Below are 288,358 nucleotides of genomic sequence, written 5' to 3'. Positions count from 1 at the left end.
ACTCATAATTCTCAGATCCCTCTCGAGTTTCTCTGGTTTCTGGAAGGGAGTTCTTCCTACTTGTGGTCCAAAGCCTACTTCATGGCAAGATAGAGTCACAGGCATTCCCAAAACACTCAGCTGCAGCCAGTGGGCAAGGCAGTGGCTTGAATGAATCCAAAAGACGGCTCATTTTCCAAAACGAAGGGCAATCTCTTAAGAAACTGGGGATCTGTGGAAGGTAATATAATAAATGTATTCCTATCCTGCAACTTTATGAAACATTTTTAGATTTCCTTAGTTAACTCATAATAGCACTTAGGTTCTTTGCTTGAAAGTCTGTGTTGAAACCACCCTAAGCCAATATTTGCAATTCCGAATATAGCATCATCTCCATGGGGGTGCCACAACTTTGTCATTTTATTCTGAAACCAGAAAGACTTTTGCCTCATCAACTTACACTCCTGTACTCCACTGCACTAACAGCTGAGCTGCCGTGACAGAGGAAAACCCTTGGCTCAAGTCTGGGGTAATGATTTTAATCCAAAGTGAATAGAGCACTTGCTTGGAAATCCTAGACGCCATGTCAGCACAGATCCATCACTGAGAATCTAACGTGATGTTATTTAAAGTCATTACACATGACTAAACATTTTATTATTTTTACTGGTGTTCTCTATAGTATGTTCTCTTTCAGTTTTCTCATTCCTTTTTTTCCCCCACAATCAACTTCATTTCCGTATACGTATTATACCAATGGTCGGTAGCATCCAAATGCCTCTTTGGCTTGTCAATGACATAAATTTTCTTTAGTATATCCTGACAAGGGAATTTATTCAAAACGTCATTTCCTTCTCTCAATTAGTCACAGATTTTAAGTCTCTTAAACATTCCGTATCTTTTTCATACAAATTCTCTTACCTATACATTTTTTTCTTTCCTACACAGAACATGTATTTCTATACAACATAATGAATCTAGTAAAGAGATGACTACTTCAGTCTTCTAAAACCATGATATCTTGTACCTAATATACTATGAACTAGTTAGTTCAGTCATGCATATGTGTGTATGTGTATATATATATATGTATATATAACATATGTATATAAGTATATATATATATATACACCTTTAAATGATGTCATTAATCACCTTTAAATGACATCACGTACAGACTCATTTCACATACATAGTCATACATATATATTAACTGTTGCTGTTTTAGACTTACAACATAGGCCTATCCATTTAGCCATAATCTCTTGTACTTCTATTTTCTCCTTTACCATATTTGTCACCACCAGGACCATGGTGTACTGATAGGTAACCTGACTATTGTGCCCAAAACTATTCAGAAGAGCATTCAGATGAAGTACTTTGCCAGAATAACATAACTGGATTTTACAGGATAGTGCAAAATATATCTTTATTTTTATATCACATCATCTTATTTGAGGATACAGAATAAACTTCCTATGGGCATTGTTAAGTTACCCTTTCTTCTATGAAACTACATTTCTTTTATATTTCTTACCATCATTGCTGCCTCCTCATAAAACTATCTCTATCTTGGGAGAACAAAGATGAATTTATGACTCTTTACAGTCCTTTTGAAAAGTAGATTAGGGAGTGCCTGGGTGGTTCAGTTGGTTAAGCATCCGACTCTTGATTTCAGCTCAGGTCATGGCCTCAGAATCGTGAGGTCAAGCCCCGTGTCAGGCTCTGCACTCAGCATGGAGTCTGCTTTCGATTCTCTCTCCGTGTGTCCCTCCCCCCACTCACACAGACTCTTTCTGAATAAATCAATAAATAAAATCTAAAAAAAAAAAAAAAAAAAAAGAAGAAGACTTAGGTATTTCAAATTCTCCAGATTCTACAGAGCAGAGCAATGATAACACAAACTCTTGTCTTTCTAATGCTGGTTATTATTTAAAACAAAATTTGGTGCACAGTTATGCTATGAAGAACTGGAGCTGGAACACCTGGGTAGCTCAGTGGTTGAGCATCTGTCTTTGGCTCATGGCGTAATCCCAGGGTCCTGGGATCAAGTCCTGCATCAGGCTCCCTATTGGGAGCCTGCTTCTCCCTCTGCCTCTCTCTCTCTCTCTTTCTCTCTATCTCTCTCTCTCTCTCTCTCTCATGAATAAATAAATAAAATCTAACAACAACAACAACAAACAAACAAGGGATGTCTGGGTGGTTCAGTAGTTGAGTGTCTGCCTTTGGCTCAGTGCATGATCCTGGGTTCAGGATCGAATCCCACATTGGGCTCCTGGCATAGGGCCTGCTTCTCCTTCTGCCTGTGTCTCTACCTCTCTCTGTGTGTGTCTCTCATGAATAAATAAATAAATATTTAAAAATAAATAGAAAATAAATTAAAATTTAAAAAACAAAAACTGAACTGGAGCTGAGAATAAGAAGAAAGTGCAAAGAAGAGGCAGCCCTCTCTAACCACAAATATGTAACAGCTAGCTGGACATACCAGGTACAGAGGCCCACAATCTTGAGGCCAAGCTCAGGGTGACCCAGATTAAATAATGGCCTGGTCAAAATTCTCACTGACCTGAGTCCTCAGGGCTAAATGGGACAATTGCTTTAGACAAGAGAGATACTTTGAATGGGTAGTGAGGCATCAAGGAAATTGCCTGGGAATATCTCGAGGACCTCAATCCAGTCTTGATGACAGCAGTTGGCTCTTGGGACATAGGTACAGGCAAAATCTGACAAACGCCTGAGACTTAAGATGTAAATAATAACAGACGGTGGAGCAACAGGGAGTATAAAAACTAAAAACGAGGAAGAAACCGGTGAAAGCTTCAAGGTAATATTTACAGTAATTCAGGAGTAAAACAGCCGAAGATTAAATCCCTTAAACCAGTGAGAATCCTCACCTCAGAACATAAGCTCTGTAAGGGCAAGGATCTAGGTCTTTTGTTGAAAGAGGTAATCTGCTCATGGGCCCTGAGAATCTCTATACAGTCTTACTAGATATGACAAGAATACAAGACTCTCAGTGATCTTTACCTGGCCATTTTTCAGGGTTACAGTAGTATCAAGAAACTTTGAAGAGAAGTAACATCTCCTAAAGAACAGGTTTGTTACCATTCATTCTAAAATTGATAGATTCTCCAAGCACAATGTTCTTCCCCTGAGATGCATTCCAATGAGTGTGTCGGCACCCGCATATTTCCCCATGTGTCAGCCAGTGGCAACTGACACAAGTAAATGTGAAGTTTATTCTGCCTACTGTGCCATCAGCAGTAAAATCCTGTGTCTCCAACTCAAGAGTCTCTATCTTTTGCCAGCATCATGACACAGTAACAGACCACTTACTAGCTTGACAGTAAAGTGCCAGACCCTTCACAGTTCTTTTTAGCTCTAGTCCCAGTGCCCAGAATAATATCCAGCAAAGAAGGGTCAATCCATTTGTTAAATGAGTGCTTTACTTAATAAATATTTGAATTTCATTATTTCACTATTAACTTCATGAGCACTAAATTAGTCAATATAGTCTTGTGAAATCACATGACAGTATAATTTATTCCTGGTTAAAAGATCATGCTAGATGTTCACTGCTCAAATTCAAACTAAATGAAATTAGTGGAACTTTTATTAAGAAATGCTGCTAATGATTCCTATACACTAGTAATGAAGCAGCAGAAAGATAAATTAAGAAAATAATACCATTTACAATTGCACCCAAAATAATAAATTACCTGAATAAACTTAACCAGGAAGGTGAAAAACCTGTAGTCTGAAAGCTATAAAACTTTGATAAAAGAAATTGAAGATGACACAAAGAAATGGAAAGACATTCCATGTTCATGGATTGGAAGAACAAATACTGTTAAAATGTCAATACTACACAAAGCAATTTACAGATTAAATGCAATCCCTATTAAAATACCAACAGTATTTTTCACGGAACTAGAACAAACAATCCTAAAATTTGTGTGGAACCACAAAAGACCCCAAATAGCCAAAGCAATCTTGAAAAAGAAAAACAAAACTGGAGGCATCACAGTTCTAGATGTCAAATTCTATTACAAAGCTGCAGTAATCAAAACAGTACAGTACTGGCACACAAAAAAAAGATGCATAGGGCAGCCCCGGTGGCGCAGCAGTTTAGGGCCGCCTGCAGCCCCGGCGTGTGATCCTGGAGACCCAGGATCGAGTCCCACATCGGGCTTCCTGCATGGAGCCTGCTTCTCCCTCTGCCTGTGTCTCTGCCTCTCTCTTCACTCTCTCTGAATGAATAAATAAATAAAACAAATCTTTAAAAAAAAAAAAGATGCATAGATGAATGTAACAGAATAGAAAGCCTAGAAATAAACCCATAATTATATAGTAAATCTTCAATAAAAGAAGCAAGAATATGCAATGGGGAAAAGACAGTCTCTTTGACAAATGGTGCTGGGAACACTGGACAGTTGCATGCAAAAGAATGAAACTGGACCATTTTCTTACACCATACACAAAAATACACTGAAATGGATTAAGGACCTAAATGGAGACCTGAAACCATAAAAATCCTAAAATAGAGCATAAGCAGTAATTTATCTGACATTGGCCATGACGGCATCTTTCTAGATAGACCTCCTAAGGCATGGGAAATAAAGGCAAAAATAAATTATTAGGATTACATCAAAAATAAAAGGCTTCTGCAAAGCAAAGGAAACAGCCAACAAAGCTAAAAGACAACCTACTGAATGAAAGAAGGTATTTGCAAATGACATTCAATAAATGGTCAGTATCCAAAATATGTAAAGAACTTATCAATACCCCAAAAACAAATAATCCAATTTAAAAATAGGCAGAAGACCTGAGCAGGTATTTCTCCAAAGAAGACATCCAAATGACCAACAGACATATGAAAAGAAGCTCAGCATCACTCATCATCAAGAAAATGCAAATCATGGGATCCCTGGGTGGCGCAGTGGTGTGGCGCCTGCCTTTGGCCCAGGGCGTGATCCTGGAGACCCGGGATTGAGTCCCACGTTGGGCTCCCGGTGCATGGAGCCTGCTTCTCCCTCTGCCTATGTTTCTGCCTCTCTCTCTCTCTCTCTGTGACTATCATAAAAAAAAATGCAAATCAAAACCACAATGAGATATCACCTCACACCTGTCAGAATGACTAAAATCAAAAACACAAGAAACAAGTGTTTGTGGAGAAAGAGGAGTCCTTGTGCACTGTTAGGGGGGAATGCAAACTGGTGCAGCCATTGTGGAAAACAGTATGGAGATTTCTCAAAAAGGTAAAAATAGAATTACTCTAAGGTCCAGTTAATGCACTACTGAATATTTACCTGAAGAACACAAAAACACTAATTAGAGGGGATATATACACCCCTATGTTTATTGCATTGTTTACAATAGCCAAACTTTGGAAGCAGACCAAGTGTCCATAGATAGATGAATGGATAAAGAAGATATGGTATATATGTACAATGGAATATTATTCAGCCATAAAATAGATTGAAATCTTGCCTTTTGAAAAATATAGATGGATCTAGAGAGTATAATGCTAAGTGAAATAAGCCTGTCAGAGAAAAACAAATACCATATAATATCACTCATATGTGGGATTTAAGGAACAAAACGGTGAGAAAAGGGGGGAAAAAAAGAAACAAACCAAAAAACAGATTCTTAACTATAGAGAACAAACATGGTTACCAGAGAGAGATAAGTAGGGGAATGGGTGAAATAGTTGAAAGAGTTTAAGAGTACACTTATCTTGATGAGCACTGAGTAATACATGGAACTGTTGAATCACTATATTGTACACCTGAAATTAATATAATCCCATATATTAACTACATTGGAATGAAAGAAAGAAAGAGAAAAAGACAGGGAAAGAGAGAGAAAGAAATGCTGCCAATAATTTCTGAATATTTGTCAAATCATGCTAATCAGTTACCACAAATATTTGAGAAAAGGCATCAAAATCTTAAATTATATTTTAAATTCATGTGTTAAATATAAAACTGCATTTTATTAAGATAGTGAGTGCCAGTTAATAAAGGAATGAAAAAAAAAAGATCTCTCACCATCAATTTTTCATTGTAGCCAGACCAGAATCCAGAATAGGAAGCTTTGGAAAAATAAACAACATAATTTTCCCCTTCACCCAAGGAAGGCTTTGTTCTCAGATTCTCTGAGGCTATTTCCATTAAGGCCTCAGGATAATCCTCTCACTTGTGTCTATAATTGATTTGTCAATAAAATGAATAACCATTGATTAATGATACCTTTCAATGGAATCTTTATCCTCTTACGTACTAGAGAATAAAATGGCTTAGACTTGAACTAACATTTGCAGGGCTCGTGTTGTGTACTGGTCTCTTTGTTATGTCCTTTCATATCCACAGTGATGCATAATCTTTGCAACATACAGTCAATATTAAGTCTCTAAAACAGGTTTGTTGTATTTTCCTCAATATGTTGCAATCCTTTTGCATGTGGGCTCCAAACCTTTCTTAATACTTGGTAACTTACGGGAAAGGCAACTTTTTTTTTTTTTTTTTTCCTGGTGAGATGTTGTAGAATTTGTTTTAGCTGAAAAGAACTTCCTGGTAAGCCACCAGCAGTGGCACAAGTAACATTAGAACACAATTTCAAAGAGCAAAATTGATCATAAATATTTAATCCAAATCTTTAAATATGGTGAATGCCTTGAAATAATCTTACTGCACAATCTTCTCTAGATGTCTAAAGCTATATTGGAGATGAAAAGTAGTTTATTATAAAGAATCAAATTGGTCTTTGTAGATAACCTCATTACTTTTTTTTTTTTTTTTTTTGCCACGGATCTTTCTCTAAACAATTCACTTATATAGGATTCTGGACCCCTAAGAATTGGACTAACACAACCATTAAAATCCCATATTTATAAATAAATGTAAAAAAAACCCATTTAGATTATTCAGAGTATCACATTTGGCTGAAAAAGAAGAAACTGGAAGAAAAAGAAACATGGAGATATGTGAATTGTCCTAGCAGGTGTTGTACCAAATAATAATGCAAGACTTTGTAAAATGTATATGTATTCTCTATGTCATCACATCACCAATATGACAAACATTAAACAGATTTGCCTCACATCTGTCCAGAAACAGATTTTTCAAAGATGATCTGTGACCTTGTTATAGGCAAATAAAATTGTTTTCCCTTTGTCTTCATTTTTTAAAAAAAAAATTATTTATTTGAGAGAGAGAGAAAGAGAATATGAACACATGCACCTCTCCCTCACCCCTCCCACAAGAGTAGGGGGATGCAGAGGGAGAGGGAGAGGCAGGCTCCCTGATGAGCAGAGAGCTTGATGCTGGGCTAGATCCCAGGATACTGGGATTGTGACCTGAGCCAAAGGCAGCTGCTTAAACAACTGAACCACTCAGGCACTCCTTTTTGTCTTCATTTTTTTTGAAGACATTGGTAGTCACATCTACCTTCTTGAATATTCTTTCTCCATTTAATATATTTTACAACCATCTCCTTACTAGGTCTGTCACCATCACTGGAGGACTGAAGATCTTTGATTGAAAAGACTATTTCTTATTCCTTTAAGTATATTTATATAGTTATGCATAGCTACATGTTTAGAACATTCTAAAGAATTAATAAATGTTGACTAAGTGAATATGTATCCTCTTATATTTATTTAGTCCCTAACTTAGAGGTTTAAAAATCTCTATAGATACTTCTTTGGCTTTCACCCATATATGGAAATCATCCAAGTATATCTGTTCATCCATCCATTCCCTCTGACCATTGGCTCTTTCAACTCCAACTGATTGCTGGGTATTTTTCACCAGATGCCCTGGAAGTCTGTAATCTCAACATATGTAAAATTCTTAATAGTTTCCATTAATTCAACTCATCTTCAAAACTACAATTCAAAAGTTATTTCTTGACATCCTTGTGTAAAGGCCACTGCACTAGACAATGCAGGTGAAATGAATAAGAGTAAATCACAATGTCTACCTTCTAGAAGCTCACAGGTTAGTAACGGGGATGAGCATTTCAAAGTGTAGCGTCATAACTATTACAAGAGAAGTACAAACTAAGGACTGAAAATTCTGGAACTACCTCATAACCACTAACTCTTTGGGAAGCAAGAAAGATTCATCTAGGGGGCGCCAGGATGGCCCCATCAGTTAAGCGGTCTACTCTCGATTTGGGTTTAAGTCCCCATCTCAGGGTCATAAGATTGAGCCCTAGGGTGGGCTCTGCACTCAGCACAGAGTCTGCTTGAGATTCTCTCCCTCTCCCTCTGCCCCTCCTCTGCTTGTACTCAGATAGATAGATAGATAGATAGATAGATAGATAGATAGATAGATAGAATTTAAAAAAATTCGTCTAAAGCTACATGTGAACTTCAAATATTATCCAACATGCTTTGCTCCATGTTTACCCCCAGATCATTCACTGATTCTTTACATTGGCATCAATGTTATAATTATATCCAAAGTTTTGGCTACAATTTTTGGATCTTGATCAGCTTTCCCACTTACTACATATTCTTATCTTTAACATGCTAGAAAAGGTTTATGTTATCTCTCCAATCTCTAAACCCCTACTAGCTATCTAGGAATATTGGCACCCTGACTCTCATCCATTTGGCCTTCTATGCTCTCATCCTGTCTCAGGATGCTTCTAAATCTGTATGATGTATGTCAAGAAGAAGTGGGAAAAAAATGTATTTCAGGACATACTTTAAGAATTAGCATTTGACTTAAATATTAAAGGATAGGTTTAATTTTAATAGGTTGAGAGTGAGAAAATTTACCAAGGTAGAGGGACTACTATGAGCAAAGACACCAGAAAAAAACCCAAGGGCATATTTCAGAAAGAGTGAATAGGTTAATTTGGTGTGCTTCAGTCTGTCAGGATCCCAGCTACTTAACTTACTCCTCTACTCACAAGGACTATTTGACCACGTTATCCTCAAACTCAAAGACTAATCTTGATATTAGAGAAAAGAACTAATGATGCTAGAAAAAAGGCAGTATGAAGATGGGGAAGAAAGTAAATACACAGTAAAATAGAGTGGGAAATAGCTCAATGGGGTATCAGAGTTGCACAAAAGCAATTTGGGCATGTTGGTGGTTGTGCATACTATGATTTCCCCATTCACTAGTCTAAAGCAAGACAGTCAAGAGGTTTTGAATAACAGAATTTTAAAGTAGTAGATACTCTACAGAGTCTCTGGATGAGTATCCACTAGGTGAAAGCTGTCCTAACTACCCAGATTTCTTTTCTCTTCGTAGTCAGTATCCAAGGGATCGAGAGCTGTCCACGTTGGCCCATGAGCATGCTAATGACAGTAGTCTCTGCTGGGAGTCTAAAGATTGAAGTGGTGCTGTTCTTTATGATGGATGCCTCCTCTCCTCACCTTGATGGCTTTGCCCAATGTTATTACTGCCACTTACTTCACTTCTACTCCAAATCTGTCTTCCTACTGAGGCTGCCACTCCACACCCACTAAACCCAAACCACTCTGCTCAGGAGTCATAAGGTCATTTGCTATAACCTGGACTCTGAGCTGTGTCAAACCAATTATATGTTATGGAAATGCACAGATATGCTAGAGGAATACTCTAGCATAGAGAGAGAAAAGTGAAAAAGTTTTTGGAAAAGGTAGAACTTGTCCTGAGCTTTGAAACATGGGGGGAGGGGAACTTTGAATGGCAGAGAAGATAAAGGAGAGTTTTGTGAGTCTGAAGTAGAATGTCAACTATAGAATTACAATGTGTATTGGGAGTCACACCATAGAACTGTTCAGCAAGTGTCAAGAATTCGTGTGAAGGACTAGTGACATTATATTTTATCTCGGACCCAAATATTTTCCTTTAAGTGTCACAACAGAAAGGTAGAATGAACACACAAGAGCCTTTTATGAAGCTGAAATATCTTTCTCTTCTTGACTGAGGAGAGTTGAAAGTAATCTTTATGAGTTGAAAGTTTTCTTCCTCTTCACATGGTCTTCACACAGAGAATGGAAAGTACATACTTTTAACTAGAAAAAGCAGAGTGAAGACACTTATCACAGTGGTTCAAGTTCTCCAGGTACAATTAGTACATTTGCTTGGGTACCAATAGGGTGGGTGGCCTTCAGTAGGTCTACCTACTAAAAGGATGCCAACTTCATCCAATCAGATATATTCTCATATGGGCACATAGATCAGCGAGCTAAGTGAGAACTGAATTTGACCCCACTCGTCCCTATAGCCAGATGTCCTTGGGTAGCACACACCCTGAAGTAAAAGAAACAAACAAAAATTAGGCAATCTCCAGGTTCTAGCTATTTTAAATTGAATGTGGGAGGCCCCATTTCTCTTTCCTGTCTGACTTGAAAATAGATCAAGGTTTCAAATGACAATTAATTTATTTTCTGGTGCAGTAAGACATAAGCCTGGATTCCTCACCCCAACATCTATTTTTCCCCATCTGTTTCCTTGAGGTTGCATTACTTGTAGCCTTGAGTGCTTAAAAGGGAAGATTCAACCCATTTATTCAATTCAGTGTCACGATATTGATCCCAGGGCTCTCTACTGGAGGGGATTCTCTGTAGGCAGTGCTCACTGTGACTTTCAGGAGTTCAGGGAGAATTTATGAGCACAATTCTTTATTTAGTTAAAAAGGAAGCACATCCAAGATGTACTAAAACAGCTGAAAAGAAGTGTAGTGCCCTGCTTTATGAGCACAAGATGAACTTGTATTTACTAGACAAAGAATTTATGGCTGGGAGAAGTAGACTTCAGCTCTTAAGAATTTCTAGCTATCTTTCTACTTAGTCCAATAGCTCACCATAGAAAATTGGTTTCTGAGAGACTCTGAAAAATGATAAGGTCATAAACAATTGGATAATAACATTCAATTACTAGCTTCCTCAACTAATAATACTGCCTGTATGATTTAATGCAATTTATAAATAGCCATTTAAAATACATTCTCCCATTACACATAGTGAAATATAACATTGAAGATATTACATAGAATCTCTTCTATTACATAGAATGTAGGTCGCTAAAAATCATGCTTTCTATTCAAAGATTTGTTGTGGGAATCTAAAGAAAGAGTGGACCCGAAAGTACTTTTTCAACTTACCTAACTGTAAGACAAGATAGGGCATTTCATACTTTGTGAGATCTTTCAATTAGATAAGAAATTAATACCCTGTTTTGTTGTCTCTGATACTCATATGCAATTTCATGTAAGGCTACTCCTATTTTTCTAAGTTGTGAAATATTGAAAAGTTAATGATAGAGTTTTCTATTTCAAACAAACAAAAAAACTAGACAACAGGATCCTATGTTAACACTTCACAGTATGACATTGATCATGTCACTTCATATTGTGGCATTTTGTTTTCCATGTTTCAAATGGATATTTTAAACCCTCTACTCTGACAAAACGAGAGCATAACCTCTCATTTCAGTATCCAAATTCTACTTGCAATTCAAACCTATCTCAAGCCTCTGTAGGAAAACCCCCCGATCCATCCTCTCTCCTTGAGATCCTATATCTCTTTAACCCATATACTCATTTATCTAATTTTAATGCAATCCCATGCATTCTTATATTATGTCTGTCTAATATGTATGAGCTTTGTTCCTTAGCAACACTATAAGCCCCAGAATAAGAAATGAGGCTTATCTCATTTTTGTTCCTGTACAGAGTTTGGTGTAGAGTTGAGCACAGAATTGGTGCTACTCAGTTTAATTCTGTAAATTTGAGACAGATTCCCCCCAACATACAGATTGTGTAAATTCCCAAGATGTTTGGCTCTGTGTGTGAGCATCCCCACATACAGATCTTTACCTACACTACAAACTATGTATACAAAATATGTATATTTTCTTTTTTTAACTACCAACACTCACCAGATCTTATCAGCTTTTACCTGTGGTCTACCACTCAACCTCAACTAAAGAATACAAAACATATAATTAAAATATGTTACATAAAATTTACATTAATATTTCCTTCCTTCAAGAGACTTAATAGCTTGGAAATGAAAAATGTTTGTTAAACTGTAATCAGCACCATAATATGTGAAGGAAGATAAAGTAATGTCTAATACTTACTGAATCTCAGGCTCCATTTTAAATGGTGTCTTCTTCATCCTCATAATGATCCAGAAGTTGGGGGTACTATTATCTTAATTTTTCAGAGGAGAAAACTGAGGCATAGAGGTAAAGTTGCATAGTTAATCCATGACAGAGCTGGGATTCTAAACCACACAATTTAACATAAGATCTAGGGTCTGAAGATAAGACATACTTTTATCCATTTGGATCGATGTTCTAGTGGCAACTACTGCGCTCAACATAGCTAAATTTGCTCCTTCCCCCCAGGCCCTGTGCACTGAATTTTTAAAAACCTGAAAACCAGTTTGATTTGAACTTCTTCCACAGTCACTCTAAGTGTACTCTTCCTGGAAGACACATCATAAGATGACTCTCAGCAAGTCACACCCCTGCATAATCTCCTTTCCTTGAGTGTTGGATAAAAACGATAACTTGCAGGGCATCTGAGTTGCTCAGTGAGTTAAATGTCTGCCTTCAGCTCAAGTCATGATCCTGGGGTCTTGGGATGGAGACTCACAGCAGGGTTTCTGCTCAGCAGGGACCTAGATATCCTAGATTATCCTAGATATCCTAACCTAATCAGGTGAGTCTATGAAAGGAACTAGGACCTTCCTTGAGAGATCTGAAGTGTGGGGAGTGTCCAACCCAAGGTTGATTCTCCATTGCTGGCTTTGAAGATGGAGGGGGCCATACAGCAAAGAATGCAGGAGGTCTCCAGGAATTGAGAGTAGCTCCCTGCTGGCAGCCAGCAAGGAAATATAAGCCTTATTTCTATAGTCACAGGAACAGAATTTTGCTTGGAAAAGGACCTTGAGGTCCAGATGACAATGTAGCCTGGTGTACACCTTCATTTTAGCTTATTAAGACTCTGAACAAAAAAATCCAGTCACACCATGGCCAAACTTCTGACATACAGAACAGTGAACTAATACATGCCTGGTGTTTCAAACTGCTAATTTGTGGTAATTTGTTTAATTTGTTACATACCAGTAGAAAACGAATACACTGCTCATATTTGGAATTGACATAAATTGAGTCATTTCAAGTGAGACAAGTGAAACTACCCAATGCAGTGCCTGGAATATAGAAGATGCTAAATATTTGTGTGACATTTTTCCTAGTGAGCCTCTGAAATACAAAATTCTTTCCTTTTTTGCCAGAGTGATAAGTAACATTTGCAAGGAAAAATGTTCACTGTGAAGAATAAGTGAAAAATACTATAGTCATTACAGCCAAACTATCCTGTGGACATCTATAATTACTCAGGAACTGAAGCAAAGAAAATAAAAGTCAGTAGACTTTACCTGCACATCTCAGAATTGGAGGAAAAATAATGTAAGTTACTGTCTTGGCTCTTAAAAGGTAGACTTTTGGTGTTTCATATGTTAGTTATTCCGTTACTTATTATTTCTCCAACTTGCAACCATTCGCTTTCTAAAGTCTGAGGATGTTGAGATCATGGAAAAAATTTCAACAAGTTGTCTCTTGACTGAATCATAAAACTTGGCTGCTGTGAATTTGTTTGTCATCTATGTAAAAAGATCTCTGTGCTGAGAATTCAAATGCTTAAATTCTGGCCTATGTGTCATAGATAATTTGAGTATCAGTTCCAGGGTTTGGGGATAGATTCCAGTGTAAATATGTGTTTTCTGAAATTTAGCAGTTCTCCAACAGTTTAAAGCTTTTCACTTTCTGCTTTAAAAAATGTTATGCATCAAGTTGGTACAATTTGAGATGCTTTGGATGGCCCCAGAGGTGGTTTCATCTCACTGGTAAAAATAAATGATTCTCACATATATGTCTGTTAACCCACTGTGTTTTGAAATTTGTACGTGATCCTGATCATTTCAAGATCCCAAGTATTATGATTGAAATGAGTGCATTTAAGAGTTACTCTTTAACAGTGAAGAGTCAGCATGTAACATGTTGATTTCAGCAAGGTTACAATTGACATTTGAGCATTACAGGAAGGTACCTTATAAAGAGTAGAGCTTTCTGTTAAAAAACACATTTGAACAATGAATAAAGTTACTTTTCCGAGTTTGTGCTGGTAAGGGGAGGTATGGGATGAGATGGCCCCAAATTTTTACTTATGTAAAAAATTTACTTATGGCCCCCATGGATGTCAATTTATCCTTAATAAGCTCAAGTAAATCATTTGAGACAATGCGCTGTTTATGTTGATTGTGAGTTTGTCATATTTATTTTATTTTTTAAAGCAGGCACTTTTGCTTTTGAATGGGGAAACAATTTGATATTCAGCTAAACAAGAATGTTTTCTCCTCTCTCTCCTTTTTCAACTTTTAAACATCAGCTACCTTTGCTACTCAAACTTGCAGTCCTACCCTTAGAAATAATTCTGTTTTAAAGGGTAATGTACTGCTGTGGAAAAGTAGAGATTCACTTTTTTAAGGAGCCTGACATCTTTTGCCTATGAAAATATTATCTTCAGGGATTCTGATTAGTGTTTAAGAATTTACAGATTCAATCTTACAAGGTTTTATATTTCTGCTCACCAAAAAGTCTTATTCACAATTTGATACCAAAAAAAAAAAAAAAAAAATATATATATATATATATATATATATATATATATATATATGGGAAATGTTATTCTTTGAGGGTTCTGGAATGTCCAAGATGTTCCTACTATATGTTGAAAAGTAATTTCCTGTTAGAATGACCTAGTGGCCTATTAAGGCTCTTCCTAAATTTTACCCTTGGAGTAGTGAGGATGGGGAGGGTTTTATAGGATCAGTGATACATAAGGAATATCCATACACTGGATCAAAGGAAAATAGGGGATCCTATTAGGGCTCTTCCACATATTGTATGAATATTAAGAGGTTCTGAAAGCCTGAGCAAATGGTTAGAAGAATGATGGCCCTAGCTATAAAAATATAAAGCACACTATTATATACAACTCTCTTGGTTCTCCAGCTATCTCTTGAATCAAATTTTTCTATTTGCTTTATGAGCCCCATTATTTTCCTCACCTCGCAGGTACCCAAAGAGAATTCATTATCTTTCCTAAAGCACCACTGTCATGGATGGCACTACCACTGAAATATCTAAGAGTTGTCCTCAACATTCTCTCTTTTATTGCCTGTGTACAATTACCAGCTCCTGTTGCTTAAAACTTCGAGATATCAGATCCCGCCCTTTGTTTCATTCCCATTGCTTTGGCATTAGGACAAACCCCAGTCATGTCTCGTCTGCAACATTGTTAACAGCCTCCTTATAATTGGTCTTCCTGCTTCCGCTGTCACATATCTACTCCTCCCTCACACCCTGAGCCAACTTCTATGGCGCCAGAATGATCTTTCAAAAATATAAGTCTTGTCTTTTCACTTTCTTGAATGATTTCCCATTGCCTAAAGAATCAAGTTCAAACTCTTTAACATGACATGTGAGTTTTTCATGATTTGGCTTTGACTAGTTCAACTTCTTTTCTCAGTTTCTCCATACACAGAATGTGCTTCTTACACTTTGATTCCTTTCTCAACGCTCTTCTCTCAGCCTACAATCTATTCCCTTTTCTCCCTGGTCCATATGATCAGACTTTACTTTTCCTTCTGTTTGTCTGGTTGTCTATTCAGTTGATTTCATTTCCCTCCTTCATCCATGTGCAAATAATTATGAAGCTACAAAGTTGAATTAACATATAGCCCACTTTCAAGAATCTTGTCCAGTGGAGTTCAGTGGAGCTATATTAGGGTGATGTGTGTACAAGCAGCAAGATGTTTGGGACAGTGAGTGTTCAGAGAAGGGAAATAAAATTGCAGTTTTTGCATTTGCATCCTTTTGGCATCTCTCATAGCAAAAATACAAACAGACCATGGTGAAGTGGAGGACAGTCAGGACACTGGGCTGGGCCGCCAGCAGGCTGCTTTTGATGTCAGCCGGATTGCAGAGGTGCTGGCATCTGTGGTGGCCCACCCCGACTTCCAGAGACTGGACACTAGCATGTTCTCTCTGCAGCCAGAGGAGCTCTTGCAGCAGCTGGAAGAGGTCATGGTCACCACCGCCTCTCTTTAGCGAATGCAGCCTGGATCAGGCGCGACCCTGAGGCACCAGCCTGGGAGGCAGGCAGTCTGTTCTAGTGTCGCTTCCAGAAATAAAGCTCAGTGCTTCTGGAAAAAAAAAAAAAAAAAAAAAAAACAGGATCTCGTCCTTGGTGAAGGTCAGACAGTCCTTGTCCTGGTCTCTGTCTTTCATCTCGAAATCATAAAGTGCTTTGCCCTGAGACAAACCTACAGACCACAGGTTGATCCAATGTAGTGTTTCATTTATTCCTCAAACATTTCATATTTAAAGATACTGTCAACATGAATCATAACTAAATTCAACAAAGGCATTGCTGTACCCTTACATATAGCTGATATATTTACCTAATTCTTTTTACTGTTTTTCATTAGGGGCTAATATTCAACAAATACTCATTTCCTTTATTTATTTAAGGTGTTATTTATCTATCTATCTATCTATCTATCTATCTATCTATCTATCTATCATCTATATCTATTTATGTCTTTGAGTGAGAATAACAGCATAAGCCAGGGGAGGAGTAGAGGGAGAAGGACAAAGCAGACCCCCTGCCGAGCACAGATTCCCAACTCTGGTGATCTCACTACCCCAAGATCATGGCCTGAGTTGAAATCAAGAGTCCCACACTCCTACGACTGAGTCACCAAGGGTCCCCAACAAATACTTGCTTTATTTACAGACATGATATAGAAATTTGTTTAAGTTTGTTATTGTGCTTTATATTTTGTTCTGGTTCTTTTTTTTAAAGATTTTATTTATTCATTCATGAGAGACAGAGAGAGAGAGAGAGAGGCAGAGACACAGGCAGAGGGAGAAGCAGGCTCCATGCAGGGAGCCTGATGCAGGACTCGATCCTGGGACCCCAGGATCATGCCCTGGGCCAAAGGCAGGTGCTAAACTGCTGAGCCCCCAGGCGTCCCTTTGTTCTGGTTCTTAATAAAATATTTTTTCCTGCACATACTTCAGCTATCTATACAATAATTCAGCCAAATTATGTTTACTGTGGATGCATATTTAGTTAAAATGCTCAGTAAAATACTGTAGTAACTTTGCTTTACTGTATTATGTGATTTCCAACTCTCAGGACATTTACTGTGTACCTGCCTGCTACACGCCAGCATTCCATGACACCAAAACATTTCTTTTGAAATCAATGATTTCCATTTTTCAGGACTAAAGCTTAGAAGTTCTGCCTACCCAGAATTTATGCCTTCCTGCAGGATTTAGTATTTACATAAACCAAAAAATACATGTTTCCTCACAAAACCAATTTCAAAACATGTTTGCTAGTGTTCACTCATCACCACCTCCCATAACACAAATTTTATAAACTGGTGGTATGTTTTACCTAGCAGAAAACGTCAACAGTTAGAATACTTCCAGTTAAGGGATTTGGGGAAGGATCTGTGGAGGAAATAACATTTAAGCAGGGCTGAGATAGATGATTTGGAAGCAACACAGACAATACTGACAGAAAATGAAAGCAAGTCTATGAGGAAATTTCAGGAAGATAGGAAAGTTCAGAGCATAAGTGTGGTATTGCTGTAACTCAAGAAGACTACAACTGATGTGATAAAAGGAATTTAAGAGGTAAAATTGAAAAGTTTGATTGGAGCCAGATCATGGCAGCCCCTGAATGACAGGATATGGATATAGATGTTCATGTTTTAAGAAGTTGGGCGCCACTGAAGGTCTTTGTTTCTTTGTTTTTTTGTTTTTTTTTTTTAAGTATAGTAATAATGCAGGGAAGGTTGCAGCATTTTAAAAGTACTACAATGGGGGTGCCTGGATGGCTCAGATGTTGAGCATCTGCCTTTGGATCAGGTCATGATCCCGGGTCCCAGGATAGAGTCTTGCATCGGGCTCCCAGCAGGGAGCCTGCTTCTGCCTCTGCTTAGGTCTCTGCCTTTCTCTGTGTATCTCTCATGAATAAATAAATAAAATCTTTTTTTTTTTTTTTTAAAGAGAGTACTAAGATGGAGAGCTGGGAAGTGGAGGACACCTGTAGAGAGGCCAACAGTGCAGGTGATATAGCATAAAGGTAATGAGAGTCTAAACTCTAGCAGTAACATGGACCCTACAGAAGGGACAGAAAAAAAAAAGGCAGGGGTAGAGATTCAATTAATCCGATTCATTAGTTATTTGAATCTGGAAGGCAAAGGAGAGAAGAGACAAAGATTGCCTTTGGTCCTTAGGGGAATGGTGGTATGACTTAGGACAGAACTGATGTATTCATTTGGGAAAGCACTGAATCACTGAATGTCAGATGTCACCAGATCATTTGAACTGAGCTTTCCAGTAGGCAGTTTACAAGTTAGAAGCAGAAGGCCATATTTGGAGGTGCTGATTCAGTGGTTGTGGTAGCTCATGTGAATGCGCCTGACAAACTTCCCACCTTAGGCAAAGTAGCTCCAGCTATTGGACTTTAAATTCACCTAGACTCCAGTTTGAGCCGAGGCCATGCATATTACAGGTGGCTTCCAGGCAATGAACAGGTGCGGGGGAATAATATTAAGGCAGATTAGCCTAAGAAGACAAAGTATTTCTTTGTCAACCAACTTGAGCTCAAGGATTCACCAACAGCTTTTCAGAGCCTTCTATCCACTGTGATACTATCGGTAGGGCTCCTACCCAATCCTTCTTCCCAATCTTCTCTTTCTCTCTCCTTTACTTAGGATTAGATTTGCATTAGGGTCTGACCTGTCTCTCGATCTTTCTAGACTCTTCCATTTCTTTTTTTAAAAAAGATTTTATTTATTTATTCATGAGAGATACAGAGAGAGAGAGAGGCAGAGGGAAAAGTAGGCTCCTTACAGGGAGCCTGACGTGGGACTCGATACCGGTCTCTAGGATCATGCCCTGGGCAGAAGATGGCACTAAACCACTGAGCCACCCGGGCTGCCCTAGACTCTTCCATTTCACATAACATAAACTCTCCACTTAATGCTGTCTCAGAGGGGCACCTGGGTGGCTCAGTGGTTGAGTGTCTGTCTGCCTTTGGCTCATGTCATAATCTTTTTTTTTTTTCATGTTATAATCTTGGGTCCTAGGATCAAATCCCACAACAGGCTCCTCACTGGGAGCCTACTTCTCCCTCTGCCTATGTCTCTGTCTCTCTCTCTCTCTGTCTCTCATGAATAAATAAATAAATAAATAAATTGAAAAAAAATAATGCTCTCTTGGCATTTGCTTCTCAGAGCACCTAGATTAACACAACAGTTATTTGACAAGAAATGATAAATATTCCATATGTCGCTTTGCATAATTAGAATTAATGTTCCAAATACTGATGCTAAAATTTTCTAAAATCTTGAATCATTAAAGCAATATTAAATTATTAAATTTAACTCAGAAACTATAAAATTATATTTAGTAGATTTTATCTTTAAGTGAGGATGTTCTGCCTTTATATTTTAAAAGATTATTTTATTTTATTTTTTAAAAGTTTTTTTAATTTATTTATTCATGAGAGGTACAGAGAGAGAGAGAGAGGCAGAGAAACAGGCAGAGAAATAATAAAAGATTATTTTAAATAGAAAGGTGGAATCATTATAAAAAATTCTAGTTGGTGGATATATTAACCCTCAACAAATATTCCCAAGTTATGAATTATTGAGTTGAAATCATAGATAAGAATGACCTTTGAGCAATGCAAGACTTTAGGTAAGTAATATATATATATATTTTTGTTTGTTTGTTTGTTTTGTTTTGTTTTCCAGATACTCAGAAAGATGTAGATCTGTTCATGTTGTTCTTCAGGACCCTTCTGCTACTTTTTAAAACGTTTCAGCAACATTACTGCTTCTAATATTAAAAAATAAATTCTGGTAACATATTATTTCATAAATAAGATGAGTAAATACATTAAAAGTTATCTAACCATTCACTATAGCATATTGCAATAAGTTTAGCAGACACTGGAGGTCTTTTTTATTGCAAGCAGCAAATAATCTTTTTTTTTTTTTTTTAGCAGCAAATAATCTTAAGGCTTCTCTTACACCATTGTTTCAAAAGAAAATTCATGCTCCCTAAAAAGGTATGGTTAGAATCAATCAAATCAAGACGGCTTAATCAATATAATAATTAGGCTTGCATCCGAATCACGTACACTATTATGATTTTCAGTATTATTGATGTGACTATTCCAAAGGCCAATGTAAATTGAGAGTTGTGGCTTTGGTTGCTACCGATATGGTAGTGTATCTCCTTAGATGCCAGAATTTAACTCTAAGGAAAGCATTGTATGGATAAGCCTTTACTCAAAGGACTTGTGTTTCTTTACATTCTTAGGAATTGTTTACTTTCTCTTTTGCATTAAGCTGTGGTTTAGAAATCTAGTATGTTGTTAATTCTGTCTCTATTGGATGCCTTTTGACTCAGGAGACTAACAAACAATCTTAGCAGGAACATCTGTTGATCTTTTGAAAGGAGCCAATGATTTTGGAGTTTCCCTAGCCAGACAAATAGTGGGATCACAGCCCAGCACTGAGCTAAACTTAAGGACAATAAGATCAGTTCTGACATCTAGAAAAAAGAATGGAACACATGGGAAAATGCTAGACTTAGAGAAATTAATATTGTTGATTTTTTCTCAGTTAAAATAAATGTAAAGTTAATATTGGTGCTAGCTAGAAAAGTTGTAAACACTTATATATGCACAATTAAAGGACTGAATGATTACACGGAAAATTTGGATCATATAATAAAACCGCGATTAAAAAAAACCCAAACATTTGGTCTTGTACTGCTCAATCTTGATGGTTCATTAGCAATAGAATTATTAGTAAACATATTCAATATTGAAATGCTTAAAATAACAGTATCTAGAAATAAGGCATCACTAGCGCAGATTACCTTTGGATATTGTTGGTTACTTCTTGGTAAAATTTCAGGTTTCGATTCTTTCTAGGTTTTTTTTTTTTTTTTTTTTTTTTAATCCTTTAGTTACTCAATAGACTACCACCCAGCAGACAACCTTGTCCTCAATTTTTCCATTAGGTGATCTCCTACAGGAGCTTCAATCCACTGCAAATCTTTATTCCTTGTACTATTGTCTTTGTCCGTGGAGATATTAACTCCCTGGGCTCCAATTGCTACTTGTCTACACGCATTTCATACCTATATCCATCCTTCTATCCCTATCTTGCTCTCTGGCATTCTAACTAAAACATCTCAAGTCCCATCTCCAACCAAACTTACTAAGATAATTATTAATTGTCTTGGAACTATCATATATCCCCAAATCTAGTTATATTCTCCTCTTACTTCAGAATACACAGAATATTTGCCAGTTCTGTGCCATTATATGCATAGTTTATCTCTCAACTATACTTATAAACTTTTATAAGACAGATATATATGCTTTTTTATATCTCTCATACGTAAAATTTGATTTTATCTCGATCCTAGTAATATATAATATTTCTTTGCAACATCTCTATTTTTTTAATTCTCACTTCTAAAAATAAAACATGATCAACATGGACAGATGCTTCACCTTAAAATACTCTCCCTTTGGCTTCTTAGTTACCACAAACACTGCTCATCTGCTCACTCCCCAGACAGCTTCTTTTCTGCCAACTTTGCCAACTCTTTCTCCTCTGCTCAGCCCTCGAATATCAAAGCTGATTGTGACTTTTTCTAGGTCTATTTTCTTATTAATTCCTATCACTTTAGATGATTTCTCTTCTTCAGTGGTTTCCATTGTGTTCCCCATGAATGTGAAGACTTTAAAATATGGCTGCAAATGCAACTTTCAGGTCACTACATGTTATCTATTGCCTCATAACACACTACATCAAAAAGTAGTGGCTTAAAACAAGTCAATTCTTTTTTTTATAATAAATTTATTTTTTATTGGTGTTCACTTTGCCAACATACAGAATAACACCCAGTGCTCATCCCCTAAAGTGCCCCCCTCAGTGCCTGTCACCCATTCACCCCCACCCCCTGCCCTCCTCCCCTTCCACCACCCCTAGTTCGTTTCCCAGAGTTAGCAGTCTTTGCGTTCTGTCTCCCTTTCTGATATTTCCCACACATTTCTTCTCCCTTCCCTTATATTCCCTTTCATTATTATTTATATTCCCCAAATGAATGAGAACATATAATGTTTGTCCTTCTCCGATTGACTTACTTCACTCAGCATAATACCCTCCAGTTCCATCCACGTGGAAGCAAATGGTGGGTATTTGTCGTTGCTAATGGCTGAGTAATATTCCATTGTATACATAAACCAAAAAAGTCAATTCTTTTGCTTACAGATCCAAAGGGCTCAGTTGGGTGGCTCTGCTCTGCATAGTGCTTAGCCAGCTGGAATGGCTTGCCTGGGGGCTGGAGGATCCAATTTCAAAATGGCTTACTCACATGCCTAGCAAGTTGGTGCAGGCTGTCAGCTGGGAGCTCAGCTGTAGCTTTGGTCAGGGGCCTCAGTTTCTCTTTACATTGGTCCTTCCATAGCCTTCTTGGGTTTCTTCATAGCATAGTTATTGTTCTGATGGTGAGTGTCCCCAGAAAACAAGTAGATATGGATGACATGATCTTACTTTAACTTAAAGCAGTCACAATGGCCTTCCCAGGTTCAAAGGGAAGAGACTTAGACTTCAGTTTTTGGGTAGTGGCAAGGGTATTGGAGAGCACATGAATAGGAGACACAATTGCAACTGTTTTTTAAAATCACAGTCTGAGGTGATGGGCATTAAGGCGGGAACATGATATAATGATGTAGTAACTGGGAGTTATATGCAACTGATGAGTCACTGAACTCTCCCTCTGAAACTAATAATATACCATATGTTAATTTAATTTAAATAAAATAAAATTTAAAAATAAAAAAAATTTAACTTAAAAAAATAAAATCATAGTCTGCTACAGTGACTAAAGTGCCAAGTCATCATCTGTACACATAATTATACACATAATTCAAATGGTAACCCATATGCCTCTCCAATTCTAATCAAAGCAACTTTTTGTCCATCTCTCTCCAAGTGTTTAAAGATAGTAGGAAATTTCTTTCATGCATTATGTTGTCAAATCATTATACATTATATCATGTATTAATGATATATTCTATGCATATAATATATAATATACATTATATATGTATTGTATATTATATATGTACTGTATAATATACATGGATTATATAATGATTACATAATACAATAATGCATATCATGTAAATATCTTCATAAATTACAATATCAAATTAGATTCCACATTATCATCTAGGTTAAATGTTGATTGATAATCAAATCTATACTGCTTTCACGTGTCATCTTTTCTTCCCCCCAGTTTTGAAGAGTGAAGAAAGTAAAACAAGCAAATAAAAACTCTCCCTTTGAACATGTCTTCAAAGAAAGTCTTACAAAAATTAGATAGTAAAACAGACAATCTTGTTTAGTTTATGTCATTTCTGTTGAGGTGGCCAATTTTTAGAAGAAGCATTAATTTTCCAAAATACTAACTGTCCTCCTCAATTTATTTCTCCTGGAACATAATTTTTAAACGGTTGAAAAAAATAATAGCAAATACGTGAAGTTAAACCAGAGACCTTCAAACTTAATGCTAAATGTCTCATTTTTAAAATTTGCTATAGTCTTATATTTAGCTCAGTTTCACTACCTACAGTATAGCTGAGTGTAACTTTTAGGGTCATCTATCATCTATCACAGGCGGAAAATAACAAATCAACATGTGACATTCTTACATTTCCAGGGTCACCAAAATATTACTCTTTCATAAAAGACCAAAAAAAAAAAAAAAAAGGAGAGAGAGATAATATTTGCCAGTTTTATTTTATTTCCTTAAATATTCAAATTATACAAGCTAATATCTTGTTTTTCAAAGAAAACACATGCCTGAGCCTAAAGCTCACATCTTAGGTTTCCAGGAAAAGTCTCAATTCTGATCATTAACACCCTATGCAGATTTTGGATCTTTTGTTGGCTTTTGGGTTTAAAGAACTTGCTGTTTTCAGCTTGATGGTCAAGGGAAAGAATTATTTTATGTTATCGATTTTATCTGAAATAAGTAAAATTTCGTTTAGAAACAACAAACCAAGACAACATAGAATGCACTTTATCTTAATAACTTATGTGTTCTAAGTATGGGAGCTATAATATCTTCCTTATAGTTTTAAATGTTTTTGTTATGTAAATAGATTTTAGGAATGATACTATGAATCAGAATTATGTAGTAGGAGTTGTTTAGAAACAACACAACACCAAAAGAATAAGCTAAAAAGAGAAAAACATAGCAAAACAAATGATTCTTATTTAGTTGCATAGTATCTGTATAAGAATTAGTTTTGTATTTAGATTAACCGGGTTCAAAGCGAGGTTCATATATTTATCGTGAAATGAGAATGATTAATGATTATCGTCTCTGCCTTTTAGGGTTAGGAGGATTAAATGAGAAATTTCCTGTAAATCCTATTAGCATAGCGGCTGACACAGAGATGGGACTTGGTGATTCAAACCATTTATGATTGTTGCCAAGCTCAGCTGTCACTTCATCTGTGAAGCTCATCTCTCACATTTTCCCAAATACTTTAATGCAAACTATTCCTCTCCTTCTGTACTCCTTTGGCATTTTGCTTACATCTCTCTTATACTTCCTTCTACTGCATCTATTAATATATATGTTTGTCTTCCTCATTAGATATCACATTCCAAAGGGCAAGGATCATGTCCTCTTCATCTTTATATTTTTCTCACAGTGCACCTTTTCCAATACCTGATGCCAGATATATATATATATGACTTTCTTTTTTTAAAGATTTTATTTATTTATTCATGAGAGACAGAAGAGAAAGAGAGAGAGGAAGAGACACAGGCAGAGAGAGAAGCAGGCTCCATGCAGGGAGCCTGATGTGGGACTCGATCCCAGGACTCCAGGATCACACCCTGGGCTGAAGGCAGGCGCTCAACTGCTGAGCCACCCAGGGATCTCCCCTTTTTAGACTTTTTTAAAAAGATTTTTTAAAGATTTTTTTTTTAAGATTCATTTATTTATTTTAGCAAAAGCATGCTGTGCACAGATGCATATACATGAGGGGTGCAGGGAGGGGCAGAGGGGGAAGGAGAGAGAGAATCTCAAGCAGACTCCCCACTCAGCACAGAGCCTGATACAGGGCTCCATCCCTCAACCCTGAGACTGTGACCTGAGCCAAAATCAAGAGTTGGATGCTTAACAGACTGAGCCACCCAGGCACCCCTATATCTTAGGCTTTATTTTATTTTATTTTTTTATCTTAGGCTTTAAATGAATGTTTATTAAGTTAACAGGTTGCTTTTCATCCTTCAGGTCTCATGTCAAATATCACTTCTCTGTTGACTCATTTTAAAGAAGCCTCATGATCCCACCCACCCCCTACCAAAGTCACTCTATTACATTACCCTGTTTATTTTTATTTTATCATTTTGGGAAATTATTTAATTAACATACATACTTACTTATCTCGCATGATAAGATATAAGCACTATAGCAGTGGACACCTTAATCACCACTGAATCCTTAGCACCAGAACATAAGCATCAATTGAAGTCCTCAAGAAGTATTTCTTAAATGAATCGTTATACCTTCTAGGGCCCAGGTATGACGGTGGCAGCAGAAGTGATGTGTCCCAGTGACCCTTATTTAAATAACTAGGAAAGTTGGTGATGACTTTTGATTATTAAAAAGATGATACTCAGGAACAACTGTGAATCAGTTGAGTTCCTACTTCACTCCCTTTGCCTTTGTCATCCCCAACTACTTCTGCTCACAGAGAGCCCCCCTTGCAAGCTTAAATTCAAATGAATTCTCAAACCAATCTCATCACGAAGAAGGAAAGCCCTAAGCAGCTGCTGGGGCCATGGTTGAAACAGAGTTCGTAATGCCTGGGTTATACCTGAATGGCTTAGACACAGTTTGCTTATCTGGGAGGATCTATGAAATCACATTCCCCAGCAAGGACTGCCTCTTACCATAGGTAATGAAAGACTCTGGTTCACTAGAAGAGCAAGGACTTCACATCATTTAAATGATGCCAAGTTTTCAAGTCACTATTATTAAAGGTAGGGAATGGAGATGGCCTTCCACTTGGCTCATTCCCAAAGTCTGGCCAATAACCTGGTGCCTTGAGAACAGATCTAAAAGATCTGGCAGGATTTGGGTAGAAAGAATGTCGAAGCCTCATAGATCATTATGGAACAAGCGTTTCTTATTCTTTTTCTGACTGAAGATGACTGGACTCCTAACCAATTATATACAGTATGGTGTATATCAGGGCATGGAAAAGAAATAAATTTTTTTGGCAGAAATTATGACCTTGGTGTTAAAGAAATCACATGGGCTATATCATAGTATAAAATTTTTGATGCAGTTTCTCATTAACTAAAAATGTTCTTACTTGGACCACAAATCTTGACTCTGGAGTCTCCAAGTTGGTGAACATGTGGAGGTGCTGGGAGAGCAACACACCCAGAGAGGGTGTGGAAGCTCCATCATCTCACACACCTTGCCCTAAGTACCTCTTCCATCTGGCTGTTCCTGCTTCGGTAATCAACCAGCAATTTAAAACCCAAGACACACAGAGAGAACACCACACTAAAAGAGGCAGAGATTGAAGCGATGCATTTACAGCCAAGGCACACCAAGGATTGCTGGCAACACCAGGAGCTAAGAAAAAGGCATGAAACAGATTCTTCCCTAGAAATTTCAGAAAGAGCACAGCTCTGATAACTCCTTGATTTTTATATTTCAGCATCCAGAACTGTGCAAGGGTAATTTCTATTGTTGTAAGCCATCTAGTTTGTGGTACTTTGTTATGCAGCCCAAAGAAACTAATGCTGGTTCCTCTATGTGCTGCCACCCCCATTTATAAATCACTCACATGGTAACAAAATTTTCCTCTGAGCACAGCATTCATTTCATAGCAAAAGAGTACAAAAGTCGTTTGATTCTTGGAGAATTTATTGTAGTGGCCCGGTTGTCTCATTGAAGGATTCAATGCATTTTCAGTTGTGATAAATTACTGCAATAAGATTAAAGAAAGGTGCATTGGAGCATGTTCTTCTCTGTGAACCTTATAGAAATAAGCATGAAATTTTGCCATTTGCAAAGACGTGGTTGGAGCCAGAGTGTATTATGCTAAGCAAAATAAGTGAGTCAGAGAAAGACAAATACCATACGATTTTACTCATATGTGGAATTAAAAAAAGACCAAAACAGTTGAACATAGTGGAAGGGGAAAAAAAAAGAGAGGGAGGCCAAGCATAAGAGACTCTTTTTTTTTTAAATTAATTAATTAATTAATTTATTTATGATAGTCACAGAGAGAGAGAGAGAGGCAGAGACACAGGCAGAGGGAGAAGCAGGCTCCATGCACCGGGAGCCTGATGTGGGATTCGATCCCGGGTCTCCAGGATCGCGCCCTGGGCCAAAGGCAGGCGCCAAACCGCTGCGCCACCCAGGGACCCCAAGAGACTCTTAACTATAGAGAGCAAACTGAGGGTTGATGAAGGGAGGTGGGGGGAGATGGGCCAGATGGGTGTTAAGGAGGGCACTTGTTATGATGAGCACTGGATGTTATGTGTAAATGGTGAATCACTAAATTCTACTTCTGAAATCAATATTACACTGTATGTATGTTTACTAACTCAAATTTAAATACAAACTTTTAAAGGGCATTAAAAATGTGAACTATTTAACTGCAATTTACTTTGAATTTTTAATAACAGTAGAAAAAATATCTTTAATTTTGTCTCTGCTTTCATTTGCACTTTTAACCAACACTGTAGCTAAGGTTTAAATTACAGGTTCAGAATTAGTACATTGAAAATGATACTGGAAATTGGGAAATCACGGTGGCTTTCTAGAAATTAAAATTTTTCTAAGTATGTTTTGCAAACATTAGTTCTATAAGAAGGTTGTGAAAAGAAAGGAAAGTCCATGAGCAAACATATGTGGTGGAAAACACACATATTGTATTGGTCTTTTATTATGTGTGAATTAGAATATCACAGGCTCTGTCATAATCTGTCATAAAGAAAACTGTTTTAACTTTGTTCAATTGAAAGAAAAGAAAAGGAAAGAAAGAAAGAAAGAAAGAAAGAAAGAAAGAAAGAAAGAAAGGAAGGAAGGAAGATGAAAAGAAGGCCTGTTAAGATTTATAATGTAATACTGGATATAAGATGAGAATATAATTTGTTTAATTGCTTTCCAGAAATAATTTATAAGGATTTTGAAGTACATTGCCTTTTCTGACAAAAGTTACATCTCCATATTATCAATTGTATTCTATTGGAGTTGCAAAGTTTTGATGTAGGATGAAGACAAATCATCAGCTAGACAAATAAGTGATAAAACAGGTGACAAAAGAAATACCCACTTAAAACTATAAAATAAAAATAAAAACCAATCTTAGGAAGTTGCTGGAATAAACAGTAGTCAAACCAGAATAGAAGCCATATTTTATACAACATAATATAGGCATTTAATAAATGTGAGTGTTTTCACTAAAACAAACAAACCTTGACTCTCTCTCACAGCCTCCATCCAACCCATCAGCATATTTTGTCAGCTTTTCCTTCAAAACATTCTAGTACCTGACCACTGTGTATCACCTCCACTGTACCACAGTTGTACAAGATTCCATCATCTCTCTAGGGGATTATTGCAATATCCTAATTTTGTTAGAATATTGTAATATCCTTTGACAACTTTTGTTAACCTCAGATCATCTCACTCTTTTTGTTCAAAACTTTGCAGTTAGCTTCCTACTTCACTCTGATAGCCAAAATCTTTACAATGTCCTCAAAGACCCACATGATCTCCCCCTGTGCCTGCCTCCATCTCTCTCACTTCATCTCCTACCAACCTCCAACTTGATGACTACACTCAAACCTTGGTGGCCTCCTGGCTCCTCTCTTCCCTGAAATGTTCTTCATGCAGGTATCTAAATGGCTTTTTTATTTCCTTCAGTACTTTGATAAAATGTGACTACTTTAGCAATGACATTCTCTAGAGCCCATTCTTTTTCTGCACAGCTCTCATCACTATATGCCACACCATGTATATTATTTGATTATTTATCTACTCTTTCTGTCCCCATTAAAATATAAGCTCCATGAAAGCATAATGGGAGTGCCTGGCTGGTTCAGTCCATAGAGCATACGACTCTTGATCTCAGGTTCATGAGTTCAAGCCCCATGTTGGACATAGAGATTACTTTAAAAGAAAACGAAACAAAACAAGAGAAAACAAAAGTAAAGAAAACAAAAGAAAGCAGGATGTTTGTATGTTTTGCTCACTGCTCTGGCCTAGTCTTTAAGATCTTGCCTGGAACACAGTAGCACTGTAAATAAATATTTTTCATACATGATAATTCTTCATTTTTCTGACTCCTTCACTAGACTCTGTGTAAAGGCTATGTCTTATTCATCTATCTCAGTGATCTATGGTGTTCTTTGGATGAATTAATATGAAAGGTTTTTAATAGAACTCTACAGTGCCACTTATTTCAAAATATCACTTTACATTCACACCAAATAGCAATTAATAGGCACAGATGGTGTTATTTTTAAGTTTGTTTGTTTGAAAAGATGAGAAAAATAATTGAAAAGCAACCCATATTCATTTTGAATATTGACTTCTAATCTTCTTATTTTAAGATTCAAATTATGCTCTGTAATACACAGAAGGACTGAAGCAGACACTTAATTCTCTAGACACTGAGGCCATATTTCTTAGGTTGATGCAAAACTTAGGCTCTCTGTTCTTTTATTTTAATTCTCCTTTTTTTCCATTTCTATATGCAGAGGATAAAGAGAAACATTCATCCTCATAGAGTGGCATAGCATGCAGAAGAGATGAGGGCTGCTCTGTAAGAGGATTAAACACACAAAGAAGATAATTAACTTGCTGAGGCCCCACAGAAAATCATGGAATAGCAAGAAAAGCATTCAGAGTTTCTGTTATCCTATGGAAGATTCCATCGAATAGCTATGGTTCACATCGCAGAGTTTATAGTAGCCCGAAGTGTTAACATAAATTAAGAAAAATATTTAACCTTATAATGCAAAGAAAATAAACTATTAATAATTTACAAAACTGATTTGTTCTTAAATATAGGTTGACATCTACTTTAAGAACAAAATGCACTATATTTTTTGCTACAGTCTTTAAAATAATTGACAACAGCAATAGAAATCCAAATAAGAAAATTTCACTGGGGAAAATGAGAATGCAGAGATACAGATGTACTTCTCCAAATGCAAACCCTTATAATTGGATATATATTTTGGGATACTTTCCCTGGATGGGGAAAATAGGAATGATTTTAATTTTTCTTTGAGCTTTTACAGTCAGAAATTTTATAGAGGGCAGCCCCTGTGGCTCGGCAGTTTAGCACCACCTTCAGTCCAGGGCATGATCCTGGAGACCCGGGATCGAGTCCCACATCAGGCTCCCTGCATGGAGCTGCTCCTCCCTCTACCTGTGTCTCTGCCTCTCTCTCTCTCTCTCTCTCTGTATGTCTCTCATACATAAATAAATAAAATCATAAAAAAATTTATAAAAACATTTTTTAATCAGAAAAAAATATGAAAACTACAAGGTGTTTATATATTCTCTAATATACAGTAATTCCCCTTGAACATAATGTTCAGGCCTTAAATTTAGACATTAAAAATGCACTTCACATGTTGAAAAGCAAAAGGCTCAGTTGATCTGAATAAGAGCTCCAAGTCTTCCAAATTTGACTTATTCACCGAATACTGTTTATTTTAAATAAAAAATGTAATGCCAGGCAGATAAGTCATCATCTAACTAAAGTGAAACAGAGAGGAATCATTTGTGACAAGCAATTGGACTTGCAAAGAAAGGGGAGGGAGTAAGAGAAAAAAACTGGAGAGGATTTGGGATTTCTTTGATTACTGAATATCCTATATGCATACAGCAGTGAGAAATGGGCAATAATTAATTTAAAAAATCATACCTAAAGATCTGGTATCCTCTAAAATCATGGAAATTAATATTATCAATATCCCTGAATGTATTATTTCAGGAAAGACTTTAAATCATTCTGCCATAGATATATGCCATTATAACATTCTTCACAGAAGTGTCCTTTTTCCTACTACTCTCTGACTTTGGGAAGCTTGATCCAATTCTTAGCTTTCTGCCAACATGGAGTTGGTATACATAGAAAAAGGGTGGCAGTCTCCTAGCCTTGAATAACATTTGCTAGATTAATTCCTAGGAGTATCATCTTTAAGCCTAAAGGTCTAAATCAAGAATAAAAGCAAAAGTAAATTTAAGCGTGAAAGGAATTCCAGCCACCTTTTAAATAGTGAAATGGGGCTATTAGAATACCATTGATAGGGATCCCTGGGTGGCGCAGCGGTTTGGCGCCTGCCTTTGGCCCAGGGCGCGATCCTGGAGACCTGAGATCGAATCCCATGTCGGGCTCCCGGTGCATGGAGCCTGCTTCTCCCTCTGCCTGTGTCTCTGCCTCTCTCTCTCTCTCTCTCTCTGTGACTATCATGAATAAATAAATAAAATCTTTAAAAAAAAAAAAAAGAATACCATTGATAGGAATAATGCCAATAATGCCAAACATTATATGGTCTCATTCATTTGGGGAATATAAATAATAGTGAAAGGGAATAGAGGCGAAGGGAGAAGAAATAGCTAGGAAATATCAGAAAGGGAGACAGAACATGAAGACTCCTAACTCTGGGAAACGAACTAGGGTGGTGGAAGGGGAGGAGGGCGGGGGTTGAGGGTGACTGGGTGGCGGGCACTGAGGGGGGCACTTGACAGGATGAGCACTGGGTGTTCTGTATGTTGGTAAATTGAACACCAATAAAATAAATTTATTATTAAAAAAAGGAATAATGCCAATAAATGTGAGGTGTTCATAAGGAAATGGACTTACATTTTAGATAATCAAAAACCACATTTTTTAGCATGTATTGAAATATCGTATAAACATAAATATATTATAATTTGTTGGTTGAAAAATAAAAATCTTTCGTAAACCATGCACCAATTTCTACAAAGGCGCTTCAAGGTTATAAATGGGGCAACACATGTGAAGGGACTGCCATCTAGTGGCTAAAGAAAAAATATATTTTGCGTAGGATGGGGGTAAAAACTAAGCAAATATTAGTATTCTCCATTATCCGTTTTACTAATCAAACATTTTATCTTTATTTAGGAATAATAAAAGAGGTTCAGATAAATAGACACATCTTGTGTTTTTAGGTATATAAATTATTTTTTCTGATAAATTATATTATTTTTTCCGTTTTACAACAATATGTTATTGTAGAAAATTTCTAAACTACAGAAAACTACAGAAAAGAAAGAAAAGTCTACAATTCTGCCACATAGATGCAACCATAGTTAACATTTTAATCAATTTTGTTCAACTCTTTCTACGCATTCATAATTTTAATTACACACATATATAATCGACATCACAGAAAGTAACCTGTTTTGAGGGATACTTTAAAACATTAAAGTCACATTATGTGTTTTTAACCATGTGATTAAAACTTGCTGTGTTTTGAGGGAGGTTCTTTTCCTGGAGGGAATAAAATATGCACATGCATGGATAAGTGGGAGGATGTCTTATGTTAGAAATTGCAAGTGGCTCAACACTGTTGGAAAATAAAGTGAGAATAAAGTTTACAGTTCAGTGAGAGTGTTAGGAAGAACTAACTGAAGTTGGGGAGGTGTGTAGAAACCAGACCAAGTACCATGGGCATGCCAGTTAGATACATTGTCTGTTAATTCGGATAACCACTGAGGAATTTTGGGTAGTGGACTGACATTATTGGATTCACGGACCACACAATAATAATAAAATAACTTGATACTAACATGGGGGGGGGGGAGACTGAAATAATGGTTCTTGAGACTGGCTGCACTTTAGAACTACCTAGGAAGCTTTAAAAATGTTGATCTGCATGACATGATAGAAAACCCAAAAGACTCCACCCCAAGAATGCTAGAACTCATACAGCAATTTGGCAGTGTGGCAGGATACAAAGTCAATGCCCAGAAGTCAGTGGCATTTCTATACACTAACAATGAGACTGAAGAAAGAGAAATTAAGGAGTCAATCCCATTGCACCCAAAAGCATAAGATACCTAGGAATAAACTTAACCAAAGAGGTAAAGGATCTATACCCTAAAAATTACAGAATACTTCTGAAAGAAATGGAGGAAGACACAAAGAGATGGAAAAATATTCCATGCTCATGGAATGGAAGAATTAATATTGTTAAAATGTCAATGTTACCCAGGGCAATTTACACGTTTAATGCAATCCCTATCAAAATACCATGGACTTTCTTCAGAGAGTTAGAACAAATTATTTTAAGATTTCTGTGGAATCAGAAAAGACCCCGAATAGCCAGGGGAATATTAAAAAAGAAAACCATAGCTGGGGGCATCACAAGGCCAGATTTCAGGTTGTACTACAAAGCTGTGGTCATCAAGACAGTGTGGTACTGGCACAAAAACAAACACATAGATCAATGGAACAGAGTAGAGAATCCAGAAGTGGACCCTCAACTTTATGGTCAACTAATATTTGACAAAGGAGGAAAGACTATCCACTGGAAGAAAGTCTCTTCAATAAATGGTGCTGGGAAAATTGGACATCCACATGCAGAAGAATGAAACTAGACCACTCTCTTGCACCATACACAAAGATAAACTCAAAATGGATGAAAGATCTAAATGTGAGACCAGATTCCATCAAAATCCTAGAGGAGAACACAGGCAACACCCTTTTTGAACTCGGCCACAGTAACTTCTTGCAAGATACAGCCACGAAGGCAAGAAAAACAAAAGCAAAAATGAACTATTGGGACTTCATCAAGATAAGAAGCTTTTGCACAGCAAAGGATACAGTCAACAAAACTAAAAGACAACCTACAGAATGGGAGAAGATATTTGCAAATGACATATCAGATAAAGGGCTAGTGTCCAAGATCTATGAAGAACTTATTAAACTCACCAGCAAAGAAACAAACAATCCAATCATGAAATGGGCAAAAGACATGAAGAGAAATCTCACAGAGGAAGACATAGACATGGCCAACACGCACGTGAGAAAATGCTCTGCATCACTTGCCATCAGGGAAATACAAATCAAAACCACAATGAGATACCACCTCACACCAGTGAGAATGGGGAAAATTAACAAGGCAGGAAACCACAAGTGTTGGAGAGGATGTGGAGAAAGGGGAACCCTCTTGCACTGTTGGTGGGAATGTGAACTGGTGCAGCCACTTTGGAAAACTGTGTGGAGGTTCCTCAAAGAGTTAAAAATAGACCTGCCCTACCACCCAGCAATTGCACTGCTGGGAATTTACTTCAAAGATACAGATGCAGTGAAACGCCGGGACACCTGAGCCCCGATGTTTCTAGCAGCAATGTCCACAATAGCCAAACTGTGGAAGGAGCCTCGGTGTCCATCGAAAGATGAGTGGATAAAGAAGATGTGGTCTATGTATACAATGGAATATTCCTCAGCCATTAGAAACGACAAATACCCACCACTTGCTTCGACGTGGATGGAACTGGAGGGTATTATGCTGAGTAAAGTAAGTCAATTGGAGAAGGACAAACATTATATGGTCTCATTCATTTGGGGAATATAAAAAAAATAGTGAAAGGGAATAAAGGGGAAAGGAGAAAAAATGAGTGGGAAATATCAGAAAAGGAGACAGAACATGAGAGACTCCTAATTCTGGGAAACGAACAAGGGGTGGTAGAAAGGGAGGTGGGCAGGGGGTGGGGGTGACTGCGTGACGGGCACTGAGGGGGGCACTTGATGGGATGAGCACTGGGTGTTATTCTATATGTTGGCAAATTGAACACTAATAAAAAATAAATAAAATAAGGTAAAAAAAATAAAAAATAAAAATATTGATCTGCAGACTCCAGTCCAAACCAATTAAAACAGGATGCTTGGGAACAAGATTTTTTATAAATATAAAAAATAATACCATATGATATTATTAGATAGCATGGTGTGAGACTCTCTAGACTAAAGACAAATGGAACTTGATATAGAAGTACCACTTAGAAGGGTGTTATACTAGATCATGTGAAAAATGATGTGTGCCAAACGAGGTGAGTGACAGCATACATGAGAAAGTTATTTAATTGACAAAAGCTGATAATTACACAGAAGGAATCAAAGATTATTCTCTGATGGTGCCTTGGTAAATGGTGGTGTTGGCAGGAAATACAGCTAATTAGGAATGTATGTGGGAAGTGGGGACCATGTTAAGAAGCTAGCATCTTTCTTTAGATTCATCGCCAGTGACACAAACATACAGATATATATTTTCTGTTTACCCTATTATAAATTCTTGGGCCAGATAATTTCTCTTAGCTTCACCCACCCTTTAATTATCTCCTATGTACTAGGGGATACCTGGACTCTGCAAATCACATGTTAGGCTCTTCCAGGAGGGACAAGAAAGGAAATCTACAATAGGAGGAGAAAAAGGGATTCTTGCTTTCCTGTTTGATTCTTGGTGGTTTCCTATCTGTTACTCATTCTACTGAAAATCACTCTGGCTGCACTTGTCCACCCCTGTAGCAGTCATGCTTTTCTGTAGTAGCAGCTGAATCCAGTTCAAAATTTTTTTCAACACTTGCAGAAACAGCCTCATCGCCACCCCCCACAGACACCAGAACTAAGTGGCTGGTATCTGCTCCCCAGATGTCTAGGTTTCAACACCCCAGGATCCCTTCTCTAAGTTTCTAAGTTTTTTTCTTTGTTCCTTCAGGCCTATACCTATGTCCACTAGACCTGCCTTACAAAGGAGGCTTAAAAGAGCTCTTCAAGCTGAAATGAAAATATGCTAATTAGTCACATAAATACATACAAGACACTGGTAAAGATGTGTTAGTACCTTAGTCAGGAATATGATGGAGTGTTTACCACTTAACCATGGAATAAAGGTTAAAGTATCAGAGTATTAAAAAATATGTATAGCTATAATAATTTATTAATGGATACATATTACAAAGGTGAGGTAAACTATGACATTAAAAACATAAAATGGAAGAGTTTTTGTATGCAATTGAAGTTAAATTGTTATTAGCTTCAAATAGACTGTTATATTTATAAGATATTTTATGTAAGCCCTGTGGTAATGACAAAGGAAAAAGCTATATAGTAGATTCACCAAATATAAAGAGAAAAAAGTCAAAGACTATCATATGGAAAATCATCAATTTACAAAAGAAAGCAGCAAGAGAGGTAGAAAAGAACAAGGGACTTATAGAACAGCTCAGTGAAGGTGTAAAAAAATATGCTCCATGCAAGAAAAAATCAAAAGAGGCAAGGGTAGCTAACCTTACATCAGACAAATAGACTCCAAGCCAAGAATAATAATGAGAGACAAAGAAGGTCATTTATATAATAATAAAGGGGTAAATTCATCAAGAGGATATAAAGCTATAAATATATATGCACTCACATTAGAGCACCTAAATACATTAAGCAAATACCAACAAATGATAGATCATCCAGACAGAAAATCAACAAAGAATCATTGGACTCAGCCCATATTTTAAACCAAATGGACTTAACAAATATATACAGACATTTTATCCAACTGCAACAAAATGCAATCTTCTCAGAAAGCACATGGAACATTCTCTAGGAGTGATCACATGATAAATCATACAAAACAAGTCATAGCAAATTAAAGAAGATTAAAATTGTGCCAGGTATATTTTCCAACCACAACTGTATGAAACTAGAAATAAATAATAGGAGAAAAGCTGGAAAATTAACGCAAATTAAACAACATACTCCTGAGTAACCAATAGTTCAAAGAAGAAATCAAAAGGAAATTTTAAAAAATCTTGAAACAAATGAAAATGGAAATGAGACATACCAAAATTTATGGTATGCAGCAAAAGCAGTTCCAAGAGGGAAGTTTACAGAAATATTAAGAAAAAAGAAATATATATGGGTACCTGGCTGGCTTAGTCAGTATAATATGACTCTTAATCTCAGGGTTGTGAGTTTAAGCCCTATACTGGTGTAGAGATTACTTAAAATTTTTTTTAAAATCTTTAAAAAAAAAAGTTTCTCTGGGGCACCTGGGTGGCTCAGTCAGGCCTCCAACTCTTGATTTTAGCTTAGGTCATGATCTCAGGGCTGTGAGATCAGGACCTGCATTGGGTTCCACACTTAGCGCAGAGTCTACATGAGATTTTCTCTCTCTCTCCTTCTGCTCCTCCCCACTGCTTGTATACTCTCTCCCTAAATAAATAAATAAAATCTCTGAAAGAAAAAGGAAAAAAATACTAAATAAAAAAACCTAACTTTGTACCTCAAGGAACTTAAAAAAAAAGACAAAGTAAGTCCAAAGTTAGCAGAAGAAAAGAAATAACAAAAAAGAGAAAGAAGAAAAGAAAGAAAAAGAAAGGAAAAGAAGACCAGAAATAGAATTGAAAAGACCAATGAAATTAAGAACTGTGTTTTTTGAAAGATAAACAAAATTGTCAAACCTTAAGTAGACTAAAAGAGAGAAGACTCAAATAAATAAAATCAGAAATAGAAGAGGAGACACTATAATATACCACAGAAATAAAGATCATAAAAGAACATTTATACGCCAACAAATTGGATAGCCCAGAAGAAATAGATAAATTTCTAAAATATACCTACCAAAATTAAATCATGAAGAAATATAAAATTGTGATGAACCAATTAGGAGTAAGGAAATTGAATCAGTAATCAAAAACCACCCAACAAAAGCCATACCAGATGGCTTCACTGGTGGGTTATACCAAATACTTAAGGAAGAATTAACACTAATCCCTTTCAACATTATCCAAAAATTGGAGAGAAGGAAACACTTGCAAAGTCATTTTATAAGACCAGCATTACCTTGATCATGAAAGCAGATAAGGACACTAAAAGAAAACTACATACAAATATCCCTGATGAATATATATGTAAAATTCTTAACAAAATATTAACAAGTCATATTCAATAGCATATTAAAAGGATTATACATCATGATCAAGTGGGATTATCCCTGGGATACAAGGATAGTTCAACATATGCAAATCAATAACTGTGATAATATTACATTAATAGAATGAAGGATAAAATAATGTGATCATCTTAGTAAAGGCAGGAAAAGCATTTAACAAAATACAATATTCTTTCATGACAAAAATGTTCAATTTTTGTATAAAAGGAATGTACTTCAACATAACAAAGTCTTCAAATAACAAGCCCACAGCTAACATCATACCCAAGGATGAAAGGTTGAAAGCGTTTCCTCTAAGATCAGGAACAAAGCTATGGTGTGCATTCTTACTATTCCTATTCAACATAGTACTAGAAGTCCCAGCCAGAGCAATCAGATGAGAAGAAACAAAAGGCATTCAAAACAGAAAGGAAAAAATAAAATCATCTTTGTTGAAGATGATATGATTTCATATATAGAAAACCCTAAAGACTCCACCAAAAAACTGATAGGACTAATCAACAAATTCAGTAGAGTTGTAAGATACAAAAACAACATGCAGAAATCAGTTGCATTTCTATACAAGAACAATAAAAAATCTGAAAAAGAAATAAAGGAAATAATCCCATTTACACCTGCATCAAAAACAGTAAAATACTTCAGAATTAAGTATTTATTTAACTAAGAAGGTAATAATATATATACTAAAGACTTTGATTAAAGAAGTTGCAGAAAACACAAACCAGTGAAAAGATATTGCATTGGAAAAATGCACAGATTGGAAAAAATAATATGGTTAAAATGTCCATACCCAAAGCTATCTACAGATTCAATGCACTCTCTATGAAATTTCCAATAGCCTTTTTCACAGAAATAGAAAAAAAATCCTAAAATTTGTATGTAATCAAAAGACCCCAAATAGAGGTAACAATCCTGAGAAATAAGAACAAAGCTGGAGGCATTGAACTTCCTGATTTCAAACTACACTGTAAAGCTATAGCAATAAAAACAGTATGGCACTAGCATAAAAACAAGCATATAGATCAATGGAACAAAATCAAGAGCCCAGAAATAAACCTTGTATATAGAACCAATTAATAATTGATGAGGAAGCTGAGAATAGACAATTGGAAAAGGACAGACTATTCAATAAATGATGTTGGAAAACTGAATAATCACATGCAGAATAATGAAATTAATTTGAGATGGTTTAAAGGTTTAAACATAAGAACTGAAGTGATAAAACCAGGGAAAAAAAACAACAGGACAAAACTCCTTGACTTTGGTCTTGGCAATGAGTTTTTGGATATGACACCAACAGCATAAGCAACAAAAGCAAAAATTAATACATGAGACTACATCAAAATAAAATACATCTGCACAGCAAAAGAAGTAACAAAATTAAAAAGGAACCTATGGACTGGAAGAAATATTTGCAAACCATATATCAGATGAGTTAATACTCCAAATATATAAAGAACTCATACAATTCAAAAGCAAAAAAAAAAAAATCAATCCAGTTTAAAAATGAGCAGAGGATATCTTTGTGTATGGTGTAAGATAATGGTCCAGTTTCATTCTTCCTCATGTAGCTGTACATGAATGTACAATTTTTCCAGCACCGCTTATTGAATAACCTGCCCTTTTTCCATTGGATATTCTTTCCTGCTTTGTTGAAGACTAGTTGACCATAGAGTTGATGAGACAATCCATCAATATCCTAGAGGAGAACACAGGCCGTAACTTCTGTGACCTCAGTCACAACAACTTCTTGCTGGACACGTCTTCAAAGGCAAAGGAAACAAAAGCAAAAGTGAACTTTTGGGACCTCGTCAAGATAAAAAAAAAAAAAAGCTTCTGCATAACAAAGGAAACAGCCAACAAAACTGAAAGGCAATCTACAGAATGGGAGAAGATATTTGCAAATGTTGTATCAGATAAAGGGATCCAAGATTTATAAAGAACAAGATTTATAAAGAACTTATCAAACTCAACACCCAAAAAACAAACAATCCAGTCAAGAAATGAGAAGACATGAACAGACATTTCTCCAAAGAAGACATATAAGTGGCCAACAGACACATGAAAAAATGCTCCACATCACTTGGCATCAGAAAATACAAATAAAAACCACAATGAGATACCATCTCACACCAGTTAGAATGGCTAAAATTAACAAGACAGGAAACAACAAATGTTGGAGAGGATGCAAAGAAAGGGGAACCCTCTTACAATGTTAGTGGGAATGCAATCTGGTACAGCCACTCTGGAAAACAGTGTGGAGTTTCCTCAAGAAGTTAGAATTTAGAGCTATCCTACAACCCAGCAATTGCACTACTAGGTATTTATCCCAAAGATACAAATATAGTGATCAAAAGGGGCGCCTGCACTTCAATGTTCATAGCAGCAATGTCCACAATAGCTAAGCTGAGGAAAGAGGCCAGATGTCCATCAACAGATGAATGGATAAAGATGACATGGTATATATACACAATGGAATATTATTCAACCATCGGAAAGGATGAATGCTTACCATTTATATCACCATGGATGGAACTGGAGGTTATGCTGAGCAAAATAAGTCAATCAGAGAAAGACAATTATTATATGATTTCACTCACATATGGAATATAACAAACAGTTCAGAGGATCACAGGGAAAGGGAGGGAAAACTGAATGGGAAGTCATCATGACAGAGAAAAACCATGAGAGACTCTTAAGTATAGGAAACAAACTGAGGGCTGCTAGAGGGGAGTTGGGTGGGGAGATGGGTTATTTGGGTGATGGGCATTAAGGAGGGCATGTGATGTGATGAGCACGGGCTGTTATACCCACCTGATAAATTACTGAACACTACATCTGAAACTAATGATGTACTATATGTTGGCTAATTGACTTTAAAAATAAGATACAAATGGGCAGAGGAACTGAATAACATTTTTTCAAAGAAGGCATACAATGGGCGACAGGTACATGAAAATCCCCAACAGGTACATCACTGATCATCAAGAAAATGAAAATCAAAACCACAATAAGATATCATTTCAAATCTATTAGAATCAGGGCACTTGGGTGGCTCAGTCAGTTAAGCGTCTGCCTTCAGTTCAGCTTATGGTCCCACAGTCCTGGAATCGAGCCTCACATCAGGCTCCCTGCTCAGCAGAGAGCCTGCTTCTCCCTCTCTCTGCTGCTCCCCCTGTTTGTGATCTCTCTCTCTCTGTTGAATAAATAAACAAAATCTCAAAATAAAATCTGTTAGAATGACTATCTTCAAAAAGAGATAACAAGTGTTGGTGTGGAGTGGATGTGGAGAAAATGGAACATTTGTGCCTTGTTAGTAGAAATGCAAATTGGTATAACCATTATGGAAAACAGTATGGAGTTCTCTAAAAGAAAAAAGAAGAAATTGAGCTAGTATGATCCAGTAAGCCCACTTCTGAGTATATATTCAAAGAAAATGAAATCAGTATTTTGAAGAGATATCTGTACTCCCATATTCATTGCAGCATTATTTACAATGGCCAAAATATGGAAACAACCAAAGTGTCCATCCATGGATCAAAGAGTAAACAAAATATGATACATATGTAATGTGTTTTATATATACTATATATGCAATGGAATATTATTCAGCTGTAAAAAATGAAATCTTGCAATTTGTACCAGCATGGATGGACCTCGAGGATATTATGCTAAGTGAATTAAGTCAGGCAGAGAAAGATACTCTATAATCTCACTTATATGTGGAATCTAAATTTAAAAAAGCAAAACAAGCTGATTGATAATGAGAACAGATTAGTGGTGTCCAGAGAAGTGGGGGGAAAGGAGAAGGGGCAAAATGGGTGAAGGAGGTCAAAAGATACAAAATTCCAGTGCTAAAATAAATAAGTCATGGGAATGTGATGCATAGCAGGGCAGCTATAGTTGATAATACTGTATTGCATATTTGAAAGTTGTGATCATTTTGCCGTATACACAAATATCGAGTCATTATGTTGTACACCTGAAACTGTTATATGTGAATTATTAAAAATTAACAGCTTGAAATATCACAAATTTGCTATCCTACAGTTTCTGTGTATTAGGTGTCCAGCGTGTTTTAACTGGGACTTCTGCTCTCACTATTTTAAAGGCTGAAATCAAGGTGTGGGCCCACTGAACCCTTATTGGGAAGCTCAACTAGGGAAATATCTGCTTCCAACTTGCTTAAGAACTTCATTATTATTCTTTTTCCCCTAATCCACAGTATAGCTCTGTCCCTAGTTAGATTTTTTTGTATATGGACTATTATTTTGTTCCTTTCTTCTATCTTAATCCTCTGACATTGCCATAATGTTTATTACACTTGAAATTGAAAAAAAAATCATGATCTCTAGTTAAAGAAGTCTTCTCTTGTTTTTATTCTTTTATTTTTTTAAGGTTTTACTTACTTATTTTAGAGGGGGAGGTTAGTGTGCAAGAGAGGGAGGAGGGGCAGAGGAAGGAGAGAATCTCAGACAGGCCCCATGCTGAGCACAAGGGCTCCATGTCATGAGCCTGAGATCATGACCTGAGCTGAAACTAAGAGTCAGTTGCTTAACCAACTGAGCCACGCAGGTGCCTGTTTTTCTTCTTTTAGAATGTGTCAGTGAGTTTTGGTCTTTTCCCATTCTGTATATTAACGTTAGTTTGTAAAGTCTTATTTTAAACAATTGGGACTCTTATTTGGAATTGTGTTGAATCTGTGTATAAATTTGGAAATGTACTAGTTTGCAAGGGTTGCCATAACCAAATACGACAGACTGGGTGGCTTAAACAAGAGAGATTTATTTTTTTTCACAGTTCTGGAGGCTAGAAGTCCAAGATCAAGATGTTGCAAGTTTGATTTCTTCTGGGTCTCTCTCCTTGGCTTGCAGATAGCTGCGTGTGGTCATCCATTGGTCTGCATCATCTCTATACTCTTCTGATAGTCCCCCATTATATTGGATTAGAGCCCACTCATATGATCTCATTTTACCTTCATTACCCCTTTAAAGACCCTACCTCCAAATCTCTAAATACAGTCACAATTTGGTGGTTAGACTTGGAGGAACGAATTTGGTGGGAAAGGCATAGTTTAGCTTGCACTCGAGAAGCACTAACATTTTTCCAATATTGAATCTTCCAATCTATAAATACAATATATCCATCTATTTATTTTTATATTCAATGCCTCTCAATAAAATTTATCATTCTCCATAGAGATCTTAAAAATTATGTTGAATATTCTCAATGTACTTCATCAGATCCTCGCTTCTGCATTATGGTTCAAGTCTTAGAGGGTTGACATTTATCGGCTCCATCGAAAGGCTTCCTTGCCTCCTGACCTCTGAATAGGTTTAGCTAGAGGGAAGCATGGGCAGGAGATCTCAGTATTTATTTCCTCACTGCTTGTCCACTACTGGGCACATGATGATTGGCTGTAGATATGTTCCTCTCCTGAGTCTTGCTGTTCTAGCCTTCTCTTGTAGCTGTAGCTCTGGGAATTCAGGTTAGATAACTGCTTCCTTTCAATAAGTATTTTTTTTAATTTTTATTTATTTATGATAGTCACAGAGAGAGAGAGAGAGAGAGGCAGAGACTCAGGCAGAGGGAGAAGCAGGCTCCATGCACCGGGAGCCTGATGTGGGACTCGATCCCGGGTCTCCAGGATCGCGCCCTGGGCCAAAGGCAGGCGCCAAACCGCTGCGCCACCCAGGGATCCCCCTTTCAATTGTCCACTCAGATTTATGGTTAGAAGCCCATCATCTTCCTGGGTTTCTTCACCATTCCTTATTGGTTACTTTTTTTTTTTTTTTTTTTTAGAGAAAGAGTGCGTGAATGCATAAGGGAGGAAGAAGAGGAGGAATAGATAGAGAATAGTAAGTAGGTTCCACACCCAGTGTGGAACCCCACACTGGACTTGATCCCAAGACCCCGAGGTCATGTTTTGAGCTGAAATCAAGAGTCAAGGGCTTAACTGACAGAGCCACCCAGGTGCCCCTTTATTGGTTACTTTTGATTCTGACTACATCTTAATAAATGATCCATTCATTAAACTCTCCTCAATTTCTACATTTCAGTGTTCCAGATTTTTTCTGCTGGGGAACATACTTGGTCAGATTTAATCTCAAGTACTTTTCAGGTCTTGATGCTATTTTATACAGTACATTTAAAATTACATTTTGTTTGTTGTTAGTTATAGAATTGCAATTAGTTTTGCAATACCTTTTTTAAAAAATCCAGCAACCTTGGTGAACTTTCATTACTTCCAATGATTTATATTAGATCTTTAAAACATTTTTCTTTATATATAGTCCTCATAAATACTCTTTAAAGTCCTTACAGACTTGTAACTTACTTTGCAACACTTATGCCTTTTTGTGTTACCTAAACATCTAATAGAATGCTGTGTTGGAATGGTATTATTTTAATTGCATTAATCTGTCTTCTAATATTAAACTACCCTTGAAATCCACACCATTGATACACAATACTCTCAAAGCTTAGAATCCAAATGAGGAGGAAGTACACTTTCAAAACACCAATTTTTCCCTGTTTCCTTTTATTTAAAAAATTGAAGTATGGGGTGTCTGGGTGGCTCAGTGGTTGAGCATCTGCCTTTGGCTTGGGTTGTGATCCCGGGGTCCTGGGATTGAATCTTGCATCAGGCTCCCCATGGAGAGGCTGTTTCTCCCTCTGCCTCTCTGTATGTGTTTCTCATGAATAAATAAAATCTTAAAAAATAAATAAATAAATAAATAAATAAATAAATAATTGAAGTATTGTTGACATGCAATGTTCTATTAGCTTCAGGTGTACGACAGTGATATGACAATTTTATACATTACGCAATGCTCACCACCACAGGAATAGTGACTTGTCACTATGTAGTTACATATATTCTTTAGAGACAACGTAGTTGTCAGTTATATGCTTACCTACACACAATGAGCAACAAATGGATCTATATCAATAGTTTACTGACAGTTGTTCTCACTTGAGTTGTCTTTTATTTACATCTATCGGTAATGCAGTGATTTATTTAATCAGTAAACAATCATTTGTTGAGCACCCACTAAATGGCATTCACTCTTCCAGTGCTAGAGTACGAAGATGCTAGAGCAATAACCACTGCCATTAAAAAGTTCATAATTTAAGTGTGTGAATGGAGTCTCTGTGTGTGTGTTGAGCCATGGGATAAGGTTGGAACAGAGGAAGTAGAAACAAAGATAATGGAAAACACATATAGCAAGTCTGTACTATAAACGAAATGAACAAAATGCTAAGTTATTTGTGGAAGTACTTCCAGCCCCCATTCAAGACTTGAACTTTGAACTACCATATGTTTATTTAAAAAAACATGACGGAGAAGGGAACATTCAGTCATTTGTGCTCCTTTATTGGTATATGCTTAGGTATTACAGTCTTGGGGGTAAAGTAGTGAATGTCACAATAATCTGTCTTCGGTTTACCTTGTAACATCAAAGGAAAGAAACAACTTGCCCCAGAGAGGATGTTTCTTTCCTACAAAGGTTTTATATAAGTCAACCGACATTCCAGTTGTTACACCAAACAGCAATACCCATACCCTACGTAGGCTACCTGCAGGAAGATAGACCAGTTTCTTTCTTTAAAAAAAAAAAAAAAATTAATTAATTAATTAATTAATTAATTTATTTATTTATTCATGAGAGATGCACAGAGAGAGAAGCAGAGACTTAGGCAGAGGGAAAAGCAGGCTCCCTGCATCAAGCTTGATGGGAGACTTGATCCCAGGATCCCACCCTGAGCCAAAGGCAGATATTCAAACATGAGCCACCCAGGCTCCCCAGAGTTTTTATTTATATTGAGTTTTCAGATCCTTCTAGTATGTTTACGCCTAATTATAACGTACAGGTATGTAACATCTACATCATTATCCGCACAACGAGAGTGCAGACTCGAGTTTTACAGCCTGGGTGGCCCAGCGGTTTAGCGCCGCCTTCAGCCCAGGGCGTGATCCTGGAGACCCGGGATCGAGTCCCGCGTCGGGCTCCCTGCATGGAGCCGGCTTCTCCCTCTGCCTGTGTCTCTGCCTCTCTCTCTGACTCTGTGTCTCTCATGAATAAATAAATAGAAATCTTTAAAAAATAAAAAAAAGTTTGGGGGCCACTGCTCCAGAGTCCTCTGAAGTCCTTAAAAGGTTGAGTCATTTATTTTTTTAAAAAAGATTTTATTTATTCATGAGGGATCCAGGGAGAGAGGCAGCGACCCAGGCAGCGGGAGCAACGGGCTCCCTGCGTAGAGCCCCATGCGGGACTCGATCGCAGGGCCCCGGGATCACACCCCGAGCCACCCGGGCGCCCAGGATAAGCCACTTGAAGGTAACGTAACACTCAGGACGAAAACGCTAACGGTACGGGGACTTTTACATAGGAGTGCCTGGAGAAATTACTTTTCTCACGGCCCTTAACTTGCAGACAACACCAGAGGGTCCTCCTTTGTAGTTGATAAGAACTGGGAAAAAAAAAAAAAAAGTTTTTAGACGATGTTTGCCGGTTTCCCCGCCTAGATGTTCAGGCGACAGCACAGCCCGGCCGCGGGCACCGCTCGGCGCGTAATCCCCAGGGGCCGCCGGGGCCGCGGCGGAGACGAGCAGCCACGGCTCCCGCACTCACCACGCCCCGCCCGGGGACCGACAGACGGCGGCCGGCGGCTCAGACCGCGCCCCGCGGGCTCCGCGCAGACCAGAGCTCCTCCCGGCGTCCGCAGCCGGCGTGGGGCCAGCGTCACGTGCCCAGCGTGCGCCGACCTCGCGCCTGCGCGCTGCCGCACTCTTCGCTCCGCTGCCGGGCAAACGAGCCCTCTTGCCAGATCGTCACTTCCGACGGACGCTGGCGTCATTGGTGTCATCACTTCCTGCCAGTACCGGTGTGGACGGTGCGGGTCGTGGCCGCCGGCTCTGCGGTTCTCCCCCTCCCCTACTCTCCTCCCTCCCTCCCTCTCCCTCCCTTGGCGGCTGTCGGTCGCCGGGCGCAGGCTCCCTGACCCGTCCCCAACCCTTTCCTGACCTCGGTGCTACCCGATTGGCCTCTTTTTCCTGTTTCTCGGCCCAGCCCCAGCCCCCAGTGTCAGGGCGGGGGCCCTGAGCCGGAGGCTCTGCGGCAGACGAAAGAAAGAGCCCAAACGACGACCCTCGACGCCTCCGCCGCATCGCTCGGTTCGCCGCCGCCATGGCAATGAGGCAGACGCCGCTCACCTGCTCGGGCCACACGAGGCCTGTGGTCGATTTGGCCTTCAGTGGCATCACGCCCTATGGCTATTTCTTGATCAGCGCTTGCAAAGGTGAGCGGGGCCCCTGGATGCGGGTCCCTCACGGCTAGGACTGGGCCAGAAGGTAGTGTGGCCGGTCCTCCCCAGTGACAAAGGGGGAATCTCAGTCTTTGAGGTTGGGGCCAGCAGTGGTCTGATGGGGAAAACAGTGTAAGTACTGCCCCCAACTCAGGCCTCTCCTTTCACTTTCCAGAAATTGGCATTTCTGGAGAAGCGGGGCTGTACACTTGCCTAGACACCCCGGCCATCGTATTCTCTAAATAAATCTTTCAAGGATGGGGGGTGGGGGGGTGGGGGGGTGGAGAAAATATGCCAAGCCAAGTAATACCTTTCCCTATTTTAGAGACTTGTCATTGCTGTTAGTTTATTGGACATTCCTTTATGGCATTAGCCCCATTTTTCAATTGGAAACCGAGGTTTAGGTTAAGTTTGTGCAAAATTAGGCCCAACTTTAGATTATTTTGATACGGACCAGCGTTAGTCCCACCGAATTATAAATGCTTCAGGGAGAATGTCTGGCTCAGCGCTTCAGTTTATTTCTGGACTTTTCTTAGTGACCCCAGCGAATAACGATAGTTACACAACAAAAGCCGTTTAACACTTTGGCATTTATCACGGTCACTTTATGTTTGGGTCTTTGATTTTAAGTAATCCGAACTCCTAAGTCACATGTCTTTTTAAATGTGTTTTAGACGGGAAACCTATGCTACGCCAGGGAGATACAGGAGACTGGATTGGAACATTTTTGGGTCATAAGGGTGCTGTTTGGGGCGCGACATTGAATAAGGATGCCACCAAAGCAGCTACAGCAGCTGCAGATTTCACTGCGTAAGTATAGCCAAATTGGCGGGTGTTGGAGATCCCCGTGGATTGTGTTGTGAAGTACTCAAAACTTCAGCTTCAGTTCATAAAATTTTGACTCCGTGCCTGCCATATAGAGCACATGATGTTTGATCTTTTCTAAAAACTCCACTCTGGTTCTTCCTGCTTTTTTCTCTTCAGTGGTTCTCATCAATTTTCAGAGACTTTAAATGACTTATTCTGTATGTCTCAATTGGGAACCAGGAATCTGTATTGTCGATAAGCACTCTAGATAACGAATCTTGGTTGTTGTGCTTAAAAATGCTCAACATGTGCTTCCTGAGTAATACCATTTCTGTGATGCCCTACTGCTGATGGCCCAGATTTTTAGCCCTGTCTCACTCCATTTTTGTTAACTAGCTTTGTACCTATTTAAAACTCAAATACTCTTCATTTTTAAGTTTTTTAAGGCTGAAATTTAAATATTCTTGATTTTTTCCCCTCTATGTCTATGTTGTATACCAACGGAGTGTCTACTATGATGGTTTTTATGCCTCTACCACTATCTTTCTGTCTCTGCATCTTCCCAGCTTCCTAAAAACAAATTTTATCATGTCATTTCTCCAGTGATCTTCCTGTCTTCCCTGTGCAGTTTCAGTGGTTCATGACCTTGAGTGAACCCAAAAATAACCCCAGAAGCTTTAAAATATTCATATGCATGTGTCTGAGAAATTCTGAATTGATCTGGGGATGGAATCCCAACATCAGTGTTTTCCTTTCCTAAAGTTCTTCTGGTTGGTTCTGATGTCAGGCCTTAGAATCACTGGCCTAAAGATTGAATTGCAGTTGTTGCCAGTTTGAAACTTGACTTCATCCTAATTTATCAGCATCGTCTGACACTGCACAGCATATGCCCTACAGTCTGGTTATATTAAACTTACTGTTTGCCAGAATACACCTTACCATTTTGGTTTTTGGCTTTTGCATATGTTAGAGTGACTTGCAATGACCCACTTTCCCCTTCAGGGCACTTTCCTATTTTATATAATCTTGGTATTCTAGTTCCTAATTGTGTTTTATGACTTAACCCTGAGAGGTTTAAACTGATAAAGGCAATGTCAAGAGCTATTGTGCGATAGTAAACCTTGTTAGACTCCAGTCTGGAAAGTCAAAATGGCTTTGTTTTCCTCTCTCCTCTCAGAATTCCAAACGGGAGCAATTGTTAATGTGTTACTTCTTTGTTCTAAGCAAATCAAATATACAAAGTGTCTTATAAAAAATGAAGGTAGATTGATGGTGGTAATGGATTTATGACTATGCATTTGTTGAAACATGTAGATTTCTATATCACAGAATGGATTTTACCATAGGTAAGATTAAAAAATAAGTTCCAATTTTTTTTTAAATAAGGAGAGGGCGATACAGTGCTTACCTGGAATTAAATTTGAGATGATGAGAGATCAACAAGAAAAGTTATAAATGTCAGCCTGAACTTTTTTCTGTGCCTTCAATGAATAGATTTCTATTATGTCTTTCTTCATAACCATTGTAGGGCTTTGCACTGTGCCCTGTTGTGATTGTATGTTCTACTGCTGAAATGAGCGGCTTGATTTTATATAAATTCTTTAATATCAGCAGCTTCAGGTCAAATGTTGCTTTAGATGTCAGCATGCATACTTGTAATCTGTCATTTTCTTTTGTTAATTTGGTAAAAGTGATTCACAGATGGAAGACTTAATGGAGTGCTGTAAGGTGAAGGTGTTCATTCCTTGTTCTCACATTGTTACCTGTGTTAAAACTTCTGGTACTTTTATACTACTTAATTGTTTGTGTGTTGTTGCTTCTTGAGGTCAGGTTATATTTTTTATATGCTAGGCTTATTTAATACCTTAATGTTGAGTAAATAAGTAGAAGAAATTTTCTAAAGTAGAGGGTAAAGAATGGGTGAATTATAGATCTTGGTTTTGCTTCTGGAACACTTGTGTCTAATTGCCATGAGTTTAGCTTTTTTTTTCCCCCCCCTTCAACTCCTCCAAAGTTTGTTTTTTGCTCACTTTAGTAGGAAGATTCTCATTGGGAATGAATGTCATTGATTTTATAATAGAGGTAGAAATTGGGATTCCCAACTCTAGACTTCAGAGGTTTGATAAGTGGATTTTAAAAATGTCATTAGATGTTAGATGATAGACCCTACAGACATTAGCATTAAAAAAAAGATAAGCTTTTGAATTGCAATTCTAACGGGATACCTTTTTATTAACTTCAGTTCTGGGCCCTGTCAATGTTTATTATGTGAGGAAAATGCTGTCACCTCCTACCTGATGGTTTTGCCCTCATGTTTAAGAGACTTGTACAAAAGCTTGTTGGGAAGGATGCCTGTCTCTTTAAAATCTGTGAAGATTCTCAGTTTGTGCATTTGATCAAATGATATAATACCCGTCCTTGGGAAGATAAAGAACTAGATAGAAATTGCTGCGTTTGATTGGCGTGATAACCCCTCTGAAATGGAGAGAGAAACAAGCGTGAAAAAATGTGGCACTTTAAATACTTAATAGTCTTGGAAAGAGCAGTCAGGATTGTATCTTGATGCCAGTTATCTTTATTTAGGTCACTTATGATGCATTAATAACCATGCCCCACATTCCAGGACATGTCCCTGGATAGGTATTCAGCGTTGTTTTGTGCTCAACATTTCATGTCTCCGTGTCTATGTTTACAAGTGGCATTAAAAGCATGAACCCTGTACTCGAATCCTATGACCTTGGGAATTTATTTAACCTCTTCTCTGTCATTGTCTATAAACATGAGAATAGTAATAGTGCTTATCTCATATGACAGTTGTGAATATTAAATGAACTAAAATATTTAATATTTTAAAATATTTAAAAAAATATTTTAAAATATTTTAATATTAACATTACATATTTCTAATATTCAGAACATTGCCTAAAATCTAATGGGTATATAAGTGTTACATGTGTAAGTTAACAATGATAGCTACCATTACCACTGGGCCAAAATCCTTTAAACTGATAAAGGCATTAGGTTATTTTGGACTTTCTGGGCTGAGGCCATGAAACTTTTTGCTTTTGTGCAAGACAGGTTGAGTAGATTTAAATATTAAGAAGAAATGCTTTTGGGTCCCCCTTCCACCCGCCCTGTTTCCTATTATATCATGGCAAGAAAGATGTAAGCATTCACTTTGCTTAGGCCTGAGTTCATGTGCTAGCTATGCTTTATATTTCCAGTTTGATCATGGGTTGCTTTTTAAAAGTTCGGTTTTCATATCTGTAAGATGGGAAGACCACATGGATATTGGGAGGATTTGAGAGATCTTTCTCCACTTACGTTCTTGGAATCTAGCAATAATATCTATTGCATAGTAGGTTCTCAATAAATAGTAATTGAGTCTTAACCCTTATTTGTTCAGTGTCTGTTTTTGAGGTGTGAGAATGTTGTATGTATTCTCTTTTAATGATTTGTCTGGAGCTTGCTGTTAAGGAACTTGATCCAGCTAAAGAATAGCTTCCCCAACCTACCTGATTATAGTCGATATAGATCATTTTTAGGCAGTTCTCTCCCCCAACTCCCATTTTTCTTAAAAAAAAGAAAATCATTAAAGTCATGTTTATGTGGAGGTGAATTTTGTTCTTGTGGAGAAAATATATTCAGCAGAGATGGGTCTGTGGGTCAGTTGGGAATGTTACCTTGAGGTAATTTGGGCATTTGAGTCAGGTGAGGAGTACACTATTCCCTTAAATTCCCTCCTCTTATTATCTTTTAATTCATGAAGCAAATATAAGCTTTACTTCCCATGATCCTCTTCTTAGCATCTCCACTTTCCTCTCATTAAAATCATCTGGAGAGAGTGCCAAAAATGGAGAAGATTATTGTACTCTGTTCCAGAGGATGATTAAATAGACCTGGAGTTGGGCCCAGCACTCTATAGGTAACCAAAGTATATGATCACTTTTCTCTCTTGTAAAAGAAATTAGATCGATTTCTCTCTGAATAGGTTGTCGATAAATTGAAGGTGGTATTATCTCCTTTTTGATGACTTGGTCATGTTAGGAAATGTTTTTCACCCAGAACAGCTTAATTTTTTTGTTAAGGCTTTAAAGTTAAGCAGCCCCTTTTTTGAGACTTGGAAGTATGTTCTCAGGATATGAAAAGCATTGAACAGATAGCATTAATTATGTGCATGAAACGGGGATATAAGGTGGGTCAGTAGTTTAGGGAGGTGACAAGTTCTTCATGAGTTGTGCAGGAAATAAATGTTAGAGGGTTAGCTGATAAAAAGATATTGTTAATGATGTTTCAGTGCCTTAATGTTAGTCCTGCAGCCAGCCTGGTAATAATCAGTTTCATGCCTGGAGATGGAAAAATACATTAAAAAACATTTAGGTTATTCCAGAATATTTTTAGGGCTGTAAGCCCTTTTTAGGACTTTTAGGACTCTTACTGTGAATAATGAAATATGCCAAAGTTAGTACAAGTGATTAGAGCATGCTTCTGTCAGAGAGCGTCATCTTCAATTTTAGTAGAGTTTCTAAACAGAAGGGAAAAGACTATAGATATGTTGGCCTCTCCTGTATGATACGACTTTGGTCAGCTCCACCACCACCTCTGTTTATTGTTTCCTTTATTTTTAAAAATAAATGTCAATTATATGAAAATGAAAATCTTTATAGAACATATAGAAAATCTTTATAGAAAATCTTTATAGAATCTTTTTTTTTTAATTTTTTTTAGCTTGTTCAGTCTTAACAGTTATTTTCCCAGTAAGCAAAGTTTTCTTGTTTATTTTTCAATCACCTCTTCTGATATAAAAATGAACTTTTTTTTCTTCTTTAATCTTTTTTATTGGGAGAACCCTGTACAGTATTTTTCTAATGTATTATTTAGCCATTATCCTGTGATTCATCAGGTGTGTGTGTGTGTGTGTGTGTGTAGACATAGAACCACACATATATTTTGGGTTGGATGGGGTCAGTGTAACAGTTGAGAGGTTAAAAATCCTGTTTAGCGTTATATAATCAAGACTGATACTTTGTTGGAGAGTTAATTTGATTAGAATTTGAGAATTATGGGACACCTGGGTGGCTCAGTGATTGAGTGGCTGCCTTTGGCTCAGGTTGTGATCCTGGGGTCCAGGGATTGATTCTCACATCGGGCTCCTCACAGGGAGCCTGTCTCTCCCTCTGCCTATGTCTCTGCCTCTCTGTGTGTCTCTCATGAATAAATAAATAAAATCTTTAAAAAAAAAAAAGAATTGGAGAATTTTAAGAGTCAACTTTGAGAAAGAGATAGGGAGAATATTTTCTTCTCAGTAGTCTCAATTTAAAATTTTATGTAACCTGTATCAGGGCCTTTCATTCTCCTGTAAATTCTTGTCAGGATTTCTTGTTTTTCTTTTTTATGTTTTGCATGTTACATAATAAAGAATAGAGAAACAAATTGGAGAAATGAAATTTAAAATGTTTTGCAGTCTTGCTAAAAGGATATTATGGCTATAGACTAAAAGTAAGGATGGGCTGGTTCATGGATCTCATTTACTTAAATTTGTAGATCTTTTCCATTGTCAAAATTAGACTGATTATATGGCTACTACAGGTAAATTTCTTTTCCTTTAGAATTGTTTAAATATTTAATCAAATATTTAAATCTTAACAGTGAGGGATATTAGAGATAATGGGAGACTTCTAATACATTTATATAACATTTCACATATCTAACATATTTGGTAATCACCAAAATTACCATTATATTTATCTTTTAATTTTTTTTTTTTTTTTTTTAACTTTTAGCAAAGTGTGGGATGCTGTCTCAGGAGATGAATTGATGACCCTGGCTCATAAACACATTGTCAAGACTGTGGATTTTACACAGGTATCAGAAAACAGAATTTATTTTAGAAGGTTTAGATTGCTGTTATTATATGCTGTAATAATGGTTGTGTATTTGGTTTGTATATTTATTGTATATTTGGGGGGATACAATTTGTTTATATTTGATTTAATTACAGATTAAGCTATACAGATTTATTTATTTGATTAATCCTAAAGTACTGTGGAACTCTTGGGTCAGTTCTTCCATCAGTAGCAGCAGACATCTAAAATGTGCAAGTAATGTTTCCTCAGTACTTTCAGAAGGGAGAGGAAAAATTTGAGGTCATCAAAGAGGTGTTTCTTAGGAGGGAGAGGTGCAGGATCAGGGCAGAGGAAGAAAATTAATGTGGTAGGTGGTATAATATATTTGAACTGGAGAGCTTAAAGGATTTTGGCAATTATGAGAAAGATAAATGTTTTCTAGAAGCAATTGGCATGTATTGCATCTCTTTATGAAGTCTGAACTTTATTTGGATTTTAGTTGGTGTTAAAGTTTTAAAGAGATACAGCTATTAAAATGGCTAATCTGTTAACATTTTGCTTGTGTGTGTTTTCAGGATAGTAATTACTTGTTAACTGGGGGACAGGATAAACTGCTACGCATATATGATTTGAACAAACCTGAAGCAGGTGAGCATAATTTATATGTCTTTGGATTATATTTTCTTTTAATTTAAATGAGTTTTTAATGTCTCTTTATTTGCTACATTGTGCTTGTGTAGTTTTCTTGCAAATTAAACACTTACCAGTTTATCATGCTAAATTTTTATCATATTAAGTTTAAAAAGGTACAGAGTAGTGTTACTACCTTTGGGAGGAAAGAATGGTTGTCTATAGAAAGTGAGAAGGGTAAGATTTTTTTTGTGTATATATTCAGATTTTTAAACCATGTGAATATATTAGCTAATCAGAAGAATTTTTTTTCTTTTTTTTCAGAAGAATTTTTAAAATTAAAAAATTAACATTTTTTTCATGTCTTTATCCGCTGTTTTTAATGACTATATCATTTTCATCCTATGAATAAGTGGATTAACCCATCTCTTATTCTGGTCCATTTGGGCTATTTAGAAATCTTAAATATAAGTAGTATTATGCTGAACATTCTTATAGTTGCAAATATTTCCGCAGTTATTTCTATAGAATAACTACACAGAAATAGAATTGTTGGTACAGAAAAGAGGTACACTTGGAAGCCATTGGTAGGTATTACCGAAGTGTGCTCCAATGAAATCTAAAAATATATAGCTAACCTGTTCTGACAAGGACCGATAACTAATTTTGCCTTTCCCAATTTAATAGAAGAAAAGTGATTCTGTGATCGTAATGTGAACTTGAAAAAATTATTCATGAGATTAAAATACTGTTGAATACCATTTTAATGTATTCTTTTGTGAACTAATAGTCTGTTCATGCCCTTTGCCAATTTATCTGTTAGGATGTTCATCTTTTTATTAGTGGTTTTAAGGTTCTTATCTTCTAATTTGTCTTTTGCTTTTAAATTTCGTTAATAAAGTTTATGGTATACGCATTGTAAAGGCTCTGGTGGTGGAATTTATCATTTACTTTATGAATTCTCTTATTGCACAGAAGCTATAAAAGATGCTTTTTCAAAACTCCCTGGTCCAGATATTCGTCTCTTTTGTAGTTTCTTAATGCTTTTCTAGCCACATAGTATATATATTTCAAAAATCAGCAGATTATGATAAACAGGGTTGTATTTATTTTATATAAGTTGGTATCTTCTATATTGTATCATGGGTATTTATTATTTATTCGTAATAAATCTATGAACGTCAGAAGTTTGTATGAAAGTCAAAGTTACATTGGATATTAAGCAGTTATTCTCAAGATACTCTTTTCTAAAAGCATTTCTAAGGCGAGCAAACTGACTACATTTATAGATTATTCTTCACAGACCCAGTGGTATTTCTTTTCATTTTCTTTAATAACGTTATGCCAAAACATAAAGCATTTGGACCTCATTTCATCATGTATCTTTCTGACTCAGCAAGGTGGTTCAGGTCTTAGGCGGACATTTTTCCATCTTTTACCTTTCTCAAAGCTGTTTTTTGAAAGTGCCTCTTTACTGTATTGTCAATAGAAATAATAGCAGTTAACTGCTTTTACTGTATGTCAGACTCCAGGTTAGAAACCTTAGATGTATATTCTCATTTGATCTTCATTCTCAAGCTATGAGGTATATGGTAACTATTGTTATCCCATTTTGCAGATGAAGAAATGGAAAGGGTTAAGTAACCTTTATTTCAACAGGTTTATTTCAACAGGTTAAATGACTTGCTCAAAATTGTGTTGAATGGCTTTGCCTCCAGCATCTGCTTTTGCCCAAAGATAAGAGTAGGGTTTTTTTTTTTTCTTGTTAATCTTTTGCAGGGAAAGTCTCCAGCAGAGACAGATTCCCCCCCCCCCCTTTTTTTTTTTGATGCTTTGTTCTCAATGTAGAAATATTCTTGGGAATTACTGCATTGCTTTTTATTCTCCTTTTCTCCTGTCAGCCTCTACTTCCCTCTTTTTTCCTGTTTCTACCAACAGGCTGGGAGGAGGGTCCCAGTGTTAGTGATAATGTTGGATGAGCTTCTTTTATTTCAGTGTGGTACAGTTATGCTACTGAAAGCAGAAACAGCCTGGAGGGAGCAATGCATTCACTCCCAGATACATATAGCAGCATTGCTCTTGGGTTCTTTGTCATGCAGATAAATTTTTAATCCAGTGTAGAAAAACTAAATGTATTCTGTGGAAACCATAAGTTTTCATTGTGTTGGGCTTTGAAAAGTTGCAGCTTAATTTAAAATGTACTTCTTTTTTCTTCACATAGTTAATTGTTCCAGTATTGCTTAGTTTAAAAAACCAAATATTAACAAATATATTCTACATTGTTTCATTTTAAGAACCTAAGGAAATCAGTGGTCACACCTCTGGTATTAAGAAAGCTCTATGGTGCAGTGAGGATAAACAGATTCTTTCAGCTGATGATAAAACTGTCCGGTAAGTAATTTTTCTTTAGTAATTTAAAGTTTGAAACATTTGACCTTAGTGCTTATATTTTAAATATTTCTCATAACTGTATGTAGGAAGAATTATCTCTATACATTGAAAGTTAAGTTGTACATAGGTCACATTTTCTTGGAGCTATCCATTTACTGTTATAAACATAGAGCATAATCTACAAGACACTGAATTAAAATTATTGACATCTTTATAAGCATGTGCTCTTGACCTGAAGTAGTGGACACACTGGCTACAGGAGGTCCATGAAACTCCTGAAATTCTATGAAATTTTGTGTGCTGACACCTGATGTTTTTTTCTGTGGAGAAAAAACCCCAATCAGATTTATAAATACAGAATTTAAGAACTGTTATTTAGAGTGACACTAAAATTGCTAAGATTAAAACCTTACATGACTTTTAGCATAGTTTTGCCAAGAGAGGTATTTTTAAGTATAAGTTAACTTTACCAACAAGATACCAAGTAATTTAACATTGTATAGGAACCCCAAATTTCTCCATATCATCTATAATTTATGAGTTGGAATGGAGGAGGTTTTACTACAATTGTGATTATGCTTTCATTGGTTAATCTGTAAATATAATTGGGAATTAAGCTTTTTTCTTAAATAAGCTAATTATCACCTTATTTTCCTCTTCTTTTGCAGCCTTTGGGATCATGCTACCATGACAGAAGTGAAATCTCTAAATTTTAATATGTCTGTTAGCAGTATGGAATATATTCCTGAGGGAGAGATCTTGGTAATAACTTATGGACGATCTATTGCTTTTCATAGTGCAGTAAGGTATGTCCAAGAAATACCTTCCCTTTTTTTTTGGTAACTTAAAAATTGGAAGGCAGAAGTGAAAGATATATAACTCTTTAATAAGGCAAATCTTGACCATATTATATGGGGAAAATGTTTCCATACCACTAATAATGTGTATTTTAAGAATTTGATACACTAGGGAATTAATCTAATTATTTCCAGTGTTTAGGGGAGATTTATTGGTAAAATTTAGTAACTTTTAAATTTTCTTTTTTTGATTATATTTTTCTTAAAAGGATCTCTAGACTGGAATTATACTTAATGTTCATTACTGTATAAAGCTACTGTGATCTTGATTCTCTTATTCATTTTCCCTTTAACATTTTAGAGAAATAGTGATTTTTTTTCTTCTATTCCAAAGTTTGTATAGACCTAATAATGTTTTTTAAAAACAGACGTAGGGGATCCCTGGGTGGCTCAGAGGTTTAGTGCCTGCCTTTGGCCCAGGGCATGATCCTGGAGTCCTGGGATTGAGTCCCATGTTGGGCTCCCTGCATGGAGCCTACTTCTCCCTCTGCCTGTGTCTCTGCCTCTCTCTCTCTCTCTCTCTCTCTCTGTCTCTCTGTCTCTCATGAATAAATAAATAAAATCTTTAAAAAAAAAAAAAAAGATGTAATTTTTTTGTGACTGTAAATATAGTAAATGCCCTTGTTGAAAATTTGGGAAATATAATTTTTAAAAATTTACCCACTGTTCTTCAACCATAGATGCCAGAATGTTAATGGTAGTTGTATCTTCCATTAGTTTTTTTTCTTGGTTACACATTTTTTCTTCATTATACATGTGTAACATTATATGTGCATGTATTTGTGTGGGTATTTTTTTTAATTACTAGGGCCCTATAAGTGTAATTTTGATTTTTTATTTTAAACTGTTGTTAGCTATTCAAAATTGTTTGAAAATACTTAGGTTTTACTAAATTATGTATCAATTTCTCTGAAAAAGCTGATGTGAAAACTCACTGATATTCATGTGAAACTATTGGTATGCATTGATTTTTATTATATAGCTATAGTTTCAAATTTGGTTTTTCTTTCAAGCTTGATAGCAAAGATGGAACCATCTTTAGCAGTTTTATATTTTTGTGATATTGAAGGTTTTGTTTCAGAAGCTTATAAATTCTCAGCAGTTGAGAATAATGTACAAATAGTGTTTTATGTTAATTACTATAAAACATTTTCTCAAAGATAATGTGTAGTTGTCATGGAAAAATCAAACAATACAGAATTAAATTTCTTTCAGGGCAAAAATCCAGATATATTAACCATACTGTTGTGAATTAGCCACCACAGTCATTTCTAGGGAAGTGTTCATTGTACAAAGTGTATTTGTATTCCTGGAATGAATTCCACTTGGGCAGAGTATCCTTCTGGACTTTTGCTAATATTATTTAGAGGTTTTTTTTTTGTTGTTGTTGTTTTTTTAACATCACTATGTTTGACTAAATGAAAATATAATTATTTCTTGGGTTTCAGGAATTAGGAACAGTTTAAAAGTACTCTTTCCTGGTATTGTTTATGCAATATTGAAAATTCATAAATATTATTTAAATCATTTTTCAGTTTGGACCCAATTAAATCTTTTGAAGCTCCTGCAACCATCAATTCTGCATCTCTTCATCCTGAGAAAGAATTTCTTGTTGCAGGTGGTGAAGACTTTAAACTTTATAAGTATGATTATAATAGCGGAGAAGAATTAGGTGGGTTGTTCTCTTTTTCCTCCCTTAAAATGATGTGGTTACATTTATCAATGCTGGATTTCAGTAATACCTCAGTTAACAAATTTTTCAGCTAACTAAAACTTTCTATTTTCAAGTGAAAAAGGATTTTTTTCCCACTCTGGATAGAAGTATTTATAGAGCTATAAACAAAGCATGCTAAACTCTCAATTTTACCTTTTCCTTTTAACTTAAGTTCATTGTATTCAGATATTCTATACAGTAGTGCAGTGTATTTATTTGAGGGAAGGAGGAGGCAGGCAGTCTTACGTCAAAATCATGTTAAACAGATGTAAGAGTATTTGTTCTTTCTGAAGTATAATGCTAATATGTAGCTCATCTACCTGGCTTCCCTTTTAGCCAATGTAAAAATCTCTAAGCTCTATAGAGAATAGTGTAGACAAAAAACAGTTATGGTGTATTATAGGGATACCTTAGGGATCTGAATTGGAGGGGATTTTTGTTTGGTAGGGGTTTTTTTTTTGTTTGGAGTCTGACTTTTGCTTCCGTTTTCATAGTAGTCCTTCATAAAGGAAGGGGAAGGGCAGGTAAGATTAATTTGAAGTTAATCTACATCCTAACTTTACATTTATCTGATTGACTAGCTATTTTATAATCATGGTTCTCAGTATCTACTTTTAGCCTTCACAGAATTTCTTTTTGAACTAGTGTATTTAGTCTTTTTCTGTAAGCTGCTACTTGTTTCTAGCTGCCTTGCTTTACTACCCAATGAAATTAAGCTTGTTAGAATTATACACAAAGAACAAAAGACAACTATATGTTTTGTTTCTTTAGGAAAACTGATAGATTTGGGTTGGATAAATGGAAGTTTGGTGAATGAAACATAGAATCTATTATAATTGTTTATAGTTCACCCTATATTGTTTGAATATAGATGACTTTTAAATGAGAGACTTTTTTTTATTATTTTTATTTAATGTCTGTTTTCAAAGTTTCAGAATGTTTTGGCCATGTTTTTTATTTTTTGAAAAAGAAGTAAATTATTTGCCTGAGATCTGAGATCACAGTTAGTGAACACCAGACCTTGGACCCAGCTTATTCTCATTACAAACCTCTCATATTCTTTCTACTTTCATGAAAATTTTACTCTCACGATAAAACTCTCTTGGTATTCTCTGGTTGTACAGAGATGGGGAAGATGAGGTTCCTTGAGTTGACCCAGAGACAGAATAGAAGCATTGGTCTAGGTAATAGTAAAGACTTTGAAAACTACTAAGGTGATGAGGCATTATCATCAAAAATTTGTAAATAAGTATAGGACTTAAACAGAGAAACACTACTACTGATCTGTATATTTTCTCATTAAATTCCCCAGACTAAAATATTTAAGGATTGCCATTGATCTTGTATCTTCATGTTCTGTGTGACAGAATGACTAGTAGACTCTTAGATATAGTCTGGCAGGAAATTAAGAGGCAGATTGTGTAAAAGAGCTCCATCTGGTGGCTCTCTGTGGTCATAAGAAGAATTGGTTCCCTGGTAAACAGGCAGTGAGTTTATGATGTGGAAATTGGGGCTGAATTGACAGACTTTAGATTTGCTTTCTGTAGAATTTACTCCTTTCCTTCACCCTTACTGGGATTGAAGCCATTTTTTTTTTTTTTTAAAGAGGGACAGTATGAAACCATAATGTGTGATAGAATTAGAAGGGGGTAATTTTACAGAGAAATGGTAGATATTATGTACCACTTTGCAGTAAGAATCACTTTATTTTTAATGAGGTTTAGTTCTTTGAATTTGCACTTAAGAATTTCATGTCTTTCCAATAATACAGATAGTATTTTCCTTAGTGTGTCAATACTTAACCAACATTTAAGTCTTAAGTTATCTAATAGCACTTCTCTTCTTTTCCAGAATCCTACAAGGGACACTTTGGTCCTATTCACTGTGTGAGATTTAGTCCTGATGGAGAACTCTATGCCAGTGGTTCTGAAGATGGAACATTGAGACTATGGCAAACTGTGGTAGGAAAAACATACGGCCTTTGGAAATGTGTGCTTCCTGGTAAGGATTTGTATCTAAAGTTATCAAGTAAAGGGGTGCCTGGCTAGCTCAGTCGGTGGAGCATGTAACTCTTGATCTCAGGGTCGTGAGTTTAAGCCCCACGTTGGTAGAGTTCACTTAAAAATGACAAAGTTGTCAAGTTAAGCTTCATGATTTTGTGTCATTTTTCATCTTTAACTTTGTTTCTATTTTTCTGTCTTCTGTAGATTTTAAATTATTCAATACAGTTTAAGCAGAGACCCATAACTATAAATTGGCTATTGTGTTATTTTGTTTGGTTAAGTTTTTTGTTTTGTCTTCTTTTATGTGTGTATGTGTGTGTTTTCTATTTTGTTCCTGAATTTTTTACACTAGATCATTTGGTGAATGACATGAATCTAATTCAGAATTTGCTAGAGGGCAATATAAAGAATTTATAAGTAAATTTATTTAATCTCTGAGTGGTTAGTACTCACTGATTCTTAGAAGGTAGACATGTTTTTAATAAAAATACTTACTGATCCCAAAGTAGTTGTAATAAGAACTTAAAAATGAATTTTGAGGAATGACAAACTATTTTAGAATCACAGTTATTAAAAAAGAAGAGGTTCCCATTATGTTCTGTAGCTCATTGCTGAGAATAGTTTTAGTGTACTCTTCTTGCTTATTAAATACTGGAAGTTATTGGTAATATTGTGGTTCACATAATCATGATTACTTTTTTTTTTTTCATAGAAGAAGATAGTGGTGAGCTGGCAAAGCCAAAGATCAGTTTTCCAGAGACAACAGAAGAGGAGCTAGGTAAATACTAATGAATTAACTTTTGTAGAGTCCTGGGGTATTTAAAATTGAAGTGTTAGGTGAGTTTTACTCATTGTCAAAGGAAATTTATTTAATATGAGCATATATTTCATAATATAAATAGTTAAGTGTTTACTGCATAGTAGCAGGCATGGAGATGTAGTATGGATCTGAGGTCGTTACTCTTACAGTACTTAGAGTCTAACGTAAGGAGGCAGTTGCTAAAATAAAAAAAAATCGTTATAGTTGCAGTTATTATTTATTAGGCACTTACTACTTACTAAGTGCTATTTCCCAAATCTAGAATTACAGATTGTAAGATACACCAATCATATAATCTTGCTTGAAACTTGAATAAATACAGGAGGGAACCAAATCTTTCAAGATACAACTTGTAATTCATTGTTTACTAGATAGTTGGGAGTCACTGAAAGTTTAGCCCAGAAGCAGAACCCCTGGGAAGTTAAGATATGGTGTAAAAAAGTTTGGTGGGTGAAATCTATGAACTTATTTTTCACTGCATTGTCAGTGGCCTGAGTCTAGTCATTAACAGCATGTGCCCTTGTTCTCTTTTGCCTCTCCTCATCAGCACACTTTCAAAAAATCTTTATTCATTCATTTCACAGGAAATGAAGTCAACATAGAAATTTTCTTTATTAAGTTGACTAATGTGGGTTTTTTTTAAATTATTTTTTTTCATTACAGAAGAAATTACTTCAGAGAATTCAGATTCCATCTATAGTTCAACTCCTGAAGTGAAGGCCTGAGCACTGGGCACATGCCACAGATAATGTACAACTTATGGACTAAAACAAGCAAGCAGAGAAAAGCATCAGCATCCCAAAGTGACTCTCTGCTTAAGGCAAACATGAGCAGTAAATAATGGGGAATATGAATTAGCTCCAGTCCTGGAACTAACTTGGTGTTACCTGTATGTGAAAGGCAAGAGTATCAGATGAAGGCAGGTGGAATTAGGCTCTTGTGGTATGATGGCCTGTTGTCTTTTTAATGAATATGTGCAAGCCAACATCCAATTTCTCTTATTACAATTAGATTTCTTGTAGCTGTTTATGTTATTATGAAGAAAAATATATTGGCCTATTTTTCTGACTTTTCCCTTAAAGCAGAAAGCATTTTTTTTTTTTTTTTTTTTTTTTGCTTTAGTTGTAAAGAAGAGGGAATACATGATAAAGTAATTGGTTTGATTTCTCTTTCATTGTACACTGCTTCTGAACATCTAATTGTTTTAGTTGTCTAAATAAAATGCCTCTAAAACAAAACAATGTTTGTTTCCTGGGAAAAATACTGATTTGAGTTTATAGATGGAAATTGCCAGAAAGTTTTCTACATCAACTATATCAAAAGACAATGTGGTTAAAGAATCTTTAGTAAACATATTGGTTCCTAATTTTGAAATGCAATTACTTCTACTGGGTTTTTAAATTTTCCATGTTTTTTGCTGGAGTTGCATTTACCTTCCTCCTAGGTTGGATAGAAATACTTGATTTGCTTTTTAAAAAAGTATCAGAATAATGTCTTACTAAATGACACGTGCTAGTTATAAGGGGAAAAAATGAGGTAAATCAGAATTGGCAGAAAGCAGGAGAATTGCTTAAAATCCCACCATCCCCAAAATCTGTTAAAAATTAGCATTAATTTTGTGTACCTGTATGTGTGTATACAGATATAAAATATTTTATAGAAGTGGGATAATTGTAGATCTGCAATGTTTATTTTACTTTATCCTTTAAGTTCAGATGGCATTCAAAAAACCTTTTTACCAGTCTCCTAATAAAATGGGTCAACTGGGTTTAGACTATACTGATTTTTTAAAATACAAGACGTATATTAAACTAGTAATTTGGAAATATTTTAGACCAATGAATAACATCTTTGTCAAATCGCTTCTTGTCTCCTCATTCATCTTGTGAATGGCCCTTGATAACTTTCCTTAAAAAAAAAAAAAAAATACAGGCAAAGAGTAAGTTTTCGGAGATTTGTGGTAATCTGAAGAAAAGCACTGTGGGGTAGGACTGTCTCTAAAGCCCAAGAGCGGTTATGTCATGGGGAGAGCCACTGAAAATCCACACAAGGTCTCATAGAATGGTTGTTTTGTGTCCGTCTTGCTCCATGCCTGGTCCTCTACTTTGCTGTAGCAATATTGTCAGTATACCCTGGGTTGCTTAGACTCTAGTCAGAGTCTGACTTACCTTAAAGTTGAGATTTATATGCACCAGATTGGATTAATGAAATTGCTGGATATTTATGAAATTTATGGTTCAAGAGGATTTCTCCTACTTGGGTTTTATAAAAATCTAAAGACTGTGCACAGATACGTGTTTACACATCACTGGGTGGCAGACAGCTTGGAATCTGTAAAAGTTGTTTGAGTTAAGTTTGTAAGCTGAAAAATTTCAGGTCATGAAGTCCTACTATGCCTTGTATTTCTTTTGTGACTAGAATGTTCATGTTGTTCACATCTCTGTGTTGATGTGAACTATCAGGTTCTTAAGCTTTTAACCCATTATTAGGTTCTGGTTACTCAAGTCCTTTCATCTCAATTTTTAGCTTTTGCCAGATTAATAGAGTTGTTTTTGATTGTTAGCTACTTTTGTTCTTATTTATTTTTTTAAGATTTTTTTTTTTAATTTGTAAGTAATCTATACATCCAATGTGGGGCTCAAACCTACAACCCCGAAGAGTCACATGTGCCACAGTCTGAGTCAGCCAGGTGCCCTGCTACTTTTGTTTTTAATAACAGAGGGCATGTTTTCAGAGATTTTACCTATTTAACTTTTTTTTTATTTTTGAAGATTGATTTATTTTAGAGAGAGAGCATGTGGGGGCAGAGGGAGAGGGAGAAAAAGTCTCAAGCAGACGCTGAACTGAGCTTGGAGCTTGATGTGGGGCTCCATCTTACAACCCTGAGATCATGACCTGAGCCGAAACCGAGATTTGGATACTTAACCAACTGAGCCACATCAGGCACCCCTAGTATTAAGGTTTTAAGGCTAACAGTTTCCCTTTGTAGTGGTATATACTGGGCATTTAGACCACTAGCAGGCTACGGAAATAACTGCTTTGGTATCCTTTGTGTATTGATTTTCTATTGCTGTTGTAACAAATTACCATAAATTTGTGACTTAAAACAACACAAATTTGTCTAACAGTTAAGGAGGTCAAAAATCCAAAATAAGTGTCACTAAACTAAAAATAAAGGTTTTTATTGACAGGATTGCATTTCTTCTGAAGGACTCTAGAAGAGCATCTGTTTCCTTATATTTTCCTGCTTCTAGAAGCCGCTGACCTACCTTGGCTCATGGTCCTTTCCTCTGTCTTCGGTGCCCGCTAATATCTTCAAATCTTGGACTCTCCTGCCACCCTCCTTCACTTAAAAGGACATGTGTGACTATAGTGGACCTGGATAATTTCCCCAGTTCAAGTTTCTTAATGATATCTACAAACTCTCTTTTGGTGTGTAAGGTCATATTTGCAGGTTCCAGGAATTAAGACATGGACATCTTTTGTAGGCCATTAGTCTGCCTACCACATTATGTAATGGGAGAATCTTCTAATAGAACAAACTTTCACAAAAAGTTCAAGTATCTACTATAGTTGCACTTGTCAAAGTCTCTAGCATTCTTTGTGTTTCTAACCTAATCACTGTTCTTCTCTTACTCAACGTTCAGCAGCACTCAGTAGTTGTCTTTTAACTTGTTTTTGAAATATATTTTCATTGCTGTGAAACCACATGCCTGGTTTTCCTTATACTTTTCTAACTCCTCCTATATTTGCCATTTCTTTTTCTGCTTGACTTCAAGTCTGGGCTGTACTTCCTAGTTCCTTCTCTCCAAAGGGGGAAAAAATATCCATTGTTATGGCACTCAGTATTTTCTGATATCTTCTAAATTTGTATATCCAGTCTCTCTGAGCACCAGAGTTTAATGGTATAGTTGTGTGTTGTACCTTAACCTTTATAAGTATCTCAGACTTAATTATTTAAAACATCTTAATTTTTCAACCAAACCAATTTCTCTTACCTTATTACTTATTCCAGTAACCAGCACTACCTAATACTTAATACAAACTAAAAGATAAGTCCTTGGGTTGCCTGGGTGGCTCAGTGTGTTAAGCAGCCGACTCTGTCTTGGCTCAGTTCATGATCTCAAGGTCTTGGGATTGAGCCCTGTGTCGGGCTCTGTGCTCAGTGTGGAGTTGACTTCAGATTTTTCTCTCTCTGACTCTCCTTTTACTCTCTCCCTCTCTCTAAAATAAAGTTTTTTTTGTTTTTTTTTTTTTAAGTCCTTGAGTCCATTCTTACCCCATTTCTAGTTTATACACAAGTCCTGCGGGGGCTTCTGAATCTAACTTGCCTCTTCTTCATTGTTACCCCTCCCCAGGCCAGGCTTTCTATTTGTCACTTGACATTATTACCATGCCTCTCTGACTACTCTTATTACCATGCCTCGCTGACTGCTCTTCTTGTGCCTTTTCCCTCTACCCTGTCCCCATCCATCCATCCATCCTCTACATGGCAGGAAAGCTGATTGCTTTAGGATTTGAAGAGGCCAGGGGGCTGCCTTATTTAAATCCATAGTGGCTTCCTATTCTAGCAATTTCTTATTATGATCAGACTTCTGCCTTCTGTGACCTTTTCATTTTTCCTTTGCTTGCTTACATTGCTGTAGCCATGGTGGCTTCATTTCAACCTCAAGGCCTTTTCACTTGGCTTGCTATGTCTCCTACTGGGTCCACTCTTACCTAGGTATTTGGATGGCTAACCCTTGTGATTTGGGTCTCAAGTCCTCCTGTATTCTTTCTCATCACTTATTTTGCCTTTATTTATAGTTCTTATCTGAAATTACCTTGCCTGTTTTTCATCTTCAGTAATACTACCCATTGGCTAGAAAAGAGGCTGGTGTACTAGTAAGTACTCAGAAGTTACTGAAACAAGGCCCTAAATTAGCACCAAATCTTATTAGACTAGGAGGGTAATTTTCCATTTATCCCCCTTGCAACAGATCATCCTGTTCAGTCATTGAAAATCAAAGCCCTTGGCCATGTACAGCCAAAGGCAACCTGTGGCCCATTTACTTAGAAGGAGCCCAGCTTGTATGAGAGTCTCATCCTAACCAACTGTTTCCCATTCCATTCTTCCTATGGAGCTGCCTCTTTAGGTCCTACTGTGCAGTAGGTCATGATAATTGAATTCCCACCTCACTTTTAGTAATTTCACTTGTGAATCATTACTTTTTAGTTTTAGTATCGTCCAGAGGTTTTTTCCCAAGAAACCAGGATTGAGTGTGGTCAGTAAATTGTCTTGAGAATTTTTTCCTATCAATAAATAAAGGCCACATTCTTTTTAATGGCTATAAAATAGTACAATAAATATGTGCTATAATTTATAACTTAAAATATTAAATTTTTAGTAGTTCATATTCAGCGTAGAATTATTTAATTGAGCTGGCTTTTCTTTGAGACTAAGGGCAGAGGAGTGGGGCACATAGTATGTAACTTTCCAGAAGGAGCAATAACATAATGGGAGTTGAAAATGCAGACTAGGAAGAAACATTTCTTTAGTAGCTACCAATGTTTTATACCAGGAGGATTAATATTTTGAAAAAAAATGTGATTCCTGTTGGATTACCGTATAAATTACTGTACATGTTGGATTTTATACCAGGGGGATTCCTAAGGAGCAAGAGCATTCTCAGGAGGTGTAGCTTTTGTTTATAGGGATGCACAATTGCCAGTGATACAGTGCCACTTAGAACAGTACAGAATCACAGTTCCTGATGAGACAAAGGAGGCATCTAACAAATTTACCTAGGAAAACAAGGTCAAAGCCTCTGAATGATGGCTAATGAACAGTAATAATACTTTATAGGTTGAGTCACTTTATATAATGGGAGAATAGAACTTGGTCAAAATATCTCCAGTAACCCAATGAAGGTTAGGATATTACCCATTTTATATATTGAGAATCTGACTTTGAAAGGTTAAATGGCTGGTCTAATGAGTTTGGCTTCAGCAAGATAGTGGGAACAGTACTTCTTTGGTCTGTAGAGTTATATTGCCTGGGCTTTAAACCATCCGCTAGCACTCACACTAATTTCACTTTATCTGTAAGAGGAGATAATAGCTCTTATACATTTTTTGGGGGAATCTCTAACATTTAAAAAAAATATATCGAATAATTGATGTAAGGAACTTAACCCATAGGAAGCACTTAGTGTTAGATAGTATTATATATTCTATCAATGATTGTATAACTTTGAGATTTTGTGGAGCAATAGGTTAAAGGAAAAAAGTAGATCGGGGCAAGATAGAATGGTTTGCTTTTAATCTTGACAAGTGAGGCTGTTCAAATTTTTTTCTACTACCATAATCTTCATAAAAGAAAAGAAATTTTAAAAAATCCAAGTTGGTACTGAAAGACCTAGTCTCAGAATAAAGATCAGTTACTTAAATTGAATAAATTTAGGTTCCATAAAAGACTCAATATAATTCTTATTCTCTTATTTCACCATGAAGCAGGATTAGATGTTCTATTAAGTGTCCTTCCAGTTCTGAAATATGTTGATTTGACATTCGTACTTTTGCCTAGTTCTCATTGCTTCTACATCTCTCCTCTTTTGACTTAGAAAACTGGTTACAATCCATGATCCGAGTCCATATTACCTAAGGAATCTGAGTTCTCCTAGGAATCATAGGATTTGAGATTAGTCAAATGGAATTGGGCTGGATAAAACCATTGCCACCATAAGAAAATAGCCTAGCAAGTAATACATAATCCTTCATCTAATAAATAGACACATATGACTACTATGTGGCAATGACTCCACTAGACCCTAGGCATATGAAGAAGCAAACACAAATGGTCCTTTCAAAGTTAACAGTTGAATTACTCCTAACTCCAGGCTTTGTAGGTTCTTGAGACTTCAAGATAAATATGATAAATTACTAGAGCTTTAATTTTAATTGAAGATAGTGTGGGGATGGGAAAAGTAATTTATTTGGCAATTTAAAAATTATATTAAAAAAGGAACAACAAAATTTGCATGACCTAAAAAAATGACAATACTTGAGTTTTTACTCATGTAAGAGCCGGTTTGAGCAATAGCTCCAGACTGGCATGCAGAGTTTACTCTTCTCTGTTCCAGGTTGATGATTCTTTACAATTAGGTTGCATTAACATTATGTGAAGGAACTTAAAAACATGGATTCCAGAGTGATGCCTAGGTGGCTCAGAGGTTGAGCGCCTGCCTTCCACCCAGGGCATGATCCTGGGACTCCATGAGTCCCACATCAGGCACCCTGCATGGAGCCTGCTTCTCCCTCTGTCTGTGTCTCTGCCTCTCTCTTTGTCTCTGTGTTCCATGAATAAATAAATAAAATCTTTAAAAAATATATATGAATTCCAGGATCCTAGAGACTGTGATTCAGTAGGGCTGTGGTAAAGCCTAGAATCTAGAAAAAACTCTTGGAAGATTCCAGTATAGTAGTGGTGGTCTACAGATAATTCTTTGAGAAGCCTTACTTAGGATACTTCAAAAGTTTCAGAAAGCAGTCAGTTTAAAAGGGAAAGTCACAAAGTGAAGCTTGCCAACATTTCTCCATTAAATTTATTTCATGGGGTGCCTGGCTGGCAAAGTTGGTAGAGCGTGTCATTCTTCATCTCAGAGTTGTGAGTTCCAGCCCCACATTGGGTGGAGCTTACCTAAAAAAGAGTAAGTAAAAAGCATAAAACAAACCCTCACTTTTTGCGTTCTATCCCTACTATCTTTCTGAATCCTGACAATTTAACTGAGTTTCAAACTGTAGAGATTGATTCCAGATTAGTATCAGCAACTGGCCAATTTTAGAAAAGGTCACTGAGAAATTTTTGAAGGAGACTGCCCAGATTTTGGTGTTTGTTTAAAATTGTATTTATTTATTCATGATAGACAGAGAGACAGAGAGAGAGGCACAGACACAGGCAGAGGGAAAAAGCAGGCTCCATGCAGGGACCCCGATGCGGCACTCGATCCCGGGACTCCAGGATCACACCCCGGGCCAAAGGCAGGCGCTAAACCAGGGCCTGGTTTAGCCACCCAGGGATCCTCCAGATTTTGGTGTTTTAATTAAGCTAGAATCTCACTGCTTTTGTTTGTTTTAATAAGTTTACATTATATGTGGATACATATAACAAGTGGCTTAGAATCTGGCTTAGAGTTGTATCTTCCCCTAAAATCAGAATTCCATTTATTTTCTTTATATCTTTTAGGGATGTCAGTGCTTTCTAGCTGAAGACCACAGGAATGCACCTATAGTTGGATAAATTTGGGTTTATCGATTTGTTGGAACAAGGATAAACAACATATGGAACTGTGAAGTGCCTCAGTAAGAAAGTGTTAGAAATGACATAGGGTTTGGGCTTGTGTTACATGATTTGGAGAAGGTTCAAAGAGGCAGAACATTACTCTGGATTGGATGCTGGCAGGAAGTGGTGATAATTCTATGACAGGGCATCTTAATTCTTGGTTGAAATACAAGAAAAATGAGGTGAGGTTAAAGCAGATGGGTAAAGAAGTGACAGTTATATTAGCCAGGATGGGAACTGTTTTTTCATTTTTTGTGGTTTGTACATGTTCATGTTTGTTTTCTGTGTTCAAGTGCGGTTCCAGTGACCTTGGCCGATATTGATGTTTTGTGAAATTGTTTATGTTCTACTTGGGAGCACCATGGTCTAGCTGCTCTGGACTTTCACAGCCTGTTTTTCACTTTTTCAGGGTTAAAATGAAAATAGAGGAAAAATGCTGTTATACATATGAGTAGAATCTAAACATGTCTAAAATCACTGAGCAATAGCTATGTCTTGACAAGCAGAGAGGCAGCTCAGCGTAGGGGAATAAGACTGGAATTACTTTTCCTATTTATCCCCATAACTGTTGTGTGAACCCGACAATAACATTAACAGCTTTCATTTGTTGAGCATCTACTATATGCAGTAACATTTTTTAGGTGCTTTATACACATTGAGCAGCTTTGCAAGACATATATATTTTGATCTCCCCATTTTACAGACAAGTAGACAGTAACATTCCTAGAACCACCTAGTTAATAAGTGGGATTGCTGGGACGCCTGGGTGGCTCAGTGTTTGAGTGTCTGTCTACCTTTAGCTCAGGGCAGGATCCCAGGGTCCTGGGATGGAGTCCTGCATCAGGCTCCCTGCAGGGAGCTTGCTTCTCCCTCTGCTGATGTCTTTGCCTCTCTCACTCTCATTAATAAATAAATAAAATCGAAGAAAAAAAAAGTGGAATTGCTGATATAATAAGGGGAGGGGATAGCACCTACTCACTTTCCGCTATACCAGGACGCCTCTTTATTTAGAACATTGGTGTCTGCAGGCTTAGCAATGGAGATCTACGTACTTGGCGGGATTGTTCTGAGACTCCCACGCTGTCATACATCTGAAAGCACCTAGCACAGTGACAGGCTCATGGTGGACAAGCTACAACTAAGACTTTTCTTTCAGCAGAGTGGAGGTGCCTCTGTCGAGATGAGGTGGCTAGTAGTCCATGTTGAGTGACTCCAGTCAATTTAAACATCCTGGATACAGAAAAGTCAGGCTGGAAAAAAAACCCAAAAAGTTAGTATCACAGATTCCGAGTTTCTCTAATAATTTCCAAGAAATTGTCAAGGTCATTTCTTAGAGATGACAAAAATGAAGTTTAGAAAGGCAGTTGATGGGGAAGAAAAAAAAAGAGAGAGAGAGAGAGAGAGGGAGAGAGAGGCAGCTGATGCGTCCCGCGTCCCACTGCATCACTCAGTGCAATGCTGAGGCACAGGCGTGACTTCATCTTGCAGTTACAAGTTTCTAAACGTGTTGGCTCAGCGCATTTGGCAACTGAAGCATTTTAAAACGGGCTTCGGTGCCCCGTGCGGGGCGCTGGCGCCCGGCGGAGGAGGGCGGCGGGGGGCGGGGCGAGCGCGGCGCCGCCTGGCGGGGGGCGGGGAGGGTCGCGCCGAGGGAGCCGGGCGCCGAGCAGCCGGCGGCGCCATGTCCGCGCGCAACTGGGGCACGGAGCTGGGTAAGGGCCCCGCGGGTGGTCCCCGCCCGCACCCACCGCGCCCCCGCACAGCGCTCCCCGCCCCCCCCCCCCCCCCCGGGCTAGGGCCAGGGCCAGACCCGGGGCTCGGCGGCTCCGGTGCTCGCGGGCGCCGGGCCTGGGGCGAGCGGGAGGCGGAGCGCGGGACCCGCCTGGCGCCTGGCGTGGCCCCGCGGGACTCGCTCCCTCTGCCCCCGCTGCTGGCAGACGGACCGACCCCAAACCAGCCGAGCGCACTAGCAGCGCCTCCCCGGAGGGGCCCTCACACAGCAGAGCAAGCCCTCAAACCACCAAAACGCACGAGCGGAAACAACCCCAAAACCGAGGCAGCCCCCCCCCCCCCCCGGGCGAGCCCCTCGCGACGGCTCCCCGCCGGGCGTCCGTGGGGGTCCGCGGTGACCACCTGCGCCCCGATGGCCCCACGCGGCCTTGCCCTGGGAAAGTGGGCCCGGGCCCGTTTCCGTGAAGTCCGGAGATTCCCGAACGCGCGTGCATTGATTATTTGATCGTTTTTCATTTTATTGATACTATCGACTATGGCAGGAAAAAGTTTACTTCTGATTTCCTCAAATGTGAGAATTTCACGATCCAAACAGCAGAACCACGATCGGGGCCAGAGGTCAAAGATCTCAGTTCGAGTGTAGCTCCGGATGCCTGGATCCTGGATCTTCAACTTAGTTGTGTGATTTTGGGCAACTTCCTTGATCACTCTGTGCTGAAGTTTTTTTGATCTGTAAAATGGTTATAATCGTAGTACTTCGTAGGGCAGTTTGGAGATCAAATGAGAGGATTTAAAGTGTTTGGTACATTCTGGGGCTAGTTTTCAGAGAATTAGCTATGATTTTTTGCGACACACGGAAGCACTTTTTGTTTTTTTTTCTTTAAAAGCGACGGTAACAATTAAATAGGCCAGACTTAAGGAGGTAGTCCAGAACTTTTGTTAAATGGTAAGTGTGTGTCTTTATAAAGATACTCGATTTCTTCACCAAATTGATTCTCCTTCAAGTTATTGCCCTTTAGCAGATTATGTTTTAAACTCTAGTTTTAAATCTGAGACGTGGACTTTAGTAATAAAGGCATATTCCCCAGATTAGGAGATCCAGAAAGATGGTGGATGGGGTACAGGATGGAGTATAGGCCTTACGTTGGTATCTTCTCGAATATGGCTCTTGTACTTGGCACACATTGAGCATACACCATTATTTTCCAAAACTTAGATGCTTATTTTTCTTCCAAGAAATACTATTAAAACCATTTTTACTTTTTTATTGATAAAATTGACACGTGACATTTTACCTTATTTGCAAAAATTACCATCACATCCGTACATTTGTTGAAAAGTATCAGTAAAGACAAAAAACAATTGTTATGTAGAATAATTGTAAATGTAGTTTTTTTGCAGCTATTTAAAGGATCATAGTTTTGCTTTATTCTCTTTGTTTAAATAAAATCAGATACATTTCAAGGATTTTTTTTTTCCTTCCCTGGTATTAATCATTATTCCAGACAGAGATTTAGCCTAAAATGTAAAATAAGTTACTTGAATTATTTATGTACTAGGAAAAAAATCATTCAGTATTAATTTATGCAGTATATTAACTGATGCCTTTTATAGTTTTCTAATTAAAAGTCTTTTTGAATAAACACTGTCACTTCTTTTAAAGAAATTAATGTGAATTCCCTATTACAAAAGGAATTCATGACTATTGTAAAAATTTTAGAAAATATAATTAGCACAAAAAACCTGAAATTATTACTAATCCAATCACTTATTTATATGAAGTGTATATACCTCTAATTAATAGATTTTTTTTTGAATAAATAAATAGGCTCATTTGAGACTGAGCCTCACCCTTATGATCAAACCCTTTAGGGAAAACCTACTTTTATCATGGCATTTAGATATGTGAAAGAAAGCAAATCCTCTAACTTTAATGTTAATTTTTATGTCTGTGGTTAGTGATCAGTGCTGTCTGTGTAGGGTATTTTATACTTAAAACATTTCTGATTTTCTCCAACTCAAACATAAAGCTAAAAACACTTTCTTTGGGCTGTGTTTGCCCTTTGTGCGTAAGTGACAGCTGTATCCTCATAAAAGCTTGATCAGTTTGGAGTCGGAAGGGTTAAAAGCCCTAAATCTGGGCCTGGTATTGAGAAGCCTATGGTTCTGGCCAAGCTACTTGATTTGTTTCCACCTAAGTCACTGGCTGTCAAAGTTTGCTTCCTGGGCTAGCAGCGTTGACATTGTATGAGATCATATTAGAAATGCACATTCTCGGGCCCTGTTGACATCTTAATGAATCAGTTCTGGGATGGGGCTGGGCCTTCTGAGTTCTAAGTCCTCTGGGTGGTTCTGCAGCACACACGTTTGAGAACCACTAGCCTAATGAGCTCTATGGTGCTATGGGGCGTTTCTTGCCTTATGTATTCTATTAAAATGTTCCTATGTTCTTTTCTTTATTCTCCTAGACACCTCCCAAGTTTTGCCTAAAATGTAGGTACAGCACAGGCAGTGATCTTTCTTTTTGTTCATTGGTGTATCTCAGGCACCTGGAATAGTTTTCACCGTACCAGAGGCCCTCAAAGATATCTGTTGAATGAACTAATGAATTTAGAACTGCTCCTTGCTTGGGAGAACTGGGGCATTTCTGTGTAGGCAGGTGCTAGGGGAGGTACACTTTCCTTTTTCTGAACATTATTAAAATTTAAGTTTGTTACTTTTGTCTCAAGAGGCTTATGAAGGATGTTGACTGTGTGGCTTCCTTTCATTTTTTAAAAAATTTTTATTTATTTATGTATTGATATTTATTTATTTATTTATTTATTTATTTATTTATGGCTTCCATTCAAATGTAATTTTCTTTGGAGGCATCTGGAAAATGGGGGTGTTGTATTAGGTGACTTCTAATGATCTCCCTACTCTGTATATCTGTAAGCTCTTGTGTACAGAAAGAAAAATGTCAAAAGTATCTGAAAAACAATAGGGAAAGAAAGCAATTGAAAACTGATTTTTATTTTATGTATGTATTTATTTATTTATTTTTAAAGATTTATTTGTTTGTTAATGAGAGACACAGGCAGAGGGAGAAGCAGGCTCCATGCAGAGAGCCCGATGTGGGACTTGATCCTGGGTCTCCAGGATCATGCCCTGGGCTGAAAGCGGTGCTAAACTGCTGAGCCACCTAGGCTGCCCAAAAACCGATTTTTATTTTTATTTATTTGTTTATTTATTTATTTTTTTTTTATTTTTCAAAAACTGATTTTTAATTTGGAGGGATGGCTTTCCTGTATTACATACACAGGAGATTATTTTAGGTATATATCCTCAGTTGGAATGATCAGAGATCATGATTACTGAGGAATGTAAAGATTATTTTACTCTGTGGAGGCGCTTTCTGTAGTGCAAGTCAGAACAAACAAAAGGGGCCTCTTATTTGTTTAAAACACAGATAAAGGAGATTAGCTTTGGCTAGTTGCCAAACCAAGAGCCATGATGGGATTTTGTATTTTATGAAGCACATTTATTCATTCAGAAAGTGGTTATTGAATACCAATTAGGCACTGGGTAGTAGTATTCTGGATACAAGATGGACAAGGATAGTTCCTGCTTTCACAGACCTAGGTCTGATTCAGGAGCTGGGCATCAAGCCAAAGGTACAATTAAAATAATTGCAAATGTGATAAGCAGTTATTTTTCATTTATTTTTGTCTGCTTAAGCAATTAGCTAGAGGTACCTAAGCTGTACCTTGAATGGATTGTGATATCCAAGTGTTCCGCCTTCTGACATTGTAACTTTTATTTTCCCTTGAAGAACTTAGGTAAGAACCAAGAATGTAGGGAGCTCATTTTTGCCACTCCTGCTGAAGAGTAACTTTGATGTAGAACACAGATTTTGGTAATGATGATTTTTCCACTGCAAAGCTATCTTTAAAGAATTTTTTAAAAAATAATTTGGAATGAAATTTTAAATCTTAAAGTTTGGCCAAGCACAGGATGCTGGAGAATAATTCTTCAACACTAGCCAAGTGCCAGACACTGTGCCTAGATGCTAGGTACAAAGATAATGGTTAACATAGAGCTCTAGCTACATTCCAGGCAGTATGTTAAATACTTTTTGCATTATCTGTTACTCTTCGCAACAGCTCTATGAAGATTCTACTATGATGTCCTTTTTGCAGATGTGCAAACTGAGATACAGAGAGTTTTAAGTAACTTGCCAAAAACCAGTTAGGCAGAGCTTAGGCAGAGCTAAGGTGTCAGAGCCAGAATTCAAACCTAGGTGGTTTGGTGCTAACGCTGCATGGTTAACCACTGGACACTGTCTCTTGGTGCTAATTGGGGGCACTCAGTCTGTAATACAAGACTGTATTGTTGACCAGCAAGTCAATAGCAGGTGACCCATCCTGGGTCTCCAAGATCACGCCCTGGGCCGAAGGCAGGCGCTAAACCGCTGACCCCCCCCCCCCCCCCCGCCCCCAGGGATCCTCTGTGAAAGCTTTTTGTTTTCTTCCCATAATCCACCTTTTTCTTTTTTTTTTCTTTTTTTACCTTTTTTTCTTTCTTCTTTTTTCCTTTTTTTTTTTTTTTTGAGATTTATTTATTTATTCAGATTGAGAGAAAGAGAGAGGCAGAGACACAGGCAGAGGGAGAAGCAGGTTCCATGCAGGGAGCCCGATGTGGGACTCGATCCTGGGTCTCCAGGATCACACCCCAGGCTGCAGGCAGCGCTAAACTGCTGCGCCACCGGGGCTGCCCTTTTTTTTTTTTTTTTTAAATTAAGTAAATTCTACACCCAATGTGAAGCTTGAACCCAAGATGAAGACTTGATGACTGAGCCAGCCAGGTGCCCCCATAATCCACACCTTAACCATTGCAATTTGTTTTAGAGAAGATGAAGTTTATTTTGAGAAAGAATGGAAGTATCCAATCTTTGGTAAATTAGGAGAGTAGGTTTAGATATCACTGAATGAGAAATTTTCTGGGATGACATGTTAAACCCATCCTTCCTCTGGGAATTTTTTTTTTTAAGATTATTTATTCATTCGAGAGAGAGAGCAGGGGAAGGAGCATGAGGAGAGAATCTCACTCAGATTCCCCACTGAGCATGGAGCCCGATGTGGGGCTGGATTCCATGACCTATGAGATCATGACCTGAGCCAAAATCGAGGGATGCTCAGCTGACTGAGCCACCCAGGCACTTTTGGGAATTCTTTACATAGATGTACTGATACACCTCAGAGTATGCCTCAGAGCATCGTGGAGTGGGGACCTGGGAGTGATTTGCCAAGTGATCAGAGTAGAGGAGTTTTAGTTTCCTTAATTTCTTTTTCTTGTCTCTTTGTATTTTTATAAAATCCCAGCTTTCATGCTCCAGTCTTTGGGCTTACCTTGTCTTGCTGGGTTTAAAAACCAATCCTGTCTCTTGATGTCATCTCATGATTAAAAAAAGAAGAAGAAAGAATGAAAATAAGTACTTACTGAAAATTTGTAATTTGTTTTGTTAATTTGAGATGACTTTCTTGTTCATTTTGTTTTTTTGATTTCTAAGTCTGAGGCCTCTCTTTATAGTTTCCTGAGAACTAGAATCTCTTCAGTTGTAAACAAGGCAAGCAGAATTAAAAGTCTCTAGATTTTAGGAGAGAAATGACATAAATCACCCTTCAATAATTCCATTTATTTATTTATTTATTTAGTGAGACAGAAGGATGTTGAAGTTTGTTTTTGAGTTAAAAAAGCCAATCCCTGCTTAAAACAAAATGTATGGTAGCATATTCTATTAGGTGGCATGTGAAAATTTGGCTGTAGCTCAGGTTAGGTAAGAATAAAATTTAAAAATTTATAGATTTCTGAGGGAAATGGACCAAGTGGAGTTAACTTGAGATTTTTTTTGACATTAAACTTGGTTTGTGCAATATCTTAAGTTAGTGTGTATTTTATATCTGAATCCAGTATTTTTTCTCCTTAATGCTTAACATATGTATATATTCTTTTGGGTCTAATAGGGTAATTTTGTAAACATTTTCTCTTTTAATTCTCCTAGTAATCCTCATCTCATAGGTGAGAAAACTAAAGCATTGAGAGTGTAAGTAACTTGTTAAATGTTTCAGAGTTAGTAAGAGTTGAGGTCGTGATTCAAATCCAGAACTTCTGATTCCAAGTTCTTTGTACCATAGCTGCCTCTGTATGTGCATGTGTGTGTGTGTGTGTGTGTGTGTGCACTTATGCACATGTGCAGAATATTCTAGGAGCTTGGGTAAAAAGATACTATGAAAGTAATTATTTTATGTAATTATGATATTGGTAATGATGAATTTATTATCCTTCCATTAAATATGATTATAAACCAGAATAACAAAAAAATTCTTTTTGCTACACCTTTTTCTTTTAACTTTAAAACAACCTTAAACTTTTAGGAAAGTTGTAAGTACCGTAGGAAGATCTTTTTCCTCTGAACCATTTGAGGAAAATGGCTGACTGACATGTTGTGTCACTACCTCTGGTTGTTTATTTCCTCTAGGAGATTTTTCTTAATAGCTACAACAGCATTGCACCCATTATAGTGAGAATGTTGACATTGATGCATTATTATATCCAGTACATGAATCTCATTCAAATGTAACCACTTGTTCAAATACTGTGCTTTATTTCAAAAAAATTCGGTTCAGAATCACACATTGCCTTTGTCCTGTGTCTCTTTAGTCTTCTTCAGTATAGAATAGTCTTTCATGGACTTGCAGGATCTTCACGCTTTTGCAGTCTACAGACCAGGTATTTTGTAGAATGTTCCTCAGTTTCTGTCTGCATTGGTTTTTTTTTTTTTTTTTTTTTTTTTTTTTTGTGGTTAGATATAGGTCATGCATCTTTGATGGAATTATCACAGAAAAGATGCTGTGTTCTTGCTGCATCCTATTGAGTAAGCATATGATTTTGATTTATTTCATTATGGATGATGTTCATTTTGATCACTCGGTTAAGGTGGTAGCCAGCCTTCCCATAGTAAAGTTAGTTTGTTTTTTAAAAAGATTTTATTTATATATTTGACAGAGAGAGAAAGAGAGCACAAACAGGTAGAGTGGCAGGCAGAGGGAGAGGGAGAAGCAGGCTCCCCAATGAGCAGAGAGCCCAATGTCAGGCTGAATCCCAGGATGCTTGAAGGCAGACACTTAACCAACTGAGCCACCCAGATGCCCCAGTAAAGTCAGTTTTTAACCTTTGTAATTAATATGTATTTTGTGGGGGTGGTACTTTAAAAATTTTAACTAGGCTCCATGCCTAGCATGGAGCCCAACGCAGGGCTTGAACATATGACCCTGGGATCAAGACCTGAGCTGAGATCAAGAGTTGGATACAGGGTGCCTGGATGGCTTAGTCAGTCAAGCATCCAACTCTGGATTTCAGCTCAGGTCATGATCTCAGGGTTGTGGGATTGAGCCCCACGTCAGGTTCCGAGCTTAGTGTGGGGTTTACTTGTCCTTCTCTCTCTCTTCCTCTTCCCACTTGTGCTCTCTCTCTCTCTCTCTCTCTCTCTTAAATAAATAAATAAATAAACAAAATCTTTTTTTTTTTTTTTTTAAGAGTTAGATACTTAACCTGCTGAGTCACCCAGGTGCCCCTGTGGGGTGGTACCTTGAAACTATTTAAATATCCTGTTCCTCTGCAAATTTTCAATTTATTTATGTTTGCTTGTTTATATTAGTATGTATTTGAGGTTTCTTATTTTCCCCATGTGTTGTAATTGTTACTATTATTAATATTCAGATTGTCCCAGATTTTGCCTACGAGAGCCCTTTCAGCCTGGCTTCTCTCTTTTTTTGACATGACCATTACTTTTAAGTACTTCCTATTTTCCGGCTTCACAAGGTATTCCACGTTTATTTGATACTTTCCTTGCCCTAGCACCAGAGCCAGCCATTTCTCTGAGTGTTTCTTTTGGTGGATGATGGTATTTAGAAGCAAGATCTGGGCAGTTGGTATGCTCCTGGTAAATGGAGTGTCTCTATTCCCAAGTCTCCCACTTGGCAGAGCTAGAGAATGTATGTACTATACACACACACACACACACACACACACGCATTTACTTCTATATTTATCTAATTATCATCTATCTATGTTTCTCTCTATAATGAGAACTTTGATTATCCTCTCCCCCCACCACCCTTCCCAACAATGCTCAGAAAGGAAAAGGAAAGAGGGCACCAGAATAAATTTTTTAAAATTTATTTTTATATGTTATAAATTTATAGTATAAATAGTTTATACTATACATAGTATATACATAGTTTTTTTAAAAAAACAAACTATGTGGCGTGCCTGCTGTTGCTGGCACTTGTTTCTAGATACTTATAGTATCAAATTATCAAAATAAGCATTACCTGTTCTGTGCTCTCCCTGGAGTTCCCAGTCCACTAAGGGAGATAGTCATATAAATCATTACAGAGAAGTAGTCAGATTGCAGAAATACAGAGGAATTCACAGGCAGTTCAAGGGAGGCTTTTTGGTAAAGGATATTTTAACAGATGGTAGTTTCCGCAAAGGGCCTGAGTAAAACCAGCGTGGCATGTTTCTTTAACTATAGGAACCCAGTTTTTAGATTTCTAGTGTAATCTTCTCATTATATTATAATGGGTAAGACTAATATTTTAGTGAAGAAAGAAAACAATCCTTCATATTCTATTTATGAAATACATACACTGTCAATATAATAATTATATGCATCTTTAGATTTTAAATTGGCATCCTTTTATGAACTTTGGCTTTTACCTTAGAAGTTTTTTACTATTTGCTTGTGAGCATGAGTGATGAGGCTATTATTTACTATTTTTATTTTTATTTTTATTTGTTTAAAGATTCTATTTATTCATGAGAGACACAGAGCGGCAGAGACATAGGCAGAGGGAGAAGCAGGCTCCCTGCGGTGAGCTTGATGTGGGTCTCATTCCAGGACCCCAGGATCACAACCTGAGCCAAAGGCAGAAGCTCAACCACTGAGCCACCCAGGTGCCCCAAGGCTGTCTTTTATTATTCTGATACTGTTCTGATAAATAGAAAAAAAAAATAGTATAATAATTTGGATTGGTCATACAATTAAATAATTGAAAGTCCTCTATGGTGCCTCCTTAGTTAAGAAAATTTTTTTAAAGCATCTCAGCCTCGTAGATATTAATTGTCAGAAAGGAAGAGAAACTTCAAGCACTCACTTAAAATGGGATACCTCTGGAAAGAAAGACTAGTAAATAGGACAGCAGATAGAGCCCTTGAGGATGCGATTTAAACATGTCACTAGAAATTGTTTAAGTGGAGAGCTCTGGCCCTTTTAAAACACTGTCTGTCACTTGAGGATTGGGTCACCTTGAAATGTGTTCATCTTTGAGTTGAAGGCATAAAAAGGCACTTTGAAATTTTTCAGTTAACTTTGGTGTGTGTTGTGTGCTTGTCTAACGGATGTACCTCTCGTCAGTCTGCCTCAGCTGTGAGTCAGTCCCTTGGAAACTAAAGTGGTTGCAAGAGAAGGATAATGTTTCATCTCCGCTCCAGCAAACTATACAGGATATTTTAAAATGTGAAGACACTGGCTGCAACTTCTGACTCTCTTTATATAGTCTGGTCTTCCTCGCCTAAAGCAAAGGCTGAGATAAGAGTAGCTTCTGGTAATTACTTCCTAAAAGAATGCCACTTAACTGGTGCTTTGGTTCTGACGGAATGTGGTTAATGATGTCAAGGTTGTGGTCTTTATAGTTTGGTAAAAATATCCGAATTAACTATTCTTGTAATCTGGATTTGGATAAACTTTTCAGTTGAACACCTAGTAGACACACTCCTGTCCCCATGGCCAGAACGTAAGAGTGTGTGTGTGTGTGTGTGAGAGAGAGAGAGAGAGAGAAATTCAAATTTAACATTTGACACTAAGCTAGGTGTCTAGCATGCTTAAGGTATGTTAGACTCTTCATCTAAGATGTAGAGATTCTCGAATGAACATTTCCAAGTCCCTAAGTAGCTTTAAATATCCATAGTGGGGAGAAGTGCCCAGGAATCTGCATTTTCACAAGCTCCGCAGAGGGTTCCTCTGAGCACTTCAGATTCAGAACCCTGCAGGAAATTCTAGAGTAACCTAGATTAATTAGAGATTCAAGAATCTTCCATTACTATATATCATTTTTGACAAATCCTCTCTCTGTCACTTTTACCTTTAATTTCTTTGTCATATTTATGTTTGGTTAGCAATGTTTCTGTAAGCAGATTTGGGGAGAAAGGAGCCTTTTATTTTTTGATTGCAGAAAGTGAAGAATTAAGCATGAAGGCATCTTGGAAAAATCAGGAGGGGTGTTAGGCAGTTAACTAGTTGCATATAAGTGAAAGGGCATTGTGTCTGAAAAGGAGTGTATTTTATTCAAATAATGCCAGTGACTAATGGGAAATATAAGTGCTCTTCATGGTGATTTTGGAAATTGGCATGAGTGTATCTTCTCCATGGTCCTCAGATACAGGAGGGGACAGACCCTAAAGATTTCTCATTACCTGAAGATGTGAGATGATCTACCAGAAAGAGTCATGTAGTTAATTTTCTGGTGGAAAAAAAGAACTTGTTCATGTTTCCTTGGAGATTATTAATTAAGTTTGTATTGTGGATTCAGTGGAAAGGTAGGTTGTGATGATTCTCATTTTATTTGGATTTGGCAAAGAAGCTCAAGCTCTGTAGGATTTGATGTTTCGAGGGAGTTTTTTTTTTTTCTCTTTAGTATGTGGGGAGAAATTTCAGTGCTTCTGATAGTTTTCCAAGAAGAAACAAGAAATTTATCTTAGTCTTCTAAATCTTTATAAACACAGTTTATTTTCCTTTTTTTTTTTTTAAAAGTAGGCTCCACACCCAGCATGGAACCCCATGTTGGACTTAAGCTCACAACCCTGAAATCCACAGTTGGATGCTTGACCAGCTGAGTCACCCAGGAGCCTTTTTTTTTTTTTTTTTCAACTTTTGACTCCAGGATACAGTCATTATAATAATTTAAATTATTTTATTCAGCAGGTGTGTGTGTGTGTATATATATATATATATATAGTTGAAAAAATATATATAGAGAGAGAGAGAGACTCCTGCTGTATACTCAGTACTTTCCATGTCTTTGTGAAAGACACGAGAGCAGTAGAAGTTAGGAGGCCCTGCCCTTGAGAAACTTCCATTAATCAAACTAAAATATCACTGGGGAGGTGCACTGCTGTACACAGAGCGGACTTTGCCCATCGTCAGGATATGCAGCTGCCTGTTTCAAATGATGAACCAGCCAACACTGGATTATTAACCTTTGGATAATCATTTTAAAATACTGTGAGAGGTCTCTTTATATAGGCAAAGATCTGATATGGATCTCTATTAGTGAAAACACCTCCATAGAGCTGGCTCCAGGAAGAAAAAAAAATCAGTTTCAGTCTGTAGATGGATACTGTGTTTGATTGCTTGTAGTATTACCTTAGTAATTACATAATGTAGAGAAACTATGGTACATAGTGATTCTCATGTAGAGTCTAGACTAGAGGCATCGATGCTACCTGAAGATGTCCCAGAGAAAAGCAGAGTTCCATCTACTCTGGAAAGAAATTGTTTTGGTACATGACAGTAGCTATTTTTACAGTCCAATTTGAAATCTGGTATCCTTTGGGATGATTGATGGGAATCCATTTGGTCATGTATGCTTCACTGAATGCCTTTTGGCTTCTTTGGGAAGAATATAGGATTGGGACTTCAGCATTTTAGTCCTACCTCTGCATCTGGCCCTGTGGTCTTGGGCAGGGGACTTCAGTGTACTAGCTTATATGATGGAGATTCATCAGTGCATCAACAAATGCACTGCTCTGGTGGGGTGGGAGGGTGGGAGGGTATGTATGGGGTGGAGGAGGCTATGCATGTATGGGGACAAAAGGAGATGGGAAATCTTTGTACCTTCTGCTCAATTTTGCTGTGTAACCCTAAAACTTCCCTAAAAAAATTGAGTCTATTTAAAACATTAAACAAAAAAGCAGACACATGATCCCTGAGGATTCTTTCAGTTCTGAACTTATTTGAGTCTTCTGATCATTACTTAGAATTTCCATTCTTTGGAATTTTAGGTTTATGATGTTCCCTGTGCTTGGAATTCATACTTTTTTATTCATGCCCTGGCCATCACAGTCCTCTCTGGCTTTCAAGGCTCTAAGTTCCAGGGATTAGTTTACATTCCCTCTCCCCTGTTTCTCTGATGATTGAACTTGATTGAATACCTAACTATATATTTTCTTTCTCTCTAGATGTTTCATGAGTGTACATCTCAACTTCATAAATCTTTATGTAGTCAGAGCCTTTTATTTTGTGTTTATTCCTCTGCATGGCAGAGTATTGATTATAGTCTTACTGTATCTTCCATAAAAAATATCTTGTGGATTCCCCCCTTTCTCTTTTCTTTTATTCCTATGCTTGGCTTGTTCTATTATACACCTAAATCACATTGGTAGCCTCGCAGCTGACTTCTCCACCCTGGTCTGTCTTATCTGCCCCAGGAAAATCTATATGTGGCTAAACTTTTTCTTGTTGTTTGCTCACACAGAAGAAATTATATTTATCTTCTCAGATTTGCTATTTTGGTTTCTCTAAAGATGGACTTACATTTCTTGAGAAGTATATACCCTGATATAATCAAATTAATGTAATCACTGTCTTTAGTCAAAGGAAATAACTTGAGTTGATGGGGACAACTAAATAGTGCTGTCAGGAAATGGTGAATGTGGAATTCCAGGTAGGAATTCTCACAAGACTGGAAATAGAAATGTCTGTTAAATTCTTAAGACTATCTGTCAAATAGTTGAATTAAGTAAATGTGTTTTCAACCAAATGATTGTTCCCTAAGTAGGGTAGATTTGGAATCATGGAGACCTGGGTTGGAATCTTAGCCCTGACATATTCTGCGTGACCTTGGACAAGTGATTTCATCTCTTTGAGTTTCAGTTTTCTCATCTGTAAAATGGACCTACTATGTGGCAGAGTTAGTGTCAGTATTCAGTGAGAAAGACAGTTGGATCACCCTTAATTTGATGAGTGACTAATAGATTATTTCAGTAATCTTCCTAAAATACTGCTTTAATTATTTTTAAAGATTTTATTTATTTATTTGAGAGGGGGGGAGAGAGAGAGAGAGAGAGAGAGAGAGAGACCGACCACGTGCCTGAGAGCACAAGTAGGGTAATGGAAGAGGGAGGAGGAGAAGCAGGCTTCTTGCTTCCTTCTTGATCCCAAGACCCCAGGATCATGACCTGAACTGAAGGCAGAGGCTTAACCCTGAGCCATTCAGGCACCCCTGCTTTCATTATTTAATCTGTGAAGACTGTGTCCTCTGCTGTTCATCCCTCATCTTCTGAGGTCCTTTGTCTTCTCTTCTGGTAGCTACTGATTTTCATCTTGTGTGTGTATGTTGTAGCGTTACTGTATTAATAAGCCACTTGAGGGTAGGGTCTGTGTTTGTTAGATCTGTATCCCTCCTTTCACTTAGAACAGGACTTTTCATGATGTAAGCAACTGGTTTCTTTTTTTTAAAATATATATATATTTTTAAAGATTTTATTCATTTATTCATAGAGACACAGAGAGAATGAGAGGCAGAGACACAGGCAGAGGGAGAAGCAGGCTCCATGCAGGGAACCCGATGTGGGACTCGATCCAGGGTCTCCAGGGTCACACCCTGGGCCGCAGGGGGCACTAAACCACTGCGCCACCGGGGCTGCCCCAAGCAACTTGTTTCTATCAGTGTTTATTAAATGGAATGAATAAAGAAGCATTGTCGCCTTTTTAGGAACTTACAGTGGCTTTTTACTGCCTAGTGTGCAAATTCCAACACTTCTGCTCTTTGTTTCTTTGATGATTCTGTGTCATTTGGCCTGTGCCTGTGACCTGTACCCACCTCTGCCCTTTGACCCTTTGAGGTCAAGGCCGATTCCCCTCCCCCTTTCATAAAAACTTACTCTTTTTTTTTTTTTTTTGAGAGATGTCTGTTAACACTTAATTTTTATTTTTTTCTCTACAAGTTTTCTTCTTACTATTTTGATCACATTTTCCTTAACACCAAGGACAATAACTACTATATAAGGTGTATACCTATCTGTGAACTTTGGAGAATGGATCACTATGGAGTGATTTGAAATGTTTAAAATTTATGTCACCTGGGATGAAATTTTTGTAAAATTAAGTATCTTTAAAAGATGTTTTTGTCTACTTACAAAGGTAATACACAGTTATTATAGAGGTTTTTGAAAATTCATAAATATAAAGAAGGAAATAAAAATTACCCAGTATCTCCTATGGAGCAGTAGAACTCTGAAGGTTTAGTCCCTGTCTGAGGGAGAGTACACTGAGTAGAATTTAATAGTTTTTGGTGACTTGGAGGATCACTGTTACAAGCATGTAATTTCTTGTGGGTACTCAATATTGTAAGTACTCAGTAAATATTAACTTCTAATATAAAAGGTATAAATGGACTCATGAGGCTTTTTCCCTCTGATTAGGTGACCAGGCTGCTCTGCTGTTTGTTTCATTGAGTGAGTTTTTAATAAACTTTTGAATTTCTCTCCTGTGATCATTCTTCTGCTATAGAGATTCCTACCTTCTGATTTGCTGTTTCCAATATACTTGAGACAAGAGCATCAATGTGAAATGTGAATAAATAAACTAAGAGCAAGAGGGTTCTGAGTGAGATTCTGGCAGCCTTCTGCAGTTGGGGTTCTGCATGAGAATTAAGCCTTACTGCCCTAAGGCATCCATTATATATCACAAATTAACTTCTCTCTGAAGCATCTAGAAGGGTACTAGTTCTCCATTGGGAAGAATGAGAAAACAGTCATTTAAATCATTGTTTTATTCTCTGGTTCAGATGAGAAACCCTGTCTGAGAAATGCTGCTAGGCTCTCCTGATGAGTCGTGTGCATAAACACCATGTGCGGGTGCTGTGAAATCCCTATTTACAGATTAAAGCCCTTTCCTTTACTCGTGCTTTGATTCTTGGCCACATGCCAGGGAGGTAAAATTGATGCCTGCCTGGTTTTTCTTCTTAAGCAATGGTTAACTGTTATCTCATGTCACCCATTCTATATTGGGCTCCTGGAGGATTCTTAATAAATACATATTGATGGACCAATTGATTCTTTTTAACCTTTTAATTATGAAGGTTTTCAAACATTCACAGAAGTGGAGAGATTAGTGTAATGAACTCATATACCTGTCTCGCAGTTTCAGCAGAAATCAATTTTGCCACACTTATTATACTAGCCCTCCTTTTTTGCTGTAGTAACTTCAAATAAACTCAAAATGGCATCATGCCATTTTGCTCCTACTACTTTGGTTATGTATCTCTAGAAAAACATTCTGTTGTTACAAAACTACTTGATTGTTACATGCTAACAAAATTAAAATTGATTTACTTAAAAGATTTTTGAAGGGAGATGATCTTGCCTTCATGAAAATGATATAAATATTATGATAACAGTTAATTTTTATTAAATACTTAAAATAGGGCAGCCTGGGTGGCTCAGTGGTTTAGCGCTGCATTCAGCCCAGGGTGTGATCCTGGAGACCTGGGATCAGTCCCATGTCAGGCTCCCTGCATGGATCGAGTCCTACATCAGGCTCCCTGCATGCTTCTCCCTCTGCCTGTGTCTCTGCTTCTCTCTCTCTCTCTCTTTCTCTCTCTCTCTCTCTTTCTGTCTCTCATGAATAAATAAATAAAATCTTAAAAAAAATAAAAATAAATACTTAAAATATGCAAGGCACTGTGCTAAGTACATGGGGTAGCCTGTACTTTTCCCAACAATTTTATGTAGTCAGTATTATTTTCATCCTGATTCTATAAATCAAGGGGCTGAATTTTGAGAGGTAAAGCATCTTGCCTGTGGTCATACATCTAGCGAAAGACTGGCGACTTGAAACTCAGCCCTGGTCTGTGTGACTCGAGATTCCTCCCACTCTGAAAGCTACATTGCTTCTGTATATACTTATTAAAAAACTTTTTTTTTACTTATATTTTTGTTAATACCTCCTCACATTCCATATATGACCACTGGCTCATGACCCATCTTAACTTTAAACCCAAAATGAAGGGAGATAGGATATCTATAGATAATCTTCAATGTTGTTTTAATTAATAATTTTAAAATTTCTTGTTCATTCTTCCTCTTTGGGGGATTTTAAAACAAAAAAAAAATGATTACTTTAAAATTCAACTCTATATACTTGCATTTTGGACTATATGCTGGACATTTCATGGGCAAACAATTAGAATGAGAAAAGACCAGGGGCCTAGATCAACCTGTTTGGGTCATTAATCCCTGAACAATTGAGAGTCCCGCTCGTGTCAGATATACTCCTTATGAGGCAGGGGAAATTTTGCCTCTGGGTGCACCAGCTTCTTGTTGCACACCTTCTGCACCTCTGATGTGTCTCCTCTGAGGGTACCTTTCTCCTTGTTTGAACACTGTCTGGGAGAAGAAAAAATTCACTTTTCACTAATGTTTGAGAGATTGATGGCATAAAGAGCTACATTTTCCTGGGAAAGCCAGCTTTAATAAGTACCAAGGAATGATTCTTTAATTATGTAATTTGAAATATTTGCCCATAGGGAATATTGAGTGATGGGGAGCCCTCTTCCTACACTTGAAATCTTAAGTGTTTTCTCTTCTGGTTGCTCTGTGTTTTGTATAGTTGACCTTAAGTAAAAAGTCTCTCAGCCCTCTGGATCTGTGGCTGTTAAATCCTGCCTGTAGACAGAAGTAGCCTTGTCTGTGAAAATTGGACAAGACCCAGCTTCCCTGGAGAGCTGACACAGTCACATGACTTCCACCACCACTTCAGGTTCCTCCTGCCCCCAGGAGCAGGCTTCAGGAAGCCCCTGTGTTCCTGTGGTGCACCAAAAGGGGGAATGCTTCCAGGTGAATGGCCAAGTTGTTATTGTAGAGCTAACTCAGACTAACTTCTGAGTTGGCATATCTAATGACTTTTAAAAGGAGGGGTGGTGGTGCTTTAGAATTTTTGATGACTTGTCACGGAGCATCTAAAAGCATTGGGAAAATGGGCCACCTTGTCAAAACCTGTGCCGTGAAAGAACTTCCTGAGGAGAAATTGCAGAAGGAGATGAGGTGCTGGGGAAAGCGGTGTTTAGAATCAGCACCCAGCAGGTGGTGAATACCATTCAGAATCAGTTTTGAACAGATATTCCCAGGCAGTGTTGGCAATCTTTGTGCTCCATAATGCAGCGGGAGTTTGTTTGTTTGTTTTGGAAGACAATATCAGCTCAAGCCCTGTCTGCTTACAGGCAGACTATTTTAGCACGTGTTAGATGCCTGCTGCTTAAGGGGTACACCTACATGCCAAGCTCCTTCTGCGTGTGTTTAAATATATTTTTGAACACAGATAAGGCATTACCAGAGAGCATGAGATTGTGGTAAGTAGGGATCTGGAAAGCATTTGATATTTTCCGCAAATCAAAGGGTAGGGAGAAGGTCATTTAAGGCTTGAGTAATACATATGGTAGTTCTACCAGAAGTGTTTCTCTTTTAGAAAAAAATTTTTTTTTCTTTCAAAGCTTACTTCACTTTGGATGTTCCCTTAGTTGAGAGGATGTTCTCTTGTTCAAGTTTGAGAATTTGGCTCTGTAGTTCTAGATGACCCAGCCTAAAATTTTCTGCAAATAAATAGATGCTTGAGATGGTTACCTATTTAATTAAATAGAGCTTTCTTGGGGAAATGAAGTTAGACTTGAAATTCATCCTGCCTAGGATTCAAATCCTGATTCATCCACCTATGATTTTTGAGTTTGCACACCTAAAATAAGGTGGTGGATAAAAGCTAGGTCATAGAATAGTTGTGAAGATTAAATGAGGTATCACATGTAGAGCAACTGGCCTGGTGCCAGTAAGCCACAGTAAGAATTATTTACCCTTCCCTTTGCACAGATGTAATAGGGATGATGGAAAGTTCTGACCTTAAAGCTAAAGGGTAACTGATTGTGAACAAAGATATTTGTTGTCCAGAATATAACGTGGGATTGTGAGGGAGAGATTCAAAGAGGGGTGGGTGGAGCCCCAGTGTGTGCTGGAATATAATGGAGGTTGAAACTAGATGTGTATTTAATACCTTTACAGTGATTTGCTCCCTTTCATATGGAAATATGATAAAAGGTAGATATCTCTGGGGTTTCTTTTTGCCCAGTTCATATTCTTTTATTTCTCTAATTATTTTTTCTGTGATCAGCATCTTTGGAAATTGATCAGTACCCAGACTATAGAGTAGGTGTTCATTCATTAATTAAGTCTCTGTGGTGCCACTCTATGACCATTTTAGGTAAATAATCATAGGCAAATATTTATAAACCATTCAACTGAAAACAGCAGTATCTTTTGGTAAAAGTAGACATCGTTTTCAAAATTCAATTTATACAAATTTTAATAGTGGAATTGTAGTGATTCTTAGTAGGTCATTTAAAAAACATTTGCTTAAAAGGTTAAGTATCAGGAATAATATAAATTCACAAACTTTTGGAAATAATTTAACATCCTTTATACAACTTGTCATTTATAATTCACCGTATCTTACCATAGAAGTAAAACTTAGAAGTAAATCTTCCTGGGAGAGGTCATATGTTACCTTAAAATCATGAGTAAAGTGCGTATGACCAATAATAGATTTTTTTCTGAAATGAGATTTAGGTGGGATAGTGTGTGGTGAGAGCAGGGCATTGAGTACTGGGCAGTGGAAATAGGGAAATAGGTTTCTGGAAAAATAAGAATAGGTTTCATATAAATTCTAGGTTTCATTAACAGGTGTATTCTTTTTTTTTCTTGAGATTACTGTACTTTTAAATTTAAATGAAATAGATTTTATTATTTAATTCTATTCTGTAGCATTTAAATTATGTTTCTGGTATTTTGGTGGGGTGAATTGTGCAGGTTTATTTTAGCACATAAGTATCCTTGCAGACTCTATCTTGTATGATTAGCACAACATCTAGCACAGGTGGCAGCTTTATGAATAATCTTTTGCTATTGCCTTATAATATGAACTCAGTAAGTAACAGGGCATTTTTTGACATTTTCAAATTTTAATTTAGGGAAGTTTGTCGTCAACTCTCATTGAGAGGAAAGAGTTAAATATTCTTGGAAGCTCATAGCTCCTGGAATAATTGATCAAATCTTCTCCAAGGACTGAGAGTTAGATCTTTACCCAACAGGGGGCCACAGTTATCTGACTTCTTAGTGAATTTCTCTAAGGTCTAATGATTCTTTCTAAACACTAGGCACATTTAGGGTTTTGGAGAAATACTCATCCGAAGTTTTCCCAGAGTTTGTTAAATTGAAAGACTATGTATTTGGAAATCCAGGCATGGTTTAGTAAGTCTTATGCTGTATCTTCATAAAAGTGTTTAGGAGTAAAACCAAGATCTCGGCAATGAAATGCCTTGTGATATGGGAAATTTTGTCTACTAGCAATTTTATTTAAGATGTTAATTTGATTGAAAAGCATGGAATCAGTGATTTTTTAGGTGACACTTTCGAAGAGTATTGGGAGTTTAAGGACTGATTCACAGCAGTGTTTGATATGTAAATGTGTGTGTGTGTATGTGTGTTTCGAATTTGACAAACACGTATGAAACCCATGTAGATCCTGGCAAAGTCACAGGGATAGATAGAGGCTTGAATAAGCAATACTTGATTTAGGTGGACAGAGAGTTCATTTCATAAAGGTGAAGGATAGGCCAGGTAGACATTAAAAGAAACTGTAAAGAACTTTTTGTCTTCTTGCTTCTGAGATATTTTCTCTTATCCTTATAAAGCAAAGCATCAGGATATAGTGATATTTCAGTTATGGTGTAAGTTGGGCAGCACCGGTGGCTCAGTGGTTTAGCACCGCCTTCAGCCCAGGGCCTGATCCTGGAGATCCTGCATGGAGTCTGCTTCTCCCTCCACCTGTGTCTCTGCCTCTCTCTCTCTCTGTGTCTCTCATGAATAAATAAAATCTTTAAAAATAAATAAAATCAGTTATGGTGTAAGTCCATATGTTAAGTCTAGAATGTAAGTCCTGATGGTCTGTGAAATAGGAAAAGCTGCCTCATTGAGGAAATATAATGGTTTCTAATGACATTGCTGAAATAGAGGCACAATGAAATAGGATGGAATGTAGAGAATTATTGGGGGACAATCAGTGACCCTTAATCTTAGATGTGCCCTGGCAGCAAATCTCTTGGGGGAATTATTAGAGTGATAAAGGAATTTATAAGTATCTAGTAGTATAGAAACACTGAGGAGGGGTTGGCTCTTTGGTTTTAACTTTGGGCTCAAACTCTCACATCTGAGTTTTTTTGCCAGCTAATCCTTTGAGAAAATCCCTTTGAGAGGACAAGAGAAATGTAAACAGTATTCCCCACACCCTTTTACTGCACAACATAAAGCCTGCTGGTATTTATCCTGATGAATTATAAAATGCTTCCCCTCTCTTTTAAAATATTTTATTTTTATTGACCATATGTGTATGTGTGTATGTGTGTGTGTGTGTGTGTGTGTGTGTATGTATATGTATACACATACACACAGGCTTGGGATGGGTGGAGTAGGAAGGAGAACACCACAGCCAGGTGAGTGGGTTACATATGTACACACACGTATTATTGACCATAGCATTATACTCTTTAACTCCATCCATGTTGTTGAAATGGCAAGATTTCATTCCTTTTATGATTAATATTCCATTGTATGTATGTGTGTGTGTGTATATATATATACACATATACACACACACACACACACACAGATATATACCACATCTTTATCCATTCATCTATTGATTGCACTTGGGCTACTTCCACAATTTGGCTGTTGTAAATAATGCTGCAGTAAACATAAGGGTGCATATATCTTATCAAATTAGAATTTCTACATTCTTTGGGTAAATACCCAGTAGTGGAATTACTGGATTATATACTAATTCTATTTTCAATTTTTCAATACTGTTTTCCAAGTGGCAACACCAGTTTGCATTCCTATCAACAGTGTGCAGGGATTCCTCTTTCTCCACATCCTCACTAACACATGTTGTTTTTTCTGTGTTTGAATTTGCTCACTCTGACAGTTGGTGTGGTGGTATCTTATTCTGGTTTTGATTTGCATTTCTCCTATGATAAGTGATGTTGAGTATCTTCTCATGTGCCTGTTGGTCATCTGTGTATGTTCTTTGGAAGAATGTTTATGTTTCTTGTGCATTTTTAATTGTTTTATTTTTTGATGTTAGGTTCTTCATATATTTTGGATACTAACCCCTTATCAGATATATCATTTACAGACGTCTTCTCCCATTCAGTAGGTTGTCTTAATTTTGTTTATTGTTTCCTTTGCTGTGCAGAAGCTTTTTATTTTGATGTAGTCTCAATAGTTTATTTTTGCTTTTGTTTTCCTTGCCTCAGGAGACATATCTAGAAAGATGTTGCTATATAGCTGATGTCAGATAAATTACTGCCTGTCTCTCTCCCAGGATTTTTATGACTTCAGGTCTTATATTTAATCAATTTTCAGCTTATTTTTATATACGATGTAAGAAAGTAGTCCAGCTTCATTCTTTTGCAGTATTGTCCAGTTTTCCCAGCACTATTTGTTGAAGAGACTATCTTTTTCCCTTTGCATATTCTTGCTTTCTTCATTGAAGATTAATTAACCATGTACTTGTGGGTTTATTGCTGAGATCTTTCTTCTGTCCCATGTTTTTGTGCCAGTACCGTATTGTTTTGATTACTACAGCTTTGGTAGTTTATCTTGAAATTTGAGATTGTGATGCCTCCAGTTTTGTTCTTCTTTTCCAAGATTGCTTTGGCTCTTTGGGGTTTTTTGTGGTTCCATATAAAGCTTAGGATTGTTTGTTCTGGTTTTGTGAAAAATGCTATTTGTATTTTGATAGGGATTGCTTTAAATCTGTAAATGCTTTGGGTAGTGTAGACATTTTAACAGTATTTGTTCTTCTAGTCCATGAGCTTGGAATATCTTTCCATTTGTTTCTGTCATCTTCAATTTCTTTCATTGGTGTTTTTATAGTTTGCACAGTAGAGATCTTTTACCTTCTTGGTTAAGTATATTCCTTGGTGCAATAGTAAATGGGATTGTTTTCTTAATTTCTCTTTCTACTGCTTCATTGTTAGTGTACAGTAATACAACAGATTTCTGTACCTTGATTTTGTATCCTGTTACCTTACTGAATTCATTTATCAGTTCTAGTAGTTTTTTGGTGAAATCTTCAGGTTTTCCTTTCTTTTTTTTTTTAAGATTTTATTTATTTTTTTGAGAGAGTACATGCAAGCAGCAGGGACAGCGTAGGGGTGGTCAGAGGGTGAGGGAGAAGGAGAGAATCTCAAGAAGACTCTGCACTGAGCATACAGCCCAACATCAGGCTCAATCTTACAACCCTGAGACCATGACTTGAGTCAAAACTAAGAGTTGAATGCTTAACCCACTGAGTCACTCAGGCACTCCTAGGTTTTTCTATATATAGTATGTCATCTGCAAATAGTAAGAATTCTACTTCTTCCTTACAAATTTGTGTTTTTTTAAATTTTTTTATTTATTTATGATAGTCACACAGAGAGAGAGAGGCAGAGACACAGGCAGAGGGAGAAGCAGGCTCCATGCACCGGGAGCCCGATGTGGGATTTGATCCCAGGTCCCCAGGATCGTGCCCTGGGCCAAAGGCAGGCGCCAAACCGCTGCGCCACCCAGGGATCCCCTTCCTTACAAATTTGAATGCCTTCTATTTCTTTTTCTTGTCTGAGTTGCTGTGGCTAGGACTTACAGTGCTATGTTGAATAAAAGTGGGAAGAGTGGACATCTTGTCTTGTTCCTGATTTTAGGGGAAATCTCAGTTTTTCACAGTTGAGTGTGGTGTGATGTTAGCTGTGGATTTTTCATATATGGGTTTAGTTATGTTGAGGTATGTTCCCTCTAAACTTAGTTGTTCAAGGCTTTTATCATAAATGGATGTCCTGCTGCCATTTCCTCTGTCTCTTTTTGATGAGTCTGGCTAAGATTTTATCAATTTTGTTCATCCTTTCAAATAACCAGTTCCTGGTTTCAGTGAAATATTCTGTTGGGGTGCCTTCCTGGTGCAGTTGGTTAAGTGTCTGACTCTTGGTTTTGGCTCAGGTCATGATCTCAGGGTTATGAGATTGAGCCCCATGTTGGACTCTGCTCATCACAGACTCTGCTTGAGATTCTCTCCCTCTCCCTTTCCCCCTTCCCCCCCCACACTCATACACTCTCTCTCAAATAAATAAATATTTTTAAAAGAAATGTTTTATTGTTTTCTTAGTTTCTATTTTGTTTATTTCTGCTCTAATGTTTATTATTTCCTTCCTTCTACTGGTTTTGGATTTTGTTTGTTCTTTTTCTAGCTTCTTTAGATGTAAGTGTAGGTTGTTTATTTGAGATTGTTCTTGCTTCTTAAGGGAGGCCTGTATTGCTGTAAACATTCCTCTTGGAATAGCTTTTGCAGCATTCCCAAAATTTTGGTCTATTATATTTTCATTTTCATTTGTCTCTACGTATTTTTCAATTTCCTCTTTGTTTGTTGACCTTTTCATTGTTTAGTAACATGTTATTTAACGTCCATGTATTTGTGTTCTTTCCAGCCTTTTTCTTGTGATTAATTTCTAGTTTCATAGCTTTGTGGTAGGAAAAGATACATGGTATGACTTTAGTCTTTCTGAATTTGTCGAGACTTGTTTTGTGGCCTGGTATATGATCTATTCTGGAGAATGTTCCGTGTGTACTTGAAAGAATGGGTATTCTGCTGTTTTATGATGGAATGTTCTGAATATATAGCTGTTAGATCCATTTGGTCCACTGTGCATTCAAAGCCACTATTTCCTTGTGGATTTTCTGTTTGGACAATGTGTCCTTTGATTTAAGTGGGGTGTTAAACTCTTATAGTATTGTAGTCTATCAATTAGTCCTTTATGTTATTAGCTGCTTCATGTATTGGGTGCTCCCACGTTGGGTGTATAATTATTTACAATTATTACATCTTCTTGTGGATGGTTCCCTATATGATTATATGGTCCTTTGTCTATTGTTATAGTCTTTGTATTAAAGTCTGTTTTGTCTGATACAAGTATTGCTACTTCAGCTTTCTTTTCCCTTCCATTTGCATGATAAATGGTTTTCTATCCCCTCACTCTCAATCTTCATATGTCTTTAGATCTGAAATTAGTCTCTTCTAGGCAGTACATAGATGAGTCTTGCTTTGTTATCCATTCTGTCACCCTATATCTTTTGATTGGAGCCCTTAGTCCATTTACAGAGGAATTTTAGATACATATGTACTTACTGCCATTTCTTACTTGTTTTATGGTAGTTCTGTAGTTCTTCTCTGTTCCCTTCTTTTACTCTTCTCTCTCATAGTTTTCTGGCTTTCTTTAGTGATATACTTGGATTCCTTTCTCTTTATTTTTTGTATATTTATTACTAATTTTTGTAGGTTTGTATATAACATGTTATATGGCAGTCTATATTAAGTTAATGATTGCTTACACTTGAAGCTATTCTTTACTGCTCTCCCCCTACATTTCACATGTCATACTTTACATTCATTCAATTTGTGAATCCTTTGACTTATTTTTATAAATATACCTAATTTTACTACTTCCTCCTTTCCTTACTGCTACCCGTGGTCTTTCCTTTCCACTCAGAGAGTCTCCTTTAACATTTCCTGTAGATCATGAATTCCTTTAGTTTTTGTTTGGGAAACTCTTTTCCTCTCCTATTCTGAATGATAGTCTTGCTGGATAGAGTATTCTTGGCTGCAGGTTTCTTTCTTTCCACAGTATGAATATATCATGCCACTTTCTTCTGGCCTGCAAGTTTCTTTTGACAAATCAGCTTATAGCCTTATGGGGTTTCTCTTGTATGTGACTGTTTTCTTTTCTCTTGTTACTTTTAAAATTCTCTATCATTATGTTTTGCCACTTTAATTACTATGTGAGTTGGTATGAACTTCCTTGGGTTAATTTTGTTGGGGGCTCTCTTTGCTTCTTGGATTTGGATTTCTGTTTCCTTCCCTAGACTCATGAGGTGTTCAGCTTTTATGTTCTTTCAAGTAATTTTTATGCCCCCTTTTCTCTTTCTTCTGCTTTTGAGATTCCTATAATGCAAATGTTATCATGCTTGATGGTGTTTCTGAGTCCCTTAGGTCTGTTTTCATTTTTTATTATTATTTTTTCTCTCATCCGCTCAACTTGATTGTTTTTCATTGCTCTATCATCCAGGTCACTGATCTGCTTCTGCTTCCTCTAGTCTACCATTTATTCCATCTAGTATATTCTTAATTTCAGTTATTGAGTTCTTTCATCTCTGATTGGTTCTCCTTTACATTTTCTGTCTTTGTTGAAAGTCTCCCTGAGGTCCTTCACTCTTTTCTCAAATCCACTGAGTATGACCATTATTTTAAATTCTCTGTCATCATGGCCAACATGCACATGAGAAAATGCTCTGCATCACTTGCCATCAGGGAAATACAAATCAAAACCACAAGGAGATACCACCTCACACCACTGAGAATGGGGAAAATTAACAAGGCAGGAAACCACAAATGTTGGAGAGGATGTGGAGAAAAGGGAACCCTCTTACACTGTTGGTGGGAACATGAACTGGTGCAGCCACTCTGGAAAACCGTGGAGGTTCCTCAAAGAGTTAAAAATAGACCTGCCCTACGACCCAGCAATTGCACTGTTGGGGATTTACCCCAAAGATACAGATGCAATGAAATGCCGGGACACCTGCACCCCGATGATTCTAGCAGCAATGTCCACAATAGCCAAACTGTGGAAGGAGCCTCGGTGTCCATCGAAAGATGAATGGATAAAGAAGATGTGGTTTGCGTATACAATGGAATATTACTCAGCCATTAGAAATGACAAATACCCACCATTTGCTTCGATGTGGATGGACCTGGAGGGTATTATGCTGAGTGAAGTAAGTCAATCGGAGAAGGACAAACGTTATATGTTCTCATTCACTTGGGGAATATAAATAATAGTGAAAGGGAATAAATATAAGGGAAGGGAGAAGAAATGTGTGGGAAATATCAGAAAGGGAGACAGAACATAAAGACTCCTAACTCTGGGAAACGAACTAGGGGTGGTGGAAGGGGAGGAGGGCGGGGAGTGGGGGTGAACGGGTGACGGGCACTGAGGGGGGCACGTGATGGGATGAGCACTGGGTGTTATTATGTATGTTGGTAAATTGAACACCAATAAAAAATAAATTTATTATAAAAAAATAAATTATCTGTCAGACATGTTACTTATTTTCATTTCATTTAGCTCTCTTGCTGTAATTTTGTCCTTTGATTTGGGACATATTCCTCTGTCTTCCTCATTTTGTCTAACTCTCTGTGTCTGTTTCTATGTGTTAGGAAAGTCAGCTGTGTCTCTTGCTCTTAAAAGTAGTGTCCTTGTGAAGAAGAGATCCTTTAGTGCCCTGAAGGGCAGTGTTCCTTGTTTACCAGGACCTGGCACTTTAGGGACATCTCCCATGTGTGTTGTATACACCCTGCTATTTTGGCTAAGCCACTTTTGCCTTCAGTCCAGTTGTCTGCAACGGCTGTCTTTGCCTATAAGCACAGGATTTTGTCCCTGTGTTGTTACTGGGCCAGTCTGGGACCCCTTTGGGCTTGAGTTGAGTCAGTCAAACCAGGCATTTGCCAGAGATGCAGTAGCACCGAATTGTAGGGCACTTTCCCTATGTTGTCTCCTGAGAATTGCTCATTAGTGGGTGGGGCCTGTAGTAGAACATATGTCTGCCCCCACCCCCCTCCTGGGGCCACAGTCAAGACTGGTGTGTGTGGTTATGTTTCCCTCTTCTCAAGAAAGGAGTCACTTTGGGGTGGTGCTGGCCCCTCTCAGGGCTGCTTGCATACTGCCAAGCCTGTGGCAGCACTTTGAATGGGCTGTAGCCAAGTTTATATTGGAGCGGGCAGGTCCACAGGAGAAAGCTGGCCTGTGGTGCACAGTGTTAACAAGCTTTGTACAGGTCTGCTGTACTTTAGGAAACTGCCACAGGACTAGAAGGGCGAGTCCTCAGGTGGGAGTAGGATGCACAGTGTTGCTATGGGAGGGGACCAGGAGAGGAGACCTGGCTGGAGGTGGACTATGCACAGGGAAATGTGGGGGCAGATGCTGTAAACAAGTTAGTTGGAAAGCATTGGCTGGCACTGGTTCCTACAGGTGTCCATGTGTCAGACAGAGGAAGGAAATGGCTACTAGCAGCTCTTCAGTTCTTGGAGAAATCTTCCAAGGATCCCTGACTCTCCAGCATACTTTCTGAGATTAGTAAACAAATCTCCCTTCCACATACCCTGGACATTTTTAAACTGTGCTATATGTCACCAGGGGCTGTTTGTTGTTGTCTCTTTCTAAGAGCAGGACTCAGTTTCCTCTCTCCACTGCCCTCTGACTCTCCCAGAACTGATCCTACTGATGTCTAAAGTGCAGATGTTAAGCCCTGCTGATTGTAAGGACTCATGAATTTAGGCTCCTCAGGCTTTCAAAGCCAGATGTTATGGGATTCATCTTCCCAGTCTGGGTTCCCTGTACCTAGGATGTTTGGTGTGAAGGTCTATTTCTCTCCTCTCTCTGCACCTGCATATCTCTGCCTCCTGAGAACAGTCTGGTGGTCCACCCTTCCTGCCTTCTTCCAGTGGCCTCTTCTCTGTATTTAGCTATGGGGAATTTATTTTGCCAGTCTTCGGTTTTCTGGGTTATTTAATACCAATGTGGATTTCATCTAGTTGTATTGTAGGAGGAGGTAAGCTTAGGATCTTCCTATTCTTCCATCTTCCCCAGAAGTCTGCTGTATTCTAGATTCTATTCACTGTTCCTGTTGACAAATTTGATTTTATTCTTATCACCATTATATAATGTGATCTCCTTTATTCTTCTTTGTGAAAGGTGGAAAAATTTTCTCATTGTCTTCAGGGTTCTAAAATTTCATAGACATGAACTTTGGTGGTATAGGCTTTTCATTTCTGCCATCACATTTTTAATTTCTAAGAGCTCCTTAGCTTTTTTTTTTCCTCCTTAGCTTTATAAATGTTTCTTTTCCCTCCCTCTCTCCATCCCTTCTCCTTCCTGCCTTCCTGCCTTCCTTCCTGCCTGCCTTCCTGCCTGCCTTTCTGCCTGCCTTCATTCTTTACTTCCTTCCATAGTCTCCATGCCCAACATGGATCGCAATGCAGGGATTAAACTCACAACCCAGAGATCAAGACTTGAGCTGAGATTGAGTTCAGATGCTTAACTGACTGAGCAACCCAGGCACTCCTAAATGTTTCTTTTTCTTAATAGAAATAGCTTCCTCTTCTGGTTTTGTGGGTGAGGATGTTACTTATACACATTTTCAAATTTTGTTCTGCTTCCTACATGTTTTACTTCCTCTAAGTGTTCTTCATTCTGTCCTTTCTTCTCCCCTCTGGTTGTTTTTGCTTTGCCTCTTTCATGTTAGAAGATTTCTTCATATATGAGGTAATTCTATTTTGTCCATTTATATTTAAGAATGAGACATTTGTGTAGTAAGGAATTTAGTCTTTTTTTTTAAATATATATTTATTTATTATTTGTGATAGAGAGAGAGAGAGAGAGGCAGAGACACAGGAGGAGGGAGAAGCAGGCTCCATGCCAGGCCTGACACGGGACTCGATCCCGGGTCTCCAGGATCGCGCCCTGGGCCAAAGGCAGGCGCTAAACTGCTGCACCACCCGGGGATCCCTTTCTTTTTTTTTTTTTTTTAAATATATATTTATTTATTATTTATGATAGAGGGAATTTAGTCTTGTTCAAAGAGGTGTCTCTTTTGCCCTTGGCTCATGGGAGGTAATCTTAAGTTCCTGAAATGTCGTACCTTATAGAGTGTCTTTGTTTATTTGGGGGCTTTGGGCCAAGCCAGTTAGTCTAACAGTATGGTTCATGTTGAATGTTTTGGGTCAAGTGGTATCAGCTCTACCCCAAGGGGCTGGAGACTGAGGTCAGCCTCTAGGAGCTAACCACATCTTTGTGACCAACCCCCAATAAAAACTCGGGACCCCAAGGCTCAGGTGACTTTCCTTGGTTGGCAGTACTCTGCATATTCACACACATTGTTACTGGGAGGTGTTAATGCTGTCCATTGCTCCATCAAGAGAAGACAACTGGAAGCTCTACATTTGAAACTCCCCTGGACTTTGCCTCAGATGTCTCTTCTCCTAGCTGAATTTAATCCATACGCTTTTGTTGAGATAAACTATCACCGTGGGTGTAAAAGCTCTCTAGCTTCTGTTGAGTTCTGTAAACCTTCTAGTAAATTATTAAATCCGAGGTGGTCTTAGGGATCCATCCCCCAAACTTGCCATTGGCATCAGAAGTGAGGGTTGTCTTGTACATTTTTCCAAGCTTTGTAGTAGTTAAGAAGCTTATTAGAAGCTTTCTGAGCATGGATGGGGCTTATAAACTGTAGAGCAATCTTGCTGGGCTGTTTCATTGAAAAGACTCCAACTTTACTGTCTGTGGGTCTTTTTTCTTGGTCTGGGCAGTTTCTGCAGAAATGAATCCTCCAGTATTTTTTAAAAGTATTTTATTTATTTATTCATGAGAGACACATAGAGAGGCAGAGAGAGAAGCACGCTCCATGCAGGAGCCTGATGTGGGACTTGATCCCGAGATTCTAGAATCATGCCCTGGGCCGAGGGCAGATGCTCAACCACTGAGCCACCTGGGCATCCCGAATCCAAAGAGTCTTTTGCTTAGGAGAGCATAAACCTAACTGCTAGTGTTTTCAGAGTTGAGTAGGAGGAGGATAATAGCACTGAATATTGATTTTCATTTATTCCTTTTATTTTTCTCTATAATAGTCTTTAAAACATTTTTTTTGTATATTTTTTTATTGGAGTTCGATTTGCCAACATATCGTATAACACCCAGTGCTCATCCTATCTCTCTATAACAGTCTTGACAACAGAAGCAGTACAAAGTGTTGAGGGAGCACATGAACCAGGGACACCTAATGTACTTGGGGCATCAAAGAAAGAATCACAGAGAATATTTAAACAGATACCCATGGATGGGTAGAGGAAGCTAGCTAGGTGAGAATGGAGGGAATGGTATTTTAGACAGAGACTCATAAATTTCTTTGAGTAGATGTGTCAGTATTACTTGGGAAGGGGTAGTACATAAGGTATCAGTTTGTTATAATGGTCCATATTATCAGAAATATAGTACCAGGGATATAATACCATAGGCAATTTTTAGTTTGAAGGGAATACATCTGTTGGTGTTCAATTCTGCTAACTAGTCAATAACAAATCTTTTTCAGATGTATGTATAAAGGCATTGAGGACCTAAAGGAATTTTTGTTTAGGAGTCAAGATTTAAACTTACACATTAGGTATGTGTAATTTGAGTTCTCATGAAAAGTTGAGTATTTATATAAGTCATGCATTTTCTTGTTAATCTGTATTGATTCTTTGTTGACTTTACCTTCCAGGTATCGTGTGTTTTTTGTTTTGTAATGGTAATCTGGCCAACTAGAGTAGTTTTAAGTAGATACTGAAACTTAGATTAGCTATTGCTTATACCTGAGTATTTAGATGGCTTGAAGGACTTTTGAATTTACCTTTGGAATACTAGGGCACAGTATTACACTTTTGGGCTTAAAACTTTCAATGTCTTCCATTTTTCTATTGCGTTAGATTCAATCTAGTGCTAATCTACCAATCTTCACCTTTCATGATATATTCCCAACTTCTCTTTCAGCCTTTGTTTCTATCTCTATGTAAACAACCACAACAGAACAAAAACAACTGTGATTATTCCTGAATTAAATTTGTATTCTTTCCCCCCAGTGTCTTGCTTAGAATGAGGCTCTTGCCTTCTCAGCCACCAATCCCCACCTTAGAGAATGCACGTAAGTGTTCTAAGTTATACTTGTTCAGAATATCCCTTCAGGATATCCCATTATATTTACATCTTCGTTTGACATTATAATTTGATACCAAAGACAAAAAAGCCTAACTACTTGGCTCTGTTTTCCCCCATTTACCTTTCTTAAAAACCATTTTATTCAAAAGTTTTATTTATTCAAGTCATCTCTACACCCAATGTGGGGTTCAAACTCACAACCCTGAGATCAAGGTTTGCATGGTCTTATGACTGAGCCAGCCAAGTGCCCGTCTTTTAACTATTTTAAACTAAGCTTTAGTTTTTCCCTCCCAGGATTTTAAAGAAGTAAATGTTCATTATACAGAACTGGAAGAAATTTGACTATAGTTTTTCCCTTTTTCCATTCTACTGTATACACCAACTGATCAAATAAATTAATTGTGGTCCAGTATTTCAAATCTGGAGTATCTTGTGTGTAAATTTCGGGATTCTGTGTGACCTGATACCACCTTACCTATACAGCTATATATTTACTCTCAAACACACCTTTTTGCCATTGTTAGTATTCTGGGAACTAGCTATAACCATTCCTGTATTGGTCTATAGTTAATTTCTACTAATCTCTCAGGGGAAATTGGCTTGCTGAAACCTTCTCTAGCCAGCCTAGAGTTCTCATTATGACAGAGTTGGAGTTAGAATGCAGTCTCTTGCCTTGTTTTGCACTGTCATGCCCTCTGCACTGTCATGCCTATTGCTCAGATTAATTGAATGAATCCTGTGGTTAAGGTAATCAGAGGAGACCTACATTGTCAAATCAGCCTTACTATGTTAAAACATAATAGGACACCTATTGAGTGCCTGACGTAGAGTCAGTGCATCATCACCTGTTGTCCATGGTTTGCCAATTCCAAATCCAATGATGACCCAGAGCACAGAAGCAGAACATGAAATTCCTTTTTTTCCAGGGTAGTGCTGTGTATCCAGAGCTGACACCCCCATGAGTCTATGATTCTCCATCATTGCCAGTAAAGTATTAGGCCCCAGTAGATAGCCTATGGGTTTGGATTGTTACCACTATACTGTTGAAGTTTTATAGTAAAGTCACTTGGAACTATAGTAAATTAAAAATAAAGTAAGTGGGAAGCTATTGGATATTTTAACTGCCTCTTTCTTTCACTTCTTGATTCAAGCTAAGAGTACATTTCTCAAACAGCTTTGATATGTGGATTGCTGAGGAAAACTATAGCATTCCAACCTGGCAGGTTAAGAGTTCTTTGAAATAGTTAATGAAATGCTTCATACTGGGAACCTAGTAGAAATACATAGTTTCTGAAAAACCTTTTGATAATGCTTCCCTTAAGAGTTTAAGAAAAATGCCAACAGAATAAAAAGTATTGCTTTTTTCATAGATTTGAACATATTTAAACAATAGAAAAAAAATGTGAGTGAAAAGCTGCTGTGCATTCCCCAGAGAGGTCAGTCATTGGCTGACACCATTTTTATTATAGTACATGATATTTTCAATGCTAACAGAACTCTTTGGAAGACAGCTTAGAAAAACAATTGATGGATATAAACTTTTGAAAAACTAAAAAATGTGCAAGCTTTGTAAATAACTTAGGCTGAATTTAAAAATATGGATGTACCATCACATGATATTTAGCTTCTAGAGTTTCACTAATTTTTAAAAATAAATTTTATTGAGCTATATCTTAGTCTGTCAAGGCTGCTATAACAGAGATACCATAGATCGGGTGGCTTATAAACAGCAGAAGTTTATTTCTCACAGTTCTGCAGGATGGGGGGGGGAGTCCAAGAATCAAGGCATCAGCAGACTTGGGGTCTGATGAGGACTGGCTTCCTCTTTAATGGGTGTTTTTTCATTGTAACTTCACATGGTCTCTAGGGCCTCTTTTATAAGAGCACTAATCCCATTCTAAGGGCTTCATTCTTATGACTAATCAGTTGCTAAGGGCCCTACCTCCAAATGCTGTCACATTGGGGATTAGGTTTCAACATATGAATTTGTGTGTGTGAGGGGAGATGACATAAACATGCATTCAGACTGTAAGACATATCTACAGTAAGATGTACTAATCTTAACTGTATAGATACCTATAAAGATGAGTTTCAGTATAATTTGATTTATACATTTTTATTAGTGTTAAATATTTACATTGGAACTCTTAGTCTGCCATTTTATACTTGTGATACTGTTTGCTATGGGCACCTTGTTGTATTGGATTTTGTATGTTATGTATTACTATGAAATAAATGGCTCCCAAAATTAGTAACCTAAAACAATAAACATTTATTATCTCTCAGTTTTTGTGGGCCAAATTTGGGAGTTGTTTAGCTGTGTGGTTCTGGTTTGGGGCTCTCATGAGGGTTAGGTCAATTTATCAGTCAAAGCTGCAATCACCTGAAGGTTTACCTGGAGCTGGAGCTCTGCTTTCAAAGTGGCTCCTTCCCATGGTTGACAAATTAGTGTTGGCAACTGGCCAGAGCCCTCAGCTCACTGTTATGTGGACCTCACTCTAGGCCTCACCTGACTATCCTGTGTTGCAGCACCTGGCTTCTTTCAAAAAGAGTGCTCCAAAATAGTAATGCAAGAGCCACAGTGTCTTTTATTACCAAATGGAAGTCATACCCTGATATTTCCCCAATATCTTAATGGTCATATGGGTGGGTCGTCCATTCATTGTGGAAGGAACTTGAATACCAGGAGATGAGAATCACTGGGGGCAATTTTGATGCCTATCATGGTTCCTCTTATTCATTATGATATTTATTTTAGCTTGCTTTTGTTTACTGTTAATTACTAAAAATTTCAAACATTCTGAAAAATAGAAGGATTAATGTAAATCACCCATAGATACCAATCTCTTAGAGGTAATAGTTGTTAGTGGTTTGGCAATTTTTTTCCAAAATATTTTAAATTAAAATTACAGACATCACAATATTTTATTTATAAATACTTGTTTGCATCTTTTAAGGAATAAAGATATTTTCTTACAACATCCCCATATCATTGTTGCAGTCACCAAATTTAAAATAATTCCCTGATATTATCTAATACTAAGTATTTAAATTTTTCCAGTTGTCCCTAAGATGTATTTTATTGCTGGTTTGTTCAAGCCAGAATCTTATAAGACCATACATTATATTCAGTTTTTGTATTTGTGGAGACAATCATCTGGAATAGCATTCATTTCTTTTACTGTCATGAGTTTGATGATTTGGGGTTATTTAACTTGTAGATTGCCCCAACTTTAGGATTTATCTGATTATTTCCTCATGATGTCATTTAACTTATTTTTTTCTCTTCTGTATTCCCTTTAATTTAGAAGTCATATATTAGTTTGGGTTCTCTAGAAAAACAGAGTCAGTAGTAGATATATGAATATAGATACAAATATAGATGAAGAGAGTTAATATAAGGAATTAGCTCGTGTAATTATGGAGTCTGAGAAGTCCAAGATAGGGTTAGTGAGCTAGAGATTTAGGGGAGCCAGTGGTACAGTTCCAGTCCAAGTGTGAAGGACTGAGAGCCAAGAGAACTGTTGTTATAAGTTCTAGTCCTAGTCCAAAAGTCTGTGACACAGGTGAGCAGATGGTCTAAGTTCCAGTCTGAGTCTGAGAGCCTGGAAACTAGACAAGCCAACAGTGTAAGTTCTGGTCCAAGTCCAAAGGCAAGAGAAGACCAAGGTCCCAGTTCAAAGACAGGCAGAAAGAATTCTTTCTTACTCAGCCTTTTATTCTATTGAGGCCATCAGCGGATTGGATGACACTCAGGCATATTGCAGAAGACAACCTCCTTTACTCAATCTGATTCAAGTGCTGATCCCATCCAGAAACACCCTTGTAAGACACACCCAGAAATTATGTTTAAATAAACACCTGGGCTCCATGTGGCCCAAAGTTGACATATAAGATTAGCTATCACATATTTAAAACTTGATTAGATTCAGATTAAACAGCTCTGGTAAGAGTACTTTATAAGTGATGCTGTATATTTTATATTATATCATGAGGCTCATAATGAGTGATTATCTCACTCTCAGTAATATTAAGTTTGATCATTTGTTTAAGGAGATTACAGTTGCATCTGCCAATTGTATAATTCCAGTTTATGCCTTTTGACCTACAGGTGATATATGAGGTGATATTTCCATACCATGTGAGTATCTAGTTCCCCACAGATTTTTCACTCAGTGTCTTTTTTTTTTTTTTTAAAGATTTTATTTATTTATTCATGAGAGACGCACAGAGAGAGGCAGAGACATAGAGGGAGAAGCAGGTTCCCTGTGGGGAGCTTGATGTGAGACTCAATTCCAGGACTCAATTCCATCATGACCTGAGCCAAATGCAGACACTCAACCACTGAGCCACCCAGGATGCCCCTTTTGCATCCTGGTCTCTTGACAGCATTGATTTGTGCTGTCCTTGGCTCACTTTAACTCAGAGAATGTAGCAGAAGTGAGGTTTTCATAGCTGTTTCTATGATTTGGGGAGTTCTCAGCTCAGCTGCCTTGTAAGAGGTTCAGCTACCCTGTTGAAGAAAGCACTTGGAGAAGGAGAAGTTCTGGTCCTACATGGAGACCTATGTACTGTCCCAGCAGAGCTTGCCTGTATCCATTATTTAATTAAATATAGCAAAATAATGTAGTTTGTTTTAATTTGATTCACTGTGTTAAGTCCCACATTTTTCTTCTCCCTTCCCCTCAGATGCCAGTACTTCTTCCACAGGCTTTGCTGTTTTTGAATCCTTCTTCCTTGTCCCCAGATGTCCCTTCCTTCTGAAGTTTTCTCCCCAGATGGTAGCTATGTAATGAATCTTGGTTAAATGAATGGCTCTAATTTTTTTGTTCTAGTGTATCAAGGCTTCCTCAAACTGCCAGTCCCCTTTCTCCAAAATACATATATTATCTTTAAGGATTTATTTATTTGAGAGAGAGAGAGAGAGAGAGAGAGAGAGAGAAAGAATGCAGGAGGAAGGGGCAGAGGAAGAGGTAGAGAGAATCTTAAGCAGACTCTGCACTGAGTGTGGAGCCCAACATGGGGCTTGATCTCACGACCTGAAATCACAACCTAAGCCAAAACCAAGAGTTTTCTGCTCAACCAGATGTGCAACAAGGCCTCCCTATAATCTATGTGTTTTTATCATTGATTCCTCAAATGTTGATAGATGATTTGCTACATGTCACTTAAATGCAGTGATGGGGAGCTGGGCTGGGGGAGGTAGAAATTCGTATACTAATGAAATGGTCTGAGTCTCAGCTCTGTGGAGGCTTCTCTTGTTGGCAACATCTAACTAGACAATTCAACAAGCAGTCCAACATAATAACCACTAGATTATGGGCTTGTGCCTGATACATAGTAAACACCTAAATATTTGGTGAATGACTTGGGTAAGAATTGTGATTATATATTATCTGTTAAGGTTCTAGTGGAGCTCAGAAGGTTTTGTGATTGAAAGGCTTGGGAAAGTTGCTCAGGGTGACGTAGAGTAGGAATTTCGATAGGGGTGACATAGTGTGCAAACTAGATACTTTGACAGTGAAAAGAGGCATTAAAACACTTAATATAATTACAAATATTTATTAACTGACAAATTGTTTCTGTATTTTTAGGGAACCTTCTATTCAAGAGAAAATAGCTCTATTCAAAAACTTTTAAAAACACTTCATTCTGAAACAAAATATATTTATGTATATCAAAGCCAAAAAAATGTATCCATCTTAATTATCTCAGCATTATGAAACAACATAAGTTGAGGCATTGCTCTGCTTTAACCAGTTTCTTAGCTATATCAATCTGTTGTGTCATTAGTATCTTTTTAAGACCAATGAAAATTTTAAAAAATAATTGAAATGTCCATCAATTTTTTTCAAGTTCCATCTTATGTTTCTTAAATTTTAAAATTCTTGACACCTTCAGTTGATTCTTCTCTGTGGAACATATCATTTCTAATTGAGAAAATATTTTCTTTATGGATGGTGAGGTATCTGGTAAGCTTAGAACAAATTCTGCAAGTAGAGGTTGTTCTTCTCATTTTTAAAAATTGAAATGTGTAAATATTTTGGCACAAATAGTTTCACAGCTAATGTATTTTTTCCTCTTTGCTAAGGCAAAATAATATGTATTTTTATAAGACAAAAACTTGTCATATAAGATGTCTCTGTTTAAGGTTCTTTTGAAGAAGATTTTGCTAAATCTAAATACTGTAAAACCTCAAGCCTTCTCCATTTCATTTCTTTCCAGTACAGGATATAAATGTATCCAGTTTAAAAGTGGAGTTTGTGGTAACTAGACTCCAAAGATGGATCAGGTGTCTGGGATCCGGGCTGCCCTTGACTCACCTTGACCCAGAGAATGCAGCACAAGTGAGGCTTTAATAGCTGTTTTTATGATTTGGGGAGCCATGATCCACCTTGTAGGAGGTTCAGTTACTTTGTTTAGAAGGCACTTGGAGGGATCCCTGGGTGGCGCAGCGGTTTGGCGCCTGCCTTTGGCGCAGGGCGCGATCCTGGAGACCCGGGATCGAATCCCACGTCGGGCTCTGGGTGCATGGAGCCTGCTTCTCCCTCTGCCTATGTCTCTGCCTCTCTCTCTCTCTCTCTCTCTCTCTCTCTCTCTCTCTCTCTGTGACTATCATAAACAAATAAAAATTAAAAAAAAAAATGAAGGCACTTGGAGAGGGAGATGTTCTGGTTCTGCATGGAGAAAGAGAAGGACACTAAGTGTCCTTACAGAGCCAGGCTCCTAGCTGCCTTCCCTAAGGCACCAGGTATGTGGGTGAAGCTATTTGGCAGGTTTCAGCTCCACTCAACCCACAGAATCAGGAGAAGTAACGCAAGGGTTGCTGATTTCAGCCATGACATTGTGTGGTGGTTTGTTTTACAGCAGTAGATAATCAAAACAGATAAGCAGTGATATTTGAAAGTGCAATTTTAGATCTTAAAAACAAAGCCTTGTTTACTGGTTGAAATGCCCTCATTTAATTTGTTGAAATCTTGTCTTTACTTTGTAGGGATATATTTTAGTGTCTTCCTGTTTGCAATGTTTACAAACAGTTGTCATCAGTAATTGTGGTTCACTAAGTTTCAAAAGCTGGAGGCTTTTGGTTTTTTATTTACTTAACAGTTTTTTTTCTTTAAAAAGATTTTCAACCGATTTTGAGAAACAATAAAGCCAACATTTAAAGGTCTTATTTACAAACTAGTTCAGGACTAGTTGTACATCAGCTGAGATTGACTGACAAAATGGTTCCTACTCTTCCAAGAGCCAAATGTTCTAATATTCAACTGATGATGATCAGTAGAGAGATAGTGCCTACTGCCAGGAAGAAGTATTTATTTTTAATTAAACATCAGCTTTCTCACAAAGATCAGGTAGTTCACTTATTCTGTGTACATATAAAATATTTAAAATTTGACAGCTACAGCTTGCAGTTTGTTACAATGTGGAAGCTTATTTGGATGAAAATATAAATTATGTGTCTGTCACAACCATATCCAAGTATATTTATGCTCTATAGGTTTCTTAATTTAATAAGAAATTTTTTTATCATGATACTATATTCCAACAAAATTTGTATCCATGTTATCATTGCAAAATCAAATAATTACATGTTCAACACCAACCTGTTAAACTGAATTTACAGTGGCAGCCCCAATGATGTCAGATGTTTGACCTTCAACAAAATTGACTTCTAAAATTTTTCTTTGATTTGATAAATTCAATTTTTAAAATGAGCCAATATTTGAATTAATTTAACAGATTTTCTCCTTGAAGCACCTGTGCCTCTATGTAAGACTCGTATTTTCTAGTTGATTGTGAAATTCTGCTTCTAAGCAAACAAATTAATAACTTCTGCTTTACTTCTACTAGATTTGGATGTAAAAATGAGCTGTATTTTTTTTTTATTTAATTTAATTTATTTTAATGAGCTGTATTTAGAGTACAGATCTTCCTCGACTTATGGTGGGGTCACGTTCTGATAAACCCATCACAAGTTGAACATATTGTAAGTGAAATGCATTTAACACACTAACCCACCAAACATCGTAGCTGAGTCTAGTCTACCTTAAATGTGCTCAGAACACTTCTATTGTGTGGGCAGGATCATCTAACACAAAGCCTACTTTATAGCAAAGTGTTGAGTAACTCATGGAATATATTAAATACTGGACTGACATAAACAGAATGATTGCTATGGGTACAGGATGGTTGTCACTATTGGTGGTTTACCTTTGTAACTACGTGACTGACCAGAAACTGTGGCTGCCACTGCCCAGCATTATGAGAGAGGATCCTACTACATTGTTGCTAGCCTGGGAGAAGGTCAAAATTGCAAATTCGAAGTATGGTTCCTACTGAATGTGTATTACTTTTGCACCATTGTAAAATTGAAAAATTATAAATCGAACCATCGTAAGTTGGGGACCATCCATACTTCTTTTATCTAAATGGAAAGTCATGCTTCAGAGCTTTCTGTAACTGCTTCTTCTGAGGCTGTGTTAAAATTGCCATCTTTAAGCACAGGCTTCTTAACATAACTGCTAATTTTTGCAGTATATAAAGATGCTTTTTAGCAGATTTGGGTCTTGGAGTCAGTGATATCTCTGTTGAGCTGTGTTGGCACGTGATAAATGTTGAAAAGCATTTTGTGCAAATTATAGATCATCAACTTTTCAGAGAAGTGGAAATTCAGAATTTAATATTTCATTAAGCATACTTTTTTGGAGATCATTGTTGCTAATATATATTTTTTTCAAAATAAAAAGGGCTAACCCTAAATATGTTTAGCTATATAGAATATAAAAACGACAAAAGTAGGGCGCCTGGTGGCTCAGTCGGTTAAGCATCTACCTTCAGCTTAGGGCATGATCCAAAATCCTGGGATCAAGCCCCACATGGATTCCCTGCTCAGCAGGGAGTCTGCTTCTCCCTCTGCTCCCAGCATACGTTCTCTATTATTTCTGTGACTCTCTCTCTCAAATAAATAAATAAAAATCTTTAAAATTTTTTTTAAAAATGACAAAAGCATTGCTTTCAATTAGTCCTCCTCTAGGAGTTTAGATATTCCCCATACATATTCCATATTCATGTTGCCTACAGATTGTCATACTTCTCATGCCCTACTGACTGGTGGCATGGGGTATCTATATCTCTTGTGGGCTTGGGCCGAGGCCAGGGCACAGCTGACTGGTATATTCACATGACTGCAGGGACGCAAGAGCATTGCAAACTTCTACCCCTACCCAAGACAGGAAGGAGTTAGCCGTTGCTAACCACAAATATTACAAGAACCCTCAGTTGTCAGTAAATGCCTTGTGTGCTGGAAGTGTTAGTTTTGCCCTATCTGGGAGCCAGGGGAAAAGTCGAGTTTTGGTCTCCTTACAGAGTGAACCACATGTTCAAACAAGGCTTCTGTTCCCTGCACTTTCCTCTAAAACTATTACTAGAGAATGTGGTAGAAGTTGGGGGTCTGTGAAACCCACTCTGGTTTATGATGTTTATTAAAAAATGAAATAAAAAAAATGAAATATAGGGTGACTGGGTGGTTCAGTCGTTTGGGCATCTGCCTTCAGCTCAGGTCATGATCTCAGGGTCCTGGGAACTAGTTCTGTGTTGGGCTCCCTGCTCAGTGGGAAGTCTGCTTTTCCCTCTCCTACAGGCTCATCTCCTTTTGCTGTATCTTCTGTGCTCTCTCTCTCTCTCTTTCATAAATAAATAAATAAATAAATAAATAAATAAATAAATAAAAATTTTTAAGAATATATGAACCATAGAAGCAAATGCTAAACTGAATGGGACAGGAGGTGTAAACCAGGGTGATGGGGTCCAGAAGCTAGTGAGGACCAGAAGCTCAGCAGATAGAACGGATTGGGAAGAGTAGTCAGTTTTACTGTCGTGGTCAGAGCATGGAGACAGAGGGATCAGCTCTGATGGTTTGTGCCAGTCTGTGAACTCTTCCACACAGAGACTTACCTGAGGATACTTGTGGGTACTGAGCAGGTGGAATTCTTCCTTGAATTCTGTGCTCTGTGAACCTTGGAGCTGCTTCTGGAATATCAGCTTTTCTTGGACACTTCATTCTCCCGATGGCACCAGAGAATGAGCATCTCATATTTGTTTGAAGGCAAATTTTAAAGACAGAAATGCTACAGGGATCCCCAGGTGGCGCAGCGGTTTAGCGCCTGCCTTTGGCCCAGGGCGCGATCTTGGAGACCCGGGATCGAATCCCACGTCGGGCTCCCGGTGCATGGAGCCTGCTTCTCCCTCTGCCTGTGTCTCTGCCTCTCTCTCTCTCTGTGTGACTATCATAAATAAATAAATAATTAAAAAAAAAAAAAGAAAAGAAATGCTACAGTTGGTGCACTGATGAGATTTTGACCATTCTCTCCTCCTCACTACTATTGTTCTGGTTCAAGCTACCACTTGCTGTTGCTTGAGCCTCCTAATTGGCTTCCCCTTAGCAGCCAGAGGGACTTTTTAAAATGTAAATCTAAATCAGATCGTTTCATTCCTCTGCACAGAGTTCTCTGAAGACTTCCTGTCTCACATCTGAAGTCCTTTCCATGCTGAAAATGTCCTTCTTGAGGGGCTTTCAAACCTTATGGGCATGCCTCACAACAGGCCACGTATTTTATATTGCCACACAGTACATGCCGTCGTATGTATAATTGAAACAACATTTCTGTAAATGACCCTTACTTGTATTATATATAAGGTGTCCTGATGTTTTCCATTTTATTGTTTCTTCTTCTTTTCAAAAAATACTAGTTGCAGCTGACAAACTTGATTTCATGACAGGTCCATGGGTCATGACTCTCAGTTTGGAGAACATTTTACTATATGATCTGGTCCTTGCCTGCCTCTCAGACTTTAACTCTGCCACTCCCAGTCCCCCTGGCTTACTGTCCTCCAGTTAAGCCTGTGTCCTTGCTTTGCCATAAATATGACATGTTCGCTCTTACTTGAGGGCTTTTGCATTTGCTCTTCTCTCTGCCTAGAACACTGTTTCCCCTGGTTGATGGTTTTATATGGAGCTCCGCTCAAGTGTTTCCTTATCGGAGACTCTCCCTGACCATGCCCATCCCTGCATTCTCCATTCTCTTATCCAATGTAACTTTTCACTGTAGCCCACGGATACTGTGTAATATATTCAGTATACATTTATATGTTTGTCTCATTTCATTAGAAGAAGCTCTGTGAGAGTACCAATTTTGTTTTCTCACTCACTGCTGAATCCGCTGAACCTAGAGCAGTGCTGGCACCATCGTGTGTTAGTTGAATGAATGAATAAATGTAATTCACAGACAGATATGGACTGACCAAACTTTCTAGGAGCAGAGTTCCAAACCTGTATCCTATCTTATGCTTAAGCTACTGATTTTGGGTCGGAGAACCCTATAAACTCTGTGAGCAGACCTGATGCCATTTGGTCTGAGAATTTTGGAATCCTGTCTACCTTGCCTGGAAGGAGAATGTGATCTTGGGGAAAGTCTAGACCTTTGACCCCATAGACTTCCTTCACTATGGGAAAGGGCATTGGTCTGCAAGGGCCAGCGTGGGCCTGTCTCACCCAGGTGTGATATTTGTGTCATTCAGGATTTATATAATAATCAGGTTCTTTCTGGTAGCCCAGGGTGCTAATGTTTAGTGATCTTCTTTATGGGAGCAGTAATGATGGTGTTCTGATTATATTATCATTTCTGCCTAGTATCATGCAGCTGAGTCAGGCTGGATTGATGGAAGCCCTCAATGGCAGAGTTTGGGTATGACAGGTCTGGAGTTTGAAATGCCCCAGGGAGGTGTTGTCCTATGCTGATGCCTGGATTATAGGTAGCAACAGCCATCTTGCTGGTTTACCTTCTATTGTCTCTTTTCTACCTGCCCTGCGCACTGCTGCCTGGCAGTGCCTCTTAATTCAAAAGTTAAGTATATTTTGTTTTTACTGCTCAATAAGGTAATGCATGCTCTTGGTAAAAAATTTCAGTGTTATGGAACTATATGAGAAAGTAGAAATCTTTTTTTTTTTTTTTTCCTTTTTACAAAGTAGAAATCTTATGTAATTCTAGCTCTGAAGAGAAACTCTTCTATCAATTTGGTATATATTCTATTATTTTTTTTTACCCATGTAGCAACAGATATATGTTTTATACTTGTATTTTTGTTTTTACAAACATTTTTATTTTAGAAAATCACTGCTGTACAGGCTACTTGTTTTCACCGAGTCAAGTATCATAATTGGTTTTCCATGACAGTGCTTACTCATCTACCTCATTCTTTTTAATAATGGGTATAGTCTACCTTATGGATCTGCTATATTTGAAGCCATCATGGATCTTGGTGTCACTTGCAACAATACTAGCATAAATATTTTTCCATATTTGCACTTGGCATATTTGTGTAAGTATTTCTATGGGACCTATTCTGCATGCTGATTATTTTTAGGAAATACTTCTTTAATTCTATTACAGTTTGCTTTAGAAATCTTTGATGGCTCTCATCACTTGCAGGATAAAGTCTAGACCAGTGCTGTTTAATAGAAATATAATATACAACATGAAGTAATTTAAAATTTCCTGGAGTGCACATTATAAAAGGTGAAAAGAAACAAGTGAAAATAATTTTAATAGCTTTTTATTTAACCAGATGTAACCCAGAAACCATATTTTGAGTGCATAAGCAATATCAAAACATAATTACAGAAGGGTGCCTGGGTGGCCCAGTCAGTTGAGCATTGACTGACTCTTGATCTCAGCTCAGGTCTTGATCTCAGGGTTGTGAGTTCAAGGCCCACATTGGGCACCATGCTGAGCTTAAAAACAAAAAACATAATTACAGAAATATTTTGTATTTTTTTTTGTACTAAATCTTTGAAATCTGCTAAGTACTTTACACTTAAAGCACATCTCAAAATTGGACTGTTCCACATTTCAAATGCTCAGATGGCCACATGTGACCAGTGGCTACTGATTGGATAGCACAGATCTAGACTCCTTTCCCTGGTACTTAAGCTTTATAAGGAAGCCACAGTGAATCAAATAGGGCCAACTTGCCTGTGCTCCTGACACTCTTGTTTCCTATAAACTTTCAGCACTTCCTCTTTATTTTTCCTGAATCCTGCCCATGCTTTGGGTAGGGTTTCTCAGCACTGTTGACATTTGGGGCCAGTTAATTCTCTAGGATTGGACTGTTCCATTGGTCCTGAGCCTGTTAATGGCAGTGCCCTTGGTTAGGAATGCCCGGGATGCTAACTTGGGCATATCACTTGTGGCAAATTCCATAGACGGTTCCCCTACTGGGCCTCTCTTTATGGGTGGGCTGTCTCTTCTGGTTCTTATTTTGACTTCAGGACACACACTTCAGCAAAAACCATCAGGGAACTTGAGGATCAGGATTTATTACTCACAATCCTAGAGAGTGCAAGTGTATCCAAGAGCTGCACTGTGAGGTTTCGGGCAGAAAGAGCAAGTGTGCACAGGCAAGCAATGACCTGAGTCTTTATTAGGGTCTGAGGGTGGGATGTCTAGGGTTTTGTGGGTTAACTCTTTATTAGTTAATTTAAAGCTAAAGAGCAGGAATTGCGGTATGGGAAGGGGAAGCAGGGTCACTTGAGCAGGCAGTTATCTAGGTTACCCAGAGCTTTTTCTGAAAGAGGAACCTTCGTGTGGGGGGGGCTGTCTAGTTCATAGTAGCAATGTCATGCGGCTGGCCATATGTTTATTCAGGATGAATGTCTTTTGAAATGGATGCCTCAGCAATAAAAAGCTTAATGTCAGGCACTTATACTACAATTAGAAAGCTTAATATCAGGCACTTACACTATTGAGAGACTATTAGCAGCATCCCTGACTTCTACCCACTAGGTGCAAGTGGCACTTTCCTACCACCAGCTGTGACAACCACAAATGTCTCTAGACTGAGAACCTCCTTTAGCCTCAATCTCACATCTCCACTTATCTACTAAGAGGGTTTTCTGTGTGTGTGTGTGTGTGTGTGTGTGTGTGTGTGTGTGTGAACTGGATGAGCCTACTCTGGCTTTCCATTTCTCTGAGCTTGACTTATTGTCCAGCCAGTGTGGTAAGTGTATGTAACAGGGAAAAAGCCTTTTATGATCAGATGTTTGAGAAATGCTGAATTAAAGAAAATTCCGCATTTCTTTCCTGTGGGACTTTGTCATAGAATCTAATGTGCTAAATGCTTTATGCATCTCATGTCCATCTAGTACAGTCCAAAAATGCTTTATGCATCTCCAAGAGAAGCTAACTCACCTAGCATGTCCCAAACTCACTTATCATTGTAATAGAAATTTATCACTTTTTGGCTTTCCAGCAACTAACATGTGTCCTCTTAGTATTGGGTCATTCTATCTAACTTACATAGATCAGGTTGGTGGCACTACAGAGGAAGGAATGGACCTTCCCTCTTCCCTGCTCCACACAAGCATGCGTGGTTCAGGCTTTGGATGCTTCCATATGGAACTTGAGGCTGAGTGAGCTGGAGTGAGAGGCTGTTGGTGTAAAATACTGATGTTCTTCTAACTTACTGTCTTTGGTCCTTGTCTGTTTCCTGAGCTTGGTTTTCCAGTCTCTTCTCAGTTACCTGAGCTTTTACCACCCTTCCCTTTTTGTTCCAGTCACTAAAGTCAGTTTTCACCATTTTTAACGGAAAGGTTCTTGACTGACATGACCAGTAGAACTAGTTGGAAATGTTGGTTGCAAGCATTGATTTTTGTCCCCATATGTTGGCTTACATTTTATATTTTTCAACTCTTCCCATTCTGTGCCTTTATTCCCTAAGCTTTTTCAGAACAGCAGCAACCTACTTAGTGGCACTGCATTTCTCACATCCTGTCACCCCGTGCCTGCTCTCCAGAGGTGCTAAATGCAGAGGCATTAGGACTTGTGGTAGGTGGGTGCTTTACTGCACTAAAGGCTTGTGGTTCTCTAGCGACATAACTGCAGCCACTACCTGCTGCTGAGCCTGTGAGGCTGGTCACTGAGTAATTACAGGTACCCTGGGAACAAGTGGAACAGAAGTAAGCAAACTGGAGATTGCACCGAACAGTATTTGGATGTCAGAATAATTGACCCAGTTCTGCTTTTATTTTTTTTAAGGATTTTATTTATTTATTCATGAGACACACAGAGAGAGAGAGAGGGCAGAGACACAGGCAGAGGGAGAAGCAGGCCCCATGGAGGGAGCCCGACGTGGAACTCGATCCCAGGACTCCAGGCTTACACCCTGAGTCAAAAGTAGAGCTCAACCACTGAGCCATCCAGGCGTCCCTAGGTTCTGCTTTTAATGCCTAGCTTAACTGACAGGTAATAGCTGTTGGTCGAGAAGGGGAATAATGACAAAAATTGATTAGTGAAGAGCAGCAAAAGCTGGGAAAGGGCTAATATCTCAAGGAGGGATGAAGGGTAAGAGAAAAGTGGGAAATTTTTAAAATACCATATGATGCTGTGTGTGAAGCCAGGTGCAAGAGCACAGATGCCTGTAATGTGAACCCAGACTCTCTTCCACTGTGATCATGTGTTCTGAGAAAATGTTATAATCTATGTGGCTATGGATATAAGACATACTGGAAATGACAGAGGGAAGAGGAGTATAAGCAGAAAATATTCAAGGCTGGTATCAAAGGATCAAGTGAACAGATCATGTTGGCCTTCACCTTGGTGCCTGAAATCTATTCTGAAGTATTTTAGGGAGTGTAGTAAACTCATTATTCACCTGGACTCAGACTGATATCCTAAAGAAAGGTCTAGATGGAGAATGTATGTGGGATGGGAGTTGTAGATTAGGGTCAAAGTAGCTGTGGGAGACGTCATAGTAGTAAGGCTCTGTGAGTGGTGGCAGTATATGCTGTCAGGTTGTTGGTGTCATGGTTTCTAGACCATCTGTCTAGGTTCTAAGAATTAGGCTTACGCAGTAGAATGTTGGACAAGTTGACTCATGTCCACTAGGGGCATGGATCCCCTAGAGAGCTCACCCAGGGCTTATTGGATGGTAGACTAGACTTTGGGGAAAAAAATTAATTCTAGTTTCTACCTGTTAGTAAGGATGAGGCTCTCAGCATGGTATCTGTCTTGTATCTTTGGTTAGGAATTGAATAAGGCTGAGTCTGCTCATTTACGTATGTTGAATATCTTTGAGGCTGAATGGTTCAGGCATGCCCTGACACCCAGGGCTCTTTTTTTCTAGCCATGCTAACCTTTTCCGAGGCTAAGATCAAATACTAGACATGATCAAGTTGATATTTCACTGGTTTCAGTGTCTGAGGTAAAAAAAATAAATGTACTATGATGCAAGGGGCTTATTGAGCAACTATTTCTGTGCTGGGCACTTGCACATATGGGAAGGTGTGACTGATTCCTGGGAAGTTGCAAATTTGAATTGAAAATAACCAGAAAAAATGAAAAGAGAAAACATGGGAAATTTAATCTTTCCTTTCCCAAATTTAGGAGAAAGAATCTCTAATAAATTATCACAATTTATTTTTCTCCATTAGGAACAAAGGTAAAATCAAAATACAAAATAAACCTCATTTTACAAAGTTCTCACTTGGTGTTACATGGTTTAGGAATATTGTGAATATGTGCAAGAACATCCATGGAAGCACCAACGGAAGTGACAAAAAGACTATATGGTGGATTTGTAGAGAAGATGATTTGTCTCCACTGAGGCATAGGAAAAATAATAATAAAAAATTGTGAGAAGAGTATTTGAGAACAAATTTATAACTGACAGAAGGGCCTGAAAGCCAACCAAATGACTTACTAAGAGACACAGTAGGGTATTTTTTCATGGGAGAGTTTTGAGAAAAGAATATTATCGCCGTCCAATTATGGCTTCATGTCTCTTCTTCCCAAAGGCACGTGTACTTGAAACCCCTCTTGGCCCCATAAGAGAAGATTCTCTGGTACTGATGAGATTGTGTGCATTAGAATCACTTCTCCTGGAAAGGAGACGCTAAAGGGTACTCGAATAAAATATTAAAAATTATGAAGGACATAACAAAGGCCAATCAGCCCTTTCTTTTCCCTAGACCCCATAATAAGAGAACAAGGGTTATTTGATGAAATTAAAGAGTAGCAAATTAAGTGCTAATAAAATGAGATAGTCACTTATATAATTCATTACCATGGGAGGTCACAGAGGCAAATTTTGTGGCTGGATTAAATATGGGGCCGGATAATTTTATGACCACTAATGATATTTTTAACAGTGAAGGCTGATATTGCCAGATAAGTAATCCTATTACATCCTCCAGTAGGTGGTTTGCGGGGACCTCTAGCAAGTAGTGTCTCAGAAGTGTGAGAGCAGGCCTTGTGGGTTCTAACCTTTGGTGGAGAATTGTACTAAAAATTAGTTTTTAAGGCAGATGCCCTTAGGTATTGCGTTCATGTTTCAGTCCCAGCTTCTCTTATGAAGATCCATAAGTTCTTTAATCAGAAGCAGTTGGGGTGCAGAGTTTCATCTTTCAAGATGAATAAGTTGCAGAGACCTAGTGTACAGCACTGTAACTAATGTTTTGTGTTTTTTTTTTTTAAGATCTTATTTCTTTATTAGAGAGAGAGAGAGAGAAAGTGAGCCTGGGGAGGAACAGAGGGAGAGGGACAAGCAGACTCCCTGCTGAGCATGGAGCCAGGCTATAAGGGGCTTCATCCCAGGACCCTGACTGAGATCATGACCTTAGTCAGACACTCAGCTGACTGAGCCACCCAGGCACCCCCAATGTGACTATTGTTAACAAAACTATATTGTATGGTTGAATTCTGCTGAGAGAGTAGATCTTAAATGTTCTTAGCCCACACAAAAAAGAAAAAAAAAAAAAAAGAACATGGGAAATGTGTCAAGTGATAGATAATTAGCTCGATTGTGGTGATTTTTTCACCATGTATATGTGTATCAAAACATCAAGATGTATATCTTAAACATATATAATTTTTGTCAGTTATACTTCAGTAAAGCTGGAGGGGGGAGGTAAACACTAATTTTTTTTTTTTTTTAAGAAAAAGTAGTTGAGAAAGATACTGCCCAAATTTTGATTATTTCTGGTCTTGGAGAACCACTCATTTTATTTATTGAATGCCACCCATGTGTCAGGCACTTTGCTTGGAGTTTTAAAAATCTGTTGGGAATATAAACAATTTGACAAATCAGTGCATTCAGAGTTAGGGGACTACACTAAAGATAGACGCTAAGGTAGCATTAAGTGCAAAGAAGCAAAGGAATAGCTCAACTTGTGTGGGTGAGAGAAGATTCACAGAGAAGGTGGCCTTTGAACTAAGTCTTAAGGGTTGAGGAGGAGTTAACCGTATTGGCAAGATAACGAAGGGCAGAAGGAACCACCAGCATGCACAGATCCAGAGACAGAAGGTGACATCATTGCCAGTGAGAGCTGTGCCACAGGGTTGGAGGGGCAGAGAAGGAGAAGAGGGGTCCTCTGAGGGCAAAGGGAGCCAGATGGTGAAGTCTTGGATTGCCTGAGATGTCTCTCCAGTAGCAGTACTTCCAGTGGTGGCAGTGTGTGTAGGGAGGAGAGAGGAGGTGGGGAGGGGCTTTATGACAGATAAAGGAAAGCCTCTCAAAGCCTTGCCCCACAGATAGGCGTCCCTGTTTTGGCCACTGTCAAAGGTTGCTTCAAAGCCTTATATTTCACACAACTCTACCTCATTGTTACTATCTCCCAGAAACAATCTTTGCCATAAGCCTAATCACCATTCATTATTAGTGTTTTTTTTTTTTTATAAAAAAGAATCTCCCCTGCCTTTGGGTAGAGAGGGGTTCTTATAGGTCTTATAAATTAGGATGAGTCTGGTGTATCTGTTTGGTCTTATTTCTTTGGGCTTTACCTAGAACCCATCTTTGGGTGCAAAAGAAGAGGCAGGTTTCATTTGCTTGACCTTAGACTCCCTTTTTCTCTGTGATTTTGGCTCAGCAGATGAGCAGGAAAACATACAGTGTCTTTTGAGGAGCAGATGGATTGAAATGTTAAAAACCTGTTTTGTTAAATGATTTCGGCTAACAAAATAATTTAATTAGGGAAAAAAAGCATCCAGACTCTGCTCCTTATTCAGTGATATTTAAATAAGTATATCATTATTAATCACTCAGACTCTGACTTGGAATTTCTACAATATTAATATTGATAGGCAGAATCAATTGGAAACAAATTCTTTTGTAGAAATGTGGTCTTATTTTTATGGTGGATACAAATACTGTATTATTATTATTATTATTATTATTATTATTATTATTATTATCATCATCATTATTTGTGTTGTTACATAGTGCAATATGCAGTTAGTAGTTTTCTCCACCACATTACAGAGAATTGTGTATGGTAGTCCCCTCTTATTTGTGGGAAATGTGCTCTAAGACCAACCCCAGGGGATGCCTGAAAGTGTAGACAGCATTGAACATAATATACTATGTTTTTTCCTATTCATACACATCTATGATAAATTTTAGTTTATCAGTTAGGCACAGTAAGAGATTAACAACAGTAATTAATAATAAAATACAACAGTTATAACAATATGGCATAGTAAAAGTTATGTGAATGTGGTCTCTGGAATACTCTTTTGTATTGTAGTCACCCTTTTTGTGACGATGTGAGATGATAAAATGCCTACCTGATGAGAGGAAATGAGGTGAATGATATAGGCATTGTGATGTAACATCAGGCTACTATTCGCCTTCTGATTTACCTCAGAAGGAGGATTATCTGTTCTTGGGCTGCAGTTGACCATAGGTAACTGAAATTGCAGAAAGCAAAATTGTGGATAATTGGGGCTATTTCCTTTTCCATAGTAGTTTTTTAAGTCTCTTCTAAGAAGAAGTTGCTAGAGGGATATAAAAAGGAAGTTAGTTGTAGAAGGTAGAAGAGGTTATTAGAAGGATATAAAAGTTATATATATATATGTTAGTTATAGAAGATAAATGGGTATGTGTTCAATTTACTGCGAGGTCACCCATGTAATAGAGTGTTGGTGGATAAAACTGAAATATAATTGAAATACACATTGTGTTTTTCATGTGTTAGACACTCAAAAATAAGATCATGACTCCATACAGTAAGGACAGGACACCATCTTACCATGACTCCTTGATGAACTGAATACAAGTTATATAGTACAACAGCATCCAAATGTTAGCTCTATCTGGGGAGTGGGCAGTGTTTTCATGAAAGCCAACATGTAGGCTGGTTTTAAAACAAATTATGGTTAATTAAGACAGAGGGTAGGATCGAGGTAGGGAAGAGCATTTTGAAACAGAAGCAGTAGAGATATCTCCCAGAATTTTGAACACCTTGTTTTTTTTCTTTCTCTTTTTCTAACTTCTGTTCTGTCGATGTTGTAATTTCTAATACATTTGGAAAAAGTCTCCTTTGAGGAAAGAATGGGCTATATCATATCAGCATCTAGGAGATATTAATCTTGTCAGTAAGGGGGTAGTGATCAAGGATTCCTTTAAGCCCCAACATTAATTCACTTAGGTATTTATTAATCATTTGTTCTCCTGCACTGGGCTCTTACAAATAAGTCTTTGCTGTCAGAAGTGAGGCACGTGGCATGGGTAACACAACATTTTCCTCCCTCGTTAGACGTGTCTGTGTAATGAATCAATACAGGTCCTTCCAGTTCCAAATGTACTTGATTTTACATGAAGCATGCCTTTTCATGACTGGGTTTCTTTCAACAAGGTTATTTATTTGTAATTGTGCAAAAAGAAGCATAAGCTTTAAAAGAGTTTTCATGTAAAATGATATATCCCTTCAAGGGCCATGGAAAAATAGGTGAATATATTTAATAAGAAGTGTTCTTCTTTCCCCTTTAGACCTTAGTTGGATCTCCAAAATACAAGTGAATCAACCAGCAGTTCTGAGGCGTGCAGAACAAATCCAGACTCGGAGAACCGTGAAAAAGGAGTGGCAAGTAAGGTTTCTTCTTGAGTATTCTATTCCTGTAGTTTACAATGCCTGGTCTCTTCCCTCAAGGCCGCAATATTGAATTTTGCTCAAGATGCATCTAAACTTAAAAGATTGCAGCTGTCCATGACTTATTTTAATAATTCATATATGATGATGACGGGTTGAAGAAAGATAACACATTTATCCAAACAAGTTAAAAATCTTATCACTCTTGAGTGGCAAAGCCGCAAATGAATTTGAGGCATCTTTATTCATGAGTGAATTAAATGGCATATTTCCTCAACACATTTATTCAGTTCCTTAGACATACCTTCTTTGGTTGTCTTCTATTTTAATTTTTAAACCATAACATCTAAACCTGGTGTGTTTGCTATTGAGGTCCTTAGGCATAAGAGTTGACCTCCTTTGACCATTGTGTTTACCTTACTATTAATTTTCATAAATCATTTTCCAAAACTCAAAAAGGATGTTTCACAGGGTACTTGTGGTCAGCATATCCTTCAGTGTATACTGACCAAAGATGTGCTGTGCATCACAAGACTAAAAGGTGTTCAGAGTTCATTTCACAAATGAGGCAAAATATTGTGATAGAATATTTTAGGGTGACATTTTACATTTTGCTCATCCTTGGAAATATTCCTATTGAAAGGTAAAAGGAAATTCATTAGAATGAATTATGAACTATGAATATTGTTTTAAAAACAGAATTGGATTAAGGTGGAAAAAAAATCCGACAAAGAAATTAGAGACTCTTTTCTAAATATCTCATCCCAGATCCCAGGGCTGGAGGTAAAATATCAGATAGAGATTCTCTTATTCCCAAGTTCTCCTATACCATGGTAGCTATCAGGGGCTCCTAGTTGAGGAGATAGAGAAGTCTCATGTGGGGAGGCTTGATCTATTAGGGATTTCACTTTGGGATAGCTATGGAAAGAAAAATAATTTTTTTAAAGATTTTATTTATTGATGGAGTGAGTGAGCACGTGTGCTTGGGAGGTGAGGCAAAGGGAAGAGAAAAAAAATCTCAATCCCAGAGCTGAGCCCAGAACCTGACTCAGTGCTCAGTCTCAACAACCCTGAGCTCACAAACTGAGCCAAAACCAAGAGTCGGATGCTTAACCAACTGCACCACCCAGGCGCCCTGGAAAAATAATTTTTTTAAGGCTACTCTTTTATTTTGTTCTATGCAGTGTTCATCTTATTGGTCACTCTTGAGCAATGCTTATAGCACATATGAAAATGACATGCCTTAGATGTCAGATTTTAGTACCCCTGTTTGTCTAATGATTTTCTATTCACTGAATCGGAAATGATTTTTTTTTAAACTTGTTTTTTTTTTTTCTTAAACCAGGCTGCTTGGCTCCTGAAAGCTGTTACCTTTATAGATCTTACTACACTTTCAGGGGATGACACATCTTCCAATGTTCAGAGGCTCTGTTATAAAGCCAAGTATCCAATCCGGGAAGATCTCTTAAAAGCTTTAAATATGCACGATAAAGGTAATGTTGTTGTGTTTAATCTGTCTGTGTTTGCCTCTTTACAGAACTAATTACTAAATCTAAGAGGACTTAAGACAAGATTCAGCTGCTAAAATGATAACAGCAATAAAAATCCATGGTTGAATTGTGTACATAGACAAATAATTAAGATTCTTCTCTGAAAAACAGCAGGGAGAGAATCTGAGTCTCATTTTTAGGTCAGTTCTTTCCATCATGGATTAAAGTTGCTGGTAGAGAGTTTCTTTATTTTTCTTTCCAGTTCTTCAGTGTGGAAAAATTTCTATCTAGTGACTCTAAAATACTGATTTTCATTCCCTAGCCACATGTGCAAAAGCCAGTCTCATTACTTAATAATCACATCTCATACATAAAGTATTTTCTGTGAGTAAATGAAATACTTTGGAGAATAAAATGCAAATGGGGAATATTGCATGCTCGTATATTAGGTTAGATCTTTTGAAAAAAGTTATATTCACTCTCTTAGTATACATGAAAGAAAAGACTTTATGAAGTTGCCGTAAGTTTAGAATCTTAACATTTTAGGAATGGAGAAGACCTTTGAGAGTTGATCCCCTATTTCTAAATGAGGAAACTGAGGTCTGGAAGACTAAATGGTGTTTCCAAGACCGTGTGCCATGGTTCTCACTGGGCTGATTTTAGGAGCCACATCTTTCTCTGGAGGGATGCTTCATGATTCCCAAATGCCTGTCCATAATGAATATGCAACTAGAGATGTTACATAGGCCCAATGCAGGTATTTTATCCCAAGTAATTTGAAAATAATTTATAGGCCTGAACAACTCCACAGCTTTTGAAAAATATCTATTATGTTTCTTTTGAGTTGATAATAAAAACACCACCTACTTATAGACCTATACAACATTGTTAAAAGTAACAACTTTGTGGGAGAGGCTGAAAAAGAGTAGCAACTTTGTATGAGTCTATGTTCTTGCTTTGTTTTATAGTGGCTATTCGATTTTTTTTTTTAATATAAGAGCTTATCCCTCCAAATGAGGACTCCATATTCAGATTGTGTTATTTCTTAAAAGAGAGGAAATACGATCAGTTAAATGTCATTTTGCTATACTACCCCGTAAGGTTCATGTCTACTTTTTTCAGCCACTGTTTGTTAACTCTACAAATCTGGATTTTGTTACCTACTTGAAATCAAATATTTTCATTGAGTTGAGGCCATTAAGTTTAACCGTTTAGGAGTTTTTAGAAACTGTGGTCTTATATTGACTGCAAAATACAGTGGAATAAACATGGAAAAACATGGAATAATCACAATTATTCCATGACTTGTCCAAGGGGAAAATGATCCATATTTTCAAGAACTAGGAGGGACTTCAGAGAGCCAAAACTTTTTCATTTGGGGCAGCATCATAGAATTATTCTTCCTCTCATTTTGATTTCTGCCAGTGTTATGGTGTAAATAATAATTAAAAGTGTGTTATGCAAATTGAGCTTCCCATAAAGCAGGCCATTATGATTCTTTCTTCACAGGCATTACTACCGCTGCTGTTTGTGTTTATCCTGCACGGGTGTCTGATGCTGTAAAAGCACTGAAGACTGCAGGCTGTACAATCCCGGTGGCTTCGGGTAAGATGGTTTTGACTTTTGCTGTTGTCCTTCTACCTGTTTCTAGCTCTTCTGCTCAGACCCCTGGGGTTTTATATATAATTTATATTATGACGTTAATTAGTTGTATGTGTGTGTGTGTATTTAAGATTTTATTTATTTATTCATGAAAGACACAGAGAGAAAGGCGGAGACCTAGGCAAAGGGAGAAGGAGGCTCCCTACAGGGAGCCTGACATGGGACTTGATCCCAGGACCCTGGGATCATGACCTGAGCCAAAGGCTCAACCACTGAACCACCCAGGTGCCCCAAGTTTTATATATTTAATTATTTCTTTATTACTCATTCTTTCAGTATCTAATTGCCTCCTGAGTAACAAACCATACTCGTTTTCAAGAATACAGAACTGTATCCCTGTCCTTAAGGAAACTTGGTTGTTTAGGAGGAATGATCGAGTTTAAAACATCAGGCAGGATATGTTGTATTATATATATGTAAAGTGTGATAGTAAAGATATGCAGAAGGTACAGTTGTAACTCTGAGCAGGGGGTGATTTATTTTGCACGGACTGGTGATGCTCAGAGAGTGAGGGGATTCTTCGTAGAGGAGATAACTGCTTGGGGTCTCAAAGGAGAAGGAGGAGTTGACGGTGTTGGTGAGATAGGGAATGGCATTTTAGAAGAACTAGCATGTGTGAAGACACAGAAGCATGCACAGGGAGCTGCAAGTAGTTTATAATTGTTGGATCTAAATTGGGATGAAGGGGGAGCTCTGGGAGTTGAAGAGGAAGAGGTAGATTAGGGCCAGTTCACATAGGGAAACCAGGTCTGGCAGTAGCATTTGGAGTCTATTCTGCTGATGGGAGGGATACTGCAAGATTTTAAGCAAAGGCATATCATGATCAGCTGCATGATGCAATGAGTCAGGGGGATGGTAGTGGATACAGTAGAGAGAGGTGACAGGGAGTTAAGGAGACTTACCATAGTCCATGTGAGAAGTGAGGAGAGCCACCCCAAAGCCTGGGAGGTAAAGAAGAGAGGGTATGTTCAGGAATTATTACTTAAGATAGACCCAATAGGACTTGGCAAGAAAGTAAGAAGAGTCTTTAAAGTTTCTGTGTAGGTGAGTGTGTGTGTGTGTGTGCGTGTGTGTGTGTTATGGATAGATACAAAATTAGATTGTACTTTTAGAGGAATATCCTGGTGCTTTAAAATAAGGAGTCTAAACATGATTATTTTATTAGGGATACATCAGAAGAAACACATAGTATTGATATACAAGCTACTTGTGAAGATTCTGAAAGTGTTTGGCAGCTACCTTAAATTTTTTCATCAGCCTCAGTCAATTCAACTTTTCTTTTATACAACAGGGAAACATGCTTCCCTCTAAGATAGCAGACCCAAGGAATTTAATAACATCAAGGAAATATAAAAGGTTATCATTAGTAATGGAAGTGGAATTAATGATGCACATGTAAAAAATGTAATGGTTTTTCTGAAGTGTAGCTGTGTTTCCATTTTTAAAGAAATTTGTGCTTGGTTTTGCTCTTCCCAACTCACCCCTGCCCCAGTTTTGTAGACTTTATTAGATGCTTTTCCCTGGTACAGTCTTTCCCTTTATTCTCATCTATATGGCTATTCATTTTAAGATAGGCAGTGAGAAGAACCTATGTTACCATTTGGTTACAACAGCTGTAAATGTTAGTGAGTAAATCAAGAATACAGTGATAACCAATTTGATTAAGAGTAGGATCCATAATTAACCAGTGTCCATCAAGACAAGTCTATAACTACTATTTTATGACTATCACTGTGATGATACATATTTTCTTAATTTCTGTTTATTTAAAGCCTGCTTATGAGCATCTCTACGGAAACTTAATTTCAGGTTTTTCAGACAACAAAATACTAATATTTATCCTAACTCCAATATCATGAGATGACATTCTGTTTCTTTGCACTTCACTTTGTAAGATAAGGGTGTAGAAGCTCTTTAGTGTCATCTATTCCTTGATCAAAATGCTGTTTTGTTTTGTTTTGTTTTGTATGAAACTCCTAGTTGAGATACACCAACTGAAATTTGTCTCCCTCTCTCCCTCCCTTCCTATCCTCCTTCCCTCTTTCCTTTCTTTTCTCTCTCTCTACTAGTGGCCACTGGCTTTCCAGCTGGACAGACTCATTTAAAAACACGATTGGAAGAGATCAGATTGGCTGTGGAAGATGGAGCCACAGAAATTGACGTGGTCATTAACAGGACCTTGGTGCTGACGGGCCAGTGGGAAGGTATGTGCAAGTCCTTCCCCAAAAGGGAGACATAGTTCTTCCTGCGTGAATCAAACGGTGAGGATTGGATAAGAGGCAACATGTTTTGGAAGTCATTGTTCTAGGTTACAAGTCACCAGATCAGAGGGTGAATTTCAGAGAAAACATGGCTAGTATTGCTTTTCCTTGTTCCCCTCATAAATCCTAGGTAGTTGCCCACCTGCATTAACTTTTTAGATCCCTTTGAGTGCTTAGGTGAGTGGTTATTTCTATGCAGTAGATTATTAATTTTTATTCTATTCTCTAGTGTTTTATTACTCAATACATAAATCACTCTAGGCAAGTCATTTATGCAAAGTTTATTTTAATAGGTGGAAGAAACTTCCCTTTTTTAATGTTAATCTTGGTGGATTTTGAGGATGTGGACTTAGTAATAAGTCTGCTAAGTCTGTTTTCACTCCTGCTGTTCTTACACATAATTCCTATGGATACTACTTTATATTTACCTTTGAGATTCATGATTTACTATCATACCGATTATGATAAAACATCACCCATTTCAGTAACAAGCTGTTGTTTTTATAATTAGATATTAAAAAAATAGATTTGACCTTTGCCTTAAATATATTTTGTATATTAGAGATTGTTTGTTGATAGCTAAGATAAGTACAATTCTCTGCTTCAAAAAAATCATTATAAAAATAGTTCAACTAAAATTTTTAATTAAATCATAAGATAAAACCAGAATAATATGTTGTCTCTTTAGATAGGTGGATATGAAATACATGGCATATTTTATAGTCATTATTGAGGTTTTACCTGCTTGCTGTTAAAAACAAAAATTCTAACCAGTAATAAAGAAAATAGATGTTCCACATAATCTTATCCCCTAGAAATAACGTCATAACAGCACAATTTTTCAGACTTTTTTCTCTTCATATATACACACATGCAACTGACACCCTTTTTAAAAGTTTAAATAAAAAGTAGGATTATATTTAATGTATTTTTTTTTTAGTCTACTTATTGGACTTGCCAATGTCTCATTGTTATCTTTCTGTGTTGCTTATCCATCGGTCCATCTAGCTTATCTTCTATAAATCCTAATTCCATTGTTTATCCATTAAGAATTGCTTTTGGTTACAGAGTAGCAAAGATTTAGTAGTTTCAACACTTGAGGATTTATTTTCTTATACAAAATCTGGAGGTAGGTATTTCAGGGGTACTGTGGCAGTCCCAAAAAGTTCTTAATGACCTATGCTATTTTGATCTTCCACTTCCAAAGTGGATGGGGTGGCTTCTACTCTCAGACTTAAGGGCACTCCATCATCTAAGATGGCTTCTGAAGCTCCAGCCTTTCCACTCATCTCCCAGATAACAGGAAAGAAGGGCTGTCTTATCCTAAAAGTCTCCCACAGCATTTTTGTATATACCTCCTTGGCTCAAACTGAATTACATGGCCATCTTGGCTGCAAGTGAGGCCAGAGAATGTAGTCTTTTAGCTTAGAATGTTAACTGTGTTCTCATACATTCTTAACAAGTTAAATGATGTACATTTCTGTGCCCAGATGGAAAGGACTGAGGGAAGTTCTGGCATGGAAGGACAGATTGCAATAAGGAGCTAAATGGGGACTGACATTAAAAAGCTTAATAGCAAAGGATCTTATGAAACAACAATAACACAAATATTTAAATAAAAAGAGACATGTAGTCAAAAGGCACAGCACTATTAGTTGTGGAGCAGGTCACCTCAGAGATTTCAGCAGCTCCATGAGCATCACTGTGCTCTGGGATAATACAATCACTGATACCACAGTTCTGAATGATCTAGAAAAAAAATATGTCAGCCATTCCTATTGTCCTATACTCCCAACTATACTCATCAACATCTTTAATCCTTACCCAGTTTAAATTCTTGACAGTTCACAAGTATCTTTTTGTGCTTTTGATTTTTGTTCCTTTTTTTATGGTTCATATGAGATTTGGTCAATTTGCATTCACTCATAAAAGACTTATTTTAAATAGATGTCCCTTTTCCCTATATATTGATTCTTATTTCCTTCTAGTCATAGATTTCAGTTAAGATTTCAGGCCAGAATAAGAGGGAAAAAAATGAATGTGTGTAATATTTAAAACAAATTTGGAAATAAACTATATGATTTAGTTAGATAAAAAAAAAAAAAAAACCCGATGTGTCTTTTATTAAATGTAGACGTAGAAGCATATGTTCTATTATAACTTGTGCTCTTGTCTCTAGAATACTAATTGGGAAATAAAATATAATAGGAGATGAGTTTTGATGTAATTGACTGTCCCTTAAGGAACTAGGAATGGTTGTTTTTAGGAACTGATAATTTCCTAATAATAGGCATTCATGCAAAATATAATAATACATCTTTGTCCTAGACCATACTTTTCTATTAACTTTTTTATGGTGTTAATAACCTCTTGACCCAAAACAAATTGAAAAGGAACATTTAATACTAGAAATTTAATTCTAAATAGAAACCTGCAATGACTGAAGCCTTTTTTCACTGCAGTATTTTGTCTTAATTTGCCTCAATTTGATTACATATTATATTTTTCAGTGTCATGCTTTCATTAGCTGTTTACTATAAAATATGAGCCTAAAATTGATTTCTTGTAATGTACCAGTGGAAATGTCTGTCCGGCTAGTACACATTCAAATCCAGGTCCATCTCCTCTGTGCACTGAGGTGTGTAGGACACTGGTTAGAGCACAAAAGAAAGAATCCCATTTTTAAACCTGGCCATTCAGAGTGTATCCTGATCAGTTCTCACTGTTATAGGGTCTATAGTTTCGGGTGTGAACTCAAAGAGGCAACTGGAGGGGTGGGGGGGGGGGCTCATTTTCTTCTTCTTGAATTCTCCCTGGTGACAACTTAAAATCTCTGCTCTCCCCAAGCTTTTAATTCTTCTGGCCACCTTGAGGCTCCTTCTCTCTTAGCAGAAGACCTACCTGCTACCTTCCAGGGAATACAAATAACATTTTTTTTAAAGATTTCATTTATTTATTGGAAAGAGAGCACAAGCAAGAGAAGAGGCAGAGGGAGAGAGAAGCAGACGCCCCACTGAGTAGGGAGCCCGATGTGGGGCTCGATCCCAGGACCCAGGGATCATAACCTGAGCTGAAAGCAGAGGCTTAACTGAGTGAGCACCCCAGGCACCCCAGGACAGTAGCTTTAACTGGATAGGGTACAGAATATATTGCTGGTTCTCAGAATTCCCTGACAGACATTTTCAAACTACTTTCTCCAGCCCCTCTCCTCCCAGAATCTAGCATGCCCTTCTGTGAGTGTATGTAAGATCAGAGCTGGGTGTTGGAGGTGAGGGCAATAGGCTCCTGTAGTTTGAAGATTGCCCCAGGTGATTTTGATTCTACCCTCCCTCCCATCCTATAGTCATAGAGAATCAATCACTAACTTGGAGCGTCTATTTTTCTTTTAAAAAAACATACTCCTTGTTCTTGGTTCCATAGTTTAGATGCAGGGTAATTGAAACATTATTGAACTTATATGTTGGTTAATTAGTACAAATAGTGTTTCCTCTGGGTTTCCATTTATTTAGCCTGGATCTACAGTTAGCTGTAACAGAAAGGCCTAAGGATAAAGAGTTAATCTGGAAAGTGTTGCCAGAGAGACTTCTACCTCCTAAGCTCTTGGGAAAAGGATGGCTCTCCTCTACCTGGGAAAGTTGTGCTGGACTAGAGGAGAGGTGGGGGCACCCAGCCAGACAGATAGCATGTGAGCCGGTCATGACTGGAGGTGGCCAGACCCAGAGCTTACCCAGAACAAATATACTGTGGAGTAAGAAGGAAGGTTAACTCTGGGAGATTAGCAATGGTTGAAAGCAGATCTTTGCTTCAGACAGAGACCTTGGTTGGAATCCTGGCACTACCATTACCAGCTATTTTGTCTTAGGCAAGTTACTTCTCTGTGTCTTCTGTTCTTTCTCTGCAAAATAAGAATAATGGCATCTACTTCACAGGGTTATAATGGGGATTAAATTAGATAATGTATGTAAATTTATCATCCCGTTGCTTGGCCCAGATGAATCCCTCCTTGCCAGCTGTGGTTTCTTCTCTTTCTCTCTCCTCCTTCCGATACTGATAGTATGTTGTTAAGGGAAGTACCCATAATAGTACATGTATTGAGGAAATGAAGTAGAACTCTAAAAGACTTGGATTTTAGTCTTTGTGATTTTGCTAATTTATACCTAGTCCTTGGGCAAACACTTCACTTCTCTCTGCCTCCATTTAAATAAGCTACCAATGAGGGGATAAAACTTAATGATTTCTACAGTCCTTTAGAGCTATAATGGCCTGTGATTTTATATTTGGCATTTTCATTGTCTGGGAGTATTATTCCCTTGATAAGGACCTATAATACAGTATTTTTTCATGATGATATTAAAGTCGACATCTAAGTTGCATTTCTTAAACAGTTCTTTGAAGAAAGCATTCACCAGAAGGGGTTCATCATCTCATAAATCTTATTGAACAGGTTTTGAAAATTAAATGCATTCCATGCTCTGTAAATACAGAGGTGTTCATTTTTTACTTTTTTATGACCTTTCTCTGCTGCATATATTTACCTTAATATATTACCAGTGACATGGAAATGTTATCAGATTCTGCCTTGTTCAAGAATCTTCCAGTTCTTTGAATATAGGACCTAGAGCTGACTTTACTGGCTTTTGGAAACCCATTCCATATTGGAGCATCATCAGAAACAACCCAAAAGGTGGATTCTTTTGTGACATTTTTCAGCATAGTGTGTTGTGTTCAGTGTTGCACTTGGAAATATTGTTTGTATCCTGTATCCGAAGCCCTATTTTATCCTCTTTGGTTCTTCAGCCCTGACTTGCTCTCCTAAACTTGGTTTGCGGAGTACATGCCTCATGCTATCAAGAGCTTTAGGGCAAGAGATTGAAATATTTGGGCCAACACCACAGTGCCGATCATTGTGTCTTATGAAGTGAATCCTGAAAAATCTTGCATCCAGGCCAGAAGTTTGTTTTTCTTATTTGCTTATTTTAACACAAGAAGGATGGTAGAAAGAGCAACTCTTAAAAGAAATTGGAATTTTTCCTTGTTTTATAGAGCTCTTAATCATAATATCTTATGAGAAAAGCAATCTCTAAATCTATAGACACTGTTTGGAGAGGAATCACATAATCTATAATCTGTGGTTTCTCGGTTTTGGGGGTTGTTTATAACAGAAAAATTCTGGAGATACTTATGATAGCTGTAGACTTTTATGGCTTTTGTATTTAGGCTATGATTCTTTAAAACTTCAAATACTATTGACCAAAATGTGTGTGTTTTATCTCTCGTAGGTTACTTTTGCTACCTGGTGTTTTAGCTCATCTCTGTTTTAGTCTTACAAGATTAATTAGTTGCATTGGTGGATGAAAACTGTTCTTGAACATTTTGTGACTTTTTTAGTTTCAAAGGTTGCTGCACAATTTATATTAAGTGTTTTACTGTACATATAATTATCTTAAGAGTTATTTTCAGGCCATTCTTGTGCAGTGTTGAACATCTTCCTGGTACTCAAAAATAATTGCTTAGATATATTCGTTAACAATTATTTTTTAAGTGTATTTGAATAGCATGAAATATAAAAGGGAATCTGCTTTATGACTTTTAGATAGGAAACATAGTCTTTAAACACTTGGATTTTTACTTAAGTCATAATTTGTATTCATGAAAGCTTTACTAGTAACATAGTTTTCTTTGTCTTATAGCAGAGCTTTTCCAGAAAACTTAACTGATTGCCAGGAGTCTCAAGATTAAGAATATACTTTCCTTATAGGTGGAAGCTGGAGACAAATAAGATAATTTTGAATGGAGAAAAGCAAAATGCTATAGATGCAAGTTCCTGCTGACACAGGGAGGCAGAAGGTAGAGTCAGTTGTCAACTGTTTGGGATGCTGTTTAAAACAGATGCAGCGTGACCCCCTCTGCTCCTTGGATCTACATTCTCATCACACAGGCCTTTCCCAGTGTGGCTAGGTTCTCTGATTCCTGTCAGTGAACACACTCCGTCAACACAGCCTCACTTGTTTTTCAGCTGGGAAGGATGAGCAGAAGGTCAGGTTACGACCTCCATTCCTCCTTCTCAGTGTGGCACTAGTAGGAGGGATGTGAGGGGACAGATAGGAGACAACTCCTCTGCTGGTTGTGCTACTATATTGATTATGCATCAACAGTGTAATATATCCTGGGTTTCTAGTACACCCACTTTTGCTATTCCTGAAAACCTCATTAAAAGTCAAAACATTTATTATCAGGTTTTTAATGTGACATCACTATGCCAGCATCTTCTCTGGGGTATGTGTTTTGTTGTATTTTGCATTATTCTGACTAATTTGCAGTCATGGTGTTTGAATTCCATTTTCATTTGTCAGTCATCTTTTATAATAGCCTTCCTGATTATTATTTTTCTGTTACATGCAAGATTTTTTTTTCTTTTTTTTTAAATGGGGAATTTTGAGTTTCTGTAATGTTTGAATTTTTAGCAATGAACATGGATTACATGGAAGTATGTGAGCAGAAAAATTAATAAAGGCTCTAAGGAATAGGTCATGATGTATGCAAAGATGTAACCATAGGACGTTTACTGAAGTATTGTTCGTAATAGCAAAAAAACTGAAACCTTAAGTATCCAATAATAGAAAAATGATTGAATAAATTATTTATAACCATGCAATGGGAGATTATGCAGCCATTAAAAATTGTGCTTACAAACTTATATTTATTAATATGGAAAGATGTATGTGATATTTCAAGGGGAAAACAGCAAGTTACCAAATAATATGTACCATATATAATCATTTTTTTGTTTAAAAAACAGAACAGTTGATAATCTCGAAAGCCCTTCTATAAAAAAAATATCTAGATGCTGAATAAATTACAATAGTGTAGTGAAACATGTCTTTTTAACATTTATTTTTGAATAATTTTCAACTTACAGAAATGTTGTAAAAATCATCCACACAACTGTTTACTCTTCACTGAGATTCCACAATGATTAAATTCTGCTCTATTGGGCAGCCCCGGTGGCTCAGCGGTTTAGCGCCACCTTCGGTCCAGGGCGTGATCCTGGAGACCCTGGATCGAGTCCCATGTCAGGCTCCCTGCATCGAGCCTGCTTCTTTCTCTGCCTGTGTCTCTGCCTCTTTCTCTGTGTGTCTCTCATTCATGAATAAATAAAGTCTTAAAAAAAAATTCTGCTCTATCTACCTTTTGCCTTCTTATTGTCTCTTTGTGTATACATATGTACGTGTGTGCATATATATAAAATTGTGTATATGTAATTGTTGTTTTAATTATTTGTGATTAAGTTGCAGACCTGTCAACCCATTACTCATAAATATTTCAGTGTTTATTTTCTAAAAACAAGAACACTTGGACCAAGCCACAGTGCACCATCAAAATCAGGAAATTAACATTGATATCATACTACCATTAAATCCATAGACTGCTTAAATTTTGCAGATTGTCTCAATAATGTTCTTTATTGGTTTCTGTTGTTATATGCCTCTTTAGACTTCTTCAATCTAGAACAGTCTTCAGTCTTTCCTTGAGTTAAAAGAATAGGTGCCTGTCATTTTGTAAAATATGCTTCTTTTGGGTTTGTTTGATGTTTTCTCATGATTAGATTCAAGTTATATGTTTTGGGGAGAAATACCACAGATGTTTCGCTCATTTCTTCTCAGTGCATTATTTCAGGAATCATAAGATATTGGTTTGTCCCATTATGTTAATTTTTAAATGGCAAAGATGCTTTTTGGCAAGTTTCTCCATTGTAAAATTAATAAATATTTTGTGTTTTAATAATTAATTAATACAGAATATGAATGGAAATATTTTTAGACTTTGTTAATATCCTATCCCTCATCTAACGTTTATTCAGTAGTTTTAGCATTCATTCATAATTCTTCAGTTATTACTCTGTTGTCAAGTGGCAATTTTCTAATTCCAGCATTTCTTCTATACTTACTAGTGTCACCTTCTCCTCTCCCATTTTCTTCCTTTCTGTTTGTAAGAACTCATGGAATTCTATTTTATTTAACTAGTTATAATCCATTACTGTCATTATTTATCTTAATACTCAGATTTTCTCAGATTTGGCTAGTGGGAGCTGCTTCAGATGGCTCTTCTGTCCTTTTTCTTTTATGAATTATAGTTGTTGTTTTTTTTTTATGATAGTAACACACAGAGAGAGAGAGAGGCAGAGACACAGGCAGAGGGAGAAGCAGGCTCCATGCACCGGGAGCCCGACGTGGGATTCGATCCCGGGTCTCCAGGATCGCGCCCTGGGCCAAAGGCCGGCGCCAAACCGCTGCGCCACCCAGGGATCCCTTCTTCTGTCCTTCTGATATGTTCGTATTATTCTTTGAGAACTTCCTTGAATTCTTATCAAAAATATTTCAGGCTTATCTTTAACTTTCTCTGCCCAAGCCCTGGAATCAGCCATTTTTCCAAGAGCTCTGCTTCTTTTCATTGAAGACTGGTATTTAGAAACCAAGATCTGGGTGCTAGATGGGCTCATTGCTGCAAGGCTATTGTTTCTAAGCCCTTTCAGTGGACAGATCTAGGAAACACGTGAATGTTCACATATACACGATGAACATGTATAAACACACATGCATTTATATCTATTTGTCTATCTATCATCCATAGTAGAAACCGTAAGTTCACATCGATGACTTCCTCATAAGCCAACATCATGTGGTTATTCTTCCCCTTTCCCTTTCTATATTTATGCCCCTCTTTCTTGTCATGAGAAATCTTGTTCCCATCGTCCTCAGTATATTTCTTTATTTGATCAGTTGTCTTGTATGTAACAGTTTCTTGACCACACAGGCTATCTCCCTGGCTCAGTACTGCACAGTCAGGCTGGTTGAGTTCACCACGTCCTCCAGAACTCCCAGCCCTCACTGATGAGGATAACCACCCCTGACCCTGATCTGGCAGCATGTGAGCCCAGAATTTCCCAAGACCCCAGTGACATGCCAGTTCCAAGCTTACATCCACCTTCATGGCAGTGTGCAAATGAAAGTACCTCTGTTCCCCTACCTCTCTCTGGCTGAGAGCTACTACAAAGTATAGAGTTCCAAAATGTCTTTCTAAACCAATAACAAGAAGCTGTTTGGTCTTAATTCTAACAATATAACATTTTAGAGCAAGTCAAAGTGTATCTTCATTTTTATAACTGCTTATTATTAAAGATGGAGCCAAGAGAAAAACAGTTAATAGGTTACCTTCATAATTATTTAAATAATTACATTTACATTTATTCCCGGGATTTGAGATGTCTTTGAGCCCCAAAAGTAAAGATCTTCTGTCAGATCTTGAGTAGAAAAATGATGTTTGGAGAGGTTCAGTAACTTTCCCAAATGACAACAGCCAATTAGTGGGTAAGCAAGTGCAGAGAAGTCCTGATTCAGACAAGTGAACTTCACTATAACATAGTGTGCTGTTCTGATTCCATCCAGAAGGCTGATAGAGCAATTAATAATTTTTTTAGCATATTGAATCATAAAATTATTTTATGCTTCTGAATTATTCTGGAACTTTTCAATTTCCTCAACTTTGTTTTCCCTCCAAGAATGAAAATCAGGTCCTAGGATTATAATGCTCATCTGTAATGTTTGTAATTTGAACTAAATAGGAGTTGACATCCGTTTAGGTCCTAGGTTTTGATTACTCTATTACATGACGTTCTTCAGTTTATTTCCTTGAGAATGTATTTTAACGACAGCATGTGTGTATCTGCCCACATGTATGTGTTTGGTGCAATAGAGACAAAAAATTGTGAGGAGATTTTTGGCAAGTCATTCATCTCTCTGCATTTCACTTTTCACATATAAAATGTGGAGGTAACTGTCAGCTACCCCACAGGGATGTTTAACTGATACGTAGAAAACACTGAGCATTCTAGAAGGAAGATGCTTTACAACTTAGGGAGTTTCTCATTGTTTTCAGTAGCTGCTCCTCATGAAGAGTTTTTTGGGAAGAGGGTCTATTGAACATATTAATTCCACTATAATTTCCTCCACATGTATATTCCAGTAGCAATTATATAAACCCACATGCCGCTGCTGTCCTTTCCTGCTGATGAGGAGGAAAATCCACCCATTAGTTTTTCCATTATTTCCTTCATCTATAGTGAAAAGAAATTATGATTTGAGATTGACTGGGTTACATTTCAGCCATCAAGTCACTTGGATTTACATATGTCATCAATCACTGTAATGCCAAGGTGGTTAAAACTACCTGGACACTACTGGTGCTTTTCTGTGGCTTCCATGGTTTGTGTTGGAGTGAAGTGGTCTATTTTTCTAACAGGTTAAATTTGTAAATTCTAATTTTGTTTTTATAAATATTAAGACAGTGCTTGCTCCATTTAATTTTTCAAAGTTACTTTTGCATTCCTGGAACTATATAAGGAAAAGTTTGGAAATCTAGTATTGACTGAGTAAATGCCTATTAACTGCTTTGTTCTATTCTGGCCAAATGTATTATTTTATCCAATCTTCACAAAAATATATGAGCAAACTTAGGCTCCCCTAACTGATCAGGGTTGGAAAATGGAATGATTCCTATAAATTTACATAACTAGCAAGTAGCAAAACTCTTATCCCAGGAGTCTGGGAACATGGGCTCCAGGTTAAAAAAAGTTTGTGATGTAGTAAACATTATTCCCCCAGCCTGCTTTCTAGGCCCCAAAGAGGTTGTGTTTATGTTTTCTTAGAAACATAGGTCACAGTCTCCCCTGCTTTGTTAAGTCCCTCTAGGTCAGAACCTAATAAGCACTCAGCAGTAACAATAACAGCACCACCAGCAACAGGAAAATAATCTGACATTCTTTGAGCATTAACCGATGTACCAGATACTATCCTTAGCACTTTACACATATTAGCCTACTTAATGCTTGAAAGAACTCTATGAGGTGTGCATACCTCTATAATCCCCATTTTATTGAAGAGGAAACTGAGACAAAGTTTAAGAGTTAATTGCCCAAATCAAACAGCAGATTAGTTTTGGAACTAGCATATGAACCCAGGTCGTTCATATGCACCCATGCTCTTGTCCTACACTATACCAGCCTTGCAAATGCTTGTTATACTAAAATTATGAATTGAAAATTAATGAAACCAATTCAGATTAAGTTAAGCTGAAAAGGCATCTATTGGGAGGACATAGAGTAGCTTACTGAGTCAGTAAGAAGCCAGGAGAACCAGGCTTGAGAAATAAGCAGGACCATGAAAGACTGGGGAGCAGAGAATATAGCCGGATGTGACATGGGAAGGGTGGTTATCAGGCTACTTCTGGTGCTGCCACCAAGGCCACATAGGTACTATGGCCAGTGGCCACTGGGTCATGGGACTCTTGGATCTGCTGCCATTGGTGATGCTGCTGTAGTCATACTAATGAACGTCCTGACTGCATTGTCATCTTTGCATCGCTTAGTAAGATCCAGAAGCCCAAACATTTGCCTGATAGAGCCCAGTCACATTATACAAAGGACAGGTTCAGTATGCTTTTTATTGAATTGTTCTGGTATATTCTGGGCAAAATAGTAACAGAAAAAAATGACGAACAACTTCCCAGTGTTGAACTCTAAGGATTAAGATACTTGCTCAGCAAAATTGACCCTGTTCTGTGGTGAAATCGTTTAGTAAAATGATTTGAGGAGTTGGCAGTTAGAGAATGAGAAGACACTGGTTATGTATTTGTTTAAGTCCAGTTACACTCTGGATCATGGATTACAGAGCATCACTTCCAGGTGGCTGATAATTGAGTCGTAAAATACATCTTTTTTTCTGATTAATTTTAACTGAAGGTGAAATTGACTGGATATCAAAAGGTAATAGAAAAAGGTTGATAGTTTTGTTCATAAGTATGATTGGGATCACTGTTTTAAGAATTTTGTTGTACAGATCAAACTTCACCTTAACAAATGTTGTAATAAAACATTTTCAAGCCTTATCTGATGACTCACTGATTGTAAGCACTAATCCGTATAACAAGATTTTGGTGCAGTACAAGGAGTTGGGTCAGGCCATGAATCAGATTTGGCTTTTATCACACAACCTTAATTGAAACTCATTTTACTAGAATTCTGAGCTTAAGAATGATGGTTAAACTTTCTGAGTGTTTACAATGAGCCAGACAATGTATAGAGTACTTTGTATCTTCCCTTTTAATCCTCATAATAACCCTATAAAATAAGTATTATTATTGACACTTCAAGGATGGGACTGAGACTGAGAGAGAATAACTTGCCCAAGGTCATGCAGGAAGGGATGGATGGGTTTTAAACCCACATTTGTCTGACTCTCAAGCCTGCTTTTTATGGCTATGCTGTACTGTGGAAGAAAAATCATTAAATCACAAGTTAACTCTGGGTTAGTATTCTTGAATTTTCAGATCAAGAGATTTCCTTGTCACTAGTTCTTAGAGAACAACTTTCTGTTTTTAGATTGAGTAACTAGACAAGTGTTATTCCATCCAAGATTCGTTCCTTGAGCTAAAAGAATATAAAGAATATAAATTGTTATTGCCACATAGTCTTTCCTGCCTATACCACTCTCACACATGTCATATCGGATGTGTAGGTGAGATGACTTCTCACGATTTGGGTAGGATGGCCCAGGGTGAGGTAGGCAGTGTGGCATCTTAGATCATCTCTAATGCTCCAAGCCACTGATTATTAGGGATTTGTGAAAATATGCAGTCCTTTCTTGAAAAACCTGTAGATGCCGTCTCTTGACAGTGACAAACACTAAAATTTACCAAGCATCCTGTAATAGAATATTTGCTTTTATTTGGGTTCAGTTTTCCCTTTGAGCTTCAAGTTGAGTTCAGGTTTTCTGGGATTGAGATGCCAGGTCTTCTTCATCTTGATAGAATTTTCATGGTTTTGACTGAGTTTGCTGACTTGTGACTAATTTTTAGTCTTTTACATGGACTTTAGTAAACCCATGAATTGATAAGGAAGTCTCGTGTCTGCATTCAAAACTGCTTACCCTAACCCTATCCCATATTATAAATGTTTCTTTCCTGCTCAGTTTAGACCATGTGCTTATGTATTCTGAATAGGTGTATATCCTAAAATATACACCTATACAGAGGAACAAAAAAGTCCTGATACTATGCAACAGTGTGTGGTAATAACCCAAGTTCAGCGAACAAGTGCAGTGAACCTGATGCAGAGTAAAAAGCCAAATCTACTGGTGTCATGACAGAAGGCTCTGTTAAGTAATTTTTCAAAAATTTCATACTCATTGGGGCAGCCTCAGTGGCACAGCGGTTTAGCGCCGCCTGCAGCCCAGGGCGTGATCCTGGAGACCCTGGATCAAGTCCCACATGAGGCTCTCTGTATGATGCCTGCTTCTCCCTCTGCCTGTGTCTCTGCCTCTCTCTCTCTGTCTCTATGAATAAATAAATAAAATCTTTAAAAATTTTTTTCATACTCCTTAAGCTGATTTTGTTTACTAAAATTCTGTTGATTTTGTTTGAATATGAACTGTTCCCCCCCTTGATTCTTTTTTTGTTTTTGAGTATAGGTTTTTTGGGGGTTTTGGGGGTGTATGTGTATTTTTAATTAAGCTGTTTTCAGGGTGCTTAGTGGATCCATCAAAAGCCAGATTTGGTACCATGTTCAGGGGTGAATAGATTCAAGACTGCACCTATGAATCTCTCTACAATTGGCTTTGTGCACATACATCCAGCATACCTGGCTAGGCCAATGCTTTTTAGTCAGATATTTAAACAGATAATGGGGAAGGCTGTTACATCTTTATTGTCATTAACAGAGCTCTCAGGAAAGGCCTGCTTTATATTCTAACAAGGGAACTTATTATGTGTGAATGGAAGTATTAATAAGGACCTGAGGATTTTTTTTATTTAGTTTGCAAAGTGGCACACCCCCATATATGGTAGATAAATGTGTTTTTTCTCGTAAGTAACCAACATATGGGAGAGGTAGAAATTATTTGTGATTTGCATGTCATTATAATGATATTTTAAAAGCTGTGTGGCTCTGGACCTTGGGCAGGGGCTTAGAAAGTTTCCTGGTAACAAACTAAGCATTTCTTGTAACAGGATGTGAACGGCAACAGAATGCTCTAGGCGATATTAAATTGGGGTGATTTTTAGAAAGTGACAAATGTTTTATGTTTCCTAAATCCGAGATGGGTTCTACCAGCTGCACATGGCTGCCAAGTTATGTTATCACTTGCCTGCTTTGTAACTGCTTCAATTATTTCCTCCCCCAGCCCTGTATGATGAGATTCGTCAGTTTCGCAAGGCCTGTGGGGAGGCTCATCTCAAAACCATCTTAGCAACAGGAGAACTTGCATCTCTTACTAATGTCTATAAAGCCAGTATGATAGCAATGATGGCAGGTAAGTGTTCTAATTCAAATGATTATATAAATTGAATTGATGTTTTTAGGAGAAACAAGCAAGCTAAAATATTTGGCTATTAGCTAAAAAATGCTAACCACTTGGACATTTTTGTAGGAGGACTCAGATATTCTGTGAATACATGTACAGTGTGAAGTGGTCACAAACTTGGCTTTCTCTCACGTTTTTTGTGGCATTTCATTGCTGCACTATCCTTGTAAGGCAGTAGATGGCTCTCTTGTTAGTGAATTGCCTTCTTGTTATTCTTTGATTATTCATTCATCAACATATGTTAGACAGGAATTTCTTTAACTCTGACTTATTCCTCTCTGTGAATTTAAGTGTTTGATTTTTCTCAGAGATGTGTAACTATACCGTCTAAGGCAGCCTGTGCTTTTGTTTGTGTTAATTTTTCTTTTAAAATGGAGTGCAATATCATTGCTTTTTATACTTTCAAATGCAGGTTGACTTCTTCATCTCCTTGAACAGCAGGCCTGCCTGTCCGTTCATACATCTAAGCTTGAAACCTGGGAGTCAAGCTTGGTTCCTTCTTTTCCTCACCTTCACGTGAACTAGTGAATGAGTATTGAGAAGTCTACCTCTTCACTGTATCTAACACATCTTCTCTCCATCCTGCGTGCTGCCATCTCTGGCCATACCCAGCATGGATCACATCAGTCTCCTCACTACTTGCCCCGTCTCTGCTTTTGTTCCCATCCAATCTGTTTCCCACACTGTTGCCAGAATAGTCTCTTAAAAATGCTAATTTGATTTTGGTAGTGCTTGCTTAAAATCCTTTGGTGGCTTACGCTGTCCCTGGACCCAGTTGGAGACAAAGGAAAATACTTGTGCACCTGTACACTTGAGCTAGTATTTGCCAGCAGGGCACCTCTGAATCCAGTGTGCTTTATGTAATCTTGCCACTGAATGATTCTTTTAATACATAAGAAAAATGTGAAGGTGGAGAGCACATGAGGAGAGAGGTGATGGAAGGAGCAGCCTTCTCTTCAGCGAGATGTGAGGGAAATAAAATTCACTTGCATTAATAAGAAACAACACACACGTACACACACACACACACAAGGCCTTCACCAGAAGCTGCACTCTGTACCTCCCCTGCCCTCCACTCTCACATCACTTTCAGAGAGCCAGGGTCACCACAAGGGGCACCTGGCCTGCCCAGTCAAAGAAAAAAAATCCTTTAGTGGATTCCCTTCATTGTCAAGGTAAAATGTAAATTCCTTCAGCCTGACTTTAAAGGTCCTTCTTAAGACCCTGCCTATGCCTTTACAGTCTCATTGTTCCTTCACACCATATGCTCCAGCTGTATGAAATTCCTTATAGTTCTCCACAGATGGCACCATCCAACCCTTTCAAGTCATCATACATGCTGTGGCCATTGCCTGGAATGCCTTTTGCCCAAGTAATTCCTTCATAGCTTTGGATTCAGCACAGGCGTCCCCTTTTTCAAGAGTATTTCCCCAATACTGCTTCCTCCCTCACCATTTCGTTCAGTATCTCGTCTGCATGCCCCCAGGGCATTTTGTTGAACCCTCTGTCAGGTGACATAACACATTTAGCGTGAATTAGTATTACATTTCTAGATGCCCTACCAGTGGCTCCGTATCTGGGTGAAGATACATGACTTCTCAGGTCTTCACTATGAACCTCTGTTGTAGTCACCCTCTAGATTTTTATACTCATATACTTTTTGAGTACTGTCAGATTGTCATTGTTCCCTGGAACTCTACAGAAAATCAACCTGCTGGGCATTCATGAAGCTATTGCTCTACTCATTGCCACTGTATCCAGATGATCTCTGCTCTGGTTGTTTCATTTAGAGCACAACCTCTGAAAACCTAAGGATGAGGAATAATGGAAGATGGTAAACAGTGGGTTATCGGTTACGTTGGCATTTCAAAAGTCTGCAATAATAGAAGACTCGCTGCAGCTCTTATGAGCCTGGGTAAAGCCCCTTGGAGTCCTAGGTAGGCAGGTAAAAAACTCCCTTTTCATGCTCCTTGCCAGGACAAGGGATTGTTAGCCCAGAATGCTGTGGTCCAGGTCATAAGGAAAGTATATTCATTCTGGGAGGTCAGCCAACCTCCAGCCTATCCTACTCACTGTACCTACTGCTCATGATAGGAACATGGTATTAAGTCGTCATGCCAGGAAGCCCCTATTCTACCCTCCACAAGAAAAAAACCAAAACCAAACCAAACATGAGAAGGAACATGCCGTCCCCTGTCTCTTCCTGTCTGCATGTATCTCTGTCCAAGTGGTTGCTTATCTCTTTCATTTCTTCATTTAATCAGTGTCTGTTGAACACTTCCTATGGGTAAGAAAACTTATATTTGTGTGTGCGTTACCAGATACTTTAAAATGATATTCCTTAATCTTCACATCAACTCAGTCGTTGATGAAGAAATTTAAAAGTGACTTGTCTAAGGTCACAAAGCTAATAGATCACATATAGTCATTATTTGAACATAGGTCTTCTGGCTCCAGGGTTATTACTTTCGCTGTAACACAGCTGTCTCCTCAGGTACTGTGCTTGACCTTATAATGAGTTAAGTAAGACACATAACCATCTTTGCAAGATATAATAAGTGAAAGCATTCAGCATACTTCCTGGCCCATAGTTTATGGTTCATATTCTCTTAAGAAGGTATATAATAGAAATGAAGTATGTTTTGAAGAATTTTTAAGAATTCTGGACTGAATTTACATTTATATATATTACAGTTCTACCTTGGCATTTTTTATTGATATATTTTTTCCTTAAAAATCAACTTCATTGAGGTAAATTTGTATACATTGGGGTGTTAAGTGTACAATATGATGACTTTCTACAATATATATTTTCCATCATCCCAGAAATATTTTTGGTGCCTCTGCTTTCAGTTCCACACTTTTACCTTCTGCCCCAGCTGCCATTAGTGCTCTGATTTTATCTGCATAGATTGGCTTTGCCAGTTTTAGAACATCATAGAGTTATACAGTATGTACTCTTCTGTGCCTGTTCTCCCTCCACCCGGAAGATAATAGCAGTGAGATCTATCCATGTTGTTCTGTGTGTAGGAGTCTGCTTAGGTATTCCATTGTACAAATATACCGAGTTGCCAAATTTATTGCTGTAAAATTTATGATATTCCAGTGTCTATAGGGTCTGTAGTTATACCTCCTTTTTTACTTTTGATGTTGTCATTTTTGTTTTCTTTCCTGTTGTTTGTTAGTTTCTGTCTTTCTTCTTGGTAGAAAAGAATATTGCTAGAGTTCTGCCAATTTTATTAATCTTTTCAGAGAACTAATTTTTTGCTTTGTTGCTTTTTCATCCTCATTGAGTTAAAAATACTGCTAATTTCCCTTGTGATATCTCTTGGTATTTAGGATATTATTAGAGTGTTATTTATAATAAACATTTATATTGGAGCACCTAAATACATAAAGCAAATATTAACAGAGATAGATCAACAGAATGTTTAATTCCCAAGTATTCTGTGCTTCTCTGGATATCTTATTGTTATTGACTTGTAATTTAAAATTCTGTTATGCTCAGGGAAGAGTAAGAATTTTTTGTCTTTTGAAGTTAAAGAGCTTTGTAGCCCATTTTATGGTATATTTTAAGTATGCATCCAGTGCACTTGAAAAGAATATCATGTATTTGCAGATACTAGTATCAGTGTTCTATAAATATCAAGTAGGTCAAGTTGGTGATCACATTTTTCAGATCTGGTTTTGTTTTATTTTGTTTTGGTCTACCTGTTCTGTATATTACCAAGAGACAAGGGTGTTAAAGTCTCCAAATATGATTGTAGATTTGTCCACTTATTGCTTTAGTTTTGTCAGTTTTTTTGAAATGTATTTTGGAGTTTTGTTATTAAGTATATACACTTTTAGGATTGTTATGTTTGTTTACCTGTTGAATTAATGCTTTTATTATGACATGTCCCTTTTTATTTCCTGTATTAGTCCTGTCTGAATGTCTGCTTTGTCTGGTATTAATCTAACCCGACCAGATTTCTTGTGTGTTTCTTACCATTTACATGGTATATCTTTTTCTCATCCTTTTATTATGAAAAAAATATGTGTATGTATGAAATATATAACCCATCTTCTGTTATATATATAAAGCTATCTCTTGGGATCCCTGGGTGGCGCAGCGGTTTAGCGCCTGCCTTTGGCCCAGGGCGCGATCCTGGAGACCCGGGATCGAATCCCACGTCGGGCTTCCGGTGCATGGAGCCTGCTTCTCCCTCTGCCTATGTCTCTGCCTCTCTCTCTCTCTCTCTCTATGTGACTATCATAAATAAATAAAATTAAAAAAAAAAATTTAAAAAAAAAATAATAAATAAAGCTATCTCTTGTAGGCAGTCTGTTTTTCTTCCATTGTGAGAATCTGTACTTTTTAATTAGAATGTTTTGTTCATTTTCATTTTACACAATATTTGATATGATAGAACTTAAATCTGTCATTTTGCAATTAGTTTCCTATTTATTCTGATCCATTTTTTCTTTTCTCCTGCTATCTTTTGGGTTCATTAAATATTTGATAACACTTCATTTTATTTTTTCTCTATTTGCTTTTTATTTACAGCCTTTTTGTACCTTTCAAGCAGTTGCTCTAGCAATTACAATATGCATCTTTTAAAAAATATATATTATTTATTTATTTATTCATGAGAGACGCAGAGAAGCAGAGACCTAGACAGAGGGAGAAGTAGGCTCTCTGTGGGGAACCTGATGCGGAACTTGGTCCTGGGTCTCCCGGATCACGCCCTGAGCCGAAGGCAGAAGTTCAACCACTGAGCCACCCAGGCGTCCCACAATATGCATCTTTAACTTACCACATTTTACATAGATTTAATATTATTCTACTTTACAGTTCATGTGTTATGAGTGCAAAAACCTTAACAACAGTTGTGTGTTTACACCCTCTTTAGTCCTTTGACTTATTTTAGTGGTGTTCTTCCATCTATTTATAAAACTCCTCCTTAAATAGGATGTGATTTTTGTTTTAACAGTCATTTGTCCTTTAAGGACATTAAAAGAAAACTAAGCAAAACTAGTCTTTTATATTTTCTCACACATATGTCGTTTCCTTCTTTATTCTTACTTGTAAGTCTGCTGGTGACTAATTCTCTTAGATTTTGTCCATCTGAAAATGTGTTCATTTTGCATTCATGTTTCAAGGTATGTTTGCTGAATATGGTGTTCCAGATTATTGTTTTATTTTTATTTCAATACATTAAACATGCCATTCCATTTCTTGGAATTCCACTTTTTCTTGTTTCCTTGTAAGTAAGGTTTCCTCTTACTCTGGTTGTGGTCAATTAGTATTATCTCTTTATCCTTGTTTTTTTAACTAATTTGACCATGATGTGCCTAAATATGATTTTCTTTGTATTTATCCTGCTTTTAGTTTCCTAAACTTCTTGGATTTGTAGGTTGATGTTTTCCACCCAGTTTTGGACTAAAATGTCCATAGTTATTTTTTCAAATATATTTTCGACCCCCCTTTTCCCTTCTAGGACTTTAAGTATGGGAGTGCTAGATAGTGTCTCACAGGTTACTGAAGTCCTGTTTATTTTTTTATTTTTAGTTTTTTAAAGATTTATTTATTTTAGGGAGAGGAGAGAGCATGAGTGGGAGGGGAATCTCCAGCAGACTCTTCCCTGAGCATGGATCCTGATGCGGGTCTCAATCTCACAACTGGAGATGAAACCAAGAGTCTAATGCTCAGCCAACTATTCTACCGAGGCGCCCCCTGTTCATTTTAATTTAATTTAATTTAATTTAATTTAATTTAATTTAATTTTTTTTTTTAAGATTTATTTATTTATGATAGACATAGAGAGAAAGAGAGAGGCAGAGACACAGGAGGAGGGAGAAGCAGGCTCCATGCTGGGAGCCCGACGTGGGACTCGATCCCGGGACTCCAGGATCGCACCCTGGGCCAAAGGCAGGCGATAAACCGCTGAGCCACCCAGGGATCCCCCATTTTAATTTTAATCTTTTTTTCCTTCCTCTGTTCTTCTGATTGGTTAATTTACATGGATCATCAAGTTCATTGACCCTTATTTTCCGCTCAAATTTGCTCTTATGCCCATGTAGTGAAATTTATGCTATTGTACATACATTTTTCGTTTTAGAATTTCCATTTCATTTTTTTTAGAGATTCATTTCTCTGCTGATGTTCAACATTTTTTCACTCATTGAGATCATATTTTTTATAAGTCTTTGAACATATTTATAACAGTTGATTAAAAGTCCTTCCCTACTAATTTATGTAACTGGATTATCTCGGCATCTGTATCTGAGCTGCCAGTTTTCCAGGGCCTGAAAATAGTTGCCTTTTATATTTTGTTTCAGTGGTATGGCTGTAGCAGGAGGGTAAATCTGGTACATTTATTCTGTTTTATCTTCATGGCTTTTGTTTTCTCTTTAATTTAGCATAAAAATCTCAAAAGGAAAGATGTTTTATAATTCACATTAATAATAGTTATCTTGTTACATTGATAGCTATTTAGATTATTGCAGACCAATTCTCTGGATAGTAAGCTAGAGACATGTAACTGTATTGGTCTGGTATCAGGCTTCATTGTAAATAAAAAGCTAACCTAGATGTTCCCATGTTTGGTCAACTAGATTGCTAGCTTACTCTTGGTTTACTTTGGTTTAGGTCTTTCAGATGTTTTAAGGGAAGGAGCCATAGGTCATGGAGTTAGAAGACCTGGATTCTTGTTCTTTCTTGCACAGTTTGTGACTTTAAGTAAATAAATTAATCTGATTATCATTTCAAGTGAAGTAATATAGAAAGTACTTTGCAAGTTATTAAAAAATATCAGCATACCTTCCTACGCCATCCTACCTCAGTTGGGAAGGAAACATAATTGAATCTTTTTTTCCTAGACTATTATAAGACATTATTCAGACTATCACTTTTCAGAACCATCTGGTATAGCTGCAGGAGATAGAATATATTGAGCAGGATTCCATTCTGTGATGATCTCAAAGCTTATTAATATGTTAGTAGGATTGTTCAGCGAATCTTAGATAGGAACTTGTTTTGCCAACTTTTGGCTCTGTCTTAAAAAAGAAAATTTTCAAAAGAATTTGATCAGTTTAGAATCACTATTAGATGTGGCCCAATTAAATTGTTTATCCTATACTTCTCAGCTGTGGTTATTTGTCATACCTCCTAATTCCTTTACTCTGGAAACTATAAGCCACCTTATCTCCTTAGATGTGTATTGGAATAAAATATTTAACTGGAGATCACTTACTCAGCAGCCACAATGATCCAGAATGAAGCCAGGAACTAGGAGGAAAAAAAGGAAAGAAAATATTTCAAAGAGATGAAATATATGTAATACAATCTACAGTACAATAGTAATAGCAGCATTTCTTGAACTCTTACTATGTGACAGATACTATTTTAAGGACTTTATGTATGTTTACATTTAACCTTCACAGTAACTCTATGAGGTAGGTACTTTTCTATGGCAAAATGGGAACATCAGTTAAAAAGGATTTTTTGCTGCAATTCTATATGGTCATTATTGATATTTGGAAACATTCCACATACTTCTGTCTTTGTTACATCATTTCCTTTGTCTATTACAGCTTTCTCTTCTCCTCTTAGCTGTTTTTATAGATTTTTTTTTTATAGATTTAAATAAAATATTCATACTTTGCCAAACCTCTCCATGATCCTCTAGAGGCAGAATTAATTATTGTTCATACCGTTGTGCTCCTAGGACAGTTGTGAATACTGGTAGCATTTGTCATACAGTATCATCATCCATTGTTTTACCTGTTGAGTCTTTTGCAAAACTATGAACCATCCTGAGCCAAGGACTATCTCTAACTTATTTGTATTTCTCTGTGATTGCTACTATGCCTGGCATCTAAGACAGCCTAAGAAAATATTTTGAAATGAATGAATGAACAAATGGACAGACAGATGAATGAGAAAGAAAGAGATAAGGAAAAGTAAAAACAGGCAAAGTAAACACTGAAGACCTAGATTCAACCTTCCAGATGTACCACGACCTTGTAGAATTTGGACGTGTTATCTGGAGAGCAAAATTTTATTTTAATTGAACAAAAAGATAGATAATTTATAGTGTTGACAAGGAGATTATGTATTGGGGGCATTGTTTGAATGACACAAGCAGTGGTATGACATATAAAAGTTTTGAGAAGATTCTGAGGCAGCTGGAGGGCTACAGAAAAACTTCTGCCTTGGCTTTTTGGTCAAGGAAAATGGATCTGACTTTCACATTGCTGGCAGTATGGTGAGAGAAATACAAATAAAGGAGGGGGTGAGGTAAGAGTAAGCAATTCAAAAGGAATATAATCAGGAAAGAAAAACGAGAGCCATATTTTTTCATCAAACAATCCAAAAAACAAGGTGATAGGAAGTAAGATAGAAAGGGAAACATGCTTATAGAAAAGAGAAGTCTAAAGCAGGTCCATCTACTGCTAAGGGATTTCAGCCCCGCAAAAGCACACATTAAGAATAATGCCAGAATGTAGAAAAGTGGCTTTATCTTTCAGTAGCGGTGGACTGTTCACACACACGCAACAGCTAACAAGCTCCATTCTGAAGTTATTCTAGACCTTATCTTTGGAAATAATGCAGGCATGATAAATAAGGTTGGAGTAGAAAAGCACTAAAGATGCAATCATAATGTCATCAGGTTTGAATTGCTGATGAAGATCTGTGGGAAGAGTACGAACACAAAAATATGGGGCTTGAGAAAAGCAGACCTTGAAGGAATGCAAAATGAGTTTTGAACTTGGCTGGAATTTTGTAATGTATAGGAAATCAAAAATGAAAAAAGTAGAAACCAGGGGAGGGGATATTTGAAATTCAACCCAATAAGATCAGAGTAATTCAGGAACAATAAGATGAAGCAGAGAAATAAAAGAAAGTATAAGGGAAGCCATTAAAAATAATAAAACGGGAAGAAAATAAACCGTGAGAAACCTGTTATAACTGAAGGAAACCAACGGTTTAAAAGAAATGCTGTGATTAGGAGGAAATTAACATCTAAGATTTAAAAACCATTTTTAAAAATTTAAATGGGAGTCAAATGGTAGAGTAAATGACAGTGTATTTTTATTTTTCTCAAGATTGTCACAAGTCACACTGAGTCCTTCATCTGAGGCTGAAAATCTTTGTATACTCAAGAAGTATTGATCCAGATGGCACATCTAGACCCCTGTGGGGATCCAGCCTGGTTTTCTCGTTTGGGGGGTTTTTAAAAATAAGATCTTGCCTTTCATAGGAAAAACATTTAATTTATGAAAAGATATGCTACAGCTGAGAGTTCACCACTGGGGAAAGTGTAAGAATATCGGGTTGGGTTAAGAGTTAATGGATTTAAAGCATAAATTGGTTTACAGTTCCTTAAACTAGCCCTGAAAATTAAACCACCGATAGAATAAGAACTAATTAACTTGCCATCTCATTTCAGGGAGCAAATTTAAATTTAGCCCCCCGGAGCAAAAGTTTCAGGTTTACCCCATCATACCCACCCACCCACCCTGCAGTCCTCATGCACCCTCTCACCATCCTTTGTTGAATGCAAAATAGCTCAGTACGAGAGAGAAGCTGCCATGTTTTCTGGCCTTCCAGTAGTACAGGAACTTCTGATGGTTCATTTTGGGGTATGTATGTTGTTTTAAAGAAAATAAGTATACATTTAAACATAAAGTGTCTTCTTTGCCTCTTCATGGCTGCTTTTAGAGGGAAAAAAAAGCAAATAAGCTTCATTTTTTTATGTTGTATATACTAGTGTGTATGTGTGTAAGATTTTTAAAAACATAACCCACCGTATTCTAAAATCTTATAACAACAACAACAACAAAAAAATACCAACCTAAAATCTTATAACTGCCTTCTCCAGAGGTAGCTTGTTCAGAGAAACTTGTAGGTACAGGGCTGACGCCTAGGAAGTACTTATTGATGGGTTTAGTTATCAGGTACAAAGGCATTGATAGATATATTTGTAAACAACATGTATAAAATTCAGTTTTTTAATAAATATATGTTTTGAATTAAAAGAAACATTAAGGACTTTTTTTCATGTCTCGATGAAATTCTGATACATGACAAAGAGGCCAGGCCTATAGATACTTGCTCACATTTCTGAGATTCTGTTACTCTTTTGTCTTTGATTCCAAACACGTTCACTTCTGTTATTTATTCTTTAATGTCTCTGCTGGATGGTTACTGATGTATTGGCAAACTCTTAAATGCTAGGAAATTGGAATCCTTGAATGGGTTTCTCAGCATATTGCACCAGGTAGATATTTGATACACATTTGTTGAATGAGCAAATGAGTAAAGATTAATAAATCATGGGAGGTTACTAGTTCACAGATTCTTTTTGCAGTTGTCTTAAGAGGGCACTAGGGGAGGTACCTTATCATCTTGTAATAGATGAAAACCTGGGTGCTGAGAAGTTAAGTGAAAAGACCAAGGCCATATACTGAGGCAATGGCAAAATTCTGAAGGACTCTTGACTCGAGATTCCATGTACAATCCTGTTCTCCATCCTGCAATTCCTCTGTATGTAAGATATTATATAGAAGCTGTGTATAATCTTTGGAGGCACAGATGTATTTTTAGAGTCTCTGAGTGAGATTTATATGTTGAGCTGACTTTTTTATTGACAAGCAAAGTAAAGACAATACAGAGGAAGCAAGGACAATAGAGAGACACAGTATTTGGAGGAAAACTACAGGGGATGGCAGACATGAAATAAACATGAAGGAGAACAATGGAAGTAAGCCCAGGGGCCCATGCATGATAGGCCTGCAGTAACCCTTGTTGAGTGAAAAGGAAGGGTACCTAGAGTATCCTCACCTCAGGTGGATTATACTGTTTGTGTGTGTGTGTTTACCTGCTCTGCTGATGGTCCCCATGATGACGCCCTCGGAATATCAGTGGGGTCATGACTTAATGACTGCTGCTGGAGTCCTGCACTGAGGCTCTTGATTATTTTCAGATTTTCTACCTGGATGGTGAGAGGACAACTAGGGAGTGATCCAGAAAGTGGACCTTTCGCTTATCCACCCAGTGGAGTCAGTCTGAGAATGAAGGAGCAGAGGGGGTGACATAAAAGGGTATGGGACAGTAGTGATGAGATTGGAGCACGTGTAGAGGATTGACCTAGCAAAGGATGAGGGGCATTAAAAACTTCTTATGAAGAGTGATCAAAAGGAAAGTGGGCATCTTATTTGGGAGGACGGCAGTTGCTGGGGTTATGATACTGAATTCAAATACTTGTATACACCCATACAAAAAGGATGAAAAAGCATGATTAATCTCTATTATTCCAATATAGGAGGACTGGGAGCCAGCTTTTAGAAGTTGTGGAAAGATGGATTCTGGCCTCGTATAAGGCAGAGTTTTGTTAAGGTCCAGATTTTCCAGAAATTGGATGGGTCACATCAGGAGTAGGAGATATTCAAAGCACAGGCTAAATGACAGCCCAATGGAGCTGTTACATATGTGATATTAAGTGCCCATAAGAGATGTGTGCTGTTTTAGAGTTCAGTGTGATCCTATGAAGAAGAGAAAAACATATCACACACATACACACAACTGTTACATGTGTATGAGACATTTCAATGTATATTACAATCCAGTATAGACAGGGCCCCAAATATGGAAATAATGAGAAAAGAGTGTATTGGTTTCCTCGGTTTCCACTTCAAACTGAGTGACTTGAAACAACAGAATTTATTATCACGGTTCTGGAGGGTAGAAGCCTGAAAACAAGGTACCCGCAGGGCCCCACTCCCTCTGTAACATGTAGGGTAGAATCCTTGCTTGCCTTTTTTAGCTTCTGGTGTTGGCAATCCTTGACATTCCTTGGCTTATAGGTGCAACACTCCATTCTCTGTCTCTATCAACACATGGCCCTATATATTTCTGTTGTGTCTCTTCCTTTTTTATAAGGACACCAGTCACTTAATGGCCCCATCTTACTCTGCAAAACCTTGTCTTATTTTTTATTTGAGAGAGATAGAGCGAGGGTATGAGCAGGAGGAGGGACAGAGGGAAAAGCCGACTGCCCCCTGAGCAGGGAGCCTGATGTGGGACTCCATCCCTGGACCCCAGGATCATGACCTGAGCCGAAGGCAGGTACTTAACCAACTGAGCCACCCAGGCGTTCTGACAAGACTTTGTCTTTATTCAACTAATTATGTCTGCAATGACCCTATTTCCAAATAGGTTACTTTCTAAGGTACCAGGAATTGGAATTTCAACGTACCTTTTTGAGGGGCAAGATTAAACCCATAACAAAGAGAAATAGGGTTCTTGCACTGTGATTCTGTTATTTCCTGTAAAGACCTGAAGAAGTTGGAAAAAAATACTTTGAGTCAAACCAGCAAACTTAAATTCAGGTACAAAAGATTGATTTTTCCCTCTAAGCAATGTTGGATGGTTTTGTGGATAGGGGAAATCTAGTAGATATTAAATATTTTTATCTGCAAAAAGCATTTGGTAAGGTTCTCAATGGGAGATTAATGGCTAAAATAAAGAATGAGGCATTAGGAGATAAATTTGCTTATGAGCAAGAGACAGAGACTAACAGTAGAAGGAAATACTTTTTAGATTGGAAAGGAGTGACATACAGCACAAGCCAGGAATCAGTTTTGGGACCTATGGGTTTTTCACTTTATTTTTATTGGACTTTGTAATAAAAATACAGATCTTCAAACAGTCCAAGACAGAGTGAGTAATACTACAAGCATCAGTAATCAAAAGTTATTCTCTATCATAAACTAAATGACTGATAATAAATACTGACACAAGACTACACAATGTACCATAATATTATAAAATGGAGCAAGCGATTCTCCTGTGTTCTGTTTTCTTCTGCTTGGGTGAATATTTCTTTATTTGCTTTTTAAAAAGTATTTGCAGGTTTCTCGGTTTACTTTATAAGCCAAATAAATGAAAAAAAATTTTTTTTTAAACTTGGGAAGATGTGCTTGCTGAGAGAAAAATTGGTTGAAGCAAGACAAAGGTTATATTACCATCACCAGAATAAAGAAATTAGGGACCCTGTGTGTTAAATTGCTCAGCAAGCTATTCAGTAAAAAGACTTAAGGAGTGAGGGGGCGTTCTTGAAATCATCAGCTTATTCTGCAGTCATGACTTTAATGGAAGCATATACAAAAAAGTCATTGTTAGAACGATGAAGCTATGTATCTGAGGCAGTGAAATATTAGAGTATGGAAGGTTTCTCTCTTCTTTTCCATTTTAAAATTTTTAACATAATGGCTCGAAACAATCCATAAAATTCAGTGATTGTGTAGGTAACTTTTGTCCTCCCAGGAACTAGTTAAGTATGGGGGAAACAACACTTGTAAAATTGGAATTTTGCTTGCAACTCCTTTTGTCTAAGTCACAAAAAGATCTTTACAAATTCATCTCTGTTTTTCCTTGATTTGTACATTGTCATTGTTTACAAATTCATCTCTGTTTTTCCTTGATTTGTACATTGTCAGATAAGTCGAGAGAAATAGAGCAACTAAAGTTAAAAGTTAACTTGTAAAAGTTGTAAATGCTTTGAAAACTGGAAAGGATTATAAGGTATAAAGGAGCTTCATTAATTTCAAAGCTTTCATTTTACAGGTGAAAAAAAACCAAGATCCAGAAAGGTCAAATTCGTAAGGAATTTATCCAGGGACAAATATTCTAAAATCAAAACAATTTAGAAGGAGGTTCTCAATCCAGGCTGTATGTTTAGAATTTCCTGAAGAGTTTTTTAAATAAGCTATTTAAAAGATCCCATCACCAGAGATCCTGATTTTAATTGGTATTGAATGGAGCCAAGAGAATTAGTGCTTTTTTTTTTTTTTTTTAAGATTTTTATTTATTCATTCATGAAAGAGAGAGAGGCAGAGACACATGCAGAGGGAGAAGCAGGCTCCATGCAGGGAGCCCCATGCGAGACTCGATCCTGGGGCTCCAGGATCACAACCTGGGCCAAAGGTAGGCGCCAAACCACTGAGCAACCCAGGGATCCCCCAAGAATTAGTGCTTTTAAAAATTTTCTCGAGTGTTCCCACTGTCTAGGAATGAGAACCTCTATCTGGAATCTAGGTTTCCTGATGTTAAGACTAGCATTTTTCCCACTCACCCTGGTAGTTGAGAAATTATTTAGAGAAAGAATTTCAGATTCTGGGGGGGGGGGGGGAATCTTGAGCATGGACAGCACACAGTTCACAAATCGATTGTCCTAGTGGTTGGCTACTTTACAGATTGCTTGTTTGGAACTCTAAGCCTGCACTCCCATAGAAACAAGATAATAAATGGTCAGCTCTGCACCAGTAGTTCTATAAGTCAGAACCAACACATGAAACAGTGGTTTTGGAAAGACACGGATTTATATTTTTAATTAAGTCTCCAAGAACATTTTTAATCCTTTCACCTCCTTGATAGAAGTATTATGACTTCTCCTCCTTCCTCCTTTAACATATTAGGTGTAGGATTTGAATGACGACTCCCCCAGTTCCAAGCTCTGCCAGAGAGCTGAAGGAGAGGAGAGGCTGAGGGGGTGGGGCAGGAGAGCTGCAGTGGGGACAGAGGAACAGGGGAGAGGGAAGGAGGCTAGTCAAGAAGAAGAAGACTAAGGATCTCTGTCATCTTGATGCCTGGGGACATTCCTTGTACTTGAATAGGCTTATCCCATAAGCAAGCATTTAGTGAGCATCTAATGTTTATCAGATGCTACTCTCCACATGGGAGAGGCATAAGAAGAGAGAAAGAGGAGAGAAAAATTAGACAGAACCCCTTCCATTTATTTACTTTTTATTTATTTATGTATTTATTTATTTATTTATTTATTTAAGATTTTTGATTTATTCATTTGTGAGAGACACAGACACACACAGGCAGAAGGAGAAGCAGGCTCCACGTAGGGAGCCCGACGTGGGACTCTATCCCAGGTCTCCAGGATCATTGGGGGGTCGAAGGTGACGCCAAACTGCTGGGCCACCCGGGCTGCCCAACCCCTTCCCTTTAAAACACTGATAGTGTCTCTTAGTTTGATGAGGGAGTGAAATGGAAGGTTTATGATTGCTTCATTGCGAACATGTTGAGAGCCATAGGGACACTTATGCCAATTGCTGCATGAGCAGGGCTACCCTCCAGAGAGTCATGGGAGGTTTGTAAAGCAAGTGGTACTTGTGTAGGTGTCATTAGGTGCAGAGAGACATAGAGGAAGGGTATTTTAGACAGAGAAACACATGCTGTTTCATACACAGACGTAGAAGGCATGGCAAGATGAGAAAGCTGGTATGGTTGGGGTGCAGAGTTAATGGAGAGTGACAGGAGAGGTGGAGAATGAAGTTGGTAAATTGCTGGGGCTTAATGCCATGCTAAAGAATTTGAGTTTCCTGTTTGGGTAGGGAAAGTTTGGGGTTTTTAAACGATTGATTGATTGATTGATTGATTGATTGGTGAGAGACACAGAGAGAGAGGCAGAGACATAGGCAGAGAGAAAAGCAGGGTCCCTGCAGTGAACCTGAAGCAGAGACTCAATCCCAGGATCCCGGGATCATGACCTGAGCTGAAGGCAGACGCTCAACCACTGAGCCACCCAGGTGCCCCAGGTAGGGGAAGTTTTTAACTCTTAGAAGTTTCTAGCCTGAGAATTGAGCAGTTGAGTAATTCATCCACCCAGCTCTTCATTCACTAGGGCTTATTGAAGTCTATTTTGTGTCACACACCAGGGGATAAAAGATCCTTACTCCAGATACTTTGTGGTGGTGGAACGATGCTCAGCTTTTCATTTTAGGAACATGGCCTTTAGGCAGTGTGTTTAGGCTGGAGGCAGAGGACCTGTTAGGAAGCTGTTATTCCAGTGTAGTTGACCATGACGTGGGGCTGAATTGAGGTAGTGCTGTGAGGGTGATGAGGAGGGAGCGGCTGGGGGAGACATTCAGGGGGCAGAATAAATGGTGTTTGGTGAATGATTCTATACTGACCAGGGAAGGACAGGATAAGACAACTCAGAATGGTTCCATTTGTCCACAGCCTCACTACAGTAACCCATAATGGTGTGCCATTTCCCCAGGGTAGGGAGTTCAAGACAAATGTGGCTTCTTCCGAGCCCCGGAATCCGAGTCTTGAGCTTCCACTGCCCTCTATAAGACCTCCATCGGTTCATTCCTTTGCTGGCTTACTGCAGAGTCTTACCACTTTTCCTCTACTTTTCTGTTCTTGTCACAAGGAAAAAAATATTTAGTGTTTTTAAGGAAATCTGATTAAGGCTGTGGCAGTGAAAAAGAGAGAGGCTATTTTTCTATTTAGAACACATGAACAAGACAAGGCATATAAAATGAAATGGAGAGGAGGAAAAGGAAATTCATGCTTTTCCTTGAATTATCGGGGTGAGGCTTTGCTTTGCTAGTGGTCCAAGAATGAGTGTTATAGTATGCTTTTTGTAAAAAATTTATCATCAACTGGGGCATCGAAAGGAAGTTTCCTGTGCTACAAAGCTGCTAAATTGGTCAGGGACAACAGAAGAGGCACTGAATAGTCAATGAAATTGGAAAGAATTTAGATCATCCATGTCACACAAAGCCTGCAAAAGGCTGTTTGTAGAATGTTAGCTGCTATCACACTGGTTTGATATTAACATTCTAGTGAATAATTAAAATATTCCTGTTTATTTTTTAATAAAAAGCTAAAGCATATAAATTACCTCAGAGTTTATAGTGTTACCTGGAGTTGCAGTCACAGCTACTGAAGTTTCTGCCTGAGATTGCAGATTAGATAATTTAGGCAATTAAAAAGCAGATTTTCTTCTGCCTTTCTTGGTGTCCTCATTTTACAGTATTCATTATTATAAGGCCTTTGAAAAATATAAAATAAAAAAATTCTTTAAACAGCTGAGACATTTTCATTATAGATGGTATTCTCTAAATTGAGTGGTTATTAAGTATATTCTTCTACTGAAATTATTTTTGAAGTACATTTCTCATTTTCATCTTCCATTCGTAAGCACACACCCAGGCAGGCTGATACTCGATTTCTTCCTGCGTGGCTTTTTAACCAGACTCCCATGAAGAGATTAGGCACTTCTTATAACTGAGTATAATTTTCAGTTAAACCCATCTCTTTCCACTAACTGTTTTCTGTGGTTGTTCCTTCAGGGCTAGACTGGAAAAGTTCAGAGTTTTAATTCAAGACAATTGGCTCAGAGAAAAGAATAACTCCCATAGAGACAGGAACGAGATTCATGCTTAGAAACACAGAGAGGGGGGAAAGGTGCTTGTGAAACCATAGTCTTACAGTCTTGGTCTTGTGCTATATTGTATTTGCTGCTCTTAAAGGTGTGCCATGTTTAAGTAATCTAGACATGTATATGATCACTGGAGGGGATCTGCCTGAGTTTATGTCTATTGGATGGTAGTCAAAGAGGGGAATGCAACTAGGAAGGACAAGAAGAGGAAATAAATGGTATTAGAGGAAGGATTTCCTAAGAGGGCAAGGTAATGAGTTGAGAGAACATAAGCCTGACCACCCTGCCTCCTGCTCCCCAGAGATGGCCATGGCCAGGGACTTTGGAAGGGGAGGCATTTGACTGGAAAGTTGTTGAGAGTGTGGGTGTTCTAGAAGCTTAGAAAGGAAATCTCAATGTGGACTTCACAGACACCTTTCTTTAGTGCCCCAAATAGGTCCAATTCAATAAAGTTAGAATGGTTACCAGGCACTGTAAAAAGCAAGATTATAAACTCTATAAATTATTAGCTAGAGAAACAATATAGATGTAGAAGGAAATGTGGCTCTTCTTCATGACCAGAGACTACCAAGAACATTGGCAGAGAACTTAGGAATGCCCCTGCTCCTCAGAGCTGCCTTCATCACCCACTACCCACACAGACCTGGTTACCCAGCCCTCCTCTGCCTCATCATCTTGAGATTCCTTGTCCAAATGCAAACCTTGTTGGTAATTTAAAGCTCAGAGTAACTTATCCCCAACCTGGCAGATGATAGAGGTATTGGGTTGTAAAGATGGACAGTCATATGTATCCTGGCCTTCCCTTCTTTTCTTAGGGGAATTGCCATGCAAAATGCTTTGGAGGGGTTAGTAGAACTCAGGTTCAGTAAAGGTAAAACATACTTTTGGGGGCTGACCTGAGACTTACTATCAGGGGAAATATTGTTTATCTGGAGAAGTACAGTTTGATTTCCAGAAAGCCATGAATTTACAGACTTGGAATGTGATCCATTTCTGGGTTGGAGAATTGTGTATTAATCCTTTCAATTTACTAATTAAAGGTGGAAAAATATAACCAGTTTATCAGTATAATCCACTAACAGTTTAATATATGCAGATCATTTAAATCTGAATCTAAAACCAGCATTCACAATAAAAAATACAGGTGTACCTGGATGGCTCAGTCAATTAAGTGTCTGCCTGCAGCTTAGGGCCTGAACCCAGGGTCCTGGGATCGAGCCCCGTATCAGGGATCCTGCTTCTCCCTCTCCCTCTGCCTGCCGCTCCTTCTGCTTGTTCTTGCTCTCTCTCTCTCTCTGTCAAATAAATAATCTTTAAAATATAGAGAAAAAATTAAAAAAGCACACATAATTTCCCCTAGAGACCTTACATAAGGCAAAACTAAACTAAAAAGCTTTAACTGCTCCCTGACAACCTTGTTCCCCCACCAAATCTTGTTTCTTTTTCTTTATTGTATGAATCTAGGAGTGTCATGCCTCCTGGTCTTTAATAAAAAGATAACTTGTAAATGCAACAATTCTCAATTTTTGTTAATGAATTGAAAAAAAAAGCTAATGAGGAAAAGGGGTAGCGTTATTTTCTGACATAAGAGAACTGGCCATCTTCCTAAATTTATATTAGTAATCACTGTAGTTTATAAAATTGTATGCTATCATCTTAAAAACAAGAGGGCATTTGCAAGTGTATTCTTTTTACAATGCCAACAAATGGCTTAGTGGAACTTTGGTTCTTTTTTGTATTCTTTTTTTTTTTTTCCAAAAATTAACATAGATTATAAAGAATGTTTTTTAAGAATTAAAGAAAATCCTACTACAAATTAAGATGAAGCTACCTTGAGAGTTTTCAAAATCAAGGTTAGGAACCACTGATTCATAAAGATCATCTGCGTATGTATATGTCTTAGTGCAAGGGGTTAGAAACCTACCTTTTGATAATTTAAGGGGATTTATGAACCTTTTTAAAGAATTAGTCTGTGAAAAACTAGATAAAGAAGAAACAGCAATGATGATTTGGTTTCATGTCCTACATAGAGTTAAAATAAAATTTTGCTAAAAAAGAGTTTTAGAAGTTTGAAAGATTATCTTCTTTCTTTTTCATGCAGTCTACTTCAAAACACATTTTCATTAGCTAGTCAGTATAACGAACTCCACAATACATGGCCTTGGATGATTTGGAATGCTGGAAAAGTAGAGTCAGAACTGAAAGGTTATTCTAAAGACCAGCTTGCCTCCAACCAAATGAATAAAGAAAAATTGTGTATTTGGGGACAGCTTTTCAGCTAAAACAATGATTTCTAAATTGTATTCTGTGAAACAGTATTTCAGTGAAAACTTCTCTCACAAAAGGGCCTCATGGTCATTCGGCTTTGGGGATACTGGGTAATATATACTCTAGTAAGACACACTCCTAGTGCACATGTATTTAGAAAGGACCCTGAAAACTTACAAAAGGGAAAATTGTGTATTTTTGTTTAAGGCTGTCATATCAAACATTTCAAAGTATGGCAGCATTTTTCCTCATATATCATTATTAATATTGAACCAAAGAAAAGAGTAAGAAGAATACTCAGTAGGTTGTGTCAGGTCCTGTAGACATAGAAGATTGTGGTCTGTGGAAATGTAACTTTTTAAGCAGACAGGATTACAGTTAACAGGTAGCTGTAGAAGCATAAGCATGCCACTGTTATGGGTCCAATTATAGAAAACCTCCCATGTGATCTTTGGTAACATGCCCCCTTCCCATTCTTGTGGCTCATATTAGGAATTCCACTGTTAGATCCTCATTCTTTAATTTAAGCCTGCTAAAATTTAAATCTGTGTGAAAGAAGTAATATACTTTAGTACCTGTGTAACATTACTTGTGCAAAAGTAATATCTTCACCAGCAGATAGGTGAAGAGAACTATGTGTGTGGATTCTGTAAAAATATTTGATTAAAGAAAATCCACCAAGTTGAAGCCATGGGCTACAAACCCTTCCTCATTCTGTCCTCCCTTCTCACCAGTGAAGTTTGGACATTTATCCAACCAAAATTAGAAACTCTTCCAAGAAAAGAGAAGATTTTCTCTCTAGGCTGAAAACAGCATTGCCAATCAAGATATTTTATGTTAATGTTATAACTAAATAATTTAGAAAAGGAGAGCAGAAGAAATTTAATATAAATTTGCTCAGTTAAACCAACTGTGACTAGGACTAAAATCAGATAATCCAAACCCAAATTGTACCCTTTAGTGTGGAGCCCTAATTTAGAATGTCCTGGAACTAAGTTGCTCTCTCTCCATCCACTGTTCCTCCTATTGCACTGGCTGAGGAGAAATCTCAGCCACTCGCTTCTTCACATTGTATCTGTGGACTCCAATCTGTCATTGCACTGTAGTTTGTACTTTCCAGCTATCCCTCCCTTCTCCGGCACTTTGTATAGGCCACTTCGCACCTATGTACGTCCCACTCTCAAAATGGAGCCACTTCGGGTCAGGGAAGCTTATAGTCATCGCTGAGCGCACAGCAGTCATCCACAAATACTTGTGATGGGAAAAAAATAGGTCAAGTAAAGATCCCCAGAGCCAGGAAGCATAAGCCTGGGTTGCCATCAAGGATTTCTCAAGATTTCTTCTTGAGTATGTCAGCCTTAAAGATATGTCTTCTCCTCTATGTTACACCCAGACTTACTCAGCAGGATCACTTTATTTGGAGCCGGAAGAGTCGGGTAACTGCTTTCTTTGCAATGATTTGGCAGGTTATTCTTAAAGCTCTTAGGGCACTGTCCAGCACGTGGTAAGTGCTGTGTTAAGTGTTGATTAAAGAAAATGAATTAAATAAAAACCATTTGTTTATACAAATAGGCAGATGTGGTATCATTGAAGAGTTCATTTGTGTTCAGTGTGGGTATTATGTTTCACTAAAGCTTGACTAATACTGAATTCATTTGGATTGTGTAATTATTAAGTTTATACTATGACCACCGTGCTAGCTGCACATGGGCAGTATCATGATGATGAATGAGACAGTCACAGCCCTCAAAGAGCATGTCTTCCCTGGGCTGAGGAGTGAGGAGCAGACACATATGTAGAAATTTCTCAACTTATTCAGGCCCTACCTTTTCCAATTAGCTTTTTTTTTTTTTAAGACTTGTACTTTAGTTTCTTCTTCCATTTTCTATTATTGCTAGAGCTCCTTATATTCTCTGTTCCTTGATAAAATAGTTCCTTTCTCTTGGTTTCTTCCATAACTTGTTCACATAATTGGTATGTAGATGCTTCATTGACTAGTCTCTCAGATGGTTGCTTCTCTACCAGAAATCTCTACTGTTCTGTGGCTTTTCACTTTTAGCTTTTCCTAATAATTCCTAACAGCTTTCTTGAATCCCCTTTCACTTGCTACTTTTCCTTCCACATTTTTTTCAGTTAGACTCAGACTTCTGTCTGATTAACCAGCGTAGGCAGAGTGGGGAGGTAAAGGCCTGGATAAGCATAGCTGGAGGTATCATAGGGTTCTCAGCTAGGCAGAGTGGGTGCATGTAGGTGCGTGTGCATGTGTGGGTGTGTGTGTGTGTCGTGTGTGTGTGTGTGTGTGTGTGTGTGTGTGTGTGTGGCAGGGGTGATAATTTGTGTCATCGTTGCAGAGATATGCCCTGGGAAATTAATAGATGTAGTGTGCCATTGGATTTCTGGGTCAGCAGAGCAAAAGTAAATATTCCAGAGACTGTATCAGTCAGGCTTGCATATGGCTGCAAATAGCATAGAACTTGACAACAGTGACTTAAATAAATAAGAAATTATTTTTCTTACATAACAAGAAGTCTAGAGATGTAACCAGTCACTGCTGCTGGCTCATCATCAGTACCAAGATTGATGCCTGTTATTCTCTTGGCATTTGCCTCATGGGTTGAAAAATGGCTGCCAAGCTCCAGTCATCACATTACATTCAAAACAGGAAGAAAGCAACATTGGTGCCACTTCATATTGAAAGGAACAGTTGAACTAGGGCAGATAGGATTTTGACAGGGAGAGAAGGAATAGAGAGTACAAAGTTAATAAGGTAGGCATTGGGTTTTTTTGTTTTTGCAAAACAGTAACTAGTCTGGGTTAGGAGACAGGTGTGTAGTGGTTAAGAGCCTGGATTTAGAAAAAGCTGTGTTAAATTCCATTCATGACATTTAAAAGCTGTGGTCCTAGATGAACTCCTCAATATCTCTAACCCTTGTTTTTTTTGTTTTTTTTTTTCATTTGCAAATGGAGATCACAAAAGTACCTGTCTTTGAAGTTATCCTAAAAATTAAATGAGGATAGATATGTAAAGTGTTTATCTAGAGCCAAGCACCTGGTGAATTCTCAGAAAGGGGGACCTGTTCTGTCACTACTACCACTGTTAGTGCTGTGTCATCATCAGCTCAGAGTTAGCTAGAGTCCAAGATACTTTAGAGTCAGTAGCAGGAGAGAACAATGGAATACTAGATTAGATTCAGATCCTGGCGAGTAGAAATCCTCAAGTTTTATTCTTTAAGCAATTGACGGTTTGAGATGAAAAATGCCATGATCAAACCTGTCTTATCTGTCCTTTCCATATTACAACACTTTTTAGCTCCTCATACTTAAAAAATTGTATGCTCTTTAGTTTCCATGTGTAAGATATTAAAAAAAAGTGGGCCAGGTCAACTCAGAAAATCTTCTTTCTCAAGAGTAAATGTATGTTATTTCTGACAGAAACACAAGTAAATGGATCTCCAACATAAGTTGACACTGTGAACTGTCTCTAACCCAGCTTTTTAAATGCCATTTTACCTCATAGGTTATCACTGTGAATCCCATTTCCTATTTTTGGTAATAAACTTAACAGCTGAAATTTTTTCTTCACCGAGATTTTACATTTTTTAGTTACCCACATGTTCACTTTGGATTTTGACATTTAATAGCTCCCTGAAATACCTGGGAGAAATTATATCTATGATATAACATGTACTTTAGAGGGAAGGAATAAATGCCACACTCAAAGCAATTATATAGGTAATATTAAAAACATTAAATATGTATCAGAAGTTTTCAATGTAGGTTTAAAAGGAAGGTAGGTAAAGACCTAACTTATACATGTTAAGAAACTATTTATATTCTGTTTTCTAGTGGGGGAAAATCTCCTAAAAATGAATAGCCTTTTAATCAAACCTATTAGTTTTGTAATAAGGAGTTCTGTGAGAGACAGATAAAACCTCCATATTAAGTGTGTAGTGTAAGCTATTTGTCTGAAATATACATCATTACTGTATGGTTATATGTTATTTCTATTTCTATTAAGTTTCAAAAAAGGCACCCATAGCCTTCCTGCTATGAGGGAAATTCAGGCATGTATATTCATTGGCAAGGTAGTGCTTTAAAAAAAAAAAAAAAAAAAAAAAAAAAAAATATATATATATATATATATATATATATATATATATATATATGGCATCCAGGGAGATCCTAGATGAGTTCTAGTTAGTATGCAAAATGTATCCAGCTAATGCAAGCATGTGGTATTAGTCCATGACTTTTGCAGAGTCTGGGTCAGGACTAGTCTTCCTACCTAGTTTACAAACTTCCTTCTCCCTCCTTTCTCTTTGCCTCATGTGTTTTCAGGAATTTGTGAGAGATTCTAATGTCCCAGTGATGCACATGACTTGGCAAAAGTTTGCCGTGACCCTTTCTGATTATAGACCCTCATCCATAGATGAGATTTGCAGAGCTCTATCACTTTCTCCTCGCTAGTACCTACCTCTTTTGTGGAGGAAGCAAGGTCTCTGGTGGTGGTTGAGTGAAAAGGAGAAATAAAGATAAAAATGAAGGCATGCCTAGCTGAAAAATAGAAACAGAATTCTAATGTGAAAATGGTTTGTGAACAGTAGGAGAGATGCAGCATTGTCTTTGGAAGTGGTTGGTGAATGGTAACTGCAGTTAACCCCAGTGGCCAACCCCGAACGCTCCACATGGTAAATACTTTCAGAGCATTTTCAAGGTGGACCCATCTGTAGATCTGCTAATGGGAAGCATATGATAGGAGTCTCCAGGTACAGTGAAACAATCACCTCAAGATAAAAATCCCCACAGAAAAATTAACACAACTTCTATTATGAAAGACAGGTCACCGTAAAAAGAAACTCTACATACTTATCATCCATTGTTGAAAAAAAAAGATTTATGATGACATTGAGGTATGATAATCTCAAATATGCTCTGCATTGTTTTTAAAAGCTTTGTGTTTAAAATTCATAGCACTTTCTAATCCTGATAAAGTAGCCTAATTTTCTAGCTTGCTTTGTTCAGTAAAATGTATTTCTAAATCCATTTTAAGCAGCTATTTCTTCAATTTGAGTAATTTTCTCTCAAGTTAATAGATTCCACACAAGCATACCTGACTTTTAATGTTAATATATACTATATATTCCAAACTTGCTAGTGACAATAGGAAGCACAATCAAAATGAAATTCAGTTGTTTGAAGCATATCTAGCTTGTTATTTTATAAAATGCTTCTTCATTTTACTCTTCTTTGCCAAAGTATAGTGATACCAAATCACATTTTTACCTCGTATTGAGGTTCCATCTCCCTCTTCCCTCCCAGCAAATGCGGAGGAAAAAGGAATATGTTAGATATGCTTGTGTCATTTTAAGATAAGATGACTTTAAAACTACCATATCAATAGAGGACATTTGCTTAACATAGTAAATCCCTACATCAGTAAGTTCGGCTGCAGGGGCTGGCTAAACAGGAAAGCATTCCGATTTTGAGGCATTTGGCATCAGTAACTTGATTTACAGATTGATGTTTTCACTTTATATTGAGTCTAAAACACTTTACTACTTTATCCAAACCATTATACCTATACAATAACAATGCCTGTGGGTATTTCTGGCATTTTTGTTTGATCATTGAGTACCAGCCTAATCTCATGAATCTCAGTATTTTTCTTCTTAGCAATGCCACATGCTCTCTGAAAAAACAGGGTAATGTGATGGAGACAGATAAATATATATATTTTTTAATTTAAGTAGACAGACTAAGAGAAAAAAAAATACAACTTCTATACTAAATCAGTGTTGCCTCTAATGGTACAGAGTCCTGTAAAGGAAAACCTTGGTTTGTACACACTGCTGTGTCTGTAGGTGTACAACTGTACCAGCACATGGTAAGTGGTCAGTAGATATTAGTTGAATGGATGTGGAAGGGTTGGGAAAGAGAGTGGTTGGGTTGAGCACAGAGCTGTGAGTATAAGTCATATTCAGTCTAGTGTAGTTTTAGAGTTAGTCCTGTGTATTTGAAAACCGAAAGCAAGACCAATTCTAGACAATTAAGGGCTGGCCAGTTGGTCAGTTTCCTAGGGTGCTAATTCATAAGAGGCATTGAAACCACTGAAATTGTTCCAGACAGAGGAAGTGGCATTTACTAGAATTCCTCTACGGTATGTGATTGGGATTGGGTATAAGACATTCCAAGGATATGTTCTTATGTTCTCCAGATGGATCATCTACACTTTTTAAGAAAGGTGGGTCTAGTTAATTACAGAGCTTTTGTTTGGCTGAGTGAAGGATTCAGATTTGAGGGCAGAGCCGAATTGCTTGGATAAGAGAATAGTTAAGTGCTGTCACCAGGGATCTTCTTGCTCTACCTCTAGGCAGAATTGAACCTTTTTTTTTTTTTTTTCAAAATAAATTTAAACCAACACGTAAAGGATATTAGTTTAAAAGGACATCAAATTGTAGCCTACATGGGATGATTACAGACTTTGGTGTCTTGTTGAAGCTCGAGACCAGTACTGTCTAACAGAGATATAGAATTTAAAAATTTTTAATAGCTACATTAGTAGAGTAAAAAGAAACAGGTGGAAGAAATTATAATAATGTATTTTATTTAACCCAATAAATCCACAACATATCATTTCAAGTGTAATCAACATAAAACTTATTTATGAGTTATTTTATGTTCCATTTTTTATACTAAATCTCCAAAACCCTTTGCACATTTTACTCTTCGGATACATCCCAGTTTGGATTAACCACTTTTCAATGCTCAGTAGCTGCACTGGTGAGTGACTGCCATATTAGGCAGTGTGGCCCCAGACTGTGCACAGGGCAGTCTCTACCCCAGCAGGCATCAGTGAGCTGGTCCTGAAAGGTCCTTTCATTAAAATTCTCTCTCTTTGATCAGCATGAAATTCACAGTGTTGGTGTCACTCTTCAAAAATCTTTATAAGGAACTATAATGATAAATGTGTTGAAGTATTTTTCTTCAAAAGTAGTGCTTCAGGTTGTTTAGTGCTTTGAATATGAATGCTGTTCATTTGGTTAACTTCATCTACTAAGGAAAGCATTATCAACAGATACCATATCTATTTAAACCATGACAGCTAAATGTTATGTTGTAATAGTTGATGACAGAGAGAAGGCTTGGATTGTGGATGTCCTACTTGGGAGCTGGTGGGAACAACTTACAGACTAGGAGTTGCCTTAAAACATGAGTTCAGGGGGTGCCTGGGGGCTCAGTTGGTTAAGTAGCTGCCTTTGGCTCAGGTCATGATCCCAGGGTCCTGAGATTGAGCCCCACTTTGGGCTCCCTGCTCACTGGGGACTCTGCTTTTCTCTCTCTCCTCTCCTCCTTGCCTGTGCTCTCTCTCTCAAATAAACAAACAAAACAAAACAAAAACATGAGTTCAAGAAAGGGATAGGGTACAATTGATTATATATACTTGATTTGTCAACTACTTGATAATTTTATTTACAGTTAGTCTTATTAGATAGTTTTTTTCTCCCTCTGTCTCATGAATACATTCCCTTTTGCTTTTTAAGTTGAGATACAATTCCCACAAGGTAAAATTCACCTTGAAAATGTGAAGTTCAGGAATTTTTAGTCATATTTATAAAGTTTTGTAACCCTCCCTACTATCTTAACTCTAGAACCTTTATTTTAATTGTAAATCTTCTAGGGCTTACTTATCTCTGCTTTTCTTCCCTGATCCCCTTACTCAAAAAAAGAAGGAGAGAGAAGAGGGGACATAAGACCTCAGAAGTGCAACATAATTTTGAGAACTCATTTCTGAACTGTAAATTCCATGTAGATATTCACAAACATCCTCAGGAACACTAATACAATATTAAAAATTAGGGGTGCCTGGTGGCTCAGTTGGTTGGGTATCCAACTGTTGGTTTGGGTTCATTGTCATTATCTCAGGATCATGGGATGGAGCCCTTTGTGGGGCTGAATATGGAGTCAGCTTGTTCCTCTCCCTCCACCTCTGCCTCTCTTGCTGTCACACGTGCTCTCACTTCTCTCAAATAAATAAATAAATCTTTAAAAAAAATTAGAGGAGGCATAGAGATCCTCTATGTTAGGAAACATTCTATTGTTTCTCAGTTTGCTGACAATATGGGCTTGTAAAGAGTTGAGTTAAATATTCTTTTCTTTTTCCAAATTTGTAAAAAAACAAAATGAAGAACAAAACAAACAAAACATTTAGAGTTGTTTGAAAGATTAAACAATTTAAATCCACTGTAAAAAAGATGTTTGCATTGACTGGAAACTCATCTCTAGCATTATTACAGTTCTGAAACTCATTTCAAATAACCTAAGTTTTAGAAGTGAAAGGAAACTTTTGTCATATTAGACATAATTCAGGGACTCTTGTTAGTGTCAAGCAGTACTAACACATATCTTTGTATGGTTAGCATAATGGTTTAGAATATCCTCCCAGGGACATTACTGTCAATTACCAAGGATTATATAGTCAGAGTCCCCACCTTGTATTCCATTTGAATCATACTGTTCTGCATTATTTTAAATGGCCACATTTTTATTTTTATTGAGGGGAAGGCAACTGCAAGGAATGTGGTTATCATGAACTAATCTTACCCTTGGGGTATTTGAGATATTTTCTAACTCTGAGATTGTGATTGCTTTCTGATTGCCATTCTGCTTGAACATGCCTTGCTGCTTAATTATGATGCTCTGTTGCCTTTCTCATGTGACAGACTAGACCAACTGAAGAGTATTTTCAGTGCTCACTATTTAGATTGAAAGAACTGAGAAAGCAGGTGTTTTTATTTTTTTCTTTCCTTCTTAAGCTTTTCCTCTCTCTTTTAGAAAACATTCTCCCCCACACACCCCTTTCTTAAGGTTATTATCCTTGGATCATGTAAGGATGTCTTTGTGGTTTAATTGTCTCCAGATTGAATATTAACACCATATTGATACCTCCCCCAGGGCCTTCTGCTTCCGTCTTTACTCTGGCCAGTTCTTTAGCCATAACACTGGATCTTTATGTCTCACTCCAAATTATTTTCAAGCCTATGTTGAGTGAAAGAATATAGTATCAAAGAAAATGTTTTAATTTAGGGCTTCGTATTTTTGTACATTATATTTGTTTTTAAAAAAGTGTCCCATTGCAGATTGCAAGTATAAATTAGTGTCAGAATTACCATACAAAACTCTCTTGCTAACTTTAATCGGTAATTTCTTAGAGAGCGATAGAAAACATGGTGCTAATGAATAATGTGCCCAGAAGCTCTTATTATAGGGTTGGCATGAATTCCGCTTAATGACAAGCTTTCTCAAGCAGCAGTTGATTTTAAATCCTATTTTTCATTAGCAAAGTATAAAATGTTAATAATACCTTCCATTGTGCTGTTCTTTTGTAGCACAGGAACATGTATCTTCCATGTTCACCAAGACTGTCTTTAAGATCCTGCTAGTAACTTCCTATCTCATAAATAAGATTTGTTCGGGAAATAAAAATGTATGTTTTCCCATTGTTAGCTATATGTTTTTCTAATAATCACATCTGAAGCTTATTATGCAGTAATAGCCTTAAGATATTATTTTTTTTAATGTACTACTGTGGTCTTAATACTAGTTTTTAATCTCTTCTTGTTTCTATGAAGTCTGAATGAGATTTTCAAAATTGAATAATAATTTGATCCGTTAATCTTTTGAAGCTAGTAATTTTATTTTCCTCTCTTTGCAGTCTCTGAGGTTCGCAAATGAATAGAGCTTCATTACTGCAGTCTGCATTTAATAACCATTATCCATTATCTTGTAATTAAGACTCCCTGTAACGAATCATGAGGACAATGCAAAAATACATAGTACATTTCTTTAATGAACTGGAAAATGTTCATCTTGTTCTATTTAGTAATGAGTTGCTGAATAGTCATTAAATCCACTGGAGAATAGAGCTAGATGGATTTTGAAGACTGTCTTGAGTTTGTGGTTAATCTATTAGAATTAAAATTTCATCTTCTATTTTTATCAACAGCTGATTAGAAGTCATTCTGTTTGACCAAATTGATTAGAAGACCATATACAAGGGCAGCTGTTGTTTAATGAAAGTTTTTAATGAAACTGTACCATGGAGACTTGTAATTATAGGCCTTAGAAAAGCTTTGAGTTGCTTTAGACCACAAAAAAGTATTGTGCTAGAGATTTCAGATTAAGAAAATAAAAAAATACAATTGAATAAAATATTATAAATTTATTATTAATGTTAATTTCAGCTAATCACAGTTGAATTCTGATCCATTTAATGTGTTACTTTTGACTTTTCAGGCCTTTTATCTCCTAGTTTCGTCATTTCCTTGAAATTGTGGGCACTGATGGAGGAACATTTATATGGATAGCTATTTTAATTGTGAGATATTTTCTCAGAAGGTTTTTTTCCCAAAGCTGAGCAGAGGTGAGCTTGGTTAATGTTGGATTTACATGAGCCCTGAGGAGAGTTTACAGTGTTCTGTGATATTGATAATTTGAAATCTAGCTTTATTTCTCTAAGGTAATTTTGTTATAGCAGAGGGGTGAGGGAAAGCAATATTAAAATAAGAAGTAAGACAAAAGTGTGTGCCCACTTAGTCCCACTGGAAAATCCATTGTTCTTTTGACAGTTGTAAAATACTAATGTACTTTCTGAAGTATTTTGTATAATTAAAGCTAAGTCTTATTCCTGGATATAAAGAAATAGCTGTATGCCCAAACTGCTGTTTTAATCTCTCATGTGGTTTCTGGCTCTCAGTTATCCTCAGCTGATCCAACAAACACCGCATTTACTGCCTTAAACAGTAATAACAAGTGGTCAGACCTTATGCTCCCTAAGGGACTTTTATAGTCACGTGTTCTAAAATAGACATTGACAACTTCTACCTCTCATGCTCCCTGTCCCTCACAGAGTTTCCTCAGATGTATCCATTCATTATTATTTGGCTGTGTCTCGTACTTTCTGTGCTTTCAGTGCCTCTTCCGATGGTGGTGCTCTTCCTTCTACCCTCTCATCTTTACATTTTATCTCTTCTTCAAGATCTGTGCCAAATTCCATCTGTTCCATGAATCCTTCCTCTATTCTTTTAGCTAAAGTGAATCTGAGCCTTTTCAGTTCTTTTTGACCATGATAGTTACTTGGCATATGTCCCAAACACCTTAAATACCATATATAATTAGTATCTCTACCTGTACCTGATTTATACACAATAAAGTCTCAATATTTAAGAACTTCTGCTGCCAGTCCTGACACATGAAGAGCTTGGAAGTTGTCACTCTTGTCCTTAGAGCAAAAACAAAAATGAACAAAAAAAGATGAATATTTGGAAAATCAATGACTTTTCCCGGACTTATCAAAGAACTTAGATCTCAGGGCAAACTGCCACTTTGAAGTCTGGAGGGATGGTGACTGCTGAGAGTCAACCAAGATCTGCTAGAACCATAAACTGGTAAAAACACTTAAATGATAACTTTAACAACTTGTTGGAGGCCAAGTGTGGTGCCAGCACTTTTGTGGGTTTTACTTCCAGGAACCCTAGGTTCTTACAGTGAAGAGCCAAGATCTTCTCTTGGCTGTGGCAGGGTCGGGAGAAGATAATCTTTGCAAAATATGCACAAAGTGTTTTCCTTAACAAAGGCCTGCTCTCCAGGGCAACAGAATTTGCTGGAATCTTATCCCACCTAGAAGGGCATTTCCCTTTCACTCTTTCAGCCTCATCAAAGTGGGAGAGAAAAGCTAAGACACACTTGTGAAGGTTACAACCTAGAGACATGATGAGTCCACTATGACTGAAGTTTAATCATGGGATTATGAAATACTTGTTCTCCCCTATACATTATCACCATATCAGTTGGACTCCAGTAATCTAGTGGATGACAGTTAACAGAGCTAAAAGATAGAGACTGTCTCTGAAGAGGAAGACCAAGGAAGCCCAGAGTAAGAGGGTGGACAAAAACAAGGGCACTATTGTACTTGAAGACTTAGCACTGGTGACTGCAGCAAATGTAAAACACAGCCTAGTTCCTGACCAGATTAGTGTAAAATCTCACACAAAAGGCCTGTTTACTTCAGTTCCTAATATGTCATGTCTGCTTCCCACAACAAATTATAAGAGATGCTGCAAAGCAAGAGAAAACACAGTCTGTAGAGACAAAACAAGCATCAGAACCAGATTCAGACATGACATAGATGTTGAAATTATCAGAATGAGAAATTTAAAATAATTGTAATTGATAAAGTACTAATTCTAATGGAAAAAAATAGAAATGGAAGAATGATAGGTAATATAAGCAGAGAGAAACTCTAAGAAATATTCAAAAGGAAAAGTAAGAAATCAAAAACTGGAGCATGGGCCTTGATGGGCTCATTAGATTACTGGATAGAATCAATGACCATGAAGATAGAACCAGAAAAACCTCCAAACTGAAACGTAAAGAGATAAAAGGACAAAAAAAAGCAGAACAAAAACTGAGGGACAATTTCAAAAGATGTGATACATGTATTTGGAATAACAGAAGAAGAAAGAGAAAATGGAGCAGACAAGATGTTTGAATTAATGGCCAAGAATTTTCCAAAATTAATGACAGATAACTAAACCATGGATCCAGGAAGCTCAGAGAACACCACAGGATAAATATGAAAAAACAAACAAACAAAACAAAAAACAAAAAAAAAAAAAACTACACCTAAATATATCATAATCAACCTAGAGGAAACCAAAGACAAATAGAAAATCTTGAAAAAAGCCAGAGAAAGAAAACATCTTACCTATAGAAGAAAAATAATTACAGCAGACTTCTTATTGAAAACCATGTCAGCAAGAAGTGGATAAAATGAAGCACTAAGTGTTCAAAGAAAAAACACCCAAGCAAAAAATCTATATCCAGTGAAATTATCCTTCAAAAGTGAAAGAGCTCAGACATATATAACTGAGGGAATTCACTGCCAGCAGTCCTGTGTTGTAAGAAATGTTCAAGGAGAAGGAAAATAATATACATCAGAAACTCTGATCTACATTGAAAAAGGAAGAATATCAGAGAAGGAATACATGAAAAATAAAAAATCACTTTTCTTTCCCAATTGATGTAAAAGGTAACTGTTAAAAATAGTAGTAACAATGCACATGAATGGGATAAGAGGGAGGAATTAGGAATACTTTGTTAAAAGATATCTCCAATACCTATGTAGCAGTATAGTATTATACTATAATTTGCTAAAAATTTGCTAAAATTTGCTAAATTTTAAATTTGCTAAAAATATATTCTGAAAACTCCAGGACAACCACTAAAAAAATGTACAAAAGGAAGTGTAATTGATATGCTGAGAGGAGATAAAATGGAACCATAGAAAATGTTCAATTAAAACCAGGGAAGGCAGAAAAAGAGGTGTAAAAATTAATTAAAGAAAAGAAAAAGACAAAAAGCCCTATTTCAGTGAATGTCCTCAGACTACTTGAGTAGTCTGCTGGGTTTTTTTGTTTTTGTTTTTGAAGTTTTCTATAAATATCAGTTTGATCATAATTGATGATTGATGATGCTATTCAATTTGAATGTATCTGCTCATATTCTATATGTTTATCAATTACTGAAAGAAGGGTTTTGAAGTCTCCAGCTATAATAGTAGATTTGTCTATTTCACTTCAATTCTGTCAGATTTTGCCTCATGTATTTTTGATGCTCCATTATTAGGTGCATACATGTTTAGGATTGCTATGTCTCCTTGGAGAAATAACCCCTTTATCATTATGTCATACCCTTTTTTATCCCTGTAATTTTCCTTTTTCTGAAGTCTGCTTTGCCTGAAATTAATATGGGTACTCTACTCTGATTAATTCTATATATATTTTATATATTTTTCCATCCCTTTATTTTTAACCTTCCGGATCTTTATGTTTAAAGTAGATTTCTTAGAGACAACATACATTATTTTTTGTCAGTCTCTGATTTTAACTGGTGCATTTAGACCACTAACATTTAAAGTGATTGTTTATTTACTTGGATTAATATCTGCAAGGTGATGGCCTGCCCAGATGGCTCAGCGGTTTGGCGCCACCTTCAGCCCAGGGCGTGATCCTGGAGCCCCGGGATTGAGTCCCATGTCGGGTCCCTGCATGGAGCCTCTTTCTCCCTCTGTCTGTGTCTCTGCCTTTCTCTCTCCATGTCTTTCATGAATAAATAAAATCTTTAAAAAAAAAATATCTGCGAGGATAAATAGTCCAAATAAGCCTGTATCTATTAAGGAAGTTATTTTAATTTTAATTTGATTTATTTTATAAATATTATATATAATAAATACATAAGCATATATTTATACAAACTATTATAAAACTATTTTAATTCTAAAATATTGTAAAATAAATTTCTTATTTATTTAATAATTTAATAAGTTACTACGGAAAGATTAAAAGATTAAAACCTTCCAATAGGGAAAGCAGTGGCTAAAGGTGGTTTCACTGATGAATTCTACTGAACATTTAAGGAAGAAATAATACCAATTATCTGTCTCTTCTAGAAAATTGAAGGATAGTGCTCACTCTGTGAGGCCATCGTTACCCCAATACCAAAGCCACATAAAGACATTGCAAGAAAGGAAAATTATAGATCAGTATCACCCATGACATGGATGCAAAAACAGTCCTCAACAATGTATTAGCAAAATGAGTTCAACAATGTATAAAAAGTATTATATGCCACAACCAAGGGGGATTTACTCCAGGTATGCAAGGCTGGGTCAGTGTAATGTAATCCAGCATATCAGTACACTATAGAGGAAAAATCATATGGTCATATCAAATGATACAAATGAGGCATCTAACATATTTATAATATATATTTATAATAAAAGCTCTCAGGCACCTAGGTGGCTCAGTGGTTGAGTGTCTGCCTTTGGCTCAGGTTGTGATCCCGGGATCAAGTCCAGCATTGGGCTCCCCACAGGGAGCCTACCTCTCCCTCTGCCTATGTCTCTGCCTCTGTGTGTGAGTGTGTATCTCATGAATAAATAAATAAAATATTTTTTAAAATAAAATAAATAAATAAAAGCTCTCAACAAACCAGGAATACTAGGGAACATTCTAAGCTTGATAAAGAACACCTACAAACAAACTTTAGTTAACACACTTATGAGAAACAACACTATTCCCCAAAAGTCTCCCTAAGAATAAAGCAAGAATAAGTTCCTATTCAGCATTGTACTGGAAAGTCCTAGCTAGTGCAAGAAGACAAGAGAAAGAATTTAGATAAACACAAATTGGTAAGTGTGGTAGGCTAATAATGACTCCCAGAGATACATCCACATCCTAACCCCCAGAATCTGTGAATATTGCCTTATTTGGAGAAAAGGGTCTTTGCAGACATGATTAAATTAAGGATCTTGAGATGAAATGACTATTCTGGATTTTCCAGGCAGGACATAAATGCCATCACAAACGTTATTATCAGAGAGAGGCAAAGAAAGATTATATCTAAAAGAGAAGGCTATGTGAAGATGGAGGCAGAGGTGGGAGTGATGCAGCCAAGGAATGCTGGCAGCTCTAAGAAGCTGGATGAGTTAGGGAACAGATTTTCCCTAGGCCCTCCACAAGATGTGCAGCTCTGCTGACAACTTGATTTTGGACTTCTGCCCTACAAAACTGTGAGAAAATTTTCTATTGCTTTAAGATACCGAGTTTGTTATAATTTGTTACAACAACCAAGAAATTAGTATAGGAAGAATGATATAAGAGTGTCTTTGCTCATAGATCACATGATTGTCTGTGGAGAAAATCCTCCCAAACCAACAAACTCTTGAAAACTACTGAGTGAGTTTACCAAGGTTGCATGACACAAGGTTAATATAAAAAGTCTATTGCTTTCCTGTCTACCAGCAGTGTGAACAATTGGAATTTAAAATTAAAAAAAAAAAAACTATCATTTAAAACAGCAATCCATAAATTGAATACTTGGGTATAATCTAACAAAAATATGTGTGTAATCTATATGTACACTTATTAGGTTGGATAAGATCCAAACACTGACAACACCAATTACTAGTAAAGATATAGAGCATCAGGAACTCTCATTCACTGCTCTTGGGAATGCAAGATGATACAGCTACTTTGGAAGATAATTTGGCAGTTTCTTTCAAAGCAAAATATGGTCTTACCATATAATCTCGCAATTGCCCCTCTCAGTATTTGTCCAACTGATTTGAAGATTTATGTCCACACAAAATCCTGCATATGAATGTTTGTAGCAGCTTTATTCATAAGTGCTAAAACTGAAGAAACCAAGATATCCTTTAAAAGGTGAATTGATAAATTGTGGTACATCCATTCAATGGAATATTATTTATCAATTTAAAAAATGAAGCCATGAAAAGACATGAGTAAACCTTGAATGCACATTGCTAAGTGAAAAGCCAGTCTGAAAGGCTGTATGATTCCCATACATGACATCCTGGAAAAGGCAAAACTGTCGTGATAGTAAAACGATCAGTGGTTGTCAGTATGAGTTGGAGAAAATGAAAATGTGGAGCACGGGGCTTTTTAGAGTGGTGAAAGTGATCTGTGTGATCCTGTAAGGATGCGTGTGTGACACTGTACATTTGTCAGAAGTACTAGAAACTCCACAAAGAGTGAACCTTAATATATGCACATTTTTTAAAAAATCACTTACGTAATCAGGGCATTCCAGGATCGGATGTGGACTGTGAGCAAAGAATCTAGCTGTATTACAAATATACGAAACAGCCTCCCTGAAGGAAGTAGAAAAAAGGTGATGACCTACATAATATTATAAATAAAGGTGGGCTGTAAAGCTAAAGACACAGGAAAGTGCACATTAACACTGCATAGTAGTTAATAAAGTTGTTTCCCATGGTGTAGGTTAACAGTTCTGGTAGCAGTATATGTGGATACTGGATGTGAACAATTAAATAAATGGGTGACAGATGGTAGGTACTAGGTTTCTCACTGTTGAAGTGGGAGTTTACAGATGAAGGGGAGAGAGGGCTAGGATGATCCATGTGGTAATGGGTCAGAGTTGGAGTTGTCAGTATTATGGATGTTTAGTTTAATATAGATACAGATTGTTAAATATGGAATTATTAAAAGATACGTATATATAAATGGGTTAGTATACACACATAGATTTCCTTTTGAGGCAACAGAGACAGCCAGAAATAAGACCCTGTAGTAGCAATGAGTACCCCTCCACCAAGATTTTGGATTCAAATACCATTCTCTAAAAAAAAAAAAAAAAGAAAAGAAAACAAATACCATTCTGTAATAAAAGGAACTAGGGCTCTTTGGAGAAATGGCTTATTCTGGGACTGGGGCAGAAAACATAAAAGATAAACCTGGAACATTTGGCAATACCAGAGGAAGTGCTAAAAAAAAACAAAAATTCTACATGATGGAGGTGTGTCTTAGGAATATAGGAAGCAGCTGAAAGAACTCCCAGTGGCCAAAGGTAGAACCATTTGAGCAATGAAATAAAGTAATATTGGATTATAAACTCAAGTATAAAATAAATGTCTTTGAGTCTGTACTGATTTAAATGACTGTAAATAAGTATGAGAGGAGACAAATCTCCCACGCAAAAAAAGTCCACATAATTTATGTAGTTATTCCCCCCAAAGGTGTTAAATTATAATTCCTCATTCCTTAAGCATAGAATACACATAAGGGCTTCTTTCCAGGGGTACAGTATGGAAAATAGGGAAAAGAGAGTGACTTTGCAATGAAGAAACCTGACAAAAACTACCTCCTGAGTGATTACAGTCAACATCAACAGTGGTAAACCATGCTGATGGCAGGTACACATGATTTGATATGATGAGAATGTCACTTTACCTCTATGGTCTTCCTCCCCAGAAACCCATAACCCCAATTTAATCATGAAAGAAGTGTCAGATAAGTCCTAGTTGAGGGAAATTTTACAAAATACCTGACCAGTACTCCTCAAAACTGTTAAGGTCATCAAAATAAGGCAAATCCAAGAAGAACTGGAAACTATCACGGCCAAGAAGAACCCATGGTGATATGATAAATGGTATTTCATAGTATCCTGGATGAGACTAGATGCTAAGTAAAACTAAGGACATCTAAATAAAGTATGGATTTGGGTTAGTAGTAATATATCTATGTTGGTTCATTAATTATAACAAATGTACCATACTGATAAAAGTTGTTAATTACAGGGGGAAACTGGGTGTGGGATATATGGAAGTTCTCTGTACTGGCTTGATAATGTTTCTGTAGCTTTAGATCTGTTCTAAAATTTAAAATTTATTTAAAAACAAATAGAATGATATATTCTTGTGAGTCACCTGTCCAGTTTTGTTACCTGAACTGGAATGAAAGTCAAAACTATCTTCCCTTTCTCATTAGTCAGTTAAAGATGGGAAATACTGTAGTTTGCTATTTCTTGGTAGCTGTAGCCATCCGTCAATTCATCTATTCATCCATCTATCCATTCAAAATTCATTAATGAGCTTTGCATGTGTGTCATGCTCTGGGGATTCAGAGTGCATAGAAAGAAAGCTATAGCACCTGCCCTCCAATGTGCTTAAAATGCAATCAAGAAAGGGAGACAAACACGCAATGTGTAGGCCACTGTTACTACTCCTGGGCTCTTGTTGCTATTATGGTAGGTGTTCTGCTTTGCTCCTCCCAAATATGTTAGGAGGAGAATCCCTCCCTTATCCTAACTCTAGACTCTCTCAAAGGAGTTTGGCTCTTTTGGTTAACTTTAAACTGTGATTTTTAAGTGACCATACCATTTTTTTAGGCCTCCAAATGTGGTCGTGGACTTGTAATAATCTTCTCTTCTACGATGCTTGAAAGAATTTGGATGCTATCCAGTGTTGTACCCGAAAGCTTTCTGGTGGTTCAGAAGACAATGTCTTGGTCTCATTTTGAATTCTTTGGGGTTGTTCCTCTCACCTCTTACGTCTATTTGGAGGTTCTACTGTCTTCCCCTTGATTTCTTATTTCTGGTGTCATAGGGACCAGACATTGGTTCTATGGTCCTATTCATTTGTTCACCTATTATTAAACTTAGCATATGCCTAGTTTAGGGCTTTCATACTGGCTGTTTCTCTGCTTGTGATGTTCTTTTCACAGATTCCTTTCATTCACTCTTTATTTGAATTTCACTCTTGAGAGATGCCTTTATGATAACTCTGTATAAATATAGCTACCTCTCCCCAATTCCATCACTTTCTACCTCATTACAATGCTTTTTTTTTTTTCATAACACTTATCTCCACCTGACATTTATTATATATTTACTTGCTTATTGTCTTTCTCTTCTAGAAAATCTGCTCACAATGGTAGGAACTTTATTGTTTAGTGGTCTCAGCATCTACGACAGTCTAGAACATAGCAAGCACTCAGTGAATATTTGGTAGATAAATGTGTGCATGACAGATCATTCTTCCAGTGGGCCTACAGACCTCCTTGCCTCAAAAAAAGCTTCTGATGACCTGCTTTCATTAATCAGAATTTCTATCATGTTTTTACAGATTGAAACCCTGCCTAGGTCCTTGATCCATTTATATTTGTAAATGCTTGAGAGTTTTCAAAGTGCTTTCACCTAGATTGTTGCTTTTAATTTCTTGTATGAATTAAAACTATGAATTAACTAAGAATTTTCTGATGTATTTTACAAACATGACAGTTTGGGAGATGAAATCAGATCTTCTGACTTCTGGCTCATCAAGTGATTACCCAGGATTTATGTTTCATCTCCACCTGTACTTTTGAGGGGCTTTTGAGGGCAAGGGCTTAAATTATTTGTTTTATTTTCCATTGTGCCTTAAACACATTGTGTTTACATAAAGGTGTGTTGATTTAAACCCTTCCATCCACAGAATAGTTGTGGAAATATCCTTTCCATTTGCAACTAAAGTGGAAAATTTTAGCCACTTCTTTCCTCTGCTTCTATTGACTTTGATGGACCTTGGGAGAATCTCAGAGATTAGCATTACCTATGGTTCCACAGAATCAGTGGGTTAGGGCTGTGAATTGCATAGAAATCACTTCGGAACCTTGTTAATATTCAGATTCTGGTTCAGTCGATCTAGTATAGGACCCAAAGACTGCATTTTTAGCAAGCACCCTCGTGGTACCCATGCTACTCATCTGTAGAGCACATGTTGAATATTTCAGGGGTTAGTAACCACATAAAAGCTGGAATCTCTATTTGGCTACCTGACTTTGTGACCCTAGGTGAGTTTCTTGGAGACAGTACAGCATATTGGTTAAGCTATATTTCTTTGGTTAGAATTCTACGTCCCTACCTTACTATGACTCCGAGCGGGTTATTTAACTTTTCTGTATCTCAATTTCATCTTTTTAAAATAGGGATCATATTAGTACTTATACAGTTATGAGGAATGACTGAGTTATTACTTGTGAACCTAGAATAGAAGATAGCGCATAGCACACAGTGAATCTTAACTGTTACTATCATTTCTTTGTCTCCTTGTGCGATTCTGTTAAATTACATCAGTAGGTTTAAGATACATCTGAGAGACAGAAAATTGTTTAAAGTATTTGTAGGATGAAATTCCTAATCTCATTGGGAAGACAGTGCTTTCATTAATGAACAGTGCAGTACAAATCAGCTGGTGTTGGTTCTTCTTGTGTTATCATAGCTGTGTACTTCCTATCAAGTATGGGAAAATGAGTAGGCACTCCAGTTTTGTAGTGTTGTAATATATGATATTAAGCATAGAGCATGAAATTGTTTTTATTCATCTCAGTTATGCATTAAATAAGCCAACTTGATTTTAATTGATGATTTGGAAATATGGAGGCAGGGGCCCCAAGAATCAGTGAGAACCCAACTGGTACTTCATGTCATTCATGTAACAATTGGGGGATGGAAAGTATAGACAGAATTATTTTAAAGAGAGGTTTTGTTTCTCATTTTTCAAATAACTAATGAAAAATAAAGTGTTCCTCTGGAAAAAAATTTACATAGCCCACTTCTTTCACTGACTAAAAAGTGTAAAAATAAGTTTTTCATTAACACAGAGTTTTTTTTTTTTTCCTTTTGTTTTAGGATCAGATTTTATTAAGACCTCTACTGGAAAAGAAACAGTAAATGCCACTTTCCCAGTAGCTATAGTAATGCTACGGGCCATTAGAGATTTCTTCTGGAAAACTGGAAACAAGGTATATTATTGCCAGCAAATCTTTCTTCAGAGTAAAGATAATGTTATTTATAATACTAGTTACAGCCACAGAAACTGTCTTTATATGCAGAAGGTGTGAATGAGTTACCTTTATGAAGATAAATGTTTAATTTACCTTTCATTACAAAAGAACACATTCATGGAGAAAAATGTGCGATTAACAGAAAGTGAGTGTGAGTGTGGGAGTAAGTCTGTGTGATCAAGATGTAAACTCACTTTATGTCCTTTTATTAACTGAAGACAATTTTATCACTGACAAGAGATTCCTAAATGGGTTCTTTAACGAACTAATTCTGCTACAACACAGGCTTTCTGGTAAGGCGTTGGCCAGCGAAAACAGGTTAATGCAGAAATTAAACTTCCTTGAGGAATGGAAAGAATTGCAGAGTAACATTTATTGAATGATAAGCTGTGGTGGTGATATGAAAAGTATGCAATATAATGGGAAATAATCTTTTCCTGTCATTATTGAAGGACACACATAAATTGGTTTTTCTGTTGGGAAACCCCCGGTCCAGAAAAACTTATTACTTTTAATAATATGAGGTGAAGAGAAAATTCTCGAGGAGATGAACTTATTAAACAAAATAATGAAATGCTGTGAAACAGCAGGGAAAAGGTAGCTAGACGTTATATAGCTCTTGAATTAAATATCCATTTTTGCGTTTTATGGCAGTTGGATGTGCTCTTTGGAAGACTGTTAAGCTGAGGAGGGTATGTGCTAGCTTTTGTCAGCTTTTCGAAAAATAATACATATTTTTTTGAAACATATGATGTTAAAAAGAAAAATGCGTATGAGGTGTTTTTTAAAATGAGTTTGGATTTTCCTTTTCACTTCAAGTTGCTTGTTTAGCTGCAAATTATCTCAAAGGATTTTTTTTTTTTTTACATCATTGGAGAGAAAGGTAGTTTGTTTTTCTTTTTGTTGTTGTTTTTTTAATGAAACTGTGCCTTCCTCAGAAGACATCTTTTAAAACCAATCTATGGATTTCTGTCAAATGGAAACCCAAAAAAGACCTTTAATCCTATGCCAGCTAGATGTGATGACTTTATATGTGACTATACCTTTGGTTCATTTTTGGAAGTATTTTAGAGTGTACTGGGTTCGAGAGGAAATGAACTCCTTCCAGAATTTTCTCCTTCAGAATAACTTCATATCTTTAAAAAAGTACAAATAGGAAAGATAGTTACTGTGACCTTACATATGGCAGTTGACTCAATTTGAGTAACCTCTAGTTTGGTAGCTTTTCTGCACTGATCCAAATTAAAAAAAAGAAAGAAAGAAAGAAAGAAATGTTTAGCTATAAAAAAGAAAACTCTGTCTTTGGTCCTGCCAGCTGAGACCACCACCATTCATTTAGACCAGTGGTTCTTATTTACCATCAAAGTACAACAAAATAAGTGTGAAGCTTTTTATGCTTATAGGTTCCTGGGCCCTTGTCCCTAGCACTTCTGGATGAGGAGTAATCCTTAGACATCTATATGTTTCATAAGCTCTATAGTCGGGATTAAAATCCACCATTGGACACCTAACCCTGCTGTGTTCTCAACAGACATTTGAGTAGCTAACTATGTGTCATGTTAACCTATGTTAACAGAGATACAAAATGAACAAGTCCCTTTCCAGGAGAGCTTGTAGACAATAAGCAAAGAATTTCAATAAAAGTTTTAAGTGCTCAATATTCTAGGCTAGAGTAAGAAGGGACTCTGCTGGCTTTCATTACTTCTTTTTAATTGTATTGACCCTTTCCTCGGCTAATAAACAAAGTTTATCCCAGTTTTATTAAGAAACAGATACAAGTCAAATCATATTCATATTCATCTTAATCACGTTTGATTTCACATAGTGAAGATCTGTATATGTATCTGCAAATCAGGTGCATCCTTTCAGGTTGTTGACGAGTTGCCTGGGCAGCCCTTAGACTGTAAACTTTCTACATCATTGATTTAAGGGGTGTTTTAAAATGTGATGGGCCGTCTTCCAGACCATGATTAGTGTCACTCTGAGTAGCAGAGGTTTAATATTTCATAACTGATTTCATTGCAGATTTATGTTTTCCATATTCTCTCCCTTAAAAAAAAGGATAAACTTATGCTAGAAGCTCTCTTTAGAAACACTGCCAAACAGACTTGCTGACACAACTGAACTGTATAGAAAAATCTATATGCAGCTGCCTAATTGACAGAAATGCTCTTATGATTAACATGTATGCTAATATCAGCTAATTGATTTGGGGGGCCTTTTCTCAATAAATAATCTCATCCTCTTTATCTTCCCCACTTGCCCCATGTCTCTGCACTCTTTCAGAGCCACTTGGACTCCAGGGTAATAGGCAGATAGGGTTAGGATCAGTGTAATAGCTGCAATGGATCAGTGTACAGTGGCAATGTATGACTGAGGCAGGGAAACTAGTAAGGAGACCCACCGATCTTAGAACTAATGAGGGTCTAAACTAAAACAGCAGAAGTGAGAGTACAGAGGAAGTATGGATAGGAGGAGGGAGATACAGAAGTTAAAGAGGGAAGATTGGTAGGACTTGACCTTTGATTGATTGGGTGTGGTGTGGTGTGGTGTAGTGTGGTGTGGTGGGGAAAATGGTGGAATCCAGGTTAACTGTGAGATTTCTAGCTTAGGTTAATTATGGGACCATTCATGTATTGTCTCCCTTCTCTAGCATTCTTTTAGCAACTAACCCCGTGTTGGTGCTACCTATCGAATCAATGGCTCTTTGTGTTCAAATGCCTGAGCTTTAGTACTTGGGCTATGCAGTGTTTTCTTGATTGTTCTTGTCTGTAGATTCTCTACTCTACTGGTTTCAGGTTCTTGAGACAAGTAAATCCAGATAAGCAGGTTTTACTGTTTATAGAATACATTTATCCATTTCTAATGGACTCAGGGACATCATTTGTAAACATCAGATATTGGCTGAGTCGTGCTGTTTTATGTTCACCTTCAAAGACTACTGAACTGTGAAGAGCTCCTACACTCTTTCTACTGTGCTTATTTAACTGGTCTGGCTGCTTTACAGAACTCTTGCTACTGACGACTTAGAAAAAAGTCCCTACACTTCAGTTGATGAAAATAACTGCCAGTGCTCCTTCCTGATTGCTGCCACTTTGGTTACTGTGGCCTCACTGATTCTCTCCTCTTATTTTGAATACGTGTATGTGTTTTTTTCACCTCTGAAGGAAGGGCTGAAAGGCAACTAGACTGGCTGAATTGTAGAAATGTAGAATGAATGGGCTTTGGTGGTATCTGTTTTCCTTATTTATTGACACCTCTCTTGTTTATCCCCGGTTCACAGCTATAGTCTAGATGGTTGAGGTTTATGACTTTCCAATAAACGCAATGTTAATGAGGGTTATTAACGCTCATTAGTGTCTCCTCAGAAGCAGTGACATTCTTCGCATTAATCTTGGAAAAGTCATTTTGTAGTGTGAATGGGTGTGAGTCAGTGATCTGAGCTCTTTTGCTGGGTGAAGTGAAATAGACTTAATAAGAGAGAAAGAGAATTGAGACCCTGTATTAATGCAGTACCATTTTTTTATTGTTGTTAAAGATTTTATTTACTTAGTTTTGAGAGAGAGAACACATGCCTGAGAGCCAGCATGTGCAGGGGGAGGAGCTGAGGGAGAGAATCTCCAGCAGACTCTGTGCTGAGTGTGGAGCCTGACAAGGGGCCCAAATCCCAGGACTCTGAGATCATGACCTGAGCAGAAACCAAGAGTCCGGAGCTGAAACCAACTGAGCCAACCAGGCACCCCCATGCAGTATCATTTTTTAAAGCACTCCAGGAACAATAAACATTGTTCTCTTTCCCACCTTCCTTTGTAGATAGGCTTTAAACCAGCAGGAGGCATCCGCAGTGCAAAGGATTCCCTTGCTTGGCTCTCCCTCATAAAAGAAGAGCTGGGAGATGAATGGCTGACGCCAGAACTCTTTCGAATAGGTGCCAGTACCCTGCTTTCAGACATCGAGAGGCAGGTATGTAATAATCTATTGCCTTTGGGACAAATTGACAAGTGTGTTTTTGAGAGAGAAATGAAAAATCCCCTGCTGGGCTATGAGACCTAGAGAAAAAAATTCATCTGATTTACCTCATTGCCTCCAAACTTCTGCTTTCTTTCAAGCAAACCTCCACCTGAAGTAGGTTGAATGGAGAGTCTGCTGAAATGCGTAATAATGTGGGGCTTTATAATGAAACATTAAAGTTATTAATATTTAGTAGTATAATAATTAATATGTATGTGATATAGAATACTTATTAATTAACTAAATTCTGATTTACCTTACAGATTTACCATCACGTGACTGGAAGATATGCAGCCTATCACGATCTTGCAATGTGTTAAATCACTGACCAATTCCAGAAGAGCTCTTTAGATCAGTGTTTAGAATGTGTTTTTCTATGTGATTGCTAAAATTGTTTAATTAAAATATGAGGGGACTTTTTTTTCCCTTAAAACTTTCACTGAATTTAATTCAAAGAATAAAAGAAAAAAACAACTAACCCATACATAGTATTCTTTTCAGGCACTTTTGAAATGGTCCTAATTACTTGAAAATCTGTATGGTTAATTTTGTGAAGATTTTTCCCTTAAAAATTCTGAGTAAAATATTAATGATGGCTTTGACAACGTTAAATTCTAAGGAAAAAAAAAAGTTAAACTGCCCAAGAAATGTGCCTTAGCAAAAGAAAACGCAGCCTCCCTGAGCTGCTGGCCCTACTCTAATGACTTCAGGAGTCACTGACTTGGCACTAATTTCCTGCAATGAAAATCTGTCTTTAATTTTTGCAACAGATATGCTCTTATATTAATTGTTTCACTAATGAAACTTATGTTGTTGTTATAGGATGTTATGGACATTGCATTTTTAAATATAAAAATCCCTGTAGTTATTTTTTTGGGAAAAAAAACACTTTAAATCGTAACAACACCTACTGAAAAATTAATCCATTAAACATATAAAGAGGTTTTAATTAATGACTTTTTGAAGTCACACCTTCTAGTAGAGTCTTTGCATATGTATATCGGAAGGCACCTCAGTAAGAGCATTAATGAATACAACTTATGTAGATATGCTGAAACTTCAGATTTTTCTGGCATAACGAATAAGGGAAAGAAATAGCAGACACTAACATAGCACTTAATATGTCCTAAGCTCTTCACATCAATCAATGTATTTGAACCCTGTAACAGTCAGTACTGGTATTATCATTCTTTTATACAGATGAGGGCCTGAGGCCAGAAAGCTGAAGCAACTTGTCAAAGATCACAGAGCCCCCCATTGGCAGAGTCAAGAATCAAGCCCAGGCCGACAGCCTGGCTCCTGGGTGTCAGTCACCCTGGGTGTGCACCACTGCCCCTCAGCACCCATAGGCACAGCATCAGAGTTCACTGTCTGCTCTGGAGAATGGGCATCTGCTTTGTTGTCTACTCTTCCCTTGCTCTGTCTGTCCCTCCAAGCTTTCCACGTCTACCATTTTTGCTTCCTAGCACCTCTCCCGCACGATTGAACCTATTAAGTTTCGGAGAGAGTCTTTTATCCTCCTTGAACAAGTCTCCAGCTACTCCTCAGTGGGAAACCTCAGACTGGGCATCCATTTTGGTTTCACCTTCTGATAGTGGAAGCCCAGCCAGCCTCTTCCTCTTTCTAACCCTCTGACCTTGCTTCAGTCAGTTCACCTCTCTGGACCTTAGCTTCTTTATCTGTAAAAGAGAAAGATTGGGCAGGCAATATCAAGGTTCTTTGAGACCTAAAATCATATTGCCCTAAGGATAATTATAACAAATGCTAGAAAATGTTTTACAGCTATAAAGAGAAAACACTTTTGTAGCAATCTAAATTAGAATGTGCCTCTTGGGAATCAATTAGGCAAGTCCCCAAAGCACCTCTCCAACTGGAAATGAAATGACTAAAAAAGAAGGGAGGAGAAATCTTGCTTTCCCCCATTCCCTTAGCAGAAGGCTGTCCCTTGACTTACACCTTTGGATATGGTCAGTAGCTCTGAATGCCATATCCACCTTCATAACAACGCCAGCCCAGGTGCCCACAGCACAATGGCCAGTCACCTTTAGAGAAGTAACTTTGCAGAAAAATAATTACATTCTATCACCTTTGAAACTATTCCAATTTCACAGGGGTTTCTGTTTTCTTCCCATTAAACCCAGCTGGTCATTTTAGTTGATCAAGTGAACAGGCATCATTATCTTCAATTCTAATTTATATGAGGCATCCACTGAAATTGACCCCTGCGGACAATTATAGATTCACATAGGAAATTAAGACTGTGAGTCCCTCAAACCTATTAAAGGCTGATGAGCATGGCCTGATCTGAAGGTGTGTAATCTTATATTTTGGGGGACAATTTAGTCTAAGGACTGTCAGGCTCTTCATCAGGAATGTCTGCCCCTTACCTGGCTCTTGAAATCAAATGTAACACAGATGACTTTAATAGGAAGAGCCTAGTAAATGTTGATTGCTATGAAAACATAAGAGGAAGAGGTCATTTTCGAGGTGACTGTGATTTACTACAAGCAGATTTGTGTACTTGAGAACATAGGGAGCAGATGCTTTATATGATCAGAAAATGAGGATTGTGTCCTGTGTTTAAAGCTTCTATATTAATAAAGCAATCCCCCACCCCAGTTGTCCCAGTTGCTCAATAAAGCATATTAGGCCTTAAAGTTACTTTATAAACAACAAATCAGATAATTTGGGGGCTTAAAAAGCCTTTAGAGGATGTGTATTTCTAACTATCATTTTTTTTATGTAAGAAAAGAAACTGAACGTGGGGAAGTCATTTATGTAAGACCATGTAAAAAGTGAGAGCTGTGACTATGGGAGAGCCAGATCCCAGAAGGTAAAAGAAACAATGAAAACAGGAACACGCATAAATGGCAACTGCTTATAAAGCCGTAAGTCAACCCACACTCGGAGCTTCACCTCTGTACGTGAGCTTGGTGGTGCCTGATGGTGTAGCCCCTTCAGGCCTCTCTGTTCCAAGATACTGGACTCTGAATAATCATTGTGTCTGTCATTGGAACACGTCATGCATCACTGAAACCAGAACTTAGGCCCGTATTTTGGCCGTGAAATATTTTACAAGACATAGCCAGGGCTTTAGAATCGAAAGTTTCTTTCTTATTTATACATTCTACCACACCTAACATTATGTTGGTCAGCATGTGAAATTCAGACTTTCAGAAGACTCACTTTTGCCTCTTAAGAGTCTTCTGGGGGCGCCTGGGTGGCATCTGACTTGGTTTCGGCTCAGTCGTGATCTCTGGGTTGTGGGGTCTAGCCCCGCTTCACGTTGGGCTCTGTGCTCAGCACAGTCTGCTTCTCCCTCTCCCTCTGCTCCACACCCCCATATGCTGTCTCTCAAATAAATAAAATTAAAAAAAAAAAAAGTCTTCTTAATGGTGTTTTGAAGACCAACCATCTAAATCTAGCCCAGGTGATGGTGTGGTGTATGCCATCTACTTTCTGAATTTTGGGTGACCTCAAAAACTGAAAAAAAAAAAAAAAAGTTGAATGTTGCTTTATTGTGTTTATTATTTTTTTTAAGGACAAAAATGAGAAGGGGCTTGTTTGGATTCTGGTTTGTCTACAAATGAAGAGAAAATGACTAGTGCAATCACAAAACAATTTCATAATTACAGTATCTTTGCCTCATTCTAGATTATTTCAGTGCTAACAGGAAATTTAGGCAAATTAGTTTGCATGAAAAATAGCTTCTAAGGAGACCTGTATAAAAGCAGGAACTGTTAGAAATTCTATCTGGAAGTCATTCTCTGTGCTCAGGGCACAATAGTCTCTGTCTTGATGGAGCAGAATGGTTTGCTAGGCCATAGGTAGATGTCTCACATAAACTACATCTAGAGAAACCAAATCAGTTTCATTCGAAAAAACAACTTACACTTCTAGTGCAGAGAAAAACCAGTATTAATTTTTCTTCTACAAACCAGATAATTTTTTGACACAATATAAATAGGGCCAGAGTGGAGATAGAAGAAAGAATTTGAATAGATCATACTTTCAAAGGAAATGAAGCATTATGGCCATTTTGGCACTAAGAAAAAGGTATGAGGTGAAATCAATTTCTACATTTGCTTTCCTGATCATGCTCAAGAGTCTTGCCTCCCAAAGGAAAATATGTATTTTATAACCACCACCAAATGATCCTTTCCAGAAATGACCACAGGTAACATCTGGCCAATATATAAAATATGTAGTAAAAATAATCATTTTTAATTAACTAAAACCTGCTCAGGAGAGAGAGTCAGTGGAATATCCATCTGGTCAATTCTTATTTAATAGGGCAAATGAGGATCAGAATGTTTAATGCAATACTTAGTGACCTTACAATGAACTAAAACTAAAACTTTTTTTCTTTTCCTTCCTTTTTTTTTGGAAGAACAAGGGGGAGGGGGGAGAAATCAATATCTTGAAATGACAGACCTAAAATTTGATTTTTTTTTTTTCAGAAGTACATGTACTTTCAAGCATGGGTAGAATATAAGAGACCTAGGTTTTGTGGCATTATTTTATATGGTTCAACAACAGAAAGTGTGTTTTAATCGATTTGAATGGTAAAATGATGCTGTACTTTATTCTGGAGCTTGACCAGGATGACAAAGAGTTTTAAGTGATTATAAATAAAGGTAAAAGGAACTAGGATTGTTTAGCCCCAGGAGAAGATTGAAGAGTACTTGATGTCTAATGGCCCTAGGAAAAGTTTTATACTGGCTCATAGTAACCAAGTCCTATATCCCCTCTGTAGAAGAAGAAATGCATCTACGCTACATGAGAAAGTAGATTAGTTCTAGGGAAGAACTCTTTTAATACTTTGAAATGTGTTATTAAGAAGGTACATCTTTGTCTTCCCTTCTCAGAAATAGATTGTCCTTTGATTGCAGCAGTTTAGTTGTTCTTCCAAAGAAAGTGGTTCTCAAACTTTAGTACACATGAAAATCCCAAGAGAGGTTTTATAAAGATTTATTTATTTTAGAGAGAGAGGGGGAGAGGGGCTGAGGGAGTGGGGGAAAATTAGCAGACTCCCTGCCGAGCACAGAGGCCCACGTGGAGCTTTATCTCAGGACCTTGAGATCATGACCTGAGCCAAAACCAAGAGTGGACGCTTAACCAATTTAGCACCCAGGCACCCCAAGGGGGTTGTTTTTATTGTTGTTGTTTTATAAAACACAGAATCCTGGCCTCAACCCGAGAAGTTTCCAATTCAGTTAAATTGGCTGTGGGGCCTAAGAATTTGCATTTCCAGGAAGTTCCCAAACAATGTTGATGCTCCAAAACCTCACTCTGAGAACCACTGGACTGGAATGCCTTACACTCAATACCTAGGTTCCAAAGTAAATGCATCCCTTCATTAGTAAAATCCACCAGCTGCAGTACTTCCATATCATGAAACTAGGATAAATGTGTATATTTTGCTGCTTTTCATAGCCAGGAATAAGAGAGGGAGCAATGTAAATGACATTTCCTGTAACCCTTTCACAGTAGGCAGCAAACTTGACTACACTTGGGGCTTAGATGAAGCTTTGGAGCCTAGAATAAACATTTCAGATGAGTTTAGGATCATTATCCATAAAATCTATCCAGGCTTTCAGCAAGTCAAGATAGTAAGATTCAGCTGTCTTTGATTTTACCTATTTGGAATGCTTTGACTTTGGTGATTCCAGTGTAATTGTACTTAAAACTAAGACCTGTTTTAACAGAGCCCATTCTTTAACATATAAATATTTTTTAAAGATTTTATTTATTCATGAGAGACACAGAGAGAGAGGCAGAGACACAGGCAGAGGGAGAAGCAGGCTCCCTGCAGGGAGCCCGATATAGGACTCAATCCTGGGACTCCACACCCTGGGCCAAAGGCAGGCGCTAAACCACTGAGCCACCCAGGGATCCCCTAACTTATATTTAAAGTAGATAACATGTTGTAGGGAGGGGATATTTCACAGATACTTGGGTTCTTAATTTGAAGCTACCGTGTAAATGATCTCTAGACTAGGAGCTAATGAAAACATTAGGTCCTTGGTCTTTTTAACACTAAAAGATGTTTTAAATTTGTTTTTGTCTTTTTAAGTGTGTGTTCTGCAACCATTATGCATTATCAGGCATGGTTCATGGTTGCAAATAACAGAACTCCCCTCTATCTAGAAGACAGCCAGCTAGAAATAATGCCCAAAACACTCTTTAGGGCTGCTCCACTCTTTAGACACTGCTACCACCACTGGGCGCTTGATACCAGAACCTCTGCCTTTGCCATCAAAAGCTGGAGCCCTAACTTGGCACAGTAGCCAAAGTTGGACTCCTCACCTTGCTCTCTTGGGTGTCAAAGTCCTGTGTGGTTGTGTCTGATTGTTGGAGCCTCTGTTACATGCCTGTAAAACTCAATCTGTAGAGGAAGCTGGGAAAGCAAGTTTGGCCTTCTTGGGGGAAGTGGCACATGGTAATCCAAGAGGTTGGGTGGTCACTCATCATGACAATTATCAACCACAATATAATAAGGTAGCACTGGAGAGATTGTTCATATTTTGTGCTAGGGAAGGATTCATTGCCCCTCAACTATCTTTCCACTTCTTAGGAGTCCCTAAAATTGAATTCTGCAAAAGCTGCCCTGTGTCTCTTGGTCCCACACAATGGGGCTAGAGAAGTCCTATGAAGCCCTTCCTATAGTCACTCTCACTAGCAATATATGACAGTGTCCCTTATATTTAAACTTCTAGATCTCTAGGCAGCTAGCTATTGACTTTCTACCATGAGTAATGATGGAATTAGTTTTTCTATTTTCCACCCCTAGCTTCCTCCCCAGTGCACCTGACTCTTGATGATCATATAATTTTTCATATCTTATTCTTTAGATTTTGAAATGTACTTATAGCTTTATTACATGATTTATCAGCTTCAATAATCTTTCTATCCTCTGCTCTACCAGATGAGAAAATCAGCATATTGACATTACTACCCACCATCTGTCCTCTTCCCCCTCCAAACCTTTGCTATATTATTTCTACATCATTAGAGTTTATCACATTTAAATTCTGTTCTGTGACCATAACCTCCACAATTATTTTAGTTTTAGTCCTACAGTTAAATGAAGTCAGTACTTAGGATCAGTACTCCACTTATCTCCTTGCTTTTCAGATTTTGGCCTGTAGTATTTTCTTCAGGAAGGGCTTAGGGTATATTGCCTGAGTTTTTGCAAGCTCAGAAAATGTTCATTTTCATTATACATTAATGACTCTTTGGCTGTGTATAATTCTTGGATCACGTACTTTATTTCCTGAGGACTTTGCAATTATACTATTGTTCCAGTATCTTCTAGGACTGAACATTTTTGAGAAAAGTAACAATGTGACTTAAACTTTTTTGCCTTAATGCGCAACAACCTTTTTCTTTGAGTTCCAGCAGCTTTATTAAAACATGATTCAGGGTTAAATGTTTTGTGTAAGTTTTTCGAAGTTCAGTGAGTCCTCTCAGTTTATAGAGTATGAGTTATATTTCTGAAAAGCTACTTCAAAGCTTATCTGTAGCTTTTTTCCTATTTTATTATTTTTCAACCTCTTCAGGATATTAGTTATTACACATATTTAGGCTTTTTTTTTAATCTGTCCACGTTAGCTATTATTCTTTCATAATTCTTGTTAATTTTTTCTACTTCATTGAATTGCACTCTTTTTCCATTCCTCATGTACTTGTTTCTTTCCATGTTTTAGCAGAATCTGGTTGCTGCCAGTGAAATGTGTGATTCCTGGGCTCTGCCAAATTGTATTTCATTTCCTATTTCCTTGCAGTATCTTCCCTGAGCTCTTGTATATCCTATATGAGCTCTTGCTTTATAGGTATGGAAGCTTTGTTTAGGTCGTTTACCCTTCAAGTTTATAACAATATTTTTGGCTCAAATGTTTAATTGTTCTACGGAAAACTTTTTTTTCTGTTGCATATTGTTTGTCTTTCATTTTCTCTCTATTTCTTCTCTTATTTTCCTGTAGTAGCGTTATGTGGATGCTTATTTTTGAAAGAGGGCAGTTTTTTGTTTTTTGTTTTTTTTCTGGACCAGCTACTGGCAGAAGGTTTGTATGGGAGAGATGCTATGTCCATGTTTTCCACTAGCAGGAATTCTTACTGTTTTCAGACACATAAGTTCCTTATGACACGGAATTGTGTGTTTAAGTGAATCCTTTTTCCCCAGCTACCAGAGATCAGTGACTTTAGGGCTACTCACAATGCAGTCTGTCCTCTGGCCCTGTCTCAACAATAGGCGCCTGCTTGCAAATTTTGGGTTGCTATATGATTTTTCTTTTAGCCTTATCTTCCGTGCTTTTCTTTGATTCCAAACTGAGTCCAGGGAAACTTCTGCTGCCAGTCAGTATACCACCTATCCCTATCAATCTGTAGAAGTTCTGGGTCTGTCTTCCTAGGGTGGGCTACCTGCTTTGATATGCTGCCTTAGTCTAAGGCCACTAGTTGGAATTGGTAACAATGTTACATTTAAATAGGAATAGTTGTTAATTGTATTTGGGGGTGAATATAAATTTTGATTCACTGTAAAATCAGTAGCAAAAGCAACAGCAATTCTAAAATGGAAAGTGCCAAGAAATGGGGGGTTGAAGCCGCAGTGCCTGAGGCAACTGGCATTATTCAGTATCTCATTCTCAGATAAAACATCTTCTCAACTGGAAAATGGAGGAGAATAATAAATAAAACTGAGCTTGGAAAGTGTCTTGTGTGTAGAAACTGTTCATAAAGTTCTAGTTAGGGACGCTTGGGTGGCTCAGTGGTTGAGTGTCTGCCTTTGGCCCAGGGCGTGATCCTGGAGTCCTGGGATTGAGTCCCACATCAGGCTTCCTGCATGGAGCCTGTTTCTCCCTCTGCCTTTGTCTCTCCCTCTCTATCTGTGTCACTCATGATTAAATAAATAAAATCTTTTTTTAAAAAAGTTCTAGTTATACTCTCTATCATCATCATGACATCATTTTTTTAAAAAGGATGGAAAAATCACATGTAAAGATATACTATTTTGATAATAAAAAACTAATATTTTTGTCAGTGTAAACATGCTTCTGCTCCAGTTCTTCCTACTAGTCATCCTTGAAGCCCATCACTAAGCAGCATCAAAAAAGAAGATTCAAAATTAGAAGCCATTTTTCATGCTTCCAACTTACTGTAATGACTGCTTTCTATCATTCTGTATGTCATTATTATACTCAAATTATTGTCTGGTACTTTTTTCCCCATTTCTCCTCTATGGCAAGCAGGTTGTGAGGAGGAGGGGAAGCAAGGGATGCTGGGGAGGAGTCTCAGCAAAGTAGTATCAGTCTTACAATGCAGAACTGGCAAGCAAATTTCTTACCTGGAGCTTTGCAAGTCTGGAACCCAAGAGTGGAGAAAAATCCAAGTCAGCAAAGAGGCTCTAAACAAGTCTGTTAACAAATGCACTAGCCTGGGGTGGGTAGAGATACATGGATACATTTTAAACTAAGAGATCACAGAAGTTAGAGACAAATGGCAAAAAAAGTCATACAGGAGTGGTCTAGGACAGAGGTCTTAGATCTTCGTCATGATGACATGGTAGGCCTGGAACCTGTAAAAGGACAGAGCAAATGTCTTGTATTTGATTTATTCATCTGCATTATCTTTCTGCCCTCCCTAAGTGGGAACCTTGAGAAGTAAGCCTGTTGCCACCAGCTGGACCTGTCCCTCACCTTTTTTTTCCCCTCACCTTTTAATATCCAGTAAAGAGTAGGTGATCCAATATATCCAGTAGACCTAGTAAAGAGTAGGTGATCCAGAGTTATTTATTAATTTAAAAGATAATTATCACTTTGGATAAACACAGGGGATATGTGATTATAAAATAACCCTGATCTAAAGATAAACATAAAATATCGGTGCCATCCAAGTAGACAAAAGTGCAGTTTTGCTAGTGAATGCAATTCCAAGGTAAATGCACAATACCTATTTTTAGAGTGGTTTTTCATAGAATAACCACACGTTAAGTTTAATGCATTTTAATCTGGGGGGACAATGATACATTTTACCAGTGGTTTCCATAATTTCAGACCTGGGATTTGCTGGATGAGTTGCAAATGTATGAAAAATGGTTTAGGAAAAACAATTTTTATTCATTAAGTTGTTTGTTTTGATAGATAAAAAAGCACATATCTTTCTAAAGCAATGTTTATTTCATGTTTTGAGTGGCAGAAAAAATAATTGCATGTTTGAAATCTTTGAAATATGTTTTAATGCTTTTAAAATGACTTAAGAGCAAATGTGCCAAATTTACCCACTTCTTAAGCCATTCCGTGGTTGAAAGTTACCTTTACTTCTAAGCTATACGAAACTGTTTAATATGTTCTTTGATTATATCTTTTAAACTGCAGTCAGTGTCTGTACCTGGTGGTATGTTTAGAACATTTGACACACCTACAGCAAGATTTTGCAAAGAAAAGATATTACAGATATTGTGTAAATGCTTGATTGAAGCTCTAAAAATGGATATGAATATTTTTGAATATAATAGAATTATGCAAACATGGTCTTATAATAGGATTTCATTGGTAGATTCAACATGTCTATGCTTGGTATATATATAGGGACTTAGTTTTCGGTAAAAACTAACTGCCTTTCTAATTTGAAATTTTATTTTAATGAGACAAGATATTTAAAAGGATTTGGGTAAGACTATAAAATTCAGACCCAGGATCGGTCTACAGAACTTTGTGAGTGCCTATTAAATGTGTATTGTAAGTTACTGGAAATTCATGGTATTGTAGAATTCTCTGAACACATATTTGCTGGTACTAACTAGAAATTTATACTTTATCGTACATTAAGTATATGATAGACACAGTTCTATGTGCTTTATATATATTAACTATTTAATCCTCACAGCATGCCTATGAGATGGGTATGATTATTATCATTTTACAGATAAGTTGATGAAGGCATAAAGAAAGGAAGTGATTTGTTTTAAAGTCACAGAGATAGCTGGGATTTGAGGCCAGTTACTCTTGTTTGCAGCATCTGTACTTTTAACTATTGTGACAGACTATGTGCCAAGAGCTTTGATAAAGTGAAGCTTTTGTGCCATGTTTCCAAGAAGGAAACTCACCAGAATGATAGAATTTCGTGGGGTAAGAGCAGACCCCCAAAGGTCATTTAATCTAACCATTCTGCCGATGATCATGCTCTCAAGGAGTCTGCAGGCTGCCATGGAGATAGGGAGAAATAACAATCCAGTGGAATCTCTATAATGAGCTGTTCAGGGACAGAAACAGTGCCCTCCTTATAGGTTAAACATGTTATATCAGGCTTTTATTATATTTACTGCTGGGTCTTAGGATCTGGGATTTGGCCCATGTTATTTCCAAATCCTTATATAATGAGCTGTGCTACTGCAGGTTTCTACCATTATAGCTATAAATACAAAACACATAAACACACAAAGGCATGCACCCAACTATAAAATTACTAGGGAAATGGGAAGGATACAAAAATGAATTGTTAGGTTTGAGGGATTATTAATAGTGGCACTGGTCTGGCTAGATCTTGATAGGAAATGAGAGTATTTTGGAAAGATTTCAGGGGCATCATGCAAGTTGAGTACAGATTTGTGAAGGTCAAAGGATGTAAACAGTTTTCAGATGGTGCAATGGCACGTGTAAATTATTTCATAGAAAAAGGGCACCTGTGTACTTAGTACTTCCAAATATGTTGACAGAATAAATGGCAGAGCTAAGAATCTGAGAGCTGTATCAGAGATGCTGATAAATATCATTTCCCCAAGTTTTTGAAGGCAGAAATAGTTCATTTGTATTTGCATTCTTCATGTCTTGTGTGTAATAGTGTTAATATCACTTGTTGAATTTATGTGTACAAAATGTTATGTAAGCAGAGGGGAGACTAAGTCAAGAAGTTAAGTAAAGTGTCATCCAAGAGGTAACATTTGAGTATGATAAGCAGGTTGTAGTTAAAGGATATCATTTGTGGTGTGTGGGGGGTGGGGGGCGCTGGAGGGTATGTTTCATTACCATTCCTGTTTTCTTTATGTGAAAGAAAGCCACTAGCATCCCACTCTCCTCAGTTTCTCCTGGTTTTTCCCCTCAGTCATCTGCCTTCTGGAAAGATGGAGTGATGTCCCTACTTGTTGACTCTGGGATAAGGAACTAGGGATTGCATGTAGCTCAAGTCACTCCTCCTTTCTCTTCTTGGGAGGAAGCCCTCTTTCTTTCTCAAAATTTAATAATGGAGCAGGGAGACTCTATTGGAGGCTTGCAGTTGCCCAACACAGTCTGTGTGGGGGTGAGTGTACCTGTAAGGTTCCAAGGGTTAAATATCAAGAAGCCCATTGCTGCCTATATTCTTCAAAATCAGCCCTATTGATAATAAAAGTGATACTCGGTTCTCTCTCTGCTTGCTTTTTTTGTTTTATTTCTTATTCAGAGCTTGGATAGGGTTATAATTTATTGAGTTCCCTCAAATCTTGATATAGCCACCAGGGATAGGCATTCCTGGAAGGGAGAATGGTATTTATAAAAACACAGAGAACTGAAAATGCATATTGTGTTTGGGAAGGAGTCAGGTTTCTGTATGGCTCTAACAATGAGCATGATGGACTAACTGAGGGAAGTACAGGGTTGAATCAAAAAAGGATTCATGGCATGCTAAAGAATTAGAATTGATCCTTTGGACTTTATGGTTCTCTAAGCACTGTGCACAGACCTCTGAGGTCTCCAAGAACCTTTCAGGGAATCCAGGAGGCCAATACTACATTCATAATAATACTAGGGCACTGTTTACGTTTTTCATGTTCCTTCTCCCCTGAGTGTACAGGAAAGTTTTCCAAAGGCTACATGATGTGCAATATTGCAACAAATTGAATGCCAAAACAGATATGAGACTTCTGCTTCTACTATAATAGAATATCTTTTAAGCCAGTAATTAAAGAGATTTGCAAAAATGTAAAGCAATGCCATATGTCTCCCTCATGTTTTTTTTTTTTTGAAAATAGTTATCTCTTATAAACATGTTATTTGTATTAACACATAATGGGTTTGTTTTTCAATGAATTAAATAAAAATTCAAATTTTTGTTTATATTAACTTATAGTAACATTAATATACAACACAGCAAATATTAATAAGTATAACCTATGTAAATAAAAGCTTTTTAGGGCCCTTAATAATTTTAAGACCCTGAAGAGGTCCTGCAACCAAAAAGTTTGAAAATGACTCCTATGGATGGTGGAAAAACTTTGGAGGTCTTAAAATAGAGGAGCAACATGATCTGTTTCATATTAAATATTAAATTCTTCAAAAGTTACAAAGGATGCGCATGCCCAGTGTTGGTAAAGATGTAGGAAATGAGCATTCTTATGTCCAATTGGTAGGAATATGCATGAGTACAGCCTTCAAATGGGTATTTTGGCAGTATGTACCATATGATTGCAAATGAGCATAGTCTTCGTCTTAGCAATTCCACTTTTAGGGATTTATCCTAAGGAAATAACTGAACAAATGTTAAAGATATAAACACCATATATTAATACGTAGTGTAGTATTGTTTATAATGATTAAAAAAACAGTCTAAATGCTCATGTTTTAGGTTCTGCCAGTTTTGGAAATTACTCCACCGCATGGTCCATACTGAGCCTTGATTCTTTCTTTTAATTATAATGAGACAGAGATGTCCACATTTCAAGAGGCAAAGGCTCATGAAAGTTTGCATGTGCCCTTTATCTTCTATCAGACTTGGTGCCCAAATAATGTTCCAAACTCAACTGCACTGTATTCAGCCACCTGCCCCAAGGTGAGAGATTTAAAAGTCCAAAGGTTCCAGGCACTCAGGGCTGGCATCCTTCTCCCAGGGCCTGCAAGGCACCAGTGATAGAAGATTTCACAGTTTTACATCCACAGATTTGATGGGCTACCTCTCCTAGGTTAAAACTGTAAGCCCATAATAAAATTCTTTTACATCTTCCTCTTGTCCTACTTAGGATGTAAACATATGAGGTTTTCACAAAATACTTCATTTTTTTAAAAAAAGGAACACAGTTCATAAACTACACAAGCTCTAATCAAAAGATTCACTGAAATGACTCATTTTACAACAGTGTAAATACATAGATTTCTTAGTGTAAGAGCACATTGACCCTCGGCAATATTAGCTTTTTTCTCATAAGAGGAAAAGGAAATGTACATGGTTAGCACCAGAATTTTCAAGTCCATTTAGTATTTCTCTAAGAAATCTGAGCAGTAATCCAACAATAGGGAATTGGTAAAATTCTGATATGGAAAGACAATTAGTAACCTCAAGGGTGAAGAAAGATATACTTCTTTTTTTTAAGATTTATTTATTTGAGAGAGAGAGAGAGAGAGTGAGTGAGCATGGGGTGGGGAGGGGCAGAGGGACAGGGAGAGAGAGAATCTCAGGCAGACGCTGCTGAGTGTGGAGTCCATTGTGGGGCTCCATCCCATGACCCATGAGTTCATAACCTGAACCAAAACCCAGAGGTGGAGCCTCAAATGGCTGAGCCATGCAGGTGCCCCGAGAAAGATATACTTCTTATCTTTGTGCCTCTATTAGTAAGATTTTTTTCACTTGAATTGTTTCAGGGTTTTTTCCTTTATCTTTGACTTTCTCTGGCTTGAAAATGATATGCCTAGTTATACTGGTTTTGGTATTTATTCTGTTTGGTATTCTCTGAGCTTCCTGGATTTGTGGTTTGGTGTATGATGGTCATTTGAGCATATTTAGTCATAATTATTTCATAATTATTTCAAATTATTGAAAGTCATAATTATTTCAAATATTTCTTCTGTTCCTTCCTCTCTTTCTTCTCCTCTTGTATTCTCATTACATACATATTACACCTTGTGTAGTTGTCTTGGATATTCTGTTGCTTTTCTCAGACTTTGTGATTTTCAAGGATACTATTGGCATATTATCTAAAGACCTGGATGACAAGGAGGTAGCCGGGGAAGATCTACAGGAAAGGTGTTCCAGAAAAAACAGCAAGCAAAGACTCTGCCTGGAAGGGTTGACTGGAGTAGGAGGATTTGTGGTAAAAGGGTTTTGAGAGAGAGAAGATTGAAGAAATGGGTGGAGGGCCTTGTTGGCCATAATAAGGGGGTTGCACTTTTCTACCTAACTTGAAGTAGGTAAAGGAATGAGAAGCCATTGCAAGAACTTAAGAGGAGTGACATGATCTGAATTAGGTTTACTGATTCAGTAATTAGGTTTATTCAGGTAATTAGGTTTTGTTTTTTTAAGATTATTTATTTATTTATTCATGAGGGACTCAGAGAGAGAGAGAGAGAGGCAGAGACACAGGCAGAGGGAGAAGCAGGCTCCATGCAGGGAGCGCAATGTGGGACTTGATCCCAAGACTCCAGGATCATGCCCTGGGCCGAAGGCAGGCTCTAAACCACTGAGCCACCCAGGCGTCCCTCAGGTAATTAGGTTTATTATTAGATTACTCTTCCTGGATTGAGAATGAATGATAGTGGGGCAGACTGGAGAAAGGGCAGTTGGTTAGGAGGCCATTGCAATAAACTGACCACTAAGACATAATGGTGCTTGGAGTTAGAGGGGTGGTAGTGATGTGGGAGAAGGTGGATGGATAGTGCGCAAATATCCATATTCACAACAGTCTTATGAAGTCCAGGTTACTGCCCCATTTTACAGATGGAAGATATTGTAACCTTTTCTTTTCTTCTTCTTTTTTTTTAATCCCAATCCTTTTTTTTTTTTTAAATCCCAATCCTTTTGCAGATAGTCCATAGGTTTTAATATTTTCCCCTAATTCAAATTTTTAATTTTTTCACTCCCATATAGAAAAGAAAGCACAGAATAGCACATTGCCCAAGTATTCCCTCCCATTTACAATAAGAAATCCACATTGGGACACCTGGGTGGCTTCGTGATTGAGCACCTGCCCCTGGCTCAGGGCATGATCCATGGTCTCAGGATCGAGTCCCACATCGGGCTCTCTGCCTGGAGCCTGCTTCTCCCTCTGCCTACGTCTCTGCCTTTCTCTCTGTGTGTCTTTCATGAACAAATAAATAAAATCTTAAAAAAAAAGAAATCCACATTTTTAGCTATGCTTTTTGAGAAAGTGCACGTTTCAGATTTCTAATTCTAGCTCAATTTTTCCTTTACCGTTTTTACATGTTGTGACTGGTGGCTTAGAAATACTTTGATTTTTGTCTCTTTATCACAACACACTGGGCATTAAAATCTAATTGTTGGGTTTTTATTGTTTTAATATATTTCGGCATTTTTTTTTCTCAAAATGTCATCAATATTAGAGGATATATCATATATATCAATGGTCCTCAGGTACCCAGAGGTTCTTTCTTTGCCATGTCCAAAATAAGATCCTTAAAGGCATCCATCATTTCTGTTGCAGTGTTTTTTTATCTCTAGCATTTTATTTTGTTTTGTTTTTCCCCTTGGAATTTCTTTCTACTTATTTTGGCCATCTATTCTTTCATGTTGTCTACTTTATCTATTAGCACCTTTAGTATACTAATCATAGTTGTTTCAAATTCCCCATCTAATAATTCCAACATACCTGCTTCTGGTGCTTAATCTGTCTCTTCAAATTGTGCTTTTTGCCTTTTCTAATGGTCTCTGATCTTTTCTTGATAACTAAACACGATGTGCTGGCTAAAAGGAACTGTGTAAATAGACCTTTAGTAATGTGGTGATGAGGTGTGGGGGCAGGAGAAGGGTTCTGTAGTTCTATTTTTAGGTTTCAGTCTTTTAGTGCCACTGTGCCACTGGACTGTGAACTTCACAATGTTTCTAAGTTTTTCTCTCCCTATTTGTGTGGGGCAGGATGGCTAGAGCTGGAGCTGGGTATTTCCCTTCCTCAGGTCAGTCACACTTTGATAATACCTGACTAGGTTAGAAGCTGGTTAACTATTTCCTCCAAGGGTAGGTTTTATTAAAAGGAGAATCCTCTGAGGTATTTCAAAGTAATTCCTTTCCCCCTCCTCCTACAGAAGCCCCAGGGGCATTTTCTCCTAGCTTTACTGTGGGAATCAGGGTATGTTCCCAAGGGGTAAATCTCACAATATTGTTAGGGCTCCCCTATGACTGGTTCCCTTTGGAATTTTTAATTCTTAGTAAGACTTGTCTGCACCGAGCCTTCAGCAATTCATCAGTTACAGTTCAGATTTTCCTACCCTGACACTGGTTCCCATGGTGGTTTCTGCTTGTGAGTCTCTGCTCTCCTAAACCACAATTCTTCGTATTTACCTGTCTCTCCAGACTTGGAGGTGGCAGCTTGCCCTGCCTGGATCCTCCTCTCTCTGGCAGATCCATGAAAAGTTGTTGATTTTTCAGTCTCTTCAGCCTCTTACTTGTTCTTAAGGTGGAGTGGCAACTTCTAAGCTTCTTATATGTGGAACCAGAAACCAGAAGTGTAAATGATTTAAAAAAATGAATGAATGCATTAAAATTTATATTTACACTCTCCGTTAATAGATTTAAAAATAAATGAAGAAATCCATATAGATCTGTAATCTATTTAACCCCCCCTTTTTTTAACCAATGTCAATTTCTTGCTTTTGATAATATACTACAGTTAATGTAAAGATGTTACCGATGCAAGAACCTTGGTACACAAGAACTCTGTAGTATAGTTTGCAACTGCCTGTGAATCTATATTTTAAAATAAAGGTTTTTTTTTTTTTTTTAAGTAAATTAACACAAGAGAGGAAAAATTCAAAGCCTTGCTATACAATAAGCTTCCCAATGAAAAATACATTCTAGTAGAAAAATGGACAAAAGCCATAAATATGTATTTTTTCAAAACATAGGTCGCTAAATTTATAAAAAGTTGTTCAAACTCACTAATAAGAAACTCAAGAAATAACAAATAGAAGACTTACTGCTTTCTATTTATCAGCCTAGTAATGATTAACAATGGACATAATGTAGCCAAGGGTACAGGTAGTTGGGTACTCCATCTACTGCTAGTAGAAAGGTAAGTTGGCACAATTTTGTAGGAAGTTATTTGATAACACACAAAGTCACACAAAGTTGCAAAATTAATATAGAGGGATTTATTTTAGGAAATAAGGATGTGTATAAATACATCTATAAGAATTTTCCTTAGGGGGCACCTGGGTTGGCTTAGTCGGCCAAGTGTCTGCCTTCAGTTCAGGTCATGATTCCAGGGTCCTGGGAGCAAGGCCCACGTCTGGCTCCCAGCTGAGCAGGAGTCTGCTTCTCCCTCTTTTTCTGCCACTTTCCCTGCTTGTGCTCTCTCTCTCTCTCTCTCCCCCTCTCAAATAAATAAAATCGTAAAAACAAAACAAACAAACAAACAAAAAAAACGAGTATTCCTCAGGGCAGTTGGGTGGCTCATCAGTTGAGTATCTGGCTCTTGATTTTGGCTCAGATCATGATCCTGGGGTCTTGGGGCCCTAGGATTGAGCTGCATGTTCAGCTGCACAATCAGTGGGGAGTTTGCTCAAGATTCTCCCTCTCCCTCTGCCCCTTCTCCTGCTCTCATGCTCTCTCTCTCTTTTTCTCTCTCTCAAATCTTAGAAAAAGAATATTCCTCAAATATTATTTATAATAAGAAATATTAAGGAACAGTAACAAGAAAATGATTAAATAAATACAAGAGCTATTATCATTGTAGAAGAATATTAAATGGTTTGGAAAAATGATGTCTGCTACAAAAAATCAAATTTATAAAAATATGAAAAGATACATTCCAAAAGTTCTCCTCAAGCCTCTATTACGTCACTACACAGTGCCTCTTCCCCAAATGCAACTGCTATCTTGACTTCTATTAGTATATTTTAGTTTTGCTAAAATATATTATACCTATAGTTTTGTAGCTATGGAATATTCAATTGTATGCATATAACAAAATGCATTATCCATATATTTGTATATTATTAGCTTGGTACTATTAATAGTCTAAGAAAATGAAAGTATATATAAAGTATGATGTCAATTACATTTGCAAAGGTTGTCCATAGAAAAACATGGAAATAACAAAATAGCAAGTAGGATCATATATGATTTTTTTCTTCCTTGCAGTTGTGTAAATTGTATTTTACAATATTGATCATTTTTTCTTTTTAAGGTTTTACTTTTAAGCAATGTCTACACTCAACGTAGGTTTGGAACTCCTACAATCCATTCACATGCTCTGACTGAGCCAGCGAGGCGCCCCGATCATGTATTACTTTTATAAAATCAAACAAATTTAAATAAAATTTGTCAACCAAATTTATTAAACTCCAATTAGCCTAGGTGATACAGGAACAATAATACTCTTATATTTTTAAAGTTTATAACCTCAAAGATAAGCTAATTTAAGATGATAGGAACATATAAACATGCATAAATCAAAGCTCTCTAGGAGTGCTAAGAAGAAATCTGTAAAGAAAGTAACGTGAACTTGGCAATTAGTCAGATCTGGCCTTAAGTCCTACCTTTCATGATTTGAAAAAAAACAACAAGCAAACCAGCTCAGTTTTCTCATCTAAGAATGGGGAAAATAATATTACATCATCTGAGTTGTAATGAGAATTAGATGAAATAGATATGTAGATGCCTAATATACAGAATGTGTTCAATAGTTGTAAGTTTCCTTTCTCCAAAGAGAGTTGTGGTAATAAGAGAAGTAGATCTTGGGAGGTCTGGAAAGAGAAAATATAAACACAATGAAGAGGTAAGAGGGTATAGGTTACTCTAGTGGAGTCAGATAGGGCAGGTGGGAGTTGTGAGGGAGAAACAAGGTACCCACAAAGACTGAAATGGAAGAGAAGGGGCACCTGGGTGGCTCAGTGGTTGAGCTTCTGCCTTTGGCTCAGGTTGTGATCCTGGGATCCTGGAATCAAGTCCAGCATCGGGCCCCACACAGGGAGCCTACTTCTTCCTCTGCGGATGTCTCTGCTTCTCTCTGTGTGTCTGTCATGAATAACCAAATAAAATCTTTAAAATAAAAAAAGAAAAGGGTAAAGAAATGAAAGAGAGCTACCACCTGAGCAAAGTACAGCTTCTGACAGGGGCTTGGGGAGGGATTGTAATAGAAAGGGAAATGGGAAACCTGCTAAAATGTTGATTACTGTCCCACTGGATTTATGCTCCTTGAGGGCAGGCATTTGTTTGTCTAGTTCCTCTTGGACCTCAGCTCCTAGAAGAGCACATGGCACCTGGTAGGTACTCACTGAATGTTTATGGAATGGACAAATGTGAGATTATAATATTTATTCAAGTGTAATGTTTATTAATACGACATCTTTTTATTGCCCAGTCAGAAGTGCTTGATTTATTCATTTATTCACTCATTGACTGTAATAGATTTACTGGATGCCTACATGTACCCTAGAGTCAGGCCTAGAGTAATGAATAACAAGGTGATCCATGTCTTCAAGCAGTGGTGTGCTGGAGCCCACTTGTGCATGTGAGAGTCAACTGTTCAATTTTTAGGAATTGTATTAAGCAGAGCCATTGTAAAAAAATTAAATTATATGACTTTATAAATAAAATAAATTACATTACAAATAAAGATAATAAACACTCAAGCATATTACTTCCCGATTCAGTTACATTTTATTATCACTGATGCTTTTGAAGTTCTTTATTCCACTGTGTCTGCATAGCAGAAATACTATATAATGAGGGCCACTGCTCATCTATTCCCAACTGCACGATAAATGATGTCATGTTGGCAGCCTGAGTTTGGTCTTGGTGGAAGTAGCTATACCACAGAAATTGATAAACACTGTAAATCAGGGTTGTTATTTTTTCCCCCAGGAGAATCCATTTTATTATTATTATTTTTCTACTTTTTATATTTTTTACTATTTTTAAAGATTTTGTTTTTAATTATTCTCTACATCCAATGTGGAGTTCCAACCAACAACCCTGGCATGAAGAGTTACATGGTCCACTGACTGAGCCAGTCAGGTGCCTCCAGAAGAATCAAGTTTTAAAGATGATGAGAACACCACTGCCCTCAAAAAGAGAGTATCTTACCATGCATAGAGATCCCTGGGAAAGATTCTGGTTTGTGGGTTTTCTGGTCAGGTTGGCAGAAAGTGTGGCTAACTAGGGGTGTGTCTCTGGTACAGCAGGGCTTGAGCCACTTTATGAGGGTAAGAGGCAAGGTTTTACTCCCCTAAGAAGAGAGACCAGGATGAGCAGAATGAGGTAGGGTGATCAAAGTGGCAACCTGTTCCTGAGACCTGATACATCCCAGGCAGTAGTGCAGGGGATGCCAGTGATTGTCCTTTGGCCACCAGATCCCAGGACTTAGCATCAGCAAAAGGACACATGAAGCCCCATTGGTCAGCATCAGAGTACATGGGAGAATGATATTAGGTCCCCCTAAATACACATGCATGCACATGGATATATGTGTGTACTGGAATATGCTTGTGTATGTGTGCTGTGGGGGAATGGAGTTGAGACCATTTAGTTCTTCCCTACATCACACCTTAATTCCTGGAAGAACTGAAGCCTGAGTCTTTGTGTTATGCGGGAGCAAAGAACATCTGACTTGGCAGTGCGGTATGAGAAGGAAGAAGAACTGATTTAACTCTAAGATTCTGGGGGAGGCAGAAAGTGAAGAACTGAAGTATGTGGATGAATCCTCGGAACTGGAAGCCCATGAACTGAATCCAGTTCATATATGTGACTACCACAGTAAATTCTCCTCTGCCCTCTCCCATGCCATGGACCTTTCCCTGCAAGCGACCCGGGTTCTTGTTTCCAGACTGGATAAGGCTTTCACTTCCTTTTGACAACTAGGTCCTGATAAATGTAGAAATACAGTAAATAATTCCAAACACCATGATTCATTTTTCTCTATCACAATGTGATAAGTAACCATAGGTTAGTAAGTGATGATAGATTAGGTTTGATATTTTGTAAAAGCAAAGGCTAGCACTTAGTGAGGGCCAGCTGAAGGCACTGGTTTTTCCTATCGCTTTGGATTCAGATGGCTGCGAGTGCAAGTCTCAACTCTTCATTTTTAGCCATGCGGTAGCTATTCCCTTTGCTCAGCCTCAGTTTTCTTGTTTATAAAATGCGAGTAACAATAGTACCGTATCCACTAAATGATATGATACATATAAAACACCTACCACAGCGCCTGGCATGTGGAAAGCACTCAAAAATTTAAGATTCTTTTTTTAATTAATTATTTTAGAGAGAGAGCATTAACCGTGGGGATGGGCAGCAGGTGCATAGATAGAGGGAGAGAAGGAGAGAGAATCTCAAGCAGACTCTGTGCTGAGTGTAGAGCTGAACACGGGGCTTGATCTCACAACCCTGAGAGTACCACCCTAGCTAAAATCAAGTCAGTTGCTTAGCCTACTGCTACCCAGGCACCCCTAAATTTAAATTTTTTTTTATGGATTTAATGTAATGATTTTGCACTTTTGCAGATGGAAATTGTGTGCATGTGTGTGACAATAAATATGCTATGGAAATAAGAACCAATTTTTATGGATATAGTAGCAGAATAGTCATTGCCAAAGCTGATGATATGCTCTGTTGTCTGGTTTCTTTCACACAAGATAATGTCTGTGAGACGTATCGATATTGCTGCCCTATCAGTTTTCTCCTTTTGATTGAGGAGTAGTATTCAGTTGTATGACTATACCACAATTTTTTCACCTGTGAATGGACATTTGGGTTATTTCCAGTTTAAACTTTTATGGAAAAGTTTGCCATGAACTTTCATATACACATATGTTGTTGGGTGCATACTTTTTCATTTTTTATTGGGTAAATACCTAGAAGTGGAATTGTGGGATCATTGTGTAAGTTCTGCTGAACTTTATAAGAAACTCCCACACCCATTTCCAAAGGCACTACACCACTGAACATTCCCACCAGCAATTTATTTGTGTTCTGGTTGGTTTACATCTTCACCAATCTTTGGTAACATCGATCTTTTTACTTTTATCTGTTCAACTGTGTACTTATCTCCTTGGGTTGAATTTGCATTTCTCTGGTGAATGGCAATATTGAGCATTTTGCCAGATTTATGTCCTCTGTCCTAATTTTCTGTTCTCAAGCAAATGGAAATGACAATAATAAGAAATCAAGCACATCAACAGTGTAAAATACCTCCTACAGTTTGCCTATTGACTCACCTTTATTTGCACCCCTTATGAAGTGTTGTCATGTATACACCTAGAGGTGTAAACTAACTTACGTTAGTTTCTGCCTTTTCTACACATTTTTCTTATTACTGTTATTATCTAGCCGGATTTAACACAAAGTAACTGTGCTCTTGCTAAAATCCTCCTGATTATTTATATGATAATCGTGAAGTGGAGCCTTTCAGATTACTTAATGCCTTGTATTTGGAGGCATGCCTTTGTTCAGGAGCGCTCAAAGCCCTTTGAAGTTAATATTCACAACATCTTTGTGAAGTGGGTGGAAAGCACTGGGAGAAGAAACTGAAATTTCAGAAGGCAAAGAGACTTAGCCCAAATCTCAAAGCGAAGTGGTGAAATTCAGTCTGTAACTTGAATCACAGTCATCAGATGTGTCGCCAGACCTACTGCCACCTAGTAAACCGAGGTATGTCTCCTTATGGGGTCAGACTGATAAAGGTTTCAAATAAAGTCAAGTTGCTTCATCTGCTGATATAAAGTTAATATAGTTTTCCCCCCAAATCTTTGAGAACTGGAAAGTTATCATAAGCTGTGCCATGTAGAGTCCCTGTGGATTTGTGAGCTGATGGTTATAAAGAAAACTAGAGTCATTCTGCCCCATGGAAAAAGATGTGTGAGAATGCAGTAATGTAGAAAAAAAAAAAGTTTCAAAGAACAATGTACAAAAATCTCCTATCCTCTCATATACACATAAATATTTTCAAATAAGAAGGCTCTGTGTTTTGAAAAAAACAACAAAGAAAAGAATCGGACCTCTAGCAATAAAGAAATAAAACACAACAGTGTTCCGGGTTGGTTTTTCCTGCATCTGAACGTATTGCATATTTAAAGAGTCACTCTAAAGTAATATGTGTGATGTTTAACAAATATGCCAGAATCCACACACCCAAATAGGTGCTTTTTTCTCCAAAGTATGCATCTAGTAAGTATACACTTACTTCAATGTCACTTTGTCACTGATGAAAACATTTTTGGAATTGCTGTTTTGGAGTTGCCTTCAGAGCCTTAGGAACATTCTTTTGACTATCTTCAGGATTCTGTGACTCCATAAAAAAAAAGTATTCCTCTATTTTATTGTCTTAAGTCTTAGGCTCCTTATCTTGGATCCTTTTTACTCATCTTGTAATTCAGACAATTAACCTCTTACCTCTCTTCTTGTCCATGATCTTGATTTTTTTCTGCTGAGGTGCTAGAGGTAGCTCTAGGTGAAAACTCTCTTGGTCCAACCTGACACCAAGAATACTTGTCCTGCCAGAGTCCAAGGTATAGGACTCCCCAGGAGCAGTAGATAAAGACCTACTGGCAGTAATTCTCGTCCTCTAAGAGCAAAATTAACTTGGTAAAATGGCCCACAGTCATTTGGTACCAATGACTGACATGTAGTGAATGACATGTAGGTTCAAGCTATAGGTTGAAAGGTTGAAAAATGGCTATCAAGTAGTGGGACTCTATTTATGCTGTGGCTCTGAATGCTGCATTGACTCACTGTCCTTAGATGAAGGAATGTCGCTTTCAGGTATAGACCAAGTTCATGTGTGGCTCCAAGTACATTTGGTGGAGCCGCAGCTCTGCTCCATGCCTTCTCTCTGGAAGCCACACTGATGAGACCTGTCTCTTGATAGAAATGAGACGTAATGAAACACAGTCTTACATTCAAGGTATTGGCAGCAAAATTGGGATAAATATACTGCTTGCTTGTAGTTGGTTGAAGGGAAAACAAATTTAGATTTGTTTTTAAAAGGTAGATTTTTGTTGGTTTTGTTTTAAATGTCTTTATTGTGGGCAGGACATTTATGTTCCTTTATCTCGCTAGCAACTTTGAAATATTTACACTATATAAGGAAAAGCAATGGATGGGTAAATACAAGCACCAACAATAAAAGTACATTTGTATTTTCTTTTGGTGGGTACATTTTTATAGTGGCATTTACCAATTGATTTTCCTAATTGCATTTTACCTGAATTAATATAAACATGGGGTGTATTTTCTGAGTGCAGGAAAGCAGATTATCCCAAATGTAGAAACGCAGAAGCTGTGTGTGTGTTCACAACCTCAGAAGTTCTCCAGAAGGAAATCTGAAACAGGCCCCAGACCTTTAGGGCAAGGGGAGAACAAAGAAAGAAGCAAACCATTCCTGATTGGTAGGAGGCAGTTTTTGTTTTGTTTCATTTCTTTTTGGGAGAGGAGGAGAGGACAGAAAGAGAGAGAATCTCAAGTAGGCACCAGGCCCAGTGCAGAACCCAAGGAGGGGCTCGATCGCACCACCCTGAGATCATGACCTGAGAGTTGGATGTTTAACCCACTCAGCCACCCAGCTGCCTACCCCAGTGGGTGGCAATTTTAATAAGCAAGTGAACTTACATAGGAAGCTTGGATCCAGTGGCTGCAAGACAAGTAAATCTCCACAGCCAACTTTCAGAATATTAAAACTTTATAGAGAGGCCTTAATGAGGCTCAGTCATGTAAATGCCCCAGGTGGACTCAGCAACATCTTACTGTCAAGGTTGCATCCTTCAAACCACTCAGGCTGTGGGCAGGGTGGGCGGAAGGTACATCCCAAAGATAGAATAGGGTGTGGGGAGCCTTTGATTCCTGGGGCCAGCTCTTGGGTCAGCCAGAAGTCACATCCCCTTCAAGGGCAGTCTCCAACCCGTGGTCTTTGCTCAAGCTCAAAGATGACCTGTTTGTGGAATCCCTGGATACTGTTCATCTGTTAGGGAAGTCAAAACCCAGTGCATGATTTGCAATATTCCCCTTGCCAAATTCACCTGACGAGTCTGACTTAAAACCAAAAGGAAACCCACCTACTTAATGAAAGCACTACGGATTAGTTCAGGATTTAGATCGATGCCTAAGAGAATGGGGTGGTTCTCTAAGCGCATGTGAGAAGGCAATCATGAGTTTATGGGGAGGGCAGGGTGACCCAGGCAGGAGAGGGTGTGTGTGGTGGGGGAGGGCTGCACAGCACTGCCTTGCTCTCCATCCGCAAGGCTGCCACAGACCCTCATGGAGGAAGAGCAGAGTAGTTAAGGCAGGAAGTTAGATTGCATTTTGTCTTCTGTCCACGCACTCAGCTTGGTTCCCGACATGCAGGGGAGAGGATAGAAAAGGCACTCTGTCAAAGCTCCATCATCGAAATCCTACAAAGGAAACAGATTTTAAAAGCCGCAAGAAGGATTTATGACTTCAGGGACCTTTGTGAGTCCTTTTATTAGCCTAGTACATCACTTCTCTCCCATCTTTATGCTGACAACACTCCTCAGCCCTTCTCTGGATTTCTTGTCAAACTGGGCAACTATATAAAATGAACAGACAAGAGCTGCAGCTGATTGATTCCTGTGTACGCCTGTACATTAGGAGCAATTTTATTCTGCTAAGAGGTTCTCTTATGCAGTCTTCCAGTGAGGGGATCTTGGATTGTTTCTGACAACTATGTGTTTTTAAAGAGTTTTATTTTTTCTTATAATGGTCTTCCTAGGAGCATAAATCAACATGTAAAGAGAATAGCACGCTAGCCTAAATAGTTCTATAGAAGTTGTTTGAGAGTTTGGAGATGGCTCTGATTGATGTGGCTTAGCCATCAAAGTCAGTAAATGGCGTAAACCCTTTCAAGCTTTCTATATGGCTGGCCTTTTATTTCTACTCACTTTACTTATGAATGTGAAGTTCATAAGGGAAACCTCAAATGTCTTCTCCATCAAGCCTTTCTTAATTTCTGCAAGAATGGATTAATGTCTCCCTCCTCTGTATCCCAACAATGACAACAAAATAGTTGCAAAAATTTCATGAACGTTTGCATGTTTCATAGGCATTATTCTATGCTCACTGACCCATCGATTCTCTACAACAACCTTGTGATGTCTGTGCTATCATTTTCTGAGACCCAATACTTAAATGACTTGCCCAAGATTACACAGCTACAAAGTAGAAGAACATGAATTTTAACCTATATATAAACAATGTGACTCTAGACTTGATTTTTTTATTGTTAATATTTTTTATTGACGGATAATTGACATACAATATTTTGTTAGTTTCAGGGGTCCGTCATAGTGATTCAATATTTTTATACATTATGAAATGATCCTCACAATAAGTGTAGCTACCATCTGTTACCAGACAAAGTTATGACAGTATTTAGAGCATTAACCTGGGCCCTCGACAGCATCTTTTTTACACTATTAACAGCATAAAATTTCAGAGATGATCACAATTTTAGTAGCCAATCTCTACTGGGTATTGAGCATGTATCAGATACTCTGCCAAATGATTCACAATCACAAATTGGCTCCACAATTTGAGGGACCGAGTGGAAAATGAAATTGAGGGTCCTTCTTTCAAAAAGGTACTAAAATATAAAGCTTTTTCCTTTTCTTCTGTGGTCTCTCTTTTGACTTAGTCATGGTGTTTTTTTCCTTTTGCTGCTTAATTGTGGCTAAAAATTTTTATTGATTACAAGTGTAAATTTTACCATTAATCTTCATATTTATGTGTGCCAACTTTAAACATAAAAATAGTTAATTCATCTGCAGAACCACCCAAATTACACAACTAGTATCGCTTACATATTTTGTTGTATTACTTTTTATTTTGCTTTTTTTTCTTTTTGTTACTATCAGAATAGCAGAATGCTGTGCAAAACTAGCTCAAGTGTTTTTATTTCACTTCTTGAGAAGTGTACATTCTAACAACACTCTACATCTGGTTTACAGTTGAGTTACACAAAGGCTGAAAGAAGAGGAACTATGGGCTGCCCTATTTTCCTTTTCCTTTACCTTCATAATTTTTAGCATAAGTGGTTCCCTATCGCAGGGGAATGACATCCAAGTAAGAAGGGGTAAGATGGGGTTCCTTGGTTGTTTCTATTTCTTTGTATGTCCTGCCTTTTTTTTCTTTAGTGGAGATACATCTGACCTATAACATTACGTTAGTTTTAGATGTACAACATAATGATTTGTACATATTGTGAAATGATCACCACAGTAAGTCAAGTTAACATCCATCACCATACATAATTACAATATTTTTCCTGTGATGAGAAGATCTGTTTTCTTTATTTCAAACAAATTCTGGTTCAGAAAGGAAGGAATACATCTCAGGCTATCAGTGCTCCCATTTACTCAGTTATAGACCTAATGGACTTACCTGATTCCTGCATTGAATCTCACTGAACTCCTATATGTGATGGGTCCACTGGAATCCTGTGCTCATGGGGCATCCTGAATGTTATATGCTTGTGGAGTAAAGAAGGAATTCACAGAGGCACACATCTGGTACATATCTCCTCTGCCCATATGCACACTCCATTGTCACATTGTACTTCTCTTGATGAAAGTAGAAACACAAACTTGATGAAATTATTAAGAATTTCAAGTTAATGACAGCAGAGCATTAAACCAAATGTGGGGCCCTTCTGTGTTAGTACTCAGGTTTATGTTTATGAAGTTGCCCCTAGATATGAGATAGTACCTAAGTTTTTAAATTTTCAGATGAGATAGTGATAGTAAGATAAGTAATATACTTAAGGGACCCCGGGATGACTCCATCAGTTAAGCATCTGACTTTTGATTTTGGCTCCGGTCATAATCTCAGGGTCCTGATTCTGCACTCAGCAGAGAGTCTGCTTGATTCTCTCTCTCTCTCTCTCCCTCTGCCCCTCCCCCGGCCTCTGTGCACTCTCTCTCTATCAAATAAATCTTAAAAAAAAAGAAAAGAAAAAAGAAGTAACACACTTAAGTTCAAACAAACAGAAATGGGGGGATCCTGGATTTGAACTCTGGTTTGTCCATCTGATTCCAGAGCTCACATTCCTAACTATTTTTTTTTAAAGACTTTATTTACTTATACATGAGAGACACAGACACACACACACACACACACAGAAAGAGAGAGAGAGAGGCAGAGACACAGGCAGAGGGAGAAGCAGACTCCATGCAGGGAGCCCAACATGGGACTCGATGCCGGGTTTCCAGGATCACACCCTGGGCCAAAGGTGGCACTGAACCGCTAAGCCACCGGGACTACCCTGTTCCTAACTATTCAGTGCTGTAAAAACTCATCTATGCATTTGCCTATAACCATTGGTGGATTTTAGAAATCTAAAAGTAACAATCACTGTGTGGGTTATAAAGAGTCCATATGGTTCACCCTCTTTACTCATTCTCCTGTATAGCACTTAGCCAAAGCACCTTACCTTAGATTGTTCTTTATATTTTTCTAAATACTTCATTTCCTCTATACATCACCTTAATTGATCATCATCACAATCCCAAGAGTGACTTGGAATTGTTACTCACATTGCAGGTGAGGAAATCAGGGCTTAAATTTAGGAAGTGACTTTTCTAGGTGACTCTTTCTATCAAGGTCAGGGCCGAGTCTGGAGTTCTTCCCTTGACAAGTCACCTCTTGAGTCAAAACCCAAATAAACTTAACAGGACTTGTGGACAGGTGAAAAGGGAAAGAATATTGGCTCAAAAAAGCAAAGCAAGGTTTTCAGATTTCCTTTACATAATGGGGAACATGATTTAGTAGGCAAAATCTGTGAATGGAGGTCAGAAAGACTGGACTTTATGGCTGCCACCTATTAATTGGGGAAACTTGGAAATTTCTACTTCTGAGGCCCCAGATTCTCATATGCCAAAAAAGGGTATTTATAGTGACTTCAGGGCAACCCCAGTGGCGCAACGGTTTAGCGCCGCCTACAGCCCAGGGCGTGATCCTGGAGACCCTGGATCGAGTCCCACCTCAGGCTCTCTGCGTGGAGCCTGCTTCTCCCTCCTCTCTCTCTCTGTCTCTATGAATAAATAAAGTCTTAAAAAAATATATACTGACTTCGAAGGACTCTTGTATCAAATAAGAAAACTTCTGGAGCTCAGGAAGTGTTAGTTTTCTGTTCCTACTGGTTATGATCTACTGCTGAACAGATAGTAGAGCATTCAGTCTAACATCCTCTATTCCGGGATCCCTGGGTGGCGCAGCGGTTTGGCGCCTGCCTTTGGCCCAGGGCGCGATCCTGGAGACCCGGGATCGAATCCCACGTCGGGCTCCCGGTGCATGGAGCCTGCTTCTCCCTCTGCCTGTGTCTCTGCCTCTCTCTCTCTCTCTCTCTCTGTGACTATCATAAATAAATTAAAAAAAAAAATCCTCTATTCCACAGAGGCCATTCTGGCCATAGGTGAGTTCAGAAGGAAGGAAATACCTAGAGTCTTAAGTCCCATTCTTCATTTTCTCATGCTCTCTGACTCTTATCTATCATGTCATTAATATTTAGGTCTAAGGGAGACACACCACCATGTACTATGGTTAATGCATAGAAGATGTGCTCAATGTGCAAGACCATAGACATCCCAGTCCTTACATGATACCAGTTCAGAAATTTCCTTGGGAAGTCATTTAAAAATATGAACTAATGTGTACACACTAATGGGTAGTTTGGCCACACTTACTAGATTTGAAATCATTATTAATTTCTTTAATACTGTGATAACACTGATTTAGATGAACCTTTATAACATAGAAAGTATATAGTATTTAGTAGTAATTAACATCCTTTAATTAGGAGGAATTGCCAAGTAGTTTTCTCTCTTGGCTTTGTTGTAGCTAAGGGCAGCTGGATGATAATTCTGCTTAATCACAAAGGGAATATCTTGTGTTTTATGTTTAATTTGCCTTTAATGGATAAAAAATAGTCTTTGGTGTTATATTTTTATCATAAAAAGGCACATTTGAGTCAGCAATGTCATAGAATGTGAATAGTACAAATGCCATAAACCTTATAGATAAAGCCATTCACCTAGAGATGCACGTATATGATATAAAATGAGTGCAGAAATTTGATATGTCTGTCCATATGCTCACTGACTTGTGTAGGTCTTAATACTGGCTTTGCTATTATTATTCCTCTAGAATCACAATATAAAATTTCATATTTTCATGTACATTTATAGTAAATGTTACTCTTTGCTAACCAGAGAGGCATTTAGGCAATTGCTGGGTATGAAAATTGCTGACATTTTCTGAATTTCATATGACAAATGAGATGCTCCTGTCAGTTTACTGTGTAACTCCATAGCATATGGTGCTTCTGCTGGTGGGTGTTATTTCAAAGTTTGCAAATCACACCATGAGAAAGTCCCTCTGGTGGGCTCCTGGAACACTTAGCAACTGTGAATCTGAAGTGACAGTACAGAGGGAAATGACTAAAAAAAAAAATAGCTTTTTTTTTTTTTTGACAGTGAGAAGGCAGTACAAAGTGAATGATAAGTTAATTCAGGGAGGTGGAGGGGAAAAAGACACCCATCTAGCAAAGAAAAAAAAAAAAGAAGAAGAAGAAGCAGCAGTTTTCCCTTTTATAGAACAAACCAGGAAGTTATCTAAATTCTTAAAACAGAGTGTATAATGTCAGATCTCAGAGAAAGAATAAGAATTAAGAAACTGACTAGAATTAGAATAATTGTCAACTATGCCACACAGAAGTTTAGAAATGGAGGAGAGATTGTTTCAAGGACTAGAGAATGGTGCCAAAATTATAGCTACACCAGAAATTACAAAATAACTTCAAATAATAAAGATTTGAAAAGAAAGCCTCTGCTATTCAAAATGGGGCAGCTTATTTAAAACCAGCTCCTAGCAGAACCCCGCTTCTTTCATTGTAACCTAAATTAACAGGTCACTTAGTTTTGCTGTATTCAAAAAAGCCCACATTCCAGAGTATTTCTACACAATGCTCAAGCCACCAGTCAATTGCAAAGCCAGGGAAATTGGTTCCTGGAATTGATTGGCCAGTTCCAACACAGCAGTTCAGCCAACTGCCTGCCCTAAGGACCTCGGCCCAAGACTCCTCCTAGAATTCAAACACTTCTCATGTTTATGAACCACAAACTTTTAATTTAATTGTATGCCTAAAAAGTGAAAAGAAGTGTGAGTGACTTAAAAAGATGTGTTTTTAAAGAGTTGAACCTCTCATTCCTCTTACTCTGGAGTTCTCCTCTTTTTTTATGCCCAAGTTTATAGAATACAGATTTTCAAGTAGGAAGGGAGAAATTATCCAGTAGAAAATAAGGAGTGGGCTGAACAGTATGTAATATCTAGATTATTGAACTGACAGATGTTAGGAGTTGACTCCAGACAATAGCAACAAATACTAATGAGGATAGGTAAAATGTACTGCATTATAAGCCATGTCATGTAAATTAAATCATATAATTCTCACAAAATAACACTACCCTCATTTAACAAAGAGGAAATTGAGGCACACAGAGGTCAAGTATCTTACTCAAGTTCCCCTTGGAAGTGATATAACCTTCTTCTAGTGATGTTCTAGAATAGATATTGGTTAATGTGCCTGCAAAATCTTCAGCTCCTCCCCTGCCCCTATACACTCATCATCCCTTGGTTAAGCCATTATCGCCCTACATTTATACTTACATTGGACTCGGACTCTCTCTTTCAGGTTACAGATGATAGGATGTAAGAGTGGATCATCCAAAGGCTGGGCTGGGCCAAATCTTACCTTTTTCCTGAGACCACTGGACTTTTCATTGGGTTGGGGTGGCCCAGGGCACCTAAGCAAGGTGAAAAGACCAGTAGGCTGAGCCAGAGAAGAATCACTATAGAGAGCAGTGGGGTTGAGAGGGACTCTTGGTGAGAAGGAAAGAGCAGACTCTGTTATCAACATTTTACTCCCCAATTCCTATCTGCAGGAAACCTAGACGTACTTCTCACAATTGAGTTCTGTGGGGGAACCCTAGGGCTTTCTACCAAAACTCTATTTTTCCTTACCTGAGTTTGGGTGAGTTCCTGTGGTACACAACCAAATGATTCTTTTTGTTTGTTTGTTTTTTAAGGTTTTATTTATTCACAAGAGACACACAGAGAGAGACAGAGACATAGGCAGAGGGAGGAGCAGGCTCCCCACAGCAAGCCCGAAGTGGGACTAGATCCCAGTGTCCTGGGATCATGACCTGAGCCAAAGGCAGAAGCTGAGCCACTTAGGTGCCTCCCAGGTGCCTCTACAACCAAATGATTCTTAAGAAAACCAGGATTCTTCTCTGAGGGGCTTCTCTTCTGCTTATCCCCAGACGACTCTGAATCGCTACACCCAAACATGTGTTCATCCAGGGGTTTCCCAAACATTTATTTAATTCCCCCCAGCATTGATACTGTCATCAGAAAGCAGAGTTACCAAAAGGTAAAAATAAAGATTCCAGATACTGCTTACTCCTGACAAGACTGGGAATGAGTTTTAACAAGATAGGATATGTCTGAATCACCTGCTGTGGCACTTGGTACATCAGAGTCTCCTAAAAAATGTTTGTTTTATCTTCATTTCCATGTATTCAGTGAACATGCTGTTCCATAATATATTAACATGTGTTAAAGTGTGTGTCTGTTTCTAGTTGGAGAAATACGCAGAGGAGCAATTTGGTCAAAAGGGGAGTCAGATTGGCTTATAATAACAGTACCTACATGTGCTGGCTAATTTTCCTGTCTACCTCATCTGTCCAAGGGATGCCCAGATGAGTGGTAAAACATGATTCCTGAGTGTGTCTACAGGGTGTTTCCAGAACAGATTAGCGTTTAAATAGGTAACATTTAAATGAGTAAAGAAAATCACCCTCATCAGTGTGGGTGGGCATCATTCAAGAAGTTGAGAGTCTGAACAGAACAAAAAGTGAGGGAAGGGCAAATTCACTTTGCTTGAGCTGAGATCCTGTTTCTCCTTCCTTCAGACATTGGCACTCCTGGTCTTTAGGCCTCCAGACTAGGACTGAACTAGACCACCAGCTTTTTTGGGCTCTCTGGATTGTAGACAGCAGGCATGGGACTTCTGAGCCTCATTGAGCTGATTCCTAAAGTAAATCTCTACCTACCTACCTACCTACCTACCTACCTACCTACCTACCTACCTATTTATCTATCATCATGTTGGTTTTGTTTCTCTGGGTAACTCTGATTAAATACCCTACCTAGGCTTAGAACAGTGTCTGGCTCACTAAAAGAGTTCAGGGAATGTTCACATTAAGTATCATTTTTATTATCATCATTATACCTCTGATCCCTTTCTTTTATCAATGGCACCATTCTAAAATTCTTTGGATTAGTCCTAACCAAGCTTATTTTCCAAAATTCTGTAGAAAGACATCATTGGTGAGTAAATTTGATCTATAGGAGCTGTCTGTGTTCCTTTTCTTAAAAGTAATGGTTATTAGGCCCATTCCATCTTATTTGCTTGCAAATCTTGGTTTTTCTGTATTTTTCCAAGAAACATGGCAAAATACTCAAAGCTTCTCTATAGATTTTTGCTTTGTGTGACACTTTTCTAGCATATAAAGAATTGCTTACCAAAGGCATTTTAATAGAACTAGATTTAAATTTACTTTTCAACTGTTTACCTTTTCCAAGTTTCTTTAGCCAAGTAGTGTGCACATCTCAAGATAAAGGAGAGGGTTGTTTATCGTAATGCCCGACAAAATCCAGAGTCATCTGGTGCAGTTCTTCAGTGTTCTGCTTTCATTTAATATCAAAGTATCATAGAAAAAAGGAGAAATAATGTAAAAAAAAAAAAAGTGCAGTATACAGAATCCAACAGACTGCCATGACAGGAAATATTAGATTGTATGTTACTTTAGGGCAAAGTTATAATATCTTCTTCTTTCTTTGTAGCTTCACCCAGACTTAATAAATGTTGACTGAACTGACTGCCATGGATTCTGCCCTTAATACATTAGAAACAGAACTTTTCCTTCAACATATAATTAGCATATTTCTTCAGAGCAGCAGGATAAACAGAGACCGCTAGGTGGTTGTAGCTATGCTATCATTTCATTTTATAGAGAAATAATACAAATAGGAGGAGATGATAAGCCATAGTTTCATGCTGTGTAACTCTATGCAATTATCTATTACTATTATATCCTTATTAGTAGAGATGCTATTGTGATTTGATGTCACAAAACATTACCCTTCTCTGAGAGATATTGTAAGCCAAACTGCTGGTAAGAGCCAGTTAGCCTCAAAATGACAGAAGTCCTATATTCTCATCAGATTCAGTGTTAAGAAAAGTTTCATCTCATCTGTCACACTTGATGGACGTAACATCAATTTCAAGGCCCATGTTTGTAATAACAAGGTGTTCTATGGACATAATGCTCAGAAGATAGAGGCTGCTACATCATGGGAAGGGAAGTCACCAGGACAGGGCATTGATGGCCACATAGGTGAGCGTAGTCAGGTTTGAGACGTGAAGGAGCACTAGGAGTACTCTTGAACACTAGATAGGTACCTCAAACCAGGTTTTCATGACCCTTACAAACCATCAGACCCATAGAGTGCCTTTGTGAGAGCTGAACAAAGCATTCCTATAGGTGGAACAAATTAGTAAAAGGCTGTTTTCTAGTTGTATGTGCCAGTTATCAATCTCTGGCTTCTCAACCACAAATTCTCTCTTCATTTTCCTGGTAGTGATACTGGAACTAGAATTGAGATGAAGATGAATTGCTATGTCTCAGCTCTCAAGATGTCGTTAGGATAGTGGAAGGGACAGACAAGTAAAAAGACAACTAGGAGTAGGCTTTGATGGGCAGAAACACAGGGTACTATGGAAAACTGTAGAAGAGAGACCCTGTTTCTATTGCTGCATAACAAATTACTCCAAAACATAGAGGCTTAGCACGACAATAAATATTTATTATCTACATAGCTTCTATGCAGTGGTAATTGGGGAGTCACTTAGTAGGATTATTCTGGCTTGAGATCTCCTAGGTTATAGTCCAGGTGTCAGCCAGGGTGTAGTTCTTTGAAAGTGCATCTAGGGCTGCAGGAGATCTTTCAAAGATGGCTCACTCACATGACTGACAAGTTGACAACCAGCTGTTGGCACAAGGCCTCCACACACTGAGCTTTCTGAGGGCTGGTTGAATGATTTCAAGATATGGCAGTGGGCTTCTACCAGAGTAAGTCATCAAAATAAGAGCAATATAGGGGGCACCTGAGTGGCTCAGTCATTGAGTGTCTGCCTTTGGCTCGGGTCATGACCCAGGGGTCCTGGGATTGAGGCCTGCATCAGGCTTCCCTTGGGGAGCCTGCTTCTCCCTCTGCCTATGTCTCTGCCTCTCTCTTTGTGTCTTTCACAAATAAATAAAATCTTTAAAAAAAAGAACAAGGTAGGATTTACTATTTTTATTATGACAGCCTCAGAAAGTCACACATTTGACCATTCCCTACAGGTTACACAGGTCAACTTTATTCAGTTAGGAGATCATAGAAGTATAAGTATCAAGAGGTAAGATCACTGTGGGCCATCATAAAGCCTGGCTATTCCAGACTCCCCAGAACAAACTGGAAAGAAAGAAGCTTCCTGCAGGAGGGAACCCTGGAGCGAATCTGAAGGCTGTATTAGCAAGTGACATAGAGTAGAAGGCTGTTCCAAGCAGAGGTTGGAGTATGTGCAAAGGTACGGCAAGATGAAAAGGTAATGACAAGTATTTTAGTACCACTCTGTCATAGGATTCAGGGTTTTGAGGTGGGAGTGAAGGTGGGCAAATGCAATGAGAAAAGAGTCTGGATAAATCATCAGGTGAAATCACAAAGGACTTTGTTTGGCATTTTGCTTAGAGGAAATGGGTAGTTTAACTGATTTTAATCAGGATAATGTTTCCAAATACTTGCATCTCAGAAGGAAGGCACCCAGATTCAGTGCATATATGACAGTGTTAATTTCCAACTCTTCTTAGAAGCACTCAACTGCCTTCAGGGTGGACTCCCTGCTTTCTTATTTGTTCCCTCTCCAGTTTTCTTCTCCTCAAACACATCTGAAGCATAAGGGGTATGGCCAGGATAGATCGAGAAGCTCTGTTCCAGATTTCTCCACCAATCCTGGAAAGTCCTCTCTAAAGGCCTGCAACCTAGCTGTGGGTATTGCAAGGGCTTTGGTCAAAGACAGATCAAGGGATATCAGCCCTAGTCAGTGGCAGTGCTTGAGTCAAGCAACATCATCTCTTTAAAGGACATTTTATACATGTGTCAATGTGGCAGATCTTTTCAGCTATAGTAATAAGCAAGAAAAATAATGCTGTCAACATTAGCATTTTCTCTTTTTTTTTTTTTGGATTTTTAAAACTTTATGTATTTGAGAGAGGGAGTGGGAAGGAGGAGCAGAGGGAGACAGAATCTCAAGCAGACTCTGTGTCCAGCACAGAGCCTGATGCAGGGCTCGATCCCAGGACTCTGATATCATGACCTGAGCTAAAATCAAGAGTCTGATGATTAACCAATCAACAATCAAATTAAGCCACCCAGATGCCCCAACATTAGCATTTTCAAAGGTGAAGGACAACTCCACACACAAATAAACACATCACACACACACATATCAGTTAGGCTTGGGACCCTGGAGTAAGAAGTATTATCTCTCTCTTTGAGGAACAGAAGCAATCTGTTAAAGTCAATTTCCAGTTTTCCATAGAAGAAGGAGTAGGAATAAGAAAATTAAAATCTTTACATGATCCTCCAATATTACTTTCATTACTATTGTCATATTCTTCTCTTGAAAAACTTCAGAGGTGTAACCAAGTCAGTTTACAAGAAGCAGATTGCTGGGCACCCGGGTGGCTCAGCCAGTTAAGCATCTGCCTTTGGCTCAGGTCAAGTGCTGCATTTGGCTCCCTGCTCCACTGGTAGCCTTCTATTCTCTTCATCTCTCTCTCTAGAGAGAGAGAGAGAGAGAGAGAGAGACAGAAACACAGGCAGAGGGAGAAGCAGGATCCCTGCAAGGAGCCTGATGCTGGGCTAGATCCCTGTACTGGGGGATCATGACTTGAGCCTAAGGTAGACATTAAACAGCTGAGCCACCCAGGTGTCCCATAAATAAAATCTTAAAAAAAAAAAAAAAAAAAAAAAAAGGCCAAGTAGCAAATTGCCTAATTTCAGTCTCTTCCATGAACTCATTCACATGCCTTGGTGATTTGCCTTCCTTTCTTAAGACAGTTGGCTAACCCACAAAGGAGAGGATTAGGCATGGTTAACCTCTATGTCTCTTCTAGATCGAAAAGATCCCATTTTATAAATTTCACTTTTCAAAGCCATACTCTTATTGGGGTTAATAATGGATGTGGGAATTTGAGATATGAAAAGAGATACAGTAATTCACAAGCCATATAATCAGTCTCTGAATAATTTAAAATTTCGTGTACTATTCGATGCTGTGTTTTACTTGCTATTGACAGAATTCAGATAACAAAGGGAAGAGTCATCAAAAAACTCTTAATGAAGAGGAAGTCTATATTGCTGATTCTTGGTCTAATTTTTTTCCAGAAGTACCCTAACTGGACTAGTGTAGCCCTTAGGAAACACTCATACACACTTAAAATTCACTATTAAAAATATATATATAATATTTTTAAAAAATTACCTTCCGACCTTATACCTCCTTATTTAGTCCACTCTTTCTAAGATATTTCTTGGTTCCTTATATGTTTTCTCAGTGCTTTGCTACTGACTTTTACTGCTCATGATCTGTAGAGGCCCAAGCACTGAGGAGCCTTTCCAGCAGCTGACAGAGACACAGCAAGGTCTGGCTGACAGGGGTAGAATGCCTAAACAGGAAAGATGTAATGGCATTCACAAGGCAAGTGTAGGGTTGACCCCAGAATTCTCTTCCCCAGTTATAGCTATTTGAGTTGACTGTGGACAAAAATCTCAATTGGTCACTTAGTTTGTTAGCAAATGTGATAGTTCATTTAATGTCTTGACTTGAGTGGCACATATATGGTCAAATATTATTCTGGATATTTCTATGAGGAAGTTTTTGGATTAATATTTAAGTTGGTAGAATGAGTAAAGCAGATTGTCCTCCCTAATGTGGGTGGGCCTATCCAGTCAGTTGAAGGTCTGACTAGAGCAAAAAGGCTGACTCTCTCCCAAGTAAAAGAAAATTCCTTCTGCTTGTGGGCAGAACTGGCTGCCTAGGTAGAGGATAATTATTTTGGGAGTGAGATGGGACAAGTAAAACTTCTCTCTAATCTCACAAAAGTCCTCTCTATCTAATGGAAGGTGCTCAAAATTCATCTTCATTCTTTTTTTTTTTTTTTTTTGATATATATTCAACACTTCCAGGTGATCTCAGGGTCCTGGAATCCAGCCCCAAGTCGGGTTCCCTGCTCAGTAGGAAGTCTGCTTCTCCCTCTTCCTCTGCCTCTCCCCCTGGTCATGCTCTTTCTCTCTCAAATAGATAAATAAAACCTTAAAAAAAAGAATATAACATTTCAAACAGTTATTTATAGCATTTTTGGATCAATTATGATCCAGATAGGAAATCAGAAACCACATTAGGTATTTCAACAGAAGGAATTTAAAACAAAGCATCACTTAAGCAAATGTTGGAAAAATGAAAAGCCAAATGTGAATAACAAGTTACACAGAGATAGTAATTAGAAGAAGTAACCACCTAGAACAAAGGAAAGAGGTTGGAATTATCTAAACCTAGAAGCTTAAGGAAGATGCCCCACATAGAATTTAGGCTTCTCAGAAAGGGGAGCTATTCAGCAGCTTCTGGTACCTCAGGAAGTCGAAGGAGTTGGGCCCATGGATTTAGAACTCAGGACCTGAAGGAAAGACACTTCCCAGCTGGTGCTTCTAGGTGTCTTGGAGTGAGGAAGAAAGCTGGAAAAAGGACCACCCTACCACTAGGCTATTGTTGGCAAGATGTGAACAATTGGTGTATAAAACGTGAGTCTCCATTCTTTCTCTACTTCCCCTTATTGGTCATCTCTAAAAGACAAAGGAGAAATCTAATACTAGCCCTCACCCCACAGCCCCATCTGTGGTTTTGTTTTTGTTTTCATTGCTTTCAGTTAATTGTCAATCTTGGTTTGAAAGTAGAAAATCCTTCTTCTGATTTATCCTCAGCAGGTCAATAGTAGCCTAAAGCTATGTCACAATCTCTACATCATTCACCTCACTTCATCTCATAATGTAGGCATTTTATTACCTACATCATCACAAAAAGAAGGGTGACTACAGTTCAATAAGATATTTTCAGAGTGAGAGGCCACATCACATAACTTTTATTACAGCGTATTGTTATAATTGCTTTATTTTATTATTGTTGTTGTTAGTGTCTTACTGTGCCTAATTTATAAATGAAACTTTATCATAGATGCATATGAATAAAACATAGTATATATAGGGTTTGGTGCTATCCGTGGTTTCAGACATCCACTGGAGGTCTCATAATATATTCCTATAGATAAGAAGGGTGACTACTATAATTTTTGCCACATCTGAGCCTAACACTACAGAGTAGAGAAGGATGGGTTTTTATCTAAAAGAGAATAGCTTAATAACCAACAAGCTTACTGTGAAAGGAAAGATTTGAAAACTGGTTTTGATAGAGAAGAGAAAAACCAGTTGAGATAGATTCCAATGGAATTCGAGGGGAACATGAATGAAATTTCCAGGAGGGTAAACAGAGAACAGGAAATTATCCTTTTGCACAGTGTCAGCTTTGATGTCTCTAGATAATAATATTAACATAGAAAGATTAAAGATAGTTAAAAATATTAGTAGGCATATAAATAACAAAATAATAATATACATTTATGCTTATAATCTATATTGCTTATCCAGCTATGCTGAGCATGGTATATAATACTTTATATCCATATGGATGTTTTGTAATCTTCAATAACCTTGTAAAAATGGTTAAAATTATTAGAGATAAGAAATAACTATAGTAATATAACTGAACATTAAAACATAATCACTTTGTGAGGCACCTGGGTGGCTCAGTCAGTTAAGTGTTGGATTCTTAATTTTGGCTCAAATCATGATCTCTGGGTAGTGGGATGGAGTCCTGCATCAGGCTTGGCGCTGAGAGATTTTCTTTCTCTCTCTCTCTCTCTCTCTCCTGCCCCCCCCTTCCTCTTCTCAGCTCCTGCTCTCTCTCTCTTTCTAAAATAAATAAATAACATCTTTAAAAAAAAAACCCGTATCACTTTGGGAAATTATATACAATATTCCAAATATTTAAAGAGTTAACACTGGATAATTACCATGTTCCTGGCAATATTTTAAGTGCTTTACATGTATTAACTCACTGTAACTATTTCTTTTATTTTCCCATTTTATAGATTAAAAAAATTATGATAGACATTAAGTAATTTGCCAACAATCACACAACCCTAAGAAGCAAAACTAAGATTTTACTCTAGTATTCTGATGTTGAAGCATTCCATTCTACGTTGTTAGAAAAAAAAAATTGGATTTACAAAATCCCTTCAAGTTATGTTATAAGCCTTAGTTTCCTTCTCTGTAAATATGATTAGTAATTCCTGCATGATGGGATTTTTGCAAAGATTAGATAGTACAATGTTTGTTGAAAGTACTAGTACAGGGTACAATATTTGTAAAGAGTACTAGCTATCAGTTGTACTTCTGAATATCATGATTGAGATAGCTGAAATGTTATCTGCGGGTCCATGTGATATTTTGGAAATAAAAATATCGCCCGTAACCAAGATTAATGAGTGAAGGGAGAAGTCACACTGGCCACTAATACCACCTGATAAACAACAAGCTGTTCTATGACGGATAGCATGGATTTTATTATGTGCTTTCTAGATGGCTAGTTATATTAAGATCATTATCAGAAAAATCATCTTAACTTTTAAAATCTCAATTTCCTAAAGAAATGAGGAAGCAACAAAACAAAGCAATTACTAGCAGAGCCGTGCTAGGGAGCTCTACCTTTTGGCCTGCCCTACTAGCCCTACTCGATCCGCACTCAAGAGGGAAAAATGCCACTTTGGTACTGGAATACTGATGGGCTGTAAGGTGATTTATTTTTCTGTTTGCTTTAAAAAAGAGAGATGAGAGTATATACTGTAGAGTAATGGCTGCATTGTGTGATTGTGGATAAGGCAAATATAATAATATTCTTCTCTAACACAAAATAATAACCGATTTCTTCTCATTATTCTTTTAAGTGCATGAACATGCAATACAAATGTTCTAAATGAAAGCCCTGTGTTTCAAGGTTACTTATTGAAGAGACCTCATAAAAATATCTGTATAAGACTAAGACTCCATATTGGCTAAAACTAATTTAGATGGGCCACAAAGAAGAAAAGAAGGAACACTTTGCTCTTGGGGTGTTTTAGGAAATTTCGAAACACAGAACTGTAATACCCAGAGCATCTCAGGTTTGTAACCAAGGCAACACCTCCCGCTCTGCGTTCAGGCTTTCCTGTTGATTATCTATTGTAATGCCAATAATTGCAGCTGAGAGGAGTCTCTGTTTGTTGTGAGAGACAATTAGCACTTGAAATAAAATAACAGATTTAAATAAATTGGGGGACTCAACGGTGTGACCTGATCTCTTAGGAACAAGCAACAGCTTTGGAATATGACTGACTCTTGTGTTTGCAGCAGCCTCCAGAGTGAGAGAACCATCGTTCCAAGTTACTTGAGGTCATATTGGTGATTACTCCAGTTGTTATGGTCGAAAACCATTTGTTTCTTCTTAGATTATATTGGAAAATAGTTTAGTAAGCCCAAACCTGCAAGAAGGTGATACTGAATTTTCAATGATAGGCTTATTCAAGCAACTTGTCTCTACATGTAATGCTTCTTGAAAAATATTTCTTCCAATTACTGTCATAATTACTCTTCACTGTTATACAGACTGTATTTTAAATTGCTGTTTACTTTAATTCAGATGAGAATGGGAAGCTTGCAATTCCTGATCTCACCTGCAATTTTTGCTTTCAAAATGAAAGTCACCATTGGTATTATGACCATTTACCAAAACCATTACATGGCACCAACTCTCAAAATCATTGTTAATTAACCCATGGACCCTAGACTCAGGGAGCTTTTCCCTCTAAGTCTCCATAAATCTTTAGTGTTCTGGGGACAAGTAAGTTTTCCCTGACTCAACTAGTTTTCAGAGTCTCAATTATTATTTGTATAAAAAGTCAATCTGATTTCATGTTTCCATGTGATGGGGCTTCTGCCAGAATGATACTCTTGGCCTCTCCCTTCAGCTATCTGACTTATGAATTCTTTTTTTTTTTTTTTTTTTAAGAGAGACACAGGCAGAAGGAAATCATGCTCCCTGCGGGGAATCCAATGTGGGACTCAATCCCAGGACCCTGGGATCATGACCTGAGCCAAAGGCAGTTGCTCAACCACTGAGCCACCCAGGCATCCTTGATTTGTGAATCCAAGAGAAGAACCCAAACATACTGGACTCAGCCCCTCCTGGGCTACTCTTTTTCAGAGTGAACCTGTCTGCAGGATTCATACATCCCCATGGCCTCTCCTCTGCATGGTAAAAGCTCTGTTTCTAGGGGAAAATGGCCTGCAGTTGTCAAACTATACCAGTGAATAAGGAAACGGGTCTTTTAAAATTCAGTGATAAAGGCAGATCTAAAGCCACATTCTCCAATCAACTCTAACAGTAATAAAGCTGTTGGTTTGATCTCCATCTGTCTATCTCGTCTATCTTTAAATTGCTTCTGAGTTCAATTGGGAAAGAGAGATGTTACTTATTGGCTAGCTGAAACACCTAACATATGTTTTCCATATCAAATGTAGTCGATAAATATTAAATAATGACAAAGTCGTACAATGTAAATTCCAGGAGAGCAGAGTCCTTGCTTGTCTTGTTCACTGCCATTTCCCTCATACATAGAGGTTCTTAAAAACATCTGTAGAATGACTGAAGTTATAGCTTCTCTAGTTCAGATCACAAGTATTCTCATTCATATCTTAGAATAAAGCATTTGGGGCACTTCCTATTTTTCTAACACCCAAAAGATTAATGAAAGCTGATCTCAATGTAAATGAAAGGACCGGGAACCACAGAATCACTGAATTATTCACAGCAGAGACTGACAGCGTGCTGTGCCATGGATTGGAATGTAGACTCATCTAAGGCTTGTTCCCTGGCTGAGGACCACAGTACTGGGAAATCTCAAAGAATGGAAAAGGAACAAAGGACTCTGACATGGGCCAGTAGTGAAAACTAGTCCTCAGATACACAAGGAAAGGATTTGAGTACGTGAAAGGTAGATTGAATAGGAGATCAGGAGTTCACACAGTATCAGGTATGAATAATCAAAGAGTAATGTGTCTGAACTTCTGTTTCTATCAGGAAGTGTGGACTGACAGAGTATCATGGCACGGGACACTGGGATAGAAGTTTTCAAAACAAGAAACCCTTCTTGTTGCCAACAAGCATGTGCTTTAAAATCCACCATTTGATTGTATCTGTCAAACAGCCAGTGATTAGTGGAGAGACCTGTAGTAGGGTGGACATGACCAAACCCTATGAGGAGTGTAAGCTCCTGGGGTGCTTTAGGAGCGCCTAAAGAGAACTGCAGGCTTTTGCAAATGAGAAGACCAATGCTTTATCCCAGATATCTGAAAACAAAGGGAAGCCAATCCTAGAACACAAAAGGATGTAGAGCAACTTGGAGCAACACCCAGAGAAAAGAATCAGGACCACAACAAAACAGAGAGGAGCTATTCTTTTGCTCACGTTAGATCTAGATGCCTAAAAGGAACTGGTATGTCCTCTCCAGTGTACACTGCTTACAACCTGTTGTCTATAATTAGACTTAAGAATAGCAAAATGTACGAAGGTCTTCTTCCCGTGTGTGGATTCAGGTATTCACCCAAAGATCCCTATATGAAGTCCCCAGGCTGTGTCATTCTTCTGAGCATGTTTTATATATATAGCACTTGACCATTAATGTCAGAATCATGGTGCTTAGCATGGATATGAACATGGAAACAGAATTGGATAATACTGTCGGAATAAGGCATATTATCTAAGTAATGGAGTCCGTGGAGGTCTGGAGTAGTACCTGCATGCAGGCACTGGAGCTGGAGCACTAGTAGGCCACTTACTAGCTGGTTGTAAAAGCTTGGGTTAGTTAGTCAACATTTTTAGCTTCAGTTACCTCATCTGTAGAAATGTACAAATATAGATAGACTGTAATAGTACTTAAATGAAAGAGCAGTAGCAAGAATTCAAAAAGATGAATCACACACGCCTAAGTATTTATATGAAATGAATTATTACCTGTTTATATAAACTTAGCGAGTTTTCTGAATTTGATCATTTACATAAAGCCCTTGCATAGTGATTGGCGTATGACTGAGTTTATACCAATGGTGAGATATTACTATTAATGGATTCTGCAAACATGTGCTGAGTCCCTGCTGCGTACTAAGTGCCTGTCTAAAATGCACAAAATATCCTGTTACAACTATCTCACTGTACTTTATAGTTCATATTAATTTCACTCTCTTTAAAAGCTGATAATTTTCCCTTTCTCTGTAATAGTAGTCATATTTTTTCATTCCAAAAAGCATCAACAGTGTATGGTTGGGCTACCTCTCCCCTTCCTTAAAGAATTTTAGTGACAAGTGAGTTGGTGGGATGGTCAGAGCCTTCGGTCTATTGTTTTACCCAACCTGGGAGTGTTATTTAAGGACTTTTGTGTTCATTGCCCACTTCCTCCCCCTTTCCCTCTCTTATTTCCTTCTTGATTTATTTCTTAAGCCCCTATTATGTAAATTGTACAGTGCTAGAACCTGTGGAAAATATCAAGAAACACACACACACCATGTTCTCAAGCATTTAGAAGCCATTTAAGGAGACAAAACATGAAAACTCAAATGTAAGAATTGAATGGCAATACAAGATACTATTGTAAGATACATATTAAGCTGTTTATGATATGCAATCGGTGATATCCCTTACACATTTAGCATATCACATTATCAATCTCTGTTGGGAAAAATTTAGTTTTTGATTCCTTCTTTCACACAGAGATAGCTTTAGTCTATAGATCATGAAGATGTTGAAATCATGTCATTTCAGTAATACCGGATGAACTTATTACTTCAGCAGAAATAAGTTAGAGACCCAAATGACTACATAAAAGAAATTCAGTATCAGTAACATTTTTGAAATTTGATGCAATTATTTGTTTGAGGTGCTGTCAAAATCATCACCAAATTCCTCTTGGGGTGTGTATGAGCATAAAATGTTAAAAGAAAATGTGCTGACTAATGATACACAGAGAATTGTTCCAAACAGTGATGTTTTGATAAATGGAGCTAATGTATTTGGGAAGTATGAAGTGAAACAGACACTCATACAGGAGGAAAAACTTGGAAAGTAGTAATGCTAAATGGATTGGGGTGATAACCAGCAGCAAATTTATATGAACATGTAATGCAAGGGGGTGCAGGGGAAAAAAAGCAATATGACTTTAGGTAGACTACACAAAGAAATCACATTATAGATCAAAAAAATATAGACAAGTCTGTTTATATCTTCTTGGCGAAACACTTTTGGAATAAAACACATGATCTCAGGGTTTCAGCATGAGGAAGACGTTGAAAAACAAAGGAGATTCAGATGTGAAAAGCACAAGTGATTATAAGGAGCTGCCAGATTGATTTATGAGGTATGAATGGCACAACGACCACCTAAATATGTGCATATGTGTGAGTATCTCTTACAGAAACCCAATGATTATCAAAATAATTATAGTCTCCTTTTGTGGTTCTGTTGTCAGGGATAAGCATTTGTTGGCTTAAGTAAAAATCCCTTACCTTGAAAAGGAGATTATTTTAAAATTTCTCATCAGGCAGGCCCTATCCAAGAAATACAAATGTGTGCAATTCACACACAATTGTCAAATTCAAGCTCATTTGTAATAAACTAAGGAGACTATGGTTCTAAAAAACAAATGGTTCTGGTGGCAATAGAAATGAAAAATAACCCTAGCTGATAGATAACTAGTAGTTGCTGCTGGACTTATTTCTGCTCAACAGCCCACGTGCAGGGTTTGAAATTTTATAAATATATTATCTTAAAGGCAGAAGTGACTAATAACCTTAGGAGGGGAGAGCTAATAGAATGAAGAAAGAAATGGGGGAAAATAAAAAGTCCAAGGGCTGAGATGTGTCCATTCAATGACATAGTTTCTTAGAAAAGGTGAGAGAGCTTGAACTAATTTAATTATCACCAGGAAGTACATAAATTTACCTTGTTCACTTAAAAAAGCGAGAACTGTATTTTATAAGACACAGATTACTGAATTTATAATATGAATATATTTAAACACATGAATGTTTTAAATATAGGATAAAAACAGTCCTTGGTACAAATCCTATTTATTCAAAAGGCTGACTATGCATATATAAATGTTATGAAAGAAATAACTTTACATTCTTTATTAATCAACTGACATTTTGGCATTTTAGAGTGAACCACAAAAAAAAAAGTCAACAGCAAATGTGAAGAATTTTAGAATACATATATCTCAGAAATGATTACCTTTTATTTATAAATAAATATATACTCTAGAATATATTCACTATGAATTATTTTCCATTTGGAAATAATTGCCTATAAGTGATATAAAGAAAAGGAAAATTATAGGCAAACACACAACTTGTAAAACTATTTTATTGATTGTGGTTCCATATATATTTATGCTGGAGTTTATGGGAAGTGTTTTGAAATTCATGTAGAGCACTGAAAAAAAAATTATACGGCAAATGATTCAAACTGAGGTCAACCAAGTTATAAATCAAAATATAAATGTAGTTCACAGTACATTTATTTCCAACATAGTTCATAAAATAACCTGTTTATTTCCTGAAACAAAGCATATATATTTTAAAATTTATTTTAGCCAGAATTACCATCTTTTGAAGAAGCCAGAAGTAGTATAATCATATCACTCCTCTGTGCAAAAACTTTGATTGCTCATCATTGTTTATTGAGTTGAATAAATAATTTTCAGCTATGGGCAGCTCAATTTCCAGTCTTCTCCACAGTGTAGATGACTCAATCTACTTTTCCTATTCCAGTAATTCATGACTTATAACTTAATAGTCACTTCTTTCTGAAGTGAACAGAATAATTTTAAACACTTTCCTAATCATATTGACATTGTTTCAAGTTCTTAGAAGATATTTCCTGTGTTTCTTCTGGATTAGTTGCTGCAGATTCAAATGCCTAACAAGGGAACATAAGTAAGTTCAGTGGATCTGGAGGAGACCAGGCCAATGAATGCAAACACATCCTGTCTATGGGTCAGCCTTTACACAATTTTGGTTGTTGACATTGCAGTAATGGTGTCTTTGGTTGCCAGCTCTACCAATTCTTTAAGAGGAGCCTGAAATTACTCTTATGTGAAATTTCCCACTTTCAAATGTGAGCATGATTCGAATTAAAAGAAAAATGCTGCAAACTCCCAAAGAAAATAAAAAGTTTCCAGGCTGAATATGGCCTGTGGACTGCTACTTGTAAACTCTGTAACAAACACTAAACCAACTAAATCCCCCAACCCCCAATTCCATTTTATGCCCCAGTTTCCTTGCATGACAGTTCACAAGCCAAGACAACTGCTTCCCCTCTTTTCCCATCACTTCATGGTGAAATTTCCCTTGATCCTCTTCTTTATGAAACCTCTCTTCTCTATCTTCCGATCTCCTTTTTCTCTGAATCTGTGTAATAATAAACCTTTCTACACCAAATTCTGTCTCGAATCTTCTGTGTTTTATTCTTACTGCTAACAGTATAAACTTCCTGAAGGCAGACATTGTTTTACTGTGCTTGACACTTAGGAGACATTCAGTAAATGCTTGTAGAATTAAACTGAATTGGATATGGAGGATATAATTTAGAGATGCCCCATCAGCAATATTTTTCATGGAGACTTTCATTTGAGCTGAACAGTGTAGAGTTAATATTTCCAATGCTGAAGTCTAGTGAAAAAAAAAATCAGTTAAATCATGTTTCCTTAACAGATGGTGCATCTGTGTTTCCTAATGCAATATCCTGACTGTGTATAGTTGTCATAATTAAGTAATAGCTGCCTGCACAATCTTTGGTAACAAGAACCTTTCCTATATGTGAACTTCAATTATGTTCCAATCCTGATCGATAACTGCTCCTGCATTTGATTCAGTATGGACCATTTCTGGGTGCATTTCCTTCTTTGCACGCCACCCCAAAAATTGATGAAGTTCTTTTTGGTTTCAGATGGGGAAACAGGCAGTTTAGAATGAACTGGGCCTGTGTGGTTAATTCCTGAAATGACCTGGGATGCAAGACACAGGATTTTCTGGCTTCGTGGTTATTCCCAGCTTGGCGTAATGCTAGTGTCATGGGGGACTCAACAGAACTTGAGGAGTGTTGATGAATTGTCTTTCATGCTCTTGAGCACTAACTACACTCATCCATAGAGCATTATTTAGAAACTGTTATGATTCATACTTTTTCCTGTTTGATCTGTATAGAGTGCATTGTTTATGAGACAGTTGGGTATGTGGTAGAAAGATCCTTGAAACTGAAATCAAGAGATCAGCTGTTTGATCTTGAAAAGCAAGGAAGTTACCTGAGCACCCTGAGACTACTTTTCTCACGTGTAAGATAAAAAATATGATATGCCTGCCTCTTAGAGTAATCCTTATTTCCAGACTAAATGAAAATATGTGAAAACCCTTTGTGAGCATGCTTTCCAAGTGTTCCATTTTTGTTTATTTAAAGAATTCAAGCACTTGTTCCTTTAGTGGTAGATATTTAATTTCTTGGGAACCCTTCTGAGTCAGCAAACAATGGCTGGATCAAATCAGACCAAACCCACTGGTTTTACGTATTGTCTATGGCTGCTTCGCTCAATTGTGGCAGTGCTGAGTACTTACAAAAGAAACCGTAGGTCCCACAAAGTGAAAAATATTTAGTATCTAGTTCTTTACAAAAAAGTTTGCCTACTTCTGCAGTTTTTCATTTGCAGGAGATATTCAAACATTTGGCTTCAGATCTGAACTTGAAGAGCACCCCAACTAGACCTTCTCAGATTTACTGTTTATTTTTCCTGTGGTCACAGGGCAGGAATGAAAACACCTGTGGGATTTGGGACCAGAACAATAATTACTTCTCAGTCTTATCTCCTGCAGCCAGAAGAAAACATCTGCTTTTTTAATTCTGCAGAGAAGGGCAGAATTAAAACTCTCTAGGGACTTGGGCTATATCTCTGGCACAGAGAAGGAAGGGTAGAGGCAGGCAAGAACATTTCTAGTTTAACTGAATGCAAAATTAACGCAAATCAAATTAGCTGAAGGTGAAGCCTTGGCTGTAAAGTTTAAACCTAAATAGATCTCATTGCTGTTTCTGAACCAATGGATAGTTATTGGCAAAAATCCCACTAATTCTTTGATTTGTTTAATAAAAGTGATTTAAAAAAAAATCAAATGGATCACTGGGCAGGAATTTGACCAGAAACACCTTCCAAGTGATAATTAGCTAGCCAATTTTTTCCCGAGTTTTATGTTACCATAAATATTCATGACACAGTCCCCATCAAATTGTAAGTTCTTCAGGAAACACTGTTATCAGTTTAAGAACATGAATCAGACTGATAAAGCTAATTGGTTAGGGTTCTTTTTTCTCCTTCATTTTAAATAAAGCTGTCGAAGGTTCCCAGGGTAATGAAGAGCTTTGTTGTTATGACAACTGCTTATTCCTTTCCCTTTGAAGAAGCCTGTGATGTGATAGGCAACACATCAGGAATAATTAAAACAAATGATAAGCGAGACACATCCGCTTAGAGGAATAAACCAGCACAAATTTAAACCATTTTACTGGCTTTTAGGTCCTCTTTTCATGGCAGGAAGTTCACATCATCTGTGCTGGTCATTTGTGCCAATTTCCACCATTTCTTGATCCGATAAATGCATCATTCTGAGAGGATGTAGGTACATACTGAGATCTTTTTCATCCGGTGCTTCTCACTGTCTGACCCACTCTTCTGCAGATGGTCTGAAACAGAGAACTGATGGTTTATCAGGGCAATGAAGCGCACTCTAAAATGATTCCAAAAGCTCACATGGTTTACTTACTCTGATTTCTTCAATCAAAAGGGAATTTGTGCTGTGACCTTTGTGCTCACTCCCTAGAACCATAACACAGTATTCACTTGTTGCTTTGTGGTAGGCCTTTCACATTCCCTTTCTGCCTTAACCTCTACAACAATTCAGGAAACTTGTTGATATTGTTTCACAGAGGAGGAATATAATCCCAGAAAATCTAAGGGACCTATTCAAGGTACTATGGCTGAAAACAGGCAAGAATTCAAACTCAAGTGTTTTTTTTTAAACTCTAATTGGTCTTTATATAATTCTATAGCTGAAGGAGACAATTGGTTTGAATAATTAAAATGAAACAGATAATTCTCTACTCAGGTATACGGTTTTTGTTAATCCAGTTCCTCATTTCTTTGCTAAACACAGCCTATCTAGCCTAATGCATTTTTCCCCAACTCCAGGACATGAATTGTTGGGAGTAAAAAGAATTTTATAAATAAAACACAAAATCTTTTATTTAAAAAGATAGACAACAAAGTAGGATTTAAAATATTTGGGTTCCTTCACACATAGTAAGGGTAAGTATTGTCATATACATATATATACATACATGTAAATATTTTTGTATACATGCTTGTGTATACATGGTGCTAAGTCATGGTCTGAAATATTTGAAAGCCACCTCTCTAATACTATCATCTTTCCCCTGCTAAGTCTCTAATTCCACTTCACTTCTCTTTCTTTGCCTTTTTTGATTCTGATAGACATGAAATGCAGTGGGAAATATTTGTCTTTAATAAATAGTATCTGCAAAAGCAGACTTGGCTACTTCTCTCTGAAATAATACTAAGAAGTATGCTGTCCCTTTTACATGAAATTCAAGATTCTATTTTGTCATCATGAGGGTCAGGGAGACAAGACCTCAGTGAAAATGACGCTGCAGCCATCTGAGTCCAACTGCATGCACACTGACTGGCAAATGTGGCTTTTATTCCACATTTTCTGTGAATATCTGTAGTTTTACTAAATGGGGTTAACTGCTGCTCTTCTTGAAAATAGCCCCAAAGAATTGGGGAGGGAAATTATATGGAAGGAAGGAATATGAGAGTATATTGGATAGCTGGGTATACTTCTATGTAGTCTTCTTGCCCAAAATATTTAACCTGAATTCACTGAGGCTGTAGACCTAATCATAGAGGAAATACAGGGACTGGAGGCACATGTTAAATGACACCATAGAGAAACAGACGAGTCCAGAGTGTGGGATACTGTAGAAGACAGATTGGTCCGGATTTTTCAAAAAGGTAGTGTCATGGGGGAAAAAAAAAGAAGCAGGGATTAGATGGTATATTAAAAGAGACCAAAGAGATAATTAACAACCAACTGTAATAAGTGAGACCTGATTGAATATTGCTTAGAAAAAGAGTATATGAAAATCATTTTTGGCAAAATTGAGGAAAATTATATATGAATTGGATGGTAGATATTATGGAATTATTGTTCATTTTCTTCAGTGTGATAATATTATGGTTATGTAGTTGAATGGCTTTATTCTTAGGACATACATGGTGAAGCATTTAAAAATGAGGTGTCATGTCCCTATCTGTAATTTAGTTTCTAATCTATCTATCTATCTATCATTTATCTATCTATCTATCTATCTATCTATCTATCTATCTATCTATCATCTATCTATCTATCTATCATCTATCTATCTATCATCTATCTATAATCTATAAAAAGGGAGAAATATATATTGAGAAGGGTGGCCAAATATTTGTGACTAGTAAATCTAGGTTAATGATACATGAGTATTTTTTTATACAATATTACAACTTTTCTGTATTCTTAGGACATACACGAATACAGTTTAAAAGTTTTCAAAGAAAAAGTTGAGGGAAGAAACAAAACATATGGTATAATTTTCCATTTATATAAAGTTTAAAAATAGAAAAAAATAATCTATCGTGTCATGATTAGATGTCATTAGATGTCAGGATATCCATGACTTCAGGAAAGTCCTACAAGGATTATGATTGGGAGGGGACACAAGTGGACTGAGGTCTAGGAATGTACTCATTCTTAACTTAAGGAGTACTTAGATGGATGTGTTCCCATTGAGATAGATCACTAGGATGCATACTTATTATTTGTGCATGTTTTCTATATATCTTGTGCTTAAAAAAGTTAAAAGAGAGTAGAGAAGTGATATTTTAGAGTAGTTTGTTTCTGCTAGGGCCCAGTGATTGATTTTTTCAACATGAGGAAATGCTGGACTTACCAAAGACCATGTCTGAGTTTTGGCAAGGCTTTCAGATATCTCTTGAGTTTGGGAAAATAGGGGCTTAAGCTAATCTGCATAGTTTCTGTGTGTAGCTAATTAAAAAATATTTTGCTGTTAAAATTGCTTATTTATATGTAAAATAAATTATAGTAATTAAAAAATGATTATTGCTTCAGATGTTGAACTTGAAAGCCCTGCTATACAATGTATGATTATCATACTCCTTTAGGCTTATTATTATACAGTTGTGTTATAGCTATTTCTGTAAGACTTTTATACTAGGATCCAAAATAATATCCTTTTTTTTATCATGAAAATTTGGGTTTGTCTCCCAAAGGTAATAGTACCGCCAGGTGGAATAGAATCTGTTTTATGGGCAAAAATGGATTTCTCTCAATTGGTATCTCTCTAAGCCTTTTACTTTGGGTTAGAAAGAGAATGACTAATTCTCCTCACTTTCAACTACTCACCTGTCATTATGGATGGTTGCAGGTCTACTGGATGGTGATTTGGAAGGCTTTCATTTACTGAAACACTTGCTGCTCATGGAGGCTGCTAGGTATGTGTTTAACTTTTTGAGAAATTGTTAAACTGTTTTATATAGTGGTTGTTCCACTGTACATTTTATCCAGTAGGACATGAGAGTTCTAGTTGCTTCACATCATTAGTATTTTTAATTTTAGAGAATTTTTAAAAAGATTTTATTTATGTATTTGAGAGAGAGAGAGAGACAGAGAGAGACAGAGATAGCTAGAGAGCACAAGTAGTAAGAAGTGGGAGAAACAGACTGCCCCCTGAGCGGGGAGCCTGACATGGGACTCCATCCCAGAACCCTGGGATCATGACCTGAGCCCAAGGCAGACATTTAACCAACTGAGCCACCTAGACATCCGATTTTAATAGGTGTTTGATAGTATTTCATTGTGGTTTTAAATTTTTTTTTTTATTTTTATTTTTTTTATTTATTCATGATAGGCACACAGTGAGAGAGAGAGAGGCAGAGACACAGGCAGAGAGAGAAGCAGGCTCCATGCACCGGGAGCCTGACGTGGGATTCGATCCCGGATCTCCAGGATCGCGCCCTGGGCCAAAGGCAGGCGCCAAACCGCTGCGCCACCCAGGGATCCCTCATTGTGGTTTTAATTTACATTTCTCTAACTACTAATGATGTTTAAAATCTATTCAATACATTTTTATTATTTTTATGTTGTATACTAATTATCCTTCAGGGGGAGTTAAATAATAAGAAAAAAGTTTATTTTTCATAGTTTCTAATGCATTATTTCTGCTTGTGATTTAAAAAAATATTTTGCCTTCGCTATGAAAGAGTTTTTTATTGGATATAAAATCCGAGGTTGATAGTTTTATTCTTCCAGTACTTTAAAGATGCTGCTCCACTATCTTCTCTGTTGTCTTGTTTCCAGTGAGAAGTCAATTATCCTCCTCATCTTTGTTCTTCTGTATATAATGTGACTTTTTGCTCCCTAACCAATTTTTCTGTTTACTACTGGTTTTAAGCATCCTAATTATGATGTTCCTTGGTGTAGTTTTCTTCATGTGTTTTATTGTGCTTGGGACTTGTTGAGCTTCTAGGATTCATGGGTTTATAGTTTTCATCAAATTTAGAAAAAATTTGATCATTATACTTTTAAATATTTTATCTGTCCACTCTCTTTTATGGATACCAATTATATGTATATTAAGCCACTTGAAGATGTTCCACAACTCCCAGAAGATCTTCTCATTTTTCCCCCCAATGTTTTTCTTTCTGTATTTCTTTTTGGATGGTTTCTAATTCTATGTCTGAAAATTCAATATTTTTATCTGCAGTATCTAATCTGTTACTGTTCCCATAAGAGGCATTTTTCATTTCAGATATTATAGTTTCATTCCTAGAAGCTTGATTTGCACCTTTTATATATTTTCACGTCTCTACTTAACATGTTCAATCTTTCCTTTAACTTAGTAAACATATCAAATGGTTACAATAACTGTTGCAGTGTCCTTGTCTGCTAATCCCACCACCTGTTCGATTTCTGGGTGGAATTCTATTATGGCATAGAATTCTTTTATACTCCAGGGAGACCCACCATAGATCTCCACAGTGCTGCTCACAGCCCCTTTTACCCTGTGAATTTGAGCTGCCATGGCTTACCTAGACTTCTGACTCTGTTTTCTCAAGAACACCTCTGGGATCTACTTGGGTTCTTCTTATTGTGCTACAGCCTGGAAACTCTCCTCAGTTAGGAAGCTGGGGCATTCATAATGTTCACCTCGTTTCTTTCTTGTCTCTCAGTGATTGTTGTCCTTAATTTTCTGATGTTCAATTTCTGAAAACCACTCCTTTGATATATTTTGTCTTTTTTTTAGGTTGTTTTGGTCCAGAGGGATAATGGTTGCTGTTCTTCATCTTGACTGGAAGTGGATGTCTCTTTGTCATTCTTGACCACCTGTTGGAATTTCACTATGACTACCACTACTACAACACCAACAAGAAACACCAAAAGAAAAAAAAAATAGCCCTAGCAGAGAATTGAATAATGGTGAAGAACATAAATTTCTTACACACAATTGTTACTTAATAAATATTAAACAGGTAAATAAGTGAAGTATTGTACTTGGAAAAGATAACTTCTGTGGAGAAGTAAAAAGGAGGAGAAGAAACAGAATTGTGTTTGCCTTCTTAACACATCTTATTCATGAGGATAACAGAAATAAGCCTTCAGTTGTGCCATTTGTCAGATATTACTGGTTCAGAAAGCAACAATGGCAGGTGTAGATGCCAGGGAAATGAAGCATTACTATTTAACAGAATGGGCACACTTCAATTTTTTCATGGTAATGTCTTCATAGGAATAAAAGAAAATATTATTTTAGCAGATACGAAAAAAAGTGGACTGAGATTGATAGTGTCTGCAGTGCAAAATATCTTTGGATTGAGATGTGCAGTTTATGAAATAATGTCATAACTCTTCAAAGACCAGTCTCTTGCTGCCCTGATCCCACCCTGAAATTTCTTCCTTTCTCACCAATGAAACGATGTATTGCATGACTGTGGGGATGTTTGGTAGAGCCCAGTGTGTCAATGTAAAACATCATTTTAGCTGTGTGTAATGAGGAATCCTGCAGCCTGAAAAAATGGGAGACTGCTGTGCCAACCAGCATTACTGTGAGCACATTATTTTCCACATAGAGCTGAGGACCACTGCTAGTTTGAAAAAAAAAAAAAAAAAAAACAGACTAAGCCAACTTGGTATTATATAATTCTTGAAACACAACTGCCCTGCACTTTTCTTTTAAATCCACTTAAAGGCTGGAAAGATTTAAGAAGGGATTGTAATGACTTAATATAAGAACTGTGCATAGAATTAGCATGTCTGAAAGTTTTTTTTCCTCCTTTAAACTGTTGAATAAAGGAAGATAGTTTTTGAGATTGAGATATGTGGCTTATTGACATAAAAACCATGTACCACAAGGACCATTTTAGACAATGGTATTATGGCTTTGTTTTTATCCCTTAGGGAGGGACTTCCTCTCCACTGACTTCCACAACACACACCGTGTCAGCAAGTTGGCAACTGAGGAGAAGAGCTAAGGCTGTGGCTTCTATATAGTGCATGACAAATGCTGGAATCTACCCTAACATATTTTTCAAATCAAAATAATTCTATATCATGTAAAAATTCTGTCTGCTATACACATGCAACATGACATGGTTGCAAACATCCTCTGATGAATCCCAAATTTTCATCTACTTCTCATTCATTTGCCTTTGTTAAATTGTGCTATCCTCTGACCTCTCAACATGCAAATATTCCTGGGAGAGATATGATGCATCTCACAGTAAAAGTTTTTATCAGATCATTTTGTTCCTCTTTCATAGAAAAGACTGGTCGATATGAAAGGCCTGAATGCCTTGGGAGAGGAAGGAATAATAGAAGAGATGCAGGAAAGGAAAACAGGATCCAAAGACTTATCTCCTGCTTCAGCATTTTAGTAAGGGGCAGTAATGATTTGTTTATTTATTCAATTCAACAAACATTTATTGAGTGTAAACAATTTATTATTTTTTACCTTCCTTCATACCAAAAAGGAACTTTGGTGTGAAGGATTAGTGACACAATCCCAGTTCTCCATGGAGACATGACACAGACCTAAAAGCTACGGAATAACAAGTTATATATATATATATATATATATATATATATATATATATATATATATGTAAAAAAAAGATTGATCATAGTTCAAAGTATAAAGTGCTATATAAATTAGTTTATCATAGGTTATGCTAAGTCCAGTTCAAAAGAAAGGAGAACTCTAGGAAAAAACTGTAGGATTTAGTGAGGATGGATGTCTCCAAGATTTCTAGTTTGGGCAAGTAAGAGTCATCATAACTGAGATACAAAAGGCAGGCAAAGCTTCACATCTAGGGGGAAAGATAATGAGTTCAAGTTTGGAACCATCAAGTTTGAAGGCAACATCCAGTTGGTGGTTGGATAGCCTGGAGCTAAAGAGGGACATTTCTAAACTAGAGGTAGAGATTTTGGAGTTATAGTCTCTAGGTGGTAGTTTAACATTTTGTTGGATGAGATTGACCAGGAAGATCAAATATACTGAAAAGAAGTTCAAGGAAGGTATAAAAATTTTAATGGGCAACATAGGCAGTGCAGAAAAAATGGGATTGGGAAGTGGGGCACAGAAAGGCAGGAAAGAAACCAAGGGACAGTGATGTGACAGAAACCAAGAGAGGAGAACATTTTGTGATAGGTGGGAGGGAATTGTCAGTGGTGTCAAATGCTTTGGGGTTAGTGCAGTCAATCTAGAAATTGGAACCTGGAGAACGATTCAAACAGATTCAGGAAATCAGATTTCAGTGAATTGAAGAGTGAATGTCAGGCAGAGAAGTGTAAATGCTAAATGCAGTCTTTGAAGGCAAGTTATCTGTGACTCTTTTAAGCCCCTCCAAAATGTGGTCTCTGGCCAAAAAAAAATCACACTTTGTCACTAAGGAAATTATCAGAGATATGCACAAAAGTGTATAGATATGTACTAATCACAGCATTATTTATAATGATAAAAAATTGGAAATACCTTTGATGTTCAATTATAAGGCACCAGTTAAGTAATTCATGATCTAGTCATATGATGAAAACAAATTCCTCCCTTAGGGGCACCTGGGTGGCTCAGTGGTTGAGCATCTGCCTTCGGCTCGATTGTGATCCTGGGGTCCTGGGATTGAGTCTCATATCAGGCTTCCTGCAGGGAGCCTGCTTCTCCCTCTGCCCATGTTTCTGCTTCTCTCTTTCTGTGTCTTTCATTAATAAATAAATAAAACCTTTAAAAAAATTCCTCCTCTAAAGTTATACTAAAAAAAATGTACAGACATAAAAACCACTTATGTAGTGTGTTTTCTAAGATGTCTGCATTGAGACAGCATTCATTCTTTTTAATTTTGGGGAAAGTCATTAAAAATGCTATCTACGCCCAAACTAAACCTGACTATGGAGGCAGGGCAGAGATAAGGCAGTTGGTGGAGGGGGATCAGTCAAGGAATGCTTTGTTTTCTTCATCGTCTCCTCTCTCCTCTCTTCTCCTTCTTATTCTTTAATTGGAGACACTAAAACGTGCTTATTTGCTAAGAGCAAGGAGACAGTAGAGAAAGGCTTAGCATTATGAGGATTGGGCATGGGATAGGAACAGATTAGTGAGGAAGCAAGACTCATCTGAAGTTGGGAGAAAATTAGATCCAGTGAAGAGATGAAGATTGTGATGTTAAGCAAGAATGAAGGGGGGGAGGAGATAAGAGGTTGGAATATAAATAAGCATGTAGGTGAAGAACAGGTGAAAGTCTGAGAAATGTTCATTCAAGGAGCTTTGCTTTTTCTGTGAAAGAAATAGCCAGATCATCCATCTGCAGAAGGTAAATGGGGCATGGCAGGACTGAAGACTCAGAAAGGTTGAAGTTTAGGAATAAGCCCATTTGTAGGGGATGGGAAATGACACAGCAGTCTTATGAATGAAAACTTACAGAGCATGCCTTGTTTCCTTTCATATCAATTCTATGAGAAGACAATAAAAGGGGAGTAGAGTGTTAGTTTGTTAATGATAGGAATTTCCTTGCATAAATGCATGAGTGAAGAAGGTCCTGCCTCTTTAGCTCATCACCATCATTAGCATGTGTTTATTAAATTCTTATGATCAAGGCACTGAAGAGATTGCAAGAGCAATGAGATATGGTGCCCATCCTTATGGAACTTACATCTGGTTGGGGAGATGAATCACAACCACTTGAAAAGTTAACTACATTACAAGGTAATTTTGCCGTAAGTGATGAAAGTGGCATAAGGAATCAGAGAAATGATTGATCACTTACAACTGGAGTAGTCAAGGAAGATTTCATATTATTCTTACATTGCCTTTGTGTATTTATTTATTTCTCCTTTCCAATAGAGTAGGCACTGCCATATTCATCTTCAGCTTCATCACATTTCTTGGTACATGACAAGCACTCAATAACCATTGCTGAATGAATGGACTAATGAATAAGCGAATAAACAAGTCAAGTAAGATTTGAATGGGCGGAGGGGTAGAAATTCATTTCAGTGGGGTTATGGTAACATATAAAAATGTACAAGGAGAAAAGAAGAAGGGAAAAAAGAAAATAGCATTTACTGAATAATTATATGCCAGGCACTGTTATAAATGCCTTCACCTATGATAGAGGCTCATTTCACTGTCAAGATGATGTTGTAAAATAGATATAAATATCCCCACTTTGGAGGATGAAGAAGTTTCAGAGACATTAGGTGACTTGCTCATGTAGTGAATAAATGTCGGCTCTGGGACTGGAACCTCTGAACAGGCTGGTTCTGGGGCAATGGAGAGGTGGGTTTTTATATACTCCCTTGCAAAGATGTGGCTCTCTCCTGTTTGACTACAGCATATTGTTTCTTTATTATTAAATTTCTGTGACCACTAGTTTTGTTTCAGTTCAGCGTGTTATAGATGGCCTGAGTTCCTACTGCCTGAGTTGTCATGGCAAAGGGAAGTCTTCAGTATGGCAAAGAGGTTCTAAGTGACTTGGTCCCGGTTTGTCTCCCCTGATAACTCATTCTCTGCAACTATCCCTCGTCACCAATACGAATATGAATGCTCCTGGCTTCCTCACTCACCCTTCTCCACTTTCCCTCATGCAGTTCTCTATGTCCTGAAATGCTCTTCCTCATCTGGGTACTTATTCATCTTTCAAAATTTAACTCCATGGCCATTTCCTCTTTTTCTAACTTACAAATAATATTGGTTTGCATGAATTGACACTTTTGTCTTTATGAGTTTTCATCATATTCTCTTTTTTCCCACAAAGAGCTATATTAAGGGATTCTTATCTTCTCTCTCCTCCCCTAAAGAGCCCCCTGACCAAAGTGCAGTTGGATATTTCTATAGCTACAGTTGGCCTCTGTACTGTAATATCATGAAACACAAGGAAATTTTGTGCATTTGTCCCTAAGGCTATGACTCTGAAATTTTGTATCCTCTGTAACTATGAAATATCCTCCTCTAAGTCCATGGGATAAAGAAAAAAGAATGGAAGTTAGGCATACATGTGTTGATTTGTTCAGAGCCCATACACTTGTTCAGTGTTCTCACATTCTGGAATTCCTGTACTGCTCTATGTACATCCGTTCCTGCCCCTATTATATTTCTATCCATTTTGAGATGTATCTACTGAGCTGCTCAAGAGAAGTAGAGAGGAAAAAAAAAAAAGAAGTAGAGAAGATGCTTCTCTAAGCTCTGCCCAGAGGTGGCAGCCAGTATGCAACTGTGCAGGCCTCCTCCAGAGAGCTTTTGAATTTCAGAGGCTGGAAATGAAATGCTGGTGCCCTGAGATAGTCTCTTTCTCAGGAACAGCATGAAACAACACCCTTGTCTAGCTCTAGGGATTAATTAACACTGCTCTAAAATAAATTCCATAGAAGAATTTTGCTTCTCTGCAAAAGAAAGCCATTTTTACATCTAGACTAATTTGCTCTTAGATGTGACTAAGGATGATCTCCTTACATAGTCATCTTCTGGAAACAGCTGATGACTTTAAATCTAAAAAGCACCCTTACTACCACTATGACTAGGTCTTGCCCATAAGGATGCAGAGGGTATAGGAAGTGTGATCTTTGCCATAGGCTGTGCCTAGAGTTAAGTGTTCCAGGTGGTGATGGTAATGGAGATTGGGGTTGACATACAGTTTAACCTAACTCGAGAGATAGCCCTGTTGGTACTCACTGGACAGAAAACCAGGAAGGGATAGAGGATTGTTCCAGGAAATCTTAGGAGAGTCTTTGCTGATCCTCTTCTCTAGAGTCAAATGGCAACTAGAAGAGTGGAGCAGCCATGAGGCACCCACAATGCACCACGAAGCCCACCAAGATTCCCAGCTTCTCTGCTCCTCCTCCAGATCTTCTATCTCTCCCTCATTAGTGCTGAGCAATTCCCCAAGGGGTGCTACTCTGCAGCTCTCCTGCCATTGTGCTCTCATAAAGTGGTATCACAGAACAATTGTAGGCTACCTCCCACACTTCATTAAGTTTTACAAAGTCTGATAAAATGTTTGCTTCTTATCAAAGAGAACAAATGTTGTCTTCCAACAGATATACAGGCCAAATAAGGATGTGCACCTAAGGATGCTATGACTAGAGGAGGGAAGGACAGGAGGTAGGCACACTAGGAGACCAGTATCATAAAGGATCAAAATTACATCTTCAAGTGTTCATTAATACAGTTACTAAGATTCCTAAAATCTCTGTATATTAATAATAACTAAAAGCCATAGGTAATTTAAATAAATATCTAACTTTTTGGTTGAAGGTTCCAGTTCTGTGTTTCTTTCTGATTTTAGTGAAATTTGAGGCATCCTGGAAACCCTTTTTCTATATAAAATATATTCCCTAAATTATGAGTAGGAGGGGCAGAGGGAGAGGGACAGAGAATCTCAAGAGATTCTGCACTGAGCACAGAGCCCAATGCAAGGCTCGTTCCCATGACTCTGATATCATGACCTGAGCTGAAACCAAGAGTCAGGCACTTAACACACTGCACCACCCAGGTGCCCCAACACAATAACATTTAGCACTTATTGAGTCTCTTCTATTAATTGTGGCTCAAAGGACCACATTTATGCTGGAAGCAAAAAAGTAAATAGAATGTAGTCCCTACTCTGAGGGAGCTTCTAAGAGAATGGAGGATGCCAACATGTAAGTTAATCATGGCAAAAGAGCCAGAGAATGTTTCAAGTATGTGGGAAATTGAAAAGCAGTGATTGTTCATGCCTGAAGGTGTTGAGAAAACCTACTCAGATAAAGTGACATTTCAGTGTGAGAACCTTGAAAGATAGATAAATAGAAGTTCACCAGGTGGTGAATAACTTGGCAGAGGGATTCCAGAGTCACCATGAAAGAGCAATGGTCATGAATACTTGTTTTGGTTGCATGTGGAGGGTCTGGTGGAGTGGAGTGAGAGATGAGCTGGAAAAGCAAGTTTGAGTCAGAATGCATATTCTTATTTTGTCCTTTTACCTCTGGGGGAAATGTTAGTAGACATTCAAGCAGGGGAAGGACACTGTCATGTGTTTGTTTAGAGTAACATCTCTGTTGGCAGTGTTGTGAGTAGAGAGAGACAGGAGGTAGGAAGGTATACTAGGAGCTGGAAGGTTGTGGGCATAAAAGATCAGAGATAAGGCAGAACAGTGGGGAACAAGGGATGAATCTAATTGATTCCATTGGGTAAAGTAGTAAGATTTGGTAACCACTCAGTGTAAGGTAGTGCTAAAGAAAAGAAGGGTTGAAGTCACTTTGAGATTTGGGTTAAATGACTGGATGATTATGATGACGACTATGAGAATAACGTGCATAGCTTTGAATGTGTTGAGTCTGAAGTGCATACACATGTCCAGGTAGAAACACCTAGAAACAATCGGAAGAAGAATGTGTGTGGAGGATAAATATTTGCAAAGGTGAAGACTGGAGAAAAAACAAACACATGGTAATTAAACTGAGTGTGGTGGTAAAAATTCCTCAGGGGCACATAGTAGGGATGAAGGGGAGGAAAGTGCTTTAAAATTTCAAATTTAATGAACATTTGAGAGGAGGACAGCCAATGATTTGGAGTCAGAGAGGTAAGAGAACTAGCAGAAAGGGTTGTGGAAATGCTAAGGGAGGAAAAGTTTGAAGAGGAAGAGTTTGATGAACAACCACCTAGGTCATAAAAAAAAGGAGAAATGTTATACCCCATGATTGTATTCATTGTCATTCTCCAGGAACACAAAACTACTAGGATATATATAAATGTATTTAAAAGTTAAGTAAAAACATTTATATATAAATAAGTATAAAGAGATTTATTATATGAAATTGGCTGATGTAGCTCTCAAGGCTGGGAAGTACTAAGATCTGTAGCTATCAAGCTGGAGACCCAGGTGTGCTGGTCCAGTCGGAGTCTGAAGGCAGGAGAAGATGGATGTCCCAGTTCAAGAGAGGCAGAGAAAGAGAATTCTTTCTTACTCAGGTTTTTTGTTCTGTGCAGGACTTCAGTGGATTGGATGAGGCCCAGCCACTTGGGGAGGACAGTCTCCTTTACTCTCAGTCTACCAGTTCAAATGCTAATCTCATCCAGAAACAACCTCACAGACGTACTGAGAATGATGTTTAACCAAATATCTGGGCATCCCATGTCCCAGGCAAGCCAATACATAGGATTTACTATCACAGCAGTGAAAAATCACTAGTGACCAGCAAACTTACCAAGAGGAATTCTAGTTGAGCGGTTCTGGTGATATCCAAATATCAAAAGATTGAGAAATAAACGGGGAAGTGAATAAATGGACAAAGTAGGTGAAGACTTCTCATTCAAGATAGTTGACTGAACAAAGAAGAAAAGAGATAAAGCAATAAATCCAAGAGGAGCACAAGTTGAGGAAGGAGGTTTTTTTTTTTTTTTTTTTTTTTTAAGGTGAAGGAAATTTGAGTGTGTTTAATATTTATTGGCTGAGACAGGCACTTGTGAAGAGCAAATGATTGAAATGACACATGAAAAGAAGAAATAATTGATAGGGCAGGATATTGAGGGAGGCCTTAAAGAATGAGGTTTATATGCAAATAGTTAGAAAATAAAGCAACCTAATTGTAATAATAATTATAATAATAACACAAAGTAAGAAATACGTTCCATTGCTTAAATACTAGATTTAGCCTTTAAACATTCAGAGATGTGAAAGATCTATGGAGAATTATATCCCAAAACATGTTCCATGCATTTATACAAGAAAATGAATGATACCAAGTGATTGCAAACATAGGTGGTGTGATTTGCTTCCAAATGTCCCAGAGTGTGAAGCTTGATCATTATAAAGGTGTCAGGAACACTATCTTGAATTGCTATCTAAAGCCCCTGCCTCATTCATCTGGCTACAATCTCAAAGAGATAACAAGTCGAAGAAGCTACTTAGCTCAGAGAAGAAATGTCACAGAAAAATCTTGAAGTGTTATAGATTCTTCAGGAATGACACAATTATCTTCTGTAGCATTCAACCCCAGAATGGAAGTGAAATGGGAGATTACTCTGAACCTATGCAGAATGTCATCATTATGCAGGATTGAACCACACCGAATGATAGTAAGCTTTAGCCAATAGGGGACTCTGTTCTATTTCCAAGGCTTGGCACCTAGAAAGCATTTAAAAAATATTGGTCGAATGAGTGAATGAGAATGTTGTGATCTTAGAAATGCAAGTCTTCACATAAATTGAATTTCAACACACAAAGGAAATTCTTTAAAGGCCAAATTCCTAGGCATCTTTGGAACTTTGAAGCAGAACTCTTCAAAACATAAGACCAGGGCACCTGGGTGGCTCAGTTGCTTAAGCATCTGCATTTCAGCTCAGGTCATGATCCTGGAGTCTCAGAATCAAGCCAGATGTTGTCAGGCTCCTGGCTAAGCGGGAAGTTGGCTTCTCCCTCTGTCCCTCCTCCTGCTCCTTGTCTCTCTCGCTCACTCTCTCTCTCACATAAATAAAATCTTTAAAAACAAAAACAAAAACAAAAACATAAGACCAAAAGGTACTGGAGGGGCAAGGTGAGATGCAAGCTTGTAGAAACAGTGTCCCTGACACATGACTTGCAGTGAGGAGGTTGAATTGTTCTCTCTCTGGTGGATGCTCCACCAAGCTGTCCAGCTCCCCTTAAGACTGAGGCACTCCTGTCCTATCACGGGGGCATATTGGTGGCTGACAGCTCTTAGCTGAGGGACCCTCAGGGAATTACCCTCAAGGGAGGAGAGAGCCATTTAGCCTCAGGCCCTGCCACTTCCCCAGGAGCAGCCCACATTCAGGGTCAGTGGCAGGGTCAGTGGTGGTGGTAATAGAGCCCATGCCCCTCGCCTCAAGATGAAACAGCTTTGAGTGGCCATCCCGGCTCCAGGCCTTTCCCTAGGATTGTCTGAGGTCTGTGTTTTGCCTTATCACAGTCCCATTCTTGGCTCTACCCAATTCTTCCGCTCCCTCCCAGCTGTTGGTCTCCACAAGCAACGTCCTACAAACCTCATGCATGCGCAGTTCTCCGCCAGAGTTGGCCTGCTCTGGAGCCTGACAGGAGACATTCTGTGCCACTTATTGTTTCTAGATAGACAAGTGGGTACTTTTTCAAGAGCTAAAACATTTCAGGGAGAATTGAGCTAAGGGCCTTGGTTCTAGTTCAGTGCTAGACTCCCATGAATTACAAAAAAATGTAAAATGGTAACCAGAGAATCTGGGAGGGCTGAGTTGGCTTGCATGGGCCAGAACGAGTGTCTTTGTCCTCTTACACAGAGAGGGTCGATTCCTCACTATTGTAGCTACACATCCATGCTTTTTGGCACCAAAACATCCTTCACTAGGGTTTTCATTTTCTTATCCCGATTCTTCCAAAGGTTATTCCCCTTTTATTTCTGTTGCTTTGGGTACTTAATTTTTCCATTCTTAGGAAAGCTCTAATTCTGAGCAGATATTGCAACTTCTCTTTCTGACCCAGGAGAAAACCAAAGATGAAATTTTTAATTTCCTGTCTTTGCTAGAGTCTGTTCCGAAGACTAGAGCCAAATCTAGGTATTTCCTGAGACTCTTAGAACTTCTTCATCTTGAATCTCTCTTTTCTATTGCTTAGTTGCTTATTATAATGTTAGGACATTTAAAGATGTTTTCCGTTTAATTTTAAGTATTGGTAACATTTATTTAGCACTTATCACTTGTTTATGTGACATTTCTATTTAAAATAAAGCACAGATACAGACAGTCATACAAAAACGCATAGATTAGTGAACTATGTGTTTATTGTAACCCCTACTCAGGATTAGGAATAGGACTTTTCCAGTTATGCCAGAAACCACTCCCTAGATCCTAATCCAATCTCAGCATTCCTCCTCCCCAAACTAGCCGCCATCCTGAGTCTATAATAATACACTTCTATTATTAGAAGCCATTAATAATGGCTTCTTTGTATGACTTCATAGTTTTCTAGAAAAGTAATGCACCCTTAAACTGTACGTTAATTAGGTTGCTGTATTTTAAAAATTTAAGTCTTTTAAATCTCTCTTGAGGCAGTTGGATAGCTCAGTCAGTTAAGTGTGGGACTGTTGGTTTCAGCTCAGGTCATGATCTCAGGGTCATGAGATTGAGCCCTGCATGTGGCTCCATGCTCAGCACGGAGTCTGCTTGAGATTCCCTCTCTCTTTCTCTCTCTCTCTCTCTCCTTCTGCTTCTCTCCTCCACCCCCATGCTTTCTCTCTCTTGCTCACTTGCTGTCTCTCTCTCTAAAATAAATAACTCTCAAAAAAAGTTAATCTCTCTTAATGTGCAGTTCTCCTTCCATCGCTTTCTTTTTCTCACAAATTCTTTTTTGAACAACCTGAGGTATCAGAGCTGTAGTTTCTCACGGTCTAGATTTTTCACTTTGACACTTTATTATCTTTTCTCTATTCCCTACAAATTGTCAGCTGGATCCAGACATTTGGCCAGACTTGCGTTTGTTTCCTTCTGCAAAAAAAAGAAATTTCAGTCCCCATTACGTCCACTCAAATGTCTTTATGGAAGCTCAAATTGCCCTGTATTTGGCTAGTAGGAGCCTCTACATGTTGGCTTCTGAATCCTTTTAATCCACTTTTTGATAGCTTCTTTGCTATAACAAGGTTTCCGGGCTCATCTTGTATATTTCCAGCCCCAAATAGTTACTGCTCTAGAAGCATCTGGATGTTTTGGGGAGGTGAGGTTTGGGATGGGGTTGGGTGGCGGTGATGATAGTACTTCAAAACCACAATCTGCTGGGAATGGTGATTATTTCCAGGTCTCTTCAGTGGACAGTGTTACTTTATGAGTTCCTATCAATAGGCCTAATTGAGATTCAGGAACACAGGGTTTTTTACTTAAAAAGTAATACAGAAGTTCTTTACTTCTGTATTATATCTCTATTTCTTTTCTTCCATAGCAAAAATCTTAGCTCTTAAGGACACAGGGGATGACAGAATCAGGATACTGTGCTGTTGTTCATTTACTCAGTTCCAATATTATATTCACAAATACTGGCAATATGATCACTGAAACTAAATGCTTTTTGCATATACTTTCCTCATCTCACATTAATTTTTATAGCTTATTACATCTGGATTAGTCCAGATAATAATTACATATAGACATTAGTCCTATACCTTCTCCTTTTAATGCTTATTTGATCTTAGTTCTATAACTAAATGTTTTATATATTTAGTCCTTACCATCAGCCCTTGTGTCTATTTCTTTGTCGTGATTTTTATTCTCATTTATGGTATTTTCTGAAGCTCATTTACAGTATATTCATCAGGAAGGGCTCATGGGAATAATATTCCTTGAGTTCTTACATGTTGATAACAGTTTGTTTATGCTCTTCATATCTGAAAGTCAGTTTGGCTGGATAAAAAATCCTTTTTAAAATATTTCCTTTAGACATTCCTTGAGTACGTTAATTAGGTTGCTGTATATTTTTTCCTATCATAAAACGTTGTTGTAAAGTATGGTGATAGCTTAATTTTTTTCCCTTATGAATCACTTGCCTTTCCCCCAGATGCTCAAATATTTTTTTTTCTTTTTAAAACCGTATGAATTTATTAGAATATGCCTTGACATTGGTCATTCTGAGTTGATGGTCTCTGGTGGCTGGTGTGTCTTCCAATAGATATTTTCAATTCTTTTTTAATTTTAGGAAATTTTTTCTCGAACTATTTTTTTTTTTTGAACTATTATTATAGCACTTATTCTCTTCCTTGCTTTGGTCTTCTTCCACGGGGATTTCTGTATTATGGAATTTGAATCTTCTTTGGCTATCTTTTCTTTGTCATGTTCTTTTAAAATCTTTTTATCTCTTTATTTCTTTTTGATTTTTAAAATCTTTGTCCTTACCACTTTCTATTTTCTGGAGGCATATTTTATGTTTATTTGCTTTTGTGTTCGTTCTATTATAGTCTTCATTTCTGAAATGTCTTTTCATTTATTTATAATTCTTTCCTATGCTCTGTCACTTCATTTCTGAGTTTTTCTAATTCTGATTTATATTGTTCTTTTACATCTTGTATCATTTCTTAATGTTTTAGCTCATTTTGAAATAGGTTACAGTTTTGATCTGTCCCTGTCTTTCTGATATGCTTTTATTATCTGTAGTGATGTGATTCTCCTCTTTATTCTCTTTTATCTTACAATAACTTTGCATAGGACTTGACTTCGATACTTTTTCTGCTGCTCATTTTTATGTTAAATCAGATTCCTGAAATTTTAGAGACCTGGTTCAGGGTAGCTTTTCTAACTTCACAGAGTTTCCTCTTCTGTTGTTTTCCAGAACTTCTGTTTCTGAAATTTTATTTTTATTTTTTTTAAGATTTTATTCTTTTATTCATGAGAGACACAGAGAGAGAAATGAGGCAGAGACACAGGCAGAGGGGAGCCTGATGTGGGACTGGATCCTCAGACTCTGGTATCACGTCCTGAGCCAAAGGCAGATGCTCAACTGCTGAGCCACCCAGGCATCCCTCTTTCTGAAATTTTAAAGGCCTGGTTCAGAGTGGCTTTTCTAACTCAGAAAGTTCCCTCTTTCATTGTTTTCCAAGACTTCCATGGCTTTTCTAAAGCTTCTGTTCTCCTCCTCCACTTTTATTTGTATTTTTTCTTTCCTTTGTCTCTATTGGGCCTATTCTGTTCAATTTTTTTTTTATTCTGTTCAATTTTGACTACATTCCAGCAATTTCCCCTTAGTGCATGGCCCTTTCCTGAAAAGGAGCCTTTTCCTGAAAGAAAGTTTAGAAGGACTAGATTCCTCCAGGGCCTCCAGTCCTCACAGAGAGGGATCTTTGTATTCACCCATTACTGGATTAGCTAAAACCCTTTTGGATTCAGTGACTGTTGTCAAATGGGCACACGGTGATGGTGCTTTGTCTTTACTTCTCTCTATTTTCTTCTGCACAGACCCTGATACCATGCTTGCTGGTGTTGTGGCTGTGGTAGTTTATCCTCACCAGCTGGTATTCTGAAGTTTGTAAAGAAATCTAATCATCTAGTTTCATTGTAAATGTTGACCATACATTTTGGTTTGCTATTTAATTGATTTATCTGTTTTAATGTAGATCTAAAAGAAAAATATACCGTGTCCATCATTCTCTTCTCCCAAGCACTATTTGTCAAGCACCCTACATATACTGTCTCATTCAATTTTCAGGCTGTCCCCATGGGGTAGGAATAATTATTATTCTTATTTCACATACAAGGAAACTCAGGTTCAAGGAGTCAAATGGTTTTTTAAGATCACTTGACCAGTAAGTGATAGTGCTAGAATTGGGACCTATGTCTGCTTGATCCCTAAGTCTGCTAAACTTTATGTATAAAATATATTAAAACCAGTCTTCAGGGCAGCGAGTGACTCAGCAGTTTAGCGCCACCTTCAGCCCAGGGTGTGATCCTGGAGACCCAGGATGGAGTCCTATGTCAGGCTCCCTGCATGGAGCCTGCTTCTCCCTCTGCCTGTGTCTCTGCCTCTCTCTCTCTCTGTGTCTCTCATGAATAAATAAATAAATAATCTTAAAAAAATAAAATAAAATAAAACCGGTCTTCAAAATTTAAAATGTACATTTCCATGGAATGTTTTCCTAATCAAATGGTTGCAATTAATGGTTAAGAGAATATTAGAAAATGTGCATCTTTAATAAGAATTGGATGATTTTTTTTCTTTTGTGCACACTCCCAAATTTCTCTGAGTATGTTATGTCCAAATTGAAGATCCCAATACACCTTATCTTAAAAATTAAAATGAGCATAGTTGAAAGGTCCTGTGGCTAGTCTCAAAAGTTTATTTAACCCATGATTTACCTGAAATACAGTACAAATATGTGTATGCATGTATATACAAATATATAAATATGTATACATACACACACTTGATTAAAGAAGCAAATCATGCATCTGCAATAGTAAGTTTTAGCATCATTGTTTAGATGCATAAGGATTAAAGAAATAGGATCTGTGTTCAGATAAACTTCAGTTTGACTTCTTTATTTTTATCTTCATTTACCTTGGTCAAATTTTTCAGCTCATTCAAAACTCAGTTTCCTTATTTGTAAAATGGGGATCATTTCCTATGGTTGTCCTCAATGTAAAACGACAACGCAAGTGAAGCGAAACACTTAAGTCAGTGCCCAGAAAGAATAAGCACTCACTAAATATGCATAGTTGTTAAACACAAGAAAAACAATAAATAAATTAGGCCAATCAGGGGAAGTAGATGGAGGATTATAGCTATCCTGAAAATAAATTTTATATAATATAAAGCATTTACAAATAGATGGCTTTTTGGTTTGTTTTAGAGGGGAGGATTTTTAGAAAATTTATCAAAGATCAATGCATGCCTTTAAAATTTTTTCTCACAACTGGGAAAAACAATTTCAGGAAGTAGCCTTAGAGTAGATAGTCCAGTGTGGACACATACGGTTCACACATAACATAAAAAGTATGTACAATCGAGATATTTGGTGTGTAGGGGCCAAAGGCAGGTTGCCCCAAAATGGGCCATTTGGGCATGAACATTATTTTGAGTTGAAAGTAGTCAAAACCCAGTGTGTGCAGGAAAAGCTCTCTTTCTGGTCCTTGCCTACCTTTCTATTGAAAAGGAGAGCCTGTACCAGGAAGAGAGCTATTAACAGAAACCTTTACCTAAGAAACTTACTTATCTACACAGTAGGGCAGCCTTTGTTTTTCTAAAAGCCTCCTTTCACATTTTTGCTAATGAGCTTTCTCTCCTTTGTATCCTTAGGCCTTACTCCTCTCTTTAGCTCATATAAGCTTCATATTGCCTCATTGTCTTTAGAATAGCCATGTCTGGGTGGATTCCTGTATGTAAGCCCATTAAAGTTGACTTTTCCCTGACAATATGTGTCATGTTAACTTGATTCTAATTCCCGCTGGAAGGACCTTAAAGAGAAAAAAAATTTTTTTCCTTCTCAACAGGTGTCACTTGGAAGTTGACTTCCTGTAGTGTGTTGTGGGACCAAATTGGAAATTGCCCCATTGGGCAAAACTTTGTCAGGCCTCCCCAGGACATGATATGGAAGGTCATTTGTAACACTGATAATTTAAACAAATTGGACTGAAGTGGTAACTTGAAGTATGCATTGGTGAGACTTGTTAGAATATTTACCTGCAATGAGTTTAACTGGATATAAAAGTGTGGTTCTTTTTGGATAATGTAATACACCTTACCTTCCCCCACTGGGTTTGTTATTTCATGATGTTTGCTAGAGAGATAATAGAAGGTTTTAATTTTATTGAGCAAAAATATGTGATTTGAAATGTATACGTGTAATGGCTCCTCTAATTTCTGACTATAATATCATCTATTCAATGATAATACACCTGTTAACATACAGAAGCCAACACAGAGGTCGTCTCCTGTGTCCAGAACCTGGGGTAGATAAAGTTTGGGTATGGTGCTTGTATTGCAAAAGAAATCACCTGGTACCTCAGGAGATGTTTCGAGTTGAGGTGCATTCCTGCTAATTAGTGATTGTGCTTGTGTGCCTGCCTTCCCAGGCTGAGCTCCTCTCCCCATTTCTCTCCTCAAAACCACCTGGGAAGTCCAGTAGTACTTGCTGACAATAAGCATGGGTAAGAGTGAATGAACAGTTGCCTCCAGTACATTCTTTTTATTTTTTTTTAATTTTTATTTATTTATGATAGTCACACAGAGAGAGAGAGAGAGGCAGAGACATAGGCAGAGGGAGAAGCAGGCTCCATGCACCGGGAGCCCGATGTGGGATTCAATCCCGGGTCTCCAGGATCGCACCCTGGGCCAAAGGCAGGCGCCAAACCGCTGCGCCACCCAGGGATTCCCCTCCAGTACATTCTATGAAAGAAAATCATAATGGAAAAGAATCTGTTAGCTAATGTTAACTGTAAAAAACTTCCTGCTACAAATGTTAGTTGTGAGACATACATAACAGATGATATTCAGCTCCAAGAATCTAGAAGATTCTTTTTGTGTTCCCAGTTCCTAGAAAAGATGCATTTCTTAGCAACTGTTTTTTTTTCTTTTTTTTTAAAGATTTTTATTTATTTGAGAGAAAGAGAGCGAGCATGAGAAGGGGAGAGATAGGCAGAGAGAGAAGGAGAAGTGAGCTGCCTGCTGAGCAAGGAACCCGATGCCCGGCTTGATCCCAGGACCCCAGGACCATAGCCTGAACTGAAGGCAGACACTTAATCTGCTGAACCAGCCAGGCACCCCTGTTTTTCTTTTTTTTTTCTTTTTAAGACTTTATTTATTTATTCATGAGAGATACACAAAGAGAGAGAGGCAGAGACATAGGCAGAGGGAGAAGCCGGCTCCATGCAGGGATCCCGAAGTGAGACTCGATCCAGGAACTCCAGGATCACACCCTGAGCCAAAGGGAGATGCTCAACCATTGAGCCATGCAGGTATCCTTGTTTTTATTTTCTGATAGGTATTTTGTGAACTCTGAAACAAATGGCAGGGAGGAGGACTCCTTTGCCCTTCAAAGTCCTTCCAGCTGGACTTAGAATCAAATTGTCATGAGCAGACTAACAGGAAAAAAGTAAAATTTAATAGGTGTACCTATGGGAAATCCACACAGAAGTAGAAATTCCAAAGACAATGAGGGCACATGAAGCTTACATGAACTAAGGAGATGGGTAAGGGCCTGGGGATACAAATGTTGGAAGACCATTAGTAGGAAAGTAAAAGGAGAATTTTGGAAAAACAAGGTTGTCCTATTATGTGGTTAAGTTCCTTAGGTAAAAGGGGGGATGTCTCTGTTAACATTTCTCTTCCTGGTACAGGTTCTCCTTTCCAACATAAAATTAGGCAGTTGAGGACCAGGAAAAGAGCTTTTCCTGATATGCTGGATTTTGATGACTTTCAACTCAAAATAATGCTCCTGCAAAGTGGCCTATCATGGCCCCTACACAAATAATGATTCATTCTTTGCTTCCATCACTAAGAAGCCAGTCATATTTGTCATCTGTCTCTATAATATGTAAGTTCTAAAGACACAAACTTTTATGTAGTTAGTTATCTGGAGAAGAGGGATATATCTCTATATTTTCATTGTCCCTTCATTGTGATTGCCTCATTTATCATTTATTCCCCAGTCTATATACATTTCTGTCAGTCATATCAAATCCTTTTTGAATCTAGTTAAATTAGATCCACACCTAACATTTCCAAAGTCAGAACAAGAGTTCATAAGGAGGCCTACATCCCTTCACATTGTTTGATCTGGTAATGAAATCATCACTTATTAAAGAAGATAAAGTTGCAAGGATTTCATATGATCTATTCCATTTGTTGTCTTTTGAAGAAAAAAACCCACAACTTTCTTCCTCATTTACTTGTTACGATCAGTAATTGCATCTTTACCAAATAAAGAATTTGTAAGATCCTGTTTCTGAATTCTATGTGTGGTGTAATAGAGTTTTTAAAAATTCTTTCTTGACTTAGTTTTGAGGCCCTGGCTGGAGGCTGGTAGTCACCCCTCTTGAGCAGCTAAATTCACACCCACAATCATCTGCTTTATATGGGGCGTCATACTCTAGGCCACTTTATACCTGCTTTGATTCAACCAGACAAACCAGAGATTGCCCATCTCCCCCAGAGCCTGAGGCATTTATTCAAATTGGTGAATTTTAAATCTGCTTGTCTTGCCTCATGCTTTCTTTCCCACAGAAACCACATTAAGGTGCTTTTCCCCCACATTCCCCTTCCACCTCATGAGTGACCTGGTTGCCTCCCCTGTGTGGTCCTTTGTAGCATGCTGTGTTCTCTCCAGGGAGCTGTATAACAGAACTGTAACCTAGGTGCCTGTTTCTCTCTCTTGATTTGCATCTGGGTCTTATCAGACTTCCCTCAAGGTTAAACCAGTGAGTGATACTTAACAGACATGTCTGTTCATTGCTCTGGGTCTTAAAAAATTTTAGCAGTCCACTTTTTAAGGAATTTCTATTTATGTTTTTAGGTTTTCTGTTTTGTTTCCTGAGATTTGCTTTGGTTTTTGCTATCATTCTATCATTTGAAAAGATCAAAAATAGAACGTAAGCCACACAAAGTACATTTCAATATGTTTTCACCAAAAAGTATCAATTAAAGCAAATGTGTAAAACAAAAAATTGGAACTTTTTTCATATATACTTGCAAAAATGATAGTCTCCTAAAATATTTAAAAATCTATTAAAATTATAAGGCAAAATGCGAATTATAAGGAATAGATATCAAAATTTAAAATGTTATTTAGTAGTGTTGTTTTAAATTTAATTTTTAAGATATTTAATCAAATCTTATTAAGTATTTTTAGAAAGAACTAATCACAATCTGAGAGTTCAACAACCATCAGGTTGCAAACGTAATGAAACAATGTCATGTTTCATGTGTGTAATGTCCTGCCTAGGGATTCTCAACTGGGGAGATTTGGCAATGTCTGTAGACATTTTTGATTGTCATAAACTGGGCTGGGGAGAAACTACTGGCTTCCAGAGGTTGGAAAGCTGTAATGCTGCTACATCTGAGTATCTTACGATGCATAGGCGAGCACCCCCTCTCCACCAAAAAGCAAAATAGAAGACCAAAAACAACTCAGAGAATTAATGTACCCCAAATGTAAATTGCTCAGGCGTTGAGAAACCCTGGTGTATGTCTATGTCTATGTCTACGTGTATGTGCATATGCATATATTAATTATACACACACAAATGTAAGAGTAGTATGAATTGTTTAAAATTGTAAAACGTTTCTCAGCTATCATGTATAATGGCTGCACCCATCTTATTAATTTGTGAGTACCCCTGGAACCATGAATTGGAACACAAATAAAATCAAGAAAACATTTTAGCATGGCTGGGAAATAATACTTTGTTATGCAATAATCTTTGGTGTGCATACTACCTCAGAGGAAACATTTGGCAGGTTAATTAATTTGTCTTGTCTCTTCAACACCTCTGCCACTGAGATCTTCTTCATATTCCAAAGCAGGGTGGGTGCATCAAGCAGTGGCACAACCCACAAACCTTTACAGCAAGTGAATGAAGTCGTTCTATATGTAGTGAATCTGGGGCATGAGGTGAAGGGTGTTTCTTTGGGGTTTTAACAATGTTGGCCATAAGGGTGGATGTAGATAATATAAGAGGTGCTATGCCAGTGAAAGATCCCGAGGGACAGAGGCACCTATGCAGCCCTTAAAACCTTTATTTGTGTGTGAGTGCAGTGTGCTATGGGGACCCTCTAAAGCACCTGCCCAAGCACAGAGGCCCCTAGGCTCACATCTAAGGGCAGAACTGACATAAATACTTAAAAAAAAGAAAATGTGTGAAATTTGAGGCCTTGGATTTTCAGCTTGAAACCACAAGGTGTTTAGGTGGGAACCAAGTCAGAAATGAATGGCGTACGGTAATATTAGAAGAATTTGTTTTACATTTATACTTGAATACTGTCACAAAGGACAAGCATTTCTGTACATCTGGTAGTCTCCTGAGTAAAATATAGAGCATGTGTAGACTAATCCCAGGCAAAGTCATCTGTGCCTAGAGCAAGATGAGAAGTGAAAAAGCCTGATGTGGGCGAGGCCTGGGGGCACAGGGACCCTTGATCCTGAAGCTGCCTTTGCTTGATTCTACCCAGGGGATCACAGTGAAAGAAAACTTAGGTTTAAATACTTTCACTTTGCTGGATCTTATTTCCCTTCCCCACTCCAATTTCCCTGGTTCATTTTCTCTTAATTGGTCCTGATTGGAAGTCATCATAAATCAGAATAATTTCTCTTTCATGCTCTTCAAATTTTAACTTACCAAAAAAAGTCTTTAGCTGGAAATGTCCATAAAAGATGAATGTCAGTGGTTTCATCTCTAACAGGGAGAAAATGAAACTCAGACATTTTGGAGTCACAGTCAAACTACCTCAGTATGAATGTGAATTGATTTATACAGGGCCTTTAAGAAACTTCATGTCCTTTTTGGAATATACTAAGCAGGAATCACTCTCTCACAAATCCAGAAATTATAGCCACCCGTGAAGTTAAATGCTATATCTGTCTTAGCCTGGGTCTGTACTAGGCTGATAATTTACTTCAAGACTCAAAAAAGCGATTTGACTCTGCTATCTAGTTCTTGAAATGACTTATGTAATACTGAGTATTTAGATAAAGGCTGAAGATTTCCTTCCTTCCTTCCTTCCTTCCTTCCTTCCTTCCTTCCTTCCTTCCTTCCTTCCTGCTTTCCTTCCTTCTTTTCCTTCCTCCCTCTTTCTTTCCTTTTCTCCTCCTCTTTTCCTTCTCTCCTTCCTTCCCTCCCTCTTGCCCTTTCAGATTTCCTTCTAGATTGTTGAGATTGAGAAGAGGTAGGATATGTGTAAGTTACATCATTAATAGTTAATTGAATAGTTAATTGAATTGACTAGTTGAATAGTCAACTTATATTATCTATTTATTAACTTCCTCAGTTTGTAGAATCTGGGCATAAACCTCAGAGAAAACTTGAGAAGACATTGTAACAAAATAAATCTAAGTTCCTGACTTAAATCATGGGCTAGTCTATTTTTTGAAACAGTTTTAAAACTTTTCAAAACTCAGTACATTAGTGCTGTATAGATAAATCATGAAGGTCAACCAAAAAGATCCAGAGAAGATTGATGTTAAGAGAGTAGAACTTTCATTTTGGAGCTGTATCTCACTCTCTCTCTCTCTCTCTCTGTTCAATAGAGACACTTCCAAATAGAGTTCCTCTCATGCTGTCATCTTGGTTAAGGCCAATAGGAAGGCTGCTTTACATTATGTTTTACTTTTTGGCCATATAACTTTGAAACCCTGAGCTTCAGTTTATTCATAAAGTGAGACAGCCATTTTATTTGCTTTGCAGAGTTGTGAAGCCTGAGTGGTAAATTCAGTTATAATGTTGGTCAAACCCCAAAGCTTTATGCTGATGCAAGGCAGTAGTACTGCAGCAAACATCAGGTTTTGTTTTAAAGATTTTATTTGCTTATTTATTTTTTGGGGGGTGAGGAGAACATGCAAGCAGAGGGTGGGGCAAAAGGGGGAGGAGCAGACTCCATGCTGAGCACAGAGCCCAATTTGGGTGATCTCTTGGCCCTGAGATCATGACCTGAGCTGAAATCAAGAGTCAGGTGCTTAACCTACTGAGCCATGCAGGTGCCCCCAGACATAAGTGGTTTTATTTATTTTTATTTTTTATTTTATTTTTTTCATAAGTGGCTTTAAAGAATGAAGATGGGACAGTTGTTATCTTATGAAGGACAAAGGGTACAGGATATAATCCTAGGTTTAGGCATGTGGAGCCGGTAAGGTGCCTCTAAGAGGAGGGGTAAAAAGGCAAAAGATAAGTTTTTCTCACTTCCAGTTTTGCTCAGGCTTTGTCTAGTATTTAATCATTCTTCTCACTTGATAGGGCCATTTATGTTCAGTCTACTGAAGCAAAAACAGATTTTATGGTTTTCAGATTTGGGGAGTGGCATCCTTATGATATACAGAATTATTTTCTCCCACAAGATAGTGGCATCGACAAGATATTAGAAATATTTCTCCCACATTTCTGCCTGTCCAGAAAAACATGTCCCTCTCCTTAGCCTTCCAACATATGTGGAAAAAGAAAAATGTGAAGACTTCTAAGTATTTATGTCTTGAATGGGATTTCCTATTTTATTAAAGTAATTGGGTTTATAAGATACACATCTGCCTATTTTTATGCCTGTACATGTACAGTACACGTACAATAAGGTGGTAATAGAAACAGATGGGAAGGGAAGGGAAAGGAGGGGACAGAGAAGGAAAGGGAGAGAAAGAACAGGAACATTTATCAGGCATCTACTGTTTGTCAAACACTGCATCACACATTTTACATTTTAGAAAATTAAACCACATAGTCTGGTATTTTCTTTGCCAACTCCAGTGACTACTGGACATTGAGACTAATTTATTGTTTTCAGATTAAGTGGTAATAATTTTAAAAATCACTTTTTAAATTTCTCTGAGCCAGGTGGTATCTTTAGGTGATGTAGTCAGTTTGGCTGATATAACAAAAATATCACGGAATGGATAGCTTTAACAGCAAACACATTTCTCACAGTTCTGCAGGCTGAGAAGTCTAAGATTAAGGAGTTGGCGGATTATGGTATCTGATGAGGACCTGCTTCCTGGCTCCTAGGCAGCCATCTTCAAGCTGTGTCTTCATTGGTGGAAGCAGTGGGATAGCTCACTGGGGTCTCTCCTATTATAGCAGTAAACCCACTCCAGAGGGCCCCACACTCTAGACTGAATCACTCCTTCCCCCAGGCCCCACTTCCTGATACCTTGAAGTTGAGGGCTAGGATTTTAACATATGAATGGGGGCAGGGCACAGGCATTCAACCCCTTAAAGATGGGGAAAAAGAAATGCCTTCTGCCTCACTAAATAGGCAAGGGATAATCCTATATTTTTAAACCAGGGTTTGGCACTCTACAGTGTAGCCCAGCAGCCGGGTATCATAGGTTTGGACAGAATGCTGAAAGTCCTGATGAAACTACTCACCAGCTCTGGAGAATTTTTCTGTTTCCTCCTTAGGAACAGCAAGTTTAGTGATAAGAGATAGATGAATAAAGCCTAGAGACCAATTAACAGGCTAGCCGTGCCTTATCTAATCAGACTGTGACAGTCAAACAAAAGCTTTCCTTGAGTGCCTGCCTAGAAGGTGTTTTGTGGAGAACACAGATGCTTAAAATGAGCACCTGCTTTTTAGGTGAACACACTGGGATTACAGATCTGATTTTTCCAGGGTTGATGAAATACTTGCCTTTTTTTTTTTTTTTTTTTTTTTTTAAGAGTCTTATCTTTGGGCCAAAGGGATTTGAAGTCTTCAGTGAAACTTTACGTTTTCACATTTTAGATAGACTTGACTCATCTGGCCTGCTGGAATTCATGGACCAATTCATAGAATTCATAGAAAAAGAGGGGAAACAAAGACAGAGATCACGCTGAATTTGGCAGGCCAAAGGATTTTTCTGGGTAAGCATGGTGAAGTGCTTTTGCCTGGTGGTCAACATAGGCTGCTATTATAAGAGTCTGATACAACCAACTCTCTGAATAAAACGTCCCAGATCCCCTCTTCTCGTATGAAGATGAGCAGCTTCTGTTAGAACAATAAGAGTTCTGGGAAAGTGGTTATTCTGACTTTCCATCTCTTCAATATATAACATCTCTCCCCCCCGTCCCTCCCCCCAATTAACTAAGATCAAGAATGTGAAAGATGGAACCAGTTTAGGGAGGAGCAGACTGGAAGAGGGGGGAAAAACCCACAAATTTTATCTGGACATATTGGAATTGAAGCTCTCCATGTGGAGATACCTACTAGATGGATTAAGAAATAGGTCTGGAACTCAGAAGAGAGGTATGGGCTGAAGATAGAGAGTTGGCTTACAGGTGTAGATGGGAATTGGCACTATTATGGACATGATGCATAAAGTGAGAAGTAGAATCTAGGGTGGAATTGTGGAGGGAATATCAAGTTCTTATGGCAGTGTTTAAGAGAAAATCGGTGCAAGAAAATCACCACCAGAACACATGGTTCCTGACTGGAATTGAAATGGAAACTTTCTGCTGGCCTAAGCCATGATGATAACATTTCAACCATCTTCAAACATTATACTATGAGGTAGGTGGTCCAGTTAGTGGTGGCTGGTGGCAAAACAGGGAATCTTCCAGAGTCCAAGATTGCATAGTAATTTGTGTGAGGGAGTCAGGGGACCAGCATGTGGGAAATTGAGAAAGGAAGAGAAAAAGATGCTGAAGAGGAAGGAAAAGTAGAAGTATATATGTGTGTGTATATGTGTGTGTGCATGTGTATGCAGTTTGAGCTGCTGAAAATGGAGTAAGTGTATCCCTTGTATTTAGCAGTCATTGATAAATACCATGAACAGAAATATCTCCCCAAAATAACTGACTACGTACTTGGTTCTTTGACCACATGCATTTGCTACCTACGAAAAGCATTACTATGAAGTTTGAAATTATACCGCCAACATTTATCTCCATCAACAATGCGCATTTAAATGTAAGAAATTCGAAATATGAGTGTGCATTGTCTTTCTTGGGTTGATTTATTAATTTTCAAATTTGTTCACCAAATATTTTTTGACTTCGCTTTTTGTCTAACCTTTATGTAAACATATACGAGATTAGGGAAAATTATTTCCTCCTCTTGCTGGGCAACAGGGTCACAAGGGTGAGAAGTGTGGAAGTGCCTCTTATGCATGCAGCTGATCCTCTACAGATAAACCTCCCCGGAAAGTCAGCTATAGGTAGGAGCCTAAGTTCAGGCATCAGACAAGGTATTGAAACAGAAACAGCCCGGGCAACTTTGGGTCCATGACAAACAACATATCTCCAACTTGATTCTTCATCTTCCCTTCTTCTGCTCCTTCAACTTTTCCTCTTCTCGTATTCACTTCCCTATGATAGCAACACCATCCCTCAGTAAGTGTTTTCCTAAGTACTTTCTAAATTGTGACCCATTAATGGGCTGTAAAATCAATTTGGTGGGTTGTGACCAGCATTCAAAAACAAAAACAGGGTGCCTGAGTGGCTCAGTCAGTTAAGCATCTGTCTTCTGCTCAGATCATGATCCCAGGGTCCTAGGATCGAGCCCCATATAGGGGCTCCCTGCTCAGCAGAGTCCGCTTTTCCCTCCCCCTCTACCCCTCCCCTTGCTATGGTCTTTCTCTTCAAATAAATAAATAAATAAAATATTAAAAAAAACCCAAAACCAAAACAAAAACAGAAAAGAACATACCACAAGTGCACTGTGTATAGTAAGGTTAAATGTTGTTCCATAAAACTCCAAGAGCAGTTCCAGATGGGTGTGTTTATACATGTATATATACTTGGTCTCAATGCAAAATGTTTCTTGGTGGATCACAGTAAAAAAAAACTTATTGAAAGCTGCTGCTCTTGACCAGTTGTTATCCAGCTAGAAACCTGGAAGTCACATTAACTTTCTTCTTCTGTTTAGATGTCTTCCTTTCCATCCCTTCCACTCTTGCTTTCATTCAGGTCTCCACTGCCTTAGGCAGATGGATAGCAGGAATCTCCTCACTAGTCTGGCTCCAGTCATGCCTTTCTCACACTATCATTCATGTATTTGATGGAGCCAACCTTCTGACATGCAAAGTCTGGCCCCAGCCCAATTTTCTGGCCCTGTCTCCTTCTACTCTTCCTCTTACAGCTCTTCCATCAGTCCGACTAAAACAATGCCAGTGCCCTGCATACTCTTTCTTACTTCTGTGCCTAAGCTCATGTTCTCTGCCAAGAAGCCTCTTGCATTTATCGTATCCGTCGTTGCTATGTATTTACTGCTTATTCTTCCGGTGGTGTTTCACTCAACACTGCTTCTGATAAACACTCCTTAGACCATCACTCTGGTTTCCCTGATCTTTGTGGTCCAAAAATACTCTGTACACGTCCTCAAATATATCGTATTATCTGAATTTCTGTCCCCAACCTGGGAAAGGAAGGAAGAAGTACACTTTTTTTCTATGCTTCGATTTATATATTAAGCCCCCATTCTCCCAAGGGATATGGACATTTCATGTCAGTTAAGTTGAGGTTTATTCTATTTTCCCTGGAGTAGAGGCTGATTTTTAGGGGCTTGCATGGTGCTAAGGCTTCTTCAGAGGGGAGGACCTGGAGAGGGAGAAAAAAAAAAAAAACGATCCTTGATGTTTCTCTAAAAACCATCCCCTACTAAATATGACTCATCTCATGCTCTGGGTTGAACTGTGCCCCTTAAAAGATATGCCAAAGTCCTAAACTCGGGATCGCCGTGTGGCTCAGTGGTTTAGCACCTGCCTTCCACCCAGGGCGTGATCCTGGAGACCCAGGATCGAGTCCCACGTTGGGCTCCCTGCATGGAGCCTGCTTCTCCCTCTGCCTGTGTCTCTGCCACTCTCTCTGCATCTCTCATGAATAAATAAATCTTTAAAAACAACAACAACAACAACAAAGTCCTAACCTCTGGTACCTGTAAGTGTGACCTTATTTGGAAATAGAATCTTTGCAGATATAAATCAAATTCAAATGAGGTCATACTGGATTAGGATAAGTCTTAAATCCATTGACTGGTATTCTTATAAAAAGAGAAATTTGAAGACACAGGAAAGGGTGCCTTGTATAGATAGAGGCAGGGATTGGAGTGATGTGCCTACATAGGCTTGCTGGCAACCACAGAAGCTGGGAGAGAGCATGGACCAGATCCTTCCCTAGAGCCTTCAGAGGAAGCAGTGGCCCTGCTGAGACTTTGGTTTTGGACTTTCAGGCTCCAGAATTATGAAAGAATGCATTTCTGTTGTTTTAAGTCACCTAGTTTGTGGTGTGTAGTTATGGAATCCCGAGGAAATGGATTTAATTCATCGTCCATGTGGGCCCCTCAGACCCCTGCTCCTATCGTGCCTTGCTAGGTAGGAAACCTTTTTGATTTCTCCCAGATCTCATGGTCTCTCTTCTCTCCTCCTGTGTTATGCTTCAGTTTGTCAAAGTTATTTTAAAAATAATATCCTGCCACATGATTAACACATTTACTGATAGTCCATGATCTACTTGATTGTTTCTTGAACAAAGTGATTATAACTCTCTCATTTCATATCTGTAGTACCTAGCCCATAGTGTGTCTTTAATAAATGAGTTTGGTTGACAGTGTGTCCAAAGGAGAAAAGGTTCTCAGACGTCTGTGTGTCAACACCCTTTGCAATACTAGAATTGCTGGCAACACACTTAAAGGGGTTAAAACACAAAAAGTTGTTTAAATAAACAAGTTGGGAAAACCAAGAAAAAAATATTCATTGTCATCATGCTATTCATTTGCTGCCATTCAACAACACAGGACTGGTTACTGCCTTGACCATGTTTATTTATTTATAAAACAAAGTTCTGACAATTTTAGTAATCACATGATGTGAGATCACAAACACAAATATACATATATTCAGATATGCAAAGAAAATGTGAATCCTTAAATTTTCAATAGTAATCTGTTCCTTAAAGCTTTCTACCCACTGGATGATGAAAGGAAAACCCACCTATATTTTATTTTATTATTTTATTTTTAAAGACAATTTATTTATTTATTTGACAGGGGGAGGGTCAGAGGGAGAGAATCTCAAGCAGACTCCCTGCTGAGCATGGAGCCTGACACAAGGCTCAATCTCACGACCCTGAGATCATGACCCACCTGAGCCAAAACCAAGAGTTGGGTGCTTAACTAACTGAGCCACTGAGGTGCCCCATTTAAAAAAGAAATATTTGTTTATTTTAAAACCCACCTATATTTTAGTCTAATGTTTAAATAGCCTCTTCATGTAAATTGGCTTCTGTGTAGATGACTCAAATAAAATAGTCTTTTGGAATTCCATCTCCATATCTGTTATATTAGTTCCCTAGGACCACCATAATAAAGTACCACAAAAATGGGTGGTTTAAAAGATAGAAATGTATTAACTCATAGTTCTGAAGGCCAGAAGTCCATGGCAGGGCTATGAATCATCTGAAATTTTAGGGAACTCCTTTCTGGCCTATTCCTAACTTCTGGTCATATGTTAGCAACCATCGGTGTTCTTAGCTTGCAGGTGTGTAATCCCAATCTCTGCTTCATCATCACATGGTGTTCTCCCTGTGTGTCTCTGTCATCACATGACTGTCTTATAAGATCATCAGTCAAATCATAATAGAGAGCCTACCCTACTCCAATATCACTTCATCATTTTTTTTTATGGTTTTATTTATTTCGAGAGACAGAGAGAGAATGAGACAGAGAGAGAAGCAAACCAGGGGAGGGGCAGAGGCAGAGGGAGAGAGAGAATCTTAAACAGGCTCCATGCCCAGTACAGAGCCCCATGTGGGGCTTGATCGCATGACTCTGAGATCATGATGTGAGCTGAAATCAAGAGTCGACACTTAACTGACGGAGCAACCCAGACGCCCTCATTATCACCTCATCTTAACCAATCATATCTGCAACGACCTTATTTCTAAATAAGGGCATATTCTGAGGTACTGGGGGGTTAGGAATTCAGTATATATTTTTTGGGGGGGTACACAACTGAAATCATAATACTCATCTTTTCTTGAAGGGGGAATTAAGCTACATGAAGGAGGGTGATTGCTTACCTGACAGTGGGTCACTATTTTTTGCATCTTTGTTGGTCTTTGCTGAGAGGTGGCTCTTCTGACTTGCTTGTGAGCCTTTTCCTATTCTCGTCCTAATGGCGTGGCCTGCTGAAGTGTGATATTGGTGCGACCCATTTTCTCTCTGGGTGGTCAAACTCAACTTGGGAGAGTGTGGGAAATTTGCAGTCCACCTTCTCAATTCCGTCTCATCATCAGAGACTGAGAGGGTGTTCAGGAGAATTGAATTCTGGCTTTCCTTTTGCCTAGATGTGATGAGTCATTGAGATTATATTACTGTCACCACTCACAGATAAAAGGCAAGGCAGAAAGCAGTTTCTTCCCAGATTTATAAATAGGAGGCTCTCTACTCTCTACTCCTAAGGTGCTTACATACCTAACTATACCTAACTATAGGTTTCTCTAAATTTCCTTGAACCTATGCTGCTTTTTCCACAAGGTTTTGAGAAGGCAGGGGTAGGGGAAGAAAATAATAAAGGGTGCTGAAATTGGCCTTCTTTTTCTACCTCAGTCTTCCAGATTTTTTCCACAGTCCCTTTGGGTGGAAGGGGAGGATCTTTTTTCCCTGTGTGGCAAGGGCCTTCTACCTTAGGGCAATAAGCCTTATTGCCAGGTGATCATGAAGGAAGGTATATGCCTTTCTCTGTTTGGAAGGAACCCTTGTGATTTGTGTCCTCCAGACATGGGTTTAATATGGAGACCTTAATATGTCTTTGAATGGAGTATGACCAAAGATACCAAGTAGCTTGGCTTAATTTGACAAAAAAAAATCTTATGCACTACTGACTTGAATTACAATGTATAAATTAAGAGAATAGGCTTTGGAGTGAGACTTCCTGGGTTCAATCCTCAGCTCTACCACTTTCTTTGAGGAAAGTTACTTAATTGTTAGGAGTCTCTATTTCCTGGTCTTGAAAATTGGAATATCGTGAATACCTCCCTGAGGGTTATTGTGAAGATTCAAGGAAGTAATAAAGTCTTTCAAGAGCACCAGGCACATAGAGATTGCTCAGTAAATGTTGGCCGGCATTACTGGTAGCATTTGTTTGGCATTACCTACTTTGCTATTATGCTATGCCTTTTGCTTTCTGACTTCCAGAAAATTGTAGTCTTCTCCCTATGGCATTTTATCTGACAAGACATTGCCTGTCACACAACAGTATATATCCTCAGTTTTAACACAGATGCTTCTCACATTTAGATCACAAATTTCTGCTATGCCTATGGAGGGTTGGCAGCCCATCAACATGTAGTGAAAGACTGTTTAAGAAGCACTGATCTGGTGGTGAATAACCCCATGGCCCTAACGTAGGCATGAACTTTTTAGCTGAAGAGGACACATGGCTAGCCTCTTACAGGCTAAAATAGACAGGACATCATTTATTTTTTGTATTATTTTTAACTGGTGTTTTTCTTTGTATTCTGAATATATAGGAAAGATGCCAATTTTCATCTGTAGGACAATTTTCATCTTTCTACGGGATCTATGTAACTATGTGAAAGAAACATAATGGAAAACGATATGAAACAAACCTTATCCTTCCTGATGGAAAGAGGATAATTTGTTATCTAATTCATAATTTATATTGCTGTATGGAAAACCGCCTGATGATTTATTGATTTTGAGAATAAGATCTCAACCAGAGGAAAAGTTCTCTAAGAACAGAAAATGGTCACAACCAAATTTATATTTTGCATATTACTTTTGACAAAGACTTACTTTATTAGACACATTACATGGAACTCTAGGTAGCAAACGTTCTCGTGGCAGATTTTGGAGAGTAATAGGACTTAATTCACTAGAGTGCTCCAACTACCTTTGCACTATTAAATGCTTATTGAAATATAACTAAGTCTACTAGTTTTCTTTCTCGAGATTATAGGGTTGAAAATTATTGAAGTGAGAATTAGTGAGGTTCTGCTCTATTTAACCCAAGTTTTGTCTTCTGTAGCTTAAAAGCCATTAGTTCTTGTTCTGTCTTCTTGACTAATGAGAATAATTGATTCCTGTCTTCTTCTTACATTATCCATTTATGTATTTTTGTCCATTAAGCTTTCCTTTTTAAAGGGATGTTTTCAAGAAATGCCATATAGATGAACTGTGAGTAGAGGTTCCTGGTTATACTAATATGAAAGGGTGAGTAACCTTATTTCTGGGTCATTAAACCAAGTAGTGGAATTGGAATTAGACAAACAGATCTTTTCTATCTCTAACTTTAGTATGTCTATCAGATTGGAATAAAATGCTTTGCTTAATGCTTTTCATTTCCCTACTTACCCACTAATTACTTGAGTCTGTTCTTTATAGAATTTTAGAGCAGAAAGTGTCATTTAAAACCATGTAGCTCAATTTCATCATTTTACAGATGGCCCAGGATGGTTAGGTTCTTTCCAGCCTCAGGTTTTCTCGCACGCCTAAACACTTTCCTCCTCATTCTTTACATGGCTGTTGTCCTGTTACCCATTAGCTGAAAGCTGACATATCAAACGTCATCACTTTAAAAAGACCTTCTCTGACTCCCCTATCTGGCAAGGCTTTTTGTCCTTCCCCGTCACTGTACCTTCTTGATTTTCTTCCCAGTACTTACCATATGAGTCATGATATGCTGCGAACTACTTGTTCATTTTCTGCCTTTTCTGCTACGCTGTAAGATTCATAAGGACAAGGTTGGTGATGCAGCCAGCGCTCACCTGGTGCCCATGATAGCAAGGTGCCTGATGCTATGTAGACATTCACTATAACAGCTGGAACCAGAATTCCTCTTCTCTCTTTTCTTCTTTAGTTACACACACACTCACTCACACACACAGTCCTCCTATAAACCAGCAATATTGTCTACTAAAATTCTGGGTCCCATGACTGCCATTAGGCTTTTGCAAACAGTGTTTATGCTCAGTCCACATATGACTTCTCATGTGTGTGTTTTGTGCGAGGGACTACTACAGTTCTGCAGAAAGCATTAGCTGTAGCATCTGGGAAGTAAAGTGGTCACTATTTTTCCTTTACCAGTAGTGAATGTAGATTCCAGAAATGGAAAATTCATGGTACACTGAAGAAACAACTTTCACAACAATATGTAAACATGGCTCACATAATAAGCCAAAGGCAGGTATTTTGGAACTTGGTTGCAATAAGAAACTGTGCTGAGCACTTGTTTGCAACTGTAGTACAATTTGGGATCACCTACAGAGTTTTTGAAAAACACAGATGTCCTGGCTCTGACCCTGGAACCATTGGATCAGAAACTCTGGTGGTGGTTCCTGGGAGTATATATGTTTAAACATTGCCACTTGTCATTCTGTCATGTACCAGAATTCAGAACAAAATAGCGGAAGAATTTTGGTCCTGGATAACCAGATTTGTGTTCAACAAGTTGAATATGTCCTTTTGAAAACTGGTAAGCTAGTAACTACAGTGGATGCAAGATTATGTCCACTGTTTATGTTTCTTCTTTTTTTTTTTTTAAGATTTTTTTCTTTTTTAAGAGTTAGCAGGGAATCTGACGGAGTCTGATGCTGATTCCACGACCCTGAGGTCATGACCAGAGCCGAAGGCAAACACTTAACCGACTGAGCCACCTAGGCACCCTTTAAGTTTCTTAATTGAACACATTTTATAGATAATCACTGATAGTATTACTTTAGGCTACCGTCTATATGGGTTAGAGAATAGTTCTGAAAATGGTTCTGACGTATTTTAAAAGCGGTCCGTCTACATGGTAATTTTGTTGGAGTGGTTGCTTTTCCTGGAAATATGCCAGTTGTGCCTTCATGTAGATTTGTCACCTCTCTCTGCCCACTCACCATATGGATTTCTTCTCCTGTTTTAAGTCAGGTTCAGGACCTTTCCTGTTCAGAAAGATTTCCATAAATAGCTCCTTAACCATAAGGTTTGTCACATGACCCTGATCTACCTTTGTAAGTCTCTGTGTTTTGTGCACATACGTCTATGAGTTGTTACTAGTTGCAATGTCTACCTTACTAGCAACCTTTAAAATATGGATTACAAGGCCCCAAAGATGCACGGCCCAGCTGATGAACATTCAATAAATATGTGTTGACTAAATGAATGGCCAGTTCTGCTTATTTCAGGCAAGCATTTTTACAAAGGAAGTTTTAAAGAAAAAAGTGGGGGCATGGAGTTGTTGGCAGTTTGTTCCTGTGAAATAAAAATGAAATAGAGTTTTCTTTTTTCTTGTGGCTGATTCCCTTTCACAGGTTTCTTCACCAATTGGCTAGTGTCCAACTTTGTCAGAGCGGAAACATCAGACAGCTAGAAAAGAGGTTCTCAGTTGATAAATATTTGATTTACAAGGTATTGAGAGGTTTAAAGCAATGGAAGGGAGTTTGCCTAATGGGAGATGTGTTTAATATAGTGAGGAAGATCACCAATAACCAGGTCTGTTTTTCTTTTCAATGGCCACTGGGTATGGGACCTAACTTTATCAACCTTGTTGCACTACAGATTGTTCTGGACCAAGCTGACAACCAAGCCAAACTAGGAGGACTGGGACGCTCCTGATTCCACAACAGAAATACAGCTGAAGGGAATATTCTTAGATTTTCTTTTTTCTTTTCTATAACCTGTGATAAATATTGTATGTCTCTGCAACATAGGGAAAAAAATGATTGATCCTTTCTCAGTAATATAGATATGTGGCTGTATATGTTATATGCAGAATGAATGATTGAGAGAAATGGGGAGGGGGCAGAGTGAGGAAAGCAAGCCACTATGTATGGAACTGCCAATAGCAATCTATCAAAGGCATGTCGAGAGTGCTAGAATAGGTGGTGAATTTTATCTCTAATTTAATCATTTGTTATTTTTCTGTTCTCAAACTTTTGTTTTCTTTTTAAATGTTACTTTTCACTCCACCTCCTCAAAGTTTCAAAGAAATAGGAACAGGAACGATTGGGGGGGGGGCGGGGGGGAAATGAACTGATTGAATCAAATGCTTAAGAAAATAATGTGCTGCCTTTTATATATGCTGTAAATCTTTTCTACAAAGATAACTCTGCAGATCCAGGACTGCATTTTAAGAGCATTGCACTTTAAATTGTTTTTTGTTTGTTTGTTTTCCATAGGAATAGTGCACACTGTTCATTCTCGGTGGGGATGATATTGTCCCCAATGGAGCAAAAATTGTCTTGGGGGAGGAGGCAAAAAAATATTGGATCTTATTATAGTTTATGATCCTCTAAAGGGGTATAGGACATACATAGATATACAGTGTCTATCTTTTATTTTAATTTCACCTGAACTATTGAAATTTTTCTTTGCTGAATGTATTGTATTTGAGGACATTCAATCAGGTAATTTTACAAAGACTGTGTTTTGTTGGAAACTTGGTTTCAAGACTAACAGCTGAACCAAAAATGAGTTTGTGTAAGCTTGCACATGTAAGTGTGAATTCTTCATGGATTACTTAGCTATGTTATTCTCCTCAAACTGCTGGAGTGAGTAGGAATATGATGGAAGATGGGTATCACAAATTAGGAAAAATGCCCTATCCTTTGATTGTGAATACAATGTAACTTTTGAAGGGTTAGTAGCTAATATATTTGGGTCTGTTTATTCAAGCAGTGGAGATGGGTTTATGAGTTTTCACCAAGACACTTTCTTGCCCCGTCCATATCCCCACAGTACGAACATAATTCAGTATTTTATTATAACTCTCAGAGTTGTCTGCACTGAGCCCCTAGCAATTTATCAATTACGGTTCAGATTTTGCTTCCTGGCACTCGTTTCCATGATTTCTGCTTGTGAGTCTGTGCTCTGGGAAGCTGTGACTCCCTCTATTTACCTATCTGTCTTGGCAATCTTGGGGCAGCTGTTTGCCCTGTGTCCTCCCCTCTCTAATAGATTTGAGAAGGGTTGTTGATTTTTCAGTCTGTTCAGATTTTTGCTTTTTTGTTACGATGGTCTGGCAACTTTCAAGCTGTTTACATGCAAAAGTAGAAACCAGAAGTCGGTACTTCTTTGCAGAGTGTTCTTTTGTTCACTGTTACCATCTGGGTTTATCTTGTCTCTGCGTTTAAACTGTATGTTCTGGAACAGAAAAGACCATGTGGAATCATAAAGCATTAGAAGAAAAGAAAGGGAATTTCACCAAGTCAAAATTCACTTGTTTATTCATTCATTTATTTATCATTCAACAAATATCTGTTGTGCAGGTATCACATGGAAGGCTCTTTCTGGAATTTTGAGAGGTACAAATATAAATTAGTCATCAACTAATCATGTTTTTAGAGAGCTGAAGTCTAGCAACAAGAATAACACATTTTCCCATGCCTTACACTTTCCTCAAAGGAATAATTTTTAATGGCTGTATTTTGTATGAATATATCATGATTTATTCTGATTATTCTTTTATTATTGGATTTTTGAATTCCTTATTATAAACCATACTGTAAGAAACAGCCTTACATATAAGACTTAATTCATTAATTACCATTTCTAGCATAAATTTCTAGAAGCGGAATAACTAGCCTCAAAAGTATAGATTCTTTGAACTATCTTGACTTTAATATTCTTTTTATATTGCTTGTCTGAAATTTTTTTCATCAATTTGCACACCTAGTACTTAGGTGTGAATGTGACTATACCATATACCCTCATTGGCGTTGAGTATTATTACTGTGAAAATCTTACTAATTTAAGATAAAGGAGAAAAAAACGTTACTTAAAGCCCAAACAGACTGCAGCAGGTCCTGCTTTTTAAAAGCAGTGGCACAATTCGAATTGATGAGAAAACAAACATCTAAACCTCTCATTCTTTTCAGAGAACCTTGTGGAGTTGACAGAAGGGCAAAGCAGGAAATTTCAAAGTCCCCGTCAGTGCATTTTTCTGTGCTGAAGGTGGGACACAGACTAGAGAGAGGGAAAAAAATCAGTGACTCAGGATGCCTTTAGCTAAGTAGGAAGTGAACAACTGCAGGAAAGATAGAGGGAAGTTGAGTTTTGATGTATGAAGGTAGGAAATCCAGGACAGGGATGGGGGGATGGGTTGAGGAGTGGGGGGTGGGTTGAATCGGAGGATAGGAATTCTGAAAATAGAGGGAGGAAGTAAAGCTTAGAAAAATAATGACTCACAACCTCTCTGTCCCTGCAAACCTTTGGTAAGTCTGTTCTTTATGTGAAAATTAAGAAAGGAGGATACGTTTCATGTCTGCAGCACATTGTTTGCAAAAAAGGACAGCATTGTGAAACGATAAGATGCTCCAACCATGTACTGAACTCATGGAGCCAAAGTGGAATGAGATTTATAAAGAATTGTAAGTGATTTCGAAGAATTTCAAAGGCATTAGGAAGGATTTAGGCTTTCCCCTGTGAAGACTAAATTGGGTTATATATCATTGATGCTTAAAGTTGGATTTTTTTATTAGTTATGAGGCTGAACATTTTTTTTCATATGGTTTTTAATTTTTTTGGCTGTTCCATTTTTCTTCTGTGAATTATCTACTCAGATCCTGTTCTACTGGCATTCACGACTTATGTGAAAATATTGCAACTGAGCTATATGGGAACAGGATGGAGCAAACTTTTCTCATGTTGACACCCAAACAGGATTTATAAGTGATAAATACTATTCAGTCTACAATATTACTCTTTTTAAAAAATATTTTATTTATTTATTCATGAGAGACAGGGAGAGACATAGACAGAGGGAGAAGCAGACTCCCTGTGGGGAGCCCAGTGCAGGACTCAATCCAAAGTCCCCGGGATCACAACCTGAGCCAAAGGCAGATGCTCAACCACTGAGCCACCTGGGTACCACAGTAGTATTTCTCTTGATGTTATTTCTTGCATATGAGGGCTAATGAATATTTGTGCTGTTTGGGTCTCTAACAATTATTTATTAAATGTGTGAGAAGACTATGATTCTGCTGAATGCCTCTTGCTAGGGAAAGGCTAGGAATATCCCACTTATATTCCAATAGCAGCAATAAATTCTTCTCTACCAACTTCCTCCTGGAGCATTACCTCTTACTTTCAAATAAGTCAGTCATGAAGGTTCAGAAATAATACGAACATTTCCTCAGTAGGCTGAGCTATAACATATATTTTTCTAGAGAGCAGGTAAAACACTGCTGGTAGATTAAGACAATGCTTGGGATTGTGTCTAATGGTATACTGAAGTTGGGGCAGAGTGTATTATGGAGACCAGCAGACTCTACTCAAGGCTACCTGATTTTGGAAGCTAAATGCTAGACTACGTCATTGGTTTCTTCTTGAACTGAAGTGTTTAGTTTTCAGTGAAGTATATTTCTAAAAAAAAAAAAAAAAAAAAAAAAGAAATCCAAAGGTGACTTTGTTTTGCTTCTGATTTGAACACTATCAGAATATCCATGAGAAAAAAAAAGCCAATCTCAAAAGGGCTTATCATCATAATAGCAATATTTTAAAAGTGATAAACTTCAAAAGCAGGATGGGCTTTTGTTTGTTTTCCTGCTGGGATAGATAGTGTCCCACAGGATCTTCCTTTGGGAATCCTTGTCAGAGGATGAAAAGAATAAGGTTTATGTAGGCAGTGCCAGCTCCTCTTCCCTTCAAAAAAGCAAAAACAAACAAATAAGCCAAAAAAAAAAAAAAAAAAGAAGTTACCTCTTCCACTAGTTTGCCATATGGGTATAGTAGAATTTCAGTTGACCTGTTATTAATTGATCTGTATAAAAAGATAAAAGATTTATTTTAAAAACCTATTTAATCCATATATTTCCTTAATTTTCTGCCTAAATGAGAAGAGACTAAAGCAGGATAATATTGAGATCAAAATCCCTTTGGCCCCAGATCATTGATAAATTGATTATGACACTAATCAAACCCCTAAGCTGGAAAGCAGGAAACCTGGGGAAAAGTTTATTAGGTTTGCTTAAATAAACCTAGGTCTTGGAATTGCAATGGCATTGCTCATAGCTACAAATTATTCTAAGGAGCAAAATAGAGCTGGACAACCTGATTCAAATTGTCTTCCCATCTCTAAGGAAATCCTGATCTTGCATTCCCTGGGACTGTGAGAGCTGAACAAATCTCACCTCTATTTGATGGGGGCAGATTTAAGTGCCAATTGCACCTGAAAACAATAAAATGACTTCTTCCATCAACTTAACCCTGAAGAAACTGAGAGGAAGATTCAGAGTTCATAGGTGGCCCTGTTACTGATGGGGCTGTGGGCATGATGCAGGGGTTTTAGCTCCCCACCAACCATCTACAGATTATGGCCTGGAATTTCCTTCCTGTGAGTGTCTTAATTCCAGGCATCTTTTATGTTTCAGACTCCTTGATTTATAAATAACAGAAAACCCAATTCAAATCAGCTCATGCAGAAAAGGAAAAAAAAAAAAGAGAGAGAGAGAGAGAGAGAGAGAGAGAGAGAGAGAGCTTATTGGCTTGGGAACTGCAAAATGTCAGACTAGGACTAACTCTTCATACACTGCTCCAGGGACTAAAATGATGTTACCAGGACCAATTCTCCCATTATTTCTTCACTCTGCCTTCTTTGTTGGCTTCATTCACAGTTCTTTTTGGAAGCTAGTGGGAAACTTGTAGCTCCAGCTCAGCATCTTCTAAGGTTCATGTCTCATGGAGAAATAGAATTCCATTCACCAAATAGACTAGACACAAGTCTTGGGACCAACTCTTATCAGCCCAGATAGGTTCATAAACCCAATCCCAAATGAAATATTGTGGCCATGAGAATGAAACTTTTCTTCTTGTGTAGTCTGAGTTACATGCTCATCCCTGGGTCTGGTCCGTGATGTCAACTACATTAGAATTCAATACTCAGAGAATGGAGAGAGGACTGAAGCAAAGGAGATGGAGATACACTAATATCACAGAGAGACAATTGATCATGCATGGCCAAAAGACTACAACACTTAGTACACAGTTATGTAGGCTCATTGAAAAGATCCTGTATCCCAGCTCCCTCCAAAGACTAAACGTATAAGTTTAATTGGAATAGGAATTAACGAACTAAGTTATTCACTGAAATACCTAGTGTCTCCACCTCATGGCAGTAATTGGAAGAACTTTTTTTGCTTGCCCCTTGGGAAAAATAAATTTCACCTCTGGGAAATTGGCTGCTGAAGTCAAAAGAATTGCACGTATGAAATACCATCATTTCCTTTAACGCACATTTCTTTTTCTTTTTGTTTTGTAGTTATCATGAAAGTTGAAGGCCTGGTATCAGTTTATTGGGATGTTGCCCATTGTAGAGTTATCCTGGTTTCAGAGGCAGAGTTGGATCTAAGATAAACACGATACCATCATAAAGATAGTTTTAGGCAAAGGGAACATCGTTTGTCTGGCACCAATGCCAGTAAACAGTTGGTTCCTCAAGGCCTTTCTTAGTCTTCTTTGTGTGACAGGAGATCATCTACTTCTAAGACTTCTTTTTTTTTAAAGATTTTGAATAAAGTCTTTCTCCGGTTGAGATTCATTTTCTAGATTCAAGCTATAATATAATTCTTCCTAGCATCTCAAATCCATTATATTAAATATTGTACTCATTAAACTCACTATCACTGTGTTCTCTATCTTGGTTTACTATATTATCAGTAACCCAATTACTGAAGGCATAAGCTCCCCTCCCCCTGTTGACTTCCTTGCAACTTCCAAACCATATTTTATAGGGTTCTGACTTGAATATTCATTAATTCACTCAGATAATATTCCATGTGCCTAAATTTCAGACCTGCTATGTGCCAGGTCTGTTTTGGGTACTGGGGATATGACAGTGAACAAAACAAAGGTCCTTCTCTTATAAAGACTAAATTTTAGTGAGAAAAAAGAAACTATACATATAAAGAAATGTAAATAAGACAGGCAAAGAGTAGATAGAAAGCTGGGAGTAAGGAATTTCTTTTTTCTGTAGGGTAATCATGGAAAATTCCTTTAATAAAATAGGATTTGACCAAAGAGTTTAAGGAAGTGAAGGAGCCAGCAATGTGGATATCAGGGTAAAATGAGATTAAATTTATGAAATTAGCAGAAAGTACAGAAATGAGAATATGTGCAAAAAATAACAAGGAGTCCCTTACAGCTAGAGTGGAGGGAGCAAGGGGCATAATGCTAGAAAATGAGATCAGAGGAAATACTGGGGGTAGAATGGGATCAGATCAGGGGAGGGCATTGTAGAATTTTGGCTTTTATGGAGTGAGATGAGAATCCACTGAAGAGCTTGCAGTTGAAGAATGAGTTAATCTGACATCTTAAAAGGAGTACTCTGAAACTCTGTGGAAAATAGGCCATAGTTTTAGAGAGTTATTATGGACTGAACTGTATCCTCCAAATTCATACATTGAAGCCCTAACCCCCAGTGTGACTGTATTTGGAATGAAGGCTTCTAAGGAGGTAATTAAGGTTAAATAAGATTGGAAGAGTGGGCACGGAGAACCAGGGTCCTTGCTGGAAGAGGAAGAGTTACAAGAAATCTCTGTCTCAACATGGGTATAGTGAAAAGGCTGTATGAGGACACAGCAAGAAGGCAGGCTTCAACCAGCCAGGAGGAAAGGCCTCACCAAAAATCAACTTTGATACCACTTTGATCTTGAACTTCTAGCCTCTAGAATTGTGAGAAAAGAGATTTCTATGGTTTAAGCCACCCCCTGTTGTGGTATTTTATTATGTGAGCCCCAGCAGGCTGACACAAGGGTGATGCCCGTGGCTAAAACAAGGAAGATTCTGTGTCCTATGTTGCTGACATATCAATAAAGTTGAAACTGACACTGACTGGCAATTTGGAGAGCACTGATGACCTTGACAAAGGTGTTTCTTTGGATTGGAATGAGTTGAAGACAGAATGAGAAAAGTGGAAGTAAAGACCAAACATGGACAAAGTTTAGGGAGTTGAAATACAAGAGGGAGTAGTGAACTGGAGTAGTAACTGGAGGGAGACTGCGGAAACATGAGAAGGATCTTGTAAGATGAGAGATATTAAAACAGGTTTTAATATTGAATGATAGGAATGGCTCAGTAGAGAAAGAAAAGTATCAGGACTATAAGAGGGAGAGAATTGTTGGAGTGGCCCTAGAAGATGAGACCTAGTGTTCAAGTGTGGGATCTTGGTTTTAAATAGGACCACAATTTGGGGTGCCTGGGTAGCTCAGTCAGTTAAGCACTAGGCTCTTGATTTTGGCTCAAGTTATGATCTCAGGGTCATAAAATCAAGCTGGGCTCTGCACTAGGCATGGAGCCTGCTTAACATTCTCTCTCTCCCTCTGCCCTTTCCCTCTCTGCTTGCATGCTCTCTAAATGAATGAATGAATGAATGAATGAATAAATAAATAAAATTCATCTATTAGGACAGGGAAAGGCACTGGGTAAATGGATTTAGATGCAAGTGAGTTGACAGACATGACAGTAGAAATGTGTGGACATTCTCTTCTGATAGCTTCTACTTTATCAACATAGGAAGCAGGGTTGTCAGCTGAGAGTGTGCACCAGGAGAAAGGCACTGGGGGTTGGGGAGAGATAGGGAGATGTGAAATAGTGCTCTAGAAGATGAGGGGTGCATATGCAGTCTACAGATGCAGAAATGTTGCTTGATATTGGTGATCATGGATTTAGAGTGAGTGAGGTAGTAAGAAGGATTCAATCCTTTTCTTCAGCTTTGTTTAGATTTGAGGTTCTAGTTGCAAAGTAGACAAGAGTTGGTTTAACCAGCTGTGGGGTCAGGGTCTAGTCAGAAGGCAAACCACACCAGGAACTAGAGCAGGAAAAATGTAATATAAATACCAATACTTAGGTCAGCAATGGCTGACTATGAGAAGGGGGTAAAGGACAAATCTAAGGTACACAGAGGTAGCAACCACAGAGGAAGGACCCATGAAGAGGGAGGTGGTCTGGAGGCTTGGAGGAGCGCCCCGCAGACGGAGCGTCTGGTCTCTGGGGAGGCACCTGGCCTCTGCAGCTGTGTGCCGAAGAGTGAACCATGCCACTGTGAGGAAGATTGCCTTGACACCAATGTGCCAGTCCACCTGCATCTGGGGGTAGACACAGCGCCCGAAGAGAGAACACCTTCTTCCTCCTTGGCCTTGCAGTCTCCTGCCAGCGTCCTCAACCGGCAAAGGCCACCCTGGAGTAGCAGGCAAAGGATGAATGATGCCTGCAGAATCTAGGTTCGGTATCACAAAGCAAAGCAAAGAAGGGAGGGTTTGGAGCTGCAAGGCAACACCAGTCATTGGCACAACCAAGTGAACCCAAGACAGAGGGAGAGGGGGGCAAGACAGTGGAAGGTGTATGTCAGAGGGTGATTACAATAATGAATAATGGAATCTCACCTGGAAAATGAAGGAAGAGAGGGAAAAGGAGGTGAGGGGCAAGAAAAAGAAGTAGGATGAAGGCCGCAAGAGTCTGTTTGTGGTCCTCTCTGGAGGGGAGCCAGGAGACTGCTAAGGCCCTGGAATGCATCACCTGACTGAGTGGGACCAGAGAAAAGCCGGGGGTAGGATCTAGGTGTGAGCAAATGTGATCTTGCTCTGTTACTTTTCCAAATCCTCAGAAAGCTCTGCTAGAGTGATCCTATTGCAGAAAGTAGGCAGATAAACTAAGTACCCCGGAGGCATTTGCATTTACTCTTAGGACCCAGGAGAAGGCAAGGTTCTACATCAACTGTTACAGTCAAATATGCAAAACTCTTTCCTTCTGTATTTTCTAAGCTCAGAAAGATAAAACCAAGAGTTGTAGTTCTAGTATTTGCAAAACCAAACGACAAACTATTAGGCAGGTTTTCCACACTCTATGAAGATTCTCACATCGCCTTTCCCCTCCTTGCCTCCATGTCTCCCCCGCTCCCACCTTCTTGGGAATCACTGACCTGAACATAGAAATCCCTAAGAGGGGAGCTTCAGGTATCTGCTAAAGGCCACACAGGAAGAAATCTCATGCATGAAGCGTTTTAGCCCCAAAATCCTACAAGTAACTGACAGCCAACTCTGCCTGCCAGTAATTATAGCCTGTCAGAGTTCACAGGCACTTGCATCTCACAAGGATGTGTGAAGTGCACATGCCTTACATTTCTCGGTAGGGGCCCGCCCTACGGCAATATTTTTACAAAATGACAGTTTTCAGCAAGATATAGGATCTTCTTTAAGCAAATAAATAAATAATAAGCATAATAAGCATCATTCTTCACCTATAGGACTATAAATGAGGCTGTAATTAATGAACTTGCAGAGCCAGGAACACTGCCAAAGGCACTTGCTCAAGTTTGGTTTGGAGCTATTTATTTAGTTGTCATTAGGAGAC

The 288,358-nt window shown here is 37.7% G+C and overlaps 2 protein-coding genes and 1 long non-coding RNA gene across 5 annotated transcripts; 2 read left to right on the top strand and 1 right to left on the bottom strand.

The window, feature by feature from the left end:
- The first annotated feature begins 46,935 nt into the window (after window positions 1-46,935).
- On the top strand, window positions 46,936-63,761 carry STRAP (serine/threonine kinase receptor associated protein). Of its 2 annotated transcripts, none has more exons than XM_072798855.1 (10): window positions 46,936-47,449; window positions 48,130-48,265; window positions 54,046-54,127; window positions 54,684-54,756; window positions 57,033-57,129; window positions 57,798-57,935; window positions 59,522-59,658; window positions 61,552-61,701; window positions 62,416-62,481; window positions 63,187-63,761. In XM_072798855.1, the coding sequence occupies exons 1-10, from the start codon at window positions 47,338-47,340 to the stop codon at window positions 63,246-63,248; spliced, it is 1,053 nt and encodes a 350-aa protein (XP_072654956.1). In that variant the 5' UTR covers window positions 46,936-47,337; the 3' UTR covers window positions 63,249-63,761. The 2 variants fall into 2 exon arrangements, with proteins under 2 accessions (XP_072654956.1, XP_072654957.1); XM_072798856.1 differs by having other exon boundaries at window positions 46,977-47,449; window positions 62,419-62,481.
- An 8,709-nt stretch (window positions 63,762-72,470) lies between these two features.
- DERA (deoxyribose-phosphate aldolase) lies at window positions 72,471-189,492 on the top strand. Of its 2 annotated transcripts, XM_072798853.1 has the most exons (9): window positions 72,471-72,555; window positions 124,381-124,478; window positions 125,826-125,973; window positions 127,480-127,575; window positions 129,702-129,836; window positions 144,128-144,256; window positions 184,849-184,961; window positions 188,817-188,966; window positions 189,278-189,492. In XM_072798853.1, the coding sequence occupies exons 1-9, from the start codon at window positions 72,525-72,527 to the stop codon at window positions 189,332-189,334; spliced, it is 957 nt and encodes a 318-aa protein (XP_072654954.1). In that variant the 5' UTR covers window positions 72,471-72,524; the 3' UTR covers window positions 189,335-189,492. The 2 variants fall into 2 exon arrangements, with proteins under 2 accessions (XP_072654954.1, XP_072654955.1); XM_072798854.1 differs by lacking the exon at window positions 144,128-144,256 and having other exon boundaries at window positions 72,473-72,555.
- A 50,320-nt stretch (window positions 189,493-239,812) lies between these two features.
- Window positions 239,813-250,853, bottom strand: LOC140616868 (uncharacterized). The gene is made up of 2 exons (XR_012017197.1): window positions 250,636-250,853; window positions 239,813-240,027 (listed from the first exon to the last, which is right to left on the bottom strand). It is a non-coding gene; the product is annotated as an uncharacterized lncRNA (long non-coding RNA).
- Window positions 250,854-288,358: the final 37,505 nt, after the last annotated feature.

This window comes from Canis lupus, chromosome 25 (assembly GCF_048164855.1).
Source record: "Canis lupus baileyi chromosome 25, mCanLup2.hap1, whole genome shotgun sequence".
NCBI classification, from domain to species: Eukaryota; Metazoa; Chordata; class Mammalia; order Carnivora; family Canidae; genus Canis; species Canis lupus.
Note: the sequence above shows the minus strand (reverse complement) of the source record. Positions and strands in the feature narration are given on the sequence as shown.

What these genes read in the sequence shown, in the direction of transcription:
- STRAP (XM_072798855.1), top strand. Translation starts at nt 47,338, where the DNA reads ATGGCAATGAGGCAGACGCCGCTCACCTGCTCGGGCCACACGAGGCCT. An exon ending in GCAGCTGCAGATTTCACTGC is followed by an intron (nt 48,266 to 54,045) that starts GTAAGTATAGCC and finishes TTTAACTTTTAG; the next exon opens with CAAAGTGTGGGATGCTGTCT. An exon ending in TTTGAACAAACCTGAAGCAG is followed by an intron (nt 54,757 to 57,032) that starts GTGAGCATAATT and finishes TTTCATTTTAAG; the next exon opens with AACCTAAGGAAATCAGTGGT.
- DERA (XM_072798853.1), top strand. Translation starts at nt 72,525, where the DNA reads ATGTCCGCGCGCAACTGGGGCACGGAGCTGG. An exon ending in TCTGGAAAACTGGAAACAAG is followed by an intron (nt 184,962 to 188,816) that starts GTATATTATTGC and finishes CTTCCTTTGTAG; the next exon opens with ATAGGCTTTAAACCAGCAGG. An exon ending in TTTCAGACATCGAGAGGCAG is followed by an intron (nt 188,967 to 189,277) that starts GTATGTAATAAT and finishes TTTACCTTACAG; the next exon opens with ATTTACCATCACGTGACTGG.